The 288,358-nt window shown below is 40.3% G+C and overlaps 2 protein-coding genes and 1 non-coding gene across 4 annotated transcripts; 2 read left to right on the top strand and 1 right to left on the bottom strand.

The window, feature by feature from the left end:
- Nucleotides 1-71,215: 71,215 nt before the first annotated feature.
- Nucleotides 71,216-132,808, bottom strand: LOC126258078 (E3 ubiquitin-protein ligase TRIM23-like). Of its 2 annotated transcripts, none has more exons than XM_049955614.1 (11): nucleotides 132,674-132,808; nucleotides 132,196-132,358; nucleotides 132,001-132,125; nucleotides 125,545-125,829; nucleotides 115,210-115,318; nucleotides 112,308-112,519; nucleotides 103,023-103,202; nucleotides 98,213-98,452; nucleotides 88,485-88,610; nucleotides 72,402-72,591; nucleotides 71,216-71,478 (listed from the first exon to the last, which is right to left on the bottom strand). In XM_049955614.1, the coding sequence occupies exons 1-10, from the start codon at nucleotides 132,683-132,685 to the stop codon at nucleotides 72,412-72,414; spliced, it is 1,632 nt and encodes a 543-aa protein (XP_049811571.1). In that variant the 5' UTR covers nucleotides 132,686-132,808; the 3' UTR covers nucleotides 71,216-71,478; nucleotides 72,402-72,411. The 2 variants fall into 2 exon arrangements, with proteins under 2 accessions (XP_049811571.1, XP_049811570.1); XM_049955613.1 differs by lacking the exon at nucleotides 132,674-132,808 and adding an exon at nucleotides 132,452-132,663.
- On the top strand, nucleotides 124,173-124,327 carry LOC126205079 (U12 minor spliceosomal RNA). Its single transcript, XR_007540543.1, has one exon. It is a non-coding gene; the product is annotated as a U12 minor spliceosomal RNA (small nuclear RNA).
- Nucleotides 132,809-133,150: 342 nt separating the features above from the next.
- Nucleotides 133,151-286,160, top strand: LOC126258062 (choline transporter-like 1). Its single transcript, XM_049955612.1, has 15 exons — nucleotides 133,151-133,316; nucleotides 143,958-144,092; nucleotides 176,852-176,997; nucleotides 190,902-191,036; nucleotides 191,323-191,442; nucleotides 191,564-191,730; nucleotides 206,918-207,007; nucleotides 228,693-228,832; nucleotides 241,351-241,537; nucleotides 248,327-248,452; nucleotides 256,152-256,299; nucleotides 256,386-256,526; nucleotides 257,807-257,966; nucleotides 264,036-264,257; nucleotides 283,729-286,160. Exons 2-15 carry the CDS (start codon nucleotides 143,973-143,975, stop codon nucleotides 283,861-283,863), a joined length of 2,037 nt encoding a protein of 678 aa, XP_049811569.1. The 5' UTR covers nucleotides 133,151-133,316; nucleotides 143,958-143,972; the 3' UTR covers nucleotides 283,864-286,160.
- Nucleotides 286,161-288,358: the final 2,198 nt, after the last annotated feature.

The following is a 288,358-nucleotide window of genomic DNA, read 5'->3' as shown; positions in this document are numbered from 1 at the left end:
CGCTTCAGTCCGGAACCGCGGTGCTGCTAGGGTCGCAGGTTCGAATCCTGCCTCGGGCATGGATGTGTTTGATGTCCTTAGGTTAGTTAGATTTAAGTAGTTCTAAGTTCTAGGGCACTGATGACCTGATGACTCCCATAGTGCTCAAAGCCATTTGAATCATTTGATGTCATGTTTATAGTCATCCGGAATGTCTTCCATATCGTTCCTCATCGTCATCTGATACACGAAATTCCGTTCTAGGATTCTCAAAACAAGGATGCAGTTAGAATAAAACCTTTCAGCAAACGGTACCGAGTACGCCGCTCTTAACAAGAGACCATCACTTTTCAGTACACAAACTGATGAGTCAACACATTATGACCACTGCCCATCGCGACGTCAAATATCGCCTGGTGACGTTGCGGGATCATGAAAGAAATCACTGTAGCGATGACACAAACAAACGAGGAAATCTACTGACATAAGCGAGTTTGATAAAAGGTAGGTTGTTACGGCGTGGCACCTGGGAAGGAGCATCTCGGAAACGGATAAACTCGTCGGCTGTTCGTATGTTTATGTCGTGAGCATCCATAGCAAGTGGTTGAAGGGTGGCGAGACCACGAGTAGGCGACGTGGTATTGGACTTCCAAGTTTAGGCACAGAACGTGAAGACTGGATGATTGCCCGCTCTGTAGATGGCGATATGTGGAAGATCTGACGACAGAGTAAAATGGTGGCGGAGGCACAAAAATGTTGGAACACACCGTCCAGAACATGCTGTTGCAAATGGGGCTCGGTGGCAGACTGCAGTATTTCTGGCATTGCAGCCATCAAATTCCTCTACAAGAAGCTCTTTTTAGAGCAGTTGAGAAGGTAGCTGTGACAAGATGATGTAATGTGGTGTGAGGTACAGATGATAGATGGTTTGTTCGGTACGAGTATCGTGAGAAAGAACGCCTAAATTGTGCTCCATACCGAGCGAGGTGGCGCAGTGGCTCAAAAATTCAAATGGCTCTGAGCACTATGGGACTTAACATCTATGGTCATCAGTCCCCTAGAACTTAGAACTACTTAAACCTAACTAACCTAAGGACATCACACAACACCCAGTCATCACGAGGCAGAGAAAATCCCTGATCCCGCCGGGAATCGAACCCGGGAACCCGGGCGTGGGAAGCGAGAACGCTACCGCACGACCACGGGCTGCGGACGGTGGCGCAGTGGTTAGATACTGGACTCGCATTCGGGAGGACGACGGTTCAATCCCGCGTCCGGCCATCCTGATTTAGGTTTTCCGTGATTTCCCTAAATCGCTCCAGGAAAATGCCGGGATGGTTCCTTTGAAAGGGCACGGCCGACTTCCTTCCCTAATCCGACGAGACCGATAACCTCGCTGTCTGGTCTCCTTCCCCAAACCAACCAACCAACCAATTGTGCTCCTTCTCTGCGATTGGCTGCTGCGTTCAGAAATTGCGCGCCAAAATGGTAATCTTCTATCTCTGAAAAATTAAACAGTGTATTTACTTGAATTTCAAATTAAAGCATCTCTCAATAGCATGGTATGACTCCATTATTTCACAAGCATTAGTAACCAGCAGAATAATAAACAAAAGCGAAACGGTAAGGCAGACGAAGGACATCGGTGATCTTCCGATCGCACCTAACTTGGATGGCGAGCGAAGTGGTTCGGCTGAAAGATCAGAGCTGGTTCGGCAGTCTCGGAGGACGAATGTGTTGTCCGCCGCGGTATCAGTTAAGACTTAATTTGCAATGTCTAGTTTGTAAATGTGAGAGCTGATTCTGCAGTGTCGAAGGACAGACATATTGTCTGCCGCAGTCGCTGTTAGTTAAGACTTTATTAGCAATGTATGGTTATTTGGTACATATAGTTGAGAACAGTGTGACAGTAACTACGGAGATAGCAGTTCATTAATTTGTTGAAGAATAGAAAGCATTTGTGATTCTAAAGCGGGATATAATTGTGCAGTTTCTCGAGTTCTGCCAATAAAAAGTGAGTGACATCCCGTGCAAACAAACTTATTGGAAATTTAATCATTTCCAGAATAACAGTTCCTCGCTAAGAGTTTCTCACAGCCTCAAGATAGTGGATTCACGGTCTACGTGCTGTTTTCTGCGCATGGACAACAACTATAGAAGACTGCATGTTGCTCAACATTTATTAGAACTTATGCAATCCACTCAGGGCGGTGGAAGCAAATAGGCACCTCACGTGTACTGCTATCTTAGTACAAATGAGATCAGTTACACGTCATCTGTGGTAACACAGAGGAGGTTTGAAGAAGAAAAATATTTTTGAGGGAAGGGATTTATTATACGCACATATAAATATCACACACTCTCTCCAACTCTTTCTCTCTCTTTTTCAACTTGCCGTAAGACGACCCCTATGTGATCCCGCGTGGACACAACGACATCGCCAATTGCGACTGCTGTGAGCATAGGATGATCAAGATTAGACCGTGGACCAATGAAAATGTTTCGTCTGATCAGATGAAGCATGTTCTAGTTACACCAGGTCAATGGTCATGTCCAGATAAGCCGTCATGCCGGGAACGGGTGCTTGAAAAAAGCATCGCATTACAGACATATGCTAAGATTCCATAGGGTCTGCGGTACTAATCGAAGGCACCATGGCAGCTGTGGACTATGTGTGCGTTATTGCGGGCCACGTGCATTCTGTTACGGCACACAGTAGGGAAGGGGTAGAAATTAAAATTTTTATTAGATTCGTGCTAGTACAGCCACCGGCGACATCAAGTGGAAGTGATGAACTAGCTATGCAGCACAAAGAAACAATCAACACTGTAAGTTACTCACGCACATTAGCACACGTTGCTACATCGACACCAATCGCCAAACACAAGTTACACATTCAGCAAAATGTCCGCTTGGAGAAAGAGACAGGTATATATTTGTAGCTCTTGTTACTTGAAGCAGTAAGCTTTACCATGGATGCAGTAACACCTTTTAGAGGCTTTACAGTGCTGTTTAGAGCCTGTAAGAAATTGTTAAGCAAACACAGTGGAACGGGGACCACTGACGACTTGTAAAGAAGCGGGCAACATTCGGTCATAACAAACAGAGCTTCACGTCATTCCCTCGAGCCCATCTCCTTAAATACCGCAGTTCTCCAGCTTTTAACGCAGTTGCTCATTTGGATCGACGGCGTTCATATTGAAGCACTTGATTCAACCATTATTAGGGTCTAGTGACATCTGTGTGCGAGATGTTCTAGCTCTTTTCGTGAACGTGTTGCTTGCCGTTCCAAAGATGACAACATCCAAGTAACCACTTCTCACTGGTCACCGCCCACCACATCGCTGATGGGAAGAATGAGGGTCTTCCAACACCAGTACATCTCGCAGTGCTTATCGCACTAACATCAACGTCACTGTTGGGTGAGAGGGCCATCCGGTGCCTCTGTTCCTGTTTGTCGCTGCAGGAATTTCCGGGTGCCACGGTCTACCTGTACGGTGGGTAAAAGATCAGCCGTCTCCACGACTCCGGCAGTGCGGCACATCACGATGGGTCATCGCCACAGCAGCCCGCAAAACTTTGGCCGAACTACTGGTATAACGGCCTAGGCGACCGGACAGCCGAGCCGGCAACAGGAGTCAGCGGAATTAAAGAAAAATGGTTCAAGTGGCTCTGAGCACTATGCGACTTAACTTCTGAGGTCATCAGTCCCCTAGAACTTAGAACTACTTAAACCTAACTAACCTAAGGACATCACACACACCCATGCCCGAGGCAGGATTCGAACCTGCGACCGTAGCGGTCGCGCGGTTCCAGACTGTAGCACCTAGAACCGCTCGGCCACCCCGGCCGGCCAGCGGAATTCCACCACGTCAGTGGCACGAGACGTCAGCCGAGGCTGATGAGACACAGAACTGTAAATCCGAGCGAATACCTGTTGACTTGCTAATCACGTTTTATTAGCTCTGAAAGACGATCTACAGGTACCATAACACCGTCCTGACATCGTAGAGGTGTCTCCACTCGGCACCCTTTCAATGTCTTCATGTTTGATTTCTTCCCCGGCGATGGTATCTTTCAGCTGGGTAAAGGTCCTTGTTTCAGGGCCAGAACCATACTAAATTGGTTTTAGGAGCATGATAGAGAACAAACATTGATATTTTGGCCACAAAATTCGTCTGACCTTAACCTGATAGAAAACATCTGGGCGCTATCGGGCGCCAGCTCCTCGCCCACAAACCAGCGTCCTGTAATTTACTGGGAGTGTGTGATCTTTGCAGGAAGCTGTTGGCATATACCTCTGGAAATACACTCCTGGAAATGGAAAAAAGAACACATTGACACCGGTGTGTCAGACCCACCATACTTGCTCCGGACACTGCGAGAGGGCTATACAAGCAATGATCACACGCACGGCACAGCGGACACACCAGGAACCGCGGTGTTGGCCATCGAATGGCGCTAGCTGCGCAGCATTTGTGCACAGCCGCCGTCAGTGTCAGCCAGTTTGCCGTGGCATACGGAGCTCCATCGCAGTCTTTAACACTGGTAGCATGCCGCGACAGCGTGGACGTGAACCGTATGTGCAGTTGACGGACTTTGAGCGAGGGCGTATAGTGGGCATGCGGGAGGCCGGGTGGACGTACCGCCGAATTGCTCAACACGTGGGGCGTGAGGTCTCCACAGTACATCGATGTTGTCGCCAGTGGTCGGCGGAAGGTGCACGTGCCCGTCGACCTGGGACCGGACCGCAGCGACGCACGGATGCACGCCAAGACCGTAGGATCCTACGCAGTGCCGTAGGGGACCGCACCGCCACTTCCCAGCAAATTAGGGACACTGTTGCTCCTGGGGTATCCGCGAGGACCATTCGCAACCGTCTCCATGAAGCTGGGCTACGGTCCCGCACACCGTTAGGCCGTCTTCCGCTCACGCCCCAACATCGTGCAGCCCGCCTCCAGTGGTGTCGCGACAGGCGTGAATGGAGGGACGAATGGAGACGTGTCGTCTTCAGCGATGAGAGTCGCTTCTGCCTTGGTGCCAATGATGGTCGTATGCGTGTTTGGCGCCGTGCAGGTGAGCGCCACAATCAGGACTGCATACGATCGAGGCACACAGGGCCAACACCCGGCATCATGGTGTGGGGAGCGATCTCCTACACTGGCCGTACACCACTGGTGATCGTCGAGGGGACACTGAATAGTGCACGGTACATCCAAACCGTCATCGAACCCATCGTTCTACCATTCCTAGACCGGCAAGGGAACGTGCTGTTCCAACAGGACAATGCACGTCCGCATGTATCCCGTGCCACCCAACGTGGTCTAGAAGGTGTAAGTCAACTACCCTGGCCAGCAAGATCTCCGGATCTGTCCCCCATTGAGCATGTTTGGGACTGGATGAAGCGTCGTCTCACGCGGTCTGCACGTCCAGCACGAACGCTGGTCCAACTGAGGCGCCAGGTGGAAATGGCATGGCAAGCCGTTCCACAGGACTACATCCAGCATCTCTACGATCGTCTCCATGGGAGAATAGCAGCCTGCATTGCTGCGAAAGGTGGATATACACTGTACTAGTGCCGACATTGTGCATGCTCTGTTGCCTGTGTCTATGTGCCTGTGGTTCTGTCAGTGTGATCATGTGATGTATCTGACCCCAGGAATGTGTCAATAAAGTTTCCCCTTCCTGGGACAATGAATTCACGGTGTTCTTATTTCAATTTCCAGGAGTGTACACCAAAGATATGTCGCATCCAAGCCACACGAAATACCTACTATATTGCGTTCCGAAGTGGGCCAACACTTGTATGTAGCTAGTAGTCGTAATGTGTCGGCTCATCAGTGCTACAAATGTCCTGCGAGACATCTTTACCTTTCTGAGGCTGTTCACATACGACGCAACTGCATACAGCGTATTCACGTTGTTAGGAAATTATTACAAAATGCAAGAAAATATGAAGATAATAAGGGTTGGATGTAAAAACTGGCAGCTGTTTCTATCTGTAGGTAACTGAAATGTCTTAGTTTTTTTTGTTTAGTTAGTTTCATGTTCCATGGAGCACTTTGCACGATATATCGTAATGATGTAGAACGAGTAATTTTACATTCACATCGCTAGTTAAATTGTACATTTTACATTTACATCGCTAATTATGTTTGTATATATGGTTACATAACGAGTTGTCAAGGAGAAACTAGCTCGCTTTGTTTTCAAATATTACTTTGCTGCCTGTCATACATTTTATATCACTGGGTAAATGATCAAAAATTTTTGTTCTAGGACTGTACACCCCCTTTTTGTGCTGAAGACAACCTTAATGTGGAATAATGAATGTCACTTTTCTTCTGATATTGTAGTTTTATATATAATTGTTCCTTTTGAACTGAAGTGGAATATTTACAACATATTTCACGAGGGAATAAATATACTGTGAAACGGTAGTCAGACTCTCCAACAAGATGATCGTAGTTGACCGTCACACACAGGGTGGACAAATGAAAGTGGCCTGGAGAACAGAGTTCCAGAGTACAAAGAAACAGAGAAGAGGAAAGGAAATACAGTACTAACCTGGGATGTTTAAGGGGGACTAAACAACAGTACTAACCTGACTATAGCAGATGCTGAAAGTGACCACCGTTCATCTCTTGGCACTTTTAAACCCTGGTCAGCAGGTTGCTGAAGACAATGGTTCAAATGGTTCAATGGTTCAAATGGCTCTGAGCACTGTGCGACTTAACTTCTGAGGTCATCAGTCGCCTAGAACTTAGAACTAATTAAACCTAACTAACCTAAGGACATCACACACATCCATGCCCGAGGCAGGATTCGAACCTGCGGCCATAGCGGTCATGCGGTTCCAGACTGAAGCGCCTTTAGCCGCACGGCCACACCGGCCGGCTGCTGAAGACAGATCGAAGCTGGACTACTGGAATTGTTACAATTTTATCCGAAATGTTTTGCTGTACTTCTTGAAGACAACGAGGATTGCTGTGATACACCTTAGACCTGAGAGCTTCCCACACAAAATAATGGCATACTGACAGATCAGGTGACCTGGGCGGCCAGTTAGGGCCGCGATCAGACTGACCTCTCTCTGTTAACAGCTCTGTCAGGCTCGAAGAGTTGTAAATTTGCTCCAAGGTTCGGCCGGCTGTATGGACAGTTGCTCCATCCCGTTAGAAGTAACTCTAGGTCTTTACCTCCTCCGTTAATGCTGCCACAAATTCACATCCAATCGTTACCACTCGTCCGGGCCCCTTTATTTGCCCCAGTTTGTATTTTTCTTACAGCACGTATTTCCTCAATGAAGACTTTCTTTCTTAAGACTTATCCCAGTCCAGACTAAAAGAACTGATGGCTTTAACCTACACGATCCGTGAACAGCCTCAGGAACAAATCAGAACAAGACTTATCCGCAGTGATGACAAATGGTTCAAATGGTTCTGAGCACTATGGGAATTAACTGCTGAGGTCATGAGTCCCCCAGAACTTAGAACTTCTTAAACCGTAGCGGTCGCGCGGTTCCAGACTGTAGCGCCTAGAACCGCTCGGCCACCCTGGCCGGCGCAGTGATGACAACTCAAAGTTCATTTACCAAGCGAGGCGCAGTGGTCAGAACAATGGACACACATTCGAGAGAACGACGGTTCAAGTCCCCACCCAGCCATCCAATTTTAGGTTTTCAGTGATTCCCCTAAATAGCTTGAGTCAAATGACGGGATTGTTCTTTTTAAAGGGCGCGGTCCATCTTCTTCCCATTCCTTTCCTAATCCGTTCTTGTACTACATCTTTAATGACCGCGCTGTCAACAGAATGTTAAACTCTGTTCGTTCCTCAATCCCTCTATAGCCTCAGTCACGAAAATTTTCGTCTAGAGGCTCTCATGTCTGTATATGTGAAATTAAAACATCGTTTCCAAACTACTCCATTTATTATTTCTTCGTTTGATAACTTCTTCTAAAAGCGCTTCATAGAATACTAACGTACTTTTCACCAAACAACAAAGGACTAAATATTTTCTCCTCATCATAATAACTCGTAACAGAGCATATCAGCAAGTCAAGACAGTATTTGAAACAATTAACAATCTCTTGCGCATCTGAAATCTAGAGAAAAACTGAGAGGTAACTAGTTGCTCGAAAGCTAAGAAACAACTGAAATGCAGTTGTTGGACATTTTACTCTAATTATAACATACGGTTATGCGACAAACGCTTCTCGCAGATTATGATTTTTAATTACAGTAGTTCTACAGGGTGAGTCACTAACTGTGGCCACCAAGAATGACTCTCACTGTATGATACGAGCTGAAAAGTTTGTGGGACAAAAGTTATATGCGAAAGCGGGGGTCATATTATGACGTGGTTATTTTTTTTTTCCCCCTAGGTGGGGTCGCTTCAGAGATATGAATGTCAACTTTGGTTTTTTTTTTTTAAATGGGATGCTATAGTTTGGTACTTATTTTCTAATAGCGGCTATCGAGACGAATCAAATGATGTGTAACAGTAAGGTCTTGAAGGTCAGCGAAGGCCACATAGGTGGCATGAACGTCCATTTACAGAAGGTGTTCGAAATGATGACCATTGGTATCAATGCAGTGTTGCAGTCTTCTTATCATGGATTAAGTGATATTTCTTATCACATTGGACAATTCTCTCTCGCATATCTTTAGGTGTAGTTGGAACGTGTTTATAAACAATAATGTCTTTTACGAATCTCCACCCGAAAAAATCCAGAGGCGTCAAGTCTGGCGAACGAGCCGACCACAACACATCTCCTCCGCGTCCAATCCAGTGATTTGAGAATTTTCTCTGCAACTCATTTTTAGCCATCAGCGTTAAATGTCCCGGACACCCATCGTGTTGATGCCACATTCTGTTCCTTGTTCCTAAAGGTATTTCTTTCAGCAACAGACCTAATGTTTCTTGCAGGAATGTGGTGTACTTCCTACCATTAAGATTTCCTTCGATGAAATAGGGGCCTATAGTTCTGTACTTCAGAATCCCACACCATTCATTCACCGACCACGGTTTTTGGTGCGCAACATGACGCAGCCAACATGGATTTTCAGTTGCCCAACAATGCATCTTATGCAAATTAACGTTTCCATTGTTCCTGAATGTAGCCTCTTCAGTAAATAAAATCAAATTAATAAATCTGTACCAGGTAATTCTTTGTGGAGACTGATATGGTAAGGTTGATATTTATGGCGATGCAGATCACGAACAACACTAATCTGACTCATGCCAGATTCCCTTGCGATATGACGCGAACTAACACAAGGATCACGAACCACAGTAGGAAGAGTACCGATTTCCGTTTCCTAGTTAGTAACTTTATTTTGCCGGATATGTTTCCGATGCGTTAAAGATCCAGTTTTTGTCAATTTTACGTTGAAGATATCTTTCAGAGTATAAGTCTCTAGCTCTCACTGAATTTCGTTGGTATTCTCCTTAAATGAGAAGCATATCGACTTGTTCTTCGAAGGAACACATCATTCACATTCGTTTGATTCGTCGATCTTGTATTACCGTTCCTATCAGAGTTGTATTGTGAAACCGTCGAATGGTGTTTACATGTCAGTGGCACTTTAGATGGACACGCCGTATTCGGCGAATATTTACTATTTGCACGATATACGAGAGAGAATTGTCAGAGCACGTGCTTCGATAAGTTCCGAAGTGATTAGGAATACCACTCAAGGAGGAGCAGGAGGAGATTAGTGTTTAACGTCCCGTCGACAACGAGGTCATTAGAGACGGAGCACAAGTTCGGGTGAGGGAAGGATGGGGAAGGAAATCGGCCGTGCCCTTTCAAAGGAACCATCCCGGCATTTGCCTGAAGCGATTTAGGGAAATCACGGAAAACCTAATACCACTCAATCCATGATAAGAAGACTGCAGCACTGCACTGATACCAATGGTCATCACTTCGAACACCTTCTGTAAATGGACGTTCATGCCACCTTTGTGACCTTCGTTGACCTTCAAAGACCTTACTGTTACACACCACTGGATTCGTCTCGATAGCCGCTATCAGAAAATAAGTACCAAACTATAGCAGCCCATAATAAAAAAAACAAATCTGATCTTCATATCTCTGACGCGACCACACCTAGCAACAAAAAACCAACGTCATATTATGGCCCCCGTTGTCTCATGCAATATTTGTCCCACAAACTTTTCAGCTACTGTCATACTTTCGGAGTTATTCTAGGTGTCAATAGTTAGTGACTCACCCTGCACAATTAAGACTTCTTTTTATAAAAAAAGCCATACGTTTTTAGCAATGACAGTTTTAGTGCTGCAGAACAACAATTATTATTGTTTAAATAAATTACAGAATATAAATCGAAAATTCTAGACTTCGTGTTTCTTTCTTTTTTTTTTCATTAGCATTTTCAGGCATGTTTCCTTTCAAAGATTATTATACATTCAGTAAGCTAAGTGACTCCAATCAGCAAAGTGAAAACAAGGTAACGAGCAATAAATTATAGACTTCTATCTTCAAATAAAATTTCCGGTCTGTAATTTTTTTATGAAGTAAAGAAGAAAAAAAAAGGTTCAAATGGCTCTGAGCACTATGGGACTCAACTGCTGAGGTCATTAGTCCCCTAGAACTTAGAACTAGTGAAACCTGACTAACCTAAGGACATCACAAACATCCATGCCCGAGGCAGGATTCGAACCTGCGACCGTAGCGGTCTTGCGGTTCCAGACTGCAGCGCCTTTAACCGCACGGCCACTTCGGCCGGCTATAGAAGAAAAAACACAACTAACGTAGTTAGCACCTATTTATTCCTTTTGTTATTTATTTATTCAAAAAGTAAGAAAAAAAGTAACGGACTTCAAATACGAAATATTATGTTTCAGTATGCCAAAAAAAACTGGGAAGATAACTCTCAAATTAAAGATAGTGTAATAAGAGTAATGGTCTCAAGCATCGAATGATTCATCAGTGCAAGGTATTGCACTGAACTGAAACTCTATCAACCAGTACCAAACAAATGTGGTATCGGTCAGTCCATATTCCAGTTTGGCCAGAAATTAGTCCAAAGATAAAATATTATCCTGAAACAGCAACCTCAGTTAGTTTTTGTGGCAAGATGTGACTCATAAAATGCCTGAAGGTTGTGGCGCACAAAAAACGGAAGGACACCAGCATTCTCCTGACCTACCTGAAGTGCGGTGCTGACACGGTGGCCGGCCTAGCAGAAGGGTTTAAAAGTTACTGGTCTTCTGCCAAGGCCATTAACCGAGGACGCAGTTTACACTTACCCCAAAAAAGAACAAACATAGTGTACGTACGCTACGGGAATCTGGACCATCGGATCTTTAAAACTATTTAGACAGCTCCTCGGAGAAGCGAAAAGACTGTTTGCTACGTGTCCCAGTTTCCGCGTTGGTGCTGTCCCTGCGGCGTAGGTGTAAACAAGACCCAGTGACCTACTTGCTATTTGAAACGCCGGCGCACGCCGCCGGCGATGTCTTTCTCGTATAGGTGAAGCGTTTCCGCAATAAGCCGTGACCAGGTAGCGAGGCGTCCGATGCTTTTGACGATGCCTTTTCAGCACCTGAGAGTGCATATTTCAGTAGCACTATGTATGTTACGCAGTTTTATGATCTTGTCGCGTTATAATGACACCTTTTCAGGTTTTACACAAACAGTTAAAAATCGTTTTTAGTGAAAATCATTTTATTGCTGCTCGAAATCTACATCTATAAAATTTATACCCTTTTGAATGGAGTCGCACCAATTACGGAAACAGTTTTTCCATTCTGATGTTGGCACCTCAAAAAATCTACACATGGGAACCACTGTCAAGTGCTTGGCAGAGGTTACTCAGCATGGCACCACATGCCAGATTTTCCTACCGTTCCAACCGCATTAACAGCGCGGGAAGAACGTGCTTAAATGCCTCTGTGCGTAATGTAATTAGCCTAATTTTTTTTCCAGGTCCATACGAGAGCTATGCTTACGTAACTGAAGACTCTTTCCAGATTCTCCACTAAATATTGGTTCTTGAAATTTTGTAAAAGAAGTTCAAATGGCTCTGAGCACTATGGGACTTAACATCTGAGGTCATCAGTCCCCTAGAACTTAGAACTTAAACCTAACTAACCTAAGGACATCACACACATCCATGCCCGAGGCAGGATTCGAACCTGCGACCGTCGCGGTCGCGCGGGTCCAGACTGAAGCGCCTAGAACCGCTCTGCCACACCGGCCGGCAAAAGAAGTTGTAAGTAGGTTTTTGCGAAATAAGAAGTTGTAAGCAGGTTTTTGCGAGATTTAATGTATTGTCTACCTACAAGAGCCTGCCAATTCAGGTTTTTCAACTTTTCCGTGACGGTCTCACTTGAGTCAAACGAACTGTGACAATAATTCGTGCCGTCCTTCCTTGTATACGTTCAGTATCCCTTGTCATTCCTGTCTGGTATATTCTAAGATAAGGAACACAAGCGATATCTAAGTCTAAGAGTTGCTACATATTCGCAATAAGGTTCCACAGATATCCAGTAAAAACTTATTTTGTTATAAATCCAATCACTAATCACAAAAATTTACCACATTTGTAAGTATTCTTGTCTGTAGCGTGACTGCATTTTCCCAGTATTATGCAGATGAACTGAAACCTGGCACCTGCCGTACCTAAGACCATGGCATTTCATATTCCTATAAATTGTTACCCACAGTTATTTGTATGAGTTGACTGATTATAATTCAAGTTTTCCTATGCCCATCCTTGTGATTGATGGTAGGCGCGGCTTCGGCCGAACATTTGCGTAATAAAATATAATACCTACATCGTTTTGGCGTTATTTTATTACAGTCGAACCAGTTTCGATGACTCAGTACACCACCTTCAGGCTTTCTGTCCGACGGTGTTGTCTCCTCTCGTTCTCGTTTGAACATAGTTGGAAGTGATGCCTTCACAGCCACATCTCTTGTTGTAGTTCATGGCTGAAGATGTCTTCATTAGCTTGATCTTGTTACTATGACTCTGCGGGACTGTCCCATTAGAAGATGGTGTAATAAGTCACTCACACTGTTTGCAATACAATAAAATAACGCCAAAACGACGGCTGCAGGTATTTCATTTTATTACGTAAGTGATCGGCCGAAGTCCTGCAGACAATCAGTCAGAAGAATGGACATACAAAAACTTGATATGCCTTACCAGATAAAGGAACAGTGCCGCAGATTTATTAGTAACAAGATGCAGTTAATGAAGATAGTATCAGCCACCAAGTTCAACAAGAGATGTTACTCTGAAGCCGTTACTCCAGTTACGCCCAAGTGAGAATAAGAGGAGACAACATCGTCGGGCAGAAAGCCTGAAGGACGCTAAAGGGCAATTTGGTTTTTTGGGTAATTCCGGAATAAAATTTCAATAAAACCTCGTGAGTAAAGTATTTGAAGAAAATACAATATGATGTTCTTATTCAGATAAGCTTTGTTTCAAATGCATCTACAGTAACGACAAATTTTTAAAAGTCTACCCAAAATATTACAGTAGGACCTTGATATTCTGGCATGCTCTGGGATCTGTGAATGCAGGATTATCACGATTATGTTTAAAAAACCTGGTATAAAAAGGAATGTAAGCAAAACCTAGATTTTTAACGCATAAATACAAGCAACTCGTATTAAACGCAAAAGGAGAGAATACAGTGTGAAAAATAAAAATAAGTTTCGTATTACGTTTATATAAAAACAAAATTGAATTACAACTCGAATATTGTACTGCTATGTTAAATCAGTTTAAAGCTCCAAGTTTTAGAAACGTTCAATAGACATAAACGATTTTTGTGTGCCAGATACGAAATAAAAAAAATAACCACTGTTGAAGGGATCAGCAACAAGCTATTTAATAAAAATTGATGCCAAGAATTTTGTACAGTTTAATTGTCATGAGAAATAGCACAGACATCTGACATTGTCGAAGGTGTGGAATACGTGGACTAGTAACTACCATTGATGGTTTAGCTGAAATTTTTCTCTGAGCCCTCTGGAAAATTGTAGAAATTCTAACTTATTTCTTGGATTGATCTCTTTTTTTTGCTAAAAGTTATTTTGCATGATATGCAGATTTAGAATTTCAGAATCGTTGTATTTTGCTACTCTCAGCGAATTTCACCAAGATGTTTAAGGTGAAGCCTAAGCCCAAGAGATGCTAGTTCTAGGCGTTCATTCTTCTACGTCACTGTAAAGTTTCTGGAGCCTTCTGTGGACTGAAAGCGCTTTGTAATATCACATCGCCAGTCACTTCTTCGATAGGTATATTTTTGTCTATGTCGATGCATTCGTCAACTTCTGCTGATAGCGCACTCAGTTCATTAGCAGAAGCAGAATTTAACACTCCTACAATTCCATCTCGGCTTCGACCAGTTTAGGCCATAGTTTTCTCCAGGACCTGTGCATTGTTGTATTTTCCACAGAGGTCTAAGCAACAGCAGCCGTCAGAATAGCGTCTTTAATGTGAAATTTAAAATTTTCCCGGCGAACTAACTATTCAAAAAGATTTCGGGCTTGCAGCCGGTCGTCGTTAGCTTCCATCCACGATATTTCGACTGGACAACCGCCAGCCATCCTCAGGTGAGCCATCGAAGACTGACGAAGACGCCCTCCGTTCCGCAATATATAGCGTGCTGCGAGTATTCCGTGCACGCTTCAACATCATATTGACAGACGAACCACACCGCCCGCCAGCAGCGCCCTCGCTGGTGGAACTGCAGAACTCAGCTGTCTTCGGCGTTGTCAATTACTGCGGCCATCGCAGTACTCTGGCGTCTTCGTCTGGAGCAGATCTTAGAGATGACGGGGTTCCGCATTATCTAGCTGGTAGCCATTGTCACGGTTCATAAGACTATCATTCGAATTTCCACTGATTCTTTTATGACGGAGTCCCAAAAGGGTGTTGCTGTGGCCAAAATTGTTGTCTTGTCATACTCCATTGAGTGTCCAGTGGAAATGCAATGCTCAGCAATTGCAGACTGGCTAGGTTGCAAAAGGCGAGTACAGCGTTGATGTTCAGTGCAACGTTCTGATCGCAATGTTTGTCCTATATATGACATGCCACACTGACAAGGTATCTTATAAATTCCCGCCTTCCGCAATGCCAGATCGTCTTTCACTGATCCCAGCAGGTCGGAAATCTTCGATGGTGGACGGAAAATCCCTTTCACTTCGAAACCGTGGAGGATTCTTGCTATTTTGAAGGAAATGTTGCCAATAAAGGAAAGAAAAACTAAAGATTTAGTAGGCGTGCTCTCTTCTTTCTCCACTCCCTGATTCTTTGGCTTAATTGCAAGTGCCTTGCTAATTTGCCGGGTAGAATATTCATTCTCTTTGAAAATCCTCTTCAGGTGGGCAAGCTCTTCAGGCAAACTATCTGCATCTGACACTACATGAGCTCTGTGCACAAGTGTTTTAAGTATACACATTGTTTGCGATGGGTGATGGCAGCTGGACGAATTTAAATACAAATCAGTATGTGTGGGCTTCCGATAAACTGAATGCCCCAGAGAGCCATCACTCTTCCATCTAACTAGCACATCCAAGAAAGGGAGGCAACCATTTTTCTCTAATTCCATGGTAAACCGAATGTTCTCATGAATAGAGTTCAGGTGATCTAAAAACTCCATTAATTTGTCTTCTCCGTGAGGCCACACTACGAAAGTATCATCCACGTACCTCCAAAAAACAGTTGGTTTGAGGGCTGCTGATTCAAGTGCTCTCTCCTCAAAATCCTCCATAAAAAGGTAGGCCACCAAGGGAGACAAGGGGCTACCCATGGCGACGCCGTCAATTTGTTTAAAATATTCTTGGTTGAACATAAAATATGTTGAGGAGAGAGCGTGGCGAAACAAAGCAGTGATTCCACCTGAAACTTATTGCCAATCAGTGCCAAGGAGCCTACTAAGTGATTCTGCCTATAGGAAGATTGATAACGATCCTACAGGACGTGTCCAATGGAAGACATCTACACTCATGAATTCTTCCTCGTTGCCTCCAGAGACGAACAAGCGCTTAAGACCTCATGGCATCGTACCTCCAAGACTGTATGGCCTTCCGAAGGTACATAAAGACGGACTACCCTTACGGCCAATAGTGAGCAATATTGGGGCCCCCACTTACGATTTAGCCAAACATCTTGCATCCTTGCTGAGGCCATTTGCGGGCAAATGTCCACATCACATACGAAACTCGGCCGATTTTATCAACAGACTGCCATTGTCACCTTAAATTTTGAAACAAGCAAACAGTTCATTGTCGTAACCAAAACGTAGGAGGCTAAGTATGATCTGTTAACACATACTCCTCCGTCTTCTCTCCAATACATGAAACATAAGCTCCACAGACAAAATATTAGTAACGAACTTGAAAGACAACGCTGGTCGTTTTCGTGCACTGTACACGGTGTACAACTAATACGAGGCGACCATGTGTCCTTTCACCACTGACATAATGCATGGTAGTGAACTGGTGTGATTGTGCCAATCGGCTGTATTCAAATCAGCGTCGGTAGATTGTCGACGTGGAAGCGTGACAGAATGATAAAGGAGCTATAGCCTTTGGACGCACCCATGATCACAACCTGACTGAAACTGCCGATTTGTCAATATAGCAACGCGAATTGTCCAACGTGTCTACAAGGAATGGTGTACCACACACAGCCAAGTAAGGCGACATAAGAACACTGGCCGTGAAAATATCCTCACCGACAGGGGACAGAGATGAGTGTCACGCCTTGTCAATGACAATCGCTTTCAAATTCGACAGTGATTGGCGACGTCAGTGAATGCAGGTCTACCTCAACCCAGTTTCCGAGCTAAAGTTGCATGTTACGGACTTTTATAGTTGGGTTCCTCGCAAAATGCCATTACTCCTAGCGGCACATTAAGGTGAACGTCTTCAGTGGGCCACACAACACGGAAACTGAACAGTAAATGACTGGACGCGTGTAAATCGGTGCGACGAGAGTGCACCGGCTGCCCAGTGAGGCATCCAACGAGTAGTCGTGGCGAGTCTTGCTCAGGCTGGAAGTATTTCCTAGGTCATGAGTTGGACCCATTCATTCAGGTTACCGTGAACATGAACCAGGATGTTTATTTTAACATTCTCAGTAACCAAGTGCTGTCCATTCTTCTGCATCTTCAGGTTTAGTACGCTGTAAACATTCCATGATGAGAATAGCCTTGTCATAGGGCAGCACACATTCATTTCAGACACACTCACGCACCTTCACTGGCCTCCTAAATCACCAGACCTTAATCCCATAGAACACATCTGAGAGCAGTGTGTGAATCACAGCGAAACATCCCTACATTTTGATAGGGATCTAACCATCAACCATCTGTTGATGGCTAGATGGTGAAAACTAGGCGCCGCGGCCGCAGCCGCAGTCTTGGACGCGCATGTATGCCAGAGTGCACCCACCACCCTGGGCCATGGAGGACATCTGGGGATGATTGGAGTGGTAGGAATTCTGATGTTATCAATACGTTCTGCTCAAACACACGCCGATATCGAATCTTCTCTCACGCAACACACACATTCGCTTCTGTCGCGCTCACCCAGCACACTGGTCACTTCACGACCCCTCGTTGCCGTGGGCAACATCAGACTGGTCGGCACATTCTTTTTACCTGTCACAGGCTGAGCTAATTCGCAACTTCTGTAACCGAAGCCTTGTGACCGCCCTTGCAGCCAGCCGTGGTGCACTGTGAAACAAGCAACTGCAGTTTGGCCATATATATTCGTTGTATATAATACCACCCCAACATAGACCCACCAGTTTTAAAAAAAAATACTTTATCCAATCTGAGGCAGCGATTTTGTTGACCATGCACCTCGAATTTATCATGGGAGATGTTTTATACGAGTATTTTTTCATCAGATAGCGTTAGGTCATGAACAGAATATTTAACTCATTTTTTGACTCATGACTGAGTACTAAGATCTACCTCTATACGTGATGATGTAACCAGACAGTTAACAAGAAGAAATGTGTGGTTTTTATGCATGATGGAGCTCCAGATGGACATAGTTTGAAGCATCTTACGTGAATCAACTGCGCTGTCCATTCTAAAGTACTGTTATAGCGTCTGAAATCAGTTTTAAGAAGGTATTGGTAAGAGATAAATTATCGTGGAACATAAACACATACATATTCCTAAGGCTACACGGATTTTGTACTTAAAACATGCTATAATGCTAGAGCGATGAAGCTTCTGACCTGCTAGTCAATGCTAGAGTGATAGCTTCTGACCTGTTAGTCAAGGGGAATGCAATGCCGTTAATATTAAAATGTAAGAAATATATTCTCAGTGCATGACATATATTCTTCTTGCAAGTTTCTCTTATGATGAACTATGATGACAAACAGAAAAATGATAAAACTGCTACCTTGAACACAAAAGAAATCATCGATTCTTTGCAATACAAACACTAGTTACACCTTTGCTGACCTTCGTTTGACCTTCATTTGACTTTTTTTTAACCTTTGGTTGACCTACGTTTAGTCAATATAAGTTTGTTAACCTTTTTGGCGATCGATTTTTGCGATCACTGCAGAGCACCCAAATTTTTTTATTAAAAGTTGTATTTTTGTGAGGTACACAAATAGGTGGCGTTTAAAATTGGTGAAGAAGATTCATTACATTGTTAATCAGTTCTTCTTGTGAAGAATTACAGAAAGTAGTGAAATAATTTTGATGACAAATAATTCTTAAAGTTTCTTTCATTTGATGATATAAATTTACTGAATTTGGTGCATAATTAGTTCTTAAAAATTTTTCTCAGTTTAGATGTCTTTTTCTCACAATATCTATTTGATTTTCTGCATTTTTAAACTGTGCCAAAATAACATAATATTCATAATTAAAATTATACAGTCTTAAAATAACAAAAGTTGGTCTTAAATTTTCATCAACTATTTGAGGAATGACATGAGGTAATAGTGAATTTATTTCTTCTTTTCTTCTGTTTATTACATCTAAAGTCATGTTAACTGTTTCTTCCAAATTTTCTGTTCGTTTCTCAGCCAATTTACTTATTTCTTGTAATAGTTTTATTTCGTTTTTATAGGCATCTACTATTTCTTTTCTAATCTTATATTCACCACGTCTGCGAATTACTGGTACAACTTCATGTGTAACACATTTTCTGAATGCTTTTGCTTCTTGCTTTTGCGATTTAATAATGAAATAATACAAGCCAGGTTCATTGATAAACACTGATGATTTTTCATGGCCTCTTAATTACGCACTTGCCTTTGCATTTAAATTTTGAAATATAATTTTATCTTCTTTGTCACCGTGTTGTCTAATCATATAGTCAGTGTCTTTATACTCTAATATTTCTTTTGCTTTAAGTGACAGACTATTATTTTCATCAGTAATCATAAATGCTTGCTTACCATTGTATGCAAGTTTGTTATTGACAAGATCTATGATTGACTCCATTTATACAGAATAAAAATATATTACATAAATTCTATAGTGGGCAAATTCCAAATTTCATCATAAATATTTTTCCTTTTGCTCATTTATTTCGTCAATAATATCACTTGACAGATCACATAATTTCTCAATGAAATAAGATAAACTTGTAATGTCTCTTGCAGCGGTCTCTCCGTGATATTTTCGGAAATTTTATAAATTATATAACTCAGTACATATCTCGAAATATCTCTTCTTATCTTACCGATTCCTAAACTTTAATATACAATGATTATCAATGCAAAGTAGTTTGAAGCCCTATTATTCCTTGGAGCGTCCATTTACTCCATGGAATAGCTTCTCTGCTATCTATGTTTTCTCTTATGAAAAGAATGAAGGAGGGCTTGCCGATGAGCCGTGAAAGAATGAAGATTTATATGTATGTATTGTTGAGCTAGTCGCCATCTTGATGAGATTCTGTATGAGAAGGAATTTAATACATGAACTAAACAAAAGTAAGTGTGTTCGCGTATTATTTAACTTATTATTATTGACAGTGTCTGATTACTACGCTGTGTTGCATGGGATCAGTGGGGATCGTCTGATTTACACTGGACGAACCTGCCATTTTCTATGCTCAAGATATCCAGTTTATTACTTCAAATAAATAGGCTAACACGGTCTTACCAGCAGATCTCCGGTCTTCCCCATGTGATCACCGAAAGTTAATAATTATTACAAATGTTTTTAGGAGATCGACTGACAATTTTAGTCGCACCGAGACTTCGAAATTGCTTCACTGTCTTATGGAATTTAAGTTAAGCTCACTTTAATCAGGATAGAACAGTATTGAACTGTGTGAATGTGATAAGCCTGCTTTGTGAATAAAAATTCCCTTAATATACGCATGTGTTTTTACTATCCTGATCAGTGAAGTAAATATTGTACATTTCTTTACTTTTATCTGGTCTGTTACACCAAAATTAATATTAAACATATGCGATACTAATTTACAATTTGTAAATTCGTATTTTCTGACATAAAATATTTCATCTTGTTTAGATCTTCCACTATTCTGACTGGATAATCCACCTGAAAGATGATGTTTGGACAATACATGACCAACTTTAAAATAATTTTTCTTGGCATATTGCTTAGATGTGGCAATGTAAATAATTTGTTCTTTCTTCATCTCTACTGCATCAGAAATTATATTTCTTAGTTGTAGACATTCTTGGTCTTTTGCTTGTATGTCTGTCGCTTGTTCTTCAATAATTTTTTGAGATTTATCTTTTCCAACAAATGCCATTTACTTCAACAATCGAGTAATATTTTTTTCTAAAGTAATGTAATATATTCTGACTTGTTTGCATTGTTTCATATTGAATGTCATTACCGAATTTTTAACTTTTCAACAGTTAATAAAATCCATTTGTTTTGAACAACATTACCAGGTCTTAAAGTTTTTATTTCATTTATTCTAGTACAAGTGGATCATTATGTTTTATTTCTGTAAATGGAATTTCGTTGTCTTTCAGAAACTGAACATAATTTTTCTTATTTTGTTTCATATGTATTGAGGGTAAATCTTTGCCCTCAGGAATTCCTTACAGAGAAGATAAATTATCATTAGTAATTAACATATTTTCTTTTCAAATAAAGGAATCAAAATATCTTTAAACCATGTACTTAATTTAAATGATAATTATTCTTCTGAATAAATTCAAATATATATGTACTTAATTGCAAACAGCATTAGATGTACTTGAGACTGTTTCAGCTGCCACTGGAATTGACTCCATTTATATAGAATAAAAATGTATTGCATTAAAATGTTTAGCCAGGTTTCAGTAATTTCCTTAAGTGTGTGTCATTACAGATCACAATTTATTTTTCACAAAATGTGTAATGAACTGCAAACTCATAATGAAATAAAAAATACACAGTAAAAATGCTAGTGATAGTAAAATAAATTAAGAGTGTAAATACTTTATCTATACAACTATCTAGGCCACAGCAACTAGAAAGTGGATTCATTAATTAAGGAATAATTTTAATTACTCTAATGACAAATTGTCTTTATAAATAGAAGTTAAGAAGTGTAAAAAATTTGAAGTAGAGAAGTCAATTGACAATTTTTACTCACATAAATGTACTAAGGATAAGCATACTCCCATTTGTAAAGAATGTTCTAGAAATAATTATGGAAATAAGTATGATAGTAAAAAAGTTCTTTGTGAATGTGGAAAATATATTTCATCCAACTGCTACAATAAACATTTAAAAAGATTTTCCAAAGATGATCATTCTAAACTATTGTTATCTATGAAAAGTGCAATATGTGGTAATTCAACCAGTAAATGTAAAAACTTTTGATACCATTCCTCACAAGTGACTATTAATCAAATTGAATGCATATAGAGTATCGTCTTAGTTGTGTGGCTGGATTCATGATTTCCTCTCAGAGAGGTCACTGTTTGTAGTGACAGACAGTAAATCATCTAGCAGAACACAAGTGATATCTGGCATTGCCCAAGGTAGTGTCATAGGCCCTCTGCTGTTTCTGATTTACATAAATGACCTAGGTGATAATTTGAGCAGCCCCCTTAGATTGTTTGCAGATGATGCTGTAATATACCATCTAGTAAAATCATCAGACGATCAATTCCAATTATAAAATGATCTAGAGAAAATTTCTGTATGGTGCGAAAAGTGGCAATTGGCACTAAACAAAGAAAAGTGCGAGGTCATCCACATGGGTACTAAAAGAAATCCGAAAAATTTTGTGTATACAACAAATCCCACAAATCTCAGGGCTGTCAGTTCGACTAAATGCCTAGGAATTACAATTACAAGCAACTTAAATTGGAAAGACCACATAGATAATATTGTGAGGAAGGCGAAACAAAGACTGCGCTTTGTTGGCCAAACACTTGGAAGATATATATATATATATATGGGGTGAATATAACGAAGAAGGTTTTACTTTAGATGACATTAAAAATGTTGAAGAATTGTTGGATATTCAAGTGAATGTAAGTGCTGAGAATTTCAATTCAGTTATCTATCACAGTTCTGAGAAAGCAACAAAGATATATCTGATAAAGATAACCATTTTGATGTGATGGGTTGCTTAGGATCAGTGTATTGCTGTAATATATGTAACAAATCATATAGAAACGAGGATAAACATAAATGCAAAATAAAGAGAAAAATCTGTACACTATGCAAGGGTCCAGAACACGAATGTGTAGAAAACTAGATATACTGTGAAGACTTCAATAGATACTGTTATAATGAAGAATGCTTAAAAATCATCAAGTAGTTTGTGATGCAGCTTAAAAATGTGAAGGAAGTAAAAAGATTTGTTTGAGATCTAAAGAACATAAATGTAGCTTTGAACTTTGCAGAAACTGTAATCAAGTAGTGAATATTGGAAATCATAAATGTTGCATGCAATACCTATAGCAAAAAGTTGGTATTTGTGAAAGAAAATTTGGTGAGTATTTTGTAGTCCAAGGTTGACCAAATTGTAATAAAGATAGCAAAGGATCCATAGGATGGTTAAAAAGTTTTTAAAAAAATAATATCTCGCTCGCTATATGGTGGAGAAGTAAAAATAGCTGGTGCAAAATCAGATGGATTTGGTAAAGAAACTAATGATGTTTATCTATACCATGATTGCTTTTGACATGGCTGTAAAAACTGTTTTAAAAGTGAAACGATTAACAATAAAATAAAGAAACAATGGATGAACTTTATCAAAAGTCTTTCAAAGGAAGTGCAGAAATACGAAATGCTGAGTATAATTTAGTAGACATGTGGGGACGTGATTGGCTTAACTCAGCAGAGTATAAGAAGCTTAAGAAATTAAAACAGTTACTTGAAATTGTTGAACCATTGAATCCACGAGGTGCTTTTTAAGGTGGTCAAACAAATGCAACAAAATTAAGAGCTAAAGCAGATGGTGTAAGCACAAAAATAAGATTTGATGACGTGTGCAGTTTTTATTCAACTGTTCAAAATTATGATTATTATCCCAAACGACATTATTATTATTATTATTGGTGGTTTGCCCTTAAAGAGCGCAGTTGGACTAAACTACATGGCCAGATCCCTTTGCTGCCTCCCTTGCTGCCCAAACTTCCCTCATTCGCTCGCTGTGTCTCTGTTTCAAGTCCTCTGTCCATGCTTCTTGTCGGCTTTGTGTCTTCGGCTTCATCTTGATTGCCTTTTTAATTGCCCATATTTCTTTCATCTTCCGGCTGTGATCTGTGATCTTGCTTCCGTTCTTCGGTCCATTTTACGCCTGTTCGTTTGTCGCAGTGTATCTCATGTAGTTTACTTTTCTTAATAATGTTTCTTAATAATGTTTCTGAATTTTGTTCTGTTGTTTATTGGGTCTGCTGTTATGTTGAGTTGGTTCAGGTCGTTTTTTATCTCTGACACCCATTTGTTGTTTCTAGTGGTTACCCAGTCAAAGATCTGTTTGGTCAGTCTGTGTGATGGCATTCTGTATAGGTGTCCATAGAATTGTAGCCTGCGTTTTCTAATTTTTTCTGTTATTGTCTCCGTATGTTTGTATAGTTCCTCTGTAGGCTTCTTGATCCATATTCCATTGTTGTTAGTTGCGCCAAATATTTTCCTAAGTATTTTCCGTTCTACTTTTTCTAGTTGTCTGATATGTGTAGGCCCTAGGATTAGTGTGGTTCCTGCTGCATATAGTGCCTCGGGGAACACCACCGTGTCGTAGTGGCGTAATTTGGCTTTTTGTGAGACACACTTCTTGTTGTAATGATTCCACACTACTTTGTATGCCTTGTCTAGTTTAGTTTTTCTTTCTTCGTTTGAGTCTCTGTTATGTCCGCTCATTTGTAGTGTTTCACCGAAGTATTTGAAGTTTGCCGTTTTGTAAATCGTGCCGTACTTTGTGTTCAGAGATGAGAGTTTCTTTGTGCTCATAAACTGTGTCTTTTCGTAAGAGATCTGTAGTCCAGTTTTGGAAGCGATTTCGTGTAGTTTTTCAATAGCGTCTTTTGTTTCGTTTGTACCATTCGTGACAATAGACAAATCGTCTGCAAAAGCCAGGCATTTATCTGTAGGTTTCCTAAGGTTATCCCCTGTTGTGATGTTTCCCATTCTTTTATTACCTTATCTAACACTAGACTGGAAAGGAGAGGTGAGAGGCCATCGCCTTGTCGGAAACCTGTGCAATTTCAAAGGGCTCTGATAGTTCCCCACAGAACTTTACTTTGGAGGTCGTGTTGGTCAAGGTTTGCTCTACGATAGTCCGAGTTTTGTTGTCTACTTTGTATTGTGCTAGAATTTTGAAGAGAGTTTTCCGGTCGATAGAGTCGTACACCTTTTTGAAGTCGACAAAGGTAATGATCAGGTTCTGTTTGTGTTGTAAAATCATTTTCAGGTTCCAAATTTGTTCCGCACAAGACCGCCCTTTACGGAAGCCAGCTTGGTATTCCCCAATAAAGTGGTCGGTCTGGCATTCTAATGTGTTTAGTAAAGCTTTAGAGAGGATCTTGTATGTGACCGGGAGTAGGGATATTCCTCTGTAGTTGTTCGGGTCAGTCTTGTCACTTTTTTGTGTAGTGGTTGTATCAGGGCAGTTTTCCAGTCGTTGGGAATTTTCATGGTCTTCCAGATATCTTCCAAGATCCTGTGTATGTCTTTGGTGAGTTCTGGGTCTTGGAACTTCCAGATTTCCACGATGATACCGTCTTCTCCTGGTGCTCTACGATTCTTGTGTGACTTGATTATTTCTTTGACTTCTTCTAGAGTTGGAGGTTCACTATCTGGATTGTACATGCTTGTTTCTGTCATCATTTATTCCATAGGGGGGTCTGTGTTGAGGAGTTTTTCAAAGTACTTTGCCAGAATGTCACAATTGTTTTTGGTATTGGTTTCTAGGGTTCCATATGGTCTTCTGAAGCACAAGTTGGGTGGTTGATATCCAGTCATATTTTCTTATATTGTTCTTCGTGAAGTCCAATTCGATCTCCGTCAGTCGCCGTTTATCATACTGTCGTTTTTCACTGCGAATGATTTTGCTTGATTGTTTCTGTGTTTTCAGGAAGTTCATCCAATTCTCTTGGGATTTATGGCTACTAAATTTTTTCCATGCACTGATTCGTTGGTCAATAGCTTGGTCACATGTGTGTTTCCACCATCGGTGTTTCCTTGTGCGTGGTGCTTGTGATAGTTTCATGGCCTCTCGGATTCTTCCTGAAAGTTGTGTCCAGTCTGTCGTTTTCTCCATTTTAATTTTGTCTAATATTTGTGTCTGGTTTAAAGTAAGGTATTCTGGATCTGGTCTAACAATTTTGTTCTTCTGGAGCTTTTTCTTGGGCAAAAGACGAATCCTGATCTATAGTAGGTGGTGGTCTGAGTCGAAGTAGCCTTTACATGTGTTTATGTTCAAAATTTCTTTTTGTGAGTCTTTCTGGACTATTACGTGGTCGATTTGTAGTTCTCGCTTTCCGCTGGAAAATTTCCATGTGGTAAGTTTCCATGTTGATTTCTTGAATTTTGTTGAAATAATGGCGAGGTCGTGGCTTTTGCAAAAGTCTATCACGTGTTTTCCATTTTTGTTTGTGTCCTTGTGTGGAATACGTTTTCCTGTGGTATGTCTGTATATCTTTTCTTTTCCGAGTTTAGCTTTGAAGTCTCCCAGTGTTATTTTTACTCTACGTGCAGGAATTTTCCTGATAGTTTCTTCCATTGTCGTCCAGAAGTCACCAATTTCGTCCGGGTTTTTCCTGTTGTAATCATTAGTCGGTGCATGTGCGTTGATTATTGTGTAGGACATGTTGGCTGATTTCACTGTGATGGTGCTGATTCTTTCGTTTGGTGACGAAAAGTCGATTATGCTGTTCGTGATGGACCTGTGTACTGCAAATCCAGTGCCAAAAAGCCGTAGGTTTTTCAGTCGTCTCGATGGTTTTCCTTTGTATATTCTGAAGTTCTCCGTGTTGAAATGGTCTTCGTCTGTGAATCGTGTTCCTTGCACTGCACACATTTTGAGCTGAAATTTTTCGAGAGTGCCTGTCAGTTGTTTAATCTTTCCTGTCTTCATCAGTGTGTTCACGCTGAGTGTGCCAATGTAGTGTTTGTGTTTGGTCTTCAGGGAGTTTGAGAAGCTCCAACACTTCCAATGATGTCCGTGAGCCCCCGGAATCCGATGCTCACGACGATCCCAGTCTATTGACTGGGGCCTGGGGTAATGAGATTTTTCTCGTTGTACCGTCATGATGTTTAGTAGTTGGATATATGGCATGCTGCCGAGTACAACCTGACTTTCCAGATCAGGAGGTTGGTTGAGGCTGCCACTGACATGTGGAGCAGACGCCTTTTGTACCCGCGCACTGTGGGAACAGACGCTACTAGTAGTAATGGTCCGCCCCGAGTATTTCATTTCCTCGGTACCACCTATATCTAGGAGGCATTCCCCTATCCGCCACCTGGGGAGTCGCTCTGTTGCGGGTCTACTAACCGCCCCGAGCCCAAACGACAAACACACACACACACACACACACACACATACACACACACACATATTTATATATATATATATATCCAAACCAAATATCATTCCAAATATTGGTATCGTTTTATAAAATATAAAGTATTGGCACCTACAGGATTGTATCATCCAGTTTTGCCAGTAAGAATAAATGAAAACCTGTTGTTTCCTTTTTTTTTTTTGTAAAAAGTGCAGAACAAAAAAATAAGTAAATGCAATCAGAACGATGAAAAAAGAAGTTTTATTGGAACTTGAGTAACTGATGACGTAAATTTGGCTGTATAAATGGGATGTAAAATTTTAGATGTGTATGAAGTATGGGATTTTAAAAATAAAAGCAACAAGTTGTTTAAAAATTACATGAAAGAGTTTGCGAAAATAAAGTTAGAAACCAGCCCACAAGATTTTGAAACTGATGAAGAGTATATTAAAACAGATAAAGAGAAATTAGAAATTTAATTAGATCCTGATAAAATAATGGAAAATCCAGGAAAACGAACTGTTGCAAAGGAATGTTTTATTTCATTGTGGGGGAATTTTAGGCAAAGACAAAGTATGACTCAGAATATGTAACAAATTTACAGTGTTTTTATGAGGTACTATTGGATGATCGATTAGATAATATAGACATAAATTTTCTTAACGACAATACGGTTCAGATGAAGTTCAATTTTAAGGATTATTATGTGGAAAATAACAAAGATACAAATATTTTATAGCTGCATTCACTACATCAAATGCAAGGCTTAGATTTTATGATAGGCTAAATAAACTAGGGAAAAATGTTATATATTTTGAAAGCGATTCTGTAGAATATAATAGCAAAATCAGTTTAGAAAAAGGTTGTACGTTGGGTGAATAGACTGATGAGTTAGGAGATAATAAATTGATACCAAATTGGGCTTCAACTGGACCTAAAAGTTATTATTATGAGAAAAATGATAAAAGCACAGTGATGAAGGTAAAGCAATAATGCACTTTATACGATAAAAATATACAAAAACTGAATGGCGAGTCTATGGTAAGATTAACTGAGAGTGAAGCGAAGGAAAAGATACAATTAGAATACAGTTAGATAACTAGAAATGTTGATACTAAAAATCTAGTTAACAAACTGGCTAAGAAAGAACTGTCATTTCAGTACGATAAAAGAGTAGTTCTAGAAAATTACAATACAGTACCTTAAGAGTATTAAAAATTATTTATTATTTAATAAATATCAATAAGATTAAAGCATTTTTTCTAAAATTATGATAGCGAATTTCACGACCTGGAGTTTATTATGTGAGAAAAATTTTTAATACCAAGGTGGCATATGATTTAACTTTTTATATTTATTTGTGGTTATTTGGAGTTTTCTCAGTAAATTATCTCAATCGGCCCACTAACTACTCTCTCATCACTGACGGTGCGCTTCGTGTGGACATTGGGATATGAGCACGTGGACTGTGCGAGTGTTTCAGCAGTCTCTGAGATCTAGCCATGACTGCTGGACTGTGCGAGTGTTTCAGCAGTCTCTGAGATCTAGCCATGACTGCTACTGCAAAGTGTATAGAGGTTCTCAATACATTGCCGTGGACTCTGTCTTGCAGTGGTATTTGTTGTTGTATCTATCCTATCGTGCAGTAGAGCCTTCTTTCTACCGAATGTAGTGGAGACAACCAATTTAGGAATTCTATAGTGCTTTAAAAACCCAATAGCGACGTCAAATTCCCGATCGATAGTAATCTCTGACAACTTATTACTACAGATGGATCGCGGTTTAAGTGTGTGTCGTGTTTATTGCATCTCAATACATTGCAGTGAAGTCTGTCTTATATAGTTATTTGTTGTTGTTTTTGCTATTATCCCATCATGTGGTAAACTCTTTCCTCCCTCCTTCTTCGTCCTGGTGTAGTGGGGAGAACCAGTCAACTTAGGAATTCTATAGCACTTTAAAAAAGAAAATACACTTAGCAGACCTGTAGTGGTTGGGAATTCTTTAACCGTAATGGTATAAATTCATCGACATTTGAAGTTATAACTATCCTTTCATGCATCACCTCTTCCAATCGTGACGTCAAATAATAATAGGTTTGGATTATTTAATGAAATTTATCGTCAGAAACATAACACTGTTGTTTAAGCACGCAAACTGCTGTGCAGTGCCGAACTTTTTTATTTCAAATAGTTTTAAAGTATGTGAAGCAAATTGTTTAAACATTTGTGACATTTTCAAGATGTAGTATTCTGCACTCGTGAAGCAGTGGTATCCGAAAGGTTGGTTCACGCATACAGATCACTCGAGGCGGCAGCGAGACGGCTACAGGCATTTCTCAGGTATCAATTCAAAGGGTTGCCGCCAGCTGACGCTTTTGTTCAGGTATTAGCGCGGTACTTTGCGCAGCTGCGGAGCCGCCGACAGCCGTCGCGAGCCCTGGGGTGCACGGCAGGGGGCAGCCTGCACGGATGGCGAGACACAGAAAGTTTTTCAGGTATGTTTAAGCGGTCTCTGGCAGTGTAATTACGTGTTTCCTTATGCGACTGTAATGAAAATGCAATTGCTTAAATATTCCACAAACAGTCATCGATTTCCTTACAAATTATTTAAATAATCTAAATTCCATACACCACCCTGTATCCCATTAATTTTTTCAAATAAACAAAATTCCACACATTGTCTATATTTTTTAAACTAATTCCAAACGACGCGATCGATCAGTCAATATTTCCAGAAGGGAGAGCGGGCAAGAAAAAGTGGAGAATATCGATTTACTTAATTAACTAAATAATTAGTCAAATTGATAAGAGTGGTAGGGGTGGGGCTATTCTAATAACCTGATGCAGCTCGTGAATACCTAAAGCGACACAGTTGAGCTATTTTCCGCCATATTTTTTCACTCAGTTTAATTATTTAGTCAATTAATTTGATGTCAGAATTGGTGTCAGGTTTCCCAGAGGGTGCGAGTGGTAGTCAATTAATTTGATATCAGAATTGGTGTCGGATTTCCCAGACGGTGCGAGTGGTAGTTGTGACATGGAAACCTACTTAACCAAACAATAGGTTATGGATGAATCACCCCTGCAGGTCATAATCCTCTTAGCAGTACAATAGGTTAAGGAACTGTCAATCAAAAGAGAACAATAGGTTTGCCCCTGAATGTGTAAATTCCCTTGATGTAGGCAATCTCTACTAACAAACTGCGCTGATGCCGCCCTTGTCTTACTACTGTGGTTTCGCTTTGGACTATAATTTAAAAATTTTCACGAAAATTAACATCGATCATCATAGTAAGCAATGAATACATGAAGAAATTGGCTAAAAGTAAACGAAAAGTACCTGTGGTTCCAGAGGGAGCTCCAGAAGGTAAGAACTGTAGAGGAAGACGGAGATTGCAATACATTCAACAAGTAATGAAGGATGTAGGTTGCAAGTGGTATTCTGAGATGATAAGATTGGCACAGGGGAGAAATTTGTGTCAGCTCACAATAACCCAGTCAAAATACTGATGATACAATACGTTTCAAAGCAATTTTGCATTTTTCCTAGACACAATCCTACAGCTCGAAACTTCCATGGACTCATGATGCATAAAGCAAATTATAGTCCCAAGTAAAGAGCAAAACTGGGACTAAAAATTTATAAATTCTTGTAAAAAGTACATACTGGCCCGTTGGTTTCGTTTCGAAACCACCCATAAAAGCAGTAGTACAAACTGTAATTTACGTTACAATATCTTCCGATGTACTTTCTATCACAGTCAATGATCTCCTCAATACGATCACTATAAAAAACAACCCCATTTCACACGCACAATCTCCGTGCCAACTGTTGCTTTGAATGCCGTGATTGATACGATGCACTACATTCGTAGAAATACGTCACGGTACCACTGGATGTCTCTGTCTTACAACAGCATCGATGGTTTCATAATTCAAAACAAAATTAATAAAATGGAGGTTTGAGGCAGAATGCATTGGTTCTCAAAGGGCTAGACGGAGTTACACGATATTAGCTTGATGGTTCCTGAGGGGTGGCTGATTTTCTATTCGGCCCGCTTACTTGCACGAAGTAGAGACATATTTAAAACTCGTAAGCTTTATGGGGTACGAACCAACGACTCACTTCATACAAGACGACAATGCTATCCAGGGCCGGTTTAAGGCCCAAGCAACACAGGCCGCCGCTTGGGTTGCCAAGCAGACGGCCGCCAGAAACGCCACAACGGGAAGATTTCTATACAGGAAGCATCACAATTAGCAGCGGCCGCTTAGGACAGTTCGTATCACAGTTAGTAGCGAAAACTGACAAGGATTTAAATGTTGGAAAGGAGGGCGCGCCAAATGATAACCCGCTTCTCTGCAAAAATGTTCTCGAACGGGCCCTGATGCTACCCAGAGAAAACACAGGCCAGCGTTGACGAAGCGAGAAAAAGGGAGATTATGACGGGATGTCGATTAACCGCCTCGTTAAGTACCAAGTGACCCGTATAGTTTAACATCCCGTTTAACTAAAGGATTCCCACCCACAGTGCTCTACGCCCTAGAAGGATAAGGCCTTGCGAGAGGCTTGTAATGAATCCCAGGACGTGGTTTACAGAAATGGATTGCAAGTGAACATTGTTTTCCAGAGCTTTAATATTGAGGAGACTGGCGTTGTACCATCCGACTTTCGGAAAAAAACATCTTCCACACAATCTCAAGACAGCAAGCATCGAGAAGTACGAGAATTATCGCACAATCGTCTTACAGCTCATGCAGCCAAGTTGCTGACAACAATAATATACAGAAGAATGGGAAAGAAGATTGAGCATCTGTTAGATGACGATCTATTAGATGACGATCAGGTAAAGGCACCAGAGAAGCAGTTCTGACGTTGCAGTTGACAATAATGAAATCAAGACAAGAAAAATCAATACATGTTCATAGGATTTGTCGAGATGGTAAAAGCGTTCGAAACTGTAAAAAGGTGCAAGATGTTCGAAATCTTGAGAAAAGTATGGTTAAGCTGTAGGGAAAGGCGGGTAACATACAATATGTGCAAGAACCAAGAGGGAAAGACCAAGAACGAGGTATATGGATTAAAAATGGTATACGACAGGGACGTAGTCTTTTGCCCCTGCTGTCCAATCTATTACGTTGAAGAAGCAATGACGGTAATAAAAGAAATGTCCAACAATGGGATCAAAATTGAAGGTGAAAGGATATCAGTGTTAAGATTCGCTGACGACATTGCTATCTTTCATCTACATCTATATGGATACTCTGCAAATCACACGTAAGTGCCTGGCAGAGGGGTCATCGAAACACCTTCACAATAATTCTCTATTATTCCACTCTCCAACAGTGCGCGGAAAAAATGAACACCTATATTTTACCGCGCGAGCTCTGATTTCCCTTATTTTAATTATCGTTTCTCTCTATGTAGTTCGACGTCAAGAAAACATTTTCGCATTCGGAGGAGAATGTTGGTAATTGAAATTTCGCGAGAAGAACCCGCCGCCATGAAAAACGCCTTTGTTTTAATGGTATCCATCCGAAATCCTGTATCATGTCCGTAACACTCTCTCCCCTATTTCGCGACAATACGAAATGCGCTGCTTTTCGTGGAACTTCCTCGATTTACTCCGTTAATCATGTCTGGTAAGGATCCCAGACTCGAAAAGAGGACGAACAAGCGTAGTGTAGGCAGTATTTTTAGCAAATCTGTTACATCTTCTAAGTGTTCTGCTAATAAAACGCAGTCTTTGGTTTGCCTTCCCCATAACAATTTCTGTGTGTTCTTTCCAATTTAAATTGTTCTAATTGTAATTCCTAGGCATTTAGTTGAATTTACGACCTTTAGATTACACTGATTTAGCGTATAACCGAAGTTTAACAGAGTCGATTTAGCACTCATGAGGATGACAATCACACTTTACATTACTTAGTGTCAATTACCAATTTTCGCACCATTCAGATATCTTTTCTAAATCGTTTTGCAATTTGTTTTGATCTACACTCCTGGAAATGGAAAAAAGAACACATTGACACCGGTGTGTCAGACCCACCATACTTGCTCCGGACACTGCGAGAGGGCTGTACAAGCAATGATCACACGCACGGCACAGCGGACACACCAGGAACCGCGGTGTTGGCTGTCAAATGGCGCTAGCTGCGCAGCATTTGTGCACCGCCGCCGTCAGTGTCAGCCAGTTTGCCGTGGCATACGGAGCTCCATCGCAGTCTTTAACACTGGTAGCATGCCGCGACAGCGTGGACGCGAACCGTATGTGCAGTTGACGGACTTTGAGCGAGGGCGTATAGTGGGCATGCGGGAGGCCGGGTGGACGTACCGCCGAATTGCTCAACACGTGGGGCGTGAGGTCTCCACAGTACATCGATGTTGTCGCCAGTGGTCGGCGGAAGGTGCACGTGCCCGTCGACCTGGGACCGGACCGCAGCGACACAAGGATGCACGCCAAGACCGTAGGATCCTACGCAGTGCCGTAGGGGACCGCACCGCCACTTCCCAGCAAATTAGGGACACTGTTGCTCCTGGGGTATCCGCGAGGACCATTCGCAACCGTCTCCATGAAGCTGGGCTACGGTCCCGCACACCGTTAGGCCGTCTTCCGCTCACGCCCCAACATCGTGCAGCCCGCCTCCAGTGGTGTCGCGACAGGCGTGAATGGAGGGACGAATGGAGACGTGTCGTCTTCAGCGATGAGAGTCGCTTCTGCCTTGGTGCCAATGATGGTCGTATGCGTGTTTGGCGCCGTGCAGGTGAGCGCCACAATCAGGACTGCATACGACCGAGGCACACAGGGCCAACACCCGGCATCATGGTGTGGGGAGCGATCTCCTACACTGGCCGTACACCACTGGTGATCGTCGAGGGGACACTGAATAGTGCACGGTACATCCAAACCGTCATCGAACCCATCGTTCTACCATTCCTAGACCGGCAAGGGAACTTGCTGTTCCAACAGGACAATGCACGTACGCATGTATCCCGTGCCACCCAACGTGCTCTAGAAGGTGTAAGTCAACTACCCTGGCCAGCAAGATCTCCGGATCTGTCCCCCATTGAGCATGTTTGGGACTGGATGAAGCGTCGTCTCACGCGGTCTGCACGTCCAGCACGAACACTGGTCCAACTGAGGCGCCAGGTGGAAATGGTATGGCAAGCCGTTCCACAGGACTACATCCAGCATCTCTACGATCGTCTCCATGGGAGAATAGCAGCCTGCATTGCTGCGAAAGGTGGATATACACTGTACTAGTGCCGACATTGTGCATGCTCTGTTGCCTGTGTCTATGTGCCTGTGGTTCTGTCAGTGTGATCATGTGATGTATCTGACCCCAGGAATGTGTCAATAAAGTTTCCCCTTCCTGGGACAATGAATTCACGGTGTTCTTATTTCAATTTCCAGGAGTGTATGATGAGTTTACTAGACGATAAATGACAGGCTCATCTGCAAACAACCTAAGACGGCTCTTCTGATTGTCTCCTAAATTGTTTACGTAGATAAGTAACAGCAGAAAGTCTATAACACAACCTTATGGAATGTCAGAAATCACTTCTGTTTTACTCCATGACTATCCGTCAATAACTACGAACTGTGACCTCTCTCACAGGAAATCACGAATCCAGTCACATAACTGAGACGATATTCCAGAAGCACGCAATTCCACTACAAGTCCCCTGTGTCGTACAGTGTCAAAAGACTTTTGGTAACATAGAAATATGGAATAAATTTGAAAACCCTGGCCATTAAAACTGCTACACCAAGAAGAAATGCAGATGATAAACGGGTATTCATTTGACAAATATATTATACTAGAACTGACATGTGATTACATTTTCACGCAGTTTGGGTGCAGAGATCCTGAGAAATCAGTACCCAGAACAACCACCTCTGGCCGTAATAACGGCCTTGATACACCTGGGCATTGAGTCAAACAGAGCTTGCGTGGCGTGTACAGTTACAACTGCCCATACAACTTCAACACGATACCACAGTTCATCAAGAGTAGTGACGCGTATTGTGACGAGCCAGTTGCTCGGCCACCATTTACCAGACATTTTCAATTGGTGAGAGATCTGGAGAATGTGCTGGCCAGAGCAGCAGTCGAACGTTTTCTGTATCCAGAAAGGCCCGTAAAGGACTTGCAACATGTGGTCGTGCATTATCCTGCTGAAATGAAGGGTTTCGCGGGGATTGAATGAAGGGTAGAGCCACGGGTCGTAACACATCTGAAATGTTACGTCCACTGTTCAAAGTGTCGTCAATGCGAACAAGAGGTGACCGAGACGTGTAACCAATGGCACCCCATACCATCACGCCGGGTGATACGCCAGTATGGCGATGACGAATACAAGCTTCCAATGTGCGCTCACCGCGATGTCGCCAAACACGGATGCGACCATCATGATGCTGTAAACAGAACCTGGATTCATCCGAAAAAATGACGTTTTGCCATTCGTGCACCCAGGCTCGTCGTTGATTACACCATCGCAGGCGCTCCTGTCTGTGATGCAGCGTCAAGGGTAACCGCAGCCATGGTCTCAGAGCTGATAGTCCATGCTGCTGCAAACGTCGTCGAACTGTTCGTGCAGATGGTTGTTGTCTTGCAAAAGTCCCCATCTGTTCACTCACGGATCGAGACGAGGCTACACGATCCGTTACAGCCATGCGGATAAGATGGCTGTCATCTCGACTGCTAGTGATACGAGGCCGTTGGGATCCAGCACGGCGTTCCGTATTACCCTCCTGAACCCACCGATTCCAAATTCTGCTAAAAATCATTGGATCTCGACCAACGCGAGCAGCAATGTCGTGATACGATAAATCGCAATCGCGATAGGCTACAATCCGACCTTTATCAAAGTCGGAAACGTGATGGTACGCAATTATCCCTACACGTGGCATTACAACAACGTTTCACCAGGCAACGCCGGTCAACTGCTGTTTGCATATGAGAAATCGGTTGGAAACTTTCCTCACGTCAGCGCGTTGTAGGTGTCGCCACTGGCGCCAATCTTGTGTGAGTGCTTTGAAAAGCTAATCATTTGCATAACACAGCATCTTCTTCCTGTCGGTTAAATTTCGCGTCTGTAGCACGTCATCTTCGTGGTGTAGCAATTTTAATGGCCAGTAGTGTATGTTGGAATATCCAGATCATCGACATGAATCGAATCGGACATTTATGGGACATAATCGAAAGGTCAGTTCGTGCACAAAATCATGCACAGGCAACACTTTCGCAATTATGGACGGCGGCTGTGTTGGCAGCATGGCTCAATATTTATGCAGGGGAATTCCAACGACTTGTTGAGTACACGCCACGTCGAGTTACTACCCAACGCTGCGCGAAAGGAGATCCGATACGATATCAGGAGTCATCCCGTAACTTTTGTCACCCCAGTGTATAGTTATGTTCCACAACATTCATGAACACGATAATTTACCGTTTTTTGTTATTGTTAAATGTAGAGTGATAAAAGTGTTGGATGAAAAGCAGCGCCAGCAGTCGCACGTCACCCAGATGTATTAGTTTATTTATTTATTTTCGTTGGGTACGCTATTGTCGCAACGCCTAGGTCCGTTATTAGACTGTGCTACAGTGTCACTGAATGAATTTTCTGCAGTCGAAGATGATGTGTGTATAGCGCCGATTATGAGATCCCATTTTGGAGGTTCTTTGAAAGCACAGAAGATGGTACCAACGTAGAAGAATTTGACGGTGAAATCAATATTGAAGTTCCTGTAAATCCATACCTACAAACGAAAATGAGATACTAAAAATTGTCCTAAAATAAAAAACAAATAGTCCAAATTAACTCACTATTACAAAGAATGCAATCAATTACCGAATGAATTGCAAACAACTAATTATTTAAATAAATGCACGCGAAGAATATTTTGAGCTATATGTAGCGATCTCTTTTAAAATCACATTCAATTATTTTAATGTACAATGACAGCATTTATAAGGAGCACGAAACTGTTTTATTATCTATGGCTGAAAGTGAAGACATTATTGTCTTTGAGTAATGTATGACGTCATTGGTCAAAGGTGACGGGTTGTATCCCCTGCTTCACTAGAAGCACTAGTGAAGCAGGGGATACAGCCCATCGCCTTTGACCAATGACGTCAGAATTGGCGAGAGAGTGTTTATTACACAGATGAAAGAGCTGACAAGACTGTTTAGAAACAAAGGAATACGAGAGACGAAAAATATAGTTGACACGTATCATGGCAATTAGTATTTTCACGTTAAGGATATCGCGTGTTTGTATCGTATTATTTCTGTGGAAAATGAAGGGGAAAAAATGGATGGAAATATTGGTAGCATAGAATACCTCACGTCACATATATATCGGTTGTAACTCGAACCTCATGCAACTGTATTGGTTAACTGCAGTACAGGATACAAGTTTCGCGTACGTCGATTTCTTCGTTTTCGTTAGCAGTAATATCCTGTTGTTCAGTTGAACTATATAGGTCAACTGAAGCACGGGATACAAATTTTACATGTGTTTTTTCTTTCGCCTCCGCTACCACTGCCGGCCGGAGTGGCCGTGCGGTTCTAGGCGCTACAGTCTGGAACCGAGCGACCGCTACGGTCGCAGGTTCGAATCCTGCCTCGGGCATGGATGTGTGTGATGTCCTTAGGTTAGTTAGGTTTAATTAGTTCTAAGTTCTAGGCGACTGATGACCTCAGAAGTTAAGTCGCATAGTGCTCAGAGCCATTTGAACCATTTGAACCGCTACCACTAATAGTCTGTTCTTACGTAGATAGTAGTACTACCGATGGTAAGAGGATCTATGTACACAATATTTGTATCCCATACTTCCGTTGACCAATATACATGTACACTGCTAACGAAAACATGGAAATGGACGTATGTTACATATGCAACCTGTACCTCATTTGAACTACGCGAAGTGGCAATAAGACGACACACACGCAATTTGTATCTGTACGCCTTCGATGATAATAGTATCGACTGAAAGTTATAGATTTGATCACAGCAGTGACAATAGCATCCCATTCTTTGGTTGAGCTATATAGCTATACACAACGTGCGTATCCTACTCACCAGTTGACATATATAGGTAAATCTCATCAATTGTACATATGTCGTTCTTTTCGAATAGGTAGTGTCAGTGGGGGCTGAAGGACAGGATACAAATTTTAGTTGTGTCGGGCGTTTCACCTTTAATATTGCTAGTTGTTGTTGTTGTGGTCTTCAGTCCTGAGACTGGTTTGATGCAGCTCTCCATGCTACTCTATCCTGTGCAAGCTTCTTCATCTCCCAGTACCTACTGCAACCTACATCCTTCTGAATCTGCTTAGTGTATTCATCTCTTGGTCTCCCTCTACGATTTTTACCCTCCACGCTGCCCTCCAATGCTAAATTTGTGATCCCTTGATGCCTCAAAACATGTCCTATCAACCGATTCCTTCTTCTAGTCAAGTTGTGCCACAAACTTCTCTTCTCCCCAATCCTATTCAATACCTCCTCATTAGTTACGTGATCTACCCACCTTATCTTCAGCATTCTTCTGTAGCACCACATTTCGAAAGCTTCTATTCTCTTCTTGTCCAAACTGGTTATCGTCCATGTTTCACTTCCATACATGGCTACACTCCATACAAATACTTTCAGAAACGACGTCCTGACACTTAAATCTATACTCGATGTTAACAAATTTCTCTTCTTCAGAAACGATTTCCTTGCAATTGCCAGTCTACATTTTATATCCTCTCTACTTCGACCATCATCAGTTATTTTGCTCCCTAAATAGCAAAACTCCTGTACTACTTTAAGTGTCTCATTTCCTAATCTAATCCCCTCAGCATCACCCGATTTAATTTGACTACATTCCATTATCCTCGTTTTGCTTTTGTTGATGTTCATCTTCTATCCTCCTTTCAAGACACTGTCCATTCCGTTCAATTGCTCTTCCAAGTCCTTTGCTGTCTCTGACAGAATTACAATGTCATCGGCAAACCTCAAAGTTTTTACTTCTTCTCCATGAATTTTAATACCTACTCCGAATTTTTCTTTTGTTTCCTTTACTGCTTGCTCAATATACAGATTGAATAACATCGGGGAGAGGCTACAACCCTGTCTCACTCCTTTCCCAACCACTGCTTCCCTTTCATGCCCCTCGACTCTTATAACTGCCATCTGGTTTCTGTACAAATTGTAAATAGCCTTTCGCTCCCTGTATTTTACCCCTGCCACCTTCAGAATTTGAAAGAGAGTATTCCAGTTAACGTTGTCAAAAGCTTTCTCTAAGTCTACAAATGCTAGAAACGTAGGTTTGCCTTTTCTTAATATTTCTTCTAAGATAAGTCGTAAGGTTAGTATTGCCTCACGTGTTCCAACATTTCTACGGAATCCAAACTGATCTTCCCCGAGGTCCGCTTCTACCAGTTTTTCCATTCGTCTGTAAAGAATTCGCGTTAGTATTTTGCAGCTGTGACTTATTAAACTGACAGTTCGGTAATTTTCACATCTGTCAACACCTGCTTTCTTTGGGATTGGAATTATTATATTCTTCTTGAAGTCTGTGGGTATTTCGCCTGTCTCATACATCTTTCTCACCAGATGGTAGAGTTTTGTCATGACTGGCTCTCCCAAGGCCATCAGTAGTTCTAATGGAATGTTGTCTACTCCCGGGGCCTTGTTTCGACTCAGGTCTTTCAGCGCTCTGTCAAACTCATCATGCAGTATCTCCCATTTCATCTTCATCTATATCCTCTTCCATTTCCATAATATTGTCCTCAAGTACATCGCCCTTGTATAAACCCTCTATATACTCCTTCCACCTTTCTGCCTTCCCTTCTTTGCTTAGAACTGGGTTGCCATCTGAGCTCTTGATATTCATACAAGTGGTTCTCTTCTCTCCAAAGGTCTCTTTAATTTTCCTGTAGGCAGTATCTATCTTACCCCTAGTGAGACAAACCTCTACATCCTTACATTTGTCCTCTAGCCATCCCTGCTTAGCCATTTTACACTTCCTGTCGATCTCATTTTTGAGACGTTTGTATTCCTTTTTGCCTGCTTCATTTACTGCATTTTTATATTTTCCCCTTTCATCAATTAAATTCAATATTTCTTCTGTTACCCAAGGATTTCTATTAGCCCTCGTCTTTTTACCTACTTGATCCTCTGCTGCCTTCACTACTTCATCCCTCAGAGCTACCCATCTTCTTCTACTGTATTTCTTTCCCCCATTCCTGTCATTTGTTCCCTTATGCTCTCCCTGAAACTCTCTACAACCTCTGGTTCTTTCAGTTTATCCAGGTCCCATCTCCTTAAATTCCCACCTTTTTGGAGTTTCTTCAGTTTCAATCTGCAGTTCATAACCAATAGATTGTGGTCAGAATCCACATCTGCCCCTGGAAATGTCTTACAATTTAAAACCTGGTTCCTAAATCTCTGTCTTACCATTATATAATCTATCTGATACCTTTTAGTATCTCCAGGATTCTTCCAGGTATACAACCTTCTTTTATGATTCTTGAACCAAGTGTTAGCGATGATTAAGTTATGCTCTGTGCAAAATTCTACAAGGCGGCTTCCTCTTTCATTTCTTCCCCCCAATCCATATTCACCTACTATGTTTCCTTCTTCTCCCTTTTCCTACTGACGAATTCCAGTCACCCATGACTATTAAATTTTCGTCTCCCTTCACTACCTGAGTAATTTCTTTTATCTCGTCATACATTTCATCAATTTCTTCATCATCTGCTGAGCTAGTTGGCATATAAACTTGTACTACTGTAGTAGGCATGGGCTTTGTGTCTATCTTGGCCACAATAATGCGTTCACTATGCTGTTTGTAGTAGCTAACCCGCACTCCTGTTTTTTTATTCATTATTAAACCTACTCCTGCATTACCCCTATTTGATTTTGTATTTATAACCCTGTAATCACCTGACCAAAAGTCTTGTTCCTCCTGCCACCGAACTTCACTAATTCCCACTATATCTAACTTTAACCTATCCATTTCCCTTTTTAAATTTTCTAACCTACCTGTCCGATTAAGGGATCTGACATTCCACGCTCCGATCCGTAGAATGCCAGTTTTCTTTCTCCTGATAACGACGTCCTCTTGAGTAGTCCCCGCCCGGAGATCCGAATGGGGGACTATTTTACCTCCGGAATATTTTACCCAAGAGGACGCCATCATCATTTAATCATACAGTAAAGCTGCATTTCCTCGGGAAAAATTACGGCTGTAGTTTCCCCTTGCTTTCAGCCGTTCGCAGTACCAGCACAGCAAGGCCGTTTTGGTTAATGTTACAAGGCCAGATCAGTCAATCATCCAGACTGTTGCCCCTGCAACTACTGAAAAGGCTGCTGCCCCTCTCCAGGAACCACATGTTTGTCTGGCCTCTCAACAGATACCCCTCCGTTGTGGTTGCACCTACGGTACGGCCATCTGTATCGCTGAGGCACGCAAGCCTCCCCACCAACGGCAAGGTCCATGGTTCATGGGGGGAATATTGCTAGTACAGATTCGAAAAAATCATACTGAGCGACAGCTGCGAAATTTCTATTACATATTGGAGTACACGAAAAAATACGTAACGGTGTAATACAATAATGAAATACGTCAAAATAGTCAAATGCAGTAAAAGAAAAAAATGGAAAACTGAACTTACCACATAGGAACTTCTTAAAAGAACCGAAGCTCGCCTAGTAATATAGAAATACATCAACAAAAATCACATACCTACATACACAACAAACAAAACATCATGAACACACACACACACACAAATATATATATATATATATATATATATATATATATATATATATATATATATACACACACACACATGCACCCCCCCTCCCCCTCACTCTCTCGTCCTAATGTGAAATTAGCTAACATGCTAACATATTTCGGACGGTACATTTGCCCTACATTTTTAACAAAACATTTAACCGGGCAACATGTTTGGGGAATACTGCGCCTCCATGAATATTCGTCTAACTGAGTTTGAAGTGTGGAAATCCGGTGTTTCCCCTTCTCTACAAGAGATTTCATAGCTGACCAATAACCCTCTATGCTATTTGTACAAGCCCCTGTGGATAATGATGAACTTAATATTGTGATTAACTACGAGATGCTGATAACCCCTTTCCCCTAAATCCCTATAGGAAGAAAAACCATCTGAAATTACAATGGAACCCTCTGCAACGTTATCTTCAATTAAACTGACCAAACCTTCCTTCCTTCGAATGGGTACTACTTTAAACACTACATCGTCACACTCTTGACCTGAAACTACAGTCCCCCAAACCCATAATCCCACCGGAGGTTCCCCCTGTTGTACTTCCTTTTGCCAAAATGCGACTCGTCAATTTAGACCGTGACATCCGCCCCTCCCCTCCCCCCCCCTCCCCAAACGGCCACCTATATTTCATGTATTCCCCACGAAATTCCCTACCAAATGAGTACGTATATGTGACTGTAGGCTTCGCCAGAAGATGGGTAGTATGACACTTCCCGAAACGTCGCGAGATATCAACGGTACCACCCGGCTGGAGACCCGAGAAACCTTCATCAAAAAGAGTACGTTTACTCACACGACATTCATGGACACACAGGATATCTCAAACACCAACAGTACGTGATTTTCATAATGTAGGCGAGTTTAGATTTTTCGAACCACGTCCCTCGTCTAATACACCGCCACAACAGATCTTGGCTGCAGCGCCATACGAGTAAGTCGTGAGTACGGCGATGAGATACACTTGTGAGGCACATATGTTTGCCGCACTCACGACATCGAACATACTCGGCAACGAGACCACACATTTGTAAAAACAAATCGCGGCGAACATGTCTACGCCCATAGCCTCTCTCAAATCATCCAGGTTCATCAGAACAGATGAATCCATACCTATAAACGAAAATGAGATACTAAAAACTGTCCTAAAATAAGAAACTAATAGTCCAAATTACCTCAATATCACTAAGAATGCAATTAAGTACCGAATGAATTGCAAACAACTAATTATTTAAATAAATGCACACGAAGAATATTTTGAACTATATGTAGCGATTTCTTTTAAAATCACATTCAATTATTTTAATGTACAATGATAGCACTTATCCGGAACACGAAACTGTTTTATTATCTATGGCTGAAAGTGAAGACATTATCGTCTATGAGTAATGTATGACGTCATTGGTCAAATCCGACGGGTTGTATCACCTGCTTCACTAGACCCGAAATGAGCAGCTGTTTACCTATTTAGATGTGCGTTCGAAAAACAAAATTAATAAAATTATGGATGATACCAAAGCTCGAAGAAAATTTGCACTAATTTGTTTGCAGTTTCGTGCTACACGCTTTTAGTTGCACTTGCCAACGACCAGACAGCCATACTGAGATGTGACATCACTATTTTTTAAAATGAGTTAGTTACTATAAAAAAAGAATCTCACAACCTGGTCAAGTAGATTGTTTGCAGTGCGCGTTTAAGAAAAAAGTGTTGTGAAGAAATAGGTATTTCACATTACGGGTTTCGTTGGACGATTATTTACGATATTCGTATAGGCCTATTTCATCAACAATGCGTCGAACTGCTTCGTTCACCTTTTGGTAACCAATCACCTTCAGAAATGATTGTTTACAATTGGCCTTCAGGATTTCGCAGTGCTCGTGCATCTGTCATTGATGATCTTCAGGAAGATCGACTAAAATCGGTCGTTGTTCGAAAAGAATCATCGATTTTGTGAGCGGCATGATTGAAGAGGAACAGCATCTGGCACCCTGAGACAAAAACGTGCTTAGGCATATCGAAGACTGCAGTAAATTCGATTGTGCATGAACGTTTAGCCGTTAACAGAGCTGTTCCCGATGGATTCCGCACAATTAAATGCAGGTTCAAAAACATACTCGTGTCTACTGGTGGCAAGGAATGATCATAACATTCGACCGATGATGATGATTTGTGGGGCGCTCAACATCGTGATCATCAGCGTCTATGCAAGTACCAAATCTTTCCATTTTGCGTCACGGCACTTTCCGAATGATGATGAGGACAACACAAACACCCAGCTTCCGGGCGGTGAAAATCCCCGACCCGGTCGGGAATCGAACCCAGGGCCCGTGATCCACACTCGGCAACGCTAGCCACTAGACCACGAGCTGCGGACATTCGACTGAGGAAATCCAAAAACCGGATATGCACCGCAACAGGGGACGAAACTTGGGTATATTTGACTGAGCCGGAAACAAAACAGTAATCATCTGTTTTGATCTTCTAAGATGGACCGAAACGAACAAAAGCCGTTATGGACATAACATAATTCCTTTGCCAGGCCAAACGAAGCTCTCTGGAAAGTATAAAAAGTGACCAGGATATACATTTATCTTGTGATCGCCTATCGTTCTGAAGAAGGCATTTGGTTTTGCTGTTCAGCGTACTGTTAATACTATTCAGCCTTCAGTTTTCTTGTCTAGGAAGAGCCTTGAACTTATAGGCACACATTTTTTTTAAAACCTTTTGTAGTGCAACATATTTTAAAAGCTCGCTAGTTCCACCGGCTCTTTCGAATGAAGTGAAATTGAAATGAGATAGGTTGAAACAACAGCAAAGACTTTCGTATATACTTTTAGTCCATGGGTGGGCACTCGGCAGCCCATCGGCCACATTCCGACCGCGATTGGTTTTGTAGTTCTTTTCCACGGGTGGTGGGTTAGCAACATTATTAATACACTTGCAACTAGTATAAATAACGATTTATTACCGAGCCTTAGAGCTTACACTAAGTGTTACTAGTCAGGGAACACAGAGACATACCAAAGATAGTCCACACGATACACTGCTACCAGGAAGCAGGGAGGTATTTTTCCCACAGAACACGGGTATTATTATTCGAGTCTTCAAAGAGCAGCCCCCCCCACCCTCCCCCTTAATGCAAAGCACAGGATGAGGAGAGGAATGCTGGGTGTTGTCATGCTGAAGCGTAGCGTAATTGTGACTGCACGACGACAAATTGCTACTGATAACGTGGTAGAGGATGAGAGATGCGTTCACATTATGACACATGCTGTGGAGAAATTGGTCTTAGCCAGTAGATGACACTAAGATGGTAGTGTTCCAAGTGTTGCGGTAAACGGCAGGGTCATTTGAAGCGAGACGTACTGGTATCAGCCGGTGCTGGCGACAAGACTGTTGGAGGTGGGGTTGGCAAGGCAGCTGGGCCATAAGCACTATGATCTGAAGCAGTGGGAAGAAGTGGTATAATCGTCAGCACTGTGCTGTGCAGGACCTTGTCGGCAGAGAAGTGTGGAGAGGTGTGATTCAAGTCTGGCCACATCAGCGTCAAATGACAATGGGATGATGCCAAAAAGCTGGTGAGTGGCAAATCCATTGTCCAATTGATGGTCATCATTACATGCAACAAAGACAAGACGCTTGCTGGCTGTCTTGACAGAGATGTCGTGTGGGAAGAAACCATAAACATAAATGTTGAATTCCAAAGCACTGAGTAGGGATGGCAGTGAAGAAAGCACATCGGGTGTAAGCTCAGCAATGTTGGCGTCTGCTAGTGTCCATGAGGACTTTAATCTATTTGTGGGCATGGTAGAGCATTTAGCTTAATGTGTTTGTGCTGCATTGGACCACTCTATACAGACTGGAATAGGGGGTTGTAGAGTGAACCTGATGGGGTCAATACAGAGCATGATGTGGGAGCATGAGACTAACGCATTGTGAATAAAGAAACGAGATGTGGAGTGGGGTAGTAGGGGAACGTGTATGAGGGTTGTAAGCTAATACACATATGCAACTAGTATTGAGAGGTCAGAGCCGTCAGAGAACAGGGGGGGGGGGGGGGGGGGGGAGTTGGAGTGACAAAATCGGCAAGGAGGGATAAAGGTTTGCCATAGAGGATATGTGTAAGGAGGTGTAATGGTCCTCTTTGTTGGATGTATATACCCCCAGTAACACCCACATAAGAACCTCAGTTCACAATCTGTCATGACACATCAGATCAGCCTTGAGGTCCAGTGCCAGTGTTCAACTAGTCCATTGCTCTGCAAGTGGTACACTATGATGTGGTATCCGTGGGTGCCACATAGGTTACACAGTTCCATGAATAAGGCAGACTCAAATTGATGTCCCTGAACACTTGTAACACTAACTGGGCAACCAAAATAGGAGACCCATATACTGATGAGTGTTTTGGCCATTGTTTACAATTGTGTCTCTGATGGGTGTGGCTTTCACCCATCGCATAACTATGTCTATGATGGAGAGGATATATCAGAACCCTTCTTTTTCTCTGGGAGGAGCCCGATGAGGTCTAAGTGGACGTGTTGGCATGGCCATAGGGAAACTAAGATCTGCCTAATGGAGGCTGTGTGCGGCAGCTGACATTGCTCCTTTGGCAGGTTGTGTAGCCAGATAAACTGTTCTGTTACAAGTACAGGGCTATTACAAATGATTGAAGCGATTTCATAAATTCACTGTAGCTCCATTCATTGACATATGGTCACGTCACACTACAGACACGTAGAAAAACTCATAAAGTTTTGTTCGGCTGAAGCCGCGCTTCAGGTTTCTGCCGCCAGAGCGCTCGAGAGCGCAGTGAGACAAAATAGCGACAGGAGCCGAGAAAGCGTATGTCGTGCTTGAAATGCACTCACATCAGTCAGTCATAACAGTGCAACGACACTTCAGGACGAAGTTCAACAAAGATCCACCAACTGCTAACTCCATTCGGCAATGGTATTCGCAGTTTAAAGTTTCTGGATGCCTCTGTATGGGGAAATCAACGGGTCGGCCTGCAGTGAGCAAAGAAACGGTTGAACGCGTGCGGGCAAGTTTCACGCGTAGCACGCGGAAGTCGACGAATAAAGCAAGCAGGGAGCTAAACGTACCACAGCCGACGGTTTGGAAAATCTTACGGAAAAGGCTAAAGCAGAAGCCTTACCGTTTACAATTGCTACAAGCCCTGACACCCGATGACAAAGTCAAACGCTTTGAATTTTCGGCGCGGTTGCAACAGCTCATGGAAGAGGATGCGTTCAGTGCGAAACTTGTTTTCAGTGATGAAGCAACAATTTTTCTTAATGGTGAAGTGAACAGACACAATGTGCGAATCTCGGCGGTAGAGAATCCTCACGCATTCGTGCAGCAAATTCGCAATTCACCAAAAGTTAACGTGTTTTGTGCAATCTCACGGTTTAAAGTTTATAGCCCCTTTTTCTTCTCCGAAAAAAACGCTACAGGACATGTGTATCTGGACATGCTGGAAAATTGGCTCATGCCATAACTGGAGACCGACAGCGCCGACTTCATCTTTCAACAGGATGGTGCTCCACCGCACTTCCATCATGATGTTCGGCATTTCTTAAACAGGCGATTGGAAAACCGATGGATCGGTCGTGGTGGAGATCATGATCAGCAATTCATGTCATGGCCTCCACGCTCTCCCGACTTAACCCCACGCGATTTCTTTCTGTGGGGTTATGTGAAAGATTCAGTGTTTAAACCTCCTCTACCAAGAAACGTGCCAGAACTGCGAGCTCGCATCGACGATGCTTTCAAACTCATTGATGGGGACATGCTGCGCCGAGTGTGGGAGGAACTTGATTGTCGGCTTGATGTCTGCCGAATCACTAAAGGGGCACATATCGAACATTTGTGAATGCCTAAAAAAACTTTTTGAGTTTTTGTATGTGTGTGCAAAGCATTGTGAAAATATCTCAAATAATAAAGTTATTGTAGAGCTGTGAAGTCGCTTCAATCATTTGTAATAACCCTGTATGTCCAATGGCCAAATCCCACGATGTGAAAGATGGTGCAGGTGGTTGAACATGATTTCAGTTCTCTAGAAAGGACCATGTATGACTCGCGAGAGTCTGTTCTGGGAAATGTCGTGCAGCACACATTTACTACAAGCTAGTCCAGTGTTCAAATCATGGAGTAGTTTGATGATCTGTTGGTTGCATGTCGGCTGTGTGTGACATGGTCATGGATATTTTAGACTGTTAGTTGGCTATGACGTTTTCTGCATCTTTAAGGTATCTGACATTGGGCATAAATTGGACAATGTAGTCCAGGTGGTGGAAGTTATAGTGGGGGCAGAATCTGTTGACGTGTTTTTGATGTCATCCGTGAGGGGATGGTGATCTCTGTACATTATGAGAGGTTGACCTTTGACATCATCCTGAAACTAATGTAGAGCTTCATACACTGCAAGCCATTCATGGTTGAAGGCAGACCATTTTTATTGTGAATTACAAATTTTCTGTGAAAAGAAGGGCAAGGGTTAAGCGATACCCAAAGTTCATGTTGTAAAATGGTCCTGACAGCACAGCCACATGTATCTGTGGTGATTGGAAGGTGGGCATTAGGAGAAGGGTAAGGTAGAGTCATAGCCTTGGCAAGGTCATCCTTGATGCTGTCGAATGCTTGTTGTATATGTAGAGTCCACTTAAGCCAGCACTTGCCAGTTTTAAGTTACGTTGTGCAAGACGCGACGGTTGGCTGCGACTGCGACGCTGCCCCCTCCTCTTTTCCCACCCTGGCAGACGGCGACACGGCCGCAACACGACTGGAGTCGTCGCCGTTTCCCAAGCTCCGGTCGGCGGCGGCGGATTCAAATACATAAGAAAAATAAGAATTCCGATTTTCTTGCTGTAAAAAATACTGTATGTTAATGCAACAAAGTTACATCGGCTCCCAGAGTTGCTTTTTCGATACAGATTCTCCTTTTACTTTAAAAAATTGAAAAGTATCTCTTCCGGTTTTGCGTGGTTTTTTCGCTGTATATTACTTCTCTATCAATTGTGAGGAAAGTAAAAGGCACAAAAAATTGATGTTTGCGTATCTTACAGTTTCACATCACAGCTTGATAATGAGGTGTCTATTTTTCCGATATTCGTCACAGTTATTCCGATACTTAATTTACAAGTAACCTACTGCATAAAATTTGAATTGTGTACAGTGAAAAATGTGGTCGCTGGCTACTTTACGTATGGTTCACGTTAGGTCATACATCGTTGCCGATGAAAAGAAGCTAACATATCAAAATTATTTTTAAAGTTGAGATCAGAATGATATCTATCTCCGTTTCCGAGATTTGGGCTCATATATCTCCGGGAGCGTCGCGACTAGCCGCCAGTTCTGTCGACGCGCAACGAGAATCGTGTGGTCATCACACGATAGAGAATGCATTTGTTTTGTTTCGCTGACACATTTCGACCTAATGAAACCATTTTATGTCATATATTTCTCCGGTATGAGTTACTAATATTTCTCCATATGCTCTTGACAATTTCATTTAAAATGCCACGAAATGTAGGTTTCTTAAAGCCAAGTGATCAAGCAGAACCCATTTTCTTGGTTTTGCTGAGGCATCTGAACCTGTTCCAAGCTTTCTTTCTCGTTTATTTCTCTGATACGAGTCCCGAATATTCCTCCATGTGTTTTTGCACATTTCACCTAAAATTCCAATGAAAGATAAGTTTATTAACAATAAGCGCACGCTAGCGTCATTGCATTGTTTCAAGTTCTTGACAACAAGATAGGGTTACACCTTAAACATTTCTAGAATTTTCATTCTGAACGTCTACAGTATACACTAGCAGAAATGTGGAAGAAATAATGTCCGTGCTTGTTCACAAAATTTCCCCAAATTATACTTGTCAGTTTCTCCCATGCAGAAACTTTTGGAACAAGCTAAGGCAACTTTCATAGCCGGCTGACTCTTTATTCCCATCCAAATGAACTTCCATATTCTTATATTCTGACAGCATACATCGTTATGGATGACATGAACATTTAATCTTCCCAAGCTGCACTCAAAAGATGACTCCACGATTTACAAAAGACGAATTTCAATTGTGAACTGTGTCAGACCAGAAGGGCCTTGTAAAACAGTAGTGCACTTTTGGCACAAGTTTTTTGAGCACCATCTTCTACCAATGAATTGAAGTGAATGTGACAAATTACTTATTGCAGCAAACTGTTTGCGCAATCTGTTGAGAAACGCCTTCCTCAAAAACGGTTTTTTGAACACCATCTTCTACCAATGAATTGAAGTGAATGTGACAAATTACTTATTGCAGCAAACTGTTTGCGCAATCTGTTGAGAAACGCCTTCCTCAAAAACGAACATCTATTGATTACAGAAAGCTGTACAACAATCTGGTGGTGGTTTTTCACAACTAGAAGGTATCATCAAGACACCAATCTACCGTTTACTTTCGAAGTGAAGGTATTGTAAAATGTAACTTTCTCGTTGTACTTTAGATTGTTCATTTTGTAATGTACTTGCCGTTTTCAATTTTTATCGTCACAAAAAAGAGTAATGCGAAAATTGGCCTTCAAGTTCATTTTCATCATTCTAATTCTACATCTGCATGGATTATATGATTTTCATAACAGGCCTGAAAAATTTGCATTAATGGGAAAATATTATATATTTCACTCATTTTCATCATTCTAATTCTACATCTGCATGGATTATATGATTTTCATAACAGGCCTGAAAAATTTGCATTAATGGGAAAATATTATATATTTCACTCACCTGCCAGTTTCAAATGTGCACCAATTTCTTCCCAAATTCTGTGTCTGAACATAGTGTCTATATTTAGGGTTCTTCAAATCGTAAAGGCAAGGATGTTGCGAGACCAGCTCACAGAGCATCACACCCTGTGAGTGGCTCATTTCAGTTTTCCTTGACTGGCTCGACATCTTTCTGGCAGCCGTACGTCTTTGTGTCGTGCGACTTCCGTCGCAACACTGCTCACTGGTGCAGTGCTGCGACAGCTGCCGCAACAGGTTTTCAGAAATTACTGCAACCAGTCGCCTTTTATGTAGATGTATTTTATTTAACCATGACCGGTTTCGAGCTGCCTAGCAACTCATCATCAGATGGTGTATACATTTAGTGCTTTTTTGTACCCATTGTGTGGGTGGTTGAGTATCTGTGGCTAGACAGAAACGAGAACAAATAATCGCTACATGTGGTACAGTAACACGAAATATTTACAGCATAATTTATGTTTAACGTATAAGAGCAAATAATCACTACATGTGGTACAGTTACATGAAATATTTACAGTTAATTTACGTTTTGAGGTGTTACTTACAAATAAATCTTTTTGCAGGTATATATATCTCTTTTAGGACGTATTTTTGAAACCATTGTGTCTTGTTTTTCACAATTTCACAAGTTAAAACTTTCACTAGATGTATATTACTTTTATGAGGCACTGTTGGAAACATATATCTCGTTTTCCGTAAACATCGCTGAACACACTTAGCCACAGATACGAATACAGGATTTACACATTATAAACAAGCCAAAGATTGCAATATAACTACAGTATCAAAGATTTCAAGTTGACCAGAGGCATTATTAGTCATCACACACACTGACAAGAGATTTGTCTTTATTACATAGAAAATAAATGTAAATTAGCTTAAACTAGTAAAATGTTTATTTATAAATTAGCTGTGCAATTTAACAGGTATATAAAACTAGATTTTATACATTATATTTCAGTTACATTTAAGATTATTGGTATTGAGAGTATTATGGCAGCTAATTTCTTGCTCCTTCCATTGGCTGATCTTGGCATATGATGTCTGGGATGAGAGGTTGATGGTTAACTTGAAATAATAAGTAATGCTGGAACTTGTAAGGGTGTGGAAAAGGAGTTGGCGGGGTGGGGTGGGGTGGGGGGGGGGGGTTGAGAGGGTGATGTGGAAAGAGAAAAGAGCTGAAGGGGGGGGGCAGAAGTGGTACAAGCTTTTATGTGTGTGTGTGTGTGGGGGGGGGGCATTTTGTTACTGAATGACTGTTTAGTTTTTTAAGTTCAAAGAATCCTTAAAATTCTGAAAGAATGAGTTATTCGCCAGTTCTGTCTGCTCATTTAAAATGGTATGTGGGGAATTATGTTTGTGGGTAAAAATCTCTAATTGTTCGAGAAGATCCATCTTGAATCCCTTGTCTACAGTGTGTAGGATTTGAAGGTTAGTTTTAATGTCTGTTATGGAATGTTTATTATCTGCTAGATGGGTAGCAAAAGTGGATCTATTTAAGTTGTTTAGGCGAAGTGCATCAGTGTGCTCTTTGTATCGGATCTCAAAATTTCTACCTGTTTGCCCTATGTAGTAGCAGGAGCAGCTGTCACATCTTAATTTATATATACCAGATTTTTGGTAGGGTGTGCTGGCTCTTTTGGTGTTGTGGACTATTTTGTTCTGTATTTTGTTGTTAGTGTGAAAACTTATTTTGACATTATGTGGTTTGAATAGCTTAGCAAGTTTGTATGAGATATTGCCGAGAAACGGCATACAAACGAATTTGGTTTCTTCTGCTACTGAGGTCTGGCTTGCTAGTTTTGCTTTGTTAGATATAATGTTTTTATCTAATTTTTCAATTATGCTTGGGTCATAAGCATTGTTTGATGCTATTGTTTTTAATATATTGATTTCATTAATTTTTGCAGTAGGATCAGCTTGAATCTTGTTGATACGGTTAAGTGCTGATTTGAAAAAAGCTAGTTTATGCTGATTAATGAAATCAATATATTAAAAACAATAGCATCAAACAATGCTTATGACCCAAGCATAATTGAAAAATTAGATAAAAACATTATATCTAACAAAGCAAAACTAGCAAGCCAGACCTCAGTAGCAGAAGAAACCAAATTCGTTTGTATGCCGTTTCTCGGCAATATCTCATACAAACTTGCTAAGCTATTCAAACCACATAATGTCAAAATAAGTTTTCACACTAACAACAAAATACAGAACAAAATAGTCCACAACACCAAAAGAGCCAGCACACCCTACCAAAAATCTGGTATATATAAATTAAGATGTGACAGCTGCTCCTGCTACTACATAGGGCAAACAGGTAGAAATTTTGAGATCCGATACAAAGAGCACACTGATGCACTTCGCCTAAACAACTTAAATAGATCCACTTTTGCTACCCATCTAGCAGATAATAAACATTCCATAACAGACATTAAAACTAACCTTCAAATCCTACACACTGTAGACAAGGGATTCAAGATGGATCTTCTCGAACAATTAGAGATTTTCACCCACAAACATAATTCCCCACATACCATTTTAAATGAGCAGACAGAACTGGCGAATAACTCATTCTTTCAGAATTTTAAGGATTCTTTGAACTTAAAAAACTAAACAGTCATTCAGTAACAAAATGCCCCCCCCCCCCACACACACACATAAAAGCTTGTACCACTTCTGCCCCCCCCCTTCAGCTCTTTTCTCTTTCCACATCACCCTCTCAACCCCCCCCCCCCACCCCACCCCACCCCGCCAACTCCTTTTCCACACCCTTACAAGTTCCAGCATTACTTATTATTTCAAGTTAACCATCAACCTCTCATCCCAGACATCATATGCCAAGATCAGCCAATGGAAGGAGCAAGAAATTAGCTGCCATAATACTCTCAATACCAATAATCTTAAATGTAACTGAAATATAATGTATAAAATCTAGTTTTATATACCTGTTAAATTGCACAGCTAATTTATAAATAAACATTTTACTAGTTTAAGCTAATTTACATTTATTTTCTATGTAATAAAGACAAATCTCTTGTCAGTGTGTGTGATGACTAATAATGCCTCTGGTCAACTTGAAATCTTTGATACTGTAGTTATATTGCAATCTTTGGCTTGTTTATAATGTGTAAATCCTGTATTCGTATCTGTGGCTAAGTGTGTTCAGCGATGTTTACGAAAAACGAGATATATGTTTCCAACAGTGCCTCATAAAAGTAATATACATCTAGTGAAAGTTTTAACTTGTGAAATTGTGAAAAACAAGACACAATGGTTTCAAAAATACGTCCTAAAAGAGATATATATACCTGCAAAAAGATTTATTTGTAAGTAACACCTCAAAACGTAAATTAACTGTAAATATTTCATGTAACTGTACCACATGTAGTGATTATTTGCTCTTATACGTTAAACATAAATTATGCTGTAAATATTTCGTGTTACTGTACCACATGTAGCGATTATTTGTTCTCGTTTCTGTCTAGCCACAGATACTCAACCACCCACACAATGGGTACAAAAAAGCACTAAATGTATACACCATCTGATGATGAGTTGCTAGGCAGCTCGAAACCGGTCATGGTTAAATAAAATACATCTACATAAAAGGCGACTGGTTGCAGTAATTTCTGAAAACCTGTTCACACCACAGTCGCAGTGCTCCACATCCACAATGGATAAAAGTCTTAGCTGCCGCAACAGTCGCGCGTCGCATCCCAAATTCGAACTGCGCATGCGCCAGCAGGCAACTTCTGACGTCACGTAGCGACCCGTCGCAGTCGCTAGTGTGCGTCGCGTCTTGGACAACGTACCTTTATTCTTGCTCAATGGTACCCCAGTTAGAGGTAGAATGGTGATGGCAGTGTTAGGGAGGGGATATCGGAAGAAATCTGCCATCCCTATAAAATGGTGTAACTTGTGATAGTCTGCGGACGGCAGTAATAGTCTGATTTGGTGCATTTTTTTGGAGTGGGGCAGATACTGCTGATGTGAATGAGATGGCTGATGAATGTTACTTCATTTACAAACTTAAAACATGTTGGAGTAACTGTGGGTCAGCAATTTCTGTTAATCAGTACAATGAAAAACCAGCCGAAAGTTGCAAATTTTACTTTTTTTATTCACTCGATGACTATAGTTTTGGGCCAAGAACCATTTTTAAATCATCATAACAGTCAAAAATGCTGTTTCCGAAGATGTGAAAACCATGTCAAAAATTTGCAATGAACAGTTACAGTGGATGTTCATTGCATATTTCTGACATGGTTTTCACATCTTTGGAAATACCATTTTTAACCATGTTACGATGATCTGAAAATGGCTTTCAGCCCAAAACTAGTCATCTAGTGAATAAAAAAAGTAAAATCTGTAACTTTTGACTGGTTTTTCATTGCATTGAAGGTTACCTGGTGTTGTCACAACTGAGACTTGGCGTCGTTCATGATCACTCCGTTATGAGCTAGTGTGTCGAAAACTAATTTGAGGCAGTATTTGTGCTTGTCTGGTGTGGTGGAGAATATGATGACATTGCCAAGATATATGTAACAAAAGCACAGTTGAAATGCTGCCTATTTTGCATTGTGTTTTTGAGTTCATACGACAGGAATAGAAATTCAAAAAGACCAAACGATGTAATAATAATGGTCTTTGGATTGTCCTCCTCATTTATAGGAATTTGTAAATATATTTTCTTGCAGTCTGCCACACTGAAAATCAATGCACTCACAAGGAAGTGTGTAAAGCCTTGCATGTTAGGAGTCGGGTAGCTGTTACTTATGGTGGGCAAGTTTAAAGCTCTGTAATCACTGCATAAATGCCAAAAACCATCTTTCATTAGGACAAGTTTAACAGGCGATGCCCAAACACTGTTGAAAGTGCAGGTAATCCCTTATTTTAATAGTTCATATATGGTAACTTTTGCTTTGTGTAGTTTGTGTGAATGTAGGCAGCGTGGTTGGTGCTGAACAGGTGGAGCTAGCGTGGTGATGATCCAGTCTATAGTTCTTTTATGGGTAGCGCCATGTACAAAGAACATAGGGATAAGCAAGGGTGATGTGTTGGTTCCATTGGTTGGTTCATGCACGGTATCTGATAGTAGCACTTCACTAAATTTGTGTAGGAAATCCGGTGGGCCAGTTGAGTCAGTCTGCAAGGTGCACCATGGTTGTGTCACGAGAGAGAGCAGCGTTGATGTCTCATAGTTTGAACTCGATGTAGGTGGGGGCATGTGGCATCAATGTCAATTGGCCAGATCATGCCATGCATCATGCAGTGTGGCAGTGGCTGTAGCAATACGCTGCTAAAGGTTTTTGTTTTCGTCATGTGCACAAGTGTTAAAGAGGAATATGTTAAAATTTTGGGTCTGGAGTGATTGACTCTCATTGAGAACTGCGAGGCACTGGCTGAGGTGTTTGTGAGTATTGCCGGTAAGAGGCCTAGCAGAGATTGACACAGATCTACAGCTTGCGTAGACTCAGGTGAACTTTGTGGGTGCTAACTGATGGCCTATATTCTATCTGTGCACCACAATTTCACATTGAGGGGTTCCTGTTCATGCGAAATCGCCATGAGTTGCGTCTGTGACTGCAGCTTCATGACCTACAAAGCACACAGAGTGTGGTCAGGCATTATATTCGTATCCACCAGAGTTAGGAGGTGGCGCAATAGCTGTGAAGGAGTACTGTCACCAACGACTTCCTCATAAATAATCTGTTTGAGTTATCATTCCAGCGTCCACTACAGGTGTTGGAGCAGCAGGAACTTGGCCATGTTGTATTTGTTCGTGGTGGGCAGTGTGAAAAATAAGTCACTAATCAAATCTGCCAACTAGCTGAGGTGGCTCAGAAAAGTGATGAATTTAGCACTGCCATCTATATTTCTTATGTAGTCACGATTCATTCACTGATGGCAAACCACATGGTGAGCCGATCGATGCTGAACATTGTAAGTTTGAATGCTGAATGAAAAGTAGACAAGTAGTCTCAAGGTTGTAGGCACAATGTAGACTGGAGTCCAAGTGGAGCCATTGTATCGAAACACAGTGTGGTACGTACAGCAGCAGCATCGTTAACAAACATTCACTTGGCTGTATCATCTGTTAGGATGCGGATGGTGGAATTATAGACACGTGCAATGTGGTAGGTGCAGGATATGCAGATGAAGAAAATGGATTGAGACGTTGCACAGTCTGATGTCTGCAAAACATTGGAAATGTCAGAAGTGCATTAGAAACACCATGCACACTCAACAAAATGGCAGGAGTGCACCCACGTGCAATGCAGTAGGTGCAACATACTCAGGTGGGAAAAATAGATCGGAATGTTGCACAGTTCAAGACGTGGCAAACGCGAAAATGTCATGAGTGCACTAGATGCACTGTGCAAACTCAACAAAGTTTTTGTTTGGCGCCATTGTTAAGGTATGGATTGACATTGTTCACTATTGGTACATGACACTATTGCATCGCATCCTCAACTTTAGGCACAGTCTGATGAGAAGCACTTGGTTGCATGGCGTTGCAGTATGACACATAAGATGAAGTGGCAGGAAGGTCACTGTCTGTTCTCAGTAACTGCGACACTCAGAAGTCAGAAAATAACTGTACTAATGCATAGTTACCAGTGTGGTTGTATGGTGAAAGACGTAGTGGTGGTGGTGGATCACCAATGTATTGCCATTTATTACTGAATATTAGAGCTTACACAAAATGTGATGTGCACATTACAAGTCAAAGAACAGAGCATTATAACAAAGACTTCCACACAATACACTGCTGCCAGGAACCAGAGAGGTATTTTTACCATATGGCAACAGTGTTTTTAGTCAAGTCCTCACAGTTTCATTCTGGCCTGCATAAAAAATTTTGGGTGAACATAAAATGAACGTACTTGCAAAAACACATCTTTTGAGGCATAATTTGTTTGCTTGATGTGTCGGGAAAGGGGTGCCACTCATATCAGTGTGTTAGCTCACAAGCTTTGAGATCATGGATGCTATAGTTTTGGCTTAGGAGCTAGGAGGATACTATAGATTTGAGTCATGAGCTAGGAGTGTTCCTGTCACACCATGACCAGGCAGCCCATGATCTTAAGTAAGTGAATCAGGCCTGCGGATCACCAAAGGTTTCACATGCCTGCTTTAGTCAATGAACCTCTCTGATAGTGTCCATACATAAGCATGGAGGCATACTAAATTTGTGGATAACTTAAAACTGTCAATTTCCAAGCGGAAATCAATTACTACCACTCATGGCGCCTTAACAAACATTTCTCCAAATTATTAGCTGGTGAACAGATCTTTTCAAAAACTGATCTTGTGGAGGCTTGTTTCCTGCTCCTGTTGGCCAACAGTTCAAGAAAATCTTCATATTAAATACGCCTTTTTGCTTTTAGCAGCATAACAGGTTGATCTTTGGGGTCACAAGTGCGTCAACTGTTTTTCAACGGCTTTAGTACAGTTGACATTAGATATTCCTCAATGTGTAAATTATATTGATGGCATCCTGGTTACTTGTTCCACAAATGAGGAACATCTACGCAATTTGCGTCGGGTTTTTTCAGCTCTGTCTAAAAAGGGTCGTAAGTGCAATTTTTTCTTATCTTCATTTTTTCACCTTCCATCACTCACCTAGGCTATGTCATTAGTAAAGAGGGATTACACTCTTTGTAAAGAGGAGTTCTATCCCATACAGCACTATGTTAAGGTGATCAAAAACATGCTGGTTCCAAAATCAGTGAAGGGCCATCATGTGTTTCTCAGAAAGGTTTTCCATTATGCCCAGTTTATTCCTTAGGCAACTCTCATTACTTATCCTTTGAATCAATTGTGTCACAAGGACCTTTCTTTTCACTTCTCCACAACTTGTCAGCAGGTGTCTCACACTTTGAAAAATGGCTACATTAAGATTCATAGCCTTGTTGAATGATGTAACAATTGTGTCCCGTAAGTTCCCAGGTAGTTTGGACAAGCTTGTAATGTTCATGTCCAAGGTTCACTAACAATATACACAAATGAAAAGAAAGTGATGGCTATCTAGCACATAAATTCTGTATTTTCCTTTATGGCAATAAGTTGCACTTAGTTACCTGTCACAAACATTAGTTGGGACCCAAGGCTGACTGCTACAGCAAGCAGCTCATTGTCTGCATTGTTGGGCCTTGCACTTAACAAATTACTAATACTCCACGCAGTATCACTCAGGTCGTAAACTTTCTAATCCAGGTGCTCTCTCCAGACTGTCTACAGGTCCTGATATAGAATCTGACAAACAGGAATCTGTCAGCTTTCAGACTGAGTAGTAGTTGGATGGATTCCCAGCAATGTGCTGATGGGATCTGCTATTGCATCATGTTTTCCAGTGTGTCTATGTTGGATGGCCCTGTCCAAAGTGCTGAATGTCCACTGTTTGTCTGTATGACACTACCTGCCCCAGATTTGTTAAGACATCCAGATACTGACCCAGGATAACAACTGCACAATGGTAGTGCTTGCAGCTCTACAGCAATGAGTGCTGCAGCTGTTCCACCTGTCTCATCACTGCGGAAACTCATAAAGAAACAGCCCACTCACAACTATGTGTACTGGCAGCAAATGGATGATGATGTCACACGTACGGTTTGTGGTTACTTGGTCTGTTAGGCACACCAGCCCACAACTCCACAGTCATATTCCCCTTGGCCTGAATCCACTCAGTTGTGGGACCACATGCAACTGGATTTTGCTGGACCTTTCTTGGAAGACATTTGGCTCATTCTTGTCTATTATTTCTCCCACTTTCTATACGTAGTCGGGTTACAGGCAATGACTACCACTATAAGGAATCTTGAAACTTCTTTTTCCATCAAAAGTGCCCCCCGAGTCATAGATAATGGACTGTATTTTATGGTGTTTCTGTCTTCTGGTGTTTCTACACTCACAATTGTGTGAGACTCCTCCAATGGCCTGGTGGAACATTTTGTTCACACTGAATCCACTCAGTTATGGGACTATATGCAACTGGATTTTGCTGGACCTTTCTTGGAAGCCCTGTGGCTCATTCTTGTCCATTCTTTCTTCCACATTCTATACATAGTTTCTATTTAAGACCAAAATGACAAAGGCCATAAGGTCAGCCATGCCCAAACTGACTCCAAATGCTTTCCTAGCCTCTTACAGGGTGGCAGCTATCAACGGCCACAGGGTGGGAGCAGCCAGTTCCTGCTTCATCACCTCTCCCCCAGACCAGGGCATTGGCAGCTCTAGGGGTATGGTTAAAAATACAGGCACAACCCATAATTACTACACAACTTTGCTCATAACTCACTGCATGGGGACTAAAACAGAACTAAGAACAATAGACTTGAAAAAGTATGCACCAAAAACTGCTTGGCCTTTTACTTCTGTCACCTGCTTAGGTTGCAAAAGAAACAACATATTTTCATGAGGGCCCTACCATCTGGGTGCATATTGTGGGGGAACCCGTGTTCGATCTGTGAGTATGTTGGCACAACAAAGCCGTTAACCGATTCTGGTGGGAACTGCACAGGACATATTCTAAAGACATTGGAGTCAACTACAGCTGTAGAGTTCTGGTCATATGTCTCCACCAACCATGTGGCCACTGGTACCATGATCTACAGCATCTTGCCAAAGTCTATGGCTGTTTGGTCCCTTCATCTCCTTCATGGCCACTACTGGAGGTCACCATGGACTTTTATCCCATTTCCACTCTGGTGGAGTCGCCAGTGCTTCCATCACTGCAACCTGAGCAGCCAGTTCCTGCTTCTTCACCTCTCCCCCAGGAAAGGGCATTGGCACCTGTAGGGATGTGGTTAAAAATACAGGTTCAACACATAATTGCTAAACAATTTTGCTTGTAACTCACTGTATGGAGAATAAAACAGAACTAAGAGCAATAGACTTGGAAAAGTATGCACACAAACACACCTATGGGCACCAAACATACTACATGGTTGTAAAATTTGAATCGCAACAAGCACCCACAATTTTTACAGGCAGTTATAAATTAAGAATTGTGTCATTAAGTCTGTGGCTCTAGGATTGAATTCCATGTCCTTCAAAGCATTTCTCAGTCTTTGGTCCAGGAAAAGCCTTCATCAGTACACCTGCCATCGTATCTTCTGTTGGCTAATATTCCAGTTTCAATGGATACTCTCGCAGAACTTGACATATGAGGAGATATTGTATCTGAACATGGCTTATATGCTAACTTTCCAGTTTCCCTAAATTCAGCGCCTTCATTAAAGTTGACAGGTGAATCAATTCTTTTGTTGCTTCGACGAGCTCTCTGCTTCCATGAACACCATGAAATTGTGGATTTGGATAAGGTGAAGTTGTAGACTGCATATGGCTTCCTATCCACATCAGAGCTTTGCCAGTCAACATCAGTGAGACCAAAGATTCCTTCCTTATCTTGATGCAGATCAACTTTTTGTCTATGGTTCTTTTCGGGTATCAAGGATTCACTTAGTGAACAAAATTATGACTGTTGATGTGTTGGCTTAAAATGATCACTGCTAGTATATGCCAAGTTGTGTATACATGGTGACATACATCAATTCTCCAACCAGTTCTCTGAATGGATAATGAGTGTCATCTTCTGATTTCATGGCTGTTGCAACCAACTTGTGCACAGTTGCCATTATAGTCCTCACTGGCTTGCAGTGATCCATTCTGAATCAGTGTAAAACTTCTCTGATATAATCACTTTGAAATTATGCAATTTTCTCAACAGATTGATCTGCCTCAAGCCCAGATAGCATCTTATAGCACCAAGATCCTAGACATCAAATCTGGCAGATAGCGCGTCCTTGGTTTGTTTTCTCCTTTCTGGGTTTCCTGAAGCAATTACTAAGTCATCTACACAAAAGAGTAGGAAGACTGGACATTCCCCTACATTGCCTACAAAGCCACATGGATCTAAATTTGGACGTTGCAGTCCAGTTGATGTTAAGGATGCATTCAACTTGTCATCCCACTATGAACAAGCTTGGTGCAGCTCATAAATGGATTTGTAAGCTTACACACTTTGTCACCCGATTTCAATGTTTGACGCATGCCACTTGCTTTCTTTCTCCACATCTTTCATCTTTTGTAATCCAGTTGTGAGATATGTAAGTCCAATTTGACAGAAAGAGCCATGAGTAGTCTAAATGATTCAATTCTTGCGACTGAAGAGGACGTTTCCACAAAGTCAACTCAAGGCTGTTGGTTGAATCTTGTACAACTGTTCTTACTTTCCTCCTTGGCAAAGATCCAATATATCTGTATTTATTCCTGAAAACAGCACTACAGGCAATTACTCTTTTATTTGTGGCCTTTCTACTATGTCCCAAATACCATTTCCCACACGTGAACTGATTTCATCATATATATCCTTGAATCACTCTTGATGATCTGAACCACTTAGTTTCTTTTTTTTTTTTAAAAAAATCACCCATCTTCTTTTCCTTTTCTTGTTACAAAAGTTGCATTTGTACATAGATTTTGCTTTTTTTGTTTTTGGTTTGGTTTTTTGTTCCAATTTCTCACAGTCACTCACTGTACTTTTCACTTGCTCATGAAACATCTGCTCGATTTAACAAACATAGCTGTACTTGTAGTTTTACTGTCTTTACAACTCCTTGTGTTGTGTTCTTCCAAGATTTTTACTTTTAGCATCTCTGGTGGATTGTCACGGGATTCAACTGCACATCTAAAATTGTCATAACTATCTGGAAGACTGTAGAACAGCGTTACTGACAGTAGATCACCCTTTACATCAACACCCACTGCTTGTATTACAACAGGGCCTGCTTGGGATCTGAGTATAGTGACATTATGCCTGATGCTATTAAGTTCTTCTTCAGCAGACTGTGATACCATTTGGCTAAATGATTGAATCCTGCATTGCCTGTGAGTGGTTTCAACCATCGTAACTCAAACTGTATTTTTTCTAATTGTTTTAATTTGCAGCCATGGGTAATTCACAGGATCAGTAACTTCTATGAACCATGTACCATTTATTTTGTACTGCATTAAACGAGTATTAATAGATGATTTCCGTGCTCTAAACTGAGAACTAAAACTCACTGCATACACAGACATTTATGGACAAAAAAGCTGCCTTGTAATAGTTAATCATATATTGCAGATGTGACTGAAAGTTGTGGTATATTCTTCCGTACAACATTGTCATGAAACAACATGTTTTTGAAGATTTCAGAGATTCATTTATTTATGAACATGACTGCATATACAACATTAAATGACATAAAGCAGCATAATATGTATGAAGTTTCCCTATAATGAACTACAGAGCCAATATATTTGAAGCAGAGGCATAACTATCTAGTCTCAGTCTCAACATTTGATTACATTTTCTTCATAGCAGGTACTATTAAAAATAAAAAATTTAAAAAAAGGTGGCATTTTCCACTTTTGACATATTAATTTTATTTGTTCATGATTAGTTTCAGCATTCTAGGCCAACCTCAAGTGATTTTGAGTCAAACCAAGAAGACAGCATTTGTGAACCAAAACAAACGGAAAACACAAATTTAAAGATTCTGCCATTCCAATATGCAAGGCATAGTTTTCTAATGCAGAAACCAAGGTTTCAACTAGTCTTGAACTAATAAAATACAGCAAAACTGGAAAATACCATCTTTTAATTCGATTATACATTTGTCTCGACTCGGTAGTGGATTAAGTGAACTCCAAAAACACCCATAAGGTCTAAGCTCATGAAATGAATTGCAATAGAATGAGAAACGTTTATCATTGTATTGTTTAAGTCATTACATTATCCCTCTGCTTTATTCATTACTAGCAAATCCAGCAATGCTTCCAAGTTGATATATATATGTGTGTGTGTGCGAGTGTATACCTGTCCTTTTTTCCCCCTAAGGTAAGTCTTTCCGCTCCCGGGATTGGAATGACTCCTTACCGTCTCCCTTAAAACCCACATCCTTTCGTCTTTCCCTCTCCTTCCCTCTTTCCTGATGAGGCAACAGTTTGTTGCGAAAGCTTGAATTTTGTGTGTATATTTGTGTTTGTTTGTGTGTCTATCGACCTGCCAGCGCTTTTGTTTGGTAAGTCTCATCATCTTTCTTTTTAGATATATTTTTTCCACGTGGAATGTTTCCCTCTGTTATATATATATATATATATATATATATATATATATATATATATATATATATATATAAAAAGAAAGATGATGAGACTTACCAAACAAAAGCGCTGGCAGGTCGATAGACACACAAAAAAACACAAATATACACACAAAATTCTAGCTTTCGCAACCAACGGTTGCTTCGTCAGGAAAGAGGGAAGGAGAGGGAAAGATGAAAGGATGTGGGTTTTAAGGGAGAGGGTAAGGAGTCATTCCAATCCCGGGAGCGGAAAGACTTACCTTAGGGGGAAAAAAGGACAGGTATACACTCGCACACACACACATATCCATCCACACATACAGACACAAGCAGACATATATATATATATATATATATATATATATATATATATATATATATATGGATGGATGTGTGTGTGTGTGTGTGTGTGTGTGTGTGTGTGTGTGTGTGTGTGTGTGTGTGTGTGTGTGTGCAAGTGTATACCCGTCCTTTTTTCCCCCTAAGGTAAGTCTTTCCGCTCCCGGGATTGGAATGACTCCTTACCCTCTCCCTTAAAACCCACATCCTTTCGTCTTTCTTCTCCTTCCCTCTTTCCTGATGAGGCAACAGTTTGTTGTGCAAGCTTGAATTTTGAGTGTATGTTTGTGTGTCTATCGACGTGCCAGTGCTTTCGTTTGGTAAGTCACATCATCTTTGTTTTTAGATATATTTTTTCCCACGTGGAATGTTTCCTAGTTGCTACTGCACACAGGTACTACCGAAAAGCTTTGGAGGTTTGAGACGATGTAGTAGTATTACAACAATGCCCACTTTAAGCCTCAAACTGTGTGGTGGAAAGCCATTTGGATTCAGTGAATTTAGAAATCCCTGTGGATATTGAATTGCATCTTCAGTGGTGATTACAATACCAACTGATTGCTATTGTTTATGATCACCTATTATTTTTTCAAAATAATGTAGTTTATTTCAGATGCATTACAAAATTTTGGACAATTCAGTTTGTGTAGATGTATTTTAATCATAAGCCAATAAGCCATAAACACAGCTTTAGTAATACACAGGTTGTCTATTAAAACCAACTGTGGGGGAAAAAAGCAAAACAGCACATGGTTGTGTACAGAATTTTTGTTTAAAATTATATACAGGGAGAAATAATATTTATGGGAGGAACAGTCTGTCTAATGGTTATATGCCCTGCCATTATAATTAAAAGCAATGGCAAGAAAGAAAATGAAACTGCACAGCACAGCATTTTCTTTCTCACAGCGGGCTTTTTTTTTAAAAATAATAATAATAATAATAATAATAATAATAATAAAACAAGCAGAAACAGATACATACAAGATGATACCACAAATGCCTGAAGTGATAATTTTGCAACATGAAGTCACCCGAGCAATTAATTCTACGCACAATTGGAAAGCCCCTGGAAATGATAAAATAGCAAATTTCTGGCTAAAGAAGTTCACCTCAACACATTCACATCTAACTAAATTATTTAACAGTTACATTGCAGACCCATACATATTCCCTGATACACTTACACATGGAATAACTTATCTGAAACCTAAAGATCAAGCAGACACAGCAAACCCAGCTAAATATCGCCCCATAACATGCCTACCAACAATCTACAAAATATTAACTTCAGTCATTACACAGAAATTAATGACACATACAACACAGAACAAAATTATAAATGAAGAACAAAAAGGCTGCTGCAAAGGAGTGCGAGGATGTAAAGAGCAACTGATAATAGATGCAGAGGTGACATATCAAGCTAAAACTAAACAAAGGTCTCTACACTATGCATACATTGATTACCAAAAAGCTTTTGATAGTGTACCCCACTCATGGTTACTACAGATATTGGAAATATACAAAATAGATCCTAAATTGATACAGTTCCTAAACATAGTAGTGAAAAACTGGAAAACCACACTTAATATCCAAACAAATTCAGATAATATCACATCACAGCCAATACAGATTAAGCGTGGAATATACCAAGGAGACTCATTAAGTCCTTTCTGGTTCTGTCTTGCTCTGAACCCACTATCCAACATGCTAAATAATTCAAATTATGGATATAATATTACCGGAACATACCCACACAAAATCACACATTTGCTATACATGGATGATCTAAAACTACTGGCAGCAACCAATCAACAACTCAACCAATTATTAAAGATAACAGAAGTATTCAGCAATGATATAAATATGGCTTTTGGAACAGACAAATGTAAGAAAAATAGCATAGTCAAGGGAAAACACACTAAACAAGAAGATTACATACTTGATAACCACAGCGACTGCATAGAAGCGATGGAGAAGACAGATGCCTATAAATACCTAGGATACAGACAAAAAATGGGAATAGATAATACAAATATTAGGGAAGAACTAAAAGAAAAATATAGACAAAGACTAACAAAAATACTGAAAACAGAATTGACAGCAAGAAACAAGACAAAAGCTATAAATACTTAGGCTATACCAATATTGACCTACTCATTTGGAGTAGTGAAATGGAGTAACACAGACCTAGAAGCACTAAATACACTTACATGTTCACAATGCCACAAATATAGAATACATCACATACATTCAGCAACAGAAAGATTCACATTAAGCAGAAAGGAAGGAGGAAGGGGATTCATCGACATAAAAAACCTACATTATGGACAGGTAGACAATTTAAGAAAATTCTTTCTAGAACGCGCAGAAACTAGCAAAATACACAAAGCAATTACTCATATAAATACATCGGCTACACCACTGCAATTTCATAACCACTTCTACAACCCTTTAGATCACATAACATCAACAGATACGAAGAAAGTAAATTGGAAAAGGAAAACACTTCATGGCAAGCACCCGTATCATCTAACACAGCCACACATCGATCAAGACGCATCCAACACATGGCTAAGAAAAGGCAATATATACAGTGAGACAGAAGGATTCATGATTGCAATACAGGATCAAACAATAAACACCAGGTATTACAGCAAGCATATTATTAAAGATCCCAATACCACAGCAGATAAATGCAGACTTTGTAAACAACAAATAGAAACAGTAGATCACATCACAAGCGGATGTACAATACTCGCAAATACAGAATACCCCAGAAGACATGACAATGTCGCAAAAATAATACATCAACAGCTTGCCTTACAACATAAACTTATAAAACAACACGTTCCTACATACAAGTATGCACCACAAAATGTACTGGAGAATGATGAATACAAATTATACTGGAACAGAACCATTATAACAGATAAAACAACACCACATAACAAACCTGACATCATACTCACCAATAAAAAGAAGAAATTAACACAACTAATCGAAATATCCATACCCAATACAATAAATATACAAAAGAAAACAGGAGAAAAAATTGAAAAATACATCCAACTGGCTGAGGAAGTCAAAGACATGTGGCATCAGGATAAAGTTGACATCATACCAATTATACTATCAACTACAGGAGTCATACCACACAATATCCACCAGTACATCAATGCAATAGAGCTACATCCAAACGTATATATACAACTACAGAAATCAGTAATTATTGATACATGTTCAATTACCCGAAAGTTCCTAAATGCAATATAACACATACCATACAGTTAAAAGGAAGTGACGCCTGATCAAGGTCCGCGTCACTTTCCATTTTTAACCAGACTTAACGTCTGAGAAAGTAAAGAATAATAATAAAAAAACAACGAAGTTTGCACTAAATTGGTCAAGATATTTTGCTAAATCCCTGATTGGAAATGGAGGAAAAGAAAGGTCCTATGAGCACGTGTCCAGAAACGGATGGTGTGCAAGCAATGACAACAAATCATCCCTGAACACAGTACAGAACTGCATCACATCCAGGTAACAAGTGTTCAGAGTGGCGTCCATGGGATTTCAGGTGATAGGGATGATAGCAGTTGTCATGTACGATACAATAATGTCGTACTTTGGCTCACATCATGTTGGCAGGCCACTATCCTGAAGTTGTCCTAGGGATCGTCTCAATATCACATAGAACCTGGTCCTCAAAATCTAGTATATGCACAGTCTGCCACTTCGTGCACATCTGTATATCTGAATGGACCCACGATCATACAAATGTCAAAAAATTCCTTGAAATGTGTGATGTGGTTGGTGTCTGTGAGGGTACTTTTGGTATAGCTATGATGCCTCTCAACCGTTTCCAACTGCTTGGCCACACACAAGACACCATCTTAGCTTGTTCTCAACATGAATGCCGGACCATTCTCCTGCTTACAGTATACTGCATCAATCACACTGCCTGTAAAATAAAAGGAACACATGGCACATGGTCAGAGGAACTGTAATTCCTCAGTGCCGTCTACTATGGCAATGATGCATTTCTGGACACATGCTCATAGGACATGTTTCCTCATTATACATAGTGAACATTAATAAAACTAACAAACTGCAGGGATGGATTCTTGACTGGAACTGGAGGAAAAAAGGTCTTATGAACATGTGTCCGGAAATGCATCATTGCCATGGTAGACGGCACTGATGAATTACAGTTTCTCTGACCATGTGCCATGTGTTCCTTTTATTTTACAGGCAATGTGAGAGGCATCACAGCTATGCCAAAAGTACCCTCACAGACACCAACCACATTACACATTTCAAGGAATTTTTTGCCGTTTGTATGATCGTGGGTTCATTCAAACATACAAATGTGCACGAAGGTGGCAGACTGTGCATATACTAGATTTCGAGGACCAGGTTCTATGTGATATTGAGACGATCCCTAGAACAACTTCAGGAAAGTGAACTGCCAACATGATGTGAGTCAAAGTACAATATTATGTGTATCCTACATGACAACCGCTATCATCCCTATCACCTGAAATCCCATGGACACCACTTTGAATACTTGTTACCTGGATGTGATGCAGTTCTGTACTGTGTTCTGGGATGATTTGTTATCATTGCTTGCTCACCATCCATTTCTGAACACATGCCCATAGGACCTTTTTTCCTCCATATCCAATCAGGAATTCATCCCTGCAGTTTGTCCATTTTATTACTGTTCACCCTGTATATTAGTATAAATATACATATACTGGCACCGAAATATAATATATCTAACCGGAACCGCGCGACTGCTATGGTTGCAGGTTCGAATCCTGCCTCGGGCATGGATGTATGTGATGTCCTTAGGTTAGTTAGGTTTAAGTAGTTCTAAGTTATAGGGGACTGATGACCACAGATGTTAAGTCCCATAGTGCTCAGAGCCATTTATAATATATCTAACAAATGTGCATCTTCCAAATACTACATGTACAGGGTGAGGCAGTGAAACGGCACGATTTTGTAAAACCACCAAAGATTTATTTACAAGTAAAATCATAATAGTTGAACATGGATCTCAAGTACAAGAGTGGAAATTAAAGATTTAACTTAAAAACAATCATTTTTTAAATATGGTGTCAGTGAGGTGTCGTCCTTGGTTTTGCACACATTGTCTAAGCCTGAGATGAAATTGTCCCATGACGTTTCGTAGCATCTGTACTGGAATGTTGTTAATTTCCTGTCGAATTCGCTCCTTCAGGTCTTCTTTTGTTCTTGGTGGATTTTCCTGGAAGACTTTGCACTTGAGGTAGCCCCAAAGAAAAAAGTCTGGTGCCGTCAGATCTGGTGAACGGGCAGGCCAGGGGAAATCGCCATTCCTGCTGATTAGACGTCCTGGAAATGCAAGTCTGAGCAATTCCATTGAGACATTAGCAGTATGGCTTGTTGCACCATCATGCTGGAAGAGTGTTTCAGCATCTGGATCATGTCGATCAATTCCAGGCAGACCAAAAATGGTCAACATGTCAGCATAACGTCCAGAGTTTACCGTCACTGTGTTGCCATCTTCATCTTCAAAAAAATAGGGCCCCACGATTCCACGAGATGACATTGCGCACCAGACTGTTACTTTTTCAGAATGGAGAGGTTTTTCATGAAGTTCGTGCGGGTTATCTGAGGACCAATATCTGAAGTTTTGCTTATTTACGTACCCACTAAGATGAAAGTGGGCTTCATCACTCATCCATAAGTTATGCACTCTTTCTTCATTTCGTTCAATAACGTTAAGCATTGACTGGCAAAACCGTATACGGTTATTGTAGTCATTAGGTTTAAGGGCTTGCACTACCTGAATTTTGTATGGATGATAGTGAAGGTCACTCTTCAAAATCCGTCTTACTGATCGATTGCTGAGACCAAGTTCTGCGCTGTGCCGTCTCGCGGATTTTCGCGGACTTCGTCCCAACGCTTCGCGCACACGATTAATGTTCTCGGGTGTCCGGATTGTTTTTGTGCTGCCGCCTCTTTTCTTTGTTGTGCTAGCAGTAGCTTCAAAGGTTTTAACCCAAAGGAGAATGGCTTTCCTTGATGGCATGGGAGCCCGTGGCGGCAGGTTGAATTCACGACGAAAGGCGCGTTGAGCACCAACCACACTATCCGCGTTTTTGTAATATGCCTTTACGGCATATGCACGTTGCGCACTCGACCAACGCTCCATGGCTACTGAAACTTCCACCACTCTAGACGCCCAAGGTCACTTCCCCCACTCTCGCAACCCCCCTCCGCGCCCGACAACCACTATCGAAATCGTGCTGTTTCACTGCCTCACCCTGTATTTAAACAGATGGTTAGATGTTCTTCAAGTCCACAGATGAAACACAATACTTCACTGATGACAATATTAAAATGATGCAGCATATGAAGTCCAGTTGGAAGGTGGCAACTTGATTCATACATGTGATGCAGATGAACTATACTCTTGGTAATTGAAACATATGTTAATGTTTTAAGAGTACAAAGCTAAACACACCATGGACTACTCTGCAACCTTAATTTTCACACACAGTGCCCCCATCTAATGACAAAAATTCTTTCACTGCACTTCAAAACAGAAAAGTAACATGAATGTTATGAGGTACGAAAAAACATCTCTTTTACAGTCTCTGTCCCAACAATATTTATGTAAACTCTCACTGAGCCATGATATTCTAACTGTTGGCAGTTTTTTTAAGAAAATATTGTGATACAGATGAGCTATACTCTTGTTTATTGAGACATATGTTAATGTTTTTAGAGTACAAGCCTAACAGACCATGGACTATGCTGGAATTTTAATTTTCACACACAATGTACACATCTAAAGACAAAAGTTTATTCCACTGCACCTCAAAACAGAAAAGTAACATGAATGTTAAGAAATAAAAATAAAAAACAAATCTCTCTTATAGTCTCTGACTCAAAAACATTTTATGTAAATTCTCACTAAGCCATGAAATCAAAACTGTTGGCAGTTATAAAAATAGTGATTCTCTAGTTAGCAATTAATTATAAATTCTTAGACTACACATTTATTTCTAAGACACTCTTATTTTTAAGAGAACAAAAAAGAAGAAGAAGTTTACACTGAAATCCCTTTTTTTGTACCAAATTCAGTTTCAAGAAAAATTTCTAAACAATTATATACATACTCTTGAGGATGTCTGGCAAAATAAAGAACTTGCAGGGAGACTGTCTAAATACAGTTTTATTATTTTTACAAATACACCAAATTGTAGCACACACTGAATGAGTATTTTTTGACACGAACATTCCACTATTCTGAAAAATTTATAGGATCACATTCTATACACATGAACTACCTCGAAACATGCATACAACACAACTTTAACACATAATATCACAAATGTTCACAAATAACAAACCATGGAATATCCTCAAATTAGATGTTCCATGTCCCCCAGTCTATATGTTGATGTTTCCGTCAAGGATCTGAAACAAATATTGCGCCTACATTTCATGCAAATACGCACATATTCATGTTTTATAATGACACACTTATTACATTTTCGAAGCAACTGGATTAACTGACAACAAAAAAGTATGGTTTTCAGAAAATGTCTCAGCATGATTGCAAAAAGATCTGAACACAATGAATGAATGCAAATGCAATATTATGTAAGCAAGCTGTCCATAATGTGACATAATAAGGCCATGACCCAAAAATTTGTGAATTTAGATTTCAAGCACATATTTAGTGAACCTTTGAAATGTATGTAATAGCACCACTATCCCTCTTTGTGTTCTGAATTTCTTCATATATTTTATGTTAGCTTATTCACATCCACAGAAAAAAATGAACTTGTATTTCCTAGTATGAATCAACAGTGGTGGTGATGATGATGATGAGATGAAAAGAGCGGACAGAAACCAAATTATGACGTGAAATAGCCAGAATGATATGGTGTACACTGTCTTAAAGACCACTGACAATGAACTTCAATTTTTTTTCTTTTTTTAAGTATTTACAGTGATGCTAAAATGAACAAAGAACTTGAAAAACCAATTCTGTGTAAACATTTAACTTCTTAAGTTAATGTCTCCATTCCCTGTGAACTACTTCTTTACACAAAGAACTGACCCAGCACTAACTTCAAGAATCCAAGAGACTGTGTCAACTTGGCTCATGTCCTGAGCTAAATTACAAAAAGTTTTACACTGAATAAAGTAATTAAAAGAAGATAACGACATATGTAAATGTTGTCAAACATTTAAAAAGTTTGACCTACATCAAGAGACAGCATTTACTGCTACAGTTTCTAGTATTTTTGCGGAAGATGAGACATTATTTCTCTCTTTCATCATTAGAATTTCATAGGAGTTAAAAATTAAATGGATAAAAACTCAATACTTACTGGGATACAGTCAGTTGACATCAAGAACACTAGAGGCCACTAGCTGGCGTGACAGCCATTCCAGTCCATCATGCAGCCCTGTACCACTCTGCGCATCACATGCTTGGATATGCCAAGATCGTGTACAGCATAGCTTGGACAATCCCAACTGCTCTGTCAGCTGTTCCACAGAAAGGCAGCCCTCTAGGTCCTGCAACAAAAAATAAATAAATATTGCTAGAAAACAGCCACTGATACATCACTCATCCATGTGCCTAATCAGGAACTGCTATGGTTTCTGTAGCATAAGAAGATTTCATACATATACAGTATACACGTAACAGAGGAGGCATAATGAAAATTACTAACCAAAACAGTAAAAACACAGCACATACTTTATCATGAGAAAATGAATAAAAGAAAGCAACAGGACAGGGTAGGATATGCAGTAGCTGAACCAAAAGAAAAAGTTACAATGACCATCACTTTGCATGAAACAAAGAAGCAAGAAAGCAGTCAGAAATAACAATAAGCCAATATTTGAGGTTCAAATTTTATAGTGTCTTGTACCAATAATTATCACATTTAAATCAATTAATAAAAGATGAGATATAAACCTCAAAGAAACCATGGGTGGAAAATAAAAATGAGAAGGCAAGAAAGTAAAAAAGAAATGGAAATTGTAAATAGAAAGGAAGTCAATAACAATGAACTTTAAATAGCAATGGAAGACAGATTAAAGTTTAATATCCTGTCAATGATGTGTCACTAAAGGCAGAGCACAAAACTGAGATGTGTCAATTCACATAAAACCAATTAGGTAGCAAAACTGCAATGAGTAGATGAAGCAGTTTTATTCTTTGGATATTGAAAACATTGGTATGGGAGGGTGAAGGCAATAACCTTGGTTATTTACAAAACACACTCAATAACAGAGTATTACACACTGCTGTTTTTGCCAGAGACAGTGTAGAATATTAGAGTAAGTAATATGGCACATTGCACAAGCCATACTTCAAAGAGATTGTCATAGCTATTTTATTTTTATGAAGGGAATAAGTATCCTTTCTCATGATGTTTACTCTGTCATCTATGAATATATGTTGTGGCTATCAACTATGGCTCTTTTTTCTTTAAAATACGTTTCATCTAATAGCTGTATTGTTGATAAATATATTAAAACTTAAACAAAAAGTGTGTACATGTAAAAGAGAGACTTCCATGACATAGTAGCATAGGAAAGCAGAAAAATACAAGTAGTATAACTACGGAATAATATAATTTCTACCAACTCTTTTCTCTCTCTTCAGAAAAAGGTTTTCAGGTTCTCAAATCTGGTGTTTTTGTTACCTTTAACTTGTATTTGTGCTGCTTGCCAACTCATACGTAGAAGTTTTTGTACATTTATTTGAACTCAGTTTCATTTAGAAGATTCTTCTCTTTATCAATGTTTCATAATTTTTACTTTTATTTTTTTTTTCTGTTACTCCACTGTTTACAGTCCTTGTTACTTACTTCATTTACCTGTTGTGTATATCTGAGTATTTTTACACAAAAACCACAGTACAGGGTGAGGCAAAAGACTGGATGCACCCCTATAAAAGTCGAACAGTGTGAGGAATCATAATGGTGTACGGTATAGGGTATCTGTAGGTGGGGGCACAACTTAGAGCAGCTATGACAACAAAGGCGGCCATTTTGAAATCCGCCATCTTGGATTTGGGTGATGTGTTTCAAATGGGAAGGGGGTCATGTGGCACATCATTTTGAACTGTCTCTTTCTCAGGAAGACAAATGAGAAATCTGTTTTAAGATATCTTTATCTGTGTATGAGTTATGACCTGTTAAAGTTTAAAACTGTGAGAGGTGATAAATTCAGTTTATTGTTGCAGGTGATCCACAATGGCACTTACACAGCAGGAACATCTTGAAATTGTGTTAATGAGTGGTGGACGGAGTGCCAGCCAGCATTATTGCTCTTGACTTTAATGCCTGGCACCCCAAGGGGAATGACATTTCACATATGACAATATTCAAGTTATTGGACAAATTTTGTGCAACGGGTTCTGTGGTGGACAAGCCGTAAAGTGGACATCCGAGAACAGCCACCGACAAGGACACTGGAACATCAGTTTGGCATCATTTGTGAAAAGTCTACAGTGCAGCAGGTGCCAGTTATCAACAATATCCAGTGTCAGACACTGTTCAATCCTGCTTGTATTGCACACACACCAATGGCACCAGTACAAGTTAAAGATGCAACATCAACCCTTGGAGGATGATCCTGACCGGCGGGTGCAGTTTGCAGAATGGGCTCTGGAACAGTGTAATAGCAGGAATCACAAACTGCATACAACAGGTGTTGTTCAGTGACAATGCTATTTTTTATTTTCAAGGATAAGTAAACAAACAGGATCATCATTACTGGTCAGTAGCAAACTCCTCGAGTGGATTCCTAAAAAGGTGCTGGCTGTGAAAAAGTGATGGTTTAGTGTGGGATTTGGGGCACAAGAATCGTTGGGCTGGTGTTTATCGATGGAATGTTGAATGCTCTGTGGTTATGTGCTTCCAATGCTGTTTACTTGCCAGGGTGATTTCCCAACTTTCTACCAACACGATGGCACATGTATCCACAATGCTACCGAAGTCAGATAGTTTCTGGATGAACAGTTTGGACGTCACTGGATAGGTAGGAGATGTCCTATCGAATGGTCACCACAGTCCCCTGGTCTACCACCTGCTGACTTTTATCTGTGTGGACATTTGAAATCAATTGTGTATGATGTAAAAATCAACAATGCAGCCCATCTCTGCTGGTGTACTGTCGAGGCATGGGCCTTTCTTGACTCACATATGCAACAGGACTGTCAAAAAATGACTCCAATTGTGTGTTCACCACAATGGAGGTCATATTAAGCTTATGCTGTAATGCCGACTATGAGAAATGTCCTAAACTTTAATGGGTCATATCTCCTAGACAAAGAAAGATCTCTTAAAACAGATTTCACATGTGTATTCATGAGAAAAAGGCTCTTCAAAATGATCTGCCACGTGACCCCCTTCCCATTTGAAACATGTCACACAAATCCAAGATGGCGGATTTTAAAATGGCTGCCACTGTTGTCATAGCTCCTATAAGGTGCGCCCTCACCTACAGATACCCCTTATCAGACTCCATTATGATTCTTCACATCATTTGACTTTAATAGAACTTTTGAAATCTTCCCTATTTTCTTCAGTTCTTCTCTCCCTCTCTCCCCAGGCAAACAAGCCTCATAAGGGCCAACAGTACCTACCGACTGCAGTATCATCCTCAGCCAGTAGACATTACTGGTTGTGGATATGGAGGGGCACGTGGTTAGCACACTGCTCTCTCAGACATTGTCAGTTTTCGTTATCAGAGCCACAACTTCTCAATCAAGTAGCTCCTCAATTGGCCTCACAATGGCTGAGTGCACCCCACTTGCCAACACTCCTCAACAGACCCGGGCAGTGACCCATCCATGTGCTGGCCAAGCTCGACAATGCTTAACTCTGGTGATCTCACAGGAACCGGTGTTACCTCTATGACAAGGCCATTGGCATTTTCTTCAGTTTACAATTACATTTTTACTTTTTTCCCATCATTTAATTTTTTCTCCATTCCTCAAGACTATTATTATAAGGAGCATTCAAATGAAACCCAGTCACTAGTGTAAAGTAACGGTAACGATTTTATTAACTCAAAAATGTAGTTATACACAGTACACATACTCAAAAATAGTCATCAAAATTGTTGGCACATTTATCCCATTGCAATACTAGCTGGTCGATTCCATCATTGAAGAAGCTACTAGGCTGCTGTCGGATCCAGGCCAGGACCCAGTCATACACTTCGTCATCCATTGCGAATCGATGTCCACGAACAGCTTGTTTTACAGGTCCAAACTCATTAAGTTGCACAGTGAAAGGTTGGATGTTCCAGTGTTTCCCACCAAAGCTGCTGCAATGTTGTCTTCACTGCATAGGTTGTGTGTGGGTGGGCATTATCATGCAGGAGGATAACGCCATTGGACAACATGCCTCGGCATTTCGACTTGATGGCTTGTCTAAGGTTCTGTAAAGAAGCTTGATTTCCTGGCATCCAACTCCATCTGCCGCCTAAAATCAAATCACTCCTTGTTGTTCCTGCTACTCGCCTGCATGTTCGGTAGCGGACAGTAACTTGTGTGACCGCTTTCTCTTCAGTGTGAAACCACATTGGCACTATGCAACATCAAACGGTGCACATGCATCAGTCTCTCTACTAACAGATGGCGCCATCGTACCCGCAGTTACGTGGTGCCACCTTAGGAGCAAGGCAAAGGCAGACACACTGAACAGGTTTCATTTGAATGAACCTCATACTTTCTAATCTTAAGCATTTATTTAATGTGTTTTTTGACGTCAAGCTGCCACTTTCCCCAGCTTTTAACTCTTGCTTTCTCATCCTTTTCAATTTCTCGATGGGTTTCTTATTTTTGGTCATTACCTGTATCCTTAAATTGGTTTAATGTTACTTTAATTGCCCATGTTCCAGTTAAATCACGACTTTTCTTCAACTGTTTAGTTGTACTCTGTCAGGGATAATGAGGATTGGTTATGCTTGTTATTCAATGAAAAGTTGCTGACACAAATGAGAAATGGTAGTGGCTATAATATTTAATTTTGCAGAACTTCATTGATGATTTAATTTCAGTCAGACAAACAAGTCCTACATTAGTTTAATTATTTTGTATAACTTTCTAGATGAATTTTGTTAAAATTCACACATCTCAAGTCATTTCCTACATCACTGATTACAAAGATAACATTTCTCATGACAAAGTATCAGCCATTAAAGGCCTTGGAAGCTCAAATAATACCCACTAGCACTGCAAATGGCATTTTTAATTCATCAGTCCTACGAAATCTAAGCTGTTTTCACCAAGTATCAATATGGGACTAAAATCATGTTTGAACACAAAGTCAATGATGAAAACTGTTAGCTATTACTGACATTTATCCAGTCGTTTCATTATAAAGAAATTTAACAATGGCCTATTTTAAGATTTGTTGGGAACTGCAGTGAGCTAGTGTCATTAAATATTTAAGTAAAGATATTTAGTTATTATGACAGAGCTACTTCTGAGTATATTATGTAGGAGACACCACGAGTCTGGTTAAGACTTCCATTTGTAGAACAACTTGTAATTATCTGCATTCCACAAACAATAGTGGGCAAGTATTCACACTGATTAAATTTTGTGGAAACTGCATTTACGTCATGATGTTTCACTGATTCTTCTGAAATACTAGACATCATTTCTTTAATTTGATTTACGAAATCATTGATAAGGGATGTCGCATTTGTGAACAATCATTTACAACACTCTCAATCAACTTAACAGCGACACTACCTTGCTCTCATTTGACTGTAATGTAAGAAGGTTTGACCCTGCTTGGATTATTAATGTTGCATTAAAAAATAAAAGAAAAATAAAGCTTTATACTGCTGAATGAATTTTTGAGCTTGTAATTATAACTGAAACTTTACGTTTTGTAGATGTTATAAGCAACATTCCCATTTCTATTTACAAGGTACTTCAATACTGTTAATGATCCAGGCTTGTGATGTAATTTTTTATTAATGTTTTTAGGAAGGCAACATTCAAATAATAATAAAAGTTCACCAAAAAATGAGATTTAATATCAACATCTGACCTAAGTTTACTTTTGCTATGTCTTTTGCAGATTATTTAGAAGAAAAAGTGTTACTGGTATCATTAAAGCCTTACTGGTCTACACATAGGTTCTTCTGTGTTGGATTGTACTACTTTGTTTATGTCATCTTGGTGCCATTGCAACCAAGCAGTGTACTCACTACTAAGTAAACATGTGTCTTCCTAGTCTCAATTTTGTTTAGAAGATGAGTAAGGGCTTCACTACCTTGCTTTACAGGTGTTAGAAAAATTACTACTGATGCAAAATTTATGGACACAATATTTTTAGATTAATTCTCCTACCAGAGTCTTTTAGAAAAGCTACACTGAAATCATCACAGCCTATTGGTTATTTCTCACTGGCGGCACAGTAACATTCTGAAATATGAATCATGTATTGATGGAAAGTCCTGGATGGCAACTAATATTCAATGAAAGAATGGATCACTAGATTCTGATTAAAACTACCTATTATTTGGTGTTTCTCATTTGAAGCTACAATGCTGCCAATTTGGCTGTCACCTGCGCCTTCATTAGGGTTTGAGAAAACAATAGGTTGGTTGCCAATATGGGCAGAAAGCATTATTGCTGCTGCAGCCAGTGATAGTTAAATAGGGTTAGGTTGCTTGCACTGTCTGATAATGTATGCCTACCATACCAAAGGAAAACTACAAGCGAACTAATGCTTTCTTGTGGCACATTAGTAATGGCAGATAATTTGAATGTGATGTTGATATCTCTGATTGAAGGAGCGTGCACACACATTCTAAATCTGAAGAATTTGGCCATCTGTTCTATATGTCTATCCACTGGTCACTGCACCTGCTATTCGATGAACAGTACTATGTCTAAGAAACAGCTGGAAATTTCCCAACAGGGATCAGTGTACAGCTAGTGTCATAATTGACATATTTTTCAGGAGCAGCTTACCACAAAAAAGATGCTACGCTGCTTTCTGCAAAATATACTAATTTCCTTTAACATGTGTTTTGCTTGATAAAGAAAGCATCTCTTTCTTTTTCCATTTAATATATACAAAGAAGATGTTACCTTAAAACAGTAACACAACACTTCTCTTTTCAGAGATCTGCAACTCTTCCAATAGAATAATAAGCTCATCTCCCCCCACCCCTACTGCAAATACTTCATGTTCCCTCTGCTTATGTCTTTTGCTGACTGGAGTAAATAGAATATGTTTTTCTCCTTTACAGTTTAGGGCTGATAATACACAAGAATAGAGGTTCTGAATGCTGAGAACTTCAATTCAGAAACATCCCAAGGTAACAGCTGTTGTACCTGTAAGTCTGCTTCTTCAACATTACGGGTTTTATTGAACACCAGTTAAGTACATATAAATCACAGAATATAACAGGTCCCTAATCTTCTTGAATTAAACATAAACAAATACTTTAGCATACTTCTGGGTCATTAAGTAGTCTGCCAACTTACTGAATAATTGAAATGTTAGTTTCATGCTGAAGAACACTAAGTTTCTGCACTCGAATACGAATGACTCTCTCAGTTTCTGCACACAATGTTGGTTTGCTCACAAAAGACACTACATGCAGTCAATCAGAGCACAGTGACAGCACACATTAGAGAAACAGACATGTTCGTGCACAAGCCAAATGTTGATGACAGGGAATAACAAAGTCCAGATCAGTGTCCAGAAAATAATAAGTATCACAAAGTCATCACAAATAAGACCATCAGAGAGAGCTGAGATGATTGAAGATAAGATGGTGCATATGAGTCCCTAATTCTGCCACTGTCACCCAGGAAAACTGGTACTGTTGCATGGATCATTCCGCATTGTGACTAGTGATTTCGTGGGTTATAAGCATAATTATATTAATACATCAATACATTCAGAGTTATTACAGTAACAGAAAAATAGTTGTTTTGTATTACAAAATGCTGGAAAGAGACCCAGTATTTCAATTTATCAGATGATACATAAAACTATTTTACTGAGTTACACAGCCATATAAGAACAGTCGGCAATGAGCCTTTCCTAAAATAAAAAAGAACCTACTGAGTCTCCAGGAGGTATTGTCTGTTTTAATTGGAATAAAGTACTCTCACTGCCACAGTTAAAAAGAATTTTAAAAAAATCAACACTCTGCCAAACATGGGCAATGAAACAACTATTTCATTGTGAACCTGAATAAGCAATGGATCCTGTCTCATCTGTGAACCAGAATGAGCAATGGCTCCTGTCTCATCTGAAGGAAGTAGGTGATTGTCACTACTAATCCACTTGACTGCGAGTGGCATGTCAAAGGTAGATATAGGAGTCCTGTTCAGGGTAGACAGGGACCACACTGGACTCAGGGCAATATACTAATTCCCCTAACCAACAAATTCAAGGTGCTGTCTTTCACTGAAACTGAGCCACTGACACTCACTTCGCCTGTTTTGGGGAAATCCGTTTTGTCCTGTGTCAAGAGGAAGCAAACGCAAAAGGGTAGGGGTCTATTAATCATCGGCAGTTCAAACATACGGCAAATAATGGTGCTTCTTAGGGAATGTACACCTGGGAGCTTCATTCAACATGTTGAAGAGGCTATTCTGGCAGCCACTGAAGGGACAGGGTGAAACCAGCTGCAGATCATCGTGTACATTGGAAGAAAGATGCCTGTCATCTGGGCTCCGAGGACATACTTGGATCATTCCAGCGACTGGCAGAGGAGGTTGAGAAGATCAGCCTTGCACATGATGGAGTTTCAACAAAGCTCACAATTTGTAGTACTGTCCCCAGAACTGATCATTGTCCTCTGGTTTTGAGTTGAGTGGAAGATGATGATGATGATGTTTGGTTTGTGGGGCACTTAACTGTGCAGTTATCAGTGCCCATACAAATTCCCAGTCTTTACACAGTCCAGTCTCACCACTTTCATGAATGATGATGAAATGATGAGGGCAACACAAACACCCAGTCCCCGGGTGGAGAAAATCCCCAACCGGCCGGGAATCGAACCTGGGACCCAGTGATCCAGAGGCAGCAATGCTAGCCACTAGCTGCAGACTAGCTGTTGAGTGGAAGGATAAAACCAGATTCGAAGATTCTCTCACAAGCTAGGCTGCAACCCCTCAACTTGTGTCAGAGCATTGAGAACTGTAGGGTCTCACTAAATGGACCACGCATGCACTACACATCACAGGCTGCTACCCAGGTAGCTGACTGAGTGTGGGATGCTCAAAAGGTTGTTTTTAGATTAAACAGGTCTCTATCCCGTCCATATAACAACAGGTGTAGGAGACCCAAAAGTATTAGTTAAGATTCAGAGGACTGCCCCTAGCCCCACTCCCACCCTCGAATCACACAGGCAAGCAGTTAACTGCCAAAGTATTCAGCATTCCTAACAAAGAGCCAGAGTTTGAAGACCTCTTGAAAAGCAACTCAATTAATATTAGGCACAGAAAGCTGGTTGAAACCTGAAATTGATAACAGTGAGATTTTTGGGGAAAATTTAAGTGTATATACAAAGGATAAGCAGACGGGAAATGCAGATAGTGTATACATTGAGATAAATATTGAAAGTGCATGCAAGACTGGCTGGGCAAGACTCAGTATCATGGGTGGGCATAAAATAGACTGGATCCATCTACCACCCACCAGCCTCATTTCACGATGTAAACAAAAACTTTAAAGAAAAATCTTAATTCGCTTGTGTGTAAGTTCCCAAATCAACTGGAAAGATTACAGTTTTGTTAGTGACGGGATATGATTAGACATCCTGTAAAACACAACTAAATGCCTTCTCTGAAAACTACCTAGAACAGGTACTTTGGACACCCACTCACAATGGGAATATACTGGACGTAATGGCAACCTCTTTGAGGATATGCGTGTCAAACTGGTGTCAGTGACTATAGTGCAATTGAGGCAACAATGATTACCAAAGTACATACAAAGGACAACTGAAACAAGTAGAAAGGTATATATAATCAGTAAACTAGATAAAAAAGCAGTAGCGACATATCTCAATGAGAAACTTGAACCATTCAGCAGAGGGCAAGAGCATGAAGAGGAACTATGGCTCCAGTTTAAAAGAATAGCGGACCATGCACTAAACAGATATGTACCCAGCAGAATGGTTCACAATGGGAGGTTCCCTCCACTGTATACAGTCACCTTAAAGAAACTTCTGAAGGAACAGAGATTACTGCATAATAGGAGATGCTGAATGAAACGTGTTTGACTGCTAAGAGAGTAATGTGTGAAGCCTTCAATGACCAGTGTAGCAGAATATTATTAAATGATCTATCACAAAACCCACAGAAATTCTGATCGAATGTAAAGACTGTTTGTGGCACCAAAGTTAGCATTCAGTTACTAACGGATAAGACAGGAATTGAAACTGAAGATAACAAAGCAAAAGTAGAAATGTTTAATTCTGTTTACAAATATTCCTTTACAAAGGAAAACTCAAGAGTACCACCCCAATTTAATTCTTGTACCATTGAAAAGATGAGTGAAATAGGTATTAGTGTCAATAAATTCTCAACAGCTGAAATCATTAAAACTGTGCAGAACCCCAAAGTCTGATGGAATCTCAGTCAGATTCTACACTGAACATGCAGCTGAGTCAGGTCCTCTTCGAACTATAAATTATCATAGATATTTGAACAAAACACAATGCCCCATAGTTGGAAGAAAGCACAGGTCACACCTGTCTACAAGAAGGATAGCAGAAGTGACCCATGACATACTGTAGAATCTTACAATCTATTCTGAGTGCAAACGTAATGGGGTTTCTTTAACAGAATGACCTACTCCATGGCAACCAATATGGATTCTGAAATCACAGATCATGCAAAATCCAACTAACATGCGGTCCTGTTAGATCAAAGCAGTCAGATAGATGCAGTATTTCTTGACTCCTGAAATGCGTCTGGCTCAGTACCACATCCATCCTTATTGTTAAAAGTAAGATCAAATGGGGTATCAAGCAAAATCTGTGACTAGACTGAGAATTTCTTGATAGGAAGGAAACAGCATGTAATCTTGGATGGAGACTCTTTATCATATGTAGCAGTAACTTCAGGTGTGCTCCAGAGAAGTGTGTTGGGACCCTTGCTGTTCATGTTGTACAGGGTGTCCATGAAAGTTTACCCTGATTTCAAGATAAAATATAAATTATGTTTATGATGGTAACATTTGTTTTTTGTTACAGGTCTACTAGCGAACCCATGACGTTTCTGTACAGCACTGTCTCATTCAACACTTTTGCTACAAGGAGCACCATGTGAGGTATATCATAAAAATGGCTCCCCCTAAGGAGAAAGCTCGGTGTTTTGTGTGGCAAGCAGAAACCAAATCACTAATTAATGGAAGTTTGTGTCCAACTATGGAAAGAAAGCAGCTGATGTCAGATTAATCAGATCATGGATGGAAACTTTTTTTGCAACGGGGTCTGTTCAGAAATGGACAAACAACAGCAGACAACCTGTTTCGGAGAAGACTGTGAAGCCAGTTCAGACTGCATTCACGAGGTCTCCACAAAAATTGATTAGACAAGCTTCACGGAGCTTCAAGTGCCAAAGAGTACAGTGTAGAAAATAGTTCGTGAATATCTTAAATTTTATGCGTACAAGTAAAACATTTTTCAGAAACTACAACCAGATGATTGCCAAAAACACGAATAATTTGCAACGGATAAGCTGAACTGTTTGGATGAGGAAAATGATTTCTTGAAGCGTGTGTGTTTTTATGATTTGGCTACATTTCATGTTCGTGGCTCAGTTAATTGTCATAATATATGGATCTGGGGATCAGAAAATCCTCACGTCGTATGAGAACACATTTGAGGCAGTGCAAATGTTAATGTAAGGTGCAGGTTAATGTGTGATTGAGTGATTGGCTCATTTTTCTTCTTCGAAAGTAACGTTAAGTGATTTGTCTACCTACAAATGTTGGTGCTACAGGATGTGCAAGACACTTGTCACCTTTCACAGCAAGGTGATGCTCCTTCTCATTAGGTTCTACAAGTCTGTGATTCTCTTCATGAGACCTTCGCCAACAGGTAGACTGTCTGAGACTGCCCAATGCCATGGCCCCCTACAGCACCTAACACTGTCCCTTTAGATTTCCTTCTATGGGGGTATGTGAAAGACATTGTGTACAAAACATCAATTCCTAATACTGTGACACTGCAACAATGCAGTGTAATTAATGTAGGAAATATTGTAGGGAGAGTTTCCACCTGTGCAATTCAGAAAAGCTGGTGTTGGTGGGAAGGATACAGATGCACAGGCTTTGAAGCAGTCATTGAAATGAAGAGTGTTGTGTTGGGCGGTGTACTCAGCAACGGGATGGTCCAGTTGCTTCTTGGCCACAGTTTGTCAGTGGCTATTCACGCCGACAGACTGCTTCTTGGTTGTCATGCCCACGTAAAATGCAACACACTGGTTGCAGCTTAGCTTGTAGATCATGACTGGTTTCATAAGTTGCCCTGCCTTTGAGGGGATATGTGGTGTTTGTGACCTGACTGTAGTAGATGGGAGGATGTTTGGAACAGGTCTTGCATCTAGGTCTATTGCAGGGATATGAGCCATGAGGCAAGGGGTTGCGAGCAGGCGTCGTGTAAGATGAACGAGTATAAAGTGTAGGTTTGGTGGGTGGCAGAATACCACTGTGGGAGGGGTGGGAAGCATAGTGAGTAGAACATTTCTCATTTCAGGGCATGACGAGAGTTAGTCAAAACCCTGGCGGAGAATGTAATTCAGTTGCTGCAGTCCTGGGTGGTACAGAGTTCTAGGGAAATGCTCTTCTTTGGCTGGACAGTGGGACTTTTGGAGGTGGTGGGTGGCTGGAAAGACAAGGCACAGTAGATATGTTTTTGTACAAAGTTGGGAGGGTAATTACAATCTGTAATGGCCACAGTGAGACACTGGGTCCAAGGACCGCAAGTCACTGCAAATGCAACGGTCATGTGTGGCTAAACACTATGGGAGAGTCTTCTTGGTGTGGAATGTGTGGCAGCTGTCAAAGTGCAGGTATTGCTGGTGGTTGGTAGGTTTGATATGGGCAGAGGTACTGGTGTAGTTGTCTTTGAGGTGGAGAGCAACATCAAGGAAAGTGGCTTTTTGGGTCAAGTAGGACCAGGTGAAGCAAAAGGGGGAGAAGGTGTCAAGGTTCTGGAAGAATATGGAAAGGGTGTCCTCATCATCGATCTAGATCACGAAAATGTCGTCAGTGAATCTGAAATAGGTGAGGGGTTTGGGATTCTGGGTGGTTAGGGAGGATTGATCTAGATGGCCCACGAATGGGTTGGCATAGGATGGTGCCATGCTGGTGCCCACAGCCGTACCCCAGGTAATGCCTTTAAAGGAGAAGTAATTTTGGGTGAGGATATAGTTGGTCATGGTGACTAGGAAGGAGGCTGTTGGCTTGGAATCCAACTGGAAACGATAGTGTTTAATAATGGTAAGGTCATGGCCATTAGGGAAGTTGGTGTAAAGGGAGACTGCATCAATAGTGATAAGCAGAGCACCATGTGGTAAAGGAACAGGAACTGTGCATGGTCGGTGGAAGAAATGGTTGGTATCTTTTATACAGGCGGGTAGGTTGTGGGTAATAGGCAGAGATGTTGGTCTACGAGAGCAGAGATTCTGTTAGTGGGGCACAGTAACTGGCCCCAATGGGGTGTCCTGGCTGGTTGGGTTTATGAACTTTAGGAAGCATTTAGAAGGTAGGAGTATGAATAGAGAGATGACCTCCAGGGACAGGTTCTGGGATGGGCCTAAAGATTTGAGGAGAGACCGGAGATCCTGCTGGATTTCTGGAATGGGTCACTGTGGCAGGATTTGTAGCTGGATGAATCTGATAGCTGGCAGAGTCCTTCTGCTAGGTAATCCTTACGGTCCAAAAAACAGTGGTGGAGCCTTTATCAGCAGGCAAGATTATAAGGTTGGTCAAGGTCAACATTTAAATGATTTCAGCATATGCACCCCTGGTAACATGCAAAATATCAAGCCAGTATTCAGTCTCTTGCTGCACATTCTACAATGTGTCTGGCATCATTGTGCCAGTGGCATCTCAGATGCGTTGTTGCAGTGTCACAGTATGCGTACAAGTAAAACATACTGCTGTTTTGTACACAATATCTTTCACATACCCCCATAGAAGGAAATCTAAAGGGGCAGTGTTAGGTGCCGTAGGGGGCCATGACAGTGGGCAGTCTCTGACAGTCCACCTGTTGGTGAAGGTCTCATTAAGAGAATCACAGACTTCTAGAGCCTAATGAGGAGGAGCATCATCTTGCTGTGAAAGGTGACAGTGTCTTACATATCCTGTAGCACCAACAAATGGAGGTAAACAAATCACTTAACGTTACTTTCGAAGAAGAAAAATGGGCCAATCACTCAATCAGACATTAACCCGCACCACACATTAACATTCATACTGTCCCAAATGTGTTCTCATACGATGTGAGGGTTTTCTGATCCCCAGACCCATACATTATAGTAGTTAACTGAGCCATGGACATGAAATGTAGCCTCATCATAAAAAAACACACACTTCAAGAAATCATTTCCCTCATCCAAACAGTTCAGCTTATCAGTTGCAAATTGTTCATGTTTTTGGCAATCATCTGGTTGTGGTTTCTGAACAATGTTTTACTTGTACGCATAAAATTTAAGATATTTGCGAACTATTTTCTGCACAGTACTCTTTGACACTTGAAGCTCCGTGAAGCTTGTCTAATCAATATCTGTGGAGACCTCATGAATGCAGTCTGAACTGGCTGCACAGTCGTCTCCGAAACAGGTTGTCTGCTGTTGCTTGTCCATTTCTGAACAGACCCTGTTACTAAAAAAGTTTCCATCCATGGTCCGATTAATTTGACATCAGCTGCTTTCTTTCCATAATTGGACACAAACTTTCATTAATTAGTGATTTGGTTTCTGCTTGCCACACAAAACACTGAGCTTTCTCCTTAGGGGGGAAGCCAATTTTATGATATAGACAGAAATGTCTGCTTGTGTCTGTGTATGTGCAGATGGATATGTGTGTGTGTGTGTGTGTGTGCGAGTGTATACCTGTCCTTTTTTCCCCCTAAGGTAAGTCTTTCCACTCCCGGGATTGGAATGACTCCTTACCCCCTCCCTTAAAACCCACATCCTTTCGTCTTTCCCTCTCCTTCCCTCTTTCCTGATGAAGCAACTGTTGGTTGCGAAAGCTTGAATTTTGTGTGTATGTTTGTGTTTGTTTGTGTGTCTATCGACCTGCCAGCGCTTTCGTTTGGTAAGTCACATCATCTTTGTTTTTAGATATATTTTTCCCACGTGGAATGTTTCCCTCTATTATATTCATTACTTATGTACTTACAAATATATGTATTTCAATGACAGTGTGAGAATTACATTTTGCAACAAATTGCTATTTACTGTGAATGTAAGACTATTAGCATTAGTCAGTTATTACAGATATTGGTAAGTAATGCAATGGTGCTAGTGACTTACAAGAATATTGTATATACAATGATATTTCAGCAAACTTTAGCAGCACTTTTAAGTGTGTTCAACTGGCAGCCCTCACTTCACTAATGTCATATCATTTCAGTATCAGTAAACATTTGTAGTACACTCAGTACAGATTATTAAAAATTGTCAGATGACTTATACTCACCATAAATCAAACACACAGTGTATGGAATATAAGCATGACACTTCTATTTTACAATGAAATTATTAGGCAGCTTTTGGGTTGTGAATATGTAAATAATGAGATCTTATTTTTTTTGTAGAAAAGAATGTATTAATCTATTCTCTCCCTTGAGCAAACTTACTAGTGCAGACAGAGTATGTCAAATCCTTGGCATCTCAAACTGATGACTGAGACAAGGGCAATACACATTTCAAATTCTGGAATAAGGATTGACCTTCACAATAGTAACCAACATAAGTTTTCAACTGGTTTCCATATTTGTCTCAGAGGTCAGAGGTACAAGATGATAGTACACAGCCTGAGGCATTGGCATTATGGAGTGTTGGGGGGGGGGGGGTTGCACTGCAGAGAGAGAGAGAGAGAGAGAGAGAGAGAGAGAGAGAGAGAGACCACAAGACTTGTCTACAGTAAGCATGTTCATGAGGATATGGGTCTTATTACATATGAAAGAAATAGACAGGCTTGCACAGGACAGACTAGCATGGAGAGCTGTATCAAACCAGTCTCTGGAGTGGGGAAAAAAAAGCCCCACATGTACGCTTCACTCCATATTTGTGCCTAACACTTGTTATATTCACATGTTAAAGGCACCTCATAATTAAAAATACATAGTTCAATAAACATTTCATGAACTATTACAGAGTAGCAGAATGTGCTTTATCTACAACAACTTTTTAAAGAGATCTGCTGTTTAAATGTTGTACGTACCTGTTTATTAGCAAATATCAGAAGAGAAGCATCCTTTAATTCCTTTTCAGACACCAATTTTGATAATTCATTTTGAGCTTCTGGAAGTCGTGATATATTACTTGAATCAATCACAAAAACAACAGCCTGAGGGGGAAAAAAACTGTTAATGTCAAATGTGGAAAATAATTAAAACATAGATGACTTGAAAAAATACAAAAACTGACTAGAGACCTTCAGTATTAAAATGAAAGGACAGAAGTGCTAGATAAAGTAATATAAGGCTGGAGTTGTGACATTTAAAAATTTCCAGGCTTACTGATTTTTACATGGAACTTCAGACAATTTGTCAAATGTCCATACCATGATGCCTAGATATTTTGGTCCACAGTTTTCTGACCATCTTCAGATATCAACAGAGAGTTATGATACAATGCTTGAATCTTCAACAACGTAAAAATAATTTGTGGAAAAATTAAAACAATTTGTGGAAAAAATTGCAGAGGGCCAGAAGTCTATCAACTGAAATATTATGAGAGCAAGTCATCAAAATCTGTTTGATTCTCTGTTGTTTCATAAATTAAGCCTAGGTTTTTTCTGTATTCATTATAATAAAAAATTCTGTTTTTCATCCTACTATTGTGTAAATGAACTCAACATCTTATGCGTTATAAATGAAATGAAACAAAGTCCTTGAGAATTATACCTGAAAATGTAAACAAACACAAAAACTGACATAATTAATAAAATATTTGTTTCAGCTTAACCAATAAACTGTATAATGGGAAAATATCATGATGTGTCCCCCTTAGTGCATTGTTTTTCTTTAAATCTATCTTTTCATTCCAAATATTATTATTACTTTTCATTCCAAATATTATTATTAGCAAAAAGTATTCTTTTGTGAAACTCTGCTTGAACATTAAAAATCATCTAGAGCTTTAGTGATACAGCTAGTATCAGGTGCACGCAGAAAGAGCAGTTCTACAGTTAAACACAAATGACTGAAAAAAAAAAAAAAGGATAAGAAATACCTGTACAAGCAAGCAATGAGAATAATAGACTAAGAACTTTCTCTATGTTGTTGACAAATGCATGCAACCAATAGTACTGCTGAAAAAAAAAAGCCTAGTGTTAGTCTAATGAATGGCAGTATGTTGTAGGTAAGTATGTTGTTGTTGTGGTCTTCAGTCCTGAGACTGGTTTGATGCAGCTCTCCATGCTACTCTATCCTGTGCAAGCTTCTTCATCTCCCTGAACTTACTGCAACCTACATCCTTCTGAATCTGCTTAGTGTACTTGTCTCTTGGTCTCCCTCTACGATTTTTACCCTCCATGCTGCCCTCCAGTACTAAATTGGTGATCCCTTGATGCCTCAGAATATGCCCTACCAACCGATCCCTTCTTCTAGCCAAGTTGTGCCACAAATTTCTCTTCTCTCCAATTCTATTCAATACCTCCTCATTAGTTATGTGATCTACCCATCTAATCTTCAGCATTATTCTGTAGCACCACATTTCGAAAGCTTCTATTCTCTTCTTCTCCAAACTATTTATCGTCCATGTTTCATTTCCATACATGCCTACACTCCATACAAATACTTTCAGAAACGACTTCCTGACACTTAAATTTATACTCGATGTTAACAAATTTCTCTTCTTCAGAAATGCTTTCTTGCCATTGCCAGTCCACATTTTATATCCTCTCTACTTTGACCATCATCAGTTATTTTGCTCCCCAAATACCAAAACTCCTTTTCTACTTTAAGTGTCTCATTTCCTAATCTAATTCCCTCAGCATCAACCGACTTAATTCGACTACATTCCATTATCCTCGTTTTGCTTTTGTTGATGTTCATCTTATACCCTCCTTTCAAGGCACTGTCCATTCCGTTCAACTGCTCTTCCACGTACTTTGTTGTCTCTGACAGAATTACAATGTCATCGGCGAACCTCAAAGTTTTTATTTCTTCTCCATGGATTTTAATGCCTACTCCGAACTTTTCTTTTGTTTCTTTTACTGCTTGCTCAATATACAGATTGAATAGCATCGGGGAGAGGCTACAACCCTGTCTCACTCCCTTCCCAACCACTGATTCCCTTTCATGTCCCTCGACTCTTATAACTGCCATCTGGTTTCTGTGCAAATTGAAAATAGCCTTTTGCTCCCTGTATTTTACCCCTGCCACCTTCAGAATTTGAAAGAGAGTATTCCAGTCAACGTTGTCAAAAGCTTTCTCTAAGTCTACAAATGCTAGAAACGTAGGTTTGCCTTTCCTTAATCTTTCTTCTAAGATAAGTCGTAGGGTCAGTATTGCCCTGTGACTTATTAAACCGATATTTCGATAATTTTCACATCTGTCAACACCTGCTTTCTTTGATATTGGAATTATTAAATTCTTCTTGAAGTCTGAGGGAATTTCGCCTGTCTCATACATCTTACTCACCAGATGGTAGAGTTTTGTCAGGACTGGCTCTCCCAAGGCTGTCAGTAGTTCTAATGGAATGTTGTCTCCTCCCGGCGCCTTGTTTCGACTTAGGTCTTTCGGTGCTCTGTCAAACTCTTCACGCAGTATCTTATCTCCCATTTCATCTTCATCTACATCCTCTTCCATTTCCATAATATTGTCCTCAAGAACATTGCCCCTGTATAGACCCTCTATATACTCCTTCCACTTTTCTGCTTTCCCTTCTTTCCTTAGAACTGGATTGCCATTTGAGCTCTTGATATTCATGCAAGTGGTTCTCTTTTCTCCAAAGGTCTCTTTAATTTTCCTGTAGGCAGTATCTATCTTACCCGTCGTGAGATAAGCCTCTACATTCTTACATTTGTCCTCTAGCCATCCCAGCTTGGCCATTTTGCACTTCCTGTCGATCTCATTTTTGAGACGTTTGTATTCCTTTTTGCCTGCTTCATTTACTGCATTTTTGTATTTTCTCCTTTCATAAATTAAATTCAGTATCTCTTCTGTTACCCAAGGATTTCTACTAGCCCTCGTCTTTTACCTCAGTAAGTAAGTAATATTATATTTCACACATGCACAGTGTGTTTTGCGAGGTGGAAAAGATAAAAAATCAGTAAGGGAATCACATCAAGATATGGACATTCCTCAATATTCTTTAGTTTATCAATAAATATATTGAGATGTTCGTGAATTTTCATCTGTACATTTCTCATTACAGGACAGAAATGTCTACAAACATGCCTTTAAGCATCAACAAATACTATCTGTCCATATTTTATGTGAAAGTCTCTTCAGTGGCTATATTTTCACCATCATACAGAACTGACAAACTATTTCCTTTTTTTAAAAAAAAAGGTAGAAATTTTAGGACATTAAATGAGATTTAACATCTATGAATAAAGTTGTAAAGTTGTAACAAATATGATTTCTGGGGAGGGGTGGGGGAACTAACTCTACTTTGTCAGCCAGAGGAATAAGTGAAAGCATGTTTTCTTGAGAAACTGATCAATCAAGAAATGAATTGAAACAAAATGATTAATTACTAGTAAGTAAAGACAGAGAAAGGAGCAAGGGGGAAAAATTTTGAATTATATAGGCATGCTGTAAAAAGCATTCAGCACATAGTGCAAAGAAAGATCTTGGCACAACAATTTTATTGGTGTAATTCCATTTGTATATTCCTTAACTACCTCATTATTCAATGCAGTTCTAACATCATATGCAACAAAAAGCTTTCCATTTCAGCCACCACAATCTGCACTATAATTTATTTTCTAAAATGTGTGTGTGTGTAGGTAGGCACATGCGTGCTTATATGTGTGCGCTTGTGTGTGTGTGTGTGTGTGTGTGTGTGTGTGTGTGTAGGCAGGTGCGTGCGTGCTTATATGTGTGCACTTGTGTGTGTGTGTGTGTGTGTGTGTGTGTGTGTGTCGGTAAATAGCAATTTTATAGACTTTCAGGATGTCCCAGTATGGTTAGTCAACCACCGAAAATGCAACCCTTTATTTACAAATATCATCAGAGGCTACAGCAACAAAGATACAGTTTAATTTAAAAAACATTACAGGCACATAAATATTATCCTGTGTGGTCAAACCTTACTCAGGGAGTTCCATGAACAAAATACTGGTGAGTTCATTCCAAACTGCCTTTACAGTAACAACAGTTTGTTATGCTCAACATGTGTCATCAGAATAATGCAAATCATTATCACCACATAAAATAAAGCAACTGATTGAAAGTGATGAATTAAGGGTCATGCATGCCCAATTGATTTGTTGTCACATGTGCAACGCTTACACCACCGAACTTTCCATGCAAAAGGTGCAGGTACTCGAGCATGCATGTATCGGCTGATCATACCACACCACACATTCAAGTGGAAACATTCCTGATGTCAACTCTGGATATTGGCAGGGAATTCAAGCATCAACTGGCAGTGCAGGTTCGTAAGTCCATGCCACTGGAATCCTCTTGCCACACATCTTCAATGCTTTATGACTTCTTGGTTACATCTTTACCACTTTAAGTTGATAGCAACTTTTTGTTCGTAATCTAGACTGTAGAATGCATTTTTAGCAGTTGGCACTTCTGGGACATCCTGCACATGCAGTGAAATAATTCACTTACTGACAGAAATTTTGCCAATGAGACACCCAACAACAAAAGGAAAAAATTACATGTTGCCCTTCCTTAAAAGCATCATGTGCTGATTTGATTTGTTATTTTTCAAAAGCAACTGCACATTTTTATGAACTGTTGTCTGCAGCTTATTTCACAGTCCTCTGAGGATATTTTGTTGTCACTAAAATAGTACGCATGCACTCAATGACTAAGAAATCTCAAATTGTTTACATAGTTTAATCAGCTACTATTCATAGTTTCTTACATAAAATAAGACACTGGCTACATTAAAGGAATTTTTTTGACCACCATTCGACAGTTCTGAACGGCTCATACAATTGCAGCTACTCTCATATTCAACACACACTGTATGCTAACAATGAAAAACAGATATGACAGTTAAAAAATGTGTGTACAAATTAATAATGGAAGGGGTAAAAGTAACCACTCACTGTACAGCTGAGGCACTGAACAGTTAACAGGCACGTGAACAAGAGTGAAATTATTGCTAATATTTAGGTCACTGCCCTTCCTAGAGATATCTGACAAAAACATACATATATAGATTTATAAAATAGAATACCGTTTGGTATAGTTGAAAGAATGTAAAATATCTTTCTCTGTTGTTTACAAATACTCCTTTAATCTTACTACCCCCCCCCCCCCCCTTTCCCAATTAAGAGCGAAGAACTTCTTCTCTCTTGCAAATGCCCCCATCAAAAACGAATTACTATCATCAAACTACAGGAATTTACAAATCTTTACATTCATTTCTTCATAAAAGCTTCATAAATCATCTTGTGGTTTACAGCAAAGGGTGCCTGAAAGCAATATTGTTTGTCATTTTGTTATTATGGTCACAGACCAAGGAGATGAAAAATAGCCCATGGAGATGAAAAATAGTTTCCATACATTTCCATTATTTGGGAATAGGCCTATTACTCCTCATCTTACACTACATGATCAAAAGTATCCGGACACCTGCCTGAAAATAACTTACAAGTTCATGGTGTCCTCCATTGGTAATGCTGGTATTCAATATGGTGTTGGCCCACCCATAGCCTTGATGACAGCTTCCACTCTCACAGGCATATGTTAAATCAGGTGCTGGAAGGTTTCTCGGGGAGTGGCAGCCCATTCTTCATGGAGTGCTGCACTGAGGAGAGGTATTGATGTCAGTCGGTGAGGCTGGGTACGAAGTCTGCATTCCAAGACATCCCAAAGGTGTTCTACAGGATTCAGGTCAGGACTCTGTGCAGGCCAGTTCATTACAGGGATGTTACTATCGTGTAACCACTCCGCCCAGGCCATTCATTATGAACAGGTGCTCAATCATGTTGAGCGATGCAATCGCCATCCCTGAATTGCTCTTCAACAGTCGGAAGCAAGAAAGTACTTAAAACATCAATGCGGGCCTATGCTGTGATAGTGCCATGCAAAACAAGGGGTGCAAGCCCCTCCATGAAAACCACAACCACACCTTAACATCACAGCCTCCAAATTTTACTGCTGTTGGCGCTACACACGTTGGCAGATGACCTTCACCGGGCATTCGCCATACCCACACCCTGCCAGCAGATCACCACATTGTCTAACGTGATTCGTCACTCCACACAATGTTTTTCCACTGTTCAGTCATCCAATGTTTACACTCCTTACACCAAGTGAGACGTCGTTTGGCATGGACCGGGGCGATGTGTGGCTTATGAGCAGCCGCTCAACCATGAAATCCAAGTTTTCTCACCTCCTGCCTGTCATAGTACTTGCAGTGGATTCTGATGCAGTTTGGAATTCCTGTGTAATGGTCTGGATAGATGTCTGCCTATTACAAATTATGACCCTCTTCAACTGTCGGCAGTCTCTGTCAGTCAACAGACAAGGTTGACTTGTCCGCTTTTGTGCTGTACGTGTCCCTTCACATTTCCACTTCACTATTACACTGGAAACAGTGGACTTAGGGATGTTTAGGAGCGTGGATATCTTGCATACAGACATATGACACAAGTGACACCCAATCACCTGACCACGTTCGAGGTCTGTGAGTTCCGCGGACTACTGAGGTCACTGATATGGAGTACCTGGCAGTAGGTGGCAGCACAGTGCACCTAATATGAAAAACGTTTGTTTTTGGAGGTGTCCGGATACTTTTGTTCACATTGTGTATCCTCAAGGATGTAGATGATCTCATAAAATAAGAATAAATAAGAACCCAAACAATGGAAAATCCAGGGTAGAATGTAGAATGAAATGGAAAGTTGCTACTCACCATATAGTGGAGATGCTGAGTTGCAGATAGGCACAACCAAAAGACTATCACAAATAAAACTTTCGACCAGTAAGGCCTTCGTTAAAAACAGACGAAACCCCCCCCCCCCCACACACACACATACACACGCACACAACTGCAGTCTCAGGCAACTGATGGCACACTGCAAGCAGCAGCACCAGTGCATGATGGGAGTGGTGACTGGGCGGGGGTAAAGAGGAGGCTGGAATGAGGAGGGAGTGGGACAGTAGGGTAGGGGTGGCAGACAGTGAAGTGCTGCAGGGGAGCACGAGGGACAAGGTGGAGAGAGGGTAGGGTAGCAATGTGCAGTCGGGAGATTAAACGGAGGGCAGGGGAGAGATGAGGAGGGGAGGGTGGGGGGTACAGGAAAAAGAGTGACTTCAGTTGCCTGAGGCTGCAGTCATGTGTGCGTGAGTTGTGTTTGCATGTCTGTGTGTGTGTGTGTGTGTGTGTGTGTGTGTGTGTGTGCTCGCGACTCAACATCTCCGCTATATGGTGAGTAGCAACTTTGCTTTTCATAATATTGTTGAATAAATAAGAAACATTTCCAAATAAAAAAGGGAGACATACAGATGTTTCTTCCACGGGGCAATGACGACGCCATTTGGACAAAGATCAAACTCAGAATGAATAAGCCACATTGTCTTTAAAGAAATCATCCTGACATTTACTGTAAGCAATTTAGAGAAACTTTATCTTTATGTTTATTAATTTGACCTGTCTTCCAACTACACACAACAATTTTATGGATGTACCTCTTACATGTTTAGCAAGTTATCTGTTTCACTGAAAAGCAATACCTCCATGAAATCTCCAGAAGTTGTCTTTATCGGCAACAAGGTTCACATAGGAACTACAACTTCTTTGGAAACAGTTAATCAGTTACTCAGCTATTAAGTTGGGCAAGATAGCAAATTGGTTTAGGTAATGGACATATGTTCAGGATGAGTGAGGTTTAAAATCCCTTGTCAGATATCCAGATTTTAGTTTTTAATTATTTCCCTAAATCATTTGGGCTCTGTGCTGGGATTGGTCTTTTAAAAATACCAAATCCAATTTCATGTTTCATTCTTGTCCACTCCCAGCTTCTATTCCACCTCTAATTTTCTATGGATCATTAATTCTAATCTCAATTTCTTCTTCTTCTCCTTCTCTTAGCATTACAACACTGTATGGGTCTCATCATCTTCAACATGCTTCCTCTAATCTGTCTTCTCCAGTGCAGTTCTTTACCATTTTCTAACTGTAAAGAGTTTTTTTATACTCTCCTCCATATACACACATTCCATGTTCCAAATTTAAGCACTGTTATATCCACAATCCTGTATCTTTGTAAGGACAGTCATGCAGACCCAGCTCCTTCTGAACACACTAGCCTCCCCACCCAAAACCAAAAGTGCCTTTATCAAAGCAGTATTTTCTTAAACAAGGCAGTGTTTTCTTACTCAATACTGCTACTAATTGACAAGCTATCCTCAGCTTACTGTGCACTGCTGTATTAAAACAAAACAAACTTGTAGAACAAACTGTCAAACTATGTATTTTCCTTCTGATTCTTCACTATTAGGATGTTGTTTGGCTTGAATTTCTTAGATCTGGAAAAGCTCAATTACTTCTCTAGCATAACCTGCATGACATTTCTTTAGATCTCATGCAGCTTATCTTGATACTAGGCATTCACATGCCTGATGGTCATTTACACAGAGCTATCTTTGTCTTAATTTTTTTACTGCCATGGCTACTAGCAAGTTGTGAGTCAGAAGGAGTGGCACAATTGTGTACATCAGCAACAGTCCAACTAGGTGTTGCATCCTGTAATGTGTATGTGTGTTTCTAAGAAATATTACTACTACTATTAATGAATAAGTTACAGAGAGTATCTAACAGCCTCCACTGCTGAATAGTAACACAACATTTTTGCCAGAACAGTTATATTTAAGGATGTCTCTTAAATTGAATTAGTGATTATTTATTTAGTATCTGATAGCGATTCGGACCCACCCAGCCCGAATATCAATATGAAGGAAAGATCAGAGATATTTTGGCTTCATACAGAGACTGCAGCTTGATTACATGGAGGATGCTGCCACCACAGACAGGTCATGTGGGTCTGTCCACTGACTCGACAATTTCTATAAACATTGTGGCCCTGCACTTGTATGGCAATTCTCATCATTCTCTGAAGCTTTCAATATGTGCAACAGATAGCAGAGTGATTGACCTTGACTGCATTTATGTTTCGCGATTGGGATCACTCTCGGGACTATGTGTACACGTTTACAACAAATTTCATTATACCCTGCGCTTTGCTTCTGGCTAACTATTCACTCCATGAACTCTGGCATCAATGACCTCAGAAACTGCCCATTTTTATCATTGCTGGTGCAAGTGATTGTAATCAATGTTCTACCTATGTCTAGCAAGTCAGAAAAAATTACAGAATCAACCTTGCTAGCAACTATATCTACAGGTGACACAACAGGTTTCATTCCCGCAGCCTGTGATCTGAGTGGCCTGCCCTTCCTTTTCTAACCTTCCCCAGCTTATCCCTTTGTCCTCCTAGAGGGAAAAATTAGTGGTTCCAAAAGTTAGGATGGTTTTGTGTTGTTTATCAGCAGTACTAAAAAATTTGTCTCTTGTGCAGAAGCACAGACCAGCAATTCTGTCTTATATTTTCTGACGTAAATTTTTGTTTAATTCAGTAATTGATTTTATTTTTAATATGTAGTAAACCATACATAGAAAACTGTATGTGATACAAGCTATGCATCATACAAAAAGGCCCTGATGAATTACTAGCACATACTAAATGATATTTCTACTGAATAAGTAAGAAGCAAGAACCCAGAGGAAGAGTAATTACGAGATACTCACCTGAGTATTAAGATAATAATGTTTCCACAAGGGACGCAACTTATGCTGGCCTCCCACATCCCAAATAGTAAATTTCAGGTTCTTGTATTCAACTGACTCTACATTGAAACCAATTGTGGGTATTGTTGCCATAAATTCATTCTGCTTCAATTTGAATAGAATACTTGTCTTGCCGGCACCATCCAGACCCAGAGTAACAACACGCATTTCCATCTTCGGACCAATATGCACCCGGTTGTCCTGCATGAAGTAATTAAAATGAATCATAACACATGCATCACATACCTTGAGGTATTGGAAGTGCAGATAAAAGAAAATGTGTACTAGATGAAGCTTCTTAATAGTGATGATGAAATTTTTGCTGCTCCTAAAAAAGAAAAATCTGCATGGTGTGAAGTGATTTAATTCTATTTTTAAACCTGTAATCCATGTTGCAATGCATGATAAGTGTGGATGTTGCTGTAGGATAGCCAAACAGGGAGTGATATGTGGAGACTGCAGATTGAAATTTCCCTGGGGTGGTCATAGTGGGCAGCAGAGTAGGGGGGGGGGGGGGGAGGGGGGGAAATATTTTGAACCAGATAGGTTGAAAGGGGAAAAAGACCTCGGGGTCTGAGTGAAGGTAACAAGCACAAGATGGTACAAGGTAGATTAGGAACAGGATACCAGGTAACAAGTATTGTGAAACCAAGTGCTAGCCTTGGCCAAGGGACCGTGAACATAGGAAATTTGAGCCAAGGTTTTAGCAAAGAGGATCAGGTTATTGTAGTGGGTGGAACAAGAAACAGCACAGCTAAGAACAGTAATTACAGCATTAGGGGCGGCCTGGACAAAATATGAGAAGCAAAAATATACACAAATGTGAGTTTTGTGGAGGCTATGCAGTACCATCGACCAGCCCTGGGTTAACACTGATTTGATCTGTGTGGACACTGAGTTGAGCAGGCTGCTGCTGACTGCAATCTTATATGAGTGCAGTACCTGTTGCTACATTTGGGAGATGGGGATATATCAGACATGGCCTGCACATGGCGAGATGAGGGGAAAATAGGCTGTCTGACCTTCTTGCAGACAATATATGGGGAGGGCACCATCACATGTAGCAAGATCCCTGTGGCTACTGATTTCAGTCCCTTTTTTTTTTTTTTTACATTAGAATCTGGATTCAAGCACCTTGTTTTGAAAGAAGTCAAAATAACAGTAGAGCCCCACAAAATGCTTAAGAATGCACAGAAAATTAAGATTAGCTTATTTCATCAGAATATTAGAGGACTGAGTAATGAGGTAGAAGAACTTCTCGTCTGTTTCGAAAAGACAGACATCCTGTGTCTGTCTGTGCACCACATAACCACAAGGGTAGGTAAGTTACATATAAAAGATTAAACTCTAGCAACTTACTCATATAGGTAAAGGAGGAGTTGTTACATATATTAAGATAGAACACATGTTCAAAAACATTGAGACAAGTAAATTTTGTAGTGATCAGCGCAAAGAAGCACGTGTTTGAGAAGTAATAGTGAATTGTAATTGTATGTACTGTATATAGATCACTACCAGGAAATTTTGAACTGTTTATGAGGAGTCTGAATTCCTTACTGTGCTCTCCATCAGATAACAGCAAGCAGTTAATAGTCTGTGGTGACAACAGTGTAGATTTTCTACAGGATTCTGACAGGAAAAATGATCTGGAAACATCTTATTTGACTCACGCAATTTAATCTCATTAATTAACTTTTCAACACAGGTGGACAAAGACAGTAGGAACCTAACTGGTAATGATTTCTTTGATGAAGCTCAAAGCAAATAAATAACTATTTACCCAGTAACAAATGCTTTCTCAGATCATGATGCACAGTTAGTTAGGACAAATAACCCAGCACCTTACAGTGTGGATAGTCCTCAGTGGGAATCAGTTAGAATAATTAATGATTCCAGGACAGATGTTTTTAAGAATAATTTACGTGAGATGACTTGGCATGAAATTTATAATGAACCAAATCCTAACAAAAAATTTAATCTATTGCACGACAAATTCATATCATTATTTGAGAATAGTTTTCCACACAAGCTAATCAGAAAGGACATTAAACAGTCATTTAAAAAGCCATGGATCAATAGAGGGATTAAAATAAATCATGAAACAAAAAGGGAAACGTAACTTTTGACAAGAACAAATAGAGATCCTCCAGTAGTTGCACATTACAAAAACTCCTCAAAATTACCAAGAAAAGTTATTAAAAATCAAGTAACATGCACATAATGTCAGAAATCAGTAATTCTGACAACAGACTTAAGGCTATATGGAATACAGTGAAATGAGAAACAGGACAACCAGCCACAGGACAGGATAACATCATTATTAAACTGCATGGAATGACTATGAATGATGAACCACAGTTAGCAAATATGTTTAATAATCATTTCTTAAATATACTAGAAAGGATAGGAATAAACAGTCAAGAGAAAAATCACAGCAGTATGTTGAAAAAGAATCTCACAAAATTGAATCATATGAATTATCACCAACTTCCCATTCTGAAACCGAGCGAGGTGGCGCAGTGGTTAGCACACTGGACTCGCATTCGGGAGGACGACGGTTCAATCCCGTCTCTGGCCATCCTGATTTAGGTTTTCCGTGATTTCCCTAAATCACTTCAGGCAAATGCCGGGGTGGTTTCTTTGAAAGGGCACGGCTGATTTCCTTCCCCATCCTTCCCTCACCCGAGCTTGCGCTCCGTCTCTAATGACCTCGTTGTCGACGGGACGTTAAACACTAATCTCCTCCTCCTCCCATTCTGAAATTAAGACAATTATACATTCTCACAAAAATGAAAGCTCATCTGGTTTTGATGATGATGTCAGTAACTACTGACCTGTTTCACTGCTGACATCATTTTCCTAAATTTTTGAGATGACGATGTATTCTGGGATAGTATCTCACCTTAGTAGCAATAATACCCTTAGCAGATCACAGTTGGATTTCAGAAGGGTTGCTCTACTGAAAAAAGCATTACTAATAAAACAGCACCACCTGATATTTTCTGCAACCTATCTAAAGCATTTGACTGAGTGAATCACAGTATTCTCCTACAAAAATCAAGTTTTCTGGGGTTTATGGTACAGCCAGCCAGTGGATAATGCCATATCTAACCAAAAGAATGCAGAAAATTGTACTCAGCAGTCCAAACAATATAGTCTGGGGAACCTGACTGGGGAGAAATCAGGTAGTGGGTTCCCTAGCCACTATTGTTGTCTTCTGTCAAATACACAAGTAGAATTATTCTTTTTGCAGATGACACTAGTATTGTAAACAGTTCAAGCACACATACAAAAACAGAAGAAATGGTAAATGTAGTTCCTGAAAGTATCAGTGACTGGTTTTATGTGAAGGATCTCACCCTCAGTTTAAAAAAAGACACAACATATTCAGTTCTGGACATCTAGGGGGTACTACACCAACGCTAAGTGCAACACATGGTGAGGAGATAACAAATAGGGTGAAAACTTCAAAGCTCTGCAGTGTCCATATTGGTGAGAATTAAAAAAAAAGGCACATCTTGGAACTCCTAAAACAATTTAGTACAGCCACATCTGCACTTATAATCACTGCAAATCTAGGGGAGAGAGAAATCAGTAACTTGACATATTTTGCATATTTTCATTCAATAAGTCATGTGGAATAATGCCTTGGAGCAACTCATATTTATGAAAGAAAGTCTTCACTGCTCAAAAATGTGTGTGCTGTAAGAATAATACCTGGTGTTCACCCACCATCATGGTGTAGACATCTGTGTAAGGAGTAGGGCACTCTGACTACTGTTTCACAGTACATTTGTTCCTTTATGAAGTTTGTTGTAAATAGTCCACTACCATTCAAAAGGAACAGCGATGTACATAATTAGCCAACTCCTTCTATTGCGTAGAGGAATTTCTATTAATGTAACGTGTATAAGGTGGTGGGTAGGAATTGCTAACTCACATCTATACTTTTTTTTAAGAAATTTACTAAATGTAACCATGTACAAATTAATTTGATTTGGAATGTGAACGTAAAATGACTTTTACCAGGTCACTATATTTATTGTGCAAAACGATCCATGGAACATGAAACTAACTAAATAACTAACTTTGCATACATCATCAGTAATAAAACGTTTGGGTTGGTGGGACTAATCCAATACTTTGATATGACAGTTCAGAGCAATACGAGATAAAGTTATGTGAATCCAGTTTTCCCTCAGGACAAGCTTATAGTCATGTTGGGAGTAGAGTACCGGTATCAGGGAAATCATAATAATCCCAGATTTGAGTATTTCTTTGCCAGCAGTCGTAAAGTTCCTCCCACAGGCTTTTATGCTATCACAGTTTTCAGTTTTGTACAACATTTCTCTAGAAAAGTCAATCAGGTTGTATGAGTTATATATGACGTGGCAAGACAGTCAGTATGAATGAATGAAACTGAATATAATGTCATAAGAACAAACATTTTTGAGCTGTTATTTATGAAAAGTACTTTTAATTAAAAATTAAAGTGAGCACAGAATAGTACCAATACTTGAGACTGAAGAGTACTGTGTACCTACCAGCCACCTATAGAGGTATGCACACAGCACTGCTCCACTTGCTCGTGTTTTGGCAGTTGATACATAAGTGGAAGAACATTATTTGCTATGCAGTCATAATTGCAGTATAGCCATTAGAGTGTCATAAATTTTCCCTGGATTATACTGAAGGACAGAAAAGTGCAGCATCAGCTTCATTTTCAATGTCACACCATATGAGAATGTACTTTCTGCCTGGAAAATCTTACCTTTGTGAATGTAATTGGTATGCTTGGGTCAGGCTGGAGCTGCTCGGGACTTAGATCAGAGTATTGTTGCTGTTGCTTCTCAATATAATTCAGAGCTTCCCGTAATTCACGAGCTTGTGTAAGAACACGTGCATCGTCTTGTTGTATTATCTGTTCACACTGTAAACAAACTACGGCCACCTGAATAACGAAGCATTGTATTTTAGACAGTGTTAATAAAAAGCACTATTAAAACAGTTAGACATATAGATTAGTTTGTATCATAAATCAATACTGGCATAAAATGAATTTTAAATCTGATACAGCATTTTAAGTTTCAGTAAAATGCCACCACATTATTTATTACACAGAAATTAAGTATGAAATATTGCATATTCATAAATCATTCTGTTAAACGTGCTTGCTGATTTTTACATTTAAGATACAGAACAAATGCCATTTTGATTATAAGGGGGTACCCCCCTCCCCCAACCCAAAAAAAGAAAAAAATGGAATTATTTTATAAAAGCTATACATTTTCAAATGATTTTCAAAACAACCTTATCCCATTCAAAATACTCTCCATTACAGCTAACACAAGTGTCCCACCAGTGCTTCCACTGTTCGAAACATTTTTTATAGTCATCTTTAGGAATGGCTGACAGACCCTCCCTCATTTTTTTTCTTGACTTCTTCAATATTGTCAAATTGGTGACCTTTCATGGCCCTTTTCATGCACGGAATTAACAAGAAGTTGCACGGAGCCCGGTCACATGAGTAAGGCGCGTGAGGCTGCGGGACCAAAAACTGTCTAATAGAGATGGCTGTGTGTGCAGGTGCATTGTCATGGTGGAAGAACCAGTCTCCTGTCTGCTACAAATTGGGTCTTTTCTGATGAACAAGATAACCCACAAGTCACTGATAGTTGATCAGTTGTCAATTCGGGCAGTTGATTGACGTCCAGAACTAGGTTTGTTATCAATTGACATGTCACCATTTTTAAATTGAGCAAACCACTCGTACACTTGAGTTCTCCCCATAGCATCATCTTGGTAGGCTGTTTTCAACATTAAACCAGTTTCAGCAGCATCCTTACCAAGTAGAAAACAAAATCTCACGGCTGCACGTTGCTCACTTAAACTTGCCATAATAAAAAATGAAACAAAAACAAAACAGGGCTAGCAAAAACAGTCACTGCAGATGAACAGAACAAGCCAGGTGGACAACACAGGCGGCACTGAACTGGCAACGAGTTGTGCTATACACTCCTAGCAGCAGAAATGAGTACTATTCAATCTCTGTCTGCGGCGATGTACAGTTTTCTTCTTTTTTTTTTTTTTTAAGCCCGTTGTATGTAATAAAGTCAATCTGGATTTCTAAATGGTTCCAACAGTGAGAAGGCTGTTCACACATACAGCAAGAATGTACTTAATCAGTTTGATAAAAAGTTACGAGATCCTCATGTGTTCTGTAATCAGCTGAAGGCATTTTATTGTGCAAATCATAACTTCCTTTTAAGAAAATCAGAATGTTATGGTGTACCAAGAAATGCTATAAAATGGTTCAAATCATGTCTTTCCAACAGAAAACAAAAAAGTGTCAATAAGAAAGAGTCCCATACTACACAACAGTCACAATCCAACTAAGAACTAATCACCTTTGGCATCCCACAAAGTTCCATCTTAGGACCCTCACTTTTTATCATGTTCATTTGTTGTATGTCTGTTTCTTCAACAACACAGGTTCTACTGAACACCAATTAAATTTAAATAAATTACAGAAAATAACAGATCCTTATTCTTCATGAACCAAACAAAGACTTTTAAAGGCAGGTAAAATACTCTGGAGATTTACTAAATAACTCAAATGTGGTGCTGAAAACACTGTTACTTAGGCTGAGAAGCAATCTAATTCAAACCTTGCTCTCAGTGAACACACACACACACACACACACACACACACACACACACAACATCACTGCACTCACACTATGCACACTATCCTAGAGAACAGGGAACACACACGTCCATGTGAAAGCCAAGCCAAGAACAACAGAGTTTAAATCAATGGCCAGAAATTATGTCATCATAAATAAGTCCACAAGCGAGCAAGTAGTATATGTCAGCAAGCTGAGGCAAGTGAGGCCAAGATAGTCTGCGACAATCCTTAACAACCATTGTTGTTTACCCCCATGTTCTGGCACCATTGGTCATTCTGCACTGTAAGTAGGTGTAAGTGTAATTATATCAATCGATCCAATGATATGTTCAGTGGAATTACAAGAATGTTACTGAGCTTTCATCGTTAACATCACTATTTATTTTGTTGCAATAAACAGCACGTAAAGTATTATTTTAGAAAGAATGGGTAATGAAATTAAAATGGACAATTCTTTCTCATTAAACTTTAAGAAGATACAGGATATGCAGTTCCTGAAAATACAATACAACTGGATTGATAAAACAATCTACTCATCGAGTGGTGTCACAAGAAAACACATATAAAGTTTAAAGACATGTGCATGCTTTCAGAGCTAGTGGTCCTTCTTCTGGCAGAAAGGTTGAAGGGGAAGGAAGAAGGCTGAAATAAAAGGACTAGTGAGGTTTAGGAAATGGAGAGAGTTTAACAACATCACCATGAACTGTGGGTCAGGGGAGACTCACTGGACTGGATTAAAAGGAAAGACTGTTTCCAAATCTCATCCGGTAGGGTCCCCAACAATCAATCTTTCCATTTTGTCGCATCTGGTGAAGTCTCTCCTGAGCCAGGGTTGGGGCGACTTTCTCAAACTCTGCCTATTTCCTAAACCTCAACAGTCCTTTTCCTTCATCCCTCTTCCTTCCCCTTCAACCCTTCTGGCAGGGGGAGGAGTCATTGGCTCTGAAAGCTTGCACATTTCTTTAACCTTTCTATGTTTTTTCTACTGCCACAACTTGGTAAATAGATTTTTTTATCTATCCAATTAAATTATATCTTCAAAAATTGATCATTTTCATTGATACATCAGTATATGCAGTTCAGAACTTATAAGAGTTGTAGTTAGTTATACATATCCACTGAACTATTCATTCATACCTTTGAATGAAACTAGTCTGAGGGTGGAACCAAATGAAAATGATTGTTCAGCTGGTCAGACTACTTATTCATTATTTTGAATGAAACTAATATGTGGGAGCAACTGAATAAAAACAATCATGTCATTTGGTTGTAGTTTTACCTGTCAGTTGGATTATTATTCATTTCTTCTTCCCCCCCACCCCGAATGAAAGCAGCCAGTGCAGTTAATCAAATGAAAAGATTCTATGCCATTGTAGCTTTGCGTAGTGACTGAATTATTCATTCTTTCTTTTCATAAAAACAATCAATAGTTTTTCTGTCTATTAAACCATGCACTCATCCTTTTAATTGAAATTGCCCTTTAGTGTTTCACATGACTGAGCTATCCATTCATTCTTCTGAGTGAAAGCAGCCTGCAATATTTTAATTATCTGAACTACAGCAGTGCTACATTATACTGACAGAGGGTGGTCCTAAGTGAGAACATATCTCAGGGGTACGACAAAGTTAACATAACCAGTATACATGTTCATTTAATTATGAACTAAATGGAGTAATTTTTCTATTCATCATTTAAAACTGATTCATATACTGTTGTGGATTAAATTGTTCTGGTGCCATTAATGTGTAACTAATTAACCTGATGTATCACTGGGGTAGGCCTGCCATCACGTAAGTTGCCGACCTCAAACAAAAACTTCGAAAACCATGGACACGTAGGTCAAATTGGATTATTCTCCCAGACACTAACAATCTGTAGATGATAAGCTGGAAAATGGCCATGATGTTCAGCAGGGTATGGGGACATGAGAGAGGGAACGTTTCCTCGCTTGCATTTCAGTGCTAACAACACCAGCGCAGCGCGCCTCCTACCAATCAGCAGATATAATTTATACATGAGAGTAACAAGGATTTGTGAAAGTGCATTGCAGAGATGTTCATATTCAGACATAGAACTAATTTTCACTAAAGAAAATGAATTTAAATGAAATCAGTTTTATACAGCTTAATGAGTAGAAGATAAATGACATTTTAACACATTCAGTTGTCTGGTGGGCAGAGTGGCGTATCTTTGTGTGCGATCACCCATTGTCAGTGGCTTTTGACTGTCTTAATAAAGAACTATTGAAAATACAGGGTGTTCCAAAATTGTCTTTACAACTTGGATCACATATATTTTAGAAATGGGGATAGGTATAAAAGTGCAGTTTATGGCATAATGTTCAAACAAGCCTACGGTTCTAGCAGCCGCTTAACAGAGTTCAGAGTGTTAAGGTGACAATTTTTTCTAAATCCAAACTCAAGACACATTAAAAAATTTTGATGTTGTAAAAAGAGTCTGAATTAATCGTAATAAATACAAACTATAACTTTAATTTGTTACAAAAAGTACATTAATTTATATTTTATTTAAACCTTCTAAGATGAAGGAGTGCGAGCAGGCATACAGAATTTGTTAGTGCTGTAAATTTTCTTCGGCATGCCCGTATTCTTTAATAAGGATAACATTCAACTCAAGTTTAATAATAATTCACTCTATTCACTAACACTGTTTTTCTTGTTTCTACAACAAACTGTGCTTTTTAACTGTTACATACAGTACTCATTTGAGCAAATACCCTTTCACTAACAGCATACCGATACAGGGAAATGTACATACAATTCCGGATAAATCATTTCATAATCGTTAAATCCAGGACAAACAGGTGTCCCAAATTACTTTTGAAAAAATTCAGAACAGAGCTAGAAAAATCGTGACTGTCATGAAAAAAGGGGGGACAGAGGGTCACAATCAATGTGTGTGATGTCTGTAGCACAGAGGTTAGCTAAGAAACATTCCAGTTCCATTTTCGGCCTAGGATGTCCTCAGTGAAGTGTGCTACTGCTGCTCTGGTGCAAGCTCACAGATTGTGCAAGTACCGAACGAAGGAAAAAATGTAATGGGATCCTGCAGGACCTAGGTGTCAGATCTGCTCTGTACGAACCCTTCTACACATTACTGTAGGGTAGTCAGTAAAAAAAAAAAGAAACTGCTTTAGGTGCCTGTGAACTTTATGTCGCAAACTGGATCTTTCGACATATACCCATTTCTAAAACGATTGCATGATCAAAGTTGTAAAGACAATTTTGGAACACACTGATGCACACAGCAGAGTGACTAAAAGTGCTTGCCACTGCATTTTTCATAGACTACAATGAAGAAACTATCTATAGTTATGTCTCCCTATAATGAATTGTAGCTAAGGTTTATTACAATCTATTACCAATCAACTGAATTTCCACAAGCATGAAAATAGGTCCAGGTTTACTCCAGACAGTTGTATAAAAACCCCACAGCACAGCATGGAAATTGGGACACATTGCAGCCCTAGTTGGGGATGCAAAGGTGAGCACAATGGTTCTCTCTTAAGGACGTGTGAAGAAGAAAGGAAACTCATCTCATTTTCGAGAAAGTTTGAATTTCATTTTATCGGCAATGTGTGATGATCTCCATAACTGCAAAATCATTTGAATATTCTGCCATTTATTCATATGGAAGTTAAAAGAACTTAAGTGGCCGCTAGCTTGGTACTTTACAACTGGCCATTACTAGTGTAGCGATCTGGCCAAGAATTTTCTGTCAATATTTCATTTTCTTGGGTACACTGAGAAGATAATAAGTAATCTTTCTTTCCTGTTATTTCTGTTAGTCATTTATTTCCACTCTGGTAGTCTGAATCTATGGATCTCACTACTAATTATAAAAATGCTGACCATTTGCAAACCAAGTCAACTACATAAACAGCAATTGGCATTCACTCATTAGGTTTTATTCCACTGAGCTCATATAGCCTCTCTAACAGACAGAGAGCAGTATGTCGTCCTGAATGGGGAGACTTCAACAGAAACAGGTGTAACATCGGGTGTGCCCAAGGGCTGTGTAACAGGTCCACTGTTTTTTACGATTTACATAAATGACCTGGTTGATGGTATTGACAGCGGCATTAGACTGTTTGCCGATGATGCTGTAGTCTCCAGGAAAGTAGTGTCACACGAAAGTTGTGAACAAATCAATGAGGATTTGCAGAAAATAAATGCATGGTGTAATGACTGGCAGTTATCTCTCAATATCAGTAAGTGTAACCTACTGCATATAACAAAGCGAAAATACCCATTAATATTCAAGTACAATGTAAATGCCTGGTCTTTGGAAGCGGTAACATCCATCAAGTACCTCGGTGTGACTATTCGAAATGATATCTAATGGAATGATCAGATTACACAAGTAATGGGTAAGGCGAACTCTAGATTGCGGTTTATTGGTAGAATCCTGAAGCAATGCAGTCCTTCAAGAAAGGAAATTGCTTACAATACTTTAGTTCGTCCAGTCTTAAAGAGTATTATTCGTCTGTATGGGACCCTTACCAGTTGGATCTGATTCAAGAGATTGAGAAGAGCAGAAAAATTTGTGATATACATTTAGCCATCGCGAGAGCGTTACAAATTTTATAGAAAGTATGAAGTGGGACACACTTACAGACAGACGACACGCTAAATAGAAGGGGCTGCTCACTAAATTCCAAAATCCGATCTTCGCCGAGGATGTAGATCATATATTATTACCACCAACGTTCGTATCGCGCAATGATCACCATCCAAAGATAAGGGAAATTCGAGCTCGTACTGAGGCGTTCAGACAGTCGTTTTTCCCTCGCGCAATCCGCAAGTGGAACAGGGGGGGGGGGGATATGGCTTTGGCGCAAATAGTGCCCTCCGCCACACACCGCTTGGTGGCTAGCAAAGTATATATGTAGATGTAGATGAACGGGGATTCCCCTAGCAGACACATCATGTACTCTATGCACGCCTTCAAAAATCAGCTTATGATTCATTCAGAAATCAACTTAGGATATGTTCAAAAATCAACATGAATGCCTTTCAAAATCATATGAATAATTGACAAACCAACGTGCACTGGATGCTAAAGCCTTTGACACATTTTGTGCTGTGGCCTTCTCCACCAGACAGCACGGCACCTAGAGTATCAGCAACCAAACTGACAACCCGCCGCCGCGGGTCGCCCGCTTCGCAGGCACACCGAAGCACTACACAACCGACAGGCAATATTGATGAATGGCCACAACAACAACAACAACAACACAGCAAAGACACCAGCGGCCACCAGGGGCCACTACCGGCCCACATAAACATAAGGAAGAGGTCGCTGCAGATCCCGGAACTATTTTCACACGTCAAACCACATAATGGAAAATAGTTCCGAGGTACTCATCCACCGAAGTGCTATAAAGGCCGGCGCTCGGCCTTTCATTGGCAGTTCATCAACCGCCAGCAGAAGTGGATAGCTGCCGCCTCGGCAGCCCGGCTTGGAGCCTCTCGCTGATCTCTGGATTAGGCTTGGTATATCAGAGAAGTCTCTGGCAGAGACTAGTAGGAAATTATTTCAGTTGTTTTCTATCTTATTCTTGTATGTAGTTGTGATTCAAAGATGGATCACTGTTTTGTGTTGGTGTTATACTTGGAGAATTTGTTTTGGTTAATTGAACAGTCCGATAAATTGTTTTCGGACTTTGATCGTTAGTTCTTTCTGCTTACGCAGACATAACATTTTGCTGTTGGCAGACACTTGTATGAGCACTGTGTCTTGTTGTTGTATATGGTGCATATCCTTTGCAACTTAAGTTTTATTTTTGTTTAGTTGCTGCTGTATTATTCTGCAGTAGCGAGATACAGTAATATCCATTGTTAGAGTGTTGGTTCTTACCAGCCAAAATTACAAAAATTTAACTGAAAACTAAAACAATGAAAAATTCCCAGAATTCTAAAAAATTCCCGCGTTTTTCCCAGTTTTCTGCTGGATGGAAAAATTCCCAGGTTTTTCAACGGATCTCCTGGATCGTATACACCCTGCACATATGTATGTCCTCAAGAGAAGTAGGTGATTCTGGCTGGAAACCACATTCTTCATATTTCATCATTGCTAAATTGAGAATGTTAATTGGATTCCACATTACTGTGTAACTGGAAGGAAAAGAAAAGGTACTATTAGCAGGTACCTTACGAAAGCACAATAAATATTAATTCAGCTTATCTGTATTGTCAATACTTACCAATACTGCAAAAAGCAACTGATAATTTGTAACAGATGTTACTTGAGTGGCTAATTCAAGAGTATGTAGTGTCCGATAAACTATCAATGAATGGTAACCTGAAATGTCCCTTACAAATTACAATTGGGTTGTGTCATGTTTCCTGTTTACAAATGCACCACCGACATTGGCTGTGTGTGTGCCTAGTTCGCATGCGCAGTTGCTACAGCGCCGCTGCCTGGCGCCCTACAAATTTGGCAATTTTCAGCTATTTTTTTAATACTTGCAGTGTCTCTTAGCTGCTAAAATTTTGACAGTGCATTTCTTACATTGTCTTCTTCCTGTGTGAAAAAATTTCAGGATAGGTTTCAACATGTCTTATTGGACCATTCCCTTGTTAATTCAGCCACATTTGCACTTAGAATCATAGCAAATCTTGGGGTGAGACAAATTAGTAAACTGACGTATTTTACATATTTTCATTCAATAATGTCACATGGAATAATGTTATGGGGTAACTCATCTTTAAGAAAGAATGTCTTAATTGCTCAAAAATGTGCTACAAGAATACTGTAATATGTTGTACTCAATCACAACCAGGTCACAGACATGTGTTTAATGAGGTGGGCATTCTGCCCACTGCTTCGCAGAATATTTATGCCCTCATTAAGTCTGTTGTAAATACTTCAATACAGTTCAAAAGGGACTATGATGTACATAATCACAATACCACAAGGAAAATTGACACTCATTATTCCATGTTATGATTGTCTTTAGCACAAAAAGAAGTGCACAATGCTGCAACAAAAATGTCTGATCACTTGCCCTGTGTTATAAAATGCCTGACAGACAGAAAAGTACAAGTTGCGAAAGTTTCTCCTTGACAACTCCATCTAACCCACAGAAGAATTTCTATTTATTTTAATGTGTAAAAGGTGATGGATAGAAATTAATGAAATAAAATAAACTAAAAATAACTTATAAAATTTTGGCATGTAGCCATTTTTACAAATTAATTTGCTATGTGACTGTAAAATGCTACGTTACGCATCATTGCATAAACTGTGGATACGCATGTTGGTTTCTTGTGCACATTACTCAAACATGACAATACGTGATAATTTATAAAATAAAAATAGCAAAGACCTATGTTTATATATACCTGGGAGAGTGAGGCTGTAAGATCCTCTTGCAACTGGCGGAGAGAACATAAACGTTCACGAATGTGTGTGTCAACAGCTGTCATGGCTGCTGCCTCTTGTACATCTAGTGCATCTCGCAGCTGTTGAAAGTAAATAGCAACGCGGGCACGGGCAATCTCAGCTGTGCCAAGTTCTTCCTGACTTCCACCATCCAGTCGCTGAATCACATGCTCTGTGATTTAAAGGAGATGGACTGGATTAAAAAGTATAGTAACAAGAAAACTCTGCAAAATAGTTGTTAAAGGCAAAGTAGATCAAACCCCATTAATACAGAATCAAAATACTTTTTAAAATGAGTGTACTTTTTTAGTTTTATGAACTCACTTATTACGAGGGTTGGAACTTAAATAGTGGCAACTATTCATTCACAACTGATACAAAAGAGTTACATGTTTGCAACTGTTACTGTTCTTCAAAGTAGTCACCAGCATTGTGTAGAACCTGTTGCCAGTGATGTGGAAGGCATAGTATACCGTTAGCAGAGCCTATTCTGCTGATGGTGCGAATGGTGCAGTCTACTGCCTGTCGAATCTCTGGAACAGTTCTGAAGAGAATGCCATGAAGTGGTTCCTTCATCTTCAGAATCTAATCAAAGTCACAAAGACTTAAGTCTGGAGAGTATGGTGGATGGTACAGCACTTCCCAGTCCCATCGACCAAACAGAGCAGCCACAGCTTGTGCTGTATGCGCCCGCGCATTTTCGTGCAAAATGATAGGTGGGTTGTGCAGAAAGTGTCGCCGCTTCTTTTGCAAAGCATTATGGGTCACCACAAAAGTCAAAAGTGGCAAAAGTTATGGTGACTCTCGTGTACGACTGTGATGGTGTTATCCTAACGCATTACGTTCCTCCATAGCAGACCGTCAATGCACAGTATTACTGTTCGTTTTTGGAGCATCACCTGCGACCAGCTTTGCGAAAGAAGCGGCGACACTTTCTGCGCAACCCACCCATCATTTTGCACGACAACACAGGGCCGCATACGGCGCAAGCTGTGGCTGCTCTGTTCGGTCAATAGGACTGGGAAGTACTGTACCATCCAATATACTCCCCGGAAGTCCTTGTAACTTTGATTTGATTCCGAAGATGAAGGAACCACTTTGTGGCATTCACTTCAGAACTGTTCCAGAGATTCAACAGGCAGTAGACCGCTCCATTCACACCATCAACAGAACAGGCTCTGCTAACGGTATACTATGCATTCCACATTGCTGGCAATGGGTTCTACACAACGCTGGTGGCTACTTTGAAGGACAGTAACAAGCGCAAACATGTAACACTTTTGTATTGGTTGTGAATAAATAGTTGCCACTAATTAAGTTCCAACCCTCATATTAATGGCTTTGAAAGTTTAGTTCATTTATGTATTTACTTAAGCCCTGTAGCAGTACATGAATCAAAGCTGCTCAGATATGGAATGAATCACTATGTGATTCACAAAATACTGATTTAAATGTAAAAAGAAAGACCAGTAAATAAAAATGCCCTATATCATATTACATCTATCAGCACTATTTTCTTGTCCTTCCTGTCATGTCAATATAAGAGATCAGGTGAAAATAATTAAGAGACAGTTGGATTGCGCTGAAGTATCATTACATGCTGTACATTATCATATTTCTTTTCATACAAAGTGTGATACATTTAACATATTAAGCATACCGTCTTATTGCTAGTTTCCAATCTTATCTTCATTTCCTCCCTGATTATGAACATGAAAGTCTTGAAAGCTTGGATAGCTTTTTTCCCTGCTTTTAAGGGATTCCCTTTACAGAACTTGAAATTTAGTCTATGGAAGATAATAAATATGGCCAGCCATACTGTGCCCACAATAGGTGGCTCCCTCTTAGCTTTGGGTCTTAGCAAACTTGCCTTTCCTTCTGAACCTTATTACTCTTGCTTCAGTGAGGAAGAAACTAACAGTTACAAAAACTAGGAAGAGTCTTTTTTGACTTTTAATGTGTCAATTGGCAGTACTGAATTTTCTTCTGCTGAAGTACTAACCAGGCATTCTGTCTCCTTGTAATTTTACAATTTTCTCTAGTGAATATTGCTTCTGATCAATAAACCACCTTTAGGGGACTGTTCTTGTTTTGTCCAGATTGTGTCTGTAACTCTCTATCATCTTTTTCCATCACTGGTTAGTGATTATTTTTCTATGCTCAGTGATGTCTCTCCTGTATCTCCTCTTGCCTCTCTCAACTTAAGAGTACAGGTGAGCTGCCTCTCCTTGCTAACCCTATCGCTATATCACTATTTCCTCTCTGCAGAAGGAGCTAGGAAAAGTGCCCCCCCCCCCCCCTCCCCCGTCAGACACATTTCCTCTGGTGCTTTGACAGATACTTGCTTTTTCGGTTTGGTGTTGTTCCAATGAAATCAGCCCAAACAAATACTGTTTATCATGCATTTCATGTGACCCCCAGCACCAATGGAAAATATCAGTTTGTTTCCAATTTCAAATAATGGTCTGAAACTGAATTTTACATGACTGTTTGATGAAGTCTCAAATTAGTCTAGTGTGATGTCTGATTTACTACCATGTATTAAAAGGGACAGCAAAATGCAAAGAACTCAAGAAGTGACTGGGTAGTGCAGCTGGGTTTGTGGTGGTAGGCAGACAGCGAGGCAAGGGCCAGCACCTGAGACAGGGGGCATAAAGTATTATAAAGGAGGGAAGATTAGGGTATCTGATCAATCACCCAGCAAGGTAATAAAAGAAACCTGAAGAAAAGATAATGACAGTTTAACAGGACCTACAATCAGAGAGGAATACATATATACTGCATGTTTACAATCTCTGAAATAATATAAAACAAGAATGCCAACAGGAAACAAAGTAACCTATGGAAAATGGTGGTACATACCTAACTTACGAACTGTTTCACTGACATCCTCCATGAATTTTCTCATATGCTGAACTGTGGTGATGACAGATGACCGTACCTTTTCTGCTTCTGTTTCCACTAATGCATGCTGCAAATTGAGTAAAATATACGCAGTTAAAGGTGGTTTACAAAATATCACATTTATATAAAAGGGAAGAATCTAAATATCAAGAGAGCTAGTTGCATGCAGGATTGTAGCAGTTAAAAGATACCTATAGCAAAGACTTCATCTTCTGGAACTAAAAAGGGAAGGAGGCAATTAGACAGTGTGCAAACATTTGAAAATGAGAATAAAAATGATAGTGATGTGAAACTTCCTGGCAGATTAAAACTGTGTGCCGGACCGAGACTCAAACTCGGGACCTCTGCCTTTCACGGGCAAGTGCTCTACCGACTGAGCTACCCAAGCACAACTCACACCCCATCCTCACAGCTTTAATTCCGCCAGTACCTCGTCTCCTACCTTCCAAACTTCACAGAAGCTCTATTGCGAACCTTGCAGAACTAGCTCTCCTGGAAGAAAGCTCAGTCGGTTCAAATGGCTCTGAGCACTATGGGACTCAACATCTTAGGTAATAAGCCCCTTGAACTTAGAACTACTTAAACCTAACTAACCTAAGGACATCACACACACCCACGCCCGAGGCAGGATTCGAACCTGCGACCGTAGCAGTCCCGCGGTTCCGGACTGCAACGCCAGAACCGCTAGACCACCGCGGCCGGCTGCTCAGTTGGTAGAGCACTTGCCCGCGAAAGGCAAAGGTCCTGAGTTCGAGTCTTGGTCCGGCACACAGTTTTAATCTGCCAGGAAGTTTCATATCAGCGCACACTCCGCTGTAGAGTGAAAATTTCATTCTAGAAACATCCCCCAGGCTGCGGCTAAGCCACGTCCCCGCAATATCCTTTCTTCCAGGAGTGCTAGTTCTGCAAGTTTTGCAGGACAGCTTCTGTGAAGTTTGGAAGGCAGGAGATGAGGTACTGGCGGAATTAAAGCTGTGAGGATGGGGCGTGAGTCGTGCTTGGGTAGCTCAGTCGGTAGAGCACTTGCCCGCGAAAGGCAAAGGTCCCGAGTTCGAGTCTCGGTCCGGCACACAGTTTTAATCTGCCAGGAAGTTTCATATTAGCGCACACTCCGCTGTAGAGTGAAAATTTCATTCTAGTGATAGTGACGTGTTTAGTAGTACTGAAACATGTTGTAAACATATAGATAAAATATGAAGATATGAATAAAAGGGAAAAGAAAGTTTATAGATGATAAAAAGAAAAGTAGACAAAGAGATAGGTACACAAAATTAAGTACATACGAAGGAAGGAAGAGAGATTACAAAAAACAGAGCTCGAGCTCGGAATTGGGAAGGAAACTGACCATGTCCTTTTCAAAGGTACTGTCACAGCATTTAGGGGGGGGGGGGGGGGGGGAAGCTAAATGTGAATCTGGACAGCATACACAGAACTAAGATTCAGCACAAGTCATGACCCAAGCAGATGCTGGAAAGTAAATCCCTATCTCAAGCTCTATGTTGCTGTTACTAGAATTAAAGTGTTTAGAGCACATATACGATGAACCAGATTCATTAGTATCTGCTTTGTGTTACCGATCTTGCTGTGGATCACAGCTTGTATATTATTTAACACACACTAAATATTATCTCTTAGGTTTTCTCAGCATGGCTGATTAATGGTGTGTTTCAGGTGTTCAGTCAAGTTGTTAATACCATTTCTAGATTCAATATTGTGATGACCAACACAATCATCTTCTTCAGGTGTATGCTATACATACTCAGTGCCTGTATTCCAACCAGACTATATTGCTGGCATTGCATTGCTATACATAGCCAAGTTCAGCTCCCAGTGCTAACAATTTCCTTTGATGCTTGTTTGTTCAGAGCCTGCACTGTTACTCCATGAAACACATGTTCTCTCTTCACTTTTCAGATTTGTTGGAGGAAATGGCCAGTGACATCTTAATAAACTGAGTGCTGAATTCCAAGCTTTGTTTAAATGTATGCCTGGCAAAGAGAGCACACAGATGGCTACAGCCGTACACCTACAATCAGCTGGTAGAACATCATGATGGCTACGGGCATTCACTTATGCCTAGCAGGTAGGATGGCTTGACAGCTAAGGGCATACATCTACGCCTGGGCACAGGAGCAGGTAAACATTCTCACCAGCAAGAAAACTTGCTGCTGAACAACATTGCTGCCAATGCTGTCATTAGCTGCTCTTCTTTGTGATACTGGAAAGCACTACAGCTTTCACCTGTATTAATTGTACAAATACAGTAAGTGATAACATATGTTATGAATAGCAAAATCGTACTTGGACATGCACTCAACTATAACACTATCTGTGAGACTAACAGAAAACTACGTCCTACGGATAACTGTTAAGCGCACTCACCGTAGGGTTAAGGAGTCCACTGAAATGAAGATGTTAGAAGAAAGAAAAATACTCTGGATGTCAAATTAAACACCTTTCAGCTGTCTACTTTCCAACCTTATTTTACTTGGCAACCAGTTTCAGCATTTTACTACATCATCTTCTTGCCCCTGACTGATGTGTAGGAAGATTGCACCTCGGTTGTGATCAATGCAGGGGCTAGCAATACCGGTATTAGAAGATTTTTATTATAGCAATCACTTCAACCCTCATCTGCGGACTGTTAGATTGGTTGATCACAACCGAGGTACAATTTTCCTACACGTCTGTTGGGGACCTAAAGATGGCATAGTAAAATGCTGAAACTGGTAGCCAAATAAAATAAGGTGGAAACTAGATGGCTGCCATCTTTGGGCCCCCAGCAGATGTGTAAGAAAATTCTACCTCGGTTGTGATCAACCTATCTAACAGTCCACAGATGAGGGTTGAAGTGATTGCTATAATAAAAATCTACTAATACCGGTATTGCTGGTCCCTGCATTCATCACAACCGAGGTGCAATCTTCCTACACATCAGTCAGGGGCAAGAAGATGATGTAGTAAAATGCTGAAACTGGTTGCCAAGTAAAATAAGGTTGGAAACTAGACAGCTGAAAGGTGTTTAATGTGACATCCAGAAGTTTTTAGGTCTTCTAACATCTTTATTTCAGTGGACTCCTTAGCCCTTCGGTGAGTGCGCCTAGCAGTTAACCATAGGACTTAGTTTTTTTGTTAGTCTCACAGATAGTGTTATAGCTGAGTGCACGTCCAAATACGATTTTTTTATTCATAACATGTGTTATCATCACTTACTACATTTGTACAATCAATTCTTACAGCAGTTTGGTCGCTATTCTTGTTAGGAATGTGATTGTTGTGTTTATGGTGTGTTTTGCTGCCATGTGCCTTGCGATGTAAGTATTTTCTATACTTGCAAGTTTCTTTTGCTTCAAGGCAATCTTTCTTTTATTTTATGGCAACGAAAATAATCAGTTATTGATAATATAATAGAAATGGATAGATAAAAAAAATCCACTCACCAATTGGCAGCAGGGGAAAACACACACACACACACACACACACACACACACACACACACACACACACACACACACACACACGTATTTAATGTTTACAGGCTTTCGAAGCCAGTGGCTCCTTCTTCTGGCAGAAGAGTTGAATGGGAAGGGAGAGGGATGAAGGAGACTGGAGAGCTTTAGGGGAAGGGGTACATTTCAGAAAAGTCACCCTGAATCCCAGGTAGGGGAGACTTACCGGATGGGATGAGAAGGAAAGACTGATTGGGGACTGCACCAGACAAGATTTGAAAACCTGAGAGCTTAAAGGTAGAAGACTGCGTAATATGTACAATAAAGATTACTACTAAAACATCGTGGAAGAGTTAATAAAAGAGAAAAGCTAAGTGCATCGTATGTAACAGAGGTGGGAGGGCAGTCGTTGAAAAATAGACAAGTCAGAAAATGAAAGATGTTGAAAACTAAAATGGAGTAAAGAAAGGAGTAGTTACTGTCAACAAATGCTGAGATGGAAGGAATTATCATAAATTAAGGTCAGGTGGGTGGCGAGAATCAAGGACATGTTGTAGTGCTGGTTCCCACCTGTGGAGTTCTGAGAAACTGGTGTGTGGAGGAAGAATCCAGATGGCACGTGTGGTGAAACAGGCACCATGGTCATGATTGTCACATTGTAGAGCATGCTCTGCAACACGATATTGCCTGTTGCCAATGTGCACCCTATGCCTATGCCTATGCCCATTCATCCCTACTGATAATTTGGTGGTAGTCATACTGATGTAAAAGACTGAACAGCGTTTACATAACAGCTGGTATATGACATGCCGTTTCACAGGTGCCTCTCCCTTTGATAGTATATGTTTTGCCAGTTACAGGTTTGGAATACGTGGTGGTAGAAGGGTGCATAGGGCAAGTCTACCAGCAGGGACAGTCAAAGGGGTAGGAGCCATAGGGTAGGGAGATGGGCACAGAAGGAGCATAGGGTCTGGCAAGGGTGTTGTGGAGATTGGGAGGGCGACAAAAAGTTATTTTAGGTATGGTGGGCAAAAACTCGGACAGAATGGATTTCATTTCAGGTTGTATGTTTTTAGGAAGTCATGGCCTGACTGATACACTCAAGACCAGGATAATACTGGGTGTGCATGATTTTAGGAAGTCATGGTCTTGTCGAAGTAGCTGATTGATACATTCAAGACCAAGACAATTCTGGGTGTTGCATGATTCTGAATAGCTTTTCCTTTATTTTAGTATGTAATGAATATTCATACTGTATCAAAGTTCTCATATCAATTTTCATTATTGTAAAAATATCTGATATAATTTTGCAACAATATGTTCTGGTACTTTTACAAACGGGTTTCATTAAGTCTCATAATAGTGTGGAAATGGAGAAAAAGTAGGCATTTTAGAGACACTGTGAAATGGTACATCATGAAGACTATGAGGAAGTATTACAAGAATTTTCAGAAGAAGAATTATCAGAATTGTTGGATTCATGTGAATTCGAGTTGGAAGAGGAAGTAATTGAAGACAAAAAACACAGTAGTGACTTTGAACAATCAACAGAGGGAACAGATGTCCACATGGCTGGAAAGGAGTGACAACAAGCAGATGATTACCATTCTTACATAGGAAAAGAAGAAAAATCTCTTTGGATGTATGGACCACTTCCTCCTTCTTCTAAAATCAAATTCAAGAATATCCTAAAAGTTTTTCCAGGTCCAAAAGAAGTGCTAAAATTACAGAAAAAGAAATTGACGTGTTTCACCTATTTCTTATTGATGAGATGATGACAACATTGTGGAAAATACAAACTGACCCATTCAAAATCGTAAAAGAACTGAGGTTCAGTATTTCTGAGAACAATACTGCAGACACCGCAAAACCAGAGATAAAGGCTATTTTTGTGCACTATATCTAATACATATAAAAAAGGAGGATACACAAGTTGCTGAGAACTGTTAGATTCAGATAGCACATGAATGATTGTTTAGTGAGCTCTCTTCAGCTATACGCCTTTCACTTTCTGCTTCGAGCACTTATGTTTAATGACCTGGGCAACCAGAATGAGAGAAAACAAAGCGATAAACTAGCACCTATTTGAGGCTCAGGTCAAGAATTTGTTGACAAGTGTCTTGATCACTCAGTACAACCCTAATAAGCCTGCAAAATATGGGATCAAGATTTATGCCTTGTGTGATGCCAAAACATTTTATACTCTAAACTTTGAAATTTACTGTAACAAGCAGGTGCCAGGGCCCTAAGTGAAGTCTAACGAGCTTGATGACATTGTACAAACATCAGTGATACCAACTGAGAAAACAATCAGAAATCGTACAACTGATAATTACTACAGTAACTGCCATCTGGTTGAAAATCCCCTCAGCAAAGGACTGACTTCCTCAGGAATCATGAATAAAATTAAATAAAATAATCATGCCTCTTTGGATTTCAAGAGGATTTTTGTATGGCCGCAACTGTTCCCAAAAAGAACAAAACTGTGATTTTTTTATCAACAATGCACAGTACAAATGTAAAACGTCAAGAGACTAAGAAATTGAGAGTGAATCTGGACTGAAATTTACCAAAGGAGTAGACACTAGAACATATGTGCTCATCAAACAGCACTTCCAAAATTATGCAAAAATGGCCACTTGCAATTTTCTACAGACACCTAGATATTACTGGGATAAATGCAAACATTACTTTCAAATTCAACGACATTGGTACTAAAGAAAGAAGATGAATCTTTTTTTAACATCTTGTTCTTGGCTTGATGGAAGAACATTTGAATCAATGAGTGTTACTTCAAATACTTCCCAAGATATTTATGCCTTCTTGACCAAGTATAGGCACAAAAAAGAGCAGACCAAGGTACTCACAAAGTATGGAATTTGTTACATATGTCGCAGGCATAAAAACAACAGAATAAAAAGAGAATGTGTAAAATGCAAGAAATATTACAAGAAAGAAACATATTGTCACAGCCACAAAGTTTTTGCAATGTGAAAATGAGCTGCAGATGGAAGTTGACTAATTTATTCATAATCATAAACAGGAGTGGGAGTTTATGAGCACTCCATTTCCTAATTTGTTCTCTTGCACTTTCTTTTCATGTGAATCAGTGCAATAAAGTGATATAATTACAAAAACCCATGAAGGAAACAAATAATATTGGCACCTTATAATGACAATGATAGTTAATAGTGAAGGCAAGGAATAAATAAAAGATTATTTGTATAGAGCCATGTAATGTCATGCTGTGTTTTCTTGATTATAATGCAGCCAGCAATTACATAAAAAATATTTTTCCTAAGGATAAAAATGTAATACTAATTGCGGTGTAAAAGCTGCAAAGAGCACACTCATCGAAAACTTAAGGGTTAATTACGGTGTCCCACAAAATTTCATTTCCTGATTATATCTGAGGCAGTGCTCAGCAACAGCTGGTTTGCTTAGTAGTTGTAGTCAAGTGTGTTATTAATGTTCTTTGCATCTTTCCTTAATTATCTGATTAGTCTGAACCACATACGACAGGCCACATTCACATGGAGTGACAGGTTTACACTGACTAGAATCCGAGAGTATTATTGGAACTACTCGTGAATAAATGAAGTCATTCTGTAGGTTCTTCTCAGTCATGTCCTCTATGGTAATTTTTTTTTTTTTTGCCCCCAAGAAAATAAAAGGCAATGTTATACATTTATTTCACAGAATGGTTTCAGTGTCTAATGTGACTGATACCAACTGAGAACTCCTCTAACTCCTCTTCACCTCACAGGACTCATTATTAAGCATTTCCTATAACTGACACTCAGTTACTGTGACAATATGCATCCCAATCAAATAAAAATAATATTACATATACTAATTTTTATTTATAACATCTTAGTGCGCAACAATGCAAAGGAAGTTCAGATGTAACAAAATAACAGTGCAGATGTATATTTTCTGAAATCCAAGCACTCAATATCAGATTTTTTGATAACTGAGACTGGGTGTAATGCACAAATTACAAGTAACACACCCTTGACTAAATCAGGGCGAAGGGCACTGGTAGATTTTTTTTAAAAAAAGGAAAGCTGTTCTGCTAATCGTGAGAATAGGGGTTTTGTTTCGTTATCAATTTGTAATGTTATATGGGCAGTTTGGATAGCATATTCCTTAGTGATTAAGCTGTGTGAATAAAAGAATTCAATTACCAGTGTCGGAACTAAGTGTCACAGACAGAAATATTTTCGAATAACGGGGAGTTAATTCTATGGTCACGAAGTTTTGCGCAAGATTTCAGCTTCGGACTCACTGCTTAACGGGAGGCGACTATATTTCGCCAGTTAACAACATACAATTCCGTCACTATTATGAGCGAAAATATTATCGCAGTTCTGGGCAGGGTAGAATTAAACATCTATAAATCATTCTCCCAGAAAGTAACATTATATTAGTTATTCATTCACTGCCACTAAATTTTCGGCTAATGAAACAATGGTTCACCTCGAATATAGCTACTCTCTTATCGGTACAAGTTCGGACTTTTGGGCTAAGAAAAACTTGTTTCACCGTCTGTAGTTCATGAAGCAAAATTCCGAAATCATCTGACTTGACAAGATGCTTCTAATTGGTATTTTCACTGCAAAAGTAATAATTCATGTACGGAACGATCAATGTTGCAGTTACTGCAAATTTGAAACCCATTCCTGAAATACGACGAAACCGTGATTCCGTTTTACTCTTATTTCATCTGCACTTCATCCTTCTCCTCAGTTCTCTGTATGCAACATGCTGTCACACGGAACTTTTGAACTGGTATGTAGAAAAAGTATCGTCTAAAGTCTTCCTCTTTATTCTTGCCACATTTAGCTATTAGTCTGCCTTCGTCGTGTACTACCAATACTATACTTCCATTTCATACATTTTCCACATTGTGTTGTCTCTGGGAGCTTTAAGATTATCTGTTTAATTCTCAATACGAAACAAATGTCCTGTCACGGCAATCACGCAATTCCCAAGACGGAAAGCAGCACGCGCAAACTGATTGCGAGGTTCAACCAACATGCTATCTGAAACGCTTATTTGTTTGGCGTGTTCTTATAAGAATTAATCTTTGCTGGTATATACCCTACTATTGAAGAATGTTTAGAACTATTTAAACACACGCAGCTGGCCATTGCAACGAGAAGACTGGAATGGGTCTTTTCTTCAATGGAAACTACATATTGGAGAACCAGACGAAAGGAGTTATACGTGCTTCCGCTAGATGGCAGCACCATTGAACTCCGCGGAATTTCACATTTCTCAATTATTTGTGTATGATGTTTTGCAAATATAATAGTACTATTTTGACTCTTTACGCTAAGGAAGTATGCGGATTTGATTACAATTACATTTATGGGAAATCTCAACGAATTTTAATTATTGTGACATCGGTTCTCTGTACTACATGTTTCCTCGGACATTATATCTGCCTACTCTAAGAGCGTACTAACCGTGCCTTAAACTAATGAGTAAGGAAAATATAGAGCCTTGGTGACGCTTGGCTCCGCTAGCCAAACTAGCACCAATAATTTTTGACGAGGTTCAGGTCGTCCCCTTGAGCAGCCTGTCTACTTTTACAGATTGCTCGGGTGACAGCGATCTACCTCAACAATTTAATTAAAAAAACAGCTATAGAAATAAGCTCTACTAACAGACGGCACGGCAGACAGCATTGTTTATGTAATCTATTGCACTCATTAGACAGCAATTAAAATAAAGCCACACATGGCTATTATCTAGTAGGAGTATACCCAGTCTTTGTCACTATTCTCACAATTAAAAATACTAAATGGCTCAGGGGGAGAGTAATCTGGAACATTGTACCTCCAGTTTGCAATGCTTTCTCTTCAGTCTATGTAGGTGACTAGATTTTTGTGTGCACTTGAATGTTGCCTCCCTGACATAAAAATATGTATAAAATCTCATATAAATTATTATATTTTCATTCGATTATACTATATATAGTAAGTACCAACTACAAACTGGCACTGTTGGTATGTCAGGTGCTTAATATGTAGTATCTTAACAAGTTCTCATATTTATTGGTAAGAAATTGTGTTTAATTTTCGTCACCCAACAACAAAAGTAATACGAGTTGCTTTCCTCTCTCTTTTCTGAATGTAACACTTTTCCTTGTGCTGTATCTCAGGAGAAAATCTACATCTACTATAAGTGCAAACTAAGTTGACACTTGGGGCAGTGGCTGATGGGAAATGCCCTTACAGCCACTCCTCAACCCGTCACCGCACTGAGTTGACAACTTATTTTGTGCATATAGCAATCTGTGCCCCTACTTTTGTCTGACCTTAGCACTGACTTAAACAGCCAGTTACAGGTGGACTCGCCGTTTAACATGGATTCCAAATCGCAGTGCAACTTGGAATTTTTTTTAAGTTAGCAAACATTGCCAATGGTGAAAGAGTGGTAGGTTATGCTAATAAAAACAACACAATTATCACTGCAACATTAGACTAGTTTGTGAGAAAATTCAAAGCGTTTAAATTCTGTCGGATATTCAGGTCTGAAAAGTACTACAAACACTTTATGACAATGCTGTTTTCTTTTGTTACTTTAATTATCACAGCATATTAAATGATTATGAGTACCATACAATTCAGGCAAAGGGTGCCTCTACTTAAAACTAAATGTTATCTACAATATACATCTGGAAATTTTCATGGAATCCAAGAATGCAACACAAGAAGTAGATTTCAGTAAGGAGTTCCAAAAAGTAACAACTTTCCATGAACCAGAAGCTTGCTGTGGCATGCAAAATTAATACTCTCTCTAAAGTGAAATGATGACTTGAAGATGTCACACTCACCTTGTGGTCTTTATGGCGTCCATAATCTATGCAAATAAAGCACATAAGTGGGCCTGGGATGGCCTGACACCCAGGCTCAAGGCATGCAAACTCAGCAATATGCGATGGATGGGACGGACATTTTGGATGCTCAGGTGGTTTCTCAGAAAGTGGCACACGCTTGTGTCTTGCCAAAGTGCGGGTTGCATGTGTTTGCTCTGCACATTCTTCACAGAGGTGTGTGGTGCAAATTGTGCAGTACAGCACAGCAACATGCTGTTCATTCTCATCACAACTAACTGATAACTGCAAAGCAAGAAGCAAGACTTTATATGAAAGACACAGCTCATAAACACTGAAAAATACATATAAATGATCAGTCATGTAATAGTTTTACTTCAGAAATACATTCCACGTATAAGTAGGTCTTATAAATGTTGAGTTTTCAGATAACACTGTGAAATATAGTACAACAAGTATGTTAGCTTAATGTTATGATTGAACAGTACAGCAGCACCAGCTTTGTTGCATGTATAGCTGTAAAGGAAAATGAAATTAACGAACCTGCCAATTTCTTATTATAATGCAAACAGTGAATACATGTAAAGATAGCTCAAATGTCTTTACTTCATATACAGTGTGGGCACTTTTAACGCTCGTCTCGATGCTCTGATGTCTAAGGGATCAGGTTACATCTCACAGTTCCAATACTACTCTATTGTTTTCTCTTTCCAACCAGAGAAGGTACATAATGTGTATGGCTATGAATATTTGACACAATATTCTCAATTCCTTGAATAACATTCTTTAAAGAGTGTTAATGTGTCAAAACCAACACACAATCTTCTCAAGCTTTCATCACACCTGGAACACACTAAAATGACATCAGGCAACTAGAATATGTATGCTATTCCTTTCTTAATACATTTTCAATATCACATATTTGATTTAACCAGGGTAATATTCTAAGACGCATCATGCTACAGTTTTGTAAACAGCTATCATTACATGAAAATCTTACTTCATACCACTTGGTGCTATTACTCTCGTACAAATGGTTTCCACATACGCTGATGGGAATGGAAAGTGGTACACCATCAACACCTCGACAGAATACTACCACACTGATACTTAAGTATTTTCGTTCTTGTGGGATATGTTGAGCAAAATTTCATCTTTATGTGAGCTTATTTCCAGTAAAAAAAGCCATTCCTACGGATGAAGAATGGTGTGAGTACATGATGGCTACTGGGTGTGCCTAAGGTCATTGGAACTGTCCAAGTGGAGATCATAACACAGCATGCCCTGAGGATGTGCACACGCAGCTTTTTGCCACCTTTCAGACTTTCAGAACGGTCCAATCTTTGGCATGGGAGCATCTAACAGGTAACACAGTCAGTTGGCTGTATAGCAAATGACTGCAGAACAAATGCTGATGAGATGGTCTCATTACAATAGTGTGGTAAAAAGCCTACCACAGTTCAGTTTCTGTGTTGTTTCGACAACTGAAGATGTAAAGCTTTATGTGCCACTGTGAAGAATAGCTCTTTGTGAGGTGCTTGACTCCAAATCTTCACTGAATGCTTGCTTGGGAAATGGTTGAGTTGGACCTCCATTTACTAGCAGCGGCAATTCCTGTTGCATTTGAGGCAAACTGCCCTTCATGAAAGGTGACACTTGTCCACAGCCCTTGTCCATTAGCATATTTTACAAACACTGCTCTTATGCCATATTATATGTCTACAAGTAGTACACTATACCTTCTGACATAATGAACAGTCCATGTTGATATGCCAACAAATCTGCCAACTTCATTCATGCTGAAGTCATGGTCATATTCAAACATGTTGAAACATGTTACTCTGCCAATTCCCTATAAATGATTACAACATACACTGATAAGCTAAAACAGTATGACAATTTCCCACCATGAAATTGGATGCCACCTGGTGGTGCTGCATACAAATGGGGGATCAGCCTAGCAAAGATAGGGGGCTGCAAATGGGGAAATCCACTGAGATATGTGACTTTGACAAAGGGTAGGTTATTATTATGCAAAGACTGTGAATGAGCGCCTTGAAAATGGTGAAGCTGGTCGAATGTTCACTTGCTATTGTCGTGAGCATCTGTGGAAAGAGGTAGAAGGACAATGAAACAACCACTAGGTGCTAAATGGTTGGATGTCCATGACTCGGCACAGAATTTGGGGTTCGGAGGCTTGTTTGCTCTGTAAGCTAGGAGACACTGTGATCTGTCGCATCTTTAATAAAAGAGCACAATGCTGCTGCAAGCACAATTGTTTCAGAGCACATCGTTCATTGTACATTGTTGAATATGGAGCTCCACAGCAGAACACCCCTACATGTTCAAATGTCAATCCAATGACATCATCAATTACGATTGCAGTGAGCATGTGACCATTGGGATTCAACCATAGATCAATGGAAGTGTGTCAGCTCTTTGGGTGAACCACATTTTTGCTACACTATGTTCATGGTCATCTCCATGAATGCAGTAATGGAGGTGAATGGTGGCTCGAAATGTACAGCTCCTCATGGATGTATGGTGGTGGGTGAAGTAAAATGCTATGGGAGATATTTTCCTGTATTTGCATGGGACCTGTGGTAGTAACTGACTGTGTGTGTGTGTGTGTGTTTTGGTGCTTGCGAGTGCTCAACAACGAAGTTATCAGGGTAGTAATTGATGACATACTGACGGCTGTGAAAGTCTGCATTCCTTCATGCTTGATGTCTTCTGCCAAGGAGATGTCATCTTTCAGTAGTATAACTGTCTGTGTCTCAGAGCCAGAGCATACTGCAGTAGTTTGAGGAGTATTACAGTGAACTCTTGTTGATGTCTTAGGAACTAAATTTGCCTGATGTAAACACTATGGAACTCATCTGGGTCACTATCAGGAGCCATCACCGCATACGCTAATCAGTGGTCCGTTATTTATACGAATTACATAATGACTTGTGAACAGATATCTAATGCTACATACCTCTGCCAACCTACCAATAAACTGTCGGAACCCTGATAAGCTATTAGGCAGGTGGCCATAATGTTCTGGCTATCAGTGTACACACAACCATCACGATTTACATCAGTGGTGGCAAGTGATGTGACTTCTTGATACCAGTTTTCATCATCTACAGTGCTCCAAAGCCATCGGTATATCCTTTAAAGGGATGATTACTATTTTGTCTTGTGAGCCTCGGAAAGTGCTGATTCAATTAGATATGAAGAATAGGAACAATAAAGCTGCTAGTTGTTAACAGAACAGAAATCAATGGGTGCCCTTTTATAGCTGTTGATGGCAAGGAAATTTGGTTTCTTGTATTGATAGCTCTCACAAAATATTCAACCACTGTCTGAGGTGTCTCAAGTGTTGTTCCAAAGCATATCTGTTTTGATATGGACATTATGGATGACGTGGTGCCTATGTGATAAGGACCACCCTACAAACTACTGTGCTTGTAAGGATCTGGGTGATTGATTTATTGAATTTGAGAACTCCCAACAGTACTTTCTTAAGCTCTCATTAACTGCATATCAGTGGGCTACTACATACTTGCAGCCCAACTCAATATGTGACAAGGGTCCTCCAGATGGCATATCCCCGAACAGTAAACTCTCTGCTCACTTATTCATGATTACCAAGAGTCATTCTTCATCCAGTAAGGGACACCCTGATTACCAAGTGTCACTCTTCAGTCAACAAGATACAAACTGACTGTTAAAAATCTAGAGAGGACTATGGAACATATCTTAGCATCTTTGAGAATTTGGCCAGTGATATTGTTCACCATGTTTTGACTCCTTATTTCTTTTGTTCAGACAACCCCACTAACCTATAATGTAAGCCGACAGCTTAACAGAATCTCCTTGGCAAACTTATCTTACAAGAACTGTTATGTTTGGTGAAGAGATCCAGACAGGAAAGTATTCATTACAGTGCAGATAAAAGCAAATGTAGTAGAGAAAAATGGACAGTCAACATTAGTGCAGAAATGTTAAAGCACAAACCTTCCATATTTAGGGGCACTCTGTAAACTTAAACTCCTGGGCAAGCTTGAATTAGATCTACTAAGACAATTTTGTACAATTATGCCCACAAGCAGGACAAAAGGATGGAGAGTTGGTTAATGAGGTTCTTGAATACCTACTGACCTCACGTGATAAGTAAATAAGAGTATACCCTACACTGAAAGCATGACACAGTAGTTGAGATTGCTGATGTATAATAGCACAATGGCACTCAATGTGGAGATATTTGGTTCAAATCCTGGTGGTGGCACAAAATATTATCACCAACAAAAACAAAAAAAAAAAAATATTAAACCACCTCTGGTTTGCTCCGCACTCTAGTGTTTTGCTTTGCCCTTGTCTTCTTTGACCTTCAAAGTTTCTTTCTCCCTTGTTTTGGTTTATACTTCATAAGTGACTTTCGAGTTTTGGTTTCTCTCTTTCTTATCACATGATGGTTTCTTTTGTTTGTCACTGTTTCTTCTTTCAGATTAAATATGTATGTATCATTCTTTCCTGGTATCTTCATTTCTCTTCATATCAAGTTGTTCACGTATTGCTGATCACCAAGTGTCATTTTTCATCCAGCAAGGCACAAACTGCCTGTTCATATCTAGAGAAGACTATGGAATGTATATCAACAACTTTGAGAAGCTGGCCAGGGATATGGTTCACCATGTCTTGAATCTTTTTTACCTTAACTCGAGCAATCCCACTTGGCAGCCCTGAAAACTGCCAGCCTCACAGACTTGTTTTTGGCAGCTTTATTTTACGTGTGCAGTTCTATCTGGTAAAAGTAACCAGACAGAAAAGTATTAATTAAAATGCAGATAAAAATAAGTGTAGCAGAGCGAAATGTAAACATCTTTACACTTTTTATCCTTTTAATATGATTTTTAGTTAAATGTCCATACAATAATGTTGGTGACTGCGAACTGCCATTATGTTCTATAACTGAAGTATTGTATATTACCTGATATTTTTGAAATGCCACTTAAGTGTGCCACATATACAGTAGGCCTACTAGAATTTCTGTAGCTGTGTACTCATTTTATCATTGTATGCTGCCTTGGCAGCCAGAGATGGTGGTCGTGTGTGTGCTTTTTTGCTCTCTGTTCTGATGAAGAGCTGCTTGACTGAAAGTTTTGTTTGACAGTTTTTCTGTAATGTCAATCTGCGACTCAACATCTCCGCAATTTGTTAGTAATTATACAGAACATAAGTGGTTCACATCTCTAAATACCATCACTTTAGTTTTTGACATGGAAGATATCTAAATTATACTCTTCTGTCCTTTTCACAAGCTGGTACAGCCTATACTATCTGCAAAAAGCATTGTATTTAAAGTAGTGTTATTTGTTTTGAAATGTAATTTCTGCCTTTAATGTTATTGTCAACATATGGATTACAGAGACTAGGTGATGGGACGGCATTCTTAGCATAGGATCTATCTTATTTCAGCCTGTGTCATTTCATTTAGCCTAAAATTTTAAAGTATGTTCTCTTATATACGCTTTGTATTACTGTTACTTAATGCTGTGGAATATCCTTCTACAGTAAAACTTGAAAATATTTTATCTGCTCACCTTATCAAGTAGATAGCTTTATTATGACAAATCCAATACCATTGTAATATAATCCCTTGTTGAATAAGTAAATATCAGATTTGACTTTTGCTGCTATATGGATTAAAGAGGTGGAAAGTAATGACGTCTTTCTGTTGGGTGTATGTTACTATTCTCTAATAGGACAACATAATTGCAGAAAGTAACATCATACAACTGGGCTGAAGCAGGTGTATCAGAAGTTGCTTGTTTTGGTTGTTCAGCATTAAAAGCCATCTACCTCATCACTAGGACGTACACAGTACATCTTGAGACTTTGGCAAGTCTGGACTATTCTTATGACCAAGGTGTTCACAGTGAGGTGCCGAACCACTGTGATCCAGTACATTTCACCATCAGGAATAATGGTGGTCACACACGTGTGCCCAAAGCCTATAATAACTTGGGAGTCATGGTGCCACTTGGGTAATTCAGATTTTCCAAAATCAAACGGAGCCTGTAGTTGTTGAGCTCTCTGAATGATCACCTTTCAGCATTGCCAGGTAGCAACTGTAGCTTATATCCCTATATTAAATAAAAAACTACACGTACAATGAGCGTTACTACTCAAATTAAGGCGCGTACTAAGAAAATATGAATTATGGATTGTTTCAATTTTCTCTTGGTCAAATGCGTACTGCAGTGGAAAATAATTTTAATTGTACAGAAATGGCTTGGAAAATTGTTAGCCTATTTTTAAATGGTTGAAAAACTCAAATCTGTATTTAATAACTATGTGAATACTACTGACTGTGGTTGATATACTGAAAAAATGAACTGAACAACAATCTGTTACACCTGTATGTGGTACATTACAAATAAATCACGCCAGAAAAATTTAACTAACCTGACGTTCCTTCTCAAGTAAATCGGTATTAAATGAAAGATTTCCCCGCTCTTGTGAATTTTGTAGTCGTTCCAGCAGTTCTAACAATGCGAAGTTCTTCTTTAAGCCCCAGACTCCGGAATTTCCTGTGAATTGGAAACTATAGTTAAGTATTCTAAGTATGAATTTATAATCACAATAGTGAAGGATACTCACCAACAGGCGTTGGCTGTCTATCAAACGGGCACTGTATGACATTATCTCTCAAAGGTAGGCGAAGGAGACAAGAATGACATACCGTATGACCACAATGCAACAATCGAGGTACTTTGTCTCCTTGCAAGCCGAAAACGTCCTCGCAAACCCGGCATTCGAGTACCTGAGAAAGATAAATTCAATCTTCGACCTGTACCAAATTATACTCATGCTGTTACCCACAAACAACTTCCCCGTAAAACAGAGAATCACTCACGTTAGCTTTCAATGGAGTCTTCTGAGATCTCATGATAGTGCATGCGTTAAAGTGATTTATCTCACTCGCCATGTCACCGTAAGTAAGTATAATTAAACAAAATCAATGAAAAATCCCCATATTCAACACAATAAGAACTCCACCGCAGCAGACGACACAATCTTTCATAATATTTACCACAACTGTAAATAAACACAAAAGACAACCAACGTTATCACTTACCAAAGATCTCATAATATTGGAAATATCCCATATGACAACAATGCTGCATTTGTTAGGTAATATCGGAGACGAATAAAATAATCACTATTTCAGCGAATTGAATGAGTGTTATTTTTCGATTTACTTATAGATTAGATCTGCATTTGTTATGCATCTTCACTGCGGCCAAGAGATATTTTGAAGACCGTCAAATTGCTACTGCTAATTTGAGAAAACTACACGTGAAGTCTAATTAACTAATCTTGTTATTATGCTTAAGTGCATGACTAATCTTAAGGAATTATACATCATTAGCAGCAGTGTTTCTTCGACCGGTTGAATTACAAATGGAATAATTTTTCTGCGTCGTGTTAGCACTATTTTGTATGGAAGAAAATAATTTACAAACGACAGCAACATCCCTAAATGACCTTAGTCGTGATAGTGAGCCGTCCTTGGGCCAAGGCCTGTACTACACTTGGTTTTACACAGCCGTCGTATCCGCTACAGGCTTCTATTGTTTACGGTGGCACACTGACACATCTTTGACAGGGCTCGAGCTCTCGACACTGTCATGTAGGGGGCCGGCGTCCAGTTGTTGGCCACTGTTTGTAAACATCAGAATAAGCCGATCGTGAGAGGAGAACATTGGAGCTAACTGGTGGTAAGGTACTTTATCTTATCGCTTGTTGTTGTTGGATTAACGATATGTATGGGAACAATAGTTTCCATTGTTTCTTCTGAATGTCACAGAATCCATAAAATATTTAATACACAATGTCTCGCTCTTTTAACTCTGTTAAAATGTTGTTGTCACGATTAACAAGAATTTGTGATGGTCATAAATCGTTTCCTATAGTATTCTCGATCTCTCTACTTCTCACAGGCACCACGAAGACCACGCAGTGGTTTTCTTAAGAAGTTAAATCTGGAAGCCGCGTTCATAGTATTCCTTTTCGTACGCTCGTATTCTTTAACTTCTCGGGAATAAAAACAAAGTAACTTTAGTACTACAGTACTATGTCTGCATTTCAGTCTCATTTTTGTGGAGTAGATCTTTGACGTAGCCTGGTGAATCATCATGATGCAAACAATATTCTTACTGATGATACATTTAATTTGTGGTTGTGAATTAAGGTTTGAGTTTTAAGACGAAAAGTTATTATCTATTACTAAATTATTATTATTATTTACTTTTTGATTTAAGTCTATAGAAAAAACATCTAGAGCAAACAGTTGAGGTGAATCAGGTGATCACAAGTAGACTAAAACTCTAAACAGTCCATTACATAGCTCCAGACTTCTAGGTATGAAAGATGAAGTTTTGAAAGTTATTTCAGCAAGTTTTGCGTAGAGATGCTGTGCCTTTCTTCTGGAGGACTTGTGAGTCATCATAGAGCACAGTGTTGTTATGAATCTTTGTACTGGTACATGGGCTATGACTTGCAAGTAACACTACAGAGGTGACCAAATTCAGCATATTCATCCAAAAGTAATAATACTTCAACAGTACAAAATTTTCTCACTGAAATGAGATACTGGAGAGAGGTTTGAATTTAACACAGAACATTGGCAGGTATGTTAACTGATCAGAAAGTAAAGAACTAATAGTCGAAACCAGCTATGCCGAATGCCACAAACCGCCCTTGGTTATACAATACACCAACCAAAGTGATACCTGGAGAGTATCTTCTATATCTCTCTCAGAGAAGTTTTCAGTATTGACCAAAGTGAATGGACGAAATAATACTGTCTTAATATGTTATATCTGCCCTTACTGTGAATATTTTTCTGTATGTTGTATAAAATTGTAACCAAATCTTATATATGTAACCCTGACGCAGTCTGTCCAGTCACGACTGGTAAATGACACAGACTAGTAATAAAGAATTAACTAGCCCCCCTCTGTTGCCATTTTGGCTGCTCTACAGTATAGTTGTTTTAGCTACACAAGTGACTGAATGTAGTTTCACTACTACCAGAGAGCTCCTTCATTAAATAAATCTACAAATCTGCAGAATTAGCTACAGATCACTTAGAAGCAGAGCACACAGAATTTCTTGGCATGTTAGATCAGTTGTATACTGATCTAACAAACCAATAAATTCTGTGCTCTCGGGATGTTTCTATATTACACATGTGAAGCAGATCGTCAGTTTCACAGCTTATTACTGGTATATTTGAGTAGGACAATATAGAGCTTCACAACTGAATCAAGGAATAAATTGTCACAGAGGATAAAATGTAACATATTCGTATAGCTTAACACACAAACATTAATTCATCCATTCATCATGTTATGTAAAACTCATCAACAAGAGAAGCCTTCAGGAACATGAAATAAGTCAAGGTATACATTAACTAAATTGGCAGTATTTGCCAGCTCAGATTATTTCAGATCAAACAGTACTGACTGTATCTATTAAGTTACTGTATCAAGTGTAATTTATTTTCTCTTTTTTTCATTGCTTTTAATTTTAATTAGAAAGAGGTTCCCCACACATCACCTTGTGAATACACCATGGATCCAATAGCAAGCACTTAAATAGAGTAGCTTAGAGTAATTTCATCAGTTTACACATGTGAAGCAGATCATCAGTGTTTCACAGAATATTACTGGTATCTATTTAACAGGAAACAAAAGTTGTAGTTGTGAAATACCTGTGAAGTAAGCAGTCAGTCTTCATCTGACTAGGAATTAATTACATGTGGAGTTCCTCAAGGTTCCATTGCTTTTTCTTGTGTACATTAATGACCTCTCATCAGTTACAGTGTCATACACTAAGTTTGTTTTGTTTGCAGTTGATACAAACATTGCAATAAATAGCAAGTCAAGTACAGATTTAGAAATAGCTGCTAATCAAATTTTCACTGACACTGATAAATGGTTTAAAGCTAATTCACTGTCATTAAACTTTGAGATGACCTACTATAAGCAGTTCAGAACCTGTAAGAGACTTCCTTCCAGCATGTGTATAACATATAAAGACATGCAGATTGAAGAGGTTGACAGTGTTAAATTTCTGGGATTACAACTCGATAATATATTCGGTTGGGAAGGGCATACCACAGAATTGCTTAAGTGCCTAAACAGGTCTGTATTTGCAGTAAGAATGATGTCAGGTGTAGGAGATATAAATATAAAAAAACCTTGTATACTTTGCTTACTTTCATTCTATTCATGGGATGATGTTCTGAGGCAATTCGTCAAACAGAGCTAAAGTTTTTAAGGTGCAAAAGCTTGCGATAAGAATCATTTGTGGTGTAAATTCAAGAACGTCATGTAGAAACCTGTTTAAGGAACTTTGATTCTAACCACTGCTTTTCAGTATATTTATTCCTTAATGAAATTTGTTGCAAGTAATGCATCTGTTTCCAAACAATAGCTCAATACATAGCATCAACACTAGGAATAAGAACAATCTACATAAAGACCTAAAATCACTTACCTTGGTCCAAAACGGGTCCAATATTCAGGAACACACATTTTCAATAGGAACTGCCAGCAACCATTAAAAACTTGGTTTCAGTTAAAGCACGGTTTAAACAGAGTTTGAAAGACTTTTTGGTAGGCAACTCCTTCTACTCTGTAGATGAATATCTTAACAGAGACTGTTAAGCCTCTTAGTCACAACAGTCAAGATTAGGTATTTTGTATATGGTAATTTTATTAATATTGCATAACAATGTTTCATTCTGACAGGGTGTTAATTCTGTAAATATTAGCCACTTCAGTTTACCACATTGTACTCACCTACTCTGACAATCTCCTGACAAATGATCAGGGTAGTAAGCATTATATTCAAATGTTTTATGTTATACTTTCTGACATGTTCCACATCTATGAGAATCTTCTCATTTTTTGGGTGTATGAAACAAAAACTGAATTTAATCTAATCTCTACACATCAGAATGGCCAGAAAACTCTGAACCAACTATCATAGCAGCAAGTAATGGATATCTAGCAGTTTTACTGAAATTTTATCGGACAGTCCATGTTGAATATTTTATTTACTACTTTTTCTTATATTCAAAATTTTTGCGGAATACAAATTTCATTACATCAGCTGCAGTGGGTTTAGATGTATTACTCAAATGTGACATGGAAGTTTGTCCTGGGCTGGGATTTGAACCTGGATTTCCCACTTATTGCAAGTGGTCACCTTAACCATTTTGGTTATCCAATCATGATCCAAATATCCATATGTCACTGACCACTTCCTTATATTGCAGTCTTCTTATGTAGCTATCCCTTTACATTCACAACATTACTTGATTCCTGCTAAGGGAGAATGACACTACCACAAGGAATCAAGACCATTTTTATCATTGTAAATCCTGTCTCGGCTTATGAAAACTATGTATTATTTGACTGTCAGCAGCTGTATGAAATATTATTACGAACTTTTCACTTAATGTGAATTTCATGACAGCTGCAATGGATTTAAATTTATTACTAAGTTGTGCCATACTGTTTCTGTTGTTGCTGTTCTGCTGAGCTTGATTATGATGCTTACTTCATCAGCAAAGTGTACTACTTCTGCGTTATTAGTGTAAAATGGAATATCATTTATACATAGAAACTACACAAGTGGTCTCAGACTTGAAGCACATGGAGGCACTCAAAAGAAGATTCATGACGAGTGCTGCATGAACTGTCTAACATATCCCTCTGCTTCCCATCAGTTACATATGAAGTGAACAATGTGCTCATTGTACCTCAAAAGCTATAAACTTTAAATTTCTCTAAAAGAATGTTGTGATTGGCACAGTCAAATGTTTTAGACAAGTTACAAAGATATCCCAGTCGATGAAATCTTGTTGTTAAAGTAATTTAATACACAACCATTGAAATGGTAGATAGTACATTCCCTTTTGGAATCCAAATTGTGATAGATTCAGAATCTTACATTTGCAGATATGCTCAATAATTCTTCAGTACTTTGACTCGTCCAAAATTTTTTCAAAGAACTTTAATAGTGAAATGGGTCGGTATTTATATTGATCCTTGTACTTTCCTTAAAGAGGAATCTAACACTAGCATAAGTTAATCTGCCAGGAAAGAAACTACTGTAAAAGTGACACATTAAATATATATCTGATTACCACAGTTAAATCATAAGTGTATACTTTAACATTTCACATGCAAATATTTTTAATGCCCTGAGAATTTTTGCTTTTTCGAGAATTAATCGTGTTCTTGACTTCCTTGGAATAAGCTTGAGTGAGCTCAAATTCTCTGAATTGTTGTTGTACTGATTGGCACATGCCATGCAGTCTTTTTTTTCTCGTGGGCTAACCATACTGAATTTCTCTGCTGCATTGAGAAAGTATTAAAGCAAGCTGTTATATATTCGGTGTCATTGACTATTCGATCATTATCTTTAGTTTCTAGACCATTGTGTTCCCAGATAGATTTTTCTGATTCCCTTGTGACTATTTTCCATATTCAAACTCACTGGCAGAATAAAACTGCGTCAGACCGGAATTCGCACAGGACCGTTGTCTTTTACTGGAAAGCGCTCTACCTATTGGGCTATCCTAACACTCAGTGTCCTGCTCTCCCAGCTGTATTTCCATCAGGATCTCGTCTCCTTCTTTCCAAATTTCACAGAAGTTCTCCCATATACCTTGCTGGCCGAGGACTCCCAGAAGAAAGGATATTGCAGAGATGTGGCTTAGTCACGGTGAGGGAGAATTGCTTCCAGAATGAATTTCCACTTTGCTGTAGTTTGTGCAAACCCATAGGCTGTGGCCAAGAGATTTCTCCACATTATCCTTTCTTCCATAAGAGCTAGTACTGTAAGGTATGCAGGAGAACTTATATGAAGTTTGGATTGTGGAAAATGGGTATTGGCAAAAGTAAATCTATGAGTTTTGCTTGAATAGCTCAGTGGGTAGAGCACTTTTCCACAAAACACAAATGTCCCAAGTTTGAGTTCTGGCCTGCCACAGTTTTAATCTGCCAAGAAGTTTCAAACCTGTAAACTCTATGCTGCAGAGTGAAAATTCATTGTGGATGCACTCATTATTTTTGATTTCATATTCAAAACTCTTACCATAAGCTGCAAGGTAACAAGTAAGCTATTTGATTTTTATAACTTTTCTCAATAAAGCAGCCAGTGATAGCTACACTTAGTAGAATGCACACTTACGAAGAACCTAGGTTACAATAAATTCACAGAAAAGATTCCATCCTATCCATCCAGTTCTCCTCACAAGTTCAGCATGTATTTGTTCAGGTTTTCCCGGCAATCTGTTGACATCTTGAGATGTTGAGTATCCTGCCAAATGTCGGCATTGTTCATGCACAAATATTTTGATCATGTGACCTGTTATCTTCATTAGGTGCTACCTGAGACTGTTGGTTGAGTGGAACGGGCCCTCATGGTTGGTTCCAGGAGTTCCATTTGCAGTCCCCTCACACTAGAATAGCCCATAAGCATTCCCTGTTTGGTTCACCACCCATGTTTACAAGCAGGCGTTCCATTTTTGGTCCAGTGCTGTTCTAGGTTTTCCCTCTGCAGTCTGCTCTTTCTAGAAGCTTTCTTAGGTGGCCAATGTGGCCAATATCTGATGTTCTTTGCATCTAATGTTCACTGTGCTAGTGGTTTGCCCATTGGCTGTTCACTGCACCAGGTCGAGTGCTGGCATTGCGTCTTTGGTCCGGTACACCTGACTGCATGCTGAAGTTCTGTTTTTGGTCCGGTGCAGTAAAAAGTGTTTCGCTCCCATTGGAAGACCCTTACAACATTCCACCTTCAGTCTGGCATGCTTGGTACTCTGTCTGGGGATTGGTCCCCATGTCCACACACTCAGTTCTTTCTTTTGTGGAGTCTGCAGCTGCCCCTGATGCATTTCCAGCAACTCCAGTGAATACTCTCAGGATCTGCTAGTTGGTACCCAGTGTCACAATTCATGAGGTTTTCCATCGTCTTTTTCTTGTAAAGTGTGTCATAACACTGCTCCATTATCTGGGGTATCTGTGTAAGAACTCCCATTTCATCATAGTTCATGGAATGATAGTGTTCCAGATGGTGCTTGGCAATAGCTGAGCTAGCTGCCTCTCTTAGGTGTTCCTCTGATGTTCTTTGCATCCAATGTTCACTATGCTAGTGGTTTGCCCATTGGCCACATTGGCAGGATGTATATTATAAATTCCAGGTTTTTGCCGTTCCAGGTCATCTTTCACATTTCCCAGTTGTCCTCTTATTTTTGTAGGTGGACAAAACACACACTTGATGTTATGTTTCCTGGGAATCATACAGATTTTAATGGAAATAGGTCCCACATAGGCCAGGTATATGACAGTCTTTGCTTCATATCGTACTCTTTTTCTTGATCATGTGATGGAGCAGCTGGTTGAAGGGCCTTCTGAATCTGTTTGGCCGTGTATCACTTTTTGCAGAACACTGATCATGGGTGTTCTATTTCTGCTGTCAAACTACCTTGAGGTGACAAGGAGTGTGCCCTGTGGACCAATATCTTCAGGACTCAATTCTCCTGCACTGGGTGATGACAGTTGCTGGGTTGTAGACATAAATAGTGTGTGTAGGTTTGTGATAAACTCTGTGGCCAAACAACGCATCTGCTCTCCTTTTGCAAGTATCTCCAAAAACAGCAGCTGGCCGTCATTTTCCAGTTCCGTGGTGAACTTCATATTTGGGTGATATGAATTAAGACTGGTCAGAAACGGAGTGTCTTCCTACCATGAGGCCAGATCACAGAGGTATCTGAAGAAGCATAAAGGTTTGTACCTGGCCGTCACTAATGCTTCCTTGTCGGATCTCGCCATGAACATATTGGCAACCTCTGGACAAAGGTGGCTGACCGTGCCAACACCTTCGGTGTGTTTGTAATGTTGACTTCTGTACAGAAAATAAGTTCAGGTCAGCATACGAGGTGCTATCCAAAATTTTCAGGACTGGTGTTGCCACCTGTTGAAAACCTTACCTTTGGAATAATGGTCACCATCACCCCCGAAGTACACACTGGTCCCAGCACTTCTGCCACTGCTCAAACGTTTTCTGGAAGTCTTATTCTTTGAGGGTGTTTATCACCACCAGCAATGCTTCTTGAATCCTCTCTAGTGTTGAACCAAAGGCCTTTCAACTTGAGTTTCAGTTTAGGGAATAGCATGAAGTCACAAGGTGCCAAATCTGGCGATTACGGTGAGTGGGGTACAACTGCCATGTTGTTTTTTGCCAAAAAGATCCTGGTGAGCAAGGACGTGTGACAGGGCATGTTGTCATGATGCAGCAGCCAGTTCCCTTGACAGCAAATTTCGGGCCATTGTCACTACATGTTTTCATGGAGCTGTCACAAAACATCACAGTGGGACATGGAATTCAGTGTTTGGTTGGGTGGGACGAATTCTTTGTGCACAATTCCCTTGGTATCAAAGAAAACGATGATCATGCTCTTCACTTTTCTTTTCACTTTCTCACTTTTTTGGGTCTTGGAGAGCCTGGGCTGCTGGGGACAATTGTTGCTTTGTCCCCCAAACACTTGTTGAATCATTGCAAGGGTCTCCATAGCACTTTTCCGAAGATTCGCACAGAATTTGATACACGCGTGCTGTTCTGTTTGCGGATCCATCGTAAAATTGCCACACACCAAACACAGAGTATTACGGAAATTACTGTGGACATGCAACACGTGCTCCCAGCTGAATGCCACTCTGCACATTAACTCATCAGATATGGAGCTCTCGCCACCTAGCATGCAAAGATCTACTACTCCTACTTTTCAGATGGCAGTACCAGTCCATAAAATTTTGGATTCCACCTCGTATGCTTGGAAAAATCCAACAGAGCATCATCAAATTTCTCTGCAATCAGTTCCAGAGAGTCTTTCAGTGGCACCCTAGTGTACAGGGATAACATTTCAAAACTGTCCTTTATATCACATTCTGTGATATGTAGTTGCTTGAGGTATAGCAAGAAGTCTTCAGAGTTGTGGATGTGGTGAATACACTTCCCCACAAATGGGAACAGCAGTTTCTTCAAGTACTTTGCTGTTGAATATGTTGATACACCAGTGTTGCTGACAGTTGGGTGCAGTGGCATGTCTCTTTGTAGTATCCTCCTACTGAGCAGTGATCGAAGACACTTTAAAAAATAACTGTGTATTAACAAAATCAGAATTCAATTATAATATCCTTGTATGAATATCTGCACAGCTACATACAACAGCAATATCTCTCCTATGATGTTGTCTCTGATATACCTACATAACAAACCCTAGAGTTGTGGCAGGCAGTGCTGCTGGTGTGTGACAGCTGATATGCTGCTGATGCTGACCAGGATGGATAGGGCCATGTCTGCTGGTGTGGAGTGCTGAGACGAAAACTGCTGGTACTGCCAACTTGTAGTGCTGAAATTGAACTGCTGATGTACGTCTCCTGATTAACTGAAAATTTTAGAGAAGACCTCAGTTCATTTTTGCATTAGTTCTGAAGTTGTACTGTAATCATCAGTGGAGTCTTAAATCGTTCAACAATTAACTAGGAAAGTTACAGTTTTGTTAGTGGTGGGTGCGATAAGACATTCTGTGAAACATTACTGAATGTCTTCTCTGAAAACTACATAGAATAGATAGTTAGGAATACCTTTCGTGATGGAAATTTGTTGAATCTAATGTAAGAAATAGACCTGACCTGGGTGTCCACATTGAAACTCGTATCAGTGACCATGAGGTTGTTGTGGCAACAATGATTACCAAAGTACATAGAATAACTGAAACAATCAGAAAGATATGTATATGATCAGTAGCCTCAAAAAGCAGTCTCATGTAGCACCTACTGAATATAATGAATCATATTGTCAAAATATTGTGCTTGAACAATGCTGATATCCGACAGAAGATATCTGACACCTCAAGATGTCAAGTTCAGCATAGACTGAGGCGAAAAAAGTCATGGGATAGCGATGTGCACATATACAGATGGTGGTAATAACATGCAAATGCAGTATAAAAGGGCAGTGCATTGGTGGGGCTGTCATTTATACTTGGGTGATTCATGTGAAAATATTTCCAATGTGATATGGCCGCACGATGGGAAGTAAGACTTTGAACGCAGAATGGTAGTTGGAGCTGCATGCATGGGACAATTCATTTCCGAAATCATTAGGGAATCCAGTATTCTGAGATCCACAGTTTCAAGAGAGTGTCGAGAATAGCAAATTTCAGGCATTATCTCGCACTACGGACAATGCAGTGGTCAAGAGAGTGTCGAGAATAGCGAATTTCAGGCATTATCTCGCACTACGGACAATGCAGTGGCCAACAGCCTGCACTTAACTACCCAAAGCAGTGAAGTTTGTGTACGGTTGTCAGGCATAACAAGCAAACAACTCTGCATGAAATAACCACAGGAGTCAATGTGGGACATTTGATGAACTTATCCATTAGGACAGTGTGGTGAAATCTGGCATTAATGGGCTGTGATAGCAAACAACCAATGCATGTGCCTTTGCTAACAGCATGACATTGTATGCAGTGCTCTCCTAGGGCCATGACCATATTGGTTGAACCCTAGATGACTGGAAAACTGTGGCTTGTTCAGATGATTCCCAATTTCAGTTGTTAAGAGCAGATGGTGGGGTTTGAGTGTGGTGTGGACCCCAGAAAACCATGGATCCAAGTTATCAACAAGGCACTGTGCAAGCTGGTGGTGGCTCCATAATGGTCTGGGCTGTTTTTGCATGGAATGGAATGGAATGGAATGGGTTCTGTGGTTCAACAGAACTGATTGTTGAGTGGAAATGGTTTTGTTCGGTTACATGGAGACCATTTGCAGCCGTTCATGGACTTTGTGTTTCCAAAACAACAATGGGATTGTCACCAGTCCACAACTGTTCATGATTGGTTTAAGAACAATCTGCACAGTTTAAGCAAATGATTTGGCCACGTAGATCGCCAGACGTGAATCCCATCGAACATGTATGGGACATGATTGAGAGGTCAGTTCATGCAAAAAATCATGCACTGGCAGCACTTTTACAATTATGGATCACTATAAAGGCAACATGGCTCATTATTTCTGCAGGGGACTTTCAATGACTTGTTGAGTTCATACTACGTCCAGTTGCTGCACTACGCTGGGCAAAAGGAAATACGACATGTTATCAGGAGGTTTCCTATGACTTTGGTCACCTCAGTGTATGTTTGTACATTTCAGCTGTCTTTTGTGATCCAGCAAGAGCCGAGTCATTAACTCTAAATCTCAATGTCCTTACGTCTGTCATTACCTGTTGTTTCACATTTATCCCCTTATAATACTCCATTGTTTATGTTCGCACAGGCCAGCTAAAGGAACATGACCTGCTGTGGTGGTAGTGATGATGAAGTCAACACTAGGACTACAGTACCAACAAGAAAAGATGGCTGTACAGATGTGCTATGGCTCGCTGTGTATGTTGCCTTTTGGTTTATTCTGGTAAGTGAAGTTTATTGTATAATGTAACATGCTGTTTCTAGCAGGATCATCTGATTTTCTGTGTTTTTTGTTCCACTTTGCCTGCATTATGGTAAAAGAAATTCAGTTGACATAAAAAAATACTGCAAAGCTCCCACCGAAATGCGGTTTGAGTAGTATTTTTATGCTGCCTATGTTGTTGTTTAACAGACATAAGATAATTTACAAAGGGGGCTATACTTCTTAAGAAATATGGCAGAAGAATTGGGCTATGGACTGACAATATGAGTGTGTGCTGAAAAGCAATGCCTCTGAATTTTCTATTCTGTTCTCAATATCCATTGAGGTATTACATGTCATGTGTATTACCCCATTGACTTTCCCACTTTGCTGACAGAGGTTGCAATCCTCTTCCACTACAGGGCTCTGAATTGTAGTGTACAACATGGCAGCATGTAACATAACTGTGTCAGTGCATGAGAAAACCCTCAGAGAACTCAAAGCATGAATTTGAACACTTTGTATACATGGAGCACCCTCTCCTTCAGCACGACTACGTCAGACCACGCATGAGCACTGTGACATCAGCAGCAATTTGACGTCGTGGGCTGATTGTCATCAATCGTTTGTCATCAATCTTTCTCCATACAGTCCCTACTTTTTGTCCAATTTTCATCTGTTTCCAAAACTTAAAGAACACTTTCGAGGACATCACATTGATAGTGATGAAGCGGTGCAAGCAGAGGTGAGGTTGTGGCTCTTAAAAAAAAAAATCAAACATTCTATAGTGGGAGTTGCAACAAACTGGCCTCTCATTGGGGGACTATGTTGAGAAATAAATATGTGAAAATAAATTATAAAGATGTGGACTGTTAATAAAGTTTGTTTTATTTTAAAAACTTTAAGAGTTTTCATATAAAAATTCAGAGGCTTTACTTTTCAGCATGCCCCTGTTTGTTGTTGTTGTTGTTGTTGTTGTTGTTGTTGTGGTCTTCAGTCCTGAGACTGGTTAGATGCAGCTCTCCATGCTACTCTATCCTGTGCAAGCTTCTTCATCTCCCAGTACCTACTGCAACCTACATCCTTCTGAATCTGCTTAGTGTATTCATCTCTTGGTCTCCCTCTACGCTTTTTACCCTCCACGCTGCCCTCCAATGCTAAATTTGTGATCCCTTGATGCCTCAAAACATGTCCTACCAACCGATCCCTTCTTCGAGTCAAGTTGTGCCACAAACTTCTCTTCTCCCCAATCCTATTCAACACCTCCTCATTAGTTATGTGATCTACCCATCTAATCTTCAGCATTCTTCTGTAGCACCACATTTCGAAAGCTTCTATTCTCTTCTTGTCCAAACTAGTTATCGTCCATGTTTCACTTCCATACATGGCTACACTCCATACAAATACTTTCAGAAACGACTTCCTGACACTTAAATCTATACCCGATGTTAACAAATTTCTCTTCTTCAGAAACGATTTCCTTGCCATTGCCAGTCCACATTTTATATCCTCTCTACTTCGACCATCATCAGTTATTTTACTCCCTAAATAGCAAAACTCCTTTACTACTTTAAGTGTCTCATTTCCTAATCTAATTCCCTCAGCATCACCCGATTTAATTTGACTACATTCCATTATCCTCGTTTTGCTTTTGTTGATGTTCATCTTATATCCTCCTTTCAAGACACTGTCAATTCCGTTCAACTGCTCTTCCAAGTCCTTTGCTGTCTCTGACAGAATTACAATGTCATCGGCGAACCTCAAAGTTTTTACTTCTTCTCCATGAATTTTAATACCTACTCCGAATTTTTCTTTTGCTTCCTTTACTGCTTGCTCAATATACAGATTGAATAACATCGGGGAGAGGCTACAACCCTGTCTCACTCCTTTCCCAACCACTGCTTCCCTTTCATGCCCCTCGACTCTTATAACTGCCATCTGGTTTCTATACAAATTGTAAATAGCCTTTCGCTCCCTGTATTTTACCCCTACCACCTTCAGAATTTGAAAGAGAGTATTCCAGTTAACATTGTCAAAAGCTTTCTCTAAGTCTACAAATGCTAGAAACGTAGGTTTGCCTTTCCTTAACCTTTCTTCTAAGATAAGTCGTAAGGTTAGTATTGCCTCACGTGTTCCAACATTTCTACGGAATCCAAACTGATCTTCCCCGAGATCCGCTTCTACCAGTTTTTCCTTTCGTCTGTAAAGAATTCGCCTTAGTATTTTGCAGCTGTGACTTATTAAACTGATAGTTCGGTAATTTTCACATCTGTCAACACCTGCTTTCTTTGGGATTGGAATTATTATATTCTTCTTGAAGTCTGAGGGTATTTCGCCTGTCTCATACATCTTGCTCACCAGATGGTAGAGTTTTGTCATGACTGGCTCTCCCAAGGCCATCAGTAGTTTTAATGGAATGTTGTATACTCCTGGGGCCTTGTTTCGACTCAGGTCTTTCAGTGCTCTGTCAAACTCTTAATGCAGTATCTTATCTCCCATTTCGTCTTCATCTACATCCTCTTCCATTTCCATAATATTGTCCTCAAGCACATCGTCCTTGTATAAACCATCTATATACTCCTTCCACCTTTCTGCCTTCCCTTCTTTGCTTAGAACTGGGTTTCCATCTGAGTTCTTGATATTCATACAAGTGGTTCTCTTCTCTCCAAAGGTCTCTTTAATTTTCCTGTAGGTAGTATCTATCTTACCCCTAGTGAGACAAGCCTCTACATCCTTACATTTGTCCTCTAGCCATCCCTGCTTAGCCATTTTGCACTTCCTGTCGATCTCATTTTTGAGCCGTTTGTATTCCATTTTGCCTGCTTCATTTACTGCATTTTTATATTTTCTCCTTTCATCAATTAAATTCAATATTTCTTCTGTTACCCAAGGATTTCTATTAGCCCACGTCTTTTTACCTACTTGATCGTCTGCTGCCTTCACTACTTCAGCCCTCAGAGCTACCCATTCTTCTTCTACTGTATTTCTTTCCCCTATTCCTGTCAATTGTTCCCTTATGCTCTCCCTGAAACTCTCTACAACCTCTGGTTCTTTCAGTTTATCCAGGTCCCAACTCCTTAAATTCCCACCTTTTTGCAGTTTCTTCAGTTTCAATCTGCAGCTCATAACCAATAGATTGTGGTCAGAATCCACATCTGCCCCTGGAAATGTCTTACAATTTAAAACCTGGTTCCTAAATCTCTGTCTTACCATTATATAATCTATCTGATAACTTTTAGTATCTCCAGGATTCTTCCAGGTATACAACCTTCTTTTATGATTCTTGAACCAAGTGTTAGCTATGATTAAGTTATGCTCTGTGCAAAATTCTAAAAGGCGGCTTCCTCTTTCATTTCTTCCCCCCAATCCATATTCTCCTACTATGTTTCCTTCTCTCCCTTTTCCTACTGACGAATTCCAGTCACCCATGACTATTAAATTTTCGTCTCTCTTCACTACCTGAATAATTTCTTTTATCTCGTCATACATTTCATCTATTTCTTCATCATCTGCAGAGCTAGTTGGCATATAAACTTGTACTACTGTAGTAGGCATGGGCTTTGTGTCTATCTTGGCCACAATAATGCGTTCACTATGCTGTTTGTAGTAGCTAACCCACACTCCTATATTTTTATTCATTATGAAACCTACTCCTGCATTACCCCTATTTGATTTTGTATTTATAACCCTGTATTCACCTGACCAAAAGTCTTGTTCCTCCTGCCACCGAACTTCACGAATTCCTGCTATATCTAACTTTAACCTATCCATTTCCCTTTTTAAATTTTCTAACCTACCTGCCCGATTAAGGGATCTGACATTCCACGCTCCGATCCGTAGAACGCCAGTTTTCTTTCTCCTGATAACGACGTCCTCTTGAGTAGTCCCCGCCCGGAGATCCGAATGGGGGACTATTTTACCTCTGGAATATTCTACACAAAAGGATGCCATCATCATTTAATCATACAGTAAAGCTGCATTTCCTCGGGAAAAATTACGGCTGTAGTTTCCCCTTGCTTTCAGCCGTTCGCAGTACCAGCACAGCAAGGCCGTTTTGGTTAATGTTACAAGGCCAGATCAGTCCATCATCCACACTGTTGCCCCTGCAACTACTGAAAAGGCTGCTGCCTCTCTTTAGGAACCACATGTTTGTCTGGCCTCTCAACAGATACCCCTCCGTTGTGGTTGCACCTACGGTACGGCCATCTGTATCGCTGAGGCACGCAAGCCTCCCCACCAACGGCAAGTTCCATGGTTCATGGGGGGTCATGCCCCTGTATCTTTACATAAATCAAAAGTAATGGCATTTTGTGAGCAAAACACAATAAGATCAAAAACTGAGAAAAATGGTGAAATGTTGAAGCACATATCCACCTTCAACTATCTTGGATTTGAAATATCCACAACATTAAATGACAAGGCAGAAACAAAACTATGCAAATTTAAATGTATGTGTGGGAAAATCCATGGATCTCTGGGGAGGGGTAGGGGGGGGGGGGAAACAAAACTGCTGAAGCTTTATAAATCAATGGCAGTTCTGATAGAATTATGTGGAAGTGAGTTGTGGATAATATTGAAGAAAGACAGAAGGAAATTATGTCAGCTGAAATGGAATTTCTCAGGGCAGTCACAGGCTGCACACTGTTGGACAAAATAAGAAACACAGAAATAAGACAAAAGCTACAGGATTTTGATTTGGAAACCAAAATTAAAAGGAATATAAAGTGGACTTTTGAAAGAATGCAGCAAGATTGTCACCCTGGAATTGTCATGAATTGTCATCCTGAGGGGCACTGCCTGATCATAGGCACCTTCAGTGCTTGGTGGGAGGAATTTTTTGCCTCAGTGATACTGATGGCTATTTTGGCAGTAGTATAGCTAATGGCAGGGTTCCCAAGTCAGACAGGACTCAGCAGAGGGGCCTGACAAAGAGTGTTGACAAATTGGAGAACGGAGGGCTGTGTTTTTCCCCAGAGAGATCCCAACATTGATTTTCCCAGGCTGTGGGCTGGCCAGTGCCACCAGACTTCTGCTACCATAAAAACTTGACATGCTTCAGGGGATATCATTAGGCACAATGATGAAACATTGTTTATTTGGGAGCACGGTGTCCGTGGCTGCACTGTCTGGGCTGCAAGTAAGGTACACACCTATATAAAATATCCCACTACCTCAAGATGTGCTACTTGCTGATGGAGTGAATGGCTGCTGATGTAAATAATCTCCAGCCCCCCTCCCCCCAGTCCTATAAGGCTCGCTTAGTCATGCAGGACTCTCCTTGAATCAAAATTTGTTTGCCTCATGGCTCTTATTGTGGACCAGTAAGTGCAGTGTGACAACATATGGGTCAGAATAACATACACACAAAAACGATTGTGAGACTGGCTAGCCATGCTAAGCAGAAACCAGCATTTTGCAGTGGTAATAGCTGGAGCAAGCGAGATGATGTTGCCACATCAGAAGAAGACCCTTACAGTGAGCTACGTGACTGAAGGCTGCAAAATAATTCAGTATAGGTGTAATTTTGAAGCAGATTCATTCATTCATTTAGAAGCACCACTGGCTGCAGCCATGGGTTCGAGACTCAGTGAGGCCAGCTGCTTCCAGAACAATTTGCATATTATGTTGTAGAGTAATATGGCATTATGATGGGATTAGAGTTAGTTCAAAGGCATCTCAGTACAAGGTGTCTCATCTGTCCTGAGTCACTAAATGCTCTACAAATGGTCCACCAAATGCATCCAAGAGACAAGTTGATTCAGCTCATCCATGACACCTTATAGCGGCTTCAACACCAAGGCACGAGGGTGGTCTTTCGCTGGGTATCTGGACACACCGGGGTACAGGCAAACAACATAGCTTCCAGTGCAGACAAAGAAGCATTTCAGGATGGTCTTGTACATAGAAGTGCCACCCCCTCCCCCCCCCTCCCCTGCATGTCGTCACCTCATTATCTGACAAAATAATCACGAGTCAATGGAAAACCGAATGGGGGGGGGGGGGGGGGGGGTAAATGGCAGACAATATAGGCAAGGTGGACTTCATGTCAGCCACACCAGTGCAACAAAGTGCTGCTCACCAAACTGTACATGAGACATAGCCATTTAACACACTGTTTGTTCTCTCTCTGTCTCTCTCTTTTTTACCAGTTTTGCTGGAGATCTGCCCATTATCCTCACCAACACTAACACATGGATTTCGAAATTTTGTGAACTGTCACATCTCATCCCTAAAGTGCTGAGAAGGGGAGTTGAACTTTAATGCATTCTAAACAACTTCAGCTGTGAGGGTAGCCTTCAACTCCCTGATATGAGAATGGCATGCCTCCTCTTTGTAAGGACCTGTTGCTGCTGAAGAAGAAGAATACTAGAAAACTGGGCCAGTATTCATCTGAGGCTATGTCACTATCTGTTTCTCATGTTCCTGGAATGAAAGAAACAGTTTACTGAATTGCAAATGAAAATATTTTTATTTATGACTAGCCATCAAAGTGTAAGGAAACATGAGTAGGAAAATGTTCATGAAACTGTTAGCTATTTACTCGTACAAATGGAAGATGAGGTACAGATCTGTTGTAAATAGTTATTTATGCAAAAGACTGTTCTGGAAAAAAAAAAGTACAGGATATATGTGGCTTTGGACTGAGAATAAGGAGCGGTGTGATTATCCCCACCTCCAGTTACTTTACATTACTTCAGATGCATGTTGGAAGGGATGAATAAATCACACAGAGCAAATCTGGAAGTCAGTTTGCTTTTGGATTATGGATTTATTCTGCAAAACCAATACATTGTTATGGTATGCACTGATGCTCTCCTGTTACCACAGAGTGGAGTCTGTCTTTGGCAACACAAAGTAGTAATCTGTACTTGAGGAACTGGAGCCAATAGATCAGGCAGGGAGGGAAGAGCTGCAGGGAGGGAAGAGCTACAGAAGAAGGGGAACAAGAAGTGTGAATAGGAAGGGAAGTATGGGTTCATTTTAGGGTAGAATAAAATGGGAAAAAGTACCATTTAACCTTTAGTATCCAAGCGTGATCCAGACTCACTGCCTAGCCTGAGTAGTGATACTTGGGCTCCCTGTGACATCTGCAGCTCATGGCCACATGGGGTGCAGGTGCTACAGGAAGCATGTGAAATGGAACTGTCCTATGATTAGTGTTTACTAATATACCACAGCCCGTCAATTGCAGCCAGTCTCTCACTAGTCATTGAAACCTTAGTTACACGCCACTGAGTGGTAGAATATCAACTTTGCCTGATATAGATTTGTGATTTGATTTTTCTCTCTGGATGGTTTTATATGCTTTTGAAGACTTACCTACGCTCTGTACATATGTTGGTTATTACCTCACCTCATGATATCTGCTGTCATTTGTCTTGGGAACTGCCCGTTACATTCCGCCAGTCACTATATTACTATCAGTGCAAGTTATCATTAACTGTGTTTCTGCCTACACAGAGTAGGATAGAAAATTGTCAACGAGAACTTTCTCTCCGTACAACTATTCCCATGTGCCTCGAATCCCGAATTTCTCAAGTTGCTGTATCAGCAACAGCAGGAACAGGAGCAGCACCAGGAGTAACAATAGCAGGAACTCCACCAGCAACAGCAGGCACAGCTGTTACAGCTTCTGCAAACCCAGCGACATCCTGTGGCTGCAGTTGGCTTGCCTCTCCCTCTACTTTTCGCTTGTTTCGAAAAGGCAAATGAGAGTGGAGAGTTTTATTTAGATCATCTTGTTCTTCACTGCAAGGTAAGTCAAATAACTGCTCCCGGCCATCAGTGTGTGCTCAAATTGTCTTCAAGTAGTAATCTGTACAAAGTGGTGCAAAAATCAGGCTCACTTTCTGATGTTTGTGGTTTGCTGACTGATTATTGTGGTCACTAGACTCACACTGTTGCAACTAGGCTCAAGTTTAACCAATGTTTTCAGCAAGGTAAGCAATCTCATGCAGCATGGATGGCTGATTTACAGGACTTGGTGCACAAGTGTGACTTCTCCTGTAAACAGTGTGGCACGCCATATGCAGACTGCTTAACTGTGATGTTATTGTTCTTCTCACTCTGGATCCAAATATTAGTGTGAAAGCTGTAGAGGCATCTGACCCCACCTTGAGTGATGTGTTAAAAATTGGCAAGGCTTACAAAGTAACTGTGTCAGCACAAGTTTTGTATCACGCTTCCTTAGGTGTCAACATTGTTAATTGTCTTAGTCACTGTTGTGAAAGTGATCAGCTGATGACTTCCAGTCAACAATGTCACCTGATTTACTGACCACTTCCCATGCATTGCCCCCACATACTGCAGGTCCTGCACACTTCACATTGGGGAATGTCCAGAATGAAGACAATAGTGTGATGTCATGTGTATTGATCTGTGATTGACACCACCATTGAACATACTGTCTTGAATTTTCATGCCTGCGCCCACAACCAGTCAACCCCTGTCCAGTAGTTCAGTGCTTGACTGCACCCTGGCCAACCCTGGCAAAGGGTACATGTTGATATTGCTGGTCTGTTTCTGATCATGTCGATGACCCCCTCTAGCTTTCCACATGTCGCGTGGATGGCTCTAATTACTATGGCAACTACTGTCTATATCCTGCCCATCATATTTCTGATAGAGGTCCCTCTTCTGCCCTAGGTTCCATCCAACAACCATCCTCAGTTCAAGGTATTGACGTTTCAGGATTTTTGTTGACACAATGACATTGAACCCCTGACCACCACTCCTTTCTATGCCACATACAATTTTGAAGCTAAGTGGGTGGTCAGCACCTCCAAGATGCAGATTCGCAAACTACTGATGAAAGCTGACTCCGGATAGCACTCACCAGCTTCCTGGCTCACTACTGTTGGTCCCCATGAATGGACATATCCTGGCTGAAACGTTTATAAGGGCCCAGACACTGCACCCTGTCTGAACTGCTAAGCCTGATTTCACAGGGTTACCTCCCTTGCGCACAACTGTATTACCCCGTGGACACCCCTATTGTGCTTGTACTTTCGCTGAAATCCTAGGTGAACCGAGGTGTTGTCATTGGCAATTGGGGGAGGCAGACGTCTGAGGTTCAGGCCGGCCAGGAGCAGCTGATCCAGTGCCAGAGTCAGCTTCATCCACACCATGACATACTTTCCCTCCTCCCCCTTCCCTGCATTTCTTACCACCAGATGGGCATGCTGTCTGCAACCAACTCAGGGACTGGCCTGTCCATGAGCATGCATCTTATTATTATGGCCTCTGCCCTTGTGTTAGGCATTGTCAGGAAGTTGACAATGATGAGCATAGAGTGTCACCAGAGGTCAAACCCCTTTCCTAAGCTACCTCCACCTCCCATCCCCACCATTGGTAGACCCCTACCATCACAGTCGGGGGAGTTTGAGCATTGCTGTGTTGGCCATGGGGAACGACTTATTGGTCACATCTCTATCACTTCTAGCACCCACTCCCCTCAGCATGATTAGCAGAGGACTGGGCCACTTTCAACCCCATGTGCTGATTAAAGGGGGAAGGGATTGGGTATACAGCTTGATTCAGATTCCCTGCCTAGCCTGAGTATCAATAGGGAGAACAAGTCAAAGGTACTTGGGCTCCAGACAACAGCCGCAGCTCTGACCATATGGGGGTGCAGCCACTGTGGGAAGCATTTGGGGTGGTGCCACCCTGATTAGTGTGTACCAGTATACCATAGACCGGCGATTGCAGCAACTCTCTCACTAGTCACTGAAACCTTAGTTGTAGGCCACTGAATAGTAGGGTTTTGACCTTGCGTGATTTAGGTTTGTGATTGGATTTTTCTCCCTGGGTGGTTGTATGTGCTATAGATGACCTGGCTACACTCTGGACTTGTGCTGATTATTAGTTCATCTCATGATCTCTGCTGTCATGCATCTGGGAAACTGTCTGTTTAGTACCGCCGGTGCACCATCAGTGCGAGTTGTTATAAATTGTGTCTTATACTTGCTCAGTGGAGGCTAGAAAATAACCTGTTGGCCTACCTACTATCTCCCAGTTGCTTGGGCCATAGCAAACAAGAAGGTTGGTCACATGTTGAGCCATTGAACTCTTTAGCTACGTGCTTGAACCTTTGCAAAATGTGTGCGTTGTATGTCATTTATATTTTGGTGCAACTTAAGGAATTGTGAATTAATAAATGCTGTTGAGATATCTCGGAAATGAATATGATTGATTCATCCATGATCATAAATGAGTTATTATTTGCAAGTGGATAATGTATCAGTAACAATTTGTAAATGAATATTTAGTGTTTCTATGATTTTTTTTGGAGCAATATGTTTCATTTTTTCCTTCTTTACTTGAACCATTATTATGCGTATTCCAAAGTATATTTTAATTTCATTACATTTGACAGTAATCCATGTTTCATCAGTTTTATGTAGTGTATTTTCATTGAAGACTTTTTGTTCTGCATTACGATTTGTTTCTGTGACAATATTATCCCAAAACACATTGCTGGACGCTATGAAAAATGTCTACCCTTCTTGTACTTCCACCTAACCACTCTAAAATTGGTGCTCTTATGCCAGGTGTCTGCATATACTTCCATATTATTGGCTTGTTATTTTCTTCTTTCTAAATCCATTGCTTCGATGATTGACACTGTCTTCCTCATTGGTGTAATCTTAAATGTTTAATATCCTTGGACATTTTCATACAGGAAACACAATACCACTATCCACAGCATCATTATTGGCAGAAGCTACTGAATCATTGTCTGCAGTAACAAAACACTTATCACTGTCATCAGTATTGTATGTTATTTTTAATGACATGATAGGTATATGGGTTGTTTAATTCCATTAGGGAATTACAGCCGAGACGTGCGAATGCAGTCAAGGAGTACAAGTAAATGAAGTAAGAGAGTGTCAAGAAGTGCTGAACTGCGAATCTCACTTGTGGTGTTGTCGTATGTCCCTGCATGACGTATTATGAGTCAGGCTTTTCATGTTTATGTGTGGTCCACAAGAAGTACCATGAGGCAGACTCGTGCTTACTGTTTATGTCCAACTTCCTTATGCTGAGTCTCACTCATTGTTGTAGGCCCATGGGTTAATATACATGAAACAGAGTGGAAGAAAGTAATAAAAGATTTGCACAGTTAAATGCATTTGCAGATGTTATAAGTTAGCTCAAAAATGTCTGTTATTCGTACGACATCGTTGCTTCTATCTTGCCAACAGGAGCAATTAGAGCAGTACAAATAACCAACAGACTTTTGTGAAATAGGTTTAGTTTGTTGAATGTTGTAGTTTTGTGTAAAATCATTATTTATGGTGTTATTACTAGATCTAGAAAGAGTCCAAAAAAAAGATAGTGATTCCAAATGTGAAAATTTATTATGGAATTCATATAAAAGTCATTAAATTGCTAACCTTGCACAAGAATTCACTCAAGCACTGAAAAATATAGCGAAAGTGACCTGCTTCAGTTATTCATTCAGGAAACTGTTGAAAAAAAACAACATGAAACATTTTAATGGTTTTACGAGTGAGACGGCATCTGCAATCATTCTGTAAACATTTATGAATAGAGAAAGAACATTTACAGCAAGCTATCTTGTGTATCTATTGATAATGCCCCTACATGTGGTTTTCTGCTGGGCTGGGATTTGGATTATTTCACCTACTGATTACGTTTTGCTAGTGCACAGATTTATCTGTCTACCTATGTGGACTGTCTTTGCTTACTGTTCAACCGACAGTTGTTTTTCTCAGTGAACAAACTGATGGCTGATGGGTGTACCAAGACTGTGGTTTGTATCTGAATGTTTCTCAGTTGACACTACAAAAAGCGTTCTCCAACATTGACGCATTAGTTATTCAACTAACCTTCAGTGTGTTATGTCAGCCACAACTTTTCTACCTCCAGACATCCTTTGATTTGTTTATTTCTAGAGGAGGCAGGAACTATTACTTTCTGTGACTTAGTTGTAAATAATGGAAAATCCAGGATGGATATAATATTGTTATTTGTAAATAAGGTATACTTAATAAAGTCTGTGTTGAAGAAGCAGACTAAAAACAATGGTGACACAGATTTACGGACCAGTACTTGTCAGTTCATTTCTCTGAGTGTTTCAACCAAGATGAACCAGCATTCTGTCGAGCTTTGGAAGCAGCAGCTCATTCAGCAGTAGGAACTCATACAGAAGTTGACAGATGTGGCACATTTACAATCACTTCCTGCAATCCCAGCTTTCCAGCCATTCAGTGAATTTCATGAGGGCTAGGAAGAGCACCAAAACCATTGATAACTTCAGTTCCATTTCAGACAAGTGACGTTTAGTGCCTGGAGTGACAATGATTTTTTCTGTTATCTAAAAACCCACAGCTCTGTTACCTTGTACAAAAGTTGGTCCCTTTATCTGACCCATCAGTGCTGCCCGTCACCAATGTGCACCCACTTTAAAGTGAACATTTTGCTACAAAAATCATGTGATTCCTACTCATTTAGTGTTTTTCAACATTGTAAGGCAACATTAAATCCTTGTGCACTATTGATCATTGTGGACTATCATATGCAGAACCATTGGTATGTTAAGTGGTGGTTAGATTAGTACTGGATAGTGAAGTGTGTGACCAATTATTTTGGCAGCCAGATCCTCCTTTCTGGGGCCACCATTTGCATAGATGGTGAAATACTAGAACTGTCATTTTGATTAGCAAATGTGATGTACTCAGTCCACCTGGTGGTGTGATTCCAAAAATGTTATGTAGTCCCGGTGTCAGTGGAGTGACTCTCACTAGACGAATCAAACTCAGCTCTTTAACACATTTTCTACCCAGTCTCGGTGAAACTTCTGCAGACTGCCTAGTTATCATGATAGTTTTTCTCTACATACTAGATGTAGTTTCCCACATTATAATTATGTCTGCCAACAGCGTTTTCACCAGTGCCACATAGATGTTCATCAGAGCAAGCCACGCTGTCAGTAGTCAAGCATGCCATTGTTAATAGAAATCACAGAGTTAAGATTAGCAACTTCTACCCTTACACTGTCGGTGACATTATTCATTTTTGATACCGAGACCTCGGTCTTGATTATTAATGAGCATACATGTCTTTGGTTAGTGTCTCCCATTAAAATCAGTAGTAGTTAAGCTTGTGGGCTTATGTTCATCATTAAATTCTGATGCTAGACCAGGTAGTTCTGGAATAAATGTAAAAGACAGTAATGCCCTTTCTTTCTTTATAGTAACAGGGCCCTCAGCAGAAAATATTTTGGTTCTGGATGCATATCAGCCTTTGGGTTATCTATCCAACACCCACAAGAAGAGGTCTCCAGTGGTGGGATTGACTTTTTCAAACCATGTGTATTGTTATGTAGGTTAAGATCCCAGGTGTCACACACTGCAGCCATTCACCTTAGTGGGCCTTCGTTTGCAAGTAATCGACGAAAAAATTTTTGTATGACAATAGTGTTAAAAAAATTGCATTACATGATCTGCTTCTGTAGTATAGTGGATAGCATAATACATTCACATGCAGCAGGTTGTGGGTTCAAACCTCATCAGCCACAGTCACCTTTTATTTTATTTTTAAATCTTTATCAAAATGGCTTTGATGATCATTTTTATTCAATTAATGATTTAAATGTAATTTTTTAATTTCCATTCCTTTGTCTCACAATTTTAATCATAATATGAACTTCTTCATCTGCTCTCATGTTTTTTCCTATCATTCTTTATCCACTTAAAATCTTTGTTCAAATGTTTTTAATTAATTTTATGTATAAATTTTGATTTAATTTCTTTTGTTTTTATCATCCTGTTTTTTCTCCCCATTATTGCATTCATTATATCTATTTCTCATTTTACTTGAATTTCGTGTTACTTATAAACCCTTCTTCATCTGTGTTATTTTGCCCATAGTGCAGTTGATATTTTGATTACATTTTAAATGTTTGTATGATGATTACCATGCAAAACAGATTGCACATCTGGTAACAAAAAATACATATTTCGCACCATTGCACAGTCAATATAAATAATTTATTTGGTTTTTTGTCTTTTGACTGATGGATTAGAATTTTCAAATAATTGAATATTATAATATAACAACAAAAACAATCCATTTTTGACAAAATAAGCTAATTGGATAGATAAGAAGTCTACTCACCAAGTGGCGGCAGAACACACACACAAAAGATTATAATTAGGCAAGCTTTCGGAGCCAGTGGCTCCTTCTTCAGGCAGAAGGGTTGAAGGGGAAGGAAGAAGAGTGAAGGAAAAGGACTAGAGAGGTCTAGGAAAAGGGGTAGAGTTTGGGAAAGTCACCCAGAACTGTGAGTCAGGGGAGACTTACTGGGTGGCATGAGAAGGAAAGACCAACTGTGGGGTCTGCACCAGACGAGATTTGAAAACCTGGAAGACAGGGTAATATGCAAGACAGAATTACTGCTCAAAGATCATGTACGAGTTAATAAGAGTGTAAAGCTAAGTGCACTGTAAACAGAGGAGAGTGAGCAGGGGAGGGGGGAATAGACAGGTAAGAAAATGAAAGATGTAGAAGACTAAAATGGAGTTAAGAAAGGAGTAGTTACTTGTGAAGAAAGGCTGACACGGAAGAAATTAATGTAAATTAAGGCCTGGTGGGCAACGAGAACCAAGAACATGTAACGCTACTTCCCACCTGCGGAGTTCTGAGAAACTGGTGTTTGGGAGAAGAATCCAGATGGCACGTGTGGTGAAACAGGCACCGAGGTCACGATTGTCATGTTGTAGAGCATGCTCTGCAACAGGATATTGCCTGTTGCCAGTGTACATCCTCTGCCTATGCCCATTCATCCCAACTGATAATTTGGTGGTAGTCATGCCGATATAAAAGGCCGAGCAGTGTTTACATAACAGTTAGTATATGACATGTCATTTCACAGGTGGTTCTCCCTTTGGTAGTATATGTTTTGCCAGTTACAGGACTGGTATAGGTGGTGATAAGAGGGTATATAGGGCAAGTCTTGCAGTGGGGATGGTCACAGGGGTAGGAGCCATAGGATAGGGAGATTGGTGCAGGAGGAGCATAGGGTCTGACAAGAATATTGCAGTGATCAGGAGAGTGACATAACGCTATTCTAGGTTTGGTGGGCAAAATGTCAGACAGAATGGATATCATTTCAGGACATAATCTTAGGAAGTCATGGCCTTGTCGAAGTAGTTGATTAATACATTCCAGACCAGGATAATACTGAGTGACCTGTGACATGCTCCGAAGTTATTTTTGGGAGGGATCAGCTGTACCAGGATTGGATGTGATGGCCTGGGAAATCTGCTTTTGAACTAGGCTGGTGGGGTAATTATGTTGAGTGAAGGCCGTGTGTGTGTGTGAGGGGGGGGGAGGGGGGAGGGGGGTGTCTTGCTGTAAGGAGTCTGTATCTGAACAAATATGTTTGCCCTCAAATGCCAAGGATGTATGGGAGGGAACATTTGACATGGAATGGATGGTAACTGTCAGAATGTAAGTACTGTTGTTTGTTAGTAAGCTTTATGTGGACGGTAGTGTGTAGTTGGCCTGCAGTAAGGACGAAATCAACATCAAGAAAAGTCTCCCGGGATTCAGAACATGACTGTGAAATTTAATTCAGAGAAGCTATTCAGAGATTCCAGGTAATTTAACAGTCCATATGGTAAAGATGTCATCAATGTACCTAAACCAAACCAGGAGCTGAAGACTTATGGATCCCAGGAAGATTTAAAAATAAAAAAATAAAAACATACTGCACGTGACGAGATTTGAACCTCCTGCAAACGAATCTTTTACCCTATCCACTACACCACACATCCATTGTACGCAGAACAACTTTATCCACATTAGTGATCATCACGCACAATTCCAATTTTTTTTTCTTTTTTTGCCCCCACGAACGAGGACCCACAAAAGTGAATGACTGCGGTGTGTAATATGTGAGATCTTAACCTATATAATCGTATATTTGGTTTCAAAAAGTCAATGCCACCCCTGTGGACCTTTCCTTCTCAGTCCAAACAATCTAGAATACCATTCCACGTGTAGCCACTGACACTATTATCACAGAGCTACATAAATACTCCAAGGTCCTCTCGTACGTACTTTCACTAAAACTTCCATGGATCGCCCGACAGGTACTGCCCAGTGCCGTTCGACCACTGCATCTACATTCTTCTCGCGACTGAATTTCAAACTTGCACTCACAAACATGTGACACACAGTTGTGTTTGAGATGGTAGAAGGCCGAGTAGTTCTAGAAATTCTCAAATCGCTACATATCCCCCCCCCCCCCCCCCCCCCCCACCTCTGATCAGACACGTGATATTTTATACATAATCATTATGTAAATAATATCACATGTATTAACAATTTCATATTTTAACAGTATGCATTTCTTTTCTTTCAATAACTGTGAATAATCTTTTGCTTACTACTTCACTATTCTCTCTCAGCCTACATTAATATTAAGCCATGAGCATTCACTCGAGGTTTTAGTCAGCTCTTTACTAGTATTTAGGAATTGTGAGGACTCCTTCTTTATTTCCAATCATAAATTCCAGGTGTTCATGAAACATGAGTAATCTATTTTCTGTTCTCATCTTTTGTACTACCTTTCCTTAGTATGTAATATTCTTACTATGTTTTGTAGCTAGGAGGAACTCTGGGTGAAATGAAAGTGTTCTTTTGACACTTGTAAACTTATGAAATGTAGTATTGCTAGCTGTGCATAGAATTCAAACTTTCCAGAATAATCCCTATACAATTTTGTGACTTCAGTCATGATACTGTCCGCTTCTCCTAGGATCAGTACCTATACCTTGCTTATGGGTTGACCTTATGAGAGCACTTCCTCTTTCTATTCTGGTAGGTATGCCCCTTTATAAAACATCCCTGTTTTTCAGGCCATAGGTCGTCCTATCTCCATGTAGGTATGCCTTCCCTGTATACTTAGCAAATGCCGGGTACACCCCCTTATCCTGAATATGCCTCACAGTTCATTACCCTATTATACACTTCTATGTATACTATAATTAAGTATTCTGTGGTAAAGATACAAATCTATTTTACACTTCACATCACTTTTTAATACACCTTTCAGTCCCTAGAGTCCTCTACTTCTCAACTTCTATACTCTTAGTAGATAATATGTCTACATATACTATTCAAGTCCCACTATCCTACAGTTCATCGGAGTAGTTATTACACTGGCTTTTCTTAAATGACTATCATGATTAATTCCACTCTACACACACACACACACACACACACACACACACACACACACACACACACACACACACAGTACCTGGCGATTCTCACATCATAACAGGCTTTTTATTCTGTAATTTCAATGTTTGTGTCTAAATGTATTTCTGTGTGTATGCGGATGTGTGTGTGTGTAGTCTGATTCTTCGGCCTTCTTATCTAAAGGTAAGATGTAGGTTATTACAAACCACGGAAACGAGGAAGGACTTCAGCGATAGAAGTTTGCGAATATGGAAAGAGGGAAAAATAGATAGGTCCTCAAATGAGAAGTAAGAATGGAAAAAAAGTAGATATGGTTGCTAAGACTGAAGAAGAGAAAGAAGATAGCCCCAAAGACAGGAAACCTTTCCCACCCTTCTTCTCCAGGACCCCTACCCCTCAGGTACTTGAGTGGGATGCTGGAAGAGGTTTGGTGTTAAATCGTCTCCTACAGAATGGACATTCCCACTTTCACCCTTGAGGTCCAGGAATGAAATCTTAGCAACCCTATGGAAACGGCAAATGGTGAAGAATCAGGCACACTTGTTTGTGAGGGTTGTCTGAAAGGTGTGATGTGTGTTTTGTGTTAGCCATAATTTATTTGCTCTTGTAAACCATGCTTTTATTTACAATACACACCCCTTTCAAAACCTGTATAAACCCTCCTATACAAACCAGTCTTGGATGTAAGGGAGAAGGCAAATGTGGCAAGGCTGCCTACGAAGGAGTCAAATGTTCATCTCCTCCAGATTGTGGGAATTGTTGTGGGGCTCATCCTGTCTGGAGTAGGGATTGCTATGTCTTCCTTGAAGAATGGAAGATACAGGAGATCAGAACTACGAGACAGATTCCCTATGGAGACGCCAAAAAGATTTATAAAGTCATGCAGCCTTCCCCCTCCCTCCCTTACCCCCCCCCCCCCCCCATCTGTGTTTGCTACCTCCTTTGCATCAATTGTTAAACAGCCAGTTCAGAAAACTGATGCTGCTACACAAACAGAGCTTGCTAGTGTTACCACTAGTACCTGTGTTCTTCAGTGTACTTGTGCTGCTGTCGTTACTTCAAAGCCTACACTTTCTTCCAAAACATCAGACAAGGCTGTGGTAGCAGACATTGATGAGCTCCCTGCTCCTCCAAAGGTTTAGTCTGATCACTGTCCAGCAGTCCCACTACCACTGTTGTGGTTGTGGCTCTGAAGCCTACCGAGGCTCAAATATCAAAGGTCAAGCATCCAGCATCGATGGAGTTGGCAAGTAAAAGTCTGATGATATCAATGTCATCCTCTCTGATCTGTCTCATAATTCTTCTGTAGAGCTAATGGACCTTGATGTCAGACTGGGACAGTCATCTCTTTCCAAGTGTGAACCTCCACCCATTACGGACTCCCCTCCCCATTAGAAAGACAGGCTGAAAATGCAACTCCCATGATAAATGGCTCCCATTTAACAGTGAAACATTAATGAGTTGAGGACACATGTGGTGGAATTGAAACTGCTGACACAGAAATGCCCCCTGTGCCTGTGTTTACAAGAAACACATTTTAAAGCCACTGACTCTCCTGGGCTCTGGGATATATCCTTTACTGGAAGGATGACCTGTCTGGGAACAGAGCCAAGGGAGGGGTTGCTGTGTTTGTCAATAACACACACCACGCCTCTGCTATCTCCTTGGTTACTGACCTGCAAGCAGTAACCATTGCAGTTCATATGAGTCAGAAGATCACTGTCTGCTCACTGTACTTACTTCCACTAGCTGTGATACTCTGAGGCTCTCGTGGACCTTATTAAACAACTACCCCGCCCATTACTCCTACTGGGCAATTTCAGTGCCCAAAATGTGTTATGGGGCTTAAGCTATATTTGGTCTACGGATAGAGTCTTGGACAACCCCCTGATGTCTCAGGAGCTGCACATCCTCAGTAAGTGCAGTCCTACTCATTTCTTGAGTGCTACTTAATTGTCCTCAGCCATCGACCTCTCTTTCTGCTCTCCCACCCTTACAGACTCAGCTTAGTGGGAAGCAACTGATAACCTTCATTCCAGTGACCACTTCCCACAGTGGATCTACCTACAAGATGGAGGATTGCTTGAATAGAAGTCACCGAAATGGATGGTCAGCAGGACTAAGTGGACGCTGTTCAGCCAGCTGGTTGTGTTTAAACACCGCAACAGCATCCAGGAATGAGTGGAACACATCACACAAGTGAGCCATCATACCGCTGATTTATCCACCCAGAAGTCTTCAGGTCGTCTTAGGAGGCAACCTGTTCCTTGGTGAACTTTTGAGTGCTGATGAACAATCTGGGACAGACATGTGGCTCTTTGACAGTTTAAATGCCGCCCAACAGGAGACAACCACACGGTCTTTCAGGTCATGAGAGCCAAGCCTCGATGTGTAATTAAGGAGAGAAAGGAAAAATCATGTCAAGTTTGCCTGGGGTCTATTAACCATTTCAGATTTTTACAGAAGTGTTAGAAGCCATCAGTAGGATTTCCAGTAAACATAGCCATTTACCAATAGCAGCAGTGCTGAAACAGGATGTCTCCAGACAACACCCAGAGACATCACTCAGATGATGGCAGAGCATTTAGCAATGAGTACTGAATGCCAGCCAGGATCCATTATTTTGCCGCTATCATGCAACTACAGAGAGAGGCAAGTTAGACTTCAGATCCAACAATTCTGAGTCTTACAGCTGCCCTTACTCCATGTGGGAGCTAGAATCGGCACTGTCTAAGACTTGTGACACTACTCACAATCACAACAAAATCCGGTACTGCATGCTTCGATGTTTGCCAGCAGTGTCAAAGGAAATCTTCCTCAAATGTTTTAATTTTATATGGCAGACAGGCAACTTTACCAAGTCATGGAGAGAAGCAATTCTGATACCTCTACTCAAACCAGGAAAAGACCACACATGTCCTGGTAGTTACTAGAATGTCGCTTTAATGAGCTGTATAGTTAAGACCCTGAAGTTAACGGTTAACCTTCTCCTGCTATAATTGTTAGAGACCAGCCAACTCCTTAGCTACCCTCCATGTGGATTCCAAAGATTTTAGTCAGTTGTCGACAAACATGACCCTGCTAGAGGCCACTATTTAGCAGGCTTTCCTATGTAAACATCACTGTCTCGACATATCCTTTGATATCAGTAAGGCGTATGACACTACTTTGAGACTCAATATCCTCATGCAACTCCATCAATGGGGTTTTTGTAGCCACCTCCCCATTTTCATGAGCTCCTTCCTGACAATGCGGTTCTGTAGGTCTTGAGTTGGTGATGTGCTGTCGGATTGTTTTGAGCACGAGAATGATGTTCTTCAGGGCAGTGTTTTTAAGTGTTACCCTCTTTACCATAGCCATAAACAGTATCACATCCACTGTAAGGAGTCCTGTACAGTGCTCCTTATTTGTGGATGATTTTACTGTTTTCTGGTTCCTCCTCCAGTGTTGTCACAGTGACGAGTCAATTGCAACTTAAGCAGCTTAAGGTGCGGAGGTTGGAGGAGTGGGCTGCAAAGATGTGTTTTCAGTTTTCTGCAGAGAAGTGTCTGTGTGTGTTCATTTTAAATGTTCTCATTGTGTTTTTAATTTACCTGACTTGCATATGAGGGATACCATTCTGCATTTTAAAGACTCAGTGAGGTTTCTGGGCCTCATTTTTGACACCAAACTATCATCATTACCACACCTGAGAGAGACCTGAAAACCAGACTCCAGAAGGCACAGAATATCATAAAGTGCCTTAGCCATGGGTCAGGGAGCAGTCAGGGTGCGTCTGCTCCAGTTTTATAAGGCGTTTACAAGGCTTTTATGGCTAGACAATCGATGCACAGTGTATGAATCAGTGCAGCCTTCTCATCTGAAGATTATTAACACTATCCACCTTGAGGGGATTATGCTAGCCATAGGTGCTTGCAGAACCAGCCTCGTACCCAGTGCCTGTGCTGAGCCTGGGGAACCACTACTCACCATGCGGCGGCAGCTCCTCATGTTGCGTCAGGCATGTTAGTTCCTTGCAGCTCCGACTTCACTTGCATACCATACTGTTGCTTGACAACCTCTGGAACACCTTTTCTCCAGTTGTCCAAGAGCAACAATGCTATTTGGGATCTGTGTGCAGTGTCTGCTGGACTCACTCCGTGTGGAGCAAATACAACCCCAAAACCAGGTCTGGCAACCTCATTACTGCAGAAGCCCAGAGTAATTTTAGATATAATGCAGTACAGGAAAGGTTGCACTCCTGCATATGTTTTTTGTACATCATTTAAGAACATTTTAACTGAGCGTCACACCTTTACAGCTGACTTTATGGTTGGGTTGAAATGGGGACTCTGTTGGTTGTTTTCCCTGATCGTGTCTTCAAGGTCTGATGCCTTAAGACTTTATTGTCTTCTATGCATAATTGCACAGTGCAACCACATCGGAGGGGTATCTGTTGAGAGGCCCGACAAATGTGTGGTTCCTGAAGAGGGGCAGCAGCTTTTTCAGTAGTTTCAGGGACAACCGTCTGGATGATTGACTGATCTGGCCTTGTAACATTAACCAAAACGGCCTTGCTGTGCTGGTACTGCAAATGGCTGAAAGCAAGGGGAAACTACAGCCGTAATTTTTCCCGAGGACATGCAGCTTTACTGTATGATTAAATGATGATGGCGTCCTTTTGTGTAGAATATTCCAGAGGTAAAATAGTCCCCCATTCGGATCTCCGGGGGGAGGGACTACTCAAGAGGACGTCGTTATCAGGAGAAAGAAAACTGGCATTCTACGGATCAGAGTGTGGAATGTCAGATCCCTTAATAGGGAAGGTAGGTTAGAAAATTTAAAAAGGGAAATGGATAGATATAGTGGGAATTAGTGAAGTTCGGTGGCAGGAGGAACAAGACTTCTGGTCAGGTGAATACACAGTTATAAATACAAAATCGAATAGGGCTAATGCAGGAGTAGGTTCAATAATGAACAAAAAAATAGGAACGCATATAAGATAATATGGACAGCATAGTGAACACATTATTGTAGCCAAGATAGATACAAAGTCCATGCTTACCACAGTAGTACAAGTTTATATGCCAACTAGCTCCGCAGATGATGATGAGACTGTTAGAAGCCAGCCTCAAGAACGATTAGTTTGGATTCCGCAGAAATGTTGGAACACGTGAGGCAATACTGACCCTATGATTTATCTTAAAAGATAGATTAAGGAAAGGCAAACCTACTTTTCTAGCATTTACAGACTTAGAGAAAGTTTTTGACAATGTTGACTGGAGTACTCTTTCAAATTCTGAAAGTGGCAGGGGTCAAATACAGGCAGCGAAAGGCTAATTACAATTTGTACAGAAACCAGATGGCAGTTATAAGAGTCGAGGGGTTTGAAAGGGAAGCAGTGGTTGGGAAGGGAGTGAGACAGGCTTGTTGCCTATCTCCAGTGTTATTCAATCTGTATATTGAGCAAGCAATAAAGGAAGCAAAATAAAAATTTGGAGTAGGAATTAAAATCCATGGAGGAGAAATAAAAACTTTGACGTTTACCGATGACATTGTAATTCTGCCAGAAACAGCAAAGGACCTGGAAGAGCAGTTGAACGGAAATTGACAGTGTCTTGAAAGGAGGATATAAGATGAAATTCAACAAAAACGAACTGAGGATAATGGAATGTAGTCACATTAAACCAGTTGATGCTGAGGGTATTAGATTATGAAATGAGGCACTTAAAGTAGTAGACGAGTTTTGCTATTTGGGGAGAAAAATAACTGATGATGGTCAAGGAAGAGGATGTAAAATGTAGGCTGGAAGTGGCAATGAAAGCATTTCTGAAGAAGAGAAATTTGTTAACATCCAGTATAGGTTTAAGTGTCAGGGAGTCTTTTCTGAAAGTATTTGTGTGGAATGTAGCCATGTATGGAACTGAACCATGGACAATAAATAGTTCAGACAAGAAGAGAATAGAAGCTTTCAAAATGTGGTGCTACAGAAGAATGCTGAAGGTTAGATGGGTAGATAATGTAACTAATGAGGAAGTACTGAATAGAATTGGAGAGAAGAGGAATTTGTGGTACAACTTGACTATAAGAAGGGATTGGTTGGTAAGACACATTCTGAGGCACCAAGGGATCACCAATTTAGTATTGGAGGGAAGTGTGGAGGGTAAAAATCGTAGAGAGAGACCAAGGGATGAATACTTTAAGCAGATTCAGAAGGATGTAGGTTGCCGTAGTTACTCAGAGATGAAGAGGTTTGCACAGGATAGATTAGCACGGAGGGCTGCATCAAACCAGTCTCTGGACTGAAGAAAAACAACATGCAGAATTATAGGCAATCTTTCAGGCGCTGGAGCAGATGATAGGAAGTGTCTTTCTACTGTGTGCCGGGGTACATGGTGAATGAAAGGGCAGGTGTAGCCATTACGGAGGCATGTCTCGATGCTCAGTTAATTTGGTGTGCCATCCCCCTGCATGCTATCTTCTCACTGTTGAACTATGGAGTCTTCCATCAGTGGCTGGAAGTTGCAGACAATAAGCTCCATCTTGCAAAGCCCACAATGTGCTGTGGCATACCTCCTTCCAGTCATGTCAATTGGACGATGTTCTACTTACTCACCCTCACATCACATAGGCCACAGCCCTGTGACGCAGAGGTCACTGTGTGCCACATTTTATTGGATTGTGTTTTATTTTCTGACCAGTGAGTAGTGGCAGATTTGCCAACAGGTTTACCCACTGTTTTGAGTAATGTTGAAATGAATGTGGCGAGAGTTTTAAAATTTTTTGATTTGCCCAGCGTGTTTCCAAAAATTTTAGGGAAATGTTTGTAACGTGTTGAGTGGGTGCCGGGTTCGCCCATGATTCTTGTAAGTGGTCAGCCAGTGACACTTCCCTGAGCCTCTCTTTTAGCATCTCTGTTTTTTGTTTCTGTTTTAATCTGAGATATATGACCTTTCTCCATTGTATTAAGGTGTGTGAAATGAGAGTTTGTGTAGTCCATGTGTTGAAGTGGGAATGAGTGCATGAGTGTCATTTTATAGGCTTTTTCTTCATTGTGCAATAACATTTTCATAATTTTATCCACATTTGCCCCCCCATGAACCATGGACCTTGCCGTCGGTGGGGAGGCTTGCGTGCCTCAGCGCTACAGATGGCCGTACTGTAGGTGCAACCACAACGGAGGGGTATCTGTTGAGAGGCCAGACAAACATGTGGTTCCTGAAGAGGGGCAGCAGCCTTTTCAGTAGTTGCAGGGGCAACAGTCTGGATGATGGACTGATCTGGCCTTGTAACATTAACCAAAACGGCCTTGCTGTGCTGGTACTGCGAACGGCTGAAAGCAAGGGGAAACTACAGCCGTAATTTTTCCCGAGGACATGCAGCTTTACTGTATGATTAAATGATGATGGTGTCCTCTTGGGTAAAATATTCCGGAGGTAAAATAGTCCCCTATTCGGATCTCTGGGCGGGGACTACTCAAGGGGACGTCATTATCAGGAGAAAGAAAACTGGCGTTCTACGGATCAGAGTGTGGAATGTCAGATCCCTTAATCGGGCAGGTAGGTTAGAAAATTTAAAAAGGGAAATGGATAGGTTAAAGTTAGATATAGTGGGAATTAGTGAAGTTCGGTGGCAGGAGGAACAAGACTTTTGGTCAGGTGAATACAGGGTTATAAATACAAAATCAAATAGGGGTAATGCAGGAGTAGGTTTCATAATGAATAAAAAAATAGGAGTGCGGGTTAGCTACTACAAGCAGCATAGTGAACGCATTATTGTGGCCAAGATAGACACAAAGCCCATGCCTACTACAGTAGTACAAGTTTATATGCCAACTAGCTCTGCAGATGATGAAGAAATTGAAGAAATGTATGACGAGATAAATTATTCAGGTAGTGAAGGGAGACGAAAATCTAATAGTCATGGGTGACTGGAATTCGTCAGTAGGAAAAGGGAGAGAAGGAAACATAGTAGGTGAATATGGATTGGGGGGAAGAAATGGAAGAGGAAGCCGCCTTGTAGAATTTTGCACAGAGCATAACTGAATCATAGCTAACACTTGGTTCAAGAATCATAAAAGAAGGTTGTATACCTGGAAGAATCCTGGAGATACTAAAAGGTATCAGATAGATTATATAATGGTAAGACAGAGATTTAGGAACCAGGTTTTAAATTGTAAGACATTTCCAGGGGCAGATGTGGATTCTGACCACAATCTATTGGTTATGAACTGCAGATTGAAACTGAAGAAACTGCAAAAAGGTGGGAATTTAAGGAGTTGGGACCTGGATAAACTGAAAGAACCAGAGGTTGTAGAGAGTTTCAGGGAGAGCATAAGGGAACAATTGACAGGAATAGGGGAAAGAAATACAGTAGAAGAAGAATGGGTAGCTCTGAGGGATGAAGTAGTGAAGGCAGCAGACGATCAAGTAGGTAAAAAGGCGAGGGCTAATAGAAATCCTTGGGTAACAGAAGAAATATTGAATTTAATTGATGAAAGGAGAAAATATAAAAATGCAGTGAATGAAGCAGGCAAAAAGGAATACAAACGTCTCAAAAATGAGATCGACAGGAAGTGCAAAATGGCTAAGCAGGGATGGCTAGAGGACAAATGTAAGGATATAGAGGCTTGTCTCACTGGGGGTAAGATAGATACTGCCTACAGGAAAATTAAAGAGACCTTTGGAGAGAAGAGAACCACTTGTATGAATATCAAGAACTCAGATGGAAACCCAGTTCTAAGCAAAGAAGGGAAGGCAGGAAGGTGGACGGAGTATATAGAGGGTTTATACTAGGGCGATGTGCTTGAGGACAATATTATGGAAATGGAAGAGGATGTAGACGAAGATGAAATGGGAGATAAGATACTGCATTAAGAGTTTGACAGAGCACTGAAAGACCTGAGTCGAAACAAGGCCCCGGGAGTAGACAACATTCCATTAGAACTACTGGTGGCCTTGGGAGAGCCAGTCATGACAAAACTCTACCATCTGGTGAGCAAGATGTATGAGACAGGCGAAATACCCTCAGACTTCAAGAAGAATATAATAATTCCAATCCCAAAGAAAGCAGGTGTTGACAGATGTGAAAATTACCGAACTATCAGTTTAATAAGTCACAGCTGCAAAATACTAAGGCGAATTCTTTACAGACGAAAGGAAAAACTGGTAGAAGCGGATCTCGGGGAAGATCAGTTTGGATTCCGTAGAAATGTTGGAACACGTGAGGCAATACTAACCTTACGACTTATCTTAGAAGAAAGGTTAAGGAAAGGCAAACCTACGTTTCTAGCATTTGTAGACTTAGAGAAAGCTTTTGACAGTGTTAACTGGAATATTCTCTTTCAAATTCTGAAGGTGGTAGGAGTAAAATACAGGGAGCGAAAGGCTATTTACAATTTGTACAGAAACCAGATGGCAGTTATAAGAGTCGAGGGGCATGAAAGGGAAGCAGTGGTTGGGAAAGGAGTGAGACAGGGTTGTAGCCTCTCCCCGATGTTATTCAATCTGTATATTGAGCAAGCAGTAAAGGAAGCAAAAGAAAAATTCGGAGTAGGTATTAAAATTCATGGAGAAGAAGTAAAAACTTTGAGGTTCGCCGATGACATTGTAATTCTGTCAGAGACAGCAAAGGACTTGGAAGAGCAGTTGAACGGAATGGACAGTGTGTTGAAAGGAGGATATAAGATGAACATCAACAAAAGCAAAATGAGGATAATGGAATGTAGTCAAATTAAATCAGGTGATGCTGAGGGAATTAGATTAGGAAGTAAGACACTTAAAGTAGTAAAGGAGTTTTGCTATTTAGGGAGTAAAATAACTGATGATGGTCAAAGTAGAGGGTATAAAATGTAGACTGGCAATGGCAAGGAAATCGTTTCTGAAGAAGAGAAATTTGTTAACATCGGGTATAGATTTAAGTGTCAGGAAGTCGTTTCTGAAAGTATTTGTATGGAGTGTAGCCATGTATGGAAGTGAAACATGGACAATAACTAGTTTGGACAAGAAGAGAATAGAAGCTTTTGAAATGTGGTGCTACAGAAGAATGCTGAAGATAAGGTGGGTAGATCATGTAACTAATGAGGAGGTATTGAATAGGATTGGGGAGAAGAGAAGTTTGTGGCACAACTTGACTAGAAGAAGGGATCGGTTGGTAGGACATGTTTTGAGGCATCAAGGGATCACAAATTTAGCATTGGAGGGCAGTGTGGAGGGTAAAAATCGTAGAGGGAGACCAATAGATGAATACACTAAGCAGATTCAGAAGGATGTAGGCTGCACTAGGCACTGGGAGATGAAGAAGATTGCACAGGATAGAGCAGCATGGAGAGTTGCATCAAACCAGTCTCAGGACTGAAGACCACAACAACAACATCCACATTTGTTTCTTTAATGTGCATAAGAGCACTGTAACCTTGCCATTGAGTACCCTAAGCTCCAAACCCACACACACACACACACACACACACACACACACACACACACACACACACAAATGTTAAATAAGTATTCTTGTTTTGCGTGTCCTCTACATCAATACATTTGTGCAAGCTTTGCTTGCACTTCTGGTTTCCAGTACCTTAAAGCACATCCTTGACATCTGTCAACATGGTCCACTGTGCTTCTTCTTCAAAGCACTTCTTATCCAGTTTGCTGTCAAGGAGTAGTGTCCGTATACAACTTTCTTACAGTGAAGGATCATCTGGCCAACCATATAAAAATATCTGCATACAACCTAAAAATTGTTACACTTAAATACTGCAGCTTAATGTAAGAACCCCATCTAGTAATGATGCAGTAAGATGGTGAAGGAAATGTTGTGATTTTTATATACTTTTGTAACGGCATTAGCTTTCTGAAGACTTTCTTAATGAAAGATGAAAACTTGTTCACATTTGTTTCTATTGCCTCACAAACTTGATAAATATTGTGCACTAAGCAGGTCAAATGTTTTAAGCCGAGGAACATAGATTTGAGATTGGAAAATGCAAGTAAAATGTAAGAGGCTTGATCTGCAAGCACAGTCCCACAGTCCACACTTCATCACATTTCACTCCATCAGCCAACAATACAAAATATGCAATGTTGAAACTTTGTATCATTGTGGAATTGTTAAGAATGCAGATTAACAAAAGCATGAGATTCCATCCTGGGTCCCACTAAAAGTCTTAATACATATTTGTTCAGATTGTCAGTAGTTTCATCTACAATAAAATATCCTTGATTATTAGCTACTACTCATTTGATTTGTAATGCTATTTCTCCTGAAGATGCAAGTGTCATGAAGGTCTGTCATTGGGGACTTACTTTTTAGTATGCATATCCAGAAATGATTTCACAGTGAGCTTGCTGAGTTTGGAAGCAGGAATACCACTTGTTGGAAATGCCGTCAGACCCACTGTATCACTGCACTGTTGCCATACACATCACATAGGCCACAGCCCTGTGACGCAGAGGTCACTGTGTGCCACATTTTATTGGATTGTGTTTTATTTTCTGACCAGTGAGTAGTGGCAGATTTGCCAACAGGTTTACCCACTGTTTTGAGTAATGTTGAAATGAATGTGGCGAGAGTTTTAAAATTTTTTGATTTGCCCAGCGTGTTTCCAAAAATTTTAGGGAAATGTTTGTAACGTGTCGAGAGGGTGCCAGGTTTGCCCATGATTCTTGTAAGTGGTCAGCCAGTGACACTTCCCTGAGCCTCTCTTTAGCACCTCTGTTTTTTTTGTTTCTGTGTGCTTTGTGCTTTCCACATGTGTTGTATATGATTTTGTTGCTGCTTTTCATCAGTTGCAATTGGGACATTACAGTTGTGCACCTTTCATCAGAACACCACCCTGAATACTGTCACTGCTAAACTGTTTAATAATGTCATACATTCTTCCAGCCTGCATTTTTTGTTTCAGCATCTTGTATGTAGACCAAAAAAGAAAAAAAATGAACATTAAACAAGCAGTAAAGAACCCAAGTCACAGAAGCTTCACTTGTCTTGTATATTCCTCAAACTGCTTCTGCTTGTGGAGTGGGCATGAGATAGGCATCTTGCAATCAGTGTGTGGTCTCCATTCCAGAATTTTCATCTGCAGCAAAGTGTGTACTGATTTGAAACTTCCTGGCAGATTAAAACTGTATGCCAGACTGTGCCCTTCAAGAGCAAGCAGTATACCGTGTGAGCTATTCAAGCATGACTCATGATCTGTCCTCACAGCTTTACTTCATAGAAGTTCCCCTGCATACCTTGTGGGACTAGTGCTCCTACAAGTAAGGATATTGTGGATACATGTTTTAGCCCACAAAAGTGTAAGATTGCAGGTTTGAGTCCCAGTCCAGGACACAGTTTTAATCTGCCATAAGGTTTCAGATCAGTGCGCATGCTGCTGCAGAGTGAAATTGTCATTTTGGAAACAACCCTCCAGACTGTAGCTAAGCCATTCTCTGCAGTGTTATTTCTTCCAGGAATACTAGTTCTGGAATATATGCAGGAAAACTTTTGTGGCATTTGGAAGGAAGGAGATGAGGTCCTGGCAGAAGTAAAGCTGTGAGGGCGGGTCTTGTGTCGTGCTTTGACATCTCAGTCAGTAGAGTATTTGCCTGCAAAACACAAGCCCCAGGTTCGAGCCACAGTCCTGCAAATATTTTTAATCTGTGGTTACAGTTGTTAGAACTGATGTGCTTACATTCTCTGTCTTGCCATGAATTTTCGTAATTTCCTTTTTTTATTGACAAAAATAATCGAGATGGGCATACTTTGCAGTTTCTTATCTTATTGATATACTCATATACTCAAATTTTGCATTAGTATTTTGTCAGTTTTTTCACTATATGTCCTGTCTCAGAATATTTCTGCCAAAGGTATATGATACCTTTTCTACTTCTATTGGATGTGTGTATACAATAGGCTTTCCTGTGAAAATAAATCCCTAAAAATATAAAAATATTCCTGAATACTTTACCTCTCTTTTTGGGAGTGAGCACAAGTTGGAAGAGGAGGGGAGAAATGTGGAGAGAGTGTAGAGCGTCCAGGCCTACAGGTGCCGTATAGGATGTGCATTTCAGACCAAGAAGCCAAAAAGTAGGCCTAATTTCAATGGCATAGGAAGTTATTCATATTGCTTGGGGTCACAGTGTCAGTTACTTTGGGGATATAATGAAGGTATGTGCCGACCATTGTGGCCGAGCAGTTCTAGGGGATTCAGTCCGGGACCACGCTGCTGCTGCTGCAGTCGCAGGTTCGAATCCTGCCTCGGGCATGGATGTGTCTGATGTCCTTAGGTTAGTTAGGTTTAAGTAGTTCTAAGTCTAGGGGACTGATGACCTCAGATAATAAGTACCATAGTACTCAGAGCCATTTGAACCATTTATAATGAAGGTAAGCAACTGGAGAGCAACTTGAGGATAAGCCAAATTGCTGGGTAAGCTTTTGAATACATGTCTGCCAAAAAGAACTTTTGCAGGCCAAATATAGGCAAAAGCATAATTTTTTAGGAGAATTAAAGGTGTGGGAGAAGAACACAATCCTAGAGTGATGCCTGCGAAAAATGCTAATTCTGAAAAAGTTACAATAGACTTATAGTTAGTAGGATTATTTCTTGTTTTCTTCAACGATAAGTCATTTATAACCACGCAAACAGCAAAAAATTTAAGGTGCAGCACATAAAATTCCTGGGTCTAGCTTTATGATTGACATGTTAATAGAAAATAATAATTCAACAGAGAGAAAAATCTTACTATCTTAAAAAAAAAAAAAAAAAAAAAAAAAAAAAAAACACTGTGAGCTTACCCAGCAATTTGGTTTATCTGGAAGTTGCTTTCTAGTTGAGTACCTTGCTTCTTCATTGTATCCTCAAAGTAACTGACACTGTGAACCCAGGCAATATGAATAACATCTCATGCCATTGAAACTTATGTACCCCATGGTCCTTTTAGCATTCAAAGTGGCCCTTTGTTAACATTAGTAGGTGTTCTCCAGTAGCCAAATTAAAAGCTTTTATCACATGATATCCTGCGAACTGAGGATGAAGGGCAACAGGCAGCTTCCTTATTCCTAGATTTCCGAGAAGTGGTTGACATGTTACACCACTGCAGACTCTGTTACTGAAGGTATGGCCATACAGAATAGTTTTCCAGATGAGTGAGTGATTTGAAGACTTCTTATAATAGGAGCCAGTATGTTGTTCTTGATGGTGAGTGTTATCAGAGTTGAAGGTACCAGCGGTAGTGCCCCATGAAGTGTGATAGGACTGCTATTATTATTCTCTATAGACATAAATGATCTGATGGACAGGGTGAACAGCAATCTGTGGCTGATGCTGTGGAGTATGGAAAGGTCTCATCATTGAATGAGGAGGATACAAGATAAATTAGAGAAAATTTCTAATTGGTGTAATGAATACCAGCTACCTCAAATGTAGAAAAATGTAAGCTAATGTACACAAATTGGAAAGATAATCCCATAATGTTCAAATACAGCATTAGAGTAGTGTGCTACTTGACACAGCCAGGTCAATTAAATATCTAGGTTTACCATTGCAGTGGAATGAGCACGTAAAGATTATAGAGGGAAAGCGAATGGTCGACTGTGGTTTATTGGGAGGGTTTTAGGAAAGAGTAGCTCATCTGTAAAGGAGGCCACATATAGAACACTCGTACAAACCATTCTTAAGTACTGCTTGTGTGTTTTGGTTCTCCACCAGGTCACATTAAAGAAAGACATGAAAGCAGTTCAGAGGTAAGCTCTAGATTTGCTATTGGTAGGTTTGATCAACATGCAAGAATTACAGAGGGAAGTCAGTGTTCTTTTTGAGGAAAGCAGTTGAGAAAATTTAGAGAACTGGCATTTGAAGCTGGCTGTAGAATTATCTTACTGCTGCCAGCATACATCTTGCCAAGGACCATGAACGTAGGAATTAGGGCTCGTACGGAGGCATATAGATAGGCTTTTTCCCCACCCTCTATTTGTAAGTGGAAGAAGAAGAGAAATGATTAATAATAGTACAACATACCCTCCACCATTCACCATATGGTGGCTTGCAGAGTATGTATGTGGATGTAGATATAGATGTAGATGTAGATTTAGTTCATATGTTTGAATGGAAGCCAATCAGTGATGACCAGTTGTGGCACCTGAACCAAGAATTTTGTATTCATAGTTGCTGTCATGAAAAAAAGTCTGAAATGACTCATTACTGTCACTCCTGAAATGTTGTGATAAATAAATTTAATACTGCCTTTTTATGTAATTTGCCAGAACTGACCATAGCGTGTTATGTCACTTTGTCTTGGGAAAGGCTACTGCAACTCAGCCAAAACATCAGTTTATTAAAGTGTTTTATAGAATGACGTGGCAGTACATGCTGAATGATTTTAATGAAAGTAAATTTTTGTTCTGCTGCCTCTTACTTTTTACTGGACAGTGATTCGTTTTCCAGTTTCTTATTATGCAGTATTAAAAGAGTTTTGTTAAAGTAGCCACACTCTTCACTCAGCCAAATTATAAACTGATGACATTTCTTTTTTCCCCTTCATTTATTGTACAATTTCCATGTAGATTTTTCCTTTTGTTCATAGGTGTTCATAGCTGCATTTGCCATTGTCTATGGCAACCCTCTGAGATTAGTAAATGGATATGACAGCTTTGGAAACACTTGTGGGTCTCGGAACAATGAGAAAATTGGAAATCTCTCACTTTCAGGTCTGGACACAACTAACAAAAGGTAAGGAATAAAATAAATGTTTTGATAATTAAAATATTTGATACACAGGAGAAGAATTTATGTCCCAGCTGTCTAAACAACAACAAAATTGTGAAGTCTATGGGTTGACCATGTTTCAGGATTCCCACATATTAGGGTCATAAACAAATAAAACATACAACTTTTATTAACTGAGATGTGTATTTATTTTAAAGTATCTCTTTACAATCCTTTAATACTCTCTCTTTGCATCTCAATGGCAATGTTGCTCTCCCTGGACCAAGCAAGTTCGTGCAGTAGTTGTAACAATGGATTCACAGTCAGAGTGAGTTTCGTTTGAACCCCTGTCCAACCATCCAGATTTAAACCTTCTGTGATGTCCTTATGGCATGTAAGGCAAATGGGAGAATGCTTCCTTAGGAAAAGATTCTGCTAGTTTCTGCCCCATCTTGTCCAGTGTGATATTAAGCTCCATCTGTAATGACCTCTTTGTCAACAGGATATTAAATTGCAGTCTTCCCTCATTCCAGACAGATGGGCTTTTGTTTTCCATGTTCCTGGTAGATGGCTCAGGTAAGGGTGGACGGAAGCTCTTCTAGAGAAGTAAAATGATGACCCTGCATAGTTTGTTTCAGTTTTGGACTTAAGCCAAAGTGTAGTGGACTTAACGTACAGACCGCGAAGAACATGCAATAATATTTTTCTTCCATATTTTCACAACTCTTCAGTTACAGCGATTCTGAAGTGCAGGTGAGAGTTACTGAGGAGAATGAGTGCTCCTGTCTTGGGCAACAGAGTTTGTGTTTTGTGGATTTTCTCCACAGTTTTTTGCATGTCATGATGATAACTGTGGTAACACTTGATTGACAGGGAACATTGTTTGACATGATGGTGATCATAGCTATTCACTTTAGCTGGGCTTGTTGAACTTTTTTGGTCATGGGGAAACTTGTCCTCTCCCATTGCTGGACTGTGATTTAAACTCTGGGTCGAAGTTTCTCATGTATGTTTCCCACAATAGTGACAGTCTGATTGCAAGAATGTTTTACTTTCAACATTATATATTTGTTGCAATAAAGGCTGCTATGTCTTTCCATTCCTACTTCAGTTCAGCAGTCAGGTAGTGAAGAACACATCATGCAGAAAAATTGGGTTGTCTCTGGAATATTGACTTTTGTGGAATCCAAGTAAATTCAGAAAATTCTTTACATCACATAACAATCTTTTTAACTGGCATCTGTCATAAGTTTGGGAATTCATCTGTTAATGTTTCCTACCTTTCTTGGGTATCATTTATGCTCATACAACTATAAGGGGCATTCTAAAAGAAATGAGCCAGAGTCTGGAATGTGCAAACCGGTGACAGGAGAGTAATATCATGGGGTGTGTAACAAGGTGTGGTTCGGACCAGAGCGTGGAAGTTCAGTCCGTCACTAGAGCGCACGGGTTCACATCATGTGACATCACAGAGCTAACAGCAGCATGCATCAATCATCCAGTGCTGCCAGTCACATTGCAGACAATGACATGGAGACATCAAAAGAAGAGCAAAGAGGTGTTGTGTTTTCTGACAGCAGAAGCAGTAGGAGGAGTGGACATTCATCGACAAATGTCCCTTGCAAGGGTCAAGGCGTGGCACAAATGCTTCATGGAAGGACGGGTGTTGTTAGCTGATAATGCACAGTCTGGAGCACCACACTGCATTACCGATGACATCACCCAGCTGGTGGATGCACGCATTACCCAGGACCGCTGAGTGACAGTGAAAGCCATAGCCACCGTGGTTGGCTTGAGCATTGGAAGTGTTCACACCATCATGAAGGAACAACTGCACATGCACAAAGTGTGTGCCGAATGTGTGTCCCACAGTCTTCAACCACACCAGGAAGCATTTCGAATGGCCCACTGTCTTCCTCATCTGCAGCGCTATGCTCGGGAAGGGAATGCATTCCTGGCACGAGTGGTGTCATCACTTCTAATCAGAATCAAAATGACAAAGTCTCCACTGGGAGCATCCAGGGTCACCACCACCAAAAAAAGCCAAGGCCATCCACATGAGTGCAAGAAAGGTTATGCTGACCTTCTTTGACCAGGATGGCTCCCTTCTGAGTCACTTACTGCAGCATGGGACAAAAGTGAATGCCCAGCGTTATTCACAAACCTTTCGCCAAGTGATCAAATGAAAACGACCAGGCAATGTCACCCATGGGGTCATTCTGCTCCATGACAATGCAAAGCATCAATGGTCAACACAGTCGCGGCACTTGTTCAGAAATTCAAATGGGAGGTTCTTGGCCACCCTCCGTACAGTCCGGACCTCTCTCCGTTATTATGCCATTTTTGGTCCCCTTAAAAAGGCTCTGAGGGGGCAAACAATTCACCTCGGACGACGACGTCTAGCTGTACGTTCGGAACTGGTTAACATCGCAGCCCTGGGAATTTTATGAGACAGCCATTTACTGCGTTGTGTCAGAGTGGAACAAGTGTCTCAACAGCAAGGGTCAATACTTCTAACATACAGGTACTGGTTTCTGTAATTATGACTCCGGTTCATTTCTTTTTGAACACCCCTTATGTAAGAAAAGTATTACATTAACTTTTTGCAAACCTCATTTAAGGCACTATGGTTTAGTGTTGGATTTTTGCTGTCTATAGTTCTGAACCAAAAACCTTTAGCCAAAACTGACTCAAAATGGACAAGTGTGCTTATTGTTGCAGAATTGACAGGAATGGCAATCTTTGTGAGGAATATCAGTGTGGTTTACATATGGGGTACTGTTATACAGCCTACATGAGAAATGAAGCTGGTCAGTTTTGAGCATGCAGTGAATGTTACTTCCACTATACAGTACTGGAAAGAAAGCTAAGAAAGCTCCATGTCATGAAAATTCAAACTGATTTGACAGTAGTAGAAGAAGAGTTAGCAGTCTTGCAAGCAACAGTTTGCAATGGTCATGTGTGGGAGAGAACAGAAGACTGGATTACAGTCAAGGTTTCAAATCAGTGAAAAGAACCATGAGATATAGCAAGTACCTGCCCAGATAACAATGTGCATTAAAGGACCTGCTTCCAGGCTGGGGAGGCATGCTGGCTCCAGTTCGAAACCACACCGTGGATTAATAATGACAGTTGGTTTGCTGGCGAGCCTGGATGTGGTTTTTAGATGGTTTCCCACATCCCCCCCCGAACACTTTTTAACATATGCACATAGAATTTGCTCTAGATGCAGGCAGATTGTGTACACTGATTCCCTCCTGTGGTGTGAATAGAAAAATTTATATCTCATTAAACCCATAATCATTAGCAGCAGCAGATATATCATGTCCAATAAATTCAGTCTAGCAATAGCTTCAGTGCTGTGGATTTGGTGGATGAAAGCATTCAATCAACCAAACAAGTTCAGTAGCAGTCTGACACTACATAGCATAAAGTAAAAGTTAAGCCTGGGAAGATGAAGGAGGTTTTATTGCTGGTTAGTATTCATGGGAGGGGAATGTTGGAACTAGTAAAGAATTATTTGGGAGGTAATTACTTAGTAACTATTATTTTTAAGCCAAGTGTAGGGCTCAGCAATGACACCTGTGATTTAGGCTCTTTGGGGAAGGATCTTGGAAGAGATCATGAAATAATAGTGGGCAGGAAAAGCAGAAGTTTGGACCATAACCTTAATTATGGGATTGAGAATCTTTCCAGTAATAATACTTCTTGACAGTATCAGTGGGCTCTGCCATTTTGTTTTGGTTCCTCTGGTAACCTACTGTGGTACAAAGATTTCAGTGTGTACCAGGACTGCAGACATATACCAGCAAACAAACAAAAAATTAATTGAGTAACTTTATTTTTTCATGGTGATAATTAAAATTCTGTGACTTCCCCCTTGTATAACTTGACTCATTCCACACCCAAGAAGCTTTTCCTTGAAGGGATCTACAGAAGATGAGTGAATGAAGGAAGGAAGGAATTAATTACCTTAAGGTATTATCTTTGATTTCCACCAGACATAGTAGGCTTACCCAATATTGGTGCAAACTCGTTTTCAAGCTTATGATACTTTAAAGAGGAAGGATGGTTAGCATGCTTGTACCTCAAATGTCTGAACAGAGAGTTGTGTAATCTCAACTATTGCTGTGCCTTCCAATCCTCAATATCACCAACCAGTGTTATTTTTGAAATGACCATTGTATTGGGATGATGCATAAGTTTAATAAATACAACAGATACACATGATAGAAAATTTATTCATCAGTAATATATTGTCCTTCACTATTTACAACAGTCGCCAATGCTGAGATAATGTTTTGAATCTGTGACTGGAAAAATCACTTGGTTTTGAAAAAAAGAACTCGTCCAGCCATGTTCGAAGCACATTTTCATCCAGAAAGGAAGTTCCTTGAAGGTTGTTCAATAGACAGTGGAAAGGTGAAAATCTGAGGGTGCAAAATCAGCTGAATAAAGTGGGTGTGGAATGACTTCCCAACCCATCTCCTGTACAGTGTTTTTTGTCAGTCTAGCAGAATGTGGGTGGTTTTTATTGTGGAGTTAGCATCACTTCACACAGTCTTCCTGGTCATTGCTCCTGGAGTGTGTCTGCAAGACGTCTCAGTTATTGACAATGAATGTCAGAAGTGATGATTACAACTGGGAAAGGCAGTTCATAGTACACCACATTGTTGCTGTTCCACCAGATGCATAACGTTATATTTTGTGGATGTGCCCAGGTCTTTGTACCTGTTAGCTTAAAAATGGCATTTCTCATCACCAATAATGTTGCAGTATAGGAATGATCAGTGTTGTTCATGAGCCAGTTGATGATGATCAAGCAGAAATGCACACATGACCACCTTCTGATTTTTGTGGTTTTGGCTTAGCGAAGATAACACCCACACACCTGATTTTTGAAACTTCCCCATTGCATGCAAATGTCCCGTGATGGTGAAGTGATCACAGTTCATCACATTTACCAGTTCGTGAGTATACTGACATGTGTCATTGTGGATTAATGCATAGTAGTGTACGGGTGGGGAGAGAGATGAATGCTGTTTGGTGGAGAGTGCAGGGACTAGACTGCCAACAGCGACAGCGTCAGGAGTTTGTGGGGCAGGGAAGCAGGAAAAAAAGGAACAAATAAGGAGAGGAGCGGAGAAAGACGGGCGAATGCATTGGCATAGGGCTACAAATAAACAAGGTGTGAGACGAGAATTGGGAGGAGATGATAGGGCAGAAGGGATGGAAACTGTTGGGTAGAGGGTGTGGGGACAGTATGTTAAGGGAGTGGAGAATGTGTTGTAAGGATAACTCCCATCTGCCCAGTTCAGAAAAGCTGGTGGTGGAGGGAAAGATCCAGATGGCTCGGGTAGTGAAGCAGCCATTGAAATCAAGTGTATTATGTTCAGCTGCATGTTGTGCCACAGGGTGATCTTCTTTGCTCTTTTCCACAGTTTGGTGTTGGCCATTCATCATGGTGAACAGCTGGCTGGTAGTCATGCCAACATAAAAAGCTGTGCAATGATTGCCTCAGAGCTGGTAAATGACATGGCTGCTTTCACAGGTGGCCCAGCCCCTGATGGGGTAGGGTAAACCTATTACAGAACTGGAATGAGCAGTGCTGGGTGGGTGGACTGTACAGGTTTTGCACCTGTGTCTTCCAAAGGCACATGATCCTTGTGCCAATGGGTTGGGATTGGGAGTGGCATAGGGATGGACTAGGATGTTGCAGACATTGGGTGGGTGATGGAACTCAAAACCCTGGCAAAGGATGTGCTTCAGTTGTTCCAGTCCAGAGTGGTACTTGGTGACAAAGGGGGTACTCCTTTGTGGCCAGCTTTTGGGGGTGGTGGGTGGCTCTGGATTGTGAGGGGAAATGGAACAGGAGATCTGTTTGCAAACTAGGTCTGGGGGGGATAGTGCTTGCCTGTCAAGTCCTTCGTTGTATCCTAAGCATAACAAGCAAGGGAGTTTTTGTCACTGTGCATATACCATCCCTGGGTAGCCAGCTTCTCCTCTCAGTTGGCTGAATCTATACCTCTGTCCACATTAAACTCGCCAACCACCAACAGTACCTACATTTCGACAGCTGTCATCCCTTTCACACCTAAAAAATCGCATATAGCCTGGCTACCCAGGGATGGTGTATTTGCGGTGACAAAAACTCCCTTGCTCAGTATGCTTAGGGTCCAACCAAGGACTTCACAGATAGGCACTATCCCCCAGACCTAGTCTGCAAAAAGAGCTCCTGTTCCATTTACCCTCACAATCCCCATCCTCTCACCATCACCAAAGTTAGCCACAAAATTGTCCCGCTTTTGTCACTCAGTACCACCCTGGACTGGAACAACTGAACCACATCCTTCACCAGGGCTTTGATTAACTATCATCATGCCCTGAAATGAGGGATATCCAACCCACACGACATCCTATTCCATCCGTATGTCACTCCCAATCCCAACCCCTTGGCACAAGGATCATACCATGTGGAAGACCCAGGTGCAAAACCTGCCTAGTCAACCCGCCCAGCATTTTCTATTCCAGTCCTGTCAAGGGTTTACGCTATCCTATCAGGGACAGGGCCACCTGTGGAACCAGCCATGTCATTTACCAGCTTTGCTACAATCATTGTGCAGCTTTTTATAATGGTATCACTACCAACCAGCTGTCCATCAGGATGAATGGCCACTGCCAAACTGTGGTCAAGAGCAAAGTAGATCACCCAGTGGCACAACATGCAGCTGAACAAAAGACACTTAATTTCAATGTCTTCTTCACTACCCGAGCCATCTGGATCCTACCCTCCGTCACCAGCTTTTCTGAACTGGGCAGATGGGAATTATCCTTACAACACATTCTCCACTCCCATAACATACTGTCCCCACACCTTACACCAAACAGTCCCCCCCCCCCCCCCCCATCCTATCTTCTCCTCATATCATCTCCCACCCCGTTTATTTACAGCCCTCTGCCAATGCATCCGCCTGTCTTTCCCTGCTCCTCTCCTTATTTGTTTCTTTTTTCCCGTGCCTTCCTGCTCCTCAACCTCATGACGCTGTGCCGGTTGGCAGTCTAGTTTCTGCACACTCCACCAGACAGAGTTTCTCTCTCTCCCTGCTGTGTGTGTGTGTGTGTGTGTGTGTGTGTGTCTCTCTCTCTCTCCCCACCCCCACCCCCTCTCTCCCCCCCTCCCTCTCTCTATTGATGAAGGCTTGGCCAAAAGCTGTATGTGAGTGTCTTTTAATCGTGCCTGTCTGCAACTTGACATGTTTTCTACGCTGTAAGTAGCAATCTGTCTTTTCCTACCTAGAAGAACTGAAATGAAATAAAATAAATGTAAAACCAATGAATGCAGGTATAAAAACTCAAAAGCTTGGAAAATAAGAAGAAAGTCTGAAAAAAATAGTGAGACGTGTAGTGAGTAGGAATTTTGGAAGGAAGGTAGACACTGACTGAGAAATTGAGAGAAAATACAGATTTTGAACAGAAAATGGGAAGAAGCAGTACTGTATTGGACAATGGGGAGGAGGGGGAAGCCAGGTGAATGCAGAAAGTGAAGCAAATATCAGATCTTGAACCCTTGTTTTGTAATCGTTGTTCTTATGAAAGAGGATGTAAATAACCACAATACAGCTTCAGTACTTGAATCTTTATTTGCGCGCAGGTGGTGTCCAACAGCTCGGTTCATGACATCAGTACTTGAAATAAAAATGATCAGAAAGATTTAAAATTCAATTTAAGAGGAGCGTAAAGGATTTTTTACTGGCCAACCTCTTCTCTTCCATCAGTGGATTTCGTAGTAGAACCAATTGATTTACATTTTATTAATAATGTCCAATAACATGAGTGTAAAATTTGACTTTTCATCTCTTCACTGCAATAATGAGATTATTGTATCCACCTGGGACTATACTGCTCTGCATACCAGGCAAGTGTTGTGGGCTGCTGCCTCTCCAGTAGGCTGTGAGTAAACAGCTCACATCAGCACAAGTCACCGAGCTGTTTGCTTGCCTAGCCTCGTACTGCTTGGGCTGTTTACCTTGTAGCTTCGCACAGCCTCAATGGCACTCAGTGGCACCAACGTCACTGATAGGCTGTGTGCCTATCATGGAAGAGAGCACTGTAGGCAAGCCACCACTTCTTTACACCATGTCATCTGCCCACTCAGCACTGCATGTGTATCTTTTCGTGGGAGACTGCTGCTGGACTTTGCTGCAGCCAGTTACCCCTCTGGGCTTCATGACAGCTATGCCCTTGCCATAGCTAGATAGCACTGCTGTCCACCACTTACAGGTGCCGTGCCCCACAGCACATCCTGCTGCTGGCAGTCACTGTCACTGAGTTGCTGCCTCCGACAACTGCTGACACCTGACATCCAGGAAGTACCTTAGTCCCACTGGCAGCTATCATTGTGGAACTGTGCATCTGACACAAGCCAATACATGCTACCGTTGATCATCCTTGGCCACTATTGCTCGACCATCTACTATAACTCGTAGAGTTCATTGTGTAAGTGCATCCCGAGTAACATCTACTAGAGACATTTCTGTTTGTACTTTAATTTGTGGACATTCATCCACGGACACTGAATTTGAGTTTGTTCCCCATATCGATGAGAAACAGTTGTGGCATTTGCGCATTTCATTGGTAGTCTGTAGTACCCATCGGCCATGGACACAAAAAAGATCAAGGTAAATATGTGTTACAGACTAATTTTCTGTTTGTGACTAAGTAACCTACAAGTTACTGTAAGCACTTTATTGTATTGAACATTTCCATGTTTTGTGACAAGTTTGTTATTACTTCATAAGTGAAAATATTTTTCAGATTTGCTTTGACTTTTTCCACATTCGTGAAGGGCATTTCTGTTAGGACGTCACGTAGGGCTCTTTTGTGTATTCTTGCTTTGCAATGTGTTCTATGCTCTTGAGAGTCTCTGTGCTATGGAAGGAAAAGTACAGGGCTGTTCATGAGTATCTCCAAGAATTTGGAAGATGGCTGTGTGAAAACTATGAGACATAGAAAATAGACTCTATCAGCGGATGGAGACTCTCTCCAAGTTTTTAACTCACATTCCAGGTGCTCAATACGGGAGTCATTTGTGACATGGCAAATGCCAATACGTGTTTGCAATCCATTGAAGTCACTGACATCAATTGTTCAGGAGAGGGTGGCAGCAGCCTGCTTTGAAAATTTGTTAATTGAGTTGCCTTCTACATCTACATCTACATCCATACTCCGCAAGCCACCTGACGGTGTATGGCGGAGGGTACTTTGAGTACCTCTATCGGTTCTCCCTTCTATTCCAGTCTCGTATTGTTCGTGGAAAGAAGGATTGTCGGTATGCATCTGTGTGGGCTCTAATCTGTCTGATTTTATCCTCATGGTCTCTTCGCGAGATATACGTAGGAGGGAGCAATATACTGCTTGACTCTTCAGTGAAGGTATGTTCTCGAAACTTTAACAAAAGCCCGTACCGAGCTACTGAGCGTCTCTCCTGCAGAGTCTTCCACTGGAGTTTATCTATCATCTCCGTAACGCTTTCCCGATTACTAAATGATCCTGTAACGAAGCGCACTGCTCTCCGTTGGATCTTCTCTATCTCTTCTATCAACCCTATCTGGTACGGATCCCACACTGCTGAGCAGTATTCAAGCAGTGGGCGAACAAGCGTACTGTAACCTGCTTCCTTTGTTTTCGGATTGCACTTCCTTAGGATTCTGCCAATGAATCTCAGTCTGGCATCTGCTTTACCGACGATCAACTTTATATGATCATTCCATTTTAAATCACTCCTAATGCGTACTCCCAGATAATTTATGGGATTAACTGCTTCCAGTTGCTGACCTGCTATTTTGTAGCTAAATGATAAGGGATCTATCTTTCTATGTATCCGCAGCACATTACACTTGTCTACATTGAAATTCAATTGCCATTCCCTGCACCATCCGTCAATTCGCTGCAGATCCTCCTGCATTTCAGTACAATTTTCCATTGTTACAACCTCTCGATACACCACAGCATCATCTGCAAAAAGCCTCAGTGAACTTCCGATGTCATCCACCAAGTCATTTATGTATATTGTGAATAGCAACGGTCCTATGACACTCCCCTGCGGCACACCTGAAATCACTCTTACTTCGGAAAACTTCTCTCCATTGAGAATGACATGCTGCGTTCTGTTATCTAGGAACTCTCAATCCAATCACACAATTGGTCTGACAGTCCTCTTACTTTGTTCATTAAACGACTGTGGGGAACTGTATCGAACGCCTTGCGGAAGTCAAGAAACACGGCATCTACCTGTGAACCGGTGTCTATGGCCCTCTGAGTCTCGTGGGCGAATAGCGCGAGCTGGGTTTCATACGACCGTCTTTTTCGAAACCCATGCTGATTCCTACAGAGTAGATTTCTAGTCTCCAGAAAAGTCATTATACTGGAACATAATACGTGTACTTCCTGCAAGATCAAGCTAATTCAGTGCAACAATATGAAGCAGATGATTTATTTACATGTTCTGGCATGTCTGCCTCCTATTGCCTCTAAGCCATGGCTGCGAATTGAAACTAGAGGAGATGCTCCATCCATTGAAATGTGACATTTTTCTCTATGTCTTTTGGTTTTCATGGAGTTACCTTCTGAAATCCTGGGTGTACTTATGAATAACCCTATATACATAATCTAACAAACATGTAGACCTGCTCTGCCTCCTCCCCCACCCTGCCACCCTCTCAGCCAACAATTCCTCTCTTGCACCAACCTCTTCATGTCAGAGCAGCATACAGTCTCACTTATTTGTTGGATGTATTCCAATTCCCATTTTCCCTTACAGTTTTTACCCTCTCCAGCTCCTTTTAGTACTGTGGAAGTTATTCCCTTATGATATTGTAACACATGTCCTATCATGTTGTCTTGTCTACTTGTCAGCATTTTTCATAAGTTTGCTGATTCTCCTTAAAACCTTCTCATTCCATACCTTATCAGTTCATCTAATTTCTAACATACTTCTGTAGCACCACATACCAAATACCTTGATTCTCTTCATTTTTGGCACTGCCCAGATTCCATCGTATCTCTTGTTTTCATCAGACTGTTAGGGAATTTTGATGACATCCTAGTTATTATACCAGAACATTAACTTTTGTAACACTTAATGCTACTTGGGGGGGGGGGGGGGGGGGGGAGGGTTTAGGCAGTGAGCTCTTCACCCCAACAACAGTGACATTAAAGAATTAGTAATGCATCTCTGAGTAGAATGTATAATGTAATGAAGCTTTTTAACAAATTAAAATTATTTAATGAACAATGATTTGGATCCAGAAAAAAATCTGGGTTTGTCTTAAGCTATTGTTTCACACCCTTTCTGCCAGGTGTAATATAATAAAAGTCAGACAGACAGTGGCAGAAGATTTTAGGCTTAATGTGTGCATTTGATGTGATACAAGTTTCAAAAGCCAGTGAGCATTCACATATTTCCTGAAATCATTATTTTGAAGATCATTGTCAGTGAAAACTTTAAACATGAGTAAGACTTGTTGAGTGATTTATTCTTTATAAAATTGATGCATTTGTTGAGAGTAATCATGGCTTCTGATGTAGTAAATGATGAGCGGTGTGTAGACAAGTGGTAGCCATTATTTACGTATGCATACTTAAATGAAACATGAAGAGGACAGTTTATGATTGTAGCAGATGTCAGATCTTAGAAATGCCTGCTGCAGCCACAGTTACTAATCCTTTACAATCATTTGTGAATTTGATTACACTGTAACAAGGTATGTATCAGAGGCTTTGACGATCTCAGAAATTGTCAAACAGATTTTGCCGGTTTGGATTTTATAGTTGAGTTTTGAGACAGACTTGGGAAACTCAGTCAGTAAGAGCAATGTCAGCAACATGCTAAGATTCAAGTTAGTCCAAGGCCACCTGACAGATTTAATTGGGCTGAAAGCTATAAATGCTTTACATCAGCTATCATCATCATTCAAAATGAATGTTTTCATCTAACATTCAACAATGATATCTGGAGAAAGACACGTCTCAGTGCATTTTGAGATGTCTCAATCATTTCTCCAATTCTGTCATCCAGGAATTCTTAGTTTTTTGGCAACTACGAGGTGCATTCAAGTTCTAAGGCCTCCGATTTTTTTTCTAAGTAACTACTCTCCCGAAATCGATGAAACTGGCATTACTTCTTGACGTAATCGCCCTGCAGACGTACACATTTTTCATAACGCTGATGCCATGATTCCATGGCAGCGGCGAAGGCTTCTTTAGGAGTCTGTTTTGACCACTGGAAAATCGCTGAGGCAATAGCAGCACGGCTGGTGAATGTGCAGTCACGGAGAGTGTCTTTCATTGTTGTAAAAAGCCAAAAGTCACTAGGAGCCAGGTCAGGTGAGTAGGGAGCATGAGGAATCACTTCAAAGTTGTTATCACGAAGAAACTGTTGCGTAACGTTAGCTCAATGTGTGGGTGCGTTGTCTTGGTGAAACAGCACACGCACAGCCCTTCCCGGATGTTTTTGTTGCAGTGCAGGAAGGAATTTGTTCTTCAAAACATTTTCGTAGGATGAACCTGTTACCGTAGTGCCCTTTGGAACGCAATGGGTAAGGATTACGCCCTCGCTGTCCCAGAACATGGACACCATCATTTTTTCAGCACTGGCGGTTACCCGAAATTTTTTTGGTGGCGTTGAATCTGTGTGCTTCCATTGAGCTGACTGGCGCTTTGTTTCTGGATTGAAAAATGGCATCCACGTCTCATCCATTGTCACAACTGACGAAAAGAAAGCCGGCCGCGGTGGTCTCGCGGTTCTAAGCGCGCAGTCCGGAACCGTGCCACTGCTACGGTCGCAGGTTCGAATCCTGCCTCGGGCATGGATGTGTGTGATGTCCTTAGGTTAGTTAGGTTTAAGTAGTTCTAAGTTCTAGGGGACTTATGACCACAGCAGTTGAGTCCCATAGTGCTCAGAGCCATTTGAACCATTTTTGACGAAAAGAAAGTCCCATTCATGCTGTCGTTGCACGTCAACATTGCTTGGCAACATGCCACACGGGCAGCCATGTGGTCGTCCGTCAGCATTCGTGGCACCCACCTGGATGACACTTCGCATTTTCAGGTCGTCATGCAGGATTGTGTGCACAGAACCCACAGAAATGCCAACTCTGGAGGCGATCTGTTCAACAGTCATTCGGTGATCCCCCAAAACAATTCTCTCCACTTTCTCGATCATGTCGTCAGACCAGCTTGTGCGAGCCCGAGGTTGTTTCGGTTTGTTGTCACACGATGTTCTGCCTTCATTAAACTGTACACCCACGAACGCACTTTCGACACATCCATAACTCCATCACCACATGTCTCCTTCAACTGTCTATGAATTTCAATTGGTTTCACACCACGCAAATTCAGAAAACGAATGATTGCACGCTGTTCAAGTAAGGAAAACGTCGCGATTTTAAGTATTTAAAACAGTTCTCATTCTCGTCGCTGGTGGTAAAATTCCATCTGCCGTACGGTGCTGCCATCTCTGGGACGTATCGACAATGAACGCGGCCTCATTTTAAAACAATGTGCATGTTTCTATCTCTTTCCAGTCCGGAGAAAAAAAATCGGAGGCCTTAGAACTTGAATGCACCTCGTAGTACACACATGCTGTAATTTAAGTTTCAGCAAGTCTAAACACTTAAGTAATAGACATCTCACACCCATTTCTTTTACTCAGTAAGGTCACATATCTGTACTTCATTTTAACTAATGACTCAGTTCTCATTGAATTATCCCTTTTTTTTATTTTTATATTTTTTATTTTTTTAAAAATTTTTTTATTTTTACAAAAGGAAAAATATTTGCCTGGTTTCTTTTTGTTACATAAAGAATTGTAGAGAAATAAATGAATGTCTTTTGTTTTGATGTGTTGTATTTTGCTAATTTGGTTACAGGTTTTTGTTTTATTTGAACATGAAGGATATCAAGCATTCATTGAAAGTATGTGTTGAAAAATGCCCTGATCGCAATTTGGAAAGTCAGAATGATATTAAGGATTTCTACATCAAGACTGGCTCTCTGTTGTGCAGGTAAACGGAGCATGCAGTAACAAAGTTAAGTAGTTTGGAAATTTGGGTCACAGAAAAGTTAATTTTTCAAGTGTCAGCAAAACCACTCAGTTCTCTGAAGTTCTTGTTTGGATGCATGAACTGTTAGGAAAACAACATTGGGAACATGAAACAGTAATAAATTTGAATATAGAGGAAAGCATGTTACAAGGTTTAGTTAAGTTTTTCTGTGTTGTTCATAAAATAATCCCAAACAATTTGTAATGTCATAGTAACTACAATCTTTTCCTCTCTTTTATTCTTCAAGGTATGATTTTAAATTTAATGGCTGGACTGGTCCAAATGATCCTGCTTTAGGGCAGATAGATCTTGAGAAGCATATTAACTCCCATTTAGGACCATGCCCACCTCTACCTGTGTACGCCAGGTAAGTGTTTCTTAGTAACAGAGTAAAACTCATAATTTACATTCACATTTTGTAAGCTGTTTTTAATATTGTCTTCATAAAAGTAAGATCTGTACAAAAAATATTTCTACATTTTTTCCAGTGATCCTGTTTTAAACAGATGTATACCTCGCCCAGTAAAAGACATACTTGTGCAAATCATCAGCAGTCTTTATGATGTATTAAACAGCTGGGATGCAGTAGAAAAGGTGTTGGGTGATTTGTACATGACATGGCGAGAGATACTTGCACTTTCATTTCTTGCTTTTGGTAAGTGTAATATCCTACAGAATTAAATCCATAAGCAAAATTATTACAACCTATCAAACAGTAGAAAGTGTGGGATGGTATAACAACAATATGAAAAGGATAGATTGTTACTCAACACATAGAGGAGGCATTGAGTTGCAGATACACACACATCCTCTATGTGGTAGCAGTCTATCTTTTTCATATTGTTATTACAACCTGCAATGGGTAAACATATGTGAGCATCACAATAGGTTTTAGGGCTACTCCCATAAAAATTTAGTAGTTTTTACTGTAACTGCTGCACAGCTTCACATAGGTGTAGGATATCCAATGGGATGGTAAAGTATAACAGTAACAGAAATTCCTGGATGGAACAGTATGTAAAATAAAGGAAAGGCAACCACTCACATTTAGTACAGTGTGGCACATAGACACACATAACAGAATGCAGCATTAACTAGCTTTAGAGCCATGGCTCCTCTTCTGGCAGAAAGTACACATATTCTCACAAAAACCATACAGACACCTAAATGGACACCACCACGGCCGTAGTAGTGTATTTGTGGTTGTGTGTCTGTGTGTATTTCCTGCCAGATGAATATTTGGATCATTCCAGCGGCTGGCAGAGAAGGCTGAGAAGACCATCCATGTGCATGGGGTTTCAATGAAGCCCACAGTTTGCAGCAGTGTCACCAGAACTGAGTGTGGCCCCTCTGGTTCTGCATTGGATAGAATGTTTGAACCAGAGACTTCAGAGTTGTGTGATAAACTAGGCTGTGACTTCCTGGAGTTCTGCCATTGGGTTGAGAACTATAGACTCCCCCGAATGGGGTCAGGTGTGCAATGAATCAGATGCTGCTACCCAGTTAGCTTAAGTGGCCAAGTTTGAAGTGCTCCTGAAAAGCAGTGAAGCTCACATAATGCTAGGCACAGGAAGCTGTTTAAAACCCAAAGTAAACAGCATTGAGGCTTTTGGAAAAAATTTAAGCATATATGAAAGTATAGGCTAATGGAAAATGGAGTTGGTGGTATATTTGTCACAGTAGACAAGAAACATCCGCTGAGATAGAAATTGATGCTGCATGTGAAATTGTCTGGGGAAATCTCAGTATCAGCAGTGGGCATAAAATTATAATTATATAATTATTTACTTCTATTGACGCAAGGCTCACCTGCTGATGTAACTGAAAACCTTAGAGAAAACCTCAGTTTGCTTGTACTTAATTGCCGGCCGGAGTGGCCAAGCGGTTAAAGGCGTTACAGTCTGGACCCGCGCGACTGCTACGGTCGCAGGTTCGAATCCTGCCTCGGGCATGGATGTGTGTGATGTCCTTAGGTTAGTTAGGTTTAAGTAGTTCTTAGTTCTAGGGGACTAATGACCTTAGAAGTTAAGTCCCATAGTGCTCAGAGCCATTTGAACCATTTTGAACCTTGTACTTAATTTCCCTAATCATACTTTGATCAGTGGAGGAAACTAATCACCCAACAATCAGTTGATAAAATTACAGTTTTGTTAGTAGTGGGTGTGGCAAGACATCCTGTGAAACTTTTTTAAATACCTTCTCTGAAGACTGCTTAGAAAAGTTGCTGGAAATATTTAGGTCTAATGGCAACAAATAGACCTGACCTCTTTGAGGATGTACATATTAAAACTGGTATCAGTGACCATGGTGAGAATGATTACCAAAGTACAAAGGGCAACTGAAGCAAATAGAGAGACTTGTATGTTCATAAAACTAAATAAAAAAACAGTAGTGCCGTATGTCATTGAGGGAATAGAAACTTTTCGAACAGGACAGGAACACATAGAGGAACTGTGGCTCAAGTTTAAAAGAATAGTTGACCATCCACTGGATAGATATGTACCCAGTAGAACAGTTCATGATCAATGAGCCCTCCATGGTATATGGTCAATGTAAAGAAAACGACTCTACAAAGAAAACATAGGGCTATGCATAGAGAGATGCTGAATAAAATGGGTGTAACTGCTTAGGAAGCAATGTACAAAGCAAAAGCATAAATTCTTAACTCTGTTCTCAGGTGTTCCTTTAGAAAGGAAAACTCAGCAGTACTACCCCACTTTAATTCTCCTTCCACTGAAAATATGAGTGAAATAGATGTTAGTGGTGTTGAGAAGCAGCTGATTTCACTACAATTTAACAAAGCTCCAGGGCCTGGCAAAATCCCTTTCAGATACTATACCAGATTTGCAGGTGAGTTAGCCACACTTTTAACTACAATCTATCATAGATCCCTCAAACAGTAAATGGTGCCCAATAGTTGCAAGAGAGCACAGGTCACACCCGTCTAAAAGAAGAGTAGCAGAAGAGACCCACAGAACATTTTCCAATATCCTTGACATCAGTTTGTTATTGAACGTTAGAACATATTCTGAGCTTGAGCATAATGAGGTATCTCAAACAGAACGACTTCCTCCACGGCAACAAGCATGGATTCTGAAAACATAGATCATGTGACTTACAAAACACACTTTACTCACATGAATACTGAGAGCCTCATATAAAAGCAATCAGGTAGATGTAGTATTTCTCGATTTCCAAAAAATATTTTAATCAGTACCACATCTATACTTATGATAATAAGTTTGACTGTATAGAGTATCAAGTGAAATTTGTGACTGCACTGAGGCTTTTTTGGTAGGGAGAATGCAGGAAGTTACCTTGGATGGCGAGTCATTTATGTGTAGAGGATAATGGGTTAGGATTCTTTCTATTCATGTTGCATATTAATGACCTAGCAAACAATATTAATGGTAATCCCAGACTTTTCACAGATGTTGCAGATACGTATAATGAAGTACTGTCTGGGGGGGGGGATAGAAAAAACAAAAAAAACTGCATAAATTTTCAGTCAGATCTTGATAATATTTCAAAGTGCACAAAGATGGACATCTTGTTTCAAATGTCCGGATATGTAAAACTGTGTACTTCACAAAAAAAAGTAGTATCCGATGGCTACAGTATCAGTGAGCCACAGGTGATGCAGGTTAACTAATACAAATGTCTGGGTGTAACTCTTTGAATGGATATGAAATGGAATGATCACATTGGCTTAGTCATGGGTAAAGCAGGTGGCAGACTTTGGTTCATTGGTAGAAAACTGGGGAAATGCTATCAATCAACAAAGGAAATTGCTTACAGATAACTTGTGTGACCCATCCTAGAATATTGCTCAAGCATGTGGAACTGTTGTCAAATGTAACAGAGGATACTGAATGTATACAGAGAAGGGAAGCACAAATGGTCACAGGTTTGTAAGATCCGTGGGAGAGTGTTACGGAGAGATAGTGAAGAAACTGAACGGGCAGACTTTTGAAGATAAGACATAAACTGTCCCGAGAAAGCATACTTACAAAGTTTCAAGAACAGTTTTTAATGGCAACTTTAGGAACGTACTATGTGTTGTTCCCATAGGAATTGTAAGGACAAGATTAGATTGATTACAGCACACAAAGAGGCATTTAAACATTCATTTTTCTCATGCTCTATATGTTAATGGAACAGGAAGAAACCTTAATAGCTGGTACGAAGGTACATACCCTATGCCATGCACTTCACATTGATTTGCAAAGTATAGAAGTAAAAGCAGATGGAAGGATCTAGTAGAACTGCAGTGTCATAATATTTCATATTAATAAACCCGAGAGAAATTTTCCTCTGGAACTGGAATTCATTACCATTGTGTACAACGCAGGGTGTTAGTCGGACATTTCTATATTAGTACATCTCATCTAGGAAGATACTGCAGCATCTGTAGCCACAATGATGAGATGGGTCTGTGTATGTCAAAACCATTTCACAGACAAAAATTCTGACAGTCAATCAAAGAAATTTTTACAGTAGCATTGTGCTACTGGTTGGTGTTCAGGAACTGGCCCCAAAAAATCAAGCATTTTATGCTCGCCTTAAAAGACCAGCTGTGTGGCGAGAAACTATGTGAAGTATGTCTGTAAACAGCAACAGTCTTCTTGGTTACAGTCTTCTAGAGATGACACAGCTCATTTCAACCGGGTGCAGAGGTATGACAGGAACAGAGAAGATCAGCCATGATGTAATCATAAAAATATCTCACCAAGAGGCAGCATCCGAATGAAGTTGCTTCATCTCAATTGTTAGCAACTTTGGTAAAAGTTTTGCTAAGATCCCTCTGAGGGCCAAATGTTTGATTAAAATTCAGTTAATGGATCCAATACTATTTATAACCTCGTCTGTAAGTTCTCCAGTCATTATTTATCTATCCTGTATCACCAGGGTTTTTATGTGATCAATAACATCCTCAGTTTTGGATGTTGAGAGCCTACTTGAACATGCTTCACTCTTCATTGATGAGTGGCCATCTTTGAAGCTGTTCTACAACTCCTTAATATGTGTGGTCCCCTTTGCTTCATCGCTAAACACTTGTTGAATCTTGCAGATTGTTTGAGCTTTAGAATCACTAAGGTTAAAACAAAATTTGATGCAATAAACTTGTTCCACTTTTTATGTCATTTTGCCCACAACAGAAAATCCAATGACTACTACCACTTACATGTGTTCACTTGGCAAATGCTAGTCAGCAACTGGTTGCTTCCACTGTCGTGAAAAAAGAAACAGGCATGTGCATGGATACGTTTTGAACAGCCCTTCTATTATTATTATTATTATTATTGTTATTGTTATTCCATTTTGGTGTAAGCCTGTCAATTTGATATCAGTTTGACAGCTTGCGTGTCAGTTTTATTGGTTTTCTGTCTGGCCTCGTGAAACCAAGCATGTGGCACTACTGCATAGTGACTTAGATGTCAAGCATCCACAGCTAATGAACAATGTCTAGTGTTGCTGCCTCTGCCTCATGGGGTTCTGGATTCGATTCCTGATCAGGTCAGAGATTTACTCTGCCCAGGCACTGACTGTTTGTGTTGTCCTAACCATTTCATCATCATTCAGGAAAGTGGAGAGGCTGGACAGTGAAATGATCGAGAATTTGTATGGGCACTGATAACTGTGCAATTGAGTGCCACACAAACCAAATATCATCATCATCATCATCATCATCATCATCATCATCATCATCATCACAATGTGTCAAGCATAATCCAAAAGTTCAGTTAAGCCATTCTGCTTCGTCCATCTCCTTAATAGCTTGTGTGTCTGTTTTTGGAATGAAATACATCACTGGTTCCATATATCATGGACCCAACAGTTTTTTGGTAGATTTGTGGAGGTATATCACACTAGATGTGTATGCACAGGACATGTAATTTGCGGAAATAACGGGCCACTGAATTGCACACGTGGTGGTGGTGCCTGATACTGACCCACATGGGTTCCATAGGATTTATATCAGGTGAATTTCACCACCAAGACATCAGCGTGAGTTTACTATAATGCTCCTCAAACCTCTAGCATGGTTCTGGCTCCGAGACATGGACAGTTATACTGCTGAAAGATGACATCACTGTCGGGGAAGAAATCAAGCATGAAGGGGTGCAGATAGTTCACAGCTGTAAGCATTTCTTCAATTACTACCACAGATTCCATGCAAGCAGAGAAGGAAGTCTCCCATAGCATAATACTGCTCCCACCAGCTTTCGTCCATGGCACACTGCATGTTTCGAGTCGTCATTCACCTTGATGAAAGTGTGTGTGGAGACAATCAGCGACCTAGTGTAGCAAAAATGTGATTCATCCAAAGAACTGGCACGTTTCCATGGATCGACGGTCAAATCCTGATGGTCCCGTGTCCACTGCAATTATAATTGACAATGTCATTGAGTCAACTTGTGAACGCATAGTGATGGTCTACAGTGGAACTCCATGATCAGCAATGTATGATGAACGGTGTGCTCCAAAATACTTGTGCATGCACCAGCATTTGCTCTTTCAGCAGAGGTGCCACAGATCACCATCTATACTAATTTACAGAGCAGACAAGCTTCTGAACCACACATTCTGTGAAGAGTCATGGACATCCAACATTTAGCGCCTAGCAGTAGTTCCACCATCATTCTACTTCTTCTGTAGATGCTCATGATAGTAGCATTTGAACATTCCTCCATCTTTGCCTTTTCTGATATACTTGTTCACAGGCTCTGTTTAATAATAATATGCCCTTTGCGAAAGACATTTATCTCAATGGATTTTCTCATTTGAATCCCATATCTTCACTAGGATGATCCCCCACCTGTGTCTGTTCCGCTTACATACTTTTGTTACTGCTTCATGTGCCCGAAATACCATCAGGTGGCATACTGCATCGCAGTAGGTAGTGGTCATAATGTTTTGGCTTATCTGTGTACTCTGTCATATTGATTTTTATTTAACTCTTTTTTTTCCCTTGCTGATATATTGGAGGCTATTATAAATAATATGTACTAATTCACTGTTACACATTTATTTGTTTGTTTGCAGGACTTATATACATACCAGACTTGACAAAGTCTGGTGTGGTTGCCAATGTGTAGTCCAGGCTTCTGCTTGACCACGAACATAACAGTGTAATGAACTGTCTCTTCTCTGTCAGTCATTTGACTTCCCTTCTGGTTTTAGGCCCCGCTTATTTATGCAGTGCTTGAAAAACTAGTCCACTGACAGTCTTAGAAATTAACTTATAAAAGTGTTATAGCAGACATGTTGACATTTTATCAGTATTTTAGAATATTTTGAATTGTAATTTATAAATTATGATTAAGCTAGACATTTAACTAAGTGAAGAGGACATTGAAAATCACAAATATGTATTGTCAAGCCAAATTTCCCTAGGTACAACAAAGTAAAGTATTATCTGTGATTCTTTTCATCAGAATATAATTTCTGTTCAGAAACAGTTACTGACTTAAATGTTCTAATAAGTGTCATTTGAGTGAACACGATATTCCTATCAGAACATGTTCTAGGTTGTTTGTGGTTGGATGTTTTAACTATAAAGACAAATGGGCTTGAAAAGGTTGTTCTGGAATTCAACTCAATTAAACAGAGTGGCATACCAGAGTTACAATCATGTGTGTACGTTTGGGATGATGTAATGTTTCCCAGATAATATTACCTGTTAGGACATTTGGCTAGAAGAGAGAGATAAAATACACTCCTGGAAATTGAAATAAGAACACCGTGAATTCATTGTCCCAGGAAGGGGAAACTTTATTGACACGTTCCTGGGGTCAGATACATCACATGATCACATTGACAGAACCACAGGCACATAGACACAGGCAACAGAGCATGCACAATGTCGGCACTAGTACAGTGTATATCCACCTTTCGCAGCAATGCAGGCTGCTATTCTCCCATGGAGATGATCGTAGAGATGCTGGATCTAGTCCTGTGGAACGGCTTGCCATGCCATTTCCACCTGGCGCCTCAGTTGGACCAGCGTTCGTGCTGGACGTGCAGACCGCGTGAGACGACGCTTCATCCAGTCCCAAACATGCTTAATGGGGGACAGATCCGGAGATCTTGCTGGCCAGGGTAGTTGACTTACACCTTCTAGAGCACGTTGGGTGGCACGGGATACATGCGGACGTGCATTGTCCTGTTGGAACAGCAAGTTCCCTTGCCGGTCTAGGAATGGTAGAACGATGGGTTCGATGACGGTTTGGATGTACCGTGCACTATTCAGTGTCCCCTCGACGATCACCAGTGGTGTACGGCCAGTGTAGGAGATCGCTCCCCACACCATGATGCCGGGTGTTGGCCCTGTGTGCCTCGGTCGTATGCAGTCCTGATTGTGGCGCTCACCTGCACGGCGCCAAACACGCATACGACCATCATTGGCACCAAGGCAGAAGCGACTCTCATCGCTGAAGACGACACGTCTCCATTCGTCCCTCCATTCACGCCTGTCGCGACACCACTGGAGGCGGGCTGCACGATGTTGGGGCGTGAGCGGAAGACGGCCTAACGGTGTGCGGGACCGTAGCCCAGCTTCATGGAGACGGTTGCGAATGGTCCTCGCCGATACCCCAGGAGCAGCAGTGTCCCTAATTTGCTGGGAAGTGGCGGTGCGGTCCCCTACGGCACTGCGTAGGATCCTACGGTCTTGGCGTGCATCCGTGCGTCGCTGCGGTCCGGTCCCAGGTCGACGGGCACGTGCACCTTCCGCCGACCACTGGCGACAACATCGATGTACTGTGGAGACCTCACGCCCCACGTGTTGAGCAATTCGGCGGTACGTCCACCCGGCCTCCCGCATGCCCACTATACGCCCTCGCTCAAAGTCCGTCAACTGCACATACGGTTCACGTCCACGCTGTCGCGGCATGCTACCAGTGTTAAAGACTGCGATGGAGCTCCGTATGCCACGGCAAACTGGCTGACACTGACGGCGGCGGTGCACAAATGCTGCGCAGCTAGCGCCATTCGACGGCCAACACCGCGGTTCCTGGGAGTGTCCGCTGTGCCGTGCGTGTGATCATTGCTTGTACAGCCCTCTCGCAGTGTCCGGAGCAAGTATGGTGGGTCTGACACACCGGTGTCAGTGTGTTCTTTTTTCCATTTCCAGGAGTGTATATGATTATTGAAAGTAACCAATGGTTGAAAATATAACCATATTATAATTTAAAACATATGATTAGATTTATATAGGTTGTCACAAAACATTACAGTCAAAATGATACAGTTAGCAGAGGATTCTAAACTGAGGGATAAGAAACCAGGCATCAGACTGGGACTGCAAAGTTGAGGAACCAATCTACCTAGAAGAATTTGAGGTATATCTTGTGCCACCAATGGCCTACAAAGACCCATACCAGTGACCTGTTCTGGTACCCCGATTGGCATAAGGTGATATCACCATAGACGCCACTCACTACCAATGTCTTGCACACTGTAGAAAAGTCAACCATCCATCTGTGAAGTGTCCACTGTGAAGTTTACTATCCATATTGATTAATGTGAAAATTATGGGAACAAACAATGGAAAATCCACTATAGATAATGACAATATTATGAAAATGATAGAGTGCTACCCACTATATAGCAGAGATGTTGAGTCGCAGACAGGCATAACATAAAGACTGCTAAACAAATAAGCTTTCGGCCAAAAGGCCTACTTCTGAATTGGACGACACGCAACAAAGGTGGTGGTGGGAGGGTGTATGGAATAGGTCTTGCATCTAGGCCTATTGCAGGGCTATGAGCCATGAGGCAAGGGGTTAGGAGCAGGGGTGGAGTAGCAATGGATCCTCATCCATCCCTATATAGCTCATATGGTCGTAGGATGTTGTGTAGGTTCAGCGGGTGGTGGAATACCACTGTGGGAGGGGTGGGAAGGTTAGTGGATATGACATTTCTCATTTCAGGGCATGATGACAGGTAGTCAAAACCCTGTTGGAGAATCTAATTCAGTTGCTCCACTCCTGGGCGGTACTGAGTCACGAGGGGAATGCTGATCTGTGGCTGGACGGTGGGACTTTGGGAGGTGGTGGTGGTGATTGGAATGATAAGGCCTGGGAGATCTATTTTTGTACAAGATTGGGAGAGTAATTTCAGTCTGTGAAGGCCTCTGTGAGACCTTCGGTGTATTTCGAGAGGGACTGCTCGTCACTATAGATGTGACTGCCACAGGTAGCTAAGCTGGTACGGAAGGGACTTCTTGGTATGGAATGGTTGGCAGCTGTTGAAGTGGGAGTACTGCTGGTGATTGGTAGGTCTGATAGGGACAGAGGTACTGATGTAGCCATTTTCGAGGTGGAGGTCAACATCGAGGAAGGTGGCTTGTTGGGGTGAGTAGGACCAGGTGAAGTGAAAGGGGGAGAAAGTGTTGAGGTTCTGGAGGAATATGGATAGGGTGTCCTCACCCTCGATCCAGATCATGAAGATGTTATCAGTGAATCTGCACCAGGTGAGAGGTTAGCAGTACTGGGCGGTTAGGAAGTATTCATCTATAGGGTCAATGAATGGGTAGGCATATGATTTGTCATGTGAATGCCCGTTGCTGTATCCCAAATTTGTTTGTAGGTGGTGCTTTGAAAGAAAAAGTAATTGTGGGTGAGGATATAGTTGGTGGTGGTGACTGGGAAGGAGTTTGTAGGTTTGGAATCCATTGGGCATTGGGAAATGTAGCACTCAATAGTGGCAAAGCCATGGGCATTAGGGATGTTATTGTAAATCTATGTTGCATCAATAGTGATGAGTAAAGGCACTGTGTGGTAAAGGAAGAGGAACTATGGAGAGTTAGTGGAGGAAATGGTTGGTTTCTTTCATACGTGAGGGTAGGTTGTGGGTAATAGGCTACAGGTGTTGATCTATGAGAGCAGAGATTCTCTCAGTGGGGGCACAGTGATGACCACCATGGGGCATTCTCTGTGGCTGGGTTTATGAACTTTAAGAAGCATGTAGAAGGTAGGAGTGCAGGGAGTGGTAGGGGTGATGAGAGAGGTAGTGTCTGGGCAGAGGGTCTGGAATGGCCCTAAGGGTTTGAAGAGAGACTGGAGATCATGCTGGATTTCCTGGAATGGGGTCACTGTGGCAGGGTTTATAGGTGGATGAATCTGACAACTGGCAGAGTCCTTCTGCCAGGTAATCCTTGTGATTCAAAACAACATTGGTGGTGTGATTGTCAGCAGGTAGAATTATAAGGTCAGTATCAGTTTTTTAGGTGGTGGATTGAGAATCTTTTTACAGATGTAAGGTTAGCTTTCATGTTGAGAGATTTGGGGAGTGATCTTGAAGCAAGGCTCAGGATCAAGAAATTCTGAAAAGTTGACAGGAGGTGGTTTGGGGGAAGTGGGGGTGGGTTGCTGTTGGATGGAAGAGTGAATTGAGATGGGCAGGGTTGAACATTGGTATTCAATTGAGTCTGGTAGGGTTGATTGCGAAAATATGTTTCTACTGTAGGGACTGGGAGAAGGAGAGAATGTCTTCACAAGTACAGCATGATTGAATTTAGGAGTGGGGCAAAAGTTAAGACCTTTGAAAAAGACTGATTCTTCTGTGGTACTAAGGTTCATGAGTGTTCTTCAGGTCTGTTTAGCTTCTGGTTTCTGTATGGTGGTGGTGAGAGAGTTTTTGAGGTTGGGATGAATGTAATATGTCTGCAGAACAGGGTTTGTGTGCTATGGAAGGATGTGGGGCAGGTTTGGAGACTGCTGTTGTGCTGGTGGATCATGGTAGTCCAAGGCAGGAGTAGGAAGTGAACAGATTGGAGGTGGCATTGAGCATGCTGCTTTAGTTCCTCGAGGGCAATAGTTTCAATGTGTGAGATGGAATTACATCTTTCCACCACCATCTATTCCACTCTGGTCACAGGCATCAACCTATCTTATCAAAGGCAGTGCTACCTGTGAAACTAGTCATGTGATCTACAGTCTAAGCTGCTACCACTGTGCTGTGTTCTACGTGGGCATGACAACCAACAGGCTGTCTGTCCGCATGAATGGTCACTGAAAAACTGTGGCCAAGAAACTGCTGGACCACCCAATTGCTGAGCACACTGCCCAACACAACATTCTTCATTTCAATGACTACTTCACAGCCTGTACCACTGGATCCTTCCTACAAACACCAGCTTTTCTGAAACCTGCATGTGGTATTTATCCCTGCAATATATCCTACATTCCCATAATCCTCCTGGACCCAACCTTTGTTAGTCACTGTCCTTCACCCACCTATCCATTTCCCTGTTCCCACTTTATCACTGCACAGACCTATATTCCAGCAACACATCCACAGTTCTTTACTTCTCTCCTGTTCTGCCCTCCCTTCCCGTTAGTCCTGCCCTGCCTGGAGCTAATGGTCTAGTGGCTTGCATTGCTGTCTCTGGATCACGGGGTCCCGGTTTTGATTCCCGGCTGGGTTGGGGATTTTCTCTGCCCGGGGACTGGGTGTTTGTGTTGTCATTATCATCATCATCAGCATCATTATCATTATCATCATCATCCCCATCCCCATCCCCCTGCCCTGCATCTAACCTCCCGAATGCACCAGCTGCCCTGCCCTCTTCTCACCTCATCCCTGTATGGCTATCCCATCCTTCTCACCCTGGCCTCGTCCTTACCCCCACCACCCAGATTGCTTCTTCCATCATGTGACGTTGCTCACAGCTGACAATCTGGTCTCAGTAACCAGAGATAGTGGTCATGTATGTGTGAGTTGTGTTTGCAAGAATGTGTGTATCTATGTTGGCTAATTTACAAGGACTTTTGGCCAAAAGTTTACTTGTTTAGCAGTTTTTTTGTTGTGCCTGTCTGTTACTCATCATCTCTGCTGTACAGTGAGTTGCAATCTATCCTTTTCATAATGTTGACATTCCAGCAACATACAAACTTGCATTTAATGTATAGTGCAGAAGGATGTAGTGCTTTCAAGACCAAATAAATGTGTAGAGAAGAGTCATGGACATCCTAATAGAAAGAAATTTGTCCCTGTAGAGAGAAACTTAAAAGACGTTGCAGTTTTAGTCACAGAGACCTTAGCTTAGATCTTAACAAAGACGTTTTGCAGTATCCTAGCTGCGTCGAGCAGTCTAAGGCGCTGCAGCCATGGACTGTGCGGCTGGTCCCGGCGGAGGTTCGAGTCCTCCCTCAGACTTAGGATAATTTAGGTTAAGTAGTGTGTAAGCTTAGGGACTGATGACCTTAGCAGTTAAGTCCCATAAGATTTCGCACACATTTGAACATTTTTTATCCTAGGTGCCTGTCTCATGGACTGTGTAAAGGACAGCAGATGGACTGTGTAAAGGACAGCAGGAGACTTTGAACAGGTGCTGCTACTGTGATGCACACATTAAGATTGTTGGTTGTCACATTAGTCTTTGCTGTATGGTTTGGGTTGTTTGTTGCAAAATACCATATATTGATTTCCAACCATTAGTTCCTTGTCTCAAAGTACTCAGTATAGAATCCTGTAAGGCTGTGTAATTTTCGTCTTAAATGTTTGGTTTTCATCCAAAATTTTTGAGACATGATAGATAATTAGAGTGGTAGAACAATGCTTTATTTATTACTACTACATTCACAAAAATGGAGTTGCTTCAGTTACACTTATTTTCTTTAAAATAATTCTTTAAACTTTTACATCTGCAGAAATATTAACACCATAAGAAGAAGAAGAAGAAAAAAAACTACTACTACTACTACTGCTACTAGAACTCTTAATACTGAAATTACAGATTAGAGGAAGTGTCAAACATCTGTAGCTGACACACACAAGCAGGGCAGTTGGAACAATGTTTAAAATTTTCACTTGGATTAAGCCTGAACACTGCATTCCTTTGAACATAATGTACATTTTGGCATCACTGACTGAGAAATTTATGTTAAAGCTTTTAAGGTACTGATAGCATCTCAGTCTTGATTCTTCCAAGCCATTATATTGACATACTCCCAGGAACTGGTTGCAACTATGGTACACTTTAAAATTCATTACTTTAAGATCAGCAATCCCCACACTTATCATCATACATTTTGGTGATGTGACTGTTCCTAGATGTTGCTATGGTCGGTGGAAGCATTCTCCAGTATACTGGTGCTTGAAAGACAATACTGAGTGGTGCCTTGTTTATGTTTATGTTTACATACATTGGTGGTGTCCTTGGCACTGAGGGCAAGCAGTTGTGCCACCGACAGCTGTGACATGGTGGTCTGACCTTAGTGTACGAGGATACTATTAGTGTATCCAAACATGAATGCAAACAACGCACCACTTTTTTGTGATAGATAGAAATGCAACATGTTGGTTACTTATATGAGATTCAAATGAGAACTCCATCTTTAACTCAGTTTTCATCAAATACAAAATTTATGTTTGAACCTGCAAGTACGTTTCTTCCAGCCACACTAAGCAGTCTTACATAAAACTCATCTCAGATCCATTTCACAGCATATTGTGTGTGTGAGAATGTGTATAATTTACAAGAGAAAGAGCTAATGCATGAAAGCTAGTGTGACTGCTGTTTTCTGTTGTGTGATTCTGTGCTCAACATATTGATCTGCTATAAGTGAGTGGTTGCCTTTCCCTTATTTTATGGCACTGCTCCATCTGGGAATTGCCATTTTTGTTAAAAAGTATTTAATTTTTATCTTTAACATAATTTATTTACAAAAAAATTTGAATTTTAATGTGACTATTTGAAAATGTTAGTAGATTAAAAAACAAATTAATATTAATTGTCATATACTTTTTGAATAAAAAAGAATGAGTTGAATGTGATAGAACAACACAGATACATAAATCATGCAAAATCTCACATTAAAAGATATAAATAAGCAAGCTAACAGCACACTACCTGAAAATTACATTGGACAGACAGATACTGTATTGTGAAAATGAATGAATAGACGGATAACCGCACCTCAAAACCTTGAACTCAACATACTGATTTCCCTGAACGTATACAGTACCATAGAACATTTAACATCTTTGACAATGCCAAAAAGCCTATGTTCTTATGTGATGAGAACTTGCTTTGTAGTTGAATCCTGAAGACACAACAAATGGAGTAACATGTGCAGCCTCTTCTGCTTAAAGCCATTAGCTTTAATAAATGTAGAAGCATTCTGTTGAAATATGTGAAGCAGTGATTAAAGATACATCTTGGATTATATGCTTTTTTGCATTGGATTAAGTTTAATGGCAAATTCGGTTATGTTAAGTATTTAACAGAGTGACACCAATAAAGATCAGAACTAGTTCTGATAGGCTGATATTTGGTTACATCTTGTTCTCTGTAGATGATTCAGAATAATTCATTCCATTGGCTGTTGGACGTGTCTTTGTAGAAAAGTTAATCATCTACAATGACGTGAAAAAAAGGTTATTCTTCTATATTTATATAAAGGGAAAGTAGAGAAACTGAAAATAATGAAAACAGCAATTACTAAAATCTTAAGATTTGCGGTCATCTTTGTTCTGTTGTTACTCATAATGCTTTCATTCAGTAAGTACACGTTTTCTGCCTACTTTAACTGCAGCTTTCATTATAAGAACGCTAATTTTGCTTAGGAATTTTAGTTTGTATCACACAAGATTGCTTATTTTATATTACTAGGCACCAAAAATTTCAAATTTAAATTGAAGAGGAGTGAAACGGCATTAGTGTTAAATATATGTCCTTCCCAGACTATGTATGAAAATGCCAATAAACATGTGAAGATCGTAATATGGTCATACAATAAACTGCATCAGCAATGTTTGCCAGCTTGTTTCCATATACTACTGTTCTCTTGTGCTATCCAGTGTTGTTATTGTTTGCTTTGTTGACTTTACAGTTCTGTCACTGATAATGGTGTCTTTCCTCCATCTGCTTGCATCAATCGTTGCCTGGATATTCATGATCTTTGTTAGTATTGCTTCAGTTGGTAAGTACTATCATTACTATAGCAATGTAGGTATCTCTAATGACCTTAGAACATATGTTATTTGGTGTCTGGACATTCACATTGTCTATAGGTGTTCATATCCAATATGACTGTTTCAGAAGAATGATATTTGTTATCTGCACACTAGCATAGACTCAGAAAAAACATATAGAGATACAAAGAATTCTGTAATATTGATTTAATTTCTTTATATGGTTGACACAATTTTCTACCTCAGTTTCTTTAAAGAGACTGTGGCTACTGCCTTTGATATACAACCTTAATTATAGTTGACAGAGTAATTTACAGAGGTAATTTATAATAGCGGGATTTCAGTGAAGATGTGTATCTGGACTTGATCCACATCCCTCCAGATTCTACTGTATCATGGTATTTACATACTCATAGATCAGAACTTTGATTATCCAACAATTCATCATTATAAGTTCAGTTTCATAAATGGTGAGCATGTCAGTACGTCCTGGAAAACAATACTAAGTGCTTTCTCTGAAAACTGCTTGAAACAGGTAGTTTTTAAGCCCACTCAAAATAGAAATATATAAGTGGTGGTCAAAAAGTTTCCATTTGAAGGTTGAGAGTCCAGAATTGGGATGACAGTCAGACACTATCACTATGAGCACTGAGGCAGTAATCCTGCCGATGCACTATTTTGAAGTTATCCATTTGGTAAAACATTGTGTCTTGCTGCGTGAAGAAATCCATAGGTGCTTGCTGCACATCCTCATCTATCAGGAATCGCTGACCCTTCAAGGCCTTTTTTAAGGGCCTGAAAGTGTGATAATCATATGGGGAGAATCAGGACTCTATGGTGGTTGCTCAAACATCTGCCACTCTAGTTGGCGTAACTTCTGCATTATGACATTTGCAGTTTGAGAATGGGCATTACCATGAAGCAGGAGCACGCTCTGTCATGCACCATTCCACAATGGTGGTTTTCGAAAGACATGCTGAACAGGGCAGTTGATAAAATTTTCATATATTGATATTTTTTCCACAAACTGTATTGGCAATATCAAAATGGCAGTATCAAGTGATGATATTTTTATTTTGTATTATAGTTTTTTTTCACAATTTTTGGTACATATTTTAAGCTGTTATGGTGAAATTGTAGCAGAAAATAATTTTACTTTCACTGTGCGAAGGATTCTTTCTAGTTTTTGAGCTTCCAACACGTCCAATCTTTCTCTTTGTCTATGTGAAGAAAGTATGTTGTTGTTCATGGTTGTTGCGGTCTTCAGCACGAAGACTGGTTCGATGCAGCTTCTAATGGTACTTGAATTATGTAACCATTACGGCACCTCACCTCAGTCTCTCGATACCAGCAATATTCTACTGTGTTTCTGTAAAATAGTTAACATATTTCTGTGACAACATTCAGATTTGATTTCATTAATGTAGAGGTACTTTGATACATCAATATGTTTATATTGCAATGATATTCTTATGTGTATTCGTCCTTTTGTCACTATGATCTCTGACGTACTTGTAACTGAATTTTTGGGTGCGTAAGTGGTTATTGGAGAGTCAAGTCTTGGTTGTCATGTTGAAAAGATGCAAATTGTAGTCAGTTTATGAAATGTGAACTTTAACAGTGAGGAAGATATTTTCAAGTATGTTTTATTTTGTGAAGTGATGGTGCAACAAAAGTAATAAAAAAGAAGTGTAACTTAAATTCAGAGTGCTGATTACTTTTTTTACATCACCTTTGTGCTAACTTGCAAAAGTTTAGTCTTCAAGAATGGTTTATGAAACACATATATAAAACTTTTGAATATCGCAGAATAACACCTAGGCCTCTTTGCATCCGAGCTTGGAATCAACACCACCTAGATTTTCGATGATTGAACCATGAGCTCACAATGAGACCCGCGTGGGAAACACAAAAAGATGAGTGCCTAGTTTATCCATTACTTCATGAAATGACTTTATTAACTGTGCTCTAATAATACCTTCCACATAATATAACTTTGTTATTGCCCAAAAATGCAATATTTAGCAGCATGAGCAATACTACAGTCATAATTAATTTTTGACCTTTGTTGTGGTAGGGTTGTTAGAAGCTCTCCATGCTACCCTATCCTGTGCAAGCCTCTGCATCTCTGAGTAACTACTGCAACCTACATCCTTCTGAATCTGCTTAGTGTATTCATCTATTGGTCTCCCTCTACGATTTTTACCCTCCACACATCTCTCCAATACTAAATTGGTGATCCCTTGATGCCTCAGAACATGTCCTATCAACAGATCCCTTCCTCTAGTCAAGTTGTGCCACAAATTCCTCTTCTCCCCATTTCTATTCAGTACCTCCTCATTAGTTATGATCTACCCATCTAATCTTCAGCATTCTTCTATAGCACCACATTTCAAGAGCTTCTATTATCTTTTTTGTCTGAATTACTTATCATCCGTGTTTCACTTCCACACATTGCTAAAATCCGTACAATACTTTAAGAAAAGACTTCCTGACACTTGAATCTATACTCGATGTTAACAAATTTCTCCACTTCAGAAATGCTTCCCTTGCTGTTGCCAGTTTACAATTTATATCCTCTCTACTTTGACCATCATCAGTTATTTTGCTGCCCAAATAGCAAAACTCATCTACTACTTTAAGTGTCTCATTTCCTAATCTAATTCTCTCAGCATCATCAAATTTAATTCAACTACATTCCATTATCATCGTGTTGCTTTTGTTGGCGTTCATCTTGTAACCTCCTTTCAAGATACTGTCCATTCTGTTCACTGCTCTTCCAGGTCCTTTGCTGTCTCTGACAGAATTACAATGTCATCAGCAAACCTCAAAGCTTTTATTTCTTCTCTATGGATTTTAAATCATACTCAAAAATTTTCTTTAGTTTCCTTTACTGCTTGCTCGAAATACAGATTGAATAACATCGGGGATAGGCTACAAGCTAGTCTCGCTCCCTTCTCAACCACTGCTGCCCTTTCGTGACCCTTGACCCTTATAAGTGCCATCTGGTTTCTGTACAAATTGTAATTGGCCTTTCGCTCCCTATATTTTACCTCTGCTACCTTCACAATGTGAAACAGAATATTCCAGTCAACATTGTCAAAAGCTTTCTCCAAATCTACAAGTGGTATAAAAGTAGGTTTGCCTTTCCTTAACCTGTCTTGTAAGATAAGTTGTACGGTCATTTTTGCATCGCATGTTCCTAGATTTCTTTGGAATCCAAACTTGTCTTCACTGAGGTTGGCTTCTACCAGTTTTTCCATTCGTCTGTAGAGAATTCGTGTTAGTATTTTGCAGGTGTCACTTATTAAACTGGTAGTTTGGTAATTTTCACACCTGTCAGCACCTCCTTTCTTTGGAATTTGAAATTACTGTATTCTTCTTTAAGTCTGAGGGTAACTCTCCTGTCTGATACATCTTGCTCACCAGATGGAAGAATTTTGGCATGGCTGGCTTTCCCAAGGCTATCAGTAGTCCTAAAGGAATGTGTCAGGTCTTTCAGTGCTCCATCAGATTCTTCACGCAGTATCGTATCTCCCATCTCATCTTCATCTATGTCCTCTTCCAATTCCGTAATACTGTCTTCAAGTACATTGCCCTTGTATAGACCCTCTATATACTCCTTCCACCTTTCTGATATCCCTTCTTTGCTTACGACTGGTTTTCCATCTGAGCTCTTGGTATTCATACAGGTGGTTCTCTTTTCTCCGAAGGTCTCTTTAATTTTCTTGTAGGCAGTATCTATCTTACCCCTAGTGATATACGCCTCAGTGTGAATGTGAAGAAGTGGCACACCAGTTGCGTAAAAAAAAGCAGTTTTTAGTGCAACTAGTGTGCTATTCTTCGCATCAGCATTCATCAAAAACAGTTGCTGAAAATGATGAACAAAAATCTAAATAACAAGATTGGTCTTCGCAGAGGGTGGTGATGTGTGAGGGGAAATGCTGATGTATTCGGTGCTTGGTTCTATCAATAGAAACTGCGTTGTTTACCTTCACCATGCAGTTTTGACACTACAACTGCTAGGTCACTGGGGTTGGCAGAAATGGGGGGGAATGGTTGTCAACATGAAATATTCCGGGCAAATCCAATATGTGATGAAACTAATTGATGGACCCATCAGACATCTTTTTTTCTGCCACTTACATGCAGTTACTGTTGTTAGCAAAGTGGTTATTGCCAAGCGTGAATGTGCATTGTTTTCCTTTCAAGTCTCGCTCTAAGGGGTATAGACAGGGTGCTAGTTTGTTGATGTACAGAACATATAATAATAAATCAGTACTTAAATGTACAGCTCGAAACTGGCAGTACATTTACACTCTGAAGCCGATATTTTTATTGGCCATTATGTTGATATGTTTTCCATCAATATATGGATACTTTTTCTCGGTATATCAAAAACTGATATTGATACTTTTTAAATATTGATATATCGGATTCCTGGTATTTTTAAAAATATCAACAACCCTAATGCTGCCTCATACACGTTCTTCACTCTCCGATGGATGTCTACTGGTGTTTGTCCTTGGGTTGGTAGCCAAGAAAAGAATAACAAAACCTTGGTCCTGTTATTTACTGCATGCATGTTGGAAAGGGACGAATACCACACTAGTCCCATGCCTACATGTCAGTGCTTGTATACCCTCATAGGAGTCATGCTACGTAGCATATATGCTGCAATAACATCCTCCAATGGAAATATTTTGATCATTCTTTATATTTTATCTCATGCCAACAAATACACATGATCTCATATAGGATGTCCACATCGAAACTGGTAACTGCTATAATGATGCAGTAGTCGCAAAATTTATTACCAAAATACTAAGGGCAACTAAAAGAAGTGGAATGATTTATGTGTCCAGTAAACTAAATAAAGAGGCATTTGTGACATAACTCAAGGGGGTACTTGATATTTTTAGCTGTGGCTTGAAGCACAAGTTAAGAACATTTGATCAGACACTGGATAATATAGTGTGGGATACATATTATAGATGAAATAATGATGATATCCTTACCTTTCCTATCTGGTGGCACGTGGCTCTAATAGATAAGACTGCAGGTTCATTTTCTGATGTATTTAAAATAAGCATTGAATTGTCATCTAGTGTAACTGCATTTCCAGATAAGGTCTGCCATGTCTCACACCATACATACACTTATTCTGAAATTCTTTAAGGACCTTCAGTTCTTTTGACTCACATATCTTCTGAACTGGAAGGACTGTAATAAGAATGCTGTACACGATATTATGTTTCAACACACAATTACTTTTATTACTGCAAATCACACAAATGCCTGTCCTGTAAGAAGACTGTACTCTTCCAGAAACCAAGAATGGGCATGTGTTTAAAATGACCATAATTAGTTTTATATTATTCTGTAGTGACCAGCAAGTCATGCTAATATTGGCAAGGATTCATATCCCACACCATCACTTTCCGTGAACTGTTATATAATCTCTGACTGAAACCAGAGCTAACACAGATTTTCTATTATTTCATAAGACGTATGTTGTAATAGATATGTACATAGTATAACAGTCCTTTGGTTGTGCCTGTCTGCAACTCAACATTTCATTTTTATGGTGAGCAGCAGTCTATCCTTTTCCTACTATTGTTGGTATTCCAACCTGGATTTTCCATTGTTTCATTTAACCATGCAATTCTTTGTGTTATGTGAAGGCAGTTAAAAATCCATATCTACTTTTAATTAACTACTAAATGATGTAGAGTACATCTTCATAAATTGGATTATATTGCTCTTCTCTTTTACAATGTGGTACCACATTGTACTTAAATGAAATGACGCAATTTCTGAGACTTTACTGGTCTCATTCAGATATAATTTTATGTATATAGACTGAAGCAATGAGTGAAAATTTGTACTAAGGCTGGGAATCAAACCAGGGTCTTCTGCTTTTTAGGCAAGTGGCTTTTTCACTAAGCTACCTTGGTACAGAAGTTCACACAACTGCACAGATTACCCTGGTATGCCTCCCTCCTCCATCCAGTTGATCCAAAGTCTCACTGCCACCCCAGTCTGCTTTAATTTCCCCCTTATACATGAACGAATTTTCACTCATCACTTCAGTCTGTATACATAAAATCATAAATGAAAGAGACCAGTAAAATCTCTGAAATTGTGTCATTTCATTTGTAGATGTACCTGCACCTGGGTTTCAGGCTAGATCCCCCATTTTGCATTCTATGCTGAGGTGTTATTCCAGAACATGGAGAGCCTCACCAATTCTATTCATATGTAAGGGGGAATTTAAAGTAGACTGGAGTGGCAGTGAGAAGTTGGATCGCGAAGGGAGGCATGCCAGGGTACTCATGCTGTTGGGCAAACTGCTGTGCCAAGGTGGATTAGTGGCTGACACACCTGCCTAGTAAGCAGGAGACGTGGGTTCAGTTTCCCCGACCTTGGTACAAATAAATTTTCACTTGCCACCTCAGCCTATATACATAACATCATACATAAATGAGCAGTAACATATTTGTTCAGCACAACATGCTTGACAATTCCTATTAAAAGATGAATTGTCAACTGAATTGTAACTTTGTTTCTGTAACTTAATGATGATTGATACAATACTCATTGCTCTGTGGCATGTGGTGTATCTCTGAACGAGGATGAGACACTGTGGAATAACTGTCAAATCAGCAGATACTGTAAAGGGAAGTAAGGCTGTTGTCATCAGCCTGTCTTGTAGAGACACTGCATCTGTTCACTTTGTTTGTGTACACATACAAGTAAACAGTTTCCCACATAGTATGCTATTCTAAACTTGTTACACCATAGATCCCTCCCTTTGGACAAATGGTGTCAATGAACTACAGTGAACATTCATAGTTAAGAGCTAACTTTAACACGGTTAAGTAAAATTACTTACAACTTGTGCCTTTTATGTTGTTGCCTTTTAAACTCCATGAAAAAAGCTATTAACATAGCTCCTTTGTAATAAGCATTGACTTAGAATCAATTTGATCAAGATTACATACACATATTTTCAAAGTAATCATTCATTTAATATCATTATGAATTCTCCAAGTACCTTAGATTCATGAAACATTTTGACCATCATTATTTCTTTGTATGTGTAGATTAGCCACAAAGTAGGCTGATAAAGCAGTCACATCTCTCTTTTAATCATTAATACTCCTGTTATTCCGGATGAGTACTTGATGTTTATTACAAGTTGTGTAACATAAAGTGAATATTGATCTTAATTATTATTTCTGCTATTCATCAACTGTGTCTGGAAGTTACTTGTGTTGCAGGTTTTATGTAAATGGACAAGAGAAGGGGTTCCACGATAGAAACTATTGAATGTGGAAAGTAGGAGGATATACAGGGTACTCTTGGTGGAGAAGAAAGAAAAAGGATTGGAAATTGTTAAAAATGAAGAAGAGAACAAGAGAGACCCCAAAGAGAGATTCTCATCCCAGCCACTCCTCTCTCCCCCTACCCCAAGGATTTGTCCCTGGAATGTACTTCACTGAAGGGCTGGAGGATGAAGATGTTTGCCACTCCTGCAGAACAGTCACCCTCCACAAACCCCAAACAGTGGTTCTAACACCCAGCAATTGATAGACTATGGAGAGGGTAGTAACTTGAACAGTAATTCTCTCTTTTTAATTAATTAAACTTTTAACATAACTCAGGCTTTGTTATAGATACCCATTACTTGGTTTATTACGTCCCTTTCAGAATTCAAAGCAGGAAAATTAGGTGAATGACTTACACGAAATTAAGCTAGCCTTCCCTAAAAAGTCTGTAGAAACTCAACCTTCAAGCTCAGTTGATCAGTAAAGATTTAAATATCCCTGGTACAAAATTTTTAGTAAACAATTTTACTACCAAACATTCAGAAAACATACAAAACATTACAAGATATGAGATGATATAGTTGTATACCATACCTACATCAGATGCTATAAGAGATTGAGGCATTTATTATTATTATTATTATTATTATTGAGGATATTTTTTCGCCACATGTTTTCAGGCTGCACTTCTGCACATACAGATATGTAATACATCTATTCTTAGTAGCACTACCTTCAAATAAGCCTGCCCGGCTAGCCGCATGGTCTAACGCGCTGCTTCCTGAGTGGGAAGACATGCCGGTCCCCGGCACGAATCCACCTGGCGGATTAGTGTCGAGGTCCGCTGGGAGCCGAACCGTACAATAACCCTGGGTTCAGTGTGGGGCGGCAGTGAGGCAGGTGGACTGCTGTGGTCTGTTATTGGGTTGTGAACCACTGATGGCTACGGCAGGACAAAGCCTCTCCGTCATTTCATATACACACCTTCAAATAATAGAAGCCATGTGCTTAGAACAATCAGCAATCTTTTATTACATGGCATTCTATATTTAATTTTTTATTGTTCCCTGCATTATAAACAGCCTATAAATCTCAAACAGTTGCATCATAGTTACTCATTCTTTAACTTGTTGTTGTTGTTGTGGTCTTCAGTCCTGAGACTGGTTTGATGCAGCTCTCCATGCTACTCTATCCTGTGCAAGCTTCTTCCTCTCCCAGTACCTACTGCAACCTACATCCTTCTGAATCTGCTTAGTGTATTCATCTCTTGGTCTCCCTCTACGATTTTTACCCTCCACGCTGCCCTCCAATGCTAAATTTGTGATCCCTTGATGCCTCGAAACATGTCCTACCAACCGATCCCTTCTTCTAGTCAAGTTGTGCCACAAACTTCTCTTCTCCCCAATCCTATTCAATACCTCCTCATTAGTTACGTGATCTACCCACCTTATCTTCAGCATTCTTCTGTAGCACCACATTTCGAAAGCTTCTATTCTCTTCTTGTCCAAACTATTTATCGTCCATGTTTCACTTCCATACATGGCTACACTCCATACAAATACTTTCAGAAACGACTTCCTGACACTTAAATCTATACTCGATGTTAACAAATTTCTCTTCTTCAGAAATGATTTCCTTGCCATTGCCAGTCTACATTTTATATCCTCACTACTTCGACCATCATCAGTTATTTTACTCCATAAATAGCAAAACTCCTTTACTACTTTAAGTGTCTCATTTCCTAATCTAATACCCTCAGCATCACCCGATTTAATTTGACTACATTCCATTATCCTCGTTTTGCTTTTGTTGATGTTCATCTTATATCCTCCTTTCAAGACACTGTCCATTCCGTTCAACTGCTCTTCCAAGTCCTTTGCTGTCTCTGACAGAATTACAATGTCATCGGCGAACCTCAAAGTTTTTACTTCTTCTCCATGAATTTTAATACCTACTCCGAATTTTTCTTTTGTTTCCTTTACTGCTTGCTCAATATACAGATTGAATAACATCGGGGAGAGGCTACAACCCTGTCTCACTCCTTTCCCAACCACTGCTTCCCTTTCATGCCCCTCGACTCTTATAACTGCCATCTGGTTTCTGTACAAATTGTAAATAGCCTTTCGCTCCTTGTATTTTACCCCTGCCACCTTCAGAATTTGAAAGAGAGTATTCCAGTTAACGTTGTCAAAAGCTTTCTCTAAGTCTACAAATACTAGAAACGTAGGTTTGCCTTTTCTTAATCTTTCTTCTAAGATAAGTCGTAAGGTTAGTATTGCCTCACGTGTTCCAACATTTCTACAGAATCCAAACTGATCTTCCCTGAGGTCCGCTTCTACCAGTTTTTCCATTCGTCTGTAAAGAATTCGCGTTAGTATTTTGCAGCTGTGACTTATTAAACTGATAGTTCGGTAATTTTCACATCTGTCAACACCTGCTTTCTTTGGGATTGGAATTATTATATTCTTCTTGAAGTCTGTGGGTATTTCGCCTGTCTCATACATCTTGCTCACCAGATGGTAGAGTTTTGTCATGACTAGCTCTCCCAAGGCCATCAGTAGTTCTAATGGAATGTTGTCTACTCCCGGGGCCTTGTTTCGACTCAGGTCTTTCAGTGTTCTGTCAAACTCTTCACGCAGTATCTTATCTCCCATTTCATCTTCATCTACATCCTCTTCCATTTCCATAATATTGTCCTCAAGTACATCGCCCTTGTATAAACCCTCTATATACTCCTTCCACCTTTCTGCCTTCCCTTCTTTGCTTAGAACTGGGTTGCCATCTGAGCTCTTGATATTCATACAAGTGGTTCTCTTCTCTCCAAAGGTCTCTTTAATTTTCCTGTAGGCAGTATCTATCTTACCCCTAGTGAGACAAGCCTCTACATCCTTACATTTGTCCTCTAGCCATCCCTGTTTAGCCATTTTGCACTTCCTGTCGATCTCATTTTTGAGACGTTTGTTCTCCTTTTTGCCTGCTTCATTTACTGCATTTTTATATTTTCTCCTTTCATCAATTAAATTCAATATTTCTTCTGTTACCCAAGGATTTCTATTAGCCCTCGTCTTTTTACTTACTTGATCGTCTGCTGCCTTCACTACTTCATCCCTCAGAGCTACCCATTCTTCTTCTACTGTATTTCTTTCCCCCATTCCTGTCAATTGTTCCCTTATGCTCTCCCTGAAACTCTCTACAACTTCTGGTTCTTTCAGTTTATCCAGGTCCCATCTCCTTAAATTCCCACCTTTTTGCAGTTTCTTCAGTTTCAATCTGCAGTTCGTAACCAATAGATTGTGGTCAGAATCCATATCTGCCCCTGGAAATGTCTTACAATTTAAAACCTGGTTCCTAAATCTCTGTCTTACCATTATATAATCTATCTGATACCTTTTAGTATCTCCAGGATTCTTCCAGGTATACAACCTTCTTTCATGATTCTTCAACCAAGTGTTTGCTATGATTCAGTTATGCTCTGTGCAAAATTCTACAAGGCGGCTTCCTCTTTCATTTCTTCCCCCCAATCCATATTCACCTTCTATGTTTCCTTCTCTCCCTTTTCCTACTGACGAATTCCAGTCACCCATGACTATTAAATTTTCGTCTCCCTTCACTACCCGAATAATTTCTTTTATCTCGTCATAGATTTCATCAATTTCTTCATCATCTGCAGAGCTAGTTGGCATATAAACTTGTACTACTGTAGTAGGCATGGGCTTTGTGTCTATCTTGGCCACAATAATGCGTTCACTATGCTGTTTGTAGTAGCTAACCCACACTCCTATTTTTTTATTCATTATTAAACCTACTCCTGCATTACCCCTATTTGATTTTGTATTTATGACCCTGTAATCACCTGACCAAAAGTCTTGTTCCTCCTGCCATCGAACTTCACTAATTCCCACTATATCTAACTTTAACCTATCCATTTCCATTTTTAAGTTTTCTAACCTACCTGCCTAATTAAGGGATCTGACATTCCACGCTCCGATCCGTAGAATGCCAGTTTTCTTTCTCCTGATAACGACTTCCTCTTGAGTAGTCCCCGCCCGGAGATCCGAATGGGGGACTATTTTACCTGCGGAATATTTTACCCAAGAGGACGCCATCATCATTTAATCAGACAGTAAAGCTGCATGTTCTCGGGAAAAATTACGGCTGTAGTTTCCCCTTGCTTTCAGCCGTTCGCAGTACCAGCACAGCAAGGCCGTTTTGGTTAATGTTACAAGGCCAGATCAGTCAATCATCCAGACTGTTGCCCCTGCAGCTACTGAAAAGGCTGCTGCCCCTCTTCAGGAACCACATGTGTGTCTGGCCTCTCTACAGATACCCCTCCGTTGTGGTTGCACCTACGGTACGGCCATCTGTATCGCTGAGGCACGCAAGCCTCCCCACCAATGGCAAGGTCCATGGTTCATGGTTAACTTATCATATGCAAATGGGCTACAAAACTCAGGTAGGTTCATCTACTTTGGCTTAAGCCTCAAAATAAATCCCGTTTGTGTGTTTCTGTATAGAGAGAGTTTCAGAGGGAGCATTAAATAATGATTGACCGAAGCGGGTAAACGAATACTGTATAAGGTGAATGGGCAACTCTGAGAGATGAGATAATGAAATTAGCAGAGGGTCATATAAGTAAAAAGAAAAAGCCTACTAAAGATCCTTGGATATTACAGGAGGTATTGAATTTAATTGATGAAAGGAGAAAATATGTGAAATGCAGCAAATGAAGCAAGTGGGTGAAAGGAAATACTAATGTCTAAAAAATGAGACTGATGGGATATGCAAAATGGCTAAGCAGGAACGGCTAGTGAACAGATGTAAGGATACAGAAGCATTTATAACCAGAGGGGGTAGGTACTGCCTATAGGAAAATTAAAGAGGTGTATGGAGAAAAGAAAAGCAGCTGTATAAATATCAACAGCTCAGATGAAACACCAGTACTAAGCAAAGAAAGGGAAGCTGGAGGTTAGAAGGAGTATATATATGGGCTCTACAAAGGAAATAAACTTGAAGGCAATATTATAGAAAGGGAAATGGAAGTAGTTGAAGATGAGGTAGGAAATATGATAATGCGAGATGAATTTGACAGAGCACTGAAAGACCTAAATCGAATCAAGGCCCCTGGAGTAGACAACATTCCCTCAGAACTACCGATATCATTGGCAGAGCCAACTGTAAAAAACTATTCCACCTGGTGTGCAAGATGTGTAAGGCAGGTGAAATACCCTCAGACTTCAAGAAGAATGATAATTCCAATTCCAGAGAAAGTGGGCCCTGAAAAGTTGTAATTGTTATTAAACTATATAAAACATGAGTGCAAAATACTAACATGAATTGTTTACAGAAGAATAAAAAAACTGATAGAGAAACTGACCTTGGGGAAGGTCAGTTTGGATTCCAGTGAAATGTAAGAACATGTGAGGCAATACTGATCCAACATTTTATCCTAGAAAATAGGTTAAAGAAAGGCAAACCTACCTTTATAGCATTCGTCAATTTGGAGAAAGCTTTCGACAATGTTACTGGAATACGCTGTTTGAAATTCTGAAGGTAAGTAAAATGCAGGGAGTAAGCATAGTAAAGGGCTAAGCATAGGTAAAATACAGGGAGTGAAATATTGTTTACAAGTTGTAAAGATATTAGACAGCTGTTATAAGAGTTGCAGGGTGTGAAAGGGAAGCACTGGTTGAAAGGGGAGTGAGACAGGGTTGTAGCCTGTCCCCGCTGTTGTTCAGTCTGTACAGTAAGCATGCAGTAAAGGAAACAAAAAAAAATTTGTAGTAGGAATTTAAGTTCAGGTAGAAGAAATAAAAAGTTTGAGGTGTGCTGATGACATTGTAATTCTGTCAGAGACAGCAAAGGACTTGGAAGACAATTGAACAGAATGCACAATATCATGATGATGGTTTAACAAAAGGAAGAGAAGGGTAATGGAATGCAGTTGAATTAATTCAGGCAATGCTGAGGAAATTATTTTAGGCAATGAGACACTAAAGTTAGTAGATGAGTTTTGCTATGTAGGCAGCAAAAAAACTGGTTATGGCTGAAAAAAAGATTATATAAAATGCAGACTAGTAATGGCAAGAAAAGTGTGTCTGAGGAAGATAAATTTGTTAACATCAAATATAGGTTAAAGTGTTAAGAAATCTGTTTGGAAGGTATTTGTCTAGAATGTAGCCTTATATGGAAGTAAAACGTGGGTGATGAACAGCTCGGACAAGAAGAGAATAGAAACTTTTGAAATCTTGTGCTAGGGAAGAATGCTGAAAATTAGATGGGTACATCATGTAACCAATGAGAAGGTTCTGGATAGAATTGGGAAGAATAGACATTTGTGTCATAACTGGACTAAAAGAAGGATTCGGTTGATACAACACATTTTGAGACATCAAGGAATCAACATTTAGTGTTGGAGGGAAGAGTGAGGGATAAGAATTGTAGAGGGAGATGAAGTAAGCAGGTTCAAAAATATCTTGGTTGCAGTAATTACTCGGAGTTGAGGAGGCTTGCACAGAATAGAGTAGCATGAAGACCTGCAGCAAACCGGTCTACAGACTGAGTACCACAACAACAACAACAACAAGGCTTATGTCATTGTTTACCTATAGGACCACCTGTCCTGTTCAGTATACCACGTATATAAGGGCTTAGTACCCTGTTTAATATTACATACTACTCAGCCTTCCTATTTTCTTGTATATTTTGAGATAACTTACTCCTAGTGTATTTAGAATCCTTACACGATTGTCGAGCCCCTCATCTGCTATATTAAGTGTGCTCCTTTGTACATTATAGTAAGTCATAAATATTATTTTGCCGGCCGCGGTGGTCTCGCGGTTCTAGGCGCGCAGTCCGGAACCATGTGACTGCTACGGTCGCAGGTTCGAATCCTGCCTCGGGCATGGATGTGTGTGATGTCCTTCGGTTAGTTAGGTTTAAGTAGTTCTAAGTTCTAGGGGACTGATGACCACAGCAGTTGAGTCCCATAGTGCTCAGAGCCATTTGAACCAATTATTATTTTTTTCCTACATATGTGCTGCTTGCAACGAGTATACTTATATAGGTCTCCTCTTAATACTATCTGGGTGTTTGCATGTCAAATAATTAATGTATAGGTAAGGGTAACTTTCCATTTCCTTCCCCATTTGACATGATGGTGCTAACAGCCAGCTTTCGTTTAAAGAAAATACCCACTTGGATGATGTATCTCTCTCACAGTCTAGGAATATTTGTTGGTCAAAATTTGCTAGTTTATGTGCATAGATGTTCACCTCATTAGTAACAAATATGCATTATGAGTATTATACCAAGGTCAGAAGTTGTCAGCAAAATATGAATTATATAAATATATGCTGAACAAGTCTAGGTGCAGTAACAGTTAATCAGTTACTAACATGTCAGCAGTATAGTATTCAAAATTCATACTTCAGTTTGCATAGAATGTATGTAGCAAGAGTATGAAAGTAACTGGTGCATTGACAGCACTTTGCAATCAGTGAAATTTACTACCACCTATTTGTAATAGTTCACATTAATCACCTGCTTGAGGGGAGTGGTAGTTTGTTGATGTCCAGTTTCACAAAATGAAGCAACCAGAACAGATGTTGAAACAATAATCTTTCATTGTGTATGCCCAATTTTGGAAAAATATAATTCCATCTTCTGGCTTACAATAAAGCGCAGATGAACTGAGGTTGTTTTGCACTGTATGTCACGTGCGGAACAAAAGCTCTGTGTACCACATTCATAGAGTGGGAAACATAGCGAAGTGACAGGTAGACCAGATGAGCAAGACAGTGGTTGCTGTCACTTTCCTATGTTTCCTATTTTATAAAGCAGGAAATGGAACTTTTGTTCCACAGATGACATCGGTGGAAAACAACTTTAGTTCATGTGCACTGTATTGTAGGACAGAAGATGGAATTATATTATTCCGGGACCAGTTGTAAACTATAAAATATTATTGGTTCAACAACTGTTGTGGTTGTTTCATTTTGTGAAAATGGACATGTATAGTTATGGTTGCACTAAGGAAAGAACTCTTTGTATATTGTTAATGTATCATTACATCACACTATGTACTTCATTCACATAACAACTTTAGCTAGGAATGCTATCTTCTGTCATGAGACATACCTCGTATGACCTTATACACACTGTGTATTACTAATTAAGTAACATATAGGCTCTGAAGCATAGTAGCTTCTAAATTTCATTACTCAATATATGGTTATGCATAATGTGTAAGAGTTATTGTGTGTTCTTTTCTTTTCATAGCACTGTTCACTTTCTTCTCATCATGTATACAATATATAAAGAAAATGTAGCTTCAAAGAAGACAATAAAAGAGTAAGAGACTTTCATATGAAATCTAAACTGAAAAATATATATATCAGACAGCTGGGAACCTAGTGGGCATTACTCCACTTAGTCCATACATTAACTATCATTCCTGTGTGTCTATGGCATTGAAAAGAGTATCCCAAGACAACATTTTGGACACCTTAAGCAACCCACACCTCTCAGTTCCCTTAATATATGTGTGAGGATGTCTACCTTCAACTTCAAATGTGCCTTTTTGCCTTCTTGTATCTAGGACCAAAATATTTGAAATCAGTATGTAACTTAATATAAAGTCTAAACATAACTGCATAACTGAATCTAACTTCATACTTTTTGAAAGTAGTCAATTTACTAAATATTACATATAAATTATTAGCCTTGGAACATCCTGGCCTCAACTGTCATTATTCTTTGTCCCTTACCCTCTAGCCCCTTCCTATTCCCATTTCAGCACTACACAGTTGTAACGTGCCGAGCTGTATCCTCACCCGGGGCACCACATGTAACGTGCCGGGCTGTATCCCCACCCGGGGCACCACATGTAAGGTGCCATGCTGTTTCCTCACTCGGGGCACCACATGTAACGTGCCGGGACATGTCCTTTTATTAGTGCCTCTTACTAGTTCACATCACAACTGGATGTACCGGTATTGAAACATTTCCTCACCCAGTAGATAGTGCGCAGTGTTCTCGACCTACCTTGCGTTGCTTATTCAATATTGTCTTCCTGGTAGCTGCGTCTGTCTCACCTAAATCACACTGAAATTAAGAAGCCAGGATCCTAGGTTAAGTTTTCCAAAATCAAAAGTCAAGATCGTATTCATTGTTGAACATTTATGTCAACCACAGTGCGATTTATTTGTTATCACTCGCACACACAATATTCATGTGACCTGGCCTCTTACACTTAATCGTCACATTAGGTAGGTCAAAAACTTCCAGTCTTTAACGAAGTTCACAATTACAATTACCGAAAAATTAACCAACTTGCCGCACTTTTGCTCCAAGAGAATCTGACCGAGAACTACTTGAAAACTGCACCAGCTCAGACCTTATATAGACGAGCGCTTGAATATTTGACTGTTTCTGTTAATATACAGGGTTATTACAAATGATTGAAGCGATTTCACAGCTCTACAATAACTTTATTATTTGAGATATTTTCACAATGCTTTGCACACACATACAAAAACTCAAAAAGTTTTTTTAGGCATTCACAAATGTTCGATATGTGCCCCTTTAGTGATTCGGCAGACATCAAGCCGATAATCAAGTTCCTCCACACTCGGCGCAGCATGTCCCCATCAATGAGTTCAAAAGCATTGTTGATGCGAGCTCGCAGTTCTGGCACGTTTCTTGGTAGAGGAGGTTTAAACACTGAATCTATCACATCACTACACGTGAAACTTGCCCGCACGCGTTCAACCGTTTCTTCGCTCACTGCAGGCCGACCCGTTGATTTCCCCTTACAGAGGCATCCAGAAGCTTTAAACTGCGCATACCATCGCCGAATGGAGTTAGCAGTTGGTGGATCTTTGTTGAACTTCGTCCTGAAGTGTCGTTGCTCTGTTATGACTGACTGATGTGAGTGCATTTCAAGCACGACATACGCTTTCTCAGCTCCTGTCGCCATTTTGTCTCACTCCGCTCTCGAGCGCTCTGGTGGCAGAAACCTGAAGTGCGGCTTCAGCCGAACAAAACTTTATGAGTTTTTCTACGTATCTGTAGTGTGTCGTGACCATATGTCAATGAATGGAGCTACAGTGAATTTATGAAATCGCTTCAATCATTTGTGATAGCCCTGTATTATAGTTTATAATTTCCCAGGGTTAAAATGATCCTTTCTAACTGGTTTTGAAGTTAACTATTGGGTTTTATTATTTAAATAACATGAGTGAGCTGTATCAATTTAAATACGCGGAACTAACTTATGTATCCGCCGTGGGAATTCCCGATTTATAACCACGGCAGCCCTTTTGAACAATAATTTTTACATATTCAAATTTACTTAATTCTTAATTAATGCACTTACAAAGTTGAGACTGGAGTTATTTTACGTAGAAAAATAAAAGTAGCAAAAGTATCGAAACAGATCTTGGAATTATTTGGTAGTTTGGTCACAATTGGCACTGAAAGTCATACAGGCTACAGATTTTAAGTCTTAATATCTATTTAACTAATAGACTTAAGGTTAATTTAAACACTTTGCTGGAATCAGTAAAAATTAGGCTTTCTTTTGGATACAGTCTTATAGCTGAATTTGATCTATTAGCTCACTCGAATTTTACTTAATATGTATTGCACAATATACGTCATTGTCCATAACTGTTAATAGTATGCATTTCCATTAAAACTGATTAGCTCATTACTTTCAGAATATATATTAGAATGTACTGAAATAATAGATTTTACTAGGGGAATTTTATTTAAACTATTTCTGAATTCTGTACTATGAGGCTGAAGGACACGAATCTGTAGTCGGAATCTGAGTAGTGAAAATGAAAAAAATAAATAAATAAATAAATAAATAAATAAATAAATAAAATAAATAAAAGTTCATTGCTTAACTAAGTTACTGAAGGAGTGTAAAACCAAAAGAGGATAGCAGTGGGCAACCCTGTTTTGTTACAGTCCTCGACCCACCTATGCACCCACAATGTTTTTACCTCTCTCCTTTTCCACTAACACTCCCCCCTTCCTCCTCCCCCTCCTTTGTCTAACCTTCCAACTGCACCTATCTACCCAACCCTTTCTCCACTTCATTCTTGTATGCTCCCACAAGCAGCATTTTACCATCCCCCACCCCTACTCTGCTATGTGTCCGTCTCCCCACCTCAGCCTTCTCCTTACCCCCACCACCTGGTCGTGTCTCCTGTCATATGCAGCTGCTTGCAGTAACCAGAGACCGTGGTCGTGTGTGTGTGTGTGTGTGTGTGTGTGTGTGTGTGTGTGTGTGTGTGTGTGTGCGCGCGCGCGCGCGCGTGCATAATATTGTAAATGATTAGCCTATTTTTTTTACAAAATACAAAATAATCAGTACACAGTCTCAGGTAAACACCAACACAGAAGAAAACATATACTACCAAGCATATGGCAACACAAATCTAGTCAATAACATTGAAATCCGTGGTTAAATGTGTATCCCACCAGCTTAATTGCAGTTCTGCATCAAAATCAGATTCCCAAATATACTTAATTAGGCCCCATTTCTGGGAAAAGGTAAGACATTCGGTTGAATCTTCAGTTCGAAAGAAGGACTATTACACTCCTCCAAAAGTGCGAAGTTGGAACAAATCCATGTCTGAGGTTTGTTTGTACTTCAATTTAGTTCTACAAAGTCTGTAGTTAATAGACTTGTGACAGATTCAGGCAGTTTACTTATGTCAGAATGTAACTTCTCTGCCAATTATTAATTATCTCTGTTTCCTTGATGAAATTCTTTAGTACATACAGTTAAAATATTGTTTTGACAGCATACCACATCGGCGGTGGTGGCTAATGTGTCAGTCGCTTTTCCAATATGTCATCCCAATTATCTGTTTGCTCTTATCAACTCTACAAAGTCAGTGCCAAATTGTTTTGCGCTTGCGTTTAACTTATAAATTTTATCACCTAAAGCTTTTAAACTTGGGTCAATAATACCTAGGTTAGTATCTGATTTGCCAATAAGATATTTACTAAACCACTTGAACAATTCTTTCATTTATTGCTCCATTCTTTGGATCGGTACAAGTATACAGTAAAAGCGATGCCAAATTTACAACTAATCCTCCAATTCTGTCAGTTGTCCCAGTGTATAGGCAACTTCATTGAAAAAGTTGAAAACTTTTATTGCCAAACTCACTTCTAATTAGTCCATAACGTACACCACCACCATACAACAACAATGGAAGTTCAGTTTGGACTGAATACAGCTCACCAAATTTCCTTACCTATCTCTCTGCCTCATCGTGATGCCAACAGGAAGATAGACTGATGTGATGGTCAGACTGCATTGTTGATAGTGTGTGGACAGCTGCTGCTGTAGGTTGATGAGCTTGGTGCATTTGGCTGTTGGTTACTGGGAATCGTATTGAACTGACAAGGCAATTGTAGTCCTTGGGAATTGCTGTCAGGGATTATCCGACTAGTGGACTGATAAAATTCTTCTTTGATGTTGTTATTATCATTATTAGATTTAATGACTGCTCATCAGAAAATTTATTCTTCTTTAATCTATTCAAATGTAGTGTTGTTAATTGCTTTTGCATTAGTATGTAATTTCGGCTGTCAACGTGGTTATTTAGGACAGTAGCAATATGTTTTGGTGAAATTTTTCTTCAAAAAAGATATTTCCTTAGTAATTTGTAATTAATTTATTCTACTTCTGCAAATTTTGTCAATTTTCCAACTCACAAATCTTCTGCATCCTGTCATGTCACCAGAATGAAATTATTTTCTCAGCCCTATCCTATAACTGAGCCAGAATGAAATGTTCCTGTTTCTGGGTGTGAGGCAGTTTGTGATTGACTTTTCTTTGGCCACTGTTAATCAATAATTCCATCTCACTGCATCTTAAATGCAATTCAGAATTACCATGTAATTCGTTGGGTAGTGTGTACTGCTTCACTTCCGCAAGGCTGGCCGCGGTGGCCGTGCGGTTCTAGCGCTGCAGTCCGGAACCGCGGGGCTGCTACAGTCGCAGGGTCGAATCCTGCCTCGGGCATGGATGTGTGTGATGTCCTTAGGTTAGTTAGGTTTAAGTAGTTCTAAGTTCTAGGGGACTGATGACCTAAGATGTTAAGTCCCATAGTGCTCAGAGCCATTTGAACCATTTTTGAACCTCCGCAAGTTCTTCAATGCTAGTGGCTGAAAAGTCATATGTACTTTTAATTCTCTACTAAATGATGTAGAGTATGTCATCAGAAATTGGATGATATCAGTCTTCTCTTTTACAGTGCAGTAACACATAATACATATGAACATACATGCATGCACTGAGCTCTAACATAATATTCACTCTGTACAGCATGCATGACAGTTTGCGTCGAAAAAATGACTCAAAACTCAACTATAACTTTTATTTCTGTGATGTAATAATGATCATCAAGATACTCATTCTGTGGCAAGCAGTGTGTCACTGGGCCAGGACAAGAGTGCATAGAATAACTGCCAAATCAGCAGGTACTGCAAAGTGTAATAAGTCTCCTAACATCATCGCCCTTGCAGAGATGCCGCATCCATTTCCCTTCTTTACATACACAAGCTAGCTAACATATCCTAACACTACAGTTGTTATAAGCTTTCAGTATAACACATCTGTAGCTGTAATTGTATGACTCAAAACTAATCATGTTAATAAAATACCACCAAAAAACAATTGAATGGAATATCCAGTAACATTACATTAATTAAATGCAGCTGAAAGTCAATAAAGATGAATAACACCAAAATATGATATTTAATTTAACTGTGGGGATATGTGCATGACCTGTTATGGTGTACAGTCTTTCATGTTGTAATATACTATTTTGATCTATTGATAAATGACCATTTTTGTAATTATGCTCACTTGTCAAATACAACTTTTTGGCCTCTGGAAATCTTGCAGTTGAGTGGATTAATCAGCAAAGCAAATAACTACTCCTTTTGATATGGTAACACTGTTAGGAATATTTAAGATTTTCTGCAAAGATCCCTCACTAGGTCTTTGAGAAAGTTGTGTCTTTGAGAGCATAAATTAATAGTAATGTTGACTATTGAGTTATTGCTGAAATGAAATTGGGGTAGAGGTGTCAGCATAACACTGCCCCAAAAAAGTGAGAAATTTTAATGAATAAAAAGTTATGTGGTCAGCCAAATTGTATTAGTGAATACTCACAAACATCAGTCTTAAAATTTCAGGATTTTAATAGTAGCCTTGTTATTTTATGAAAATATAGTGAGAATTGATGTTTATTTCACTTCCTAGTGAAATATGTTGTTATTCATTAAAAAGATGGTTTTCTTCATAAGTATGTTTTCTTTTACATTTGAACAGGTGGCACTTGCTTTTTGTGGTACACATATGCTCGAATCCGTAAAGAACTTAATGCAACACCTGCAAATCAAATTCTTGAGGAATCTGTTCAGAATGAGAGTGCATTCCTTGCATATTCAATCATTGCCACAATAATAACAGTAAGTAATTATTTTTCCACATAGAATGGAGAAGTCTTGGTATAAAGATAAGTGGTGATGTATCATAATATAGTTTAGTAATGGTGTAAGGTACATTGTTAAATTTATCCTTGTCGCTTCTTTTAGAACAATATGCATGTACTAAAGAAATTAACATTTTTCTTCTACATCTTAGACACAAATCATTAAGCATATCTGTTCCACCACACTAATTAGTTAGTTACTTTCATATTCCATGGATCATTTTGTATGATAAATGGTCATGATGTGGAATGAGTCATTTTCCATTCATATTGAAAATTATTTTGTACATCTATTTGTACTCTGAACATCACCATACTTTTTTGTTTTATTTTTTTATTTATTTCCCCAAAATGATAAGAAGATATACAGATTGAGTTGGCCGTTCCTACCCACCACCTTTTACACATTACAAACATAGAAATTCTTTTACGGAATAGACAGATTTGTCAAGGAGAAACTTTTATTTTCAAATTTTACCTTGCTGTCTGTTAGACATTTTATATCAGTTGGTAAGTGGTCAAAAATATTTGTTGCAACATTGTGCATCCCTTTCTGCGCTAAAGGCAACCTTAATGTTGAGTAATGAATGTTATTTTTTCTTCTGGTATTGTAATTATGTACCTCATTGTCCCTTTTGAACTGTAGTGGATTATTTACAGCAAACTTCATGAGGGAATAAATATACTGTGAAGCAGTAGTTAGAATGTCCAACTTCTTAAACATGTCTAATAGATGATAGCGGGTGAGCACCACATATTCTTACAGCACATTTTTGGGTAATGAAGACCTTCTTTCTTAAAGATGAGTTACCCCGGAACATTATTCCATATGACATTACTGAATGAAAATATGCAAAATATTTCAACTTACTGATGTGTCTCCCTAAGATTTGCAATGAGTCTTAAGTGCAAATGTGGCTGAACTAAGTTGTTTTAGGAGTTCCAAAATGTAATTTTCCCAATTTAAAAGCTCAACAGTATGGACCCACAAGAATTTTGAAGTTTCCACCCTATTATTATTTCCTCACCATGTGTTACACTTATCATTGGTGTATTACCTCTACATGTGCAGAACTGAATATGATGTTTCTTTGTGAAATTCAGGGTGAGACCATTCGCAGGAAACCAGTCAATGATACTTTTGATAACTTTGTTCACCATTTCTTCTTTTCCCTAGGTATACTGAGAGTGATTACAATACTGGTGTCATCTGCAAAAAGAACTAATTCTGCTTGTTATACATTAGATGGTAGATCATTTGCATATATGGGAATCATTAGTGGACCTAAGATTGAGCCTTGGGGAGCCCCATACGTGATTTCTCCCCAGTCAGAATTATGTCCCTTGATTCTGTTGGTTGAATTACTACTAATTACAACTTTCTGCATTCTTTTGGTTAGATGTGACATAATCCATTGGTTGGCTATACCATCAATCATATAAAACTTCAATTTATCTAGGAGTATACTATGATTCACACAATCAAATACCTTGGATAGGTCACAGAAAATACCTACCGGTGCTATTTTTTTATTTAATCCTTCTAATATCTGGTATGTGAACATGTAAGTGGCATTCTCAGTAGAATAACCCTTCTGTAACCCAAACTGTGATTTACTGAAATATTATTGTTGCCAAGGTGAGATACTATTCTAGAATACATCAACTCCTCAGAAATTTGGAAAATGATGTTAGCAGTGAAATAGGTTGGTAGTTAGTTGCTGATGTCACTCTTATCACCTTTGTTAATGAGGGGTTTAACAACAGCATATTTTAGTCCCTCTGGAAAAATGCCTTGAGTTAGTGGTGCATTACATATTTCGGACAATACCAGATTTATTATATGGGAGCAAAACTTTAGTACTCTTTGGAAACACCATCAAAACCAGAAGGGCTTTTATTCTTGAGAGAATGTATGACACTCTTAATTTCAGAAGTAGAAGTTGGTGGTATATTCATATGAAGTAATTTTTTCAAACAATGGAAAATCCAGGATGGAATGTAAAAAGACGAGAGAAGGAAAGTTGCTACTCACCATATAGCGGAGATGCTGAGCCACGAAAGGTACAATAAAAAGATTCACACAATCAGTAAGCTGTCTGTCTGCTTGAGCGGCCACCGACAAACTGTGGGCAAAATCAAGTGGACCACCCTGTAGCTGAACACGCTGCCAAACATGATACCCCTCATCTCAATGACTGCTTCACAGCCTGTTCCATATGGATCCTTCCCACCAACACCAGCTTTTCTGAATTGCACAGGTGGGAACTTTCCCTGCAATACATCCTACGTTCCTGTAACCCTCCTGGCCTCAACCTTCGTTAGTCACTGTCCTCACCCATACAGCCCCCTCCCTGTTCCCATTCCAGCACTACACAGCCGTCATTTCACCGCCACACACAGCCTTTTAATTTCTTTTTATTTCTGTCCTTTCCGCTACTTACCCCCTCCTCCTTCCACACCTTCTCTCCTGCCCTCCATCTAAACTACAGCACTTCACTGTCCGCCACTCCCACCATGCTATCCCTCCCCATCCCCGCCCCAGCCTCTTCCTTACCCCCACCCAGTCGCCACTCCCATCATGCAGTGGTGCTGCTGCTCGCAGTGTAGTTTCAGCTCTCTGAGGCTGCAGACGTGTGTGCAAGTTGCATTTGCGCGCGTGTGTGTGTGTGTGTGTGTGTGTGTGTGTGTGTGTGTGTACTGGTGACAAAGTCCTTAATGGCCGAAAGCTATAATTGTGTGAATCTTTTTATTGTGCCTATTGTGGCTCAGCATCTCCACTATATGGTGAGTAGCAACTTTCCTTCTCTCGTATTGAAGTAATTTTTTGAAAGTTACTTCTTCAGCATATTGCTGTGATCTTTCTCTTGAACTGTTGGTCCCTCGCCTTTCTACTATGTTATTAAGTGATTATTAAATACATTTGCTACCTATGACTTGTCATTTATAACCCTTCCATTCAATTCAATAGTAATATCCTCTTTGGTGGTTGGTTGTCCTTTGTCTTGCTTCACTATATTCTGTATTGCCTTAACTCTGTTGTCAGACATACTGATTTCTGACATTATGTGCATGTAATTTTTTAATGACCTTTCTTAGTAATTTTGAGTAGTTTTTGTAGTGCGCAACTACTGCAGGGTCTCTACTTGTTCTTGCCAAAAGATACATTTCCCTTTTTCCTTTCACAAGATACTTTAATCCACATAGTGATCCATGGTTTTTTACATGGCTGTTTAATGTTCCTTCTGATTAGCTTATGCGGAAAGCTATTTTCAAATACTGATATGAATTTACCTTGGAATAGATTTTTGGGACCTTATCTCTCCAATTCATCTTGTCTTAACTTTATTCGCTCTTGCTAATTTTTTGTTTCACTTTTTATAACCAACCTTCTTTGCTGCATTTCTGTGTACCCTTACCTCAATTTACCTCTGATAGCAACTCCTGTGCTTCCTGCTCTGCTTCTTCTCCATCTCTGTGGTCTGTGGAATTTGCTACCATCTTTCACATCCTTCACCCTTGCTGACCACAGATGACCTTACACATCCATTACACAGTATATTCCAAAAGTGTTATGTAGGAGGGAGTGTGAGGAGAAGTACGAGAGTTTAAAAGTGCTGAAAGCAGTCATCCTTCTCTCCCCTCCATCCCATCCCCCTCTTACCTCACCCCCTTCCACTTCTCCCCCTTCCACTTCTCCCCCTTCCACTTCTACCTCCCCCTCTGCCCCCTCCCCCTCTGCCCCCCCCTCCCCTCTGCACCTCCCAGCATCTGATACACCTATCTGTATGTCGGGGTAGGACGTGTGGTTTGGTATGCACAGATCATAATTTTTCCTTCCAAATGAGGTAGCATATGACATGAAGCAAAGCTGCAGTGTGTTATCCCACACTGAGCATACTTTTGGTTATATCGATACTCTGCAGTGTCACACTTGACCCTTCATTATTAGGAAGGTATATAAAGCACAAAATAAGAAATCCTTTGAGACCAGACCTCTTTGTGCTTTTTCTTCTTTTCCTTCTTAAACATGCTAAAAAGTCACACAAAATGAAATAAATAAATAAATAAAAGGTAAATCATAACTCAAACATTAAAATTCTTAAACTTTCTAGTAATGGTTTCCATGAGTTTTAGGAAAAACATCTTCCAGTAACATCTGACCTTATTATTGCAGACATATCTGACCTTGTTATTGCATACATAACACAGGAAATTGAGAATCTCTAGATATTTAAAAAAATATCCTAATTAATTACTAATCCTACAACTTAGCTGCTTATCTACATTTGAGCACACCTTTTAGTTGCAGCTGAAGTAGCTTTTTTTCATTTTGAAGAGGTCTCTTTTGTTACAGATGTAGAAAACTGTTTTACTGTGACATGTATCTGTCGTGTCAGTAGAAAATAAACAGTAGCTGTGTGATGTAATTGTGAAAGCAGCAGTTTTCTTGGTGTTTTTATCATGGTAAATTTAGATTGAATAAGCACAAACAATTATAGATTTTAATGACAATTGTTGGTGAAACACACACACACACACACACACACACACACACACACACTACCTAAATGAATCCAGTTCCCACCATTTATCACACAATAATTTAGTGCCAAATGTGTCAGTGTGAAGAGCTCAGCCAATTTCAGATCACCTGGCATCTGAATTAATACTTTTAAAACACTGTGTTCAGGTAGAACAGAAGTAAATGGCACGAAATCCAGATTAGATCAGCATTCAGCCATGAAAAACAGATATATCCACAACACTCATTTCATTCTAAGGAGGTACCTCAAGCAAGAGAGGATTCCTACTAGGCAAATATTGCATTATACCAATGTTCCGCCCTCTGCCAAAAATTGTGAAAAAAATACAGTATTTAGTGAAAGACAGTTTTGGCTTGAGTGTACTCAGTGTATACAACATGCCTTGTGAAAGTGACAAAAATAATGTAGGGCAGACAGTATGCCTAGTGTCTAAGGACTCCACCGAACATAAACAGCGCAAGTTCAGAAACTTTTGAAAAGTTATCAGCAGTGGAACATAATGTTGCCTAAGTGCAGATATCGCCCCCTTGGGTGACGTCGCTCCACTTATAGTAAGCACTGTGTAAGAGGCAAGCATTAACCTCAACAGTCAATCATCTTCTGATGAAGAGAATGGGTCTGATCCTTGAATGGTGAAGTTATGTACTCAGTTATGATGCTTCTTGAAACTATAAGATACTTTTATTCTGTGATTTAATGTTTTGTCATGTAGGCATAATGCGCTTCCTGAAGTTATCGGATAAACAGTTCTCGACCTTAACCTATATCTTTCTGTGACAAATTACTGCTGGCTTGAAACACACTGTTTGTAAGTTTTAGTAGATCACATACACTTGAGTAAAATTATTTTTAAGACACTTCATATGCAGGTTTTGGATTCCTGTATTATTTTTGCCATTAATGAACAATATTTTTCTTATCAGGCTCTACTGTTTTAATGAGAGTGATGAAGTGCAGGTTTTTTTATTTTTTTATTTGTGCATTGAAAATGCACCTGATGGTATCAGCACTGTCTGCAACAATCCACACTATCCAGTAACAGGACACTTCTGGGATTTTCAGCCTTTGACAGCAAGATTGTAACTCCATAGTACTGTTTCATTTGTATTGCATGCTGTCCAAATTATCTCAATTACTTAGTTACGTTTTCAATGGACCATGGATCTGCACAATAGATCGTAATGATATGGAAGAACTAATTTTATATTCATAACTGAAATTAATTTAGACATATGGTTACATTCTGAACACTTCTAAGTTTTTTTTACTAAAAGAAAAAAAGACATACAGATTTGAGTAATTCCTAACCACCAACTTTTACACATTACATTAATGGAAATTCTTCTACAGACTGGAGGAGTTGTCAAGGAGAAACTTCCTCAGTTTGTCTAAAAATTTTGCTTTGTTGTCTCTCAAACATTTTATATCACTAGGTAAGAGATATGAAATGTTGCAACATTTTGTACTGCTTGTTGCGCTAACTACAACCTTAATGTGGAGTAGGGAATGTCATTGTTCCTTCTCATATTGTTAATATGTACTTAATTGTTCCTTTTGAGCTGTAGTGAGTTATTTACAACAAACTTCAAGAGGGGAAAAAATACCCGGTGAAACCAGTTTACAGAATACTCAACTCCTTAAACAGGTGTCTGTAAGATGATTGTGGGTGAACAACATGTTTATTCTTACAGCACATTTTTGTGCAATGAAGACTTTCTTTCTTAAACATGAGTTACCTTAGAACATTATTCTGTATGACATTATTGAATGAAAACATGCAAAATATTTCAACTTACTGATATGCCTTTCCCCAAGATTTGTAATGAGTTTTAAGTTCAAATGTGGCCAAACTAAGTTGTTTTAGGAGTTCCAAAATGTACTTTTTCCAATTTAAATTCTCATCAATATGGACACACAAGAATTTTGAAGTTTCCACCCTATTATTATTTCCTTACCATGTGTTACACTTATCATTGGTATATTACCACTAGATGTGCAGAGCTGAATATGATGGGTCCCCAAACAACACTGACTGGCACAAAAAATGTAACACCCAATAAATGAGGTATAATCATTGTGTAATTATCTATTTAATCAAAGTGAAGCACTTCAACCAATTTTTTGAGACATGGTATGTTATTGGCATTAAATTGTGACCAAACAATGAAGTGTTTGTTTATTGCACTAGCCCCAATTGTTGTTTCCCATACTACCTGGAAAACACATTACTGAATGTGAGCAAATAACGTTTTCCCCCTCTTGTAACACTTATTGTTGTACCCTGAATTGTTCCCCATTCAGTCACCCGTGTTTGCAGGAACTTTCTGTGATTGTTGTAGTCGGCCGCTGTGGCCAAGCGGTTCTAGGCGCTTCAGTCTGGAACCACGTGACCGCTACGGTCACAGGTTTGAATCCTGCCTCAGGCATGGATTTGTGTGGTGTTGCAGAAGTGTTGAGGACTAAACCTTCGATGATTTCCAAACTGTACGAAGGTACGGGAAAACTGGATGCTTTGCAAGGAGACCAGGAATAGGTCAAGAAGAGCAGTATCGAAGAGAGGTGGCACTTCTTACAACTTCAAGTTCTCTGCAACCGTCACACTACCACTATTGAAGGACGAAATGGATTACACCAGGGGTTAGTGAGAGAAGATTGGCTTTTTCCAATCTTCACTCCAGAAGACCAGCTATATGTCCAGAACTCACTAGAGAGCATTGCACAACTTGACCATGTTTCACAAGGGAACATCTTGGCTGGACAGTATAACAGTGGCATCAAGTCTTGTTCACCAATGAGCTATGATTTGGCCTCTGATCATCTGATGGAAGAGATTGAGTCTGGAGAATGCCAGGGAAAGGTAGTCCTCTTGCACATTCTGATCCAGATGTCTTTTCAGGATGGTTCTGTGATGGTGTGATCAGGAATCAATACAGCTGCAAGGACAGGTTTAGGCTTCGTGGAGCATGGGAGCCTTACCATATACCGGTATGTGGAGGAAATCCTCCTGGAGCATGTTGGGCCTTTCTCTCCATATGTTGGTGACAGTTTTACACTAATGCATGACCACATGTTGTGAAAATTGTGCAGGAGTTCTTGGATGAAACACGGATTCATGCTGTCCTGCTCAAAGCCCTGATTTGAATCCAATTGTGCACATTTGGATCAGCTGTGGAGAATAGCCCATCAGCACTATCCAGAGACCCTACAAGGCCTAAGGAATGCACTCCTAGAAGAATAGGATATGATGCATCAACAGGACAATACCACCTTAACTCAGATCATGCCTGGAAGGTTGAATGCCACCTTTGGTGCAAGAGGTGGCATTACACATTTTTGGAGATGTGAACAGAGGTATCCGAGATTGTCTCTGAGGTCTGTGAAGTAAATTGTGAAGTGTATAACATCAAAACAGAAGTGCATTATCTTTATGTGCTTACTCAAAATTTCCTTGAAGTGTGGATCTGTGGCTTAATTTGTTTATAATCTTCTTTCTTTTTTCATTGCTGGACACTTAGATGAGACCGTACCACAAAATTCCATCATAAGATAGTGGATTAGTGTCATAAACATGTCGTAAATTTAAAATAAATTTCAGTTTTTGTCAGAAGTTGAAGTGTTGCATTTTTCATGCCTGTTAGTGGATAGTGGTTGAATTATTAAGTACAACTTTGTGCATTTTTTATTCACACAGTCAAATGCCTTGGATAGGATACAGAAAATGCCAACTGGCACTATTTTATTATTTAATGCTTATAAAATCTTCTGAGTGAACATTTAACTGACATTATCAACAGAGCAACTCTTCTGAAACCCAAACAGTCATTTTCTGTGGATATTATTGTTACTAAGGTGAGATTCTATTCTAGAATGCATCACCTTCTCAAAAATTTTGGAAAATGATGTCAGCAGTGAAATAGGTTGTTAGCTATTGACATATTTCTTATCACTTTTCTAAAAGAGGGGTTTAACAGTGGCATATTTCAGTCTCTCTGTAGAGTTAGTGATCCATTACATATTTCGGATATGATTGGGTTTATTGTATTCTTTAGTACTCTATAGGAAACACCATCAAAACCAGATGAGCTTTTCTTTTGAGAGACTGTATAGTTTTCTTCATTCGGAAGAAGTTAGTGATACATTCATATGACTGAATTTTATGAGAGTTATTTTTTCAACATACTGCTGTAATTTTTCTATTGAACTGTGTGCCCCTATGCTGTCTACTATATTTAAGAAATAATTATTAAATACATTTCCTCCCTGTGACTCATTATTTGTAGCCCTTCAGTTCAGTTCAATTGTGAAGTTATGTTGTTGTGTGGCTGTTTGTCGTACCTGTTGTTTCAATACATATCCTACAGCCTTCAGTCTGTGGTTGGAACTACTGATTTCTGACAGTCTGTTCACATTCCTTGATTTTTAAATAATGTTTCTTAGTAATTTAGAGTAGTTTTTGTAGTGTGCAACTACTGCAGAATCCTTACTTATTCTTGCCAAAAGATACATTTCCCTTCTTCTTTCACAAGATACTTTAATCCTTCTAGTGATCCATAGTTTTTTACTGCTATGAATTTATTCGTGGAATAGATTAAATTTTATGTTGGTATTTGCTTCATTTTAAATTTCATCCCAGGTCATCTCCTGTAAATTATTCTTAAAAATATTTATCCAGGAGTCATTCTGATTTCCATTGAGGAGTATCCATACTGTAAGGCACTACGTTATTTATTCTAACTAACTGTGCATCATGATCAGAGAGAGCTTTTGTTATTGGTTAAACAGTTATTTTCTTGAGAAAAACAAAGAAAACATCAATTAGGGTCCTACTGTCTTTATCCATAAGTGCTGGAAAGTTAATTATTGAGATAAAGTTGTAGGATCAAAATAAGATTTCCAATTCCTTTTTCCTATCAGCAGTTTTCAGGATCTGCTTCATGAGAATGAATACTTAGTACCCTTCAGTACTGCTCTGACTGATCGGTGGAGACAAGGATGTGAATGCCTCTCATGATTGAATCTCAACTGGTCAAGATTTTTGAAATTTACATGATTCATTAGAATAAAATTTAGTCTTTAATTTAAAACACAACACCATTACATTAATTTCAATAGGCTATGTAATTTGCAACCCTGCAGGTCCAGGGGTAAGAATAGGCCCCTCGGTATTCCTGCCTGTCGTAAGAGGTGACTAAAAGGAGTCTCACACATTTCTGCCTTTGTAGGGTTTGACTTCCATACTTCCAAATTTTTTCGAAAAGCGAGCCAATTGGGGAAGGGCGCCTTACATGGTGCATCGTGTCCATTGTGCATTGAGATCTTTCGCCCCCTTTCTCATTGTCACATTGCAGTCCCGCTCATTCTCCATCTCTTGGGCAAGGATACGTTCCTGGGTGCGGTTTCTGCCATGCACTATGCCGTGTTGCTTTCTGTGCTGACGATGACCATAGACTTCTTTGCACCTGATATCCAGCTCGGTAGGCAGTCCGTTGTGGTGGGCCACCATGTACCCTGTCGGTTGTAGCTCCCTGACAACAAAGGGATCGCTCTGCTGATGCCTGTGCTGTTAACTCCCCACATATGCAAAGAAGTAGATGCCTATCTCCCTGGGGTATCGGAACTCCTGGTAATGGCCATCCTGCCAGGTGGCCCTTGCTGCGACTGGGTGGCGCCTGTGGGGAGGGCCCTTGGTCGGAGCGGGTGGCATCCAGATGAATGACACTCAGTGAAGCATGACACATCTTCTGTTGCTGGTGGCCAGCCGCCAGCAGTCTCTAAGCGATTGAGGGCTCACTTCAATGCACAGAAGTAAGACCCCAAATCGTTCCCCTCCTTAGCCACACCATGGGAGGGGCGAAAGGCAAAGGATGGCAATGAGACTTATTTGCCCCAGTTCCTAGTTTGTACAAGAGCTGATGGGGAGTCTTTCAAAACGATGAAGCCTCTGATTCAGTCCCATCTCAATTATGGGAACCTGGCTTATGGTTTGGTATTGTCTTCCGTGTTGCAGTTGCTTAACCCCATATTTCACTGCGGGATCTGACTCGCAACTGGAGATTTCCGCACAAGCCTTGTAAATGGCATACTTGTGGGAGGCTGGTGTCCCTCCATTGCGGATCCAGCACCAACGATTATGCTGCACATGTTTGTAGCTTGCCCGAGCATCCAGAATACTGTCCCATGTTACCCAACTCGGTCGTCTATCTTCAAGAACGGCGGGCCACGATCGCTGTTCGCATCCAGGCTCTTCTCTCTGGGCTTGAGTTTTTCCCTCTCCCACCTCTTTTTCTGGGCCCATGTACGTACACCCCTGTGGTATGTGTCCCACTCATGCCTTCAGCTGGATTTGGCACAGGCCCGAAGAACTCAGTCCCTCCTGAGACCCTCTGCCACCGCTTTCTTTCCATTCTTGCTGCATTTCACGGCTCTGATGTGGTCTATACTGACAGTTCAGTGGTGGCTGGTCGAGTTTGGTTTGCTTTTACTCTTAGGGAACAATCTGAACAATGCTCATTGCTGGATGGTTGCAGTGTTTTCGCTGCAGAGCTCGTTGCCATCTCTTGCGCCCTAGAGTATAACCACTCCTGCTCAGGTGATTCCTTTGTTATCTGTAGTGACTCCCTGAGTGATGTCGGCATCCCAGATAATGAACGTGTTGACACACTGGCCAAATAGGCTATGAGTGCACCGGCCCTGGAGATTGGCCTTTTGGAGTGTGATCTCCAGTCAGTTTTGCGGCAGAAAGTCCTTAGCACCTGGGGTGATGAATGGCGCACAGTGCTTTCACCCAACAAACTTCAGGTCATCAAGGAGACTACCGGTGTGTGGCGCTCCTCCTTGCAGGCCTCTCGCAAGGACTCTGTTGTCCTCTGCTGGCTACGCATTGGCCACACCTGGCTAACACATGGGTATTTATTGTGCCATGAGGACCCACCTCTCTGTCGCTGTGGTTCAGCGTTGACAGTGGTCCATATCTTGTTGGCCTGTCCACTTTTAACTACACTTGGGCAGACCTTAGCACTGCCTGATATGCTCCCTGCACTGTTAACAGATGACACTGCAATGGCAGGCTTCGTTTTGAGTTTTAGTTGAGTAGGGGGCTTTTATCACTTGAGCTGAGGGTTTGTCTCTTTTTTTTGTGTTTCATCTGGCCTTTGGCCTACGGTTTTAGATTGGGGTATTTAGTGTGTCTCTTGGTGGTTGGCTTTTCCTTTTTTTCTTTTATTTCCATGGTCGTCCAATCACTGTAACACTCTGTGTGTTTTTAATTCCTCTTTTCTGGTCTTTATCTATGTCTTTCATGTTCTGTGCCATCTCTCATCATCTACGTTGCTTGTTTTTGTTCCTTGTGGGTGTTTCATGATTGTGGAAAAAGGGACCGATGGCCTTTGTAGTCTGGTCCCTTCAACCCCACAAACCAACAAACCAACCAAGAATTTTACAATAATGGTGTCAGGTTTCATCCCCTTCCCATCTATCATTACAAATGTTATGATTATTTTGGTTTTTAGTTAAAATAACTAGTATGCAATGTCTGTTCATTCTTATTCGCTCCCAAGTTTCTTGGATCAGAGTGCACTTTTTCTGGAATAGATCAGAAAATGCAGAAAGGGGAAGTGTATTAACTAAGTCTAAATAAGAGAGTTAATTGTGTGTGCGTGTACATGTGTGCACGCGTGCGCGCACATGCATGGAGTGATGATTAACTGAGATACCAAGATGTCGTGTTCAGAAAATTAATACCAGAATTTTTCATTGTTGGAAGCTAATTGTAGTGTTTATCTGATTCAGAATAATGATGAACATTTTTGGTCATTTCAAATAATTTTAGCTTTTTAAAACAATTTTTATTTATTTTCTGTAATACAGCTCTTACAGCAGCTGGAAATAATTCATTCCTATAACACATTCAGTATTCAATTGATAAATGTCATATGTCTTTTCTTTACAGGTTATTTTGCTGCTTTTAGTATGTGCTCTGACAAAGAGAATACAGTTTTTGGCCGATTTATTTGAAGAATCGGCACATTGTTTGCAGAGTATTCCAGGATTGTTTCTACAGCCATTTATAACATTCATTGCACTGTTAGCATTTTTTGCATTTTGGGTTACAGTTATTGTTTGCTTGGCAACATCAAGTGAGTAAGAATAAAAGTGAGTTACTGTAGTTAATGTAAAACAAAGTCTAATTTCACATATCATTTTCAATAAGACAAATCAATTGAATGTAACACAATTCTGTGTTCATTTATGTCAGTTTTTTTACATACAATAATCATTTACATTCTGTTCTTTTAAATTATAAAGAAATCATTTTATTTTTTGTGATGTTTAATTTACCAGATGGTTACCCATTTCAGCCACTGCATGCATATACTTTGACGTATATGCAAGTCTGAGTTTGTGAAGTTTGTATGTAGCCCTGTCTCTAAATACATTTTCATAGTGCACAATAAGATTAAGCTTCAGGTTTACATGAAGGCACACTGACAATTAGTATGTTAATGTATACTTAGGGAGTTGTGCCAAATGATGGGCACCAAAAATCCTTTATTATCGGGCATACTTCAGTGACTGACATGGAACATTGTGTGTAGCAGAGATTAGGGATTGCAACGAAATGGGTATACAAATTAATAGCATAAATACCCACTCAATGAGGATGACTTTAGATAGTTTACAGAGAACATCACCTTAAGACAGATGTGATCATTTTAGAAGGTGTCACAATTTACACAATTAAAGGACTTAAATCTGTCAGGTGGTTGATAAAGTGGCAGTTTTGGTGAAAACAGGTACTTTCCACTCTTACAGAACAGGTTCATAAAGCTAAATTGCTTAGCAAGCTACAGTAGTTACAAAATTGTGAAACAACCTCGATTCTAGCTAGGATGTCATCTTTGGCAGTCTTAATGACTGTTAACTGTCAAAACCTAAAAGAAGAGTGAGAAGAGGATGCTGTCATCGATGTGAAGAATATTTTAAAGAAGGTTATTGGTGGTCATTAGGACAGCCACATTCATATTGATCCTCGGTTCTCTCACAGTATGTTAACATTGGATGTCAGGGTCTATTCATATGAATTTATGTCCCCAACTCGATGCACTGTTTAATGTCCCAATACCACCATGGTAGAGTGTCTGTATAGTTTGGAAAACATGGAGATAAACTAATGGCAAGTTGAAGCTTTGAGTCAGTCAAACAGGTGTGCCTGGATAACTCAATTAGTAACATACTTTCTGTGAAAGGCAGGGTCCTGGGTTTGAGTCCCAGCTTGACACACAGTTTTGTCACAAATGGACACTCGAACTGTCACTTCAGCAGAAGTATGACTCTGTGCTCTAAGACTGAACTCCTAACAATGCATATATTTTTTGGTAGTGATGGGCTTTTGCTCCTGTGGAAATGTTCCCATATGAACAAATCTTACTCGGGAATCACACTTGTGAAGACAACAGGTAATTAGCTATGTTTGTATTTCAAGAAAATATCCCAGATGTGAAGGAACATACCATCTGCACAATGAATCAGCTGAGCAGTCTTTCGGAATGATGAAAAAATTCATCCTGAGGCCTTCTGGATGCTTACAGCCGTAACTTGTGAAGAGTGTAAGTCTACAATCAAGTCCAGACATACAGTGCTGCTAAAGTTCTGCAAATTCTGTCACTCAAAAAGCTGGCTGTAAGAAAGCAGCATTGATCATTTTGCGTTAATTCTGTTAACTGCCAACTTCATCAGAGTATGGAATTATTTCAGAGGATTTCAGGAAAGAAGGATGCATTCTTACTTATTGCCACATAGGAATGCTGTATATTTCAAACCACACAAAAGACACTGGACCAACCATGACATTTTGTCATTTACACCTTAACTTCAAATGGGTCCAAGATCGAACTTTTCACTGCTATGGGCCTTTGGCAGAAAACTGTGGATTAAACACCAGTTCCTACACCACTGATATGTGCACCTGTCCTTTTTTGATGTGGGATAGTGGCTCTGGTGTCAGAGCAGCCTAAGACACAGAATAAAGTCATGTTGTAAGCTGTAAAGAGTCAATAATTGCCATCCAAATACATGGTCAGAAGTAATTTTGAATATCTGCAATTTACAGGCAATTGGAAAGGTATTCCACATTTTGCAAGACACCTTTGTTATTTTGTTTTTTGTCTAGACATGCTTCAGCACTTTTTGTGCTGTCTTCAGTGGGTTTATTTGTGTATCTTTCTTCTTCAAAATTGTTGTTGCATGTTAACCTTTAAAAAAAAAATTTCTAAAAATGTTTACATTTGCAAAATGAGCAAACATTGTAAAATATTTGACATTCGTTTGCACTCAGTACACGGTTGAGATATGCATCACTGAGTTTAAGTGTTTTATGTTGCATATTTAAAATATAGCTAAAAATAAACAACATAGACTAGTTCAACTCAGTGATACATTTCTCAATTCTGTACTGTATGCAGATCAATGTCAAATATTTGACAATAATTGCTCACTTTACCAAAAGTTTCTGTAAAAATTAATACTGTATGTAACAACAATTTTGCGGAAGAAAAACAAACAAATAAACCTATTGAAGATAGCACAAAAACTGCTGAAATATGTCTGGATGAAAACAAAATTAGAAAGATGTCTTGCGTAAGGCAGAATACCTCTCCAATCGTCTTAGCAAGCATGGAAATAAGAAGAACTGCAACATTCACAGTATAATTATTTACAGCCACTTTGTTTTATACCAGAGAAAAAAAAATTGCCTATAAATACTAACTATCAAACAGTGAGCCTCCTTTGGCTCGAAATCTAGCTACTGGAAGAATAAAAGTGTTTTTCCTGCAGTCAATACAAAACTTCCAATAACTCATTGTATTGTTATGGTGTTGAGTAGTAGTCAGGCACATAAACAGAACTGAACTTATAGCTGAGCTTTTGGGCAAGCTACTTCCTCAGAGCGGAAAAATAAAGTGTTATAATTTTCTGGATAATAGTTAGAGTAATGAGGAGTAAGGTTTGAAAGCAAGGTAGGGTAAAAGCTAGGGAATGGAGAGGCAAGAAACTTGGGTAAGAACAGCCTTGGCAAATTCACACTGTTGCAATTGGGGGAATTAGCATGCACTACATGTATTACTCATATCATATCAAGTGAAGACCAAAATGCAAGACCTGTTCCGTGCATCCTATTCCAGTCCCATCCCAACACAGCTTACCACATCATACACTCCCTTTAAAACAACCATAGCATATCTCAACTCACTGCAGCTTCTGTACAATTTTTTATTTGTGCACAATTGCCACTCAACTGTCCGCTCAAGTGAATGGATATCAACACCATGTGGTGGGCAAGAGCAAATCTGGTCACCCAGTGGGAGAATACGATATGAGTGCAGCATGATTAACTTTGATAGCTGTGTCTCAACCCCTGCCAGTTTTATTAATCTCCCTCCGCTTTCCATCACCAGCTTCTTTCAACTGTGTAGATAAAAATGGTCTCACCAGTACATCATACAATGCCACAATTCCCCTCTCCTCCCTCCACAATTCCCCTCTCCTCCCTCCACAATTCCCCTCTCCTGCTCTTCCTTCCCCCCTTGTCCCCAGTTGCCTCCCTCCCCCCCCCCCCCCTCCCAACCACTCTGCTCCATTTTTCTTTAGTCTGCTTCATCCTTCACCCTTTGACTGCTAGTAACTTATATATCCATGCACAATCGTCATGCCTCCAGTGCAAACAATGTATGCATCAGCAGTAGCTGCTTGTGCCAAAAGTGCTAATGTTGTTGTTGTTGTTGTTGTTGTCTTCAGTCCTGAGACTGGTTTGATGCAGCTCTCCATGCTACTCTATCCTGTGCAAGCTTCTTCATCTCCCAGTACCTATGGCAACCTACATCCTTCTGAATCTGCTTAGTGTATTCATCTCTTGGTCTCCCTCTACGATTTTTACCCTCCATGTTGCCCTCCAATACTAAATTGGCGATCCCTTGATGCCTCAGAACATGTCCTACTAACCAATCTCTTCTTCTAGTCAAGTTGTGCCACAAACTCCTCTTCTCCCAAATTCTGTTCAATACCTCCTCATTAGTTATGCAATCATTACATGGGTAATGCGTTTGATCCACCAAGTAAAGTGGTGTTGAAAATATCGTCTTACTTTATTTGATGAACCTTCAGAAGCATTTCTTTCTTCATTTGAAGTTCATTCAGCATTTCTCTTCAACCACTTATCCATAGCGTATGATGCACAATGCAGAGTCTAATCCTGATTGACATCGGTAGGCAATAGATCATAACTCTGCTAGTTCCTGTTGTTAACTGTCGGATCGACACCAACCCAACACCTGTGTCCCACATGCTTCCTGCCTATTTCCATTGTGTGCCAAAGACAAAAGAGAGCTACTGTCTAGAAGAGAGAATAAATAAAGTGAAAAGTGATTCTAGATTAAGTTCACTGCAGTTGTTGGTTACATTGTGCAGTGTTTTCTCTGTATTTTTTACATATAACTATTATTATTAGGTATATTAAACTTATGTGTTTTTTGCTTTGCCATGATCAACTGCACTATTAGCTGTAATCAACCAGTTGGCCACCCATGTCCTGTGTCTTCCATGTAGACACCCATTTCTTCTTCTATCACGGCACCAGACAAGTCCTACCTCCTCTAAGGGCTTCGATGTACTCTTTCCACCGACCCGCTCTCTTCTCTGTGTTGACCATGAAAATCCCATTGCACTTGTAATGCTGATGTCCTTGCTTTTCATTTAACCAAAGCTTGTTTTGACTTTTCTATATACTGAATCAGTACTTTTGATAACCATTTCTTTTCCAGTTTCTTCATGGTTTTCCTAAAGCCTTGCCTTTCCTGCATTTTCAGTTTATTTCATTCCCAAGTGACTTATATTTCTGTCTTTTCCTGAAAACTTCTTTGCTTTCTTCTTTTGTCAATCACTTGAAATATTTCTTCTGTTGCCCAAGGTTCCTTCACAGCTACCTACCATGTGCCTATATTAGTCCGTCCAGCTTCTGTGATTGTCCTTATTTTGGATGTGCCCATTCCTCTTCAACTGAACTACCCTTTGTGGTGGTCATTATCTACACCCTTAGAGAACTTCAAAACACATCTCGTGATTTCTCAGTGCTTCAGTATCCCACTCCTTTCCATACTGATTCCTCTGGCCAATTTGCTTGACTTTTAGTCCTCTCTTCACCTCTACTAAACTCAGATCTGAATCTATATCTGCTGCTGTGTATGCCTTACCAATCCAGTATCTGATTTTGATTTTGAGTTCTCCGATTGGCCATGAATAATCCACCTGGAATCTCCTAAAGCCTCCTGGCATTTTCCAAGTATGCCACCTCCCCTGCGAACAATTAACTTTTACTAACTGAAATGTAATGCAGAACTCAGTTAGTAGTGCTCTCTCTCATTCCAAGTATCAAGCTCATGTTCTCCCAAAACACTTTCTTCTACCCCTTCCCTTACAGTCAGATTCAAACCCTCCATGATAATTACAAGGGTTGGAACCTTAATAGTGGCAACTACTTATTTACAGCTCGTACAAAATAGATACATGTTTCAAAGTTTTACTGACCTTCAAAGTCAGCAATGTGGAAGTCGTAGGATACTCTTAGCTGTGCCAGTTGTATTGACAGTTCGAGCAGTGCGGTCTGTTGCTTGACGAATTTGTATCAGTTCTGAAGCGAATGCCATGAAGTGTTTCCTTCAGTGTAGAAATAGAGTTGAAATCACGAGGACTTAAGTCAGGGGAGTGCAGGAAGTGGTATAGCACTTAGCAGCCCCATCAGTCAAACAAGTCAGTAACAGCTTGCACTGTACGTGCTTGAGCATTGTCCTGCAAAATGATGGTCAGGTCCTGCAGAAAGTGTCATCACTTCTGTATCTAAGCTGATCATAGGTTGTGTTCCAAAAATGAACAGCTTAGAGACAGCAGGGGCTCATTCAAAATCTTTTGCCAATGGAGAAATCATCAAGACACTATTTGGTATACAGGTCACGTGTCCTGTGAATACACATTATGTTTCTTATGTGGTGGTCTTTGTTGCCTGCTGCAGCCTTCTGCAGTTGATCATTGCTATTTCTTCCACCTTTTAGGGTCAGATTCCCACCCCAAGGACAAGAGAATACCCTAAAACTTTATCTCGTCCTCCACCCTCGTCAACAAGACTGTTGACAGAATGACAAGGACTCCTGGTGTTGGAAGTCTCTGGCCACCGTTACTGATTATTTTTATTCAAAATTTAAGTAATGATAGTGTTTGAACCTGGGAACCAGATTGTTTTGATCACTAGTAAAGGTGCTGACCCTAGCCCATGGGTTTAAACGTAGCTAATCTACACCCACATTATTCTCTCCACAGTCTCCATCACTGTCTGTTCCATCTTGGCCTTGGTCCTCCCCCCTCCCCTCCTCCCCCTCCCCCTCCCCTCCTCCCCCTCCCCTTCTCCCCCTCCCCTTCCTCTTCCTCTCCAACAATTACCACTTTGACCAACATCTCAGTTTTATCATGTAGCACATGCAACTTCCTGTAGCTGCACCAGTGTAAGCTTAACTGGTACCCCTATCCTGTCCCAGTCTCCTTTGCTACTCTTCTTCCTCTAATCCTCATCCTCCAGGCCTCCTTAACAATTTCACCCGCTTCATCAGCCACAATAAAATGTGAGGCAAAGGAAGATACATGTGTGTGTGTGTGTGTGTGTGTGTGTGTGTGTTTTCCATGTAAATATATGCATACATATATGTCCGTAGTTCTTGTGAAATAAGGGGAACATAATTTGTGAGTGTGTGTACATTAAGCAAAAATAATGCAGATTGTAGCCATTACAGTGGCTATTTCTTATGCAGAAACTTTAAATTGACAACTAGGAATCAGATGTAGCATTGCCAAGTCATGTTAATTGTGTGTTTCTTCATTTTCAGGCTATCCTGGAGTAAAGCCATTTCTGCCATTTGCTAGTTTTACTGATGAGAGTGTGATGAAGAACAATGATGCAGAGACAACAACATTAAAACCACGGAATAATATCTCTTTGGCTGGCTTTAAACGTGCGTAATAGAAAGATCCATTTAGAAAACCTACATTGTGCTACATTTAAGAAATATAGTCCATAAATGTAACAGTTTTGTTTAGATAATAATATGTTTCATAATGTTGTAATAAGTGTTTCCTAGCCACAGAATTCCTCGTGAATGAATGGTCTCTCTGAAAAAAATTCCAACGATCCTTCATACCATATCCTACTCTGCCCTTGCATAGTTTTAAAAAATGTGGTGCCAGCAAAAGTTACTCGTGGATGTGACACAAACAAGCATTTCATGTAAGTAGTGACATTTTCTTGTTTTATATTAGTGCATAAATATAAGGTTAAATGTCCAGGTTTCATCTTCATTCATTCTGCAGTTTGTTCTAGACTGAGACTAAACTGCCATTGGTGAGATAACAAGTTCTTTGTTAGTCACGGTTCTGCATATCAAAGTGTTAAAGTGTATATAGCGATCACCATGTAGAGCACAGTCACATACATGACCATTCTAATAATAAGAAATGTCAAACAATTTTTGATCAGGATGGTCACAGGAGACAAAACATGGTTCTTTTGTTATGAATCTGAATCAAAATGGCATAGTTTATGATGGAAATATTTGGAATCACCTGCCAGGCCGACTTGGGCCTCTGTAGGAAGGGTAATGTGAACAACTGTCACGGTGGGGGGGTTCAGATGGACCTATGGGGAAAATTACTTGGAGAAGGGAAGAGTTATTGAAATCTTAAGGTACAGTAATATGCTGACCATCTATTGAAGCCAAACACTGAGCATTGAGACTTGTTGATGCAAAACTCTTGAAACATTGTCCACTTGGGTTTTAAGGTGTTGGAGCACACTGCCCCCAACCCAGATCTCAAAAGTGCAGACTATTGAAGATTATTTATGAGGTTGTCAATTTTATATGAGCAATAAAATACAGGAAGCACTGCATAAATTCCTCTTACAGGAAACAGACACTATTATGGATTGCTTGATGACGTGTATTGAAAAATACATGTAATGTAGCTATCCAGAAAGTAACCTACTTTAGGCTACATATAATCCTAAAATTATGCCTTTGTCTTAATTCTTTATGTATTCATCATTCAAATTTAAGCTTTTATCATTTCTCTCAATGAGTTACCAAACTCTCCATGCATTAAGTTTTGCCTTTGGAGAGTTTTGGATTCCAGTGAGCACAGAGCTTGTGGCATGCTAATCATTAAGAATCTGCAGAAAGTTGTCTGACTGTTGAGGTATTGGGTGAACTGTCTGTTTCCATCAATTTTTTGTACCTGTTTGTTGCTGGCTACAGACAGATGGCCACCTCAGTCATTCTTGTGAATATTCATTTTTCCACTTTTGAAAACCATTGATGCACAGCTCCTGCAGTCCTCATATTCAGTCATGTGCAGTACTACTTTTCTGGTGAATGTCAACATACCAAGAAGTCCCTTCCGTACGGCCTTGCCACCCGTGGTTGCCGCATCTGCAGTTATGAGCAGTCCCTCTCAAAATATACCGAGGGTCTCACTGAAGCCTTCACTGACCGTAATTATCCTCCCATCCTTGTACAAAAACAATTCTCCCATGCCTTATCTTTCCAATCTCCCACCACCTCCCAAAGCCCCACAGTCCGGCCACACAGGACCATTCCCCTCGTAACTCAGTACCATCCGGGACTGGAACAACTGAATTACATTCTCTGCCAGGGTTTCGATTACCTCTCATTGTGCCCTGAAATGAGAAATGTCCTGCCCACTATCCTTCCCACCCCTCCTACCGTGGTATTCTGCCGTCCACCCCTTACCTCATGGCTCATACACCTGTAGTAGACCTGGATGCAAGAGCTGTCCCATACATCTTCCTACCACCGCCTACTCCAGTCCAGTCACTAACATCACCTATCCCATCAAAGGCAGGGCTACCTGTGAAACCAGTCATTTGATTTACAAGCTAAGCTTGCAACCACTGTGCTGCATTCTATGTAGGCATGACAACCAACAAGCTGTCTATCCGCATGAATGGCCACCAACAAACTGTAGCCAAAAGACAAGTGGACCACCCCGTTGCTGAACACGCTGCCAAACATGATATCCGTCATCTCAATGACTGCGTCACAGCGTGTGCCATATGATCCTTCCCACCTATACTAGCTTTTCTGAATTGCGCAGGTGAGAACTTTCCCTGCAGTACATCCTACGTTCCCGTAACCCTCCTGGCCTCAGCATTCGTTACTCACTGTCCTCACCCATCCAGCCCCCTCCCTGTTCCCATTCCAGCACTACACAGCCATCATTTCACCACCACACCCAGCCTTTTAATTTCTTTTTATCTTTGTCCTTTCTGCTACTTACCCCCCCCCCCCTCCCCCCTCCACACCTTCTCTCCTGCCCTCCGTCTAAACTGCAACACTTCACTGTCCGCCACTCCCACCATACTATCGCTCCCCCTCCCCTCCCCAGCCTCCTCCTTACTCCCACCCAGTTGCCACTCCCATCATGCACTAGTGCTGCTGCTTGCAGTGTGGTTTCAGCTCTGACTGCAGAAGTGTGTGCAAGTTGCATTTGTGTGTGTGTGTGTGTGTGTGTGTGTGTGTGTGTGTGTGTGTGTGTGTGTGTGTGTGTGTACTGATGACAAAGGCCTTAATAGCCGAAACCTATAATTGTATGAATCTTTTTGTTGTGCCTATCGCAACTCAGCATCTCCGCTATATGATGAATAACAACTTTCCTTCTCTTCCATTGTTATTTTCCCATTACATATTGTGTGTCATTCTTTGAGTCAGCTTATGCAGCAAATATTCATTCCCTCAACATCTTTTGGCATACATTTTTCTTTCCAGAGATCTATTTATATACTGCTTTAACTGGGGCAAGCAGTGATTAAGAGGCTGGACCATGTTTTGGAAGGAAAGGACTTAAGATCCTTGTCTAACAATTCAGATTTAGATTTTCTGTAATTTCTATGAATCAGTACAGGTCAATACTGGAATAATTACCCAAAGAGGCTATGTCTGCTTTCTTCACTCGTGCTTCTCCAATTGATACACTGCTCCATTTTGGAGAAATTAGCTGAGATGTTAAAATTCTTAATCTTATTTATGTTGTTTAAACAGTGGAAAATCCAGGATGGAACGTAACAATATTGTGAAAAGGATAGTTGCTACTCAACAAATAGTGGAGATGCTGAGTTGCAAATAGGCACAACGAAAAGACTGTCAGTGAACTTTCAGCTAGCAAGACCTTTGCCGAAGATAGAAAACATGCCCATACACACTCATGCAAACGCAAATCACAGACACATGACCACAGTCTCTGGTAGCTGAAGCCAGACTGCGAGCAGCAGCACATGGTGGGAGAGGCAACGTGGTGGTGAGGTAAGGAGGAGGCTGTGGTGGAGGAGGGGAGGGATAGCAGGATGGGGTGGGGAATGTTAAAGTGCTGCTTGTGTGAGCACGCAGGAATGAGATGGAGGCAGGGTAGGGCAGCTGGGTGCAGTTGGAAGGTTAGATGAAGAGCGGGAGGAAGGAGGGAGGTTAGCTGAAAAGGAGAGAAGTGAGAAAACTGAGGGTGTAGTGCTGGAATGGGAACAGGGAAGGGGCTAGATGGTTATGGACGACGACTAACGAAGGATGAGGCCAGGAGAGTCGCAGGAACATATTATATATTGCAGGAAGAGTTCCCACTTGCACAATTCAGAAAAGATGGTGTTGGTGGGGAGGATCTAGATGACACAGGATGTAAAGCAGTCATTGAAATGAAGATTGTTGTGTTGAGTGGTGTGCTCAGCAATTGGGTGACCCAGCTGTTTCTTGACCACGGTTCGTCAGTGGACATTTGCGCAGACAACATCTTGCTGGTTGTCATGCCCATGTAAAATGCAGCACAGTGGTTGCAGCTTAGCTTATAGAACACATGACTGGTTTCACAGGTAGTCCTGCCTTTAATGAGGTAGGTGATGTTTGTGACTCTACTAGAGTAGTTGGTGGAGGGAGGATGTATGGGACAGGTCTTGCATCCAGATCTATTACAGGAGTGTGAACATGAGGCCAGGGGTTGGGAGCAGAGGTTCTGTAGGGATGGATGAGGATATTGTGTAGGTTCGGTGGATGGTGGAATGCCACTGTGGGAGGGGTGGGAAGGATACTAGGTCGTACATTTGTTATTTCAGGGCATTATGAGAGGTAGTTTAAACCCTGGCAGAGAATGTAATTCAGTTGCTCCAGTCCTGGATGGTAATGAGTCACAAGGGAAATGTACCTCTGTGACCAGATGGTGGGACTTTGGGAGGTGGTAGGTGACTGGAAAGATAAGACACAAGAGATCTGTTTTTGTACAAGGCTGGGAGGATAATTACAGTCTGTGTGGGCCTCAGTGAGACCATCAACATATTTCAAGAGGGACTGCTCATTCACTACAGATGCAAGCGCCATGGGTAGCTAATTTGTATGGAAGGGCCTTCTTGATACGGAATGGGTGGCAGCTGTCTAGTGGAGAGATTGCTGGTGGCTAGTATGGACAGAGGTAGCGATGTAGCCATCTTTGAGGTGGAGATCAACATTAGGGAAGGTGACTTGTAGGGTCGAGTAGGACCAGGTGAAGTGAATGGGGGAAAGGTGTTGAGATTCTGGAGGAACGTGCATAAGATGTCCTCACCCTCGATCCAGTTCATGAAGGTGTCATCAGTGAATCTGAACCAGATGAGGGATTTGGGATTCTGGGTGTTTAGGAAGGATTCCTCTAGGGGGAGCCACCAACCCCACCTATCAGACTCATCTAAAGACCTATGTTGAAACCTACGTGACTCAGTTCACTCCTCCATCCAACTGTAGGCCACCCTCACTGCCCCCAAATCACTCCCTTTTAACTTTCTAGAATCTCTTAATCTCAAACCAAGCGTTGCCATTCATTCCCCAAATCCTTCAACATGCAAACTAACTCTACACCCACAGAAAGAACTGCAATCCACTACCTAAAAACTGATCCCGATCTTATAATACTACCTGCTGACAAAGACTCCACCACTGTTGTTTTGAACCGCAGGGATTACCTGGCAGAAGGATTCTGCCAGCCATCAGATTTATCCACCTACAAACCCTGCTACAGTGACCCCATTCCAGGAATCCAATAGGATCTCCGATCTCTCCTCAAATCCTTAGGCCCATCCCAGAACCTGTCCACAGAGTCCGTATCTCTTCTCACCCCTACCACTCCCTGCACTCCTGCCTTCTACATACTTCCTAAAGTCCCTAAACTCATTATACCCCATTGTGGCTGGTTACTGTGCCCCCCACTGAGAGAATCTCTGCTCTCGTAGACCACAACCTTCAGTCCTGCTTGTCACTATTGATGCCACCTCCCTTTACACGAACATCCCTAATGCCCATTGTCTTATTGCTGTTGAACACTATCTTTCCCAACACGTGATGGATTCCAACGAGCAACCTCTTTCTATGTCGCCATGACCAACTAAATCCTGACCTACAATTACTTCTCCTTTGAAGGCATTACCTACAAACAAATCTAGGATACGACTATGGGCACCCACATGGCACCATGCTATGCCAACCTACTCATAGACCATTTAGAGGAATCCTTCCTAAATGCCCAGAATCCCAAACCCCTCACCTGGTTCAGAATCATTGATGATGACGTCTTCATGATATGGATCAAGGGTGAGAACACCTGTTCACATTCCTCCAGAACCTTGACACCTTCTCCCCCATTCACTTCACCTGGTTATACTCAACCCAACAAGCCACCCTTCCATGATGTTTACATCCACCTCAAAGATGGCTACATCAGAACTTCTGCCCATATCAAACCCACCAAGAACCAGCAATACGTCCACTTCAACAGCTGCCACCCATTCCATACCAAGAAGTCCCTTCCATACAACTTAGCTACTTGTGGCCGTCACATCTGTAGTGCCGAGCAGTCCGTCTCGAAATATACTGGATCTCACAGAGGCCTTCATAGATTGAAAGTACCCTCAAAACCTTGTACAAAAACATCTCCTGTGCCTTATCTTTCCAGTCACTTACCACCTCACAAAGTCCCACCGTCCAGCCACAGAGGTGCATTCCTCTTGTGCCTCAGTACCATCCAGGACTGGAGCAACTGAATTACATCCTCTGCCAGGGTTTCGACTATCTCTATCATGCTCTGAAATGAGAAATATGCTACCCACTATCCTTCCCACCCCTTCCACAGTGGCATTTTGCCAGCCACTGAACCTACACAATATTCTCATCCATCCCCACAGAACCCCTGTCTCCAATCCTTGTCTCATGGTTCATATCCTTGTAATAGCCATAGATGCAAAACTTGCCCCATTCATCCTCCCACCACCTCCTACTCCAGTCCGGTCACAGACACCATCTATTCCATCAAAGGCAGGGCTACCTGTGAAACCAGTCATGTGGTCTAAAAGCTAAGCTACAAGCACTGCGCTGCATTCTACATGGGCATGACAGCCAACAAGCTGTCTGGCCGCTTAAGTGGCCACTGCAAACTGTGGTGAACCCATTGCTGATCACACTGTCCATCACAATGTTCTTCATTTCAATGACTGCTTCACAGCTTGTGCCATCTGGATCCTTGCCATCAACATCAGCTTTTCTGAATTGTGCAGGTGGGATCTTTCCCTGCAATATATAATATGTTCCTGTAACCCTCCTGGCCTCAACCTTCATTAGTTATTGTATGTACCATCTACCCTTTCCCTGTTCCCATTTCAGCACTACACCGCTCTCTATTCCACCGATGCATCCTCAGTCTTTTTACTTCTCTCCTTTTCCACTACCATCCCCCCCGCCCTCTCCTACTCCCCACGCCAACCTGCTATCTGTCATATTCCCTGCCCAGCCTCCTCCTTATCTCCACTACCTGGTTGCCTCTGCTCACAATTTGGCTTCAGCTGCTGGAGACTGTGTGTGTGTGTGTGTGTGTGTGTGTGTGTGTGTGTGTTTTGTCTATTTTTGACAAAGGCCTTGTTAGCTGAAAGCTCACTTTCTGACAGTCTTTTTGTTGTGTTTATGTGCTACTCAGCATCTCCACTATACGTTGAGCAGCACCTATCCTTTTCGTAATATTGTTATGTTGTTTAGTTAATTTTTAAAAATTCATTAGTCCAAATGTTCAGAGGTGTTTTAATTACTGTTTTTCAACCTTGTATATTTCTGCTTTTGTGGCCTCCAAGACAAAAATTGTTTTCTGTCATAGTATAAGTAATAATATAAACTTTTTAAACATATTTGTTAATTCTCCATTTTGTATATTTTGTTTATTGATGACAATGTTTCATTTTTACTCTTGAAATTAACTATCTCAACTGCCCTGGAAGGAATCATTAGATTTCAGGTATTGCAATTGATTTAAATATGTTAATATGTGTTCTGATTTTATGGAGATTTTATACTATACCTTCACAATATATTGTAAGCAGTTTCCATAGATTCATTTCTCCCTTAGTCTTATCTCACTTGGATTCATGCAGTATGTAAATTTAACAGGTATTTACTCTGCAGTTGATTCTGGTCTTTTGGAGGGAGGGATTTAGCATTAGAAAATAACTCTTACAGTGCTTATTGGGGAAGTGTACCAAAAATTATATAGATTTATACGTCTGGATATATATTTATATCACACGCTGGATTTTAAAAAGAAAGAAGTTTGTGATTGGGAGAATTTACTTCCTTAATTCTGTTGTTTCAGAATTTACTTGGGTGGAGTTTGTTGATCCAATGTGGGTACGATATTTCTGGTGGATTTACCTTATTGCTCTTGTCTGGGTTCCTGAATTCATTTTGGCTTGCCAGCAAATGGTCATTGCTGGTGCAGTATCACAGTGGTATTTTAACAGGTAACAAACAAATTCATATTTTTAAAATATTTTTGTGTAAAAAACATTAAATGAAAACAAAAAAATCTCTTGTCTATGTGCTGCAGACGCTCATCAAGAGATATTACCCCCGTGAGAACAGCTATGGAGCGACTTGTTTGCCAACATTTGGGATCAGTTGCTAAAGGTTCATTGCTTATAACAATCTTCAAGATTCCACGTCTCATACTGATGTATCTACATGCTAAGTGAGTTTACACAGATTACATTATTTTACAAAACTTATATCTTTCCCCATTATTCTCCCTGAATATCAATTTTCAAGTTTGTTGTATAAGTGCAACTCAAAAGAAGAGATACATTTTAAAAAGAAGAGATACACTTTAAGTCTTTAAAATATTCTGTAACATAACTTTGTAAACCTTATGAACGTCTCTCCTTTTTGTATTATCATATCATGTGGCAAGCTGTCAGTTGATTGTGAATGTAAGTAAGTGGTACAGGTTTCTGGAATTTTGCATTGAATTAATTTAATTCAAACACTAATGAAACACTGTGGTATTTTTTATACTTGTCCCATAATGTATGAATTCACAGAAACATTAAGTTCTTCGTAGTGTAGTGTAAACCTTTTTTATAAAGGATGATTGGTGAACAAACTACAGGAAATGATCCCTTCGAGGATAAGAAGGAAAAAAAAGGTCATATCAGCAAATGACTGGAAATGTCTTCCAAGGAATGTACACCCACTTGAAGGTGGAGATAAAAGATCTTTGGGCGAGTAGGTTTCCATGATTGAAAGCACACATGGCAAGTGGGAATGTTCTGCCTGTAGTCATGTAGCTGCCACATTACCCTTCACACCAGCAGGGAAAGCAGGGTCACTCACAGAAAGTGCAGTTATGCCTCGCCTGTGAGGCGTTCTGGAAGGATGATTGGTCCCACAAGGTGATCGTCAATAATCATTGACCAAAAATTGAAGCTGAACCGGAACTAATAGTTCACTGCCACCATACCATGGGGATTCTCCATAGCCCACAGGCGGGTGTTGTGAAGGTTGACAGTACCACCCATTGTAAAGGTAGTCTCATCTGTGAACAGGAATAGTGTCAGAAATCGCAATGCTGTGGTGGCCTATGTGATGAACCAGTGACAAACAGTTGCTACAGAGGCAAGTCCATTGGTAAAAAGGCATGCACATGTTGTAAATGATGCAGATGATTCCAGCTGTTGTGGAGAACATCCCACGTGGTAACCTGGTTTGTACCCTGCTCAAAGACCACATGCGTGTTTCTGTTACCAGTGTCACTGTCAATATCCATATTATTGTTTTTGCTCCTTATCCTGTCAGGGATAATTTCCTGCTATTTGTTCCCCTTTTATCAAAATCACCCTGTTGAGAGACAGTACCATGTGAAGTGTGTAGCAATTCCATATCACCAGTCAAAATTTTAAAAGATGATCTGAACATTTCTTCTTTTTCAGGTACCTATCTTTCATTTATTTTAGGAAGTATTAATGATTTCAGGTTGCATGCTAACAAGGAAACATCTAGTGTCGCCCGTTGTTGCCTGAAGTGCTGTATATGCTGCTTGTACTGCTTTGAAAATTGCATAAGGTTCCTGAACCAGAATGCCTATACTGTGGTGGCGATGGAAGGAGTTAATTTCTGTGATGGTGCTCGCATAGTGAGTAGTTTTATGACCTCATCTACTAATTTGTTCTGCTGATAGAGCAGCTGCGCCATTATTCATAGGAGTACTTGATAGCTTAATGAAAACTGTAATGAATGACTGTATGAGAAAGAAAGAGGGAGTGAGCGAGTGTGCAAGGGGAGTTGAGGGAGGGGGTGGGCAAGATAGAGGGAGAAGTGAGGGTGTGGGGGGAGAGGGGGAGGGGGAGGGAGAATTGAAAATGAATCTTTTATTTTTAATACGATTTGCCTGGAGGAAGTGAATTGTTACATTTTTTGGTAATATATGTATTAAAATATGCAGTATCCAACCATAAAAGTTAGAATTGTCTAAGAATGCAGACTGTTGTGACAAATTTCACTGATGAAAAAATCTCACACTATCAGCCAAGTGGCAACATCACCTTGAAGCACTGCTTTCAGTTATTTTATGAAGTTTTAATGATTTCAGGTTTCATAGTAGGATAGTTCTTAAATTTCATGTGTGTTTTTCTATTTAATAGGTTTAATCTCGCTTTTTTAACTGTAAGCATAAATTCAGGCAGAGTCTAGGGCAGTTTTCATTTCTTATGAAGAGCCAGCTACATAGCTCATGTCCATTAGTGGCACATCAGGATGGTTTTGTAGTTTACATCTTCAGTTAGTCTTGCTGGCCTGTGTAGGATGTTTGCATACAGTGTGCAGACGCAGGAGGAGCTGGCCACAGTTCATGAATAGTGGAACTTACTTTTGGCTAGTCAGCCACTTTCATGCTGCTGCCTCGAGGTGTAGCGGTGGCGGAGAATCTGGTGCATCACATGGGACATCTCAGGTGTTGCTCGTTGCTGCCAAGGTACCTCCTTGCCATCAGAACAGGGTGGGTGATGGGTGGTAATGCGTTTACCTTCCTTTAGGCAGAGGGCCAATGTGGAGGCTGGCTGTCTGGTCATCTGGCCTCATCTCTTCACCCTGTGAGTGAACAGGTGACTGTTCCTTCAACAGGGTCTGAGCAAGCATATGAGGAGCTGAGATTTGCTTATTTAATGGGAGCTCCAACATTATGTGCATTATGGAGCCCCTTAGGAAGATATTGTTTAGGGCTGGAAAAAAAAAGCCAATGTGTGATCGGTATGTGTGCTGGTGAGCCTCATCCAAAATGTGTAGGCAGGCTTAATTGTAGCTGTCTAGCAGTAGAGTGCAGTCATGTGCAACCTGTAGCTCACATCAGCACCAGTGATGCCTGTTGTAAGGATTTTCAGGCTGCTGGTGGATTTAGTGAAAGCCACTGACCTCACACCCTGGGTACAAGCAAAGCTAATAATTTACAGCATTGTTCCCAGAGTTGATTGGAGTCATTTTGGTTTGGAGCCAAGTGGGGGTCTCAGCCAGAGGCTTTGTCGTCTCTGCAAATTTCTGGACCTGCATAATCGGGTGGGGAATTGTAGGTCTCTTTGATTGGTCAGAGATTTACTACCCAAAGAAAGCAGCTACTCAGGTTGCAGAGTGCTTGTGGAGCACACATGGAGGTTTTTAGGCTAGGCTGTAGTTTGAGGTATTCTGGTGAGCACTCGCCAGTCGATACACAGATAGTGAAATCAGAATGCATTCAGCAGATTGCCAAAGTATTCGTAACAAAGTTCCCGAATGTACTGTACTCCAGGAAAGTTCTCACACTCCAGTTATTCTTGAAGTCAAGAGTTGGCTGAAACCTAAAATAGAAAGCTCCTGAGATATTTAGCGAGTCATGGAATGTATTTGCGAAAGGCAGATTAGATACCATTGGAGGGGGGTGTTCATTGCAGTTGACAAAAATATTGTCTCTATTGAGATTGAAACTGAGTGTGACAGTGAAGTTATCTGGTCATGTGTAACAGATTTAGGTGAAATAAAGTTATTGATGGTTGTTTTTCCTAGCCACCTGCTTCCGCTGTGATAGTTATGAGTCATTCAAAGAAAGTCTACAGTCAGTAGCCTGTAAATACCCAGATCAGTGGCTTTAATGTCCTGAGAATAGGCTGGCACATCTATGGATTCAATGCAGCGGGTGCAGAGACACTTTTGCAAAGCACTTCTGGACATGTTTTTTTAAAATGTCTTCAGCGGCTAGTTCGGCAGCCCACATGCAATGGAAATATCATAGATGTTGTAGCTACAGGCAGGGTGGACCATATCAGTATAGAGACAGGGATTAATGATACTGATGTCGTCATAGTGGCTGTGGTTATGAAAGTTAATAATTCAGTCCAGAAGACTAGGAGAGTTTTTCTGTTTTTCTAGCAGAAGCAGATAAGCAGTTGTTAGCATCTCGCTTAGACAATGAACTGACATTATTCACTTCTATTATGATGGACATAGAGGAATTATGGGCAAATTTTAAACAGACTGTAAATCGTGCTTTGGAAAAGTATATGTGCCTAGTAAGTGGATTAAGGATGGAAAAGGCCACTGTGGTTTAACAACAAAGTTTGGTAAATGCTGAGGAAGCAAAGGCTGTTGCACTCTCTGTTCAAAAGGGAACACGCAAATGATGACAGTCAAAGGTCAGTAGAGATTCATGCATCTGTGAAAAGATGTATGCATGAAGCATATAACAGCTGCCACCACCAAACCCTAGGAAAAGATTTGACTGAGAACCCAAGAAAATTCTGGTCATGTGTCAAATCGTCAAGTGGGTCTAAGGCTTACATCCAGTCACTCGTTGACCAATCTGGCACGGCAGTAGAAGATAGCAAAAGAAAACCTAAAGTTTTAAATTTCGCACTTGAGACATCGTTTACACAGGAGTATAGTACAGACATATCATCATTTACCATCGCACAGCATCCGCTATGGAAGACACAGTAATAAGCATCCCTGGCATAGAAGAACAGAGTTGAAAACAAGTAAGTCACCAGTTGCAGATGAAATCACACTTCAGTTTCACAAAGAGTACTCTGTGGCACTGACCCCTTACTTAGCTTGCATTTATCACGAATCTCTCACCCAGTGCAAAGTCCCAAGTAACTCCAGAAAATCCCAGATGATTCCTGTATATAAGGGGCATAAAAGAGTGGACCCACAAAATTACAGACTGATATCCTTAACAGAGGTTTTCTAGAGAATTGTAGAACATATTCTGAGTTTGAATATAATAAATTTCCTATAGACTGAAAAGCTTGTATCCATGCATCAGCACTGTTTTAGAAAGTATTGCTCCTGTGAAACTCAGCTGCTCTTTTCTCACATGATATACTGCAAACTATGGATGAAGGGCAGCAGATTTCTAGATTTCTGAAAAGCATTTGACATGGTGGCCCACTCCATACTGTTAATGAAGGTATGAAGAGGAGAATAGATTCCCAGATATGTAAGCAACTGAAGTCTTCTTAAGTAATAGAATCCAGCATGTTGTCCTTGATGGTGAGTGTCGTCAGAGACGAGAGTATTGTCAGCAGTGCCCCAGGGAAGTGTGGTAGGACCTCAATTAGTTTCTGTACGCATAAAAGATCTGGGGAACAGGATGGACAGCAATCTGTGGCTGTTTGCTATGATGTATGGGAAGATCTTGAAGTTGAGTGACTGTAGGAGGATACACGGTAACTTAGACAAAATTTCTAGGTGATATGATGACTGGCAGCTAGTTCTAAATGTATAAAATGTAAGTTATACAGATGAGTAGGAAAAACAATCCTGTAATGTTTAGATACAGCATTAGTACTGTCCTTCTTGACACAGTTAGTTCACTTAAGTATTGGGGCATAACATTTTAAAGCAGTATGAAATTGAGTGACCATATGAGGACTGTGGCAGGGAAAGGAAATGGTCAACTTTGGTTTATTGGAAGAATTTTAGGAAAGTGTGCTTCATCTGTAAAGGACCCCACATATAGGATGCTAATGCAACCTTTTCTTCACTATGGTAAAGTGTTTGTGATCCGCACCAGGTCAGGTTAAAGGAAGACATTGAAGCAATTCAAACGTGGACGGATTTGTTATCGGTAGCTTGAACAACACAAAATCGGAATTGCTTCAGGAACTCAAATGGAAATCCCTGTAGTGAAGGTGACATTCTTTTCGAGGCACACTATTGAGAAAATTTAGAGAACTGCCATTTGGAGCTGACTGCAGAATGATTCTGCTGCCACCAACATACATTTTGTGTAAGGACCACGAAGGTAAGATAAGAGAAATTAGGGCTCATATGGAGGCATACAGACAGTTGTTTTTCCCCTCACTTTATTTGCAAGTGGAACAGAAAAGGAAATGACTAGCAGTGATACAGAGTACCCTCTGTATGTATGTATGTATATGAATATAATAGAGGGAAACATTTGACGTGGGAAAAATATATCTAAAAACAAAGATTCTGTAAATTACCAAACGAAAGTGTTGGTACGTTGATAGAAACAATAACAAACACAAACACACACACAAATTTCAAGCTTTCGCAACCCACAGTTGCTTCATCAGGAAAGAGGGAAGGAGAGGGAAAGACGAAAGGATGTGGGTTTTAAGGGAGAGGGTAAGGAGTCATTCCAACCCCGGTAGCGGAAAGACTTACCTTGGGGAGAAAAAGTGAAAGGTATACACTTGCGCAAGCGCGCGCGCACACACACACACACACACACACACACACACACACACACACACACATCCATCCGCACATAACAGACACAAGCAGACATGACAATAAAGTCATGGAAACAGTGTGGTCAGTTGTATGGTGAGAAGTTTAACAGTGTCAGAGTGTCAGTAAAGATTGCGATGCAACACTTGGTTCGAAAATGGCATCAGACAGGATCTTATTTGAAAAAGTCAAAAACATTCCGAGACATGCCCGCACAGCAGAAAATGTGGCTGCAGTTAACCAGAAAATGCCTGTCACAAGAGACTAGCATATCATGTCGATCATGCAGATAAATACTCCACTAGGACCTGCACATGCATCCGTACTGAGTGTCTGTTGTGTTGTTCCTGCATTAAAACCAGCAGATGCTCCTGAGCTCCTCCAGTTTTGTGAGTGGCTGTTCACCGAGATAACAATGAATAACTTTGACATGGATCTGTTCTTTATGTCTGATGAAGCCTGGTTTCACCTGAGGGGTTAAGTCAACTCACAGAATCACAGGTTCTGGACAGCGGAGAATCTGTATAACTTCCACAAAACACCATTGCATGATCAGAAGGTTGGGGTTTGTTGTGCACTGACTGCACACCACATTATTGGTCCCATCTTCTTTCATCAGACTTGATTTTGGTGCGTCACATTGCCAACATTTTGAAAGCATTTTTGGCAGCGTTAACAGAGGAGGAAAAATATAGTTACTTTCAACAGGATGGAGTAACTGTCCCTACAGCTGGCTGAACCTTGCAGCACATTTACATAATCTTTACACTTGCCAGAGTTACTTGCAGAGGTTAGTCTGGTCACGGCCCTAGATGGCCATCCAAATCGCCTGATCTATCAGTGTGCAATTACGTTGTGCGAGGAGCCCTCAAGTCTAAGGCGTATCGCAACGACCCTCATAGTCTCCACCAACCACAGCACAACATTTTGGATGATACTGTAGCAATTACAGAAGTCTAGCTTCAATTTGCCCTGAGCGACTTGCTGACCAGGGTCCAAAGGTGCCAAGAGATGAATGTTGGGTCGCTTTAAAAATGTGCTACAATCAGGTTAGGTACAGTATTTCCTTTCCTCCGTTGTGTTTCTTTGTACCCTGAAAATCTGTTCTGCGGCCACTTTTATTTGCCCCACCCAGTGTTACCACACCCCTTTAGTCTATGTGGTACCTGGATATTTGAGTGACAGTGTCTCTGTCGATCTTGGAACATGTGTCAACTTCATTCCTCCACCTTCTGCCCGTTCATTTACTGCTTATTCCCTATGCAGATATAATTAAGAAGTCAGCAGGGATGGATGTGTTTCCTGGTTGTCATGTGCCAGTTAACATATGTAACAATTAATACCCATTTTTTAATTAATGTATACATATATTGTGAATTTAGACTATACTGACATAAAAATTTTGTTTTCCAACTGTTTGCATATTGATTAATTTTTTATTTTTATTTTTTGTAACTAATACTTTTTCTGTTGTTTTCAGGCATTTACAACACTTGGGAGTAATGCTCTGAGACTAGTTACTATAAACAGTGTTGGTGATTTTATCCTGTTCTTGGGGAAATGCTTTGTTACTGCTGTAACAGGATCTGTTGGTTTGGTTTTCCTGCAGAACAACGGAAACCTACATTTCTATGCTATACCAACACTGGTTGTATGCATATTTGCCTTCTTTATATCACATTGTGTCCTGTCATTGTATGAGGTAAGATGTAAAATGTAATAGAATATCTTTATTTTAGTGATTGTATTGATGACATCAAAATTTAGTAGATGTTTGGACACAGTAGTATCAAAGGGTAAGGATCAAAAGTAAGTTACCTGTGAGTACTTTAAGAATTAAACATCTGTAGAAGATTAAAAACTAAGAACAGTGTATTTGAACAGTATAATTGATATTGATATGATCTTGTGTCAGTACATTTGTATTTGTACATACATAACATATGACACTACCATGAAAAATGTTAAATCCTCCAAAGGAGGACCTAAACATTGGAAATTATTAAATATTAGAAAAAAACTGAGACCTCAAATTACATTTATGCTCTTATTTGAATTCCACTCATTAACATTTACAATGTTATGAAAAGAATAGATTGCTACTCACGGTACAGTAGAGATGTTGTTTCGCAGACAGGCACAACAAAAAGCCTGCTAACAAAAGGCCAAACATGCTTCTCCTAAAGTAGACAAAACCCACATGCATGCATTCATGCAAGCACAGCTCTCACACCCATGACCACTGTCTCTGAGGCTGAGGCTGTACTGTAAGCCATGGCGCCTGATGAAAGAAGCCGTCTGGGTGGCAAGGAGGAAGACAGATAGCAGGATAGGTGTGAGGGCAGTAAAGTGCTGCTAGTGAGAGCATGCATGGGAACAGGGTAGGGCAGAGGGCAGTTAGATGCAGTCAGGAGGTGAGAGGAGCAGGTGGTGGTGAGGGGGGGGGGGCGGGGGGGGGGGAGCAGAAAAGGGGAGAAGTAAAAAGACTGTGCATGTGTGGGTGGAATAGAAAGCTATGTAGTGTTGAAGTGAGAGCAGGGAAGGGGATAGGTGGGTGAAGGACATTGACTAACAAAGGTTGAGGCCAGGGGGTATGGGAATGCAGGTTATATTGCAGGGAGAGTTCCCACCTGTGCAGTTCAGAAAAGGTAGAAAGGATCCAGATGGTGTAGGCTTTGAAGCAGTCATTGAAGTGAAGAAAATTGTCTAGGTTGTCTGGGTTGTCCAGCTATTTCTTGGCCATAGTTTGGCAGAGGCCGTTCATGCAAACAGCCAGCTTGTTGGTTGTCATGCTCACCTGGAGTGCAGCTTATCTTGTAGATCACATGATTACTTTCACAGGTATCCCTGCCTTTGATGGGTTGGTGACGCTTGTGACCAGATTGGAGTAGGTGGTGGTGGAAGGATGTATGTGACAGGTCTTGCATCCGGATCTAATACAGGGATGTGAGCCATGAAGCAAGGGGTTGGGAGCAGGGGTTCTGTAAGGATGGACAAAGGTAATGTTTAGGCTCAGTGGGTGGCAGAATACCACTGCTGGATGAATGGAAAGGATAGTGGGTAGGATATTATTCATTTCAGGGCATGATGAGAGGTAGTTGAAACCCTGGCGGCGAATGTAATTCAGTTGCTCCAGTCGTGGGTGGTACTGAGTCGTGAGAGGATGCTCCTTTGTTGCCAGACGTTGGGATAATTGGAGATTAGGGGGGACTGGAGAGAGAAGGCATGGAAGATCTGTTTCTTTAAAAGATTGGCAGGGTAATTTCAATCTGTGAAGGCCTCAATGAGACCCTTGGTATATTTCGAGAGGGACTACTCATCACTACAGATGCGATGACCACAGGTTGCTAGGCTGTACAGAAGGGACTTCTTGATATGGAATGGGTGACAGCTGTCAAAGTGGTGGCATTGCTGGTGGTTGGTGTTTCAATATGGACAGAGATACGGATGTAGCCATCTTTGAGATGGAGATCAAAAATGAGTAAGGTGGCTTGTTGGGTTAAGGAGAACAAAATGAAGTGAATGGGAGAGACAGTGTTGAGGTGCTTCTGGAAGAACATGGTTAGGGTATCCTGATCCAGATCATGAAGATGTCATCATTGAATCTGAATCAGGTGATGAGGGTTTTGGGATTCTGAGTGGTTGGGAAAGATTCCTGTAGATAGCTCATGAATAGGATTGGCACAGGGTGCTGCCATGCAGGTGTCCATTGCTGAACTATGGATTTGTTTTTAGGCAATGCCTTCAAAGGTGCAGTAATTTTGGGTGAGGTTCTAATTAGTGGTGGTGACCAGGAAGGAGGTTGATAGTTTGGAATCCATCAGGCATTGGGAGAGGTAGTGTTCAGTAGTGTCGAAGTCTTGGGTGTTAGTGTAAAGGGCGGTGGCTTCAATAATGACGAGCAAGACACCATGGGGTTAAGGAATAGAAAATGGTGGGAGTTGCTGGAGGAAATGGTCGGTTTATTTTATATAAGAGGGAAGTTTATGGGTAATAAGCTGAAGGTGTTGATCTGTCACAGCAGAGATTCTCTCAATGGGGGTACAGTTACTGATGACATTGGAGCGTCCTGGATGGTTGGGTTTATGGAGTTTATCTGTGTGTGTGTAATGGCATTTGTAAATGTTACCCAGTTTGAAGTTATGATGTTCACTGGATACGATACACTTTCAGCCTGTTCATATTAATTTAATGGTTTATGGCATTGCTTTCTAATAGGCTGGTATCTAGAGCCATGATTGGACTTGTACAAAGGCTTCCATTTCAAAGCCAATGAAACATATATGATCTGTGGTGAAGAAGCTCAGACATCAGACTCCCACTGGCAATCTGTACTCATTGTGTGAGAGACATACTGAATAGATTCAAACATGTACATGAATGTATAAACACCTGAAGATGGGCGCAAGCCCGAAACTGGTCATGTGACGAATAAATGACCTTTTATTGTGACTGGTAGCAGATATTTTTCTACACCCCATAAAGGAACAGTCATGGAGTTCGACAGCATCCACTATGGATAAAATTCATTGAATGGATTCTATTATGGTAGTTGGAGGCACCAATACTAGATTGACTGTCACAATAGCTCATACTAATTCTGTATGGACTGCATACAAAGCCATTTTAGGAGTTGATAATGGTAGCAAAAGCAAGGATAAAACACGAGAATAATTTTTTGTATTAGTGTTATGGAATATGGCAAGCTCATAAGCATAGAATGATGTAAAATTGCCAGTCATTATGGTGATGGTATCTGTTTTCTTTTGCCTATGCTACTGAAACATAGGCTCGTGCACGAGATAAGGTGGTGAAATGTTGGATATTTTCCATCCCTTCACAATAGTATCTAATTTTCTGTAGTATATTACTATGGCAGATGGGAGAGGCTCACAGATCTGCAGTGCATAGCCTACTTAAATAATAGTATGTGCTGGTGCTGTATTAACTGTCTGTACGTCTGTTCCCTTTGGCTGAAAGCTGAAGAAACATTACTAAAAACTCAATTTTCAGAAACTTGTGCCGCAGTATTAGGATGATGTTCAGTACTTGTAAAATACTTTTGATGAAGAATACTTTTCCCCCTTGAGCTAATCAGCTTCTGATCTCTCCTGTGCCTCGGCAACCTTATGTAATTTGCTTTTCGATAGCACCATTTCCTTTTCTTGCTACATGTTACTAGTTTTTACGTTTGCCTGATTTTCCTTTTTCTTTTGTCATTACTGTTACATGTACTGTGCTTGTTAACTCATTAATGCTATGTGGCCTGTTGTACAGTTTCTTTACGCCTTCCTTGATTTCAAGCAAAAGACCAATATCGTCTGTCTAGTGTGTATTTGCTTTACTTTTCTGTCATGTATTCACTTCATGCTTCCTCTGAAATAATCACTGAAAATAATCAACAACTTTTCTTACACCAAGCAAGATGTTTTAGTGATTATGCAGGAGAAACGGAGCAGAAATACCTTTCAGGTCAACCAGATTTAGATATTCACCAGTGTTGCTAAATCACTTCAGGCAAATTCGTGGATACTTCCTTTGAAGAGGCTGTGTCTAGTATCTTGTCCTATCCTCATCCAATTCCAGTCTGGGACTGACACTGATATGAAATTGAACTCTAAACTTTGCTTCCAGTTGTATTATTGCCACTTAGATACTGGAAATCATACACACTGATTATCTTTTTAATTACTGCTTTTTTATCTAATTGTGAGTATCTTAAACATGAAATTCATTGACCCATTTTGACAGTGTTTGGTGATTTTGTTTAGAGATCTTAAGTGGCTTCCATAGAGTGAAGTGAGTATAATTCAAAATATAAAGTACAAACTCAAATGTCAACAGATAGTATGTATCGTTTCAATGAGTAAATACACTGACTCCAAACACCGTACTGAATGCACATTTTGATGTGTCAGACTTGATATTGGAGACCTATTAATGCAAGTGCAGTATATCAGTACCGTAGGTGTGAGTACTGTCATGAAAAGTCATTGGAAAAAGTTGAGTGAATGTGCTCCACAGTTAAGCTTTCTGTCAGAGATTTTACACTTGTTAGCATGTAGGTAGTTTGTTCTGTGAAATTTCAAGAGAACTGCAGAACGTTGTGAGGGTAAGAGATTTTCCAGATATTTTGTAACCAAAGTTTGGAAATAAATAATTTTGTTGAGTGGTAGTGAAAGCTCATACTAATTTTGAATATAAATGAACAAGCCAAATTAGTACAATTGTATGCATTTTTGTTATCCAGGAAAATAATTCAGAAGATAAAGTTTTAATTATTATGTAAGAAGATTTATTAGGGAACTAGTCTTGTTTTGTGTATTTTATTATGTGCATGGTCTTTGTGCCATTCCAAGAGAGTTGAAGATGGGCAAAATACTCAAAGGCAGGAAAGAGTGTTCTGCACCAGCTGTTCTGTCAAGGGATACCCATGACCAGACATTTAATCAGTAATGTATATATATGTATGTATTGGGAAAATGTTGGTTATTTGTTACCCAGAAGGTCTCCTGTAACAAGATGCTTATCATATAATATGTTTTGTATGTAAAGGCACAGTAAAAGCCTTACAAGAACTGAGTTACCAAGCCCTGGTTTTTAGTAAAAATTAAGTTATTCTACAGATAAGAAGAATATTTAACAAGTTGGGGGTTCACAGACTACTTAGAGCTGTAGATCACAATGAGGTAACTTATCCTCACAGTGTCTGTTACTTGTTGCCACAATATTTTGATGCAGAATCTTCTGGCCTCTTCAGGTGTATACTGGTGAAAATACACGAAGATCCTCTATTTAAGTCTCCTCTGACACATTTGGAGTGCATATAGTATAGCACATGCTCTAATTGTGCATATCACTTTGAGTGTGCTCATTGGGGGAAGCTCACTTGATCTATATCAGATCAGCCTAAGGTTGTAATTCTCGTTGTGTCATGATGATGATGAGTCCCAAAAGTTCAATTTATGGACCACAACTTTCCTGTCACTATAGTTGTTTAAATGACCAGATGAAATACTGTATTATTCAGTAGCAGATTTACCGGCTTGAAGGAGTCTAGTACACCTCCGTTGCTTCACAATACATTGCTAATGGAGTGTGTAGTTTGTCCTGTTTAAGATTTACTGCACTCACACTGAATCATCCTGCCATGCACAGCACTACATTGTGTTTGATGGATTCCAGAAGTGCTGAGATTTTTCTGAGGGCTAAAGAATTCTGTTACTGAGAAATTTTGTACTCTGTGTGAGAGACAGGAACACTGAAATAATTTGCAACAAGTTGCTGTCACCCAGCAGTCCTTTCAAAATGTAATGGAAAGTATCTGGGAAGCTTTAAATCCACTCCCAGGGTGAGGTGCCATGGTGGTACTTGAAAAAAGTGACAAAATATTTGGACAAGGTGATTAAAACGTGATAAAGTATTTTAAAAAGGTGGTTAAAAGGTGACACATTATTTCAATAAACAGGTATGGCCCAAGTTTTCATTTTGGATAGTTCCCTACCAAAAAAGGCATTGAAGACCATACCAAATTTCTCCATTATGATCCTGGAGGGGAAACCCTCATTTTTTTCTTCATACGAAGTTATTAATATATGCTGGTAATTGGGTATTGGTAATTTGGTGAAGATAATTGTAATTCACAAACAAAATGTACATAACATATTTACATCTAACAACATTTTGCACATCAGTACTGAAAAAATATCAAAAAAATATTTTTGGGTTACTGTTCCTTTGGAATCTTACCCCAAAAAGAAGTAATTTTAGTAAATTTTCTTTTCTCAAGATTTTTCTGAATGATTTCAGTCTCCCTTTCTTTCACTCTTTGTTCTACTTTCATGATTCATGCATCTTCAAGCATCCTGGGCCAATTTCATTGCCTGTAAATAATTTTTTTCAACTGCTTTCTTCAGGTTAGCTGAAGCCTGAGAGAGAAGTTCTTGTGCGTCATCAGACAGTTGGTGTCCTTTTATCTTTTCTTTCAGAGCAGCTGTCTCATAGACAATTTTTTCATGTTGTTCATTTTTAAGCTTCTCTTCTAAATGCCTTTGGTTTTGTATCTCTTTTTGTTTTTCGTCTCACTCGAGTTTTCTTTTACTTTCACATTCTTCCTGACAAGTAGTATAATTTACATGTGCTTGCTGTCCATACATAATGAACTGTGAGTCAGTGGACACACAAAGAAAATGTGGGTATTGTTTCAAAGCATCCCTCACAATCAAAACACTGCTTAAAAATCTTTGTCATTGCTGCATTGTCTTCTCTTAATTTTTGCTCCAAAATGGAATATTTTCCATGTCATTGAAAACAATCTATTAAAGTTTGCAAGCTTTCAGAGCCAGTGGCTCCTTTCCCAGCAGAAGATTTGAAGAGGAAGGAGGAGGGGCAAAGGAAAAGGACCAGTGAGGTATAGGAAAAATTTCTCAGAATGCCAGGTTAGGTTAGACTTACCAGACAAGGTGAGAAGGAAAGACTGGTTGTCAGGGACTGCACCAGATGAGATTTGAAAATGTCAGAGGCTAAAGGTGGATGATAGGGTAATACGCCAGACAAAGATTACTGCCAAAACCTCATAAGAGTGGAAAGCTAAGTACACTGTATGTGATAGAGGTGGAAGTGGGATGGTGAAAAATAGACAGGTAAGAAAATGAAAGATGTAGAAAACTAAAAGCAAGAGAAGAAAGCAATAGCTACCATGAAAAAATGCCAAGATTGAAGAAATTATTAAGGCCAGATGGGTGGCAAAAACCATGGACATGTAGCACCAGTTCCCACTTGTGGAGTTATGAAAAACTAGTGTCTGGGGCAAGAATCCAGATGGCACATGTGGTGAAAGAGGCACCGAAGTCACAACTGTCACGTTGTAAAGCATGCTGTTCAATGGGATATTGTGTGATGCCAATATACAGTCTCTGCCTATGCCCATTCATCCTAAGCAGTAACTTGGTTGCAGCCTTGCCGATGTAAAAGGCCAAACAGCATTTACATAACAGTTGGTATGTTACATGTCTTTGTGTCCACATTTCCATGGGGCAATGTAAGAGAAGCCTGAACAACTTATGGAACACTTTCATTTGAAGGCATTTTTTAAAGCACTCACAACGGCATTGTCGGATTTGGACTGAACGGTAGCAGAATTCTCATTGGAAAAAATAATATTGAATACCATCTCACTGTTCTAAAATCCTGTTGGCAGAATGTCCTAAATCATGCCAACATATGGTTGTATGCCTCAAAACCTTGAGATGTGGAATGTTAAACTTAGACTGAATTCCTTCACATTTTTCCCAGCTAACAGGCCAACCATCAAAATAATGGTAAATACTTACCAGAAATATGAATATTTCTTCACTTAAACTGTCTGAAGCATTTGCATAGGTATTATACATTGTATGAATGTTGCAGGTTCCGATTTTTATAAGTTGCCTGCCCCAAGTCTCCTGGACATCACTATCTAAAGGCCTAAATACTTCAGTTCTTCAGTCATTAGGTGTCTCATTTTCGTAGATGAAAACTGGAAAAAACGTTAGAAATACTATCAGAGGATGTTTTGAAGAAAACAGTATAAATATCATTTGACAAATCGATAAAGTAATTGTAAATCAGTAATTTCATTGTCTAACTAGATTCAGCGGTGGCAAAACTATCCGTGGTACTTAACATGAGTATTGTTTGTGCGTGTACTGAACATGAATGTTGTGTCTGATCTGAAAGTTCTAAATGCAACTTATGTGGTCCGTATTTAATTTCAAAGTTACACTTATGTTTTCTTGAAAGGAAGTTGCTAAAAATTGCCTGAAAACCCTTGCCTCGTACTGTATAGAGCAAGAACACACATTGCAAAATAGTTCACTTTTACTAACTTTTCCACCCATGCAGAGACTACTTTTCGAACTATCTGTCTTCTCAAGCCATTCACTGAGGAATTTATATTTTACCCCATCTTGAAAAGTTTATTTTCAAAATTGAACAAGTATCGCAGCAGCAGTCTCATTATGACAGCAGAATTAGAATCTGGAAAAAAAAGAAAATGTAAGCAGTTGTAATAGAGGATCATTTGACACCAATAACAGTTGTGAACAATATAAAATAATGCCAAAAAATTAAAAAGGAACAATCTATCTTCAATTTCAGAGGCCCGTCAGGTTAGATTTTGTCGTCTTCCATTAATTAATCATTCCAGAAAGTTAAATGAGTGAACATGAATACAGAAACTTGGAAATGGAGGAAAATAACTAATTTACTTCCTAAAAGGAAAGAAAAGGTTGAAAAAGGTGTCAAACATTTTAAAAGCTGACAAAAGGTGACAGTGTAGAAAAAGGAGACTGAAGGTGAGAAAAATGACTCCTCACCCTACACTCATTTTTTGTATGAACAAAGAAATCTACTCATTAGGAGCATTCAGATCTGAGCATTCTGAAGAAACTAATAATTTGAAATTTGTGCCATTATTGCAGGGAACTTTTGTTGCAACATAGTCATCACAGTGACAATTTTCTGCTGTGAGGTTATAGTACTCTGTTTTCATGGTTTGATGATGACTTTATTTTCCTCTGTGAAAGCATAAAAGAATTGCAGAACATGTTGAATTGAATAAACAGTCTACAGAACACAGAATAAATGAGAGACAGAGAGAGAGAGAGAGAGAGAGAGAGAGAGAGAGAGAGAGAGAGAGAGAGAGAGAAGCAGTAAACATGGGAATAGCAAAATCATATCATCATAATTGGAGACCATATTGCAGACAAAGCGAAGAAATTCTGTCATCTTGAAAGCAAAATAACACGTGACTGATGAATCAAGGCATATATAAGATACATACAGTACAGTAGGGAGAAAGAGATCGTCCCTCACCAACAGAAGTTTACTTGTATGAAATCAGACTTTGTGAAGAAATTTTTGAGACTGTAAATCTGGTACACAGAATTGTATGTAAGTGAAACAGCACTTGTCAGAAAACCAGGAAAGAAGAGAAAAGAGGCACTTGGGATGTGGTATTACTGAAGGATGTTGAAAATTAAGTGTACTGCTAAGACAGTAAATTAGGTGCTACTCAGCAGAGAATTTCTAAGGAAACGAATATGTTGAAAACACTTACAAGAATTAGGGATAGGGTGATAGAACATACGTTAAGATGTAAAAGAAGACTGTCCATGATGTTATAGTGAGCGACAGAGGACAAAGAAGTCAGGGAGTTTTGAATATATACAGCACTCCATCTTCTACCCTACTCTGCCCATAGACAGAAGAAAACAGTTTACAAGAACCCACACTGGTGGCAACTTAGAGACCAACGGAATGAAACAGATAGTTCAGGAAGTAAGTGACAGCAGACATAAAGTGAATGAATAACTAAAACAAGTCCAAAGCATAGTAAAGTTGTCTTAAGCATATGAAACAACCCAGAGAGCAATCCAAATCAGGAAAGGTCAAAACTCTACTATTGAATGGTGCATAACTAAAGGCTTCAGTAACTAATAAGAGATTGGCCTGCAGTATTTATCAGTGAATACTTGTCAGAGGGTGGCGCCTCATCATGTTTGCTGTGGAGACTGTGCCTCTCACATGCACAAGCCACATCTGTCTCCTGGAGCCTGAGTATCTCTAACGTGTTCTCTCCGTTCATACTTGGGCTATGCAGAGAATCCGAATCACCGCTGGGTACTAAACCCCTTTTCGGCTTATGCCAACTTTGTTGAGGAAGAAGGAGAACTGCAGGAATCCCCCTCAAAGGCTGCTGTGGTAGGCCCTCATTATCAACTGGGGTGGGTAGCAGCACTATCTGTGGAAGTCCTGACTGAATTATGGAGTCCAGGACACAACTTGGGTCCACCTGTAGGGGATTAGGGGTTGGTCTCCATGGACACCACAGGTCTATAATGTTCAACCTCCATCAACGGTGAGGGTAGGGGTCTACCAGGGGTGGGTGTGGGAGCCAGAAGTGGCATAGTGAGAAAAGTTGTTTGACCTCATTTGCTTGTCATTGTTGACTTCTTGTTGATGCCTAATATGAGGTGGAGCTTGTAGCAGTAAGAGGCAGGCTGGTGGGATGGTTTGTCCCTGGAGTAGTTGAGGATGATGGAATGCCCAGTTGCTGATGGAGGCGAAAGAAGGGATGGTGTGTCAGACAGGGTGCACTCCATTGCTGGACCAGCTGCTCCTGGCTGGCCTCAGCCTTGGACATCTGTCTCCCCCTGTTGCTAATAACAATGCCTTGGTGCACCTAGGGTTACGGCCAAAAGTATGAGCCCAGTTGGGAAGCCCACATAGACGAGGATGGTGGGTTCACTGAGTTGGGTGCAACACATCAAATAAGGTGCATAGTTGACACCCATGTAGAATTTTGGCTAGGATGTGTCCATTCACAGAGTGTTAGCGAGTGCTTCACTGGAGTCGGCTGTTGTCAGTAGTTGCACATCTGCATCTTGAATGTCCTGACCATCCACACAGCTTTCGAATTAGATGCAGGATGGAAAGGGGCAGTGGCCAGGTACTCAGTTCTGTTGCGCTGACAAATATCCTGAAACACAGATGCTGTGACCTGAGGGCTGTTGCGAGAAACCAGGGTGGAAGGTGCTCCTTCTATTGCAGATATGATGGAAAGGGTATAGAAGTAGCTGCCATAGTAGTTGTAGCTGTCCTTGCGATGGAAAGTTAGAGGGGGCTTCAACAACAAGCAACCACAATTCTTCCTGGAATGGGCCAGCAAAATCAATATGCACTCTATGCCAGAGATGGTCAGAGCATGATTGTAGGTCGAAATGCTGTGCTGAGGCTGACTGGTTGTTGGTGCAGACCTGCCAGTTCCAGATGGAATGGATATGTTCAAAAGGCAGCTTCAACTGCAGGTCAATACATGTTATGCTGTGCTGTTGCCTTCATTTCCCATTGACCAATGTGTAGGAGCTCCATCAATATGTGTGTGTGTGTGGGGAGGAGGGGGGGGGGGGGGCAGGATCTGGGAGGAACTACCACTGGCATTCAGCATTGTCTGTAGCCAACAGATGACCCCCTCAGTGACATTGAGCATGTGCCACAAGGAAAAATAGGAGTGCCATTCCAGGTCTGTCACCTTAGGCAAATGTTCCGGTCAGCCCCACCTTAACAGCAAGCACTACCTTGCACAGGAGCAGATGACGGTCAGTTTCTGCTGCTACTTCATGCGCTGTACTCAGAAATTTGTAAAGTATATGTGACTGATTTGCATCTAAGGCAAAACGCAATGCCTCAAGCCCATGAAGTTTGGCATCCGGGTTGCACGGCAATCAGGAAAGTGCATCAGCATTGGAGAGCTGCGAGGTGGGTGATAATGAATCTCACATGTATAGTTACTTAGGAGCAATGTCCATTATCACAGGTGGTGCACCATTTCATTAGCAATTTTTGAGTAAGGGCAGAATAACGAAATAAGGGACTTGTGATTGGCCAGGTGAAACTGGCTCAATGAAGATACACATGAAACTTCCAGACACTATATATGTGATAGCCAACACTTCTCAATTTGCAAATAATTTATATGTGCAGCATTTAACGTTTTAGATGCAAATGCAGTGATCTGTTGTTTGCCACTGGCATATTTTGGGACTGCACGTCACCAATGCCACAATCTGATGCATCAGTGTCAAGCATTAAGTTTGTATCTTGATTTGGGCATCATTAAACAAGGGGCCTACCAAAGGCACTTTTAAGTTCCATGAAAGTCATCTGGCACCCATGTGACCGCATAGACTTCACACTGTTTCTACACAATTGGTTGACTGGGATGGGAAACATGGGCCGCATCCATAATACTTTACTTTGCTGTAGTTCTTTTAGGTTCTTAGGAGTCAGTACGTTAGTGATTGGATCATATGATCGTGTGTGGGCGTGAGCCCATCACTACTTAATATAGGTCCTAAGTACATGATACTTTGCTCGAAGAAGTTACATTTGTCGAGGCAAGAATGCAGACCTTAGGCTTGTGATCGCTCAAACTTCATCTGTAGATTGTGTAGGCGCTTCTCCCACATGGGCCCAGTAAGTAACAAGACATAAAATTATTAACGCAGTTGGGGATATCTCTGAAATACACTACTGGCCATTAAAATTGCTACACCAGGAAGATGACGTGCTACAGACGCGAAATTTAACCGACAGGAAGAAGATGCTGTGATATGCAAATGATTAGCTTTTCAGAGCATTCTCACAAGGTTGGCGCCGGTGGCGACACCTAAAATGTGCTGACATGAGGAAAGTTTCCAACCGATTTCTCATACACAAACAGCAGTTGACTGGCGTTGCCCGGTGAAACGTTGTTGTGATGCCTCGTGTAAGGAGAAGAAATGCGTACCATCATGTTTCCAACTTTGATAAAGGTCGGATTGTAGCCTATCACGATTGTGGTTTATCGTATCTTGACATTGCTGCTCGCGTTGGTTGAGATCCAATGACTGTTAGCAGAATATGGAATTGGCGGATTCAGGAGGGTAATACGGAACGCCATGCTGGATCCCAACGGCCTTGTATTACTAACAGTTGAGATGACAGGCATCTTATCCGCATGGCTGTAATGGATCGTGCAGCCACGTCTCGATCCTTGAGTCAACAGATGGGGACATTTGGAAGACAACAACCATCTGCACGAACAGTTCGACAACGTTTGCAGCAGAATGGACTGTCAGGTCGGAATCCAGGACTGCGGTTACCCTTGATGCTGCATCACAGACAGGAGCACCTGCGATGTTGTGCTCAACGACAAACCTGGGCGCACGAATGGCAAAAGTCATTTTTTCGGATGAATCCAGGTTCTGTTTACAGCATCATGATGGTCGCATCTGTGTTTGGCGACATCGCGGTGAACACACATTGGAAGCGTGTATTCATCATCGCCATACTGTCGTATCACCCGGCGTGATGGTATGGGGTGCCATTGGTTACACGTCTCGGTCCCTCTTGTTCGCATTGACAGCACTTAGAACAGTGGACGTTACATTTCAGCAGGATAATGCACGACTGCATGTTGCAGGTCCTGTACAGGCCTTTCTGGATACAGAAAATGTTCGACTGCTGCCCTGGCCAGCACATTCTCCAGATCTCTCACCAATTGAAAACGTCTGGTCAATGGTGGCCGAGCAACTGGCTCATCACAATATGCCAGTCACTACTCTTGATGAACTGTGGTGTCGTGTTGAAGCTGCATGGGCAGCTGTTCCTGTACATGCCATCCAAGCTGTGTTTGACTCAATTCCCAGGCGTATCAAGGCAGTTATTGTGGCCAGAGGTGGTTGTTCTGGGTACTGATTTCTCGGGATCTATGCACCCAAATTTCGTGAAAATGTAATCACATGTCAGTTCTAGTATAATATATTTTTCCAATAAATACCCGTTTATCGTCTGCATTTCTTCTTGGTGTAGCAATTTTAATGGCCAGTAGTGTATCACGAGAACACTTGTAACTCCAAATGACAATCTGTTATAATGATAGATGCTGAATGGTATATTAATCACTAAAATATGTTTCATCTGATCATCTACAGGCAACTGAAAGTAGGCATCAGTGAGATCTGTCTTCAAAAAATAATGGCCCATGTCAATTTAACCAATAATTCTTCCGGTCATGGAAGTGGTTACAAATTAACACTTACTTGGGCGTTAATGGTAGTCTTAAATCACCACAAATGTGAAGTGATCCAATAGGTTTCTTAACCAAGACCTGGGGCTTAGCCTACTGGCTAGATGATACTATGGTTATAACACCCAAACTGTGCAACATGTCTAGTTCTGCTTTAACTTGCTCATGTGTGGCGGAAGGTAATGGATGAGCTCTGCAAAAACTTTGACACTGCCAATTGTTTTAAGGATATGTGGACCTGGAACCCTGTTGCACAACCTAATGTAGGTTCAAACAGCTGCTTAAATTGTACACACAATGTATTAAGTTTTGTAAATGGGATCACATTTGAAATTAGATTTACCTGGTCCTGAATTTGTAAACCAAAAAGTGAAATAGTGTGTAAACTAAAAATGTTAGTTCTCATCCAAGACTTGTCTAAAAGCAAGGTCAGTTGAAGTGCTATATTTTTATACTTAACATGGACGATGATCTGACCTCGCAACAGGATCATCTGGTCATTGTACATCAATCCTTCACACTGAGGAGACTGTAGCTGTGGGTAGCCAGTGCACTAGTAAGTGTCTTCATTAATCAGAGGCACGGCTGCACCTGTGCCCAAATGAAAATCTGCTGTCACCCCATTAATGACCAGTTGCAACAAGAGAAGCTACACACCTCCTCCTGCTGCCATGGGCACTACCAAGATAACATGTAGCATGCTGATCGCCAATGTTGTTAATGCTTGGTGGCCAAGGCAGGCATTTGCTAGGTGTTCTGGTTTGTGGCATACAAAACAGATGATATCCTGAAAGGACAGTGATGCCTTTGATGGTGTGGCCTCCAATCTGGATACAGTTTGACGGCACAGACTTTCTGTCCTTTGATGATAATGGGGTGCAAAATCCTGCATAAGCCTCTGCTGATTTTGAGATGCACAAATGGCTGACAAACCATTTCCATTTGAGTGTATCTACCAATGATGAGGGTGGAGGATTGATAGCTACTGTACTAACTACTACTGAATCCCTTGTTGTCAGGTTACTGGATGAACTGGTGCTTGGTAAATTAGATGATGACGTTGATGGGAAGTCACCAGATGGTGGTAGATCACAGTGGCAAATAACACTACTGACAAAGTTAAAACTAGAGGAATTGTAGGATATAGTATGCACTGATGCAGTTACTTCATTAGCTATGACAATTTTTAACATCACTCAAGTCGGGATCATGCTACTAAAGCCAACCCAGCGAGGAGGCACAGTGGTTAGCGCACTGTACTCTCATTCGAGAGGTTGACAATTCTAACATGCATCTGGCCATCCTGAAGGTTTTCCATGATTTCCCTAAATCGCTTCAAGCAAACGACAGGATGGTTCCTTCAAAAGGGCACAGCCGACTTCCTTCCCCTCTGTTCCCTAATCCGATGGGACCAAAGACCTCACTATGTGGTCCCCTCCCCTAAATCAACCAACCAACGTCTAAAGCCTTTGCTGTTATTTCTCGATCAGGAACGAGATGGACAAAAATATCACAGATAAAGGGGTTCGCGTATGACGTGCCACACTCTTTACAAGAAAAACCACACTTGCGAGCCAAGCCTTGTGAGTCAGCCCCATGCAGCATAGGTCTGCTTACATTGCTTAACATATTGATTAAACTTGAAGCTAGTAGTGATGATGTGAGTTTAGCGACCATAGTAATCAATCAGAAAACCACAAGCATCAGAAAAAGTCAAATTACTAGAATAAAAGAGTGGACATATTTTTTGCACCACTTTGTGCTGTTTATTACTAGAAGACAGTGAGAGCACACAGTGACATTCAGGGTCAGCTATTTGACTTCACTTGACTTGACTTGCCTTGCAGTGAATGACAGAATGATGTAAATAGACCTCCCACCTCTTGTCTACCTCATTGAAACAAGCGAGATGCCGATGGGGAGGTGAGCAAACTGCAACTGCTAACTGTTGTTGGTTGTAGAGGGGCTAAAACAGCTCTGTCTGCTGTTCCTGGTGGAATTCCTACTGTCTTCCTTGCTAATGCTGTTATTACAGTTGTTGCTCTGAAGGTAAATGACAGTGGAGATTGCAAAGCAAATGAATAACCAAACCAAGTCCTGAATGTAGCAAAGTCATCTTGTGTATATTCAACAATCCAGAGAGCAATTCAAATCACATATGTAAAGCAGGCAAAGTCAAATGACACATAACTGAATGTTTCCGCGACTGGTGAGACACTAGCTAGCAATAGCCAGGCTGTGGTATTTAGCAGTACACACGTCAGATGGCAGTGCAATTTGTTGGACTGAAGTACTCAGTGCCCTACTCATACTCATGAGACTTCTTTGGGGTCACCTATGGTGTCAGTTGCATCTCAGCTCAATTCATCCAAAATTCAAGCAACAACTGTCCACCATGTTTCAGGAAGCATGGGTCCAATATCATTGTTAATTTATCAAGACTTAGTGGTAAGTCTGTCCTGAAGATTGAAGGCAGCTACAATACCAAAAAGGGGCAACGCATTGTATTTATTTCATGTCTGGCATGTTGCAAATGAATAGCAATAGATAACTGAAGTTATTTGGTCATATAGAGCAAATATTTTTCAGGAAAAATCAAACAGTGGAAAATCCAGGATGGCATAATGACAATATTATGAAAATGACAGTTTCACTCATCATATTGCAGAGATGCTGAGTCACTGATAGGCACAGCAGAAAGACTGTCAAAAAATGGCTCTGAGCACTATGGGACTCAACTGCTGTGGTCATTAGTCCCCTAGAACTTAGAACTACTTAAACCTAGCTAACCTATGGACATCACACACATCCATGCCCGAGGCAGGATTCGAACCTGCGACCGTAGCAGTCGCACGGTTCCGGACAGCGCGCCTAGAACCGCGAGACCACCGCGGCCGGCAGAAAGACTGTCAAACAAAGCTTTCGGTTAAACAGGCCTTCATCAATGTAAGTGTGTGTGTGTGTGTGTGTGTGTGTGTGTGTGTGTGTGTGTGTGGTGTGTGTGGTCTATTCTGATGAAGGCCTGTTTGGCCAAAAGCTCTGTTTGACAAGTCTTCTTGTTGTACCTACCTGTGACTCAGCATCTCCACTATATGATGAGTAGCAACTATCTTTTTCATAATATTGGCATATTTTTCAAGTGTAATCATGTATTGGCTATAACTTTGAAGAAAAAGGAAATATTCAAAATCATAGATAGAATCATTTGGATCGATGGTAAAAATAAGTTTAATGTGGAATGAATTTTCAGTTCTGCAGTGGAGTGTGCTGAAGTTCTGGTAGAATTAAGGATATTAGAGTGGTTTGTGAGTCATGATAGTTGAGTCTGTAGATAATTTTCCCTCAAAAGGCAAAGATTCTGGATTTGTGTCTTGATCAGACACACAGTTGCAATCTGCCTGAAAGTTTCAAAGATAATCTGCATAGAGATTTAAAGAGACTGGCTTTGGTCCAGAAATGTGTATATCATTCAGGAACACACATTTCAATAACTGGCCAGCAGCCATTAAAAGTTTAGCTTCTAATAAACTTTACTTTAAGAGGAACCTTAAGTATTTACAATTTGTGAAATACTCGGGGCAAGATTTTCCAGCAATCAAAGACTATTTTATTCACTTTACAGATCACAAGAATTAAGTACTTGTACTCGCATGATAAATTTCTTAGTAAAACAGATTGATGCATATATTATTAGTAATATCACATAATTTGTATTACACAAAATCTGGCTTCTGCACGTCTTCAGTGCATGTGTACAATAGCCCAAGAATTGCTATACATACCTCAGTGAACTATACATTCACATGTTCAGTGACAAGTTTGTTATTGCCTTTTAATGAAAATTTGCTTAAATTTTTTTTTACTTATTCCTCTTCAGTTAGACTCAAATAACTTAAGATCTGAAGAAGGAACATTATCATATCTCTCTTTTGTTTGAAGATGTATACTATGTATTCTTCAAACAATTGAAAATACAGGATGGTATAACACAATGCAATAGAGAGTGAAATAGAATAGCCTGCTCCTTACAAAATAGAGGTGTGGGGCAACAGACAGGCACATTTGAAGTATATTTAAAAGTAGACTAAGGTATTGGACAATGTCCTTCCTCAGACTTAGAACAAACAAAGAAACAAACAAACACACACACACACACACACACACACACACACACACACACACACACAAAGAAGGCCTCTATCATCTTCAGCACAGGTGATCATTGACCTCATTTGGGGATAGTAGGAGGGGGGGGGGGGGGTTAAAGGCATAGGGTGGGGAGGCTGACAGGTAGCAGGGTAGGTGTGGGGGAAGGTACTGTAGTGCAGCAGAGGGATTGTGCAGGGAGGTGGTGGCTACAGGATGCTGGGCTGTTAAGTGTGTCAGGACGCTGTGCAGTTGCTATTCATGCAGACAAACAGCTCGTTAGTTGTCATACCTCTGTAAAATGCTGCACTGTGTTTGCATCTAAATTGATAGACCACATGCCTGGTATCACAGGTAGCTCTGCCTTCTCCTGTCCCATCAAACACAGGGCAACTTGTCTACCAGATTAACTGCAAACATTGTGGTATTGTGCACAGGTATGCCCACTATCCACATGAACGGCCGCTGCTAAATTGTGACCAAGAGACAGCTCAACTGCCCTCTTGCTGAGCATGCCACTCAGCACTGTGTGCTGTACTTTGACAACTAATTCACAACCTGCGCCACATGGATTCTTCTCAAGAACACCATCTTTTCTGAATTGTGCATGTGAGAACTCTCCCTACAACATATCCTTCAATGCCATAACATCGTGCCCTCAACCTGCACTAGTCCCTGTCTCCATTTGCCTCTATACCCTTTCCTGCTCTCATTCCTGCTTGCTATCCCTCCAGCACACCCGCATAGCCTTTCCCATTCTCTGCTTCTCCCCTTTTCCATTTTTCCCCCAAGCACAGACTCCTGATCGTCACCTAACAGTCCAAGACACTTCACCACCATATCCTGCACACTCCTACAGGCAGCACTATAGCATCTTCCCCCAACCCTACTGTGCTCTCCCCCCCCCTCCCCCTTCCCCCTTTTTCTCTCTATAGCTCTTCTGCACTCCACAGTCCATCCCAGCCGGGATTGCTGCCCGTTGCATTTGGGCCTCAGTGCCTGAAGGCGACAGTGGCCGTGTGTGTGTGTGTGTGTGTGTGTTGTTTTTTTCTACATCTAAAAAGAATTTGATGCAAATAGCTTAGTCTACTTTTAAATGTGTTTGCCTGCTACTCAGTGCTTCCTCTTTGTGCTATTCTATTCTATATAATTGTTAGTATGTATTCTTGTTCCAAGACATATTCTTTATTTTTGAGGATCCCTCACTAATAATCCACAGAACATAAAGTATATGTAATCAGAGCTAATCTCTGATTCTAGATCCAACATCACAGTTCTGTTTCCACTTTAGTATAGGATGCCTTTAAAATGGTAGTCTCCTGAAGTAAAGTTAGTGAATCCGTTTTACATAAGAATATAGACTTCATGTAGAACAGCATGTTAAACAGATAATGATATCTCCATATATTTGTTGCAGGTTGTGATAGACACTATGTTCCTTTGTGTTTGTGAGGATGAGAGGATAAACCCTGAAGGTGGCCACTGGCAAACATCAAGTATTGCCAGAAGAGAAACTCGTGGAACTGAATTGCAGCCAATGGCAACACAATAAAAGCATTAATTGATGCATGTTTGTCCTATATGAGGAAGGAGAGGATCTGAACAACTTAATTTTGGGTTACTGTCCTCAAGAACTTTTTGCTGTAGCAATAATCCAGTTATATATTATTGTGCATTCACCTTTTTGCAGGCAGCAAATGACTTTTTTATGGTTTTACGTTAGAGCTGGAGAAAACCTTTTAGGTTGTTGTTATTTAGTGATAAGAGTATCACCGTTTTGTATATTGTCGCAACAAAGATATTTTTATGGCGTTAATGTTTGTGTTGGCATATTGGGGGGGGGGGGGGGGATAACAAATGCTTTAAAGTGCTATAAATCATTCAGAGCTCATGTATTAAATAATTTTTACTCTTTGTGGAAGGTCTGAATTACTGTAATAATTGTTATAAAAGAAGAGCATCCATAAACCAAAATCAGGAAACAAAGGACAGCTTCTTACTGTGTGTAAGGGTCACAACATAATTAAATAAAAACAGATGTAAAACGTGAATCTTGAAGTTGTGGAGATATAAATGCTTAATTTAGTAATGAAGGTCATTGAATGTTAAAGTTCCCAAAACCCATACTCAGTGAACACATTAACAGACAAGAGTGAATACAGAATGCAAATAATGACAGCAGGAAAGCAAGAGAAAATCTTGGTAAAACATCAGACAGCAAATCAGAAGTCTAGAATCTCATCTGTTGTCATATATAGTCACTTTTTTGCTCTATTTATTGTTTCTTCCCATGCTGCTCTTTTCTATTATTTGTTTCATAGCTTCTGAAGGAACAGTTTCCAACTCCAAAACTTCAAGATTCAGTATTTATGCAGAAGAATAAGTCCTCATTGTGGTATTTTATCCTCTTGAGTATTGAAGCATTCCTTGAACAAATACATAATAGTACAAGAAGAAAAAACTGTGGTTTCTATTCTGATGAACTTCATTATTTTTAGTTTTTTAGTTGGTCATTTGTGCAAATGTTATGATCTCAAGCTGAGTGAAGGCATGGATTATTTTCTAGCGAGATACATGTCCGGGTAAATATTCCTGGAACTGTAGGAGCAAAATGTATGTAGTTTAAAAATTCAAACTGATTAGCCAGCACATTTATAAAACTGTGGAAACAGTGCTCACCAATACTGTGTAAGAGTTAGATAGTGAGTTCTGGAACTCCAACAAAAGTTGTGAAATAGCTGTAGCCATCATTTCAGAGCCAGTCACAACAATGGCATAAAAGAAGGAAGTGTTTGTAGAAAAATCATTTGGGCAAAGATCAGCATCACAGCTTTTAATATGTTGTGTAACATGAATATTCATGTCTTATAAGCAAGAGTGTAAGATATTTATTGTACTTTAATGTTTATTGCACATACAGACTTGATACTCTCGGGTACACCTGGCATAAAACAAACTTTTATATTCAAAGAAACTGGCAAAAATTTTAAAAAATGCCAAGTTTTCATGCAGCAAGATGTGTTCAATAGTTTATAATAAGACTCACTATTTACATAACAAATCTGACTGAAAAAATCCTTTCATATTTCGTTTTTTAATGTTTTTTTTTTCTGATGGTCGCACTAAAGAGTTGTTTGTGCCATCTGTTCATGACAAATCTTTACTGCTCATGTTAGTTAACATAGATACAGTATGGCTAATGAGGTACTAATCTTTCCTTCACAACTTACAATTTACTTTATTATATTTTTTTCATTTTTTCTTTAGAATCTACTGCCTGCAGTGCTAAAATAAAATTACTAGCAACTGATCATCAAAGAAAAATTTCAAGACAAAAGCTAATTGTTATTTTATACCTTCTTTTCACAGTTAGACTGTACACATACCAAATAATATAGCCTCTGCATGCCACTATACAGTGCATGGCATAGGATACTCTGTATTGGTATTCATTTTGGCTTAATTTCTCTAAGTTCTTGTCACATGCACTTACTCCCTATTTTCAAAATATCTTTGGAAATTTAGTCTGAGTGTCTGATGCATAGAAACACAACAGGAAATAATATTTGAGCTCTTGCTCTTTCCCTAGCAAAAGTACATGCATTCACACACACATTCTCATACACAACCACACAGACAGCCAAACATACACACACATAGCTGCAGTGAGACTGTTAATTGTCAAATTGAGGGCAGTTGTCTGGGCAGATGCAGGTGGGACAGTGATAAGACAAAGATGCACAAGATGAGGAGAGAGTAATGGGATAGTGTGAGGTAGGTCTTTTGACAGATGACTCAGAAGGTGCACACTAAGGTGAAAGTTGTTCAGATGGTGGAGCAAATATGAAATGTGGGTTGGGGGGGGGGGGGGGGGGAAGGCAGGTGCAGATGAAGGGGGAGACAGGGAGAGAAGAGAGAATTCCATCCAGGAATTTCCATTATTGTTAGAGAGAATATGTGTTATGTTTGCCCATATTTACACTAGTAATAGACAATAACTAATTGTATATTCTTAGGGAAACTGAAACCATAGTGTTATGAAAAGAGACAGGCAGAAATAATTCTGGAGGAAAATATGTCCATTAGAATGAATGTGATATAAGTACAGGTATAAAATTAGACAGTAAAAATTTGATGTCTCATTTCTTTTTGGATCTATGCATTGAATTTAGCATTAACCTATAAATTTATATATAGTCTTGTCTATATAGATATTTGCACAAGGAAATATGATATGGTTTGCTGTGTGTGTGTGTGTGTGTGTGTGTGTGTGTGTGTGTGTGTGTGTGTGTGTGTGTTGTATAATCAAGTGCACACTCGATGATACATCAAAACAGTGTGTTTCCCACAAATTCACTTTGCAGATAACAAAGATAATATTTCCTCATATATGATTTTGGTGCAGCTGATTGTCGAGTCTTCTGTGCTTAACATATATCGATTTAATGCTGCCTATGGTTATAATTTTTATATGGTAGGTCACCATTGGCATTTTATGAAATAAGTTCTTTCCCACTAATGCCTACACACACACACACACACTCTGCCAGACTTCCAGAGGCTGCATCTAAAGTGCTAATTACATTGTTTCCTCACTGATTAAGCAAGATGTTCCTAAAAGTTGCAGATTCTGAAGCATGGTAAACCTTCTTCTTTAGTGTTCAACCCTGAGATTGCTTTGCAGCAGTAAGCCACTCCACTCTTCTGTCTACCCTCCTTTTCATTGCCACATACATAGTGCTTCCCACATCATCCATAATCTGCTGCATATATGATATCCCTGTTTCTCCCTCATGATTCCTTCCCTCAGTAGCTCCTTCTACTATTGTTACAATTATGTTATTGTGTCTTAAAATGTTTCCTTTGACTTTATCTCTTCGTGTTGGGCTGTGTGTGCAGATGCCAAACCTAAGAAAAATCTATTCATACTTTAAAATCACAAATTTTGTGCTCACATATACGTGAATATAATACAGATATGTATACGGTGTTATCAGTATTTTTCACAACTCCATTTTGTGAATCCATGTAAATAGCAGAGATATTTTTTAATCATGTCATTGGTGCTTCTGTCTAGCATGTGAGTCAGCTACAAACATATTCTTTATTGAATGTAGATATTTGTTAATCATTGTTGGTGCTTTAATATAAATCACATTATTAAAAACAGCACACCACTGTTTGTGGAGTTTTCCTATATAATAAAAATAATAAATTGTGGGAATGAAATGGAGAATTGTGAAGTGCTTGTCGTATTGTACTGAGATAAATTAATGCATTTTTCATTAGTATGTTGAAAGGTACTGTTGTCAGTATATGTGCCTTTCTAATTTGTGACAAAATGTGTTTCTTTGTAGTAGGACATAGGTGGTGCTGTTTAGAATTTGCCATTGTTTTTCTTTGAAGTGAACAACATCAAAACAGTGCTTTTTTTTATTTAGAAAATATTTTATATGTAGAACAGACAAAATAGAGGATCTGGTATATATGTTTCTATATAAATCTTGATTGATTGGTATATGGATTGTTTCCAGCCCAGATTAATATGTCACAGGTAACCTCTTGTTTCAGCAACGTTAAATATGTTATGAATTTTTGTGGAGCACTTATTGCAACAGAATTATGCTTTGTTAAAGGAATACACGCAACATTCTCCTACAGTAAGAAGTTTTTCTTGTAATTAATTAGAATGTACTGTACTCTTGATGGTCTTTTTTTAGTGTAGAATTGTTTATCATTTCATCTTTGCTATTATTCGTTGTGTATTTTTCTCCTTTGGAAAATTTTAGAACCTGGTTTGCATCTGCAGGTGACATTTTTCATAAATAAACTTGAAAACAAAGATTATAGCACAGGTCTTGTGTGTAGTTTGTAGAGATACTTGTTTCTATAAAAAGCATTCATTCTCCTTGGGAGGCTTAGAATATTGTGATTAGTGAGTTTCCTCTCCAGTGATTAATGTTTGATTGGGGTGAATGTTGAGTGGAAGGGGGGACGGAGTAGAAGATTTTGAAAAATGGGAGGAGGGAGGGACCTCAGAAGGGAAA

Source organism: Schistocerca nitens, chromosome 1 (genome assembly GCF_023898315.1).
Source record: "Schistocerca nitens isolate TAMUIC-IGC-003100 chromosome 1, iqSchNite1.1, whole genome shotgun sequence".
Lineage (NCBI taxonomy): Eukaryota > Metazoa > Arthropoda > Insecta > Orthoptera > Acrididae > Schistocerca > Schistocerca nitens.
This window is presented reverse-complemented; position numbering and strand designations above follow the sequence as displayed.

What these genes read in the sequence shown, in the direction of transcription:
- LOC126258078 (XM_049955613.1), bottom strand. Translation starts at nt 132,523, where the DNA reads ATGGCGAGTGAGATAAATCACTTTAACGCATGCACTATCATGAGATCT. An exon ending in TAGACAGCCAACGCCTGTTG is followed by an intron (nt 132,126 to 132,195) that starts GTGAGTATCCTT and finishes TCCAATTCACAG; the next exon opens with GAAATTCCGGAGTCTGGGGC. An exon ending in TTACAGCCTCACTCTCCCAG is followed by an intron (nt 103,203 to 112,307) that starts GTATATATAAAC and finishes TTCGTTATTCAG; the next exon opens with GTGGCCGTAGTTTGTTTACA.
- LOC126258062 (XM_049955612.1), top strand. Translation starts at nt 143,973, where the DNA reads ATGACCTGCTGTGGTGGTAGTGATGATGAAGTCAACACTAGGACTACA. An exon ending in CTGGACACAACTAACAAAAG is followed by an intron (nt 176,998 to 190,901) that starts GTAAGGAATAAA and finishes ATTTGGTTACAG; the next exon opens with GTTTTTGTTTTATTTGAACA. An exon ending in TCATTGCCACAATAATAACA is followed by an intron (nt 228,833 to 241,350) that starts GTAAGTAATTAT and finishes TTTTCTTTACAG; the next exon opens with GTTATTTTGCTGCTTTTAGT.